Raw genomic sequence first — 214,781 nt, forward strand, 5'->3', positions numbered from 1 at the left:
TACCACAAAGAGCCAATTGACTCCCCCAAGTCCCATTAAGTTTGCAGCCTGTTTGTAAGCATCAAAGGATTTAAGTTTGCCCAAGAGCCACAAACAATGGGACGCAACAAATGTCAATTCTGAATTGGATACTGTGACTGCAAGTCAGAAATTATAGCTGGCTGTGTGTGTGTGTGTGTGTGTGTGTGTGTGTGTGTGTGTGTGTGTGTGTGTGTGTGTGTGTGTGTGTGTGTCTAGTCATTTGCGAGACAAAAAGTAATTTTAGCAGTCTACAGCCATGTTGTTTGAGACAGTTGCAAAAGCACCAAAATAATTATATTTGAAACACTCAGTGGTAATGTGTCTTTCCAGAGATCGTGACCCAGTTACTCATGATAATTTCATGTAGTTTCAGGAAGGAACTATTTTAGAGCTGTCCCAAGAGATTATTTTTCAAACGATTAATCTAGCGATTATTTTTTCGATTAGTCGACTAATCTAACGATTAATTTAACGTTACATGACCAAACAAAAATAGCGTAGTAAGTGTAACTGTCGTTGGTAACTTATATGAGGAAAAAAATACTGTCGTTGTAGGCGGAGCAGCGTCTGTCCTCCCGCCTGTCCTACCAACTCTTCATCACATTTCTGCCCGAAAAACAGCGTCTGTCATCGGCAAAAACCTTTAACTCACTCAAGTGGTTGTGTTGATAGAAATCACTGCGATGGTCAGCCCTCCCGACCAAGACTCTAGTGAACTTTCCCCCAGAAAACAGCCTCCGTCCCCGCAAGTGACAGAGTCACGCAGTGACCTGTTTACTGATGCAGATTATGTAATAATGTAATTTAGCATGAAAAACATAACTCTTTTACCTTCCAGGATGTTTAGGGGGCCGGGTTCTCAATCACTACACATTATAAACAGTCCGCGGGTTTAGATCGACAGGGGAAACACCCCAACGTCATCATCATGACGTCTACCGTCACGTCTCTTTAGGAGTGGCAGCGCAGCTTTCTGTGTGAATTACATGGCGGTTCGTCTTTATTCCAGCGGTGCTTCGCTCTGTGTGAATGACCAACGGCGGAGAATTGACGAACCGTTAATGCAGCGTCTCTGTGTGAGGGAGGCTATTCTCAGCCTCCGCAGGTTCTACCACTTCCTGTTTGGGACGACACGTCGACGCAAATTATTCATGTCAACGAATTTATGTCGTCGATTACGTCGACTACATCGACTACGTCGACGCGTAGTCCCAGCCCTAAACTATGTCCTTTGCGTATCACAGCGCAGAAGGAAGATTGCACCTACACATGGTCAATCAGGTGCAATTTTGGGGTTCAGTATCTTACCCAAGAATACTTCAACATGTCCAGTTAATGGCGGATGTGCTCTACCTCATGAGCCACAGCCACCCTTTAATTTTTACATCCGGCACTGTTACTAGCATGAACCTCATGCCCTTGAGAAGATGCACATTTTCATAAGTGCGGTGATATGTCGTACTTCAGTAGAAAGAAAATAGTTCCTACATGAAACTGCTCACAAGAAGGTCTGTGGATGAACTTAAGTAGTCAGGTTATGACGCCCATATAACGACGCCCTTGGCTGAGCTGTATTGTTTGCTATCTTATTTAGCTTGCCTCTTGTCCGTGAATAGATGCCGCTTCCTCCTCTAAAGAGAAAATAGTTTTCCATTAGTAACTGCTCACAATAAGGCCTGTGGATTATCTTGTGTAACTGGGTCATGATTTCTGGTAAGAAACGTTGATGTTGTTCAGTTTTTCTAACACAATTTCTTGCCACTTTGAGCACCACAAGCCATCTAGTTTTTAATTTTATTCGAGAGACGGTAGACATATTTAGTTGGCAGCTCACACCAAAACAATCTAAATGGATAAATAGCGCTAAAGGTAAAAGGGAAAATATGTAGTTTGATATGATATCGGGCTGAACTGTCCCTTTTAAAAGCCCTGTAAGCGAAAATGTCTGTATCGTAAAATACATTTTCTTTTCAATATGTATTTGCATTTTTAAAGCGAGCAAAACATGTGATTAAAAATCACCACCACCAATCCGGACTGTTAGAAAGCAGCAGTGGTCTCGGTCTGGACTTGCCCTGGTCGTGTTTTTTTGGTGTATTTTGATGATAATGTTGTAGCCAGTGGAGCAGCTCGAGCTCACATCCGTGGAGACAACGCTCAACCGTCTCTCCCATGGTTAATTGCTGTTCATGTTACTCCAAGTGAGGCACCCCCTCCCCTATATCGGCCCTCAGCCAATTTACATCTTATTATGTCTATCTGTGCTGAAACCTAGTATCTCAAATAGAGAGAAAATTACTCTCCATTTCTGGGTGGAAATAGTGACTCGTTCTACTCGCCCCAACATTGATGCATTCTGTCACTGTGTCAGAGGTGCTCATGAAGACATTGTATAAATTCTGGCCGTGCAGTGTGCACATTGTTCCATATCCTCGCTCCATTGTTACACTGCACAAATAAACAGCTAGTTTGCAAAATAACTAAATAATGATGCAGTGGAGGTATGTTAGTGTAAATGCTTCACTTGACTTTATTTAATCTGTGCTTTTCTGTTTGACGAAAAACTACGCTGAGATTAAATGATTTTTTCTTTCTCTCTCACCTCATGAAAAGTAAATGAATATGTTCTCCGATGCCAGATGTTAAACAATTACCTCTGATTTCCTAATAGTTTTTATTGTTTACACATCTTCCAGTGTTTGCATTTAAATTGTCTAAATTGAATCATAATTTGACTGCTAGAAAGCAGAGTCACATACATTTCAACAGGGTCATCCTTGTGTATCCTGTGTTGGGTTAATGCACACAGCAGCCTTCCCTTACAGTTGATAATTATTGTTTAATTAAATCGCTCCCACATCCCGAATGATGAATACTCGTGTGTTAGATATCTGTTGATTGGTTGGATATAGCACGCTTTTGTGATGAAGAGTCATATTAATAAACGTGACTGAGAGAGAAAAAGCCCTCTGATAGGACATTTATTTTTGTTCCAAGCATCCTGCGTGTGGGTGGACAGCCTCGCTCCTAGGTTTCCACTTACCAGCAGTGAGTGACAAAGCCTATCTATTAAGGCAGCTAGAATTTTACCAGCATTCACAATCGATCTCCTGCCCTGCGTGGCCTATAAAATAATGCGTCGTAATGAAGGGGCGGGGGCCCTTTGATGAACGACAGAAAACACTGCCTAAGTGACATCCCAAAGTTGTAGGCCGTTTCCGCTTTAGTCTTTAATTTCAGTCGCACGGCGAAAACATTCTGTTATAATTCAATTCCCATCAAACCCGCGTGTGCACACAACTGTCAGTGACATCCCAATCAGTGTTGCTGACATTATTCCAGATGAATGCCATAAAAACAAGGAAGATGCGCTGAAGACGGTGTAATTGTCTTCCGACGACGCGATCAAATCATAAACATTAAAACATAAGCACATAAAGGGGGCGCAGATAGTAAAATACGACCTAGAAAGGCGCAAATAAAGATTTTTGATGGCATTCAGTGTCATTAATTGTAATCTGTTAATCATGTTTATTGATTAATTCGCATATAGCTACACTACGCCCATAAACATTTATGTACTTGTGTGTTGTATTGTCATTCACCTGCGCTCATCTCAGCCGCCTGTTATTCAGGTTTCTGTGAGAAAAAAAACTGTTGCAGCCTTATTGACTTATATACAGGCACCCAATGGATTGTGCATGTATCCGCTCTGTCTCCCTCCCTCATCTGCATGTTCACACACACTGTGGTGGTGAGGTGGGATCCTCTGATTCAGCAAATCAAAGGCCTCTCCTCCTGTCCATATTATCGATGCTGCTGGAGGGGCCGTAGAGGATGCCGGGGCACAAGGCAGGGTGGGGGTGGGAAGAGCTGGCAGATCGGTGGGGGGCAGGGCAGGCAGGGCTGGAGCTGCAGATTATTCTGGAAATTGCCAGCTGCAGTGTCTGCAATCAGGATCAAACCGGTTCCGGGTGGGGGAGGAGGAAGTCACTGTCGATTTTTGTCAAGCCAGCCTGTGCCTGTGTGTCTCCCGGCTGAGTGGGATGACATTCGCGAGGGCGACGGTGGAAATGTCCCACCACCTCATCCTCTACTTAATAATTCATCTGCCTGCCCGGGCTCTCTGCAGGTCTGTGGATGTAGCCGTGCTGCTCGCCTTTTAATGGAGCCAGCGATTACCAACACCGACATCTTAACATTTAAATAATACACAGACGCCCGGGCCGGAGCAAAATCAATAGCACATGGAGAGAGCGTAATGAAGAGCACAGCACATCCAGCAGCCATCTTGCCTACTACAGGATACACAGAGCATGTAGATGCAAAAATACATCCAGCGCTCCTTGCTCTGCACGCCACCTCCCCCACCTTATTCCCAACGATACTATGGGGTCTTCTTTTTTTTTTTTCCTCATCCACTCCTCCTCCTTGTATCGCCTCTTCTACACTCCTCTCCCTCTTGTTTCTGCCTCTCCCTCTATCTCTGCTTCTCCTGCTCTCTGAGGATTGCAGGGCTCCTGAGGCGAGCAGCAGAGCCCTGGGACAGACCCTGATTAAAACTGCCTGTTAATGACAAAGGCCCCAACGCTGCAGCTCACGCTCTAATCCTAATCTGTATGCATCCGCAGCAGCACATATTTCCTCCCTGTGCTCACTTCTCTGACACCACACAAACGGAAACGCAGAGGCAGCCATTTTGGAACAGCTGCATGGAGCTTCGTGTAATGGAGGAGCTCTGCCCAGGACACCAACGGGGACAAAACCGCTGCAACAAATCCACTCGTACTCGCTGCGACCACATTATGCTCTTCTCGGCCCTCCAGGTTCATGACTGCCAAACGTGAGAGAAGACAGAGGGAGCACGCTATCGCAAGGTGCATGTTGTGACCCTCCAGCTCTTAGCTGAAAACAAAACCACCTTTCAGTTGTGGTAGCGCGAAGTTGGACTCAAGCATAAGCCACCGTCTCATTTGCAGCGATTTTAAAAAACACACATGGGAAGCTTGGGAGCACAAGAGAAGCAGCCCGTTCACCTGAGAGCGAGAGTGATGGGCTAACAATACAGGGGGAAGGTGAGCAGTTTATTTTAGCAGCGAGGGGGGGCTGTCTGCATGTCTCCAGTGATGCAGGGGTGATTTCTTTCGGCAGGCCTGCGAGTGCCCCAAGGCGAAAGGGATAAGGGCCGTAGAGGAGAGGGGAAGAGAAAGAATCTGGCCTGGAGAGACTCTGCAACATGAGTGCACTGGAGCCATTAAAAATATAACAAGAGATGAGTGTGGCAGTGTATATTTAGCTGCGGAGAAAGAGCCCGCTACACCGCGTTGTGTGCTACGCCGGTCGCTCATATCTTTTGGTCACTGCAGGAGCTCGAATCAAAGACCACAAATGGTGAGGGATGAAACACAGCGACGAAGCAAACCGAGGTGTTTATCAGTTGCTGTTGTTGCTGCCAGTGTGTAAAAGAAGCACACCACATCTGTGCAGCAACCTCTTTCACAGCGATAAGAAACAATGGAGTTTTAAAATGAACAAGGGGGATTGGTTCAGTGCTTAGAATTACGGATGCTGGGAAAGGATCCTGGGTGTGGGAAAGAGGAGAGAGGATTATGAATTTCAGCAAATCAGAGAAAAGCATGTGGAGAAATCTCAGCATCGCTTTATGTTTTTCCACCCTCCATTCTTCCCTCCTTTTTCACTCGTTAATTCTCTCTCCCTCTCTCCTTTGTCTCTATCTTGAGCTCCTTCGCTCTCTTTGATATAGCGGATTTTACATGAGTTTTCCTATTGACATCTGCCTACACTTGAGCTGTCCACTGCACGCCCAATTCTTTATTCTCTAAACCGCTCGAACATCTTAACTGCATGAGCAGCTCTTTCTCTCTGAGACGTTATCATCGTAGAGCTGCAGTATTTATTCAAACCTCTTAATTCTCATTTTAAAAAATCATGAATCTGTTCTTGAAAATGGAGAACGTCACTTTGTGAGAGTGCTTTATTCCCTATTGTATCATTGTCCTTGATTGACTTTTCAATCAGAGCGAATCACTCTCAATTAGATTTTTTTTTTTTTGCCCTTCAAACACTGAGGTCAGAAGATCCATGACATTTATAACAAAAAACATAATATTAAAAATTCGATGTATATCACATAGTATGTTTTGTGCCGAGTTAGATAAGATTGACACTCTCATACCTGTCTGTTAGCTGAACTGACGGCTTATTTTAGAAAAGCATTTGGATTGAAAACAGGGAACAGCAGCCTGGTTCTGTTGAGCTAAAGTTCAGACTACAGGATTTTCAGGCCGAATTATCCAAGATTCCTCATTCCAGCAATTAGAAGACAAATCTGGTCAGTTACCTTGGTCGCTACAAATGTTCGGTCTAGCTTATCTGCTAATGCGAAGGACTTACAGATCGGTGTCAAACTACATGAACCACTCGCAGACTCATCGTGCAGCCCTGGAAAATTTAAACATTAATATTTAGGAGTTAAACTTTTGGTTATTACGTGCAAACAACAGCAGTCACTTGTGGGTGGACAACTGGCTGTTGATTTGATGAACTGTAACATTTTAAGATATGTAGTCATATATATCCCCAAATAGGGACATCTCAGAAATGGTTGGACTAACTGCTGTAAATATTGTAGATTAGCTAATCTACAATAACCTTTGGTGATTGAGAGATTGAATACGATCATGTAAAAGTGAAACGATATTGTACACAAGCTATGTGAAGCATTAAGCAGCTGACAGTGTTGCTAAACAACAGTCATATTTCTAGCCCTGAGGCTAACGTTAGCTAGCATTCTACTGTTAACAGATATTAAAAGTTGTCACTAAACAATAGACAAATTGTGGTGACCACTGTGTTTTCTTGGAGTTGGTTCCCGGCTGCTGTCGTTGGCTGCCCACGTCTCTTTCAGGATGTGTCAAATGCAGAGAATCCAGTTTAGCTATGTTGTACATTGAATGATACGTGATTCATTATAAAGTTTCTTCTTTTTACTTTCCTTTTCTGTATGCACCTCTCTTTTCTTATCTTGTCGTGTCCATGTTTGAGATTAGAGAAAAGAACATGTTCATCTTGCAACACAAATTCAAAATTGATCAGGATTTTAAAGCTCCTGTAGTCTGAGCCCTGCTTTAAGATCACAAATAACACATTATATCTTATTTGTTTAATCCATAACCACAACGTGATGACTCGAGAGTGTCTGTATGCGTGGTCAGGGGAATAAACAAACAAGATATAATGTGTTATTCAGTGAGCTTTCGAGGTGCTGGCAGCCAGATCTGTATACCTTTGAACAAAGTTTCCCCCTGCTCCCAGTCTTCATGCTAACAGGCTGATAGGAGAACTGTATCAATCCTCTTATTCAATTCTTGACATGGAGGTGAATAATTGTATTTCCGAAAATGTCACACTAGTGAACTGAAAATGGTAATTACGCCTCCTCATCACTGGATTGTATTTATTGTTTAATCTATTTCAGAACAACAAATAATTTTTCTGTGACTGACCTTTAATCGGCATTTAATTGCACAAGAAATTTAGCCCACTGCTTACAGTGCAATCATGCTATCCAGGATTCAGAAGTCCATCATACACACAGGCATTTTCATTCTGTCCACCTTTGAATAAGAGACGGCGCTTGTAATTACAGGGTGCTCTGCGCAGTGTGATTGCAGCGCGCCAAGGGTCAGCGAGAGCAAGGTTCAAGCTTCTTGATATTTCCCATAGAAATAAATATAACCAAGAGGTGTGCCGGGGCTCCTGCGGATCACAAAGCCGGGGTCCGCTCTGCGTAGCCACCTTTGGCTTCAGAGAGTCGAGGAAATGATTTAGTGATCTGAAAAAGCTGTGGGTGCCAGAAAGGAAGTGACAATCGTGGAGAAATTAAAGGGTAGAGGCTCTTTAATCCACGCCGTTGGCAACCTCTGTACAGCTAAGTGTTGGGTGAATTGGGCAGATTGGTTTGGAGTCTTTCTCTCAACGCTGGCAAAGAGGCTCAATAGGCTTTCCTCTGAACCAGCTAGGTGGAGTACAACAATGTGCTCTGCTGAAAAAGAAGCCTTCTGACTGAGAGCCGCATTATTCTCTCAACTTAAATGAAGGTAATGGCTGTTCTTGCAAAGTCTCATCATTCAAATGACTCACCTGTTAGCACCGTACATTCACAGATAATTCATGGGACTTTGCCGCATATTGGAATATCCATTTTTATAACAAAGCACAAGTGGATCTCATATCCTCCTCTTAACAGCAATAGTGGAAACATCAAATATTGAACTTGATAATTTGATGTTTAAATTGCATGAACTTCTAGATGGAGACAAAAGACAAGCCCTCATCCTGCCTCTTCACATGTGCAATTTAAATCAGTGGTCGCCATTCTCTAACTCTCAATCTGCAATCACGGCTGAGGGTCGTGAAATATTTTCCGCTCAAACCTGTCCATTTGAATATGAATAATACACAAGGTAGAGTGCATTATGATAATAGCCTTCAATTACACAAGATATCTGCATATCTATCTCCTTTACTTCTTGAATGCCGTGAAGAGGAGTATTAGACTTCTGAGGGCGCTCTGAACACGAGAGCGGCGTGACGTTGGATCATCATTTCTCTGCGGCCTCTTAGAGTCGCTTGCTTAGTCTCAGCATTCACAGCCCTGCTTCAATCAATATCAATTAATTATCACGGGCCCTCCAAAATGATAAATGCTTTTTATCTATCACTTCGCGAATCAATGGCTTCACTGTTACCGTGCTAACATTTCCCTCATCAGCCAGCTCGATCAATTGAGAAGTCACAGTGGACAATTTACATTGAAGATGTATGATGAAGGGGGATCGATATTATTAGCAAGCAAGAGTGAAGGGGAGTGTGATATCTGTGACGAAGAATTAAAAAAGGGGCTATAACATCAACAACTCGCAAATTGTATCACAGTAGATCAAAAAACGGAGTGACCTGCATTGATTTTAACGCAGCGAGTCCTTGCCTGTCTCCTCTGCAGCTGTATATCAAGGCTACTGTAATTCTTACACTTTGCTCAGGTGGAACATCTGACAGGATGTTAAGTCAGAGGTTAATCTTTACACACTGGCCATGTTTTCATGTCATGCAGCGGTTGTAGCTCATGTTTTGTATGGACTCCCCACAGACCTCGGTGACCATGTGACCAAGAACCCAGTGACCTGCTGTGGATGCTGTCTGACCCCCCGGGGTCAGGGTGGACCGGGTGAGTGTGACAGGCGACGCCTCTCTGTGACGCTATACTGCCGACCTCTGACATTCACTCTGGAAGCTTGGCTTTCAGTAGCTGAATAAATCTTTAGGAGAGATGCTACATTTATTCTCGCATACAGTGCAGGCTTTGAAGCTTTTAAATGAGCGTGTATGTCCCCGTTATATGAATCATTTAAACATAACTGACCCGATTGCCCACTACAAGCAAAAAATAACATATATTCTGTGAGTATGTATGTATTTTAAATGTCACTCACATTCTCAGTAGTGAAAAAATTGCCTTTTATTTAATAGAAGATACAGCAATCTAAAAATGCTCACAAGTATTACAAGTCCGGCATTCAAAAGTAAAGGTACAGAATCATTACCAAAAAACTTAGGCACTCAAAAGTAAAGATAGAATGGCTTCGTTGACTGATAAATTATTGAATATCACATTACAACTTAGGGATGTATGGGATGAGGGGTAAAATATTAATATAGGGGGAGAGAAAATTAGTGGGAGAGGAAGATGAAAGAAACAATAGTTTGCCTCAGAAAAATAGTATTCCTTTTTTCAAACTTTTCTCTAATAGTATTTTTTCTGAAAAATGTGTGATCATGTCTTTGGGCCACAAACAGCTGGTTTAATCTTGAACAAAGCATTGTATTATAAAATATCATTTTATTTATGTAAATATTTTATATAAAATCTCTGTATGAAAGAGTTCCTAGTAGCTACAGTAAAGCTGTCAGACAACTGTAATAAAATAAAGAGCACAGTATTTCCCTCTGAAATGTGGAGAAGAATAAAGATGCACACAGTTGAAATACTCAAGTAAATTACAGGTTTTGAATAAAGATGCATTATCTAATCGATGCATCCTACAAACTGCTATGTTAAAAAGAAAAATGGAATCAATTATATATAATATATGCTTTTCTTTCTTTCACTCACTGCCCAGATCAGGATATTTATGACAAGTGTCATACTGCTTTTGTCCACAGGGGCCACCAGAATCAACAAAAAATGAAATTTCCTTTGCTGCTTTAAATTCAGACACATTAGCTGTGTGATATGCATCCATTTGAATGAGGTCATTTATGTCAACACATGGATTAACATTGTTCAATGTAATTTGGATCACTTTGATATTAAGCATTTTTTTTCAAGTGTGAAATTTGTCTATAAAACTGTCTATGAAAGCGACGGACAATAAGTGTATTTCTCACGAGAAAGAAACCGCAACATATCACGGTTGATAGAGTAAAAAGAAAAAATAGAAACAATTTTCAAGCCCTCATCTGAGGATCGTAGCTGCTATTTTTCAAGGATACCTTAACTGCATAAGTGCTATGATTAAAGTGCTAATGATAAGAACATAAAAGTGCATATACGTGAAAAAGCTAATTTAAAATGAGTGTAAACAAGGAAAAAGATTTAGAAAGTGATAATCGTTCTGGCCGATTATTGGATCTAAGCATTTTTCCCATTATTGTTATTGGTGGGGAACCTTGTCGCTGATGCAGCTTCCTCTCTCTGTCTGTAGTCACCACTCCGTGGTCATTATCGATATCCTGCCTACAACACTCTGTTACAAGCCACAAGTAAAAGCCTGTCAACACTGAGTAATCTGAATCTGCAAAGCAACTTACCAAAGTTATCAAATAAATGGAGTGGAGCAAAAGCTATGGCCAGTAATTTGTAGAATAGGGTTAGGATTGGTTTATATGTATCTTTAAGCATCATTGTACAGGCATGTAAATGTTTTTAACCGTCTCTCCCTCCTACTTCAGGATCATTAGGGATGGAGTGAGCTCCTGATATTCTAATAAATGTCGTTACGCCTTAAGGTGCCAAAAGTTTTTCTTTTCGTACATTTAGGTCTCTACGCATATTTACTTAATTTGGGTGTAATAGATTGTTCACAATGGTCTAATTACCATAATTATACATGTTTCTATGGAAACCCAGGAGTCCAGGTTTGATTCATTATGTGTTACCTCCCAGACAGTTTTAATTGTTGTGATGCGAGATAAGAAATGGCTGCTGGCATTTTCAGCACACTCACAATTGGCTTTTAACAGCTCTCTTGGAATTTGACTTTGTGTCGGCTGCAGCCGTGTTCAGAACACACAGTAACACCCACGCACCTGTCGAGGAATCAGCGGATGATGATTACAGCAGCAGGGGAGAGTATAAACTTCACTTGATGTGCTGTAACTTCTCATGTCAAAGCGTATTTCAGAAAATAAAACAGTAATCCTATAATAAATAAGAATATACATGTTTACCTTTAGTAGATTATGAAAAACTAGAGCTCATTTTCATGTTGCATCATGAATTCTATTAAATTTGTAGTTACAATGCCAGTGCAGTGCCGACTATTAGGTCACCAACCTTTCTAATTAAACTGCAACAGAATGAAAACTGTTTCCAATTACTGCCGCTTTTATTGCAAGAGGAAAAAGTTGCCTAAATGGTGAAATGGAAAATATGTCACTCTCTTCTACATAATAATTGCTTGTGTTCTTCAACTTTCTGCAAAAAGTAATCACACCATGTGACTCCCAGGTGAGCTTTTCCCTTCTCACGACTTTGTGTCCACAGAGGACGGGACTCGCAGCCACACATCTAAGGCAACAGGTCTCAATCAGTCATGGTAGCTGGAGTTCGGGCCTGGACACATCCCTCGCTATTACAGTGCTATTGATCGTTTAATTACACAATATGGGTCAAATTTCCCATGATAGATGACAGTGTAGTACAAGAAAGATTGGAAACAATAAAGGAGTGAGGAGGCAAAGTGATGAGAAAGTTGAAGAGTGGAGACCTCGTACTGTATAACAGTGTGTGACAATACAGGTGTTCATTTCAATGTTGCATTAAAATAGTGAGAATACTCTATTAAGTTCTTTGCTTAAGTGCCTCTCCTAGGTACTTGACTTGAGTATTTCCATTTCCTGCTATTTTAGACTTCTACTCCACTACATTTCAAGAGGAAATAATGTATTTTTTTCTTGCACTACATTCATGTGATAGCTGCAGTTTCTTTGCTTTGTTTAAAATTTCACACACAAAAAATATGCTTAACTTATTAAATATGATGCATTAGCAGGGCGGGGGGTAGATTTAAAAATATATTCCAATAGAGCAACTAATAACCGGGTAAAAGTGCAGTTGGTAAGGTACTTAAAGTGTATCACAATGTTAAAGCCCCTGTACAGACTTTTCATTTAGTGTTGATTTTGGCGGCCCAGGTGGACGAAAGCGGTGGTGTGTTGCCGGAATGAAGAATGCATTTCCCATGAGGCCTAGCGCCCACTGTCGCGAAGACGTTTGTCTGGCCGGCGCGTGTAGATTTGTTTTGGAAACGTCGAAAAGAAGAAGGGACTTGCTTTGAAAACTTTTTATTTTTATTTTCCATCTGCAGCATGCATATGGATGAGGTAATGTATCTATTTGTATTTCTACTTAATATAATATGCCGCCGGTGAAACAAAGTAATGCTGCTGTTGCGCTGCAATTTCCCAGCTATATATATTACCCACGGTGCTACAGAGCTAGCGTTACAGCAAAGTCACAGTGATTGTGACGGATGTTTTGTTCTAAGTAAGAAACTGAATCATTTATAATGACAGAGGATATTACCGATGCATCGTTGCAGGTCGGCTGGGCTGATACACACAGCTGAAATGGATGCGTGATCTAAGACGTTTGTTGTCGTTTTTACGAGTGTAGTATCAAGAGCTAATCTGGTGGTAACGTTAGCCAGCTTTGTTGTAACAATATAAATTCATGTATTGCTGTAAACTACATCCCGCATTACATTTCATAAATGAAATAAAAGTGACATACCTGTCTAGGCGGAATCGGGCAAATTCTGGATCCGACTTGAATCCCTTCAAGCCCCGCAACTCTCTCCATCTCTGGAAGGAATCGCCAATGTTTATCCGTGTTTTAGCCCTAGCTCGATCGGATTCCCTCTCGGCCTTTCGTTGGTCTTCGGTTCAAATTCTTTTTCTTTTCTTTGTCTCATTATCAGCCATGACAAAAGTTTTAGCTCGGTTAGCACTGGCTAGCGTAGCAACAAAACAGCTATGCCATATCCTGAGTGTCGTCAGTTCCGGTCTGACTGCCGTAAATCGTTTCGTCAGTGGTCCGACCCGACCAAGGCCTTTCAGAGGTATAGAAATAGACTACTTAGAAATAGCGTATCTTCACGCTGATGGGCTCATTTGCTGTTGTAGGTAACAGAGACACATCAGCAGAAACCAGAGACTTTTGCATATCCAGTTAAAAACTCCGTACAGGGGCTTTAAAGTATAGTCACTTGAATACTTTCTGTTACTTTTGTATTACCTAAATACCAAACATATTCAATTAAAGACTAGAGAAAATAAATACCAATAAGATGACTTTTATTCATATTAAAGGTGCAGTCTGTAAGAATTAGCCACCTGTCAAATTCCTCCTACAAACAAACATGGGTCAGCACATCGCAACCGCTAACTGCTGCTAAATGTAGTTGTCGAAAGCTAGTTAGCTATGTTAACCGTGCAGTGTGTGCATTAGCTGACTGCCTGGAGTGAAAGCTGAGAGCATCAAAGGGAGTGTTGGTGTCGTTTACTATCAGACTATTACATCTGAAGGTGCAAAGTGGCTAGAGGGCTAGCTTGTTCACGTGCTAAATTCAGAAGATATTTCTGTAACACAATACATAGAATTCTTTGATGTCAATATCATTTTAGTTTATTAGTGTCTTTGGTTTAAAACGTGTATTCTGTAAAAATACACTCTTGTGTATTCGCTCTCACTTGAAAGTGATATTGTGTGACACTCATGCAGCGCTGTCCTGAGAGCGCACGTGCATGGTTACAGACTAGTAACAGACATTTTTTTATTGTTATCCTGTTAGTTATCCCACTTTTTACTAAATTAATGTAATTTTAAAGGTGCAATATAAGAATTGATTAATTAAAAAATAACTTACATTGTCAAAAGAACATAAAGGATTAACAATTTTGACGTTATGCCTTCAGTGTATTTTGTTGTAATGTATCTAGCCTATTCACGTTAGCATGCTTACCAGCTAGTACTGACTCATCCTTGTTAAAAGCTCCTGTTGGAGCGAGGTAAACACCAGAAATTCCCCAATGCTCCCAAATCTCGCTAAAGGCACCTACAGGCTGCAGCAGTTAGCGGTTACCCTGTTGATATACTGCCCCCAGGTGGTCGATTCTTACATATTGCACTTTAAACGGAATACGCTTTTTTTTTTTGTATCCTAATAATGTTATCCTGTTGCATGTGTACACCCCAAGCCTGTGCATTAGTGTACTTTAAGCTAGAAAAAAGCACATAAAAATTTTTAATGAGCTCTACCTTCACCAGGTACAATATTAAAATACACCTTTGGTCATGATAATGATAATGCAACATAATGATAAAATATTCTGAAAGGGGTCTTTGTGCAGGAGTAGTGCTTTTACTTTGGATAGTTTGAATAAAATTTGCAGTTAATATATATAATATATATTTATTGCAATTTTTCTGTATGTGGAGTGTTATTCATATCTAGGAAATATGCAAAAAAGAGTGGATATTAAAGTCTAAAATACATCATTACACACACACACGCATACACACACCGTGCAGTGTATAACATGTTACGACTTTCCGAGTAATAGTAGCCTCGAGTGATCATTGATGCGACAGTAACTGAGTGTAACACAGTGTACTGTCTCTCACTATTGCAAGTCGTGGAAAGTTAGTTATATAAACTCCTCTCTGTTTATTACGTGTGTGTGACTCAGAACGTGCTCCAAATCCCTCCTCTGTCGGACCACCGCTGAAAAGCTTTGAGGCAGCGCAGATTCGCAGTTCGTCGTCACAGTGTGCTACCTGTGAAGCAAAGGTTGACCGAGTATGAAGCGTATAGTGAAATCTTAGCCCTGTTATTTGTGCGCTCTGTCTCTCCCTTTCTCTCTGTCTCCCTCAGCTGAGCTATTTTCTGCTCTCCCTCTGCAGCACGGCCCTCGCTCAGGCAGGCTCGGGCTCCCAGCTCTAATTCTGCAGCACTCGCCGGCGTCCTTCATTTGACCTTGGCGCACCGCGATGCCCTCTGTCGCCATGCTGCATGCCTTGCTGTGCCCCCTGTGGCTTCGCCAACACATCATTAGAGACACACACTCAAACACATACATATTGCACATCCCGCTAATCAATAGTGCATCGGGCTCCGGGGTCATCGGAGGGAATTAACTGAGCGTGCCCAATCACGTGGAGGGGGCCTCTGGGAAAAATCATTGGCTCTGCAGCCTTATGACTGGTCACATACGTAGGATGATGTGTATGTGTGCCTACAGCTGCCTGTGTGTGTTTTCGGTAATGAGCAGGGTGCAAAAGTCTAAAAGTGATATTTCAGTGTTGACCTGTTGGGTGCTGCGCAGGGCTGAGTTTGTGCATGTGGGTTGTTTGATCATACGTATGGTTTGCTGAGTGTGTTAGCATTATGTAGGCACCTGAACCTCCTCTATAGAGGTTACACTTGTTTCATCTCTTCCTCCCCCTCCACCTCGCTGTGCCCTGCTGCTGAACAGGAGCACTTAACACCCGTGTGTTTGTTTCTACCTACCTTAACTGAACTGAAACAGGAAAGCAGCTTTTTCTTACTGTGACTCAAAATGCTGGGCAGCTGCTTGCAACGTTTCTTTGTGGTTATTTCTGTCTTTGTAAGAATTAACCCTATGCTTGTACCTGCATGATGTCTGTACGGGCCTCTGTACTGGCAAATGATCATTATTTCATTGGAAATCAGTGCACATCAAGGTGCAGTAATGTGTTTTTAATGCGCCTTTGAGTGTAACCGCACGTCACTGTAGTTCATGTTGCAATGAGATTAATGTAAGATTTCACAAGTCTACATTTCAACAGTGCTCATTCTGGACCTGCATCTGTATAAAAGGCTGACCGGTGAGATAGACGAGCGTGTGGCATTCTCCTCTATCTCCACCGCTCCATTCCACTCATCTGTCCCCAGGGCCGGAGTCAGAGCGGCGGGATCAGAAGTAAAATCAGAGCGGAGAGCTGTATCCAATCGTGTCAGTCGGAGAGGTCTTCTCCCTCTACTGTAGTCTGGCAACGTCCAGGGCTGAGGGCACTGATCTCTATCAACGAGGATAAATTCAGTCAAGCCTCTAAAATGTGTGGCGGTGGACCTCAAGTGATTTAAATCATTAAAATGAGGCCAGCTGCATCATGCAGTCGGAGCACGCGGTGGGGGCCTGGTATAGAGAGAAGACTGCCATCATCTGGCCCCTGCTGATACATCCATCCGTCTGCAGAGTGCCTGTGTGTGGAGAGATGCAACAGCAGATCAGTGCAGGCTTTTGAATGTGATGTGGCATGCAATCATGTGCTAAAGAGTTGGTACAACTTCTGAGACGTATAAATCCATTGACGGGTCCTCATAAGTCTACATGTGTAATGGATGCGCAACAAAGAATGTACCTGTTTGTCGTCAAAGCTTTCACGCGTGGGGCCCGTTCTCGGTAATCTGTATAATAACACGATTATCAGTGCAGATTGAGTGCGGAACTTGTGTGTTCAGGAGAAAAAGGCGTACCAGCGCTGACAGCATCGTAAGGAGGAACAGACAGCTTCTGCAGGAGACAGACAACAATCGCACATCAACCATTCCATTTTCGCAAATAATAGAGCAGCGCCTCCTGCAATCATTATATGGGCCTGTAAGAGGGAGTGTGTGTGTGCCTTGTATAATTGTAGGGTTAGTGGCATATGTTTGTATTCGTTCTTCTCATTGTAAAAAGGTTGTGAGGTGTTGATTTACCTTTCAGCGTGTAATTGAAAAAGAAAATCGCTCCGAGTCAGTCTCTGAGGGGAAAAAAGTGCTTTTGGGGAAACTTGCATTAGTACTCCACTCAGCTCTCTCCGGCTTTTGTGCAGGTAGACGATAAATGTCTACAGTGTACAACTCACAGGTTTAAATTTTAACAGTCTTAGGAAATTAAAAATCATTTAAGCAGTCTCTCTTTTTATACAAACTCTTCATACACTAAGCACAGAATGCTCATTATGGAGAGCGCTTCAAAAAGCACGTCAAATCTCTGCTAAACTCGATCGTCCTGCTAACAGCGAGAGCCAGACAAACAGGTGGAATTATCTGTGACACGTACCAGACAGCAAAAACACACAGGAGCACCTCAGTCAATCAGCAATCACGCCTGTCCCCGAGCATAATACACACCTATTACACACGCCAAGCGGTGTCAGTGTAAACAATGCACAACAATACACTCTGCATTTCGAGCTGCAGCGCCCGCTCCGATTGGCCGGATCGATCGTCGGAGGCATTTGATGTTATAGGAGGAGAGGCGAGGCATATTGATTGGAGGATAATCAGAGTCAAGCTGGCTTGGTCCTCTTCAATAATTCAAAGGAAGGATTTGGGGTGCGATTCCCTCAGATCGGAGGTGTGATGTACATTTCATAGCCTGAGAGTTGGGGAGCTGCACAGGAATGAGGAGTGTGTGTGTGTGTGTGTGTGTGTGTGTGTGTGTGTGTGTGTGTGTGTGTGTGTGTGTGTGTGTGTGTGTGCGTGTGTGTGCGCGTGGGGTGGGAGTGGGATGTGGGGTGGGGACGGAGGTCACGTGGGCACAAACATGAGACATCTTTTAAACCAATCCCAAAACACAGTGAACTAACGCTTTTCTCCGTCTTCTGCAAAAAACTTTAGTTAAAAAAAGCAATACTAATATGAATCTGTCTGTTTTGTCATGTTTTGCATGATGTGCTTAACATCTGCGCTCAGACGTCTCTGTACTTAATTCACACATGGAGGCTTTTTGCAACATTCCCGAGGCAGAATATACAGCAAACTGTGTTTACCTCACCCAGAGGACCTTACACTGCAATCCAGCCATTGATTTTCCTCTAACACCTTCAGCTCTGTATGTGTGACTAAGCCAGTTTTACCGGCCGTGACATTCACTGTGAAAAACAGAACAAGCATAAACATTTTACTTTGGTTCTCTCCATCTTTCACTGTATGCATTAAATTCAGGCTCAGCACACTGCTTTTTGAACCTGAATTAGATTACTGTTGAACTTGTTGGAAGATCAGTTTGTGTCGGATCAGAGAGCGCGTCAAGTCAAAATTAACTTTAATTACTTTGGATGTGGAGTCTGATGGTTTGGGTAGTATGGAGCTTTGATCATATCATAACTCTAGCCTGTCTGCCTGCGTGTTCTTGTTGATGTGTTGAAACATTTTTTTTTTTTTTCTTAAAGGTGTCAAGTCCGGTTTGTGAAGATTTGTAATGTGCATTAAAATGTCAGCAGGATTTCCACGGAATAAAAGACTTGCATTGAGGACAATTGCACAGAGTGTACATGAATTTCATCTTATTGTGATGCATACAACTATTCCCAGCTCACATCCTACAAGACACCATGAGTGAGTACAAGACAGATCCGGAAAACCAGCTACCATAAGTGAGAATTTTAGACCATGAGTCTTAAAAAAAACAAATGTTCTACTGTATGTTTATTTAAAAAATGGGGAAAATAGATGAATACTTACTTACTCTGAGGGATAGTTTTGTACCTAGTTGATTTTTAGTTTGTTAAAGAAACCAGACGTTTGTACACGATAGAGAAAAACATTGGAGATATATATGACGTATATGTATGTTATGTTAACATATTTCATTTGTGTTGATCAGATATGACATACTGAGGGTTAGTTGAGCTTATTTGTTTGATGTGTGTTAAATATGTGTGTTGTTGTATCATTTTTGTTTTATAGTTTGTCGACATTTTGTCGCTTAGATTGTGGGATTGTGTCTATTTAACCTGACAAATATTAATTATATTTGTAGTGTAGACCCTGGTAGATTTAAGCTCAGTTATTTGCTGAAATACTTGGTGTGTTAGCTTTTTTTTTTTCTGTGGCGAGTACAGTAAGCCACTATAGATGTTAATGCTATTAATGCTATTAGGGGCACTATGGATGTTTGGAAAAGAAATTAAAACTCAGAATTCTAATTATATATAAATGAGGTAATTATACAGACTGAGAAATATTATTTTTTTCCATAACTGAATAAACAAGCTGTTCTCAGAGGAAAATAAGGTCCCCAGAACACTGTTTGAAGCTAGAAAAGGTGGCAGGGTCTGCCACATGTAGACAAAGTAAAACGGTATAAAAATGGTGTTGTTGTTGTCCTTTAAGGTCAGTTAGTTCATTCAGTCATGAGAACAAATATAGTTTTTAATTTAGTATGTATGGGCATTAAAAAAATCCTTTCTCTTCTGATTAACATTTCTGCCCCAAAACTACATAGTGCTCCTTTAAACAATATGTGGTGGCTCATTTCTACGTAGCACACCAACTTATAACATATTGTCCATTACATTATAATCAAGATGAATGGTAAATGCAACAGTGTGAACCATTATAATGTTGTGCAAATGCTATCAAACAATCAAAAAGGATTTAGACATGTTGCTCATACTGCATATATATAGCTACACACAACCATAGAAATCAGTGTAAAAAAAAAAAAAGAACAAGAATACAACATTGAAAGCAAGAAGAATATTTGGCCCGCAGACATTGTGTGAATTAATTTGTATACAATGAGACGGCTGTGGGAGTTGTGTGAAGAGTCCCAGCCAAGAGTCTCCAGACTTGATTTATGGAAAATGATTTTCGCCCATGTATAAAGTTGTGAGCCACGATCTGCTGACATTCTTGAAAACGTTTGGCCTGCAGACCATTATTATGGTGAAAATACCCCAGTTTCAGACCGCTGCTTGGAAATACCCCCTGAAAGCCCAGCTCAAGGTGCTCTGTGTGACCCGCAGAGGCTTTAGTGTCTTCATATTTATGACCCACACTTTAGATCTATGTGGCGCTAGACATACGTGTCTGGAATCACACTGCAGCCTCGCGAAAAGGTCACACAGGGGGGCCTCCACGATAACGCATGGTTTTCTCCCGGCGCTTATCTCCTAATCACTGCAATTACTACGGCAACACTTGTTTGTTTGTTTGCTGGAATGGTGCATTAGTGTGTTTGTATCCCGCTGACCGGTGCAGATGTGTCGGGGCGGGCGTCTGGGGAGGGACACTGCGGTTAGAGGCGATGCTGACTGCAGATGTGGGATCAAGATAGAGGAGCCTCCATCATCATCATCATCATCTTAAACATCATCATCTTGATCATTGCTCTCTCTCTCTCTCTCTTTCTGTGTTTGTGTATGTGTGCGTGCGTGCGCATGTGCGTGTGTGTTTGTGTGTGTGTGTGTGTTTCTCTGCATGTCTCTTTCTTCCTCTCAAAGTGAAGCACACACCACTGGGGAATTACTGCATCAGGTCATCTGTCAGTCTCTATACTGCACCACACCCTATACACCAAAGATGCTGCCTTAAGTGTATTGAGCTGTTGAGGTTATGCCCTTCCTGCACAGTCCTCTTCTTCTTACATCCTGTCTTTAAATCATGCCACTAAATCTCTCTCTCCCCCCCCCTGACACTTTTTTGTTCTCCTTGTGTCTATTTTTTTTCATTCTACACAGGAGCCTTGTGACATCTTGTTCTTTCACCATTGCCCTCGTCTTCCTTCAGCCCCAGTCCGCTTACTATTCGAGAAGAAGAGGTGAGCATGTAGACAAACGTCCTCTCCCATGCTCCCTGTCACCTCTTACCTTGGAATCACATCTCCATACACTCTCTAATTATCCCATTTGATGAGAAACAGGACTGCTGCTGCTGCTGCTCTCGCTCCAGAGCATGTAGATGCAGGGCTTCTCTCCCACTTTACTGCAAGAGATACCTGGCTGGTGTAACAGAGACAGACCTGGATACCAGGGTGACCAGGTGTAGCAGAAAAACAGCACATCTAGAACACAACCTGGTGACAAAAGTATTATATTTATTTTCATTTTTCATTGATTCTTTAAAGTTTTTTTCACCATTTTTTTACGGTTTGATAATAGTACTTTGTATTTATGGAGAGGAAATTTTATTCAGACAAGAAAGATCTTCATTGACTGATTTTTTTTTATGCATAGACAAACTAAATAAACAAACTCTTTTTTTCATGACTGAATAAACAAACTGACCCTTAAAAGACAACACAATTTCATACTGTGTTACTGTGTACTGCGGACCCTGCCACCTTTCTAGCCTCAAACAGTGTTCTGGGGACCTTATTTTCCTCCGAGAACAGCTTGTTTATTCAGCCATGAAAAAAAATAAACATTCCTGAGTTTGGACTATTATGTCAGTAACATTATACACATTAGAATCACGAGTTCTATTTTTTTTTTTTTTTATACAGTTAAATGCACAGTATGTAATTTCTGAGCACCAGGCTTTCTCATCAAAACAAGACAAAAGATGTAAGTAGCGTGGAATCATGGGAGTTGTAGTCTTCTTTGTTGAAAAACCACCATTGTTGTGTTTGTGTTTGGTCACATTTGACAAAATTAGAGCAACAAGCGCCAAAATAAAATGCACCATTATCTCGAATAAAATTTCAGATTTCTCTGGGTTTGAACAGAACTGGGTTTGTTGGAAATATTTAATGTAAGAACACAGGCCAAAAAGTAAAAAGGTCAGGGTGTTGTTGGAAATTTTAATGCAGAAATGGGACATATTGTCTTTGATATAAAGATATTTCAGTCCCTGAATTCTGATAACCCGATGCGAGAGACAGTATATGAAGTAAAATGTCTAAAATAGCATCCAGAGCTCTTGTGTCTCAAACATTAGCTTTAGAGTTTCAATGTTCCATCCTACACAGTGCAAAGCTTCTCTCTTTAGTGCAGCTTGACCTTGATCAGAAAACTGTAGGTGAGCTGCAAGGTAGGTTCAACACACACACACACACATACACAATGTACAGTGTGTGTGCGTGTGTGCATCCTCTCTGACCCAGCATGTCCTCTTTCCATCATCTCCATTTTTTTTTCTTTTTTTCCCTCCCATCATTGTAATGGTTCTCTGTGCTGCCTCCGTGGGTTTATGCAGCATCATTGACAAACATCACCCAGTCCTCCTCCTCATCCTTCCCCTCACTCGCTCGCTCGATCACTCACTCTCTCGTCCTCTCACTCTTTTCAAGTCCTTGATTCACGTATATCCTCCTGAAGAGCTCCTATATGTCAGCCGACCAGCCCGAGAGACAAAGGCAGGCCTGAGTTAATTACCTATCATTTAGAGCAGATGGCTGCAGATGATATGTAAATGGTTGTGTGTGTGTGTGTGTGTGTGTGTGTGTGTGTGTGTGTGTGTGTGTGTGTGTGTGTGTGTGTACCCAAATGCATATGACAATGTGTGTGTATCTGTGTGTTTTGCCCCTGTACGTGTATTTATGCGACTGCAAATTGTTGTTTGCATATTCTCAATACATTCCCATTCTTATGGATGTGTATGCAAAAATGTGCATTAACACACACGAAGAGAAGAGAATGAGGATGCTTTATTTATTATTATTTCTGCAGGGAGGGGGGCTGCAATTTAAAATGTGATATGGATTGTTTTATTCCACCGAGATAAAGTGTTAATGACTGAGACCATAATTATGGGTTGCATTTTTTCTGTAATTGCTCATAGCCTTCTTTAGGCTGCCTGCATATTCATTCAAATGTATATTTAACCTTCTGTTTAAAAATGTGCTCTACATTTGCTTTGAATTAATTCAGGTCTGTATTTTGGATGGATGAAAGATTATGTATACGTATATTTGACAGACATATCTGCTCTAAATTTTTGTTATGCTCTGAGGCTGCAGAGCACTGAGCTGAATCTAGGCCATAGTAAGTCAATTGAGACATTTGTTTTTTTAGTCTGTTTTTTGTTTGATGGCTTCTCAAGAGTATCTCGTCTTCGTCTTGAAATAGGTTTTTTTTTTCTTGTACAAGCAAGCTCGCTTGACGCTAAACATTAGCCGGTGAGCTCTGTTTCTTAGCATGAAGCACGAGGCACGGTAAATCAATGATGAATGTGCAATGAATCGGAGATATATGTTACAGCGCTCTCCATGACACAGGAAGAAATGTAACCACAGGGGGAGGGCAGGAGAAGAGGAGGAAGGTGGGGGTGGCGGGGATTTTGCAGTCAGATCAATAGCACTGCTAGAAAGACCTGTCCGTTTTTGACTTCACACTGTAAATTCAGCCTTCTCCGTGCCAACATTTTCTCAGCAGCGAGTGTGTGAATTACAGTGTATATGCAACGCCATAATGCACCCTTTTGTGCAATGTACTGTAGCCGCTGCAACGTGTGTGAAATAATCTGTGTATGTTTATTCTCCACCAACACACCCAGCAGGAGTCTGTGAATGCAGTCAGCATGCGCGACTGTAAGTTTGCGATGCCACAGATGGAGACCTACTAATTTACTCATCATGGAGATTTATTATGAGAGAGTCCTGCTTGCATTAGTGTGTATTCAGCTTGAGCTTGATTCATATTCAGATCCATCCACTCTCTTGCAACGTCTCAGTTATTTTATGCAGCCCCTAAATGCCACAAAAATTAAATTAATCTTTATTTCATTCTCACAGATTTTTTTCTTTTAATGTTCAGGCATGACACGATAAGTGCAGCGACAAGCAAATGGAGCCAATTCATGTGATGGTTTGTCCCCTATTGGCTCCCTGGTGAGCAAAGCTCTTTCGCAGAAGTTAACGCTGCTTCAGGCCTTTTATGGTGCGATGGCAAACAGAGCGGTTTGGCTTCATACATGTAAAGAGTCATTCACTAATTCAGTTAGTCTTCAGTTAATGCACTGTTGTCTCACCATGTCACCACATAAAATCAAATTATGTTTTTAGATAAGACTTAGCAGAAATACTGCATTAGAAATTGTGTCTTTGTGTGGTTTGTTGTTATTGCAGGAATTCTCTTTTCAATATCTATGTATTTTATTTTGAAATATATTATTTTGGCAAAGTATTAACAATTATTGAAATGCGAGCATACTGTGTCACCTTTATTTGAAAATAAATTCAGAGGCATTGAATCAGCATTGTCTCTGCTTCGGGAATCAAATCAGTGTGCAGCTGCTAGAAAATGGAACCGACCATTTCATTTCTGAACCTTTATGTTATAACAACGAGGCCCTCTACTGGCAACAGGAGTCCCTGCACCAGCACCATGTTAGAACATGTCATGATGGAGAATGCAACCAGGGTCCCCACTCTATTTCTATTCAGTGCTGCTCCTTAGGGATTCTTAAGTCAGGGGTCCTTACGTATCCACGTTTCAGCCTCATTGACGGTAATAGTGTGTGTTGCGGGGCGAAGAAAACGTTGGTGTTATTTTAATTTTACATTCTGGAGGCATTTTCTCGGTCTTGCTCCAGCGCTGCTGAATGAATTGCAGAGGAAACACTGGGATGCACCCAGGACACTCCTGTAATTAGAAAACATCATGTGTCTCTCAGTTTAAATATATCTGCTCCTAAATAAAAAACAATTGTGTTGAAATTATAGTGACCTCGTTAGGATGCTAATAGCGCTGCAAAATGAGACAAAAGAGGATTCTGATGATCCCAAACCTCTAACTTTGTGTGTTAACCTCCACAAGGTTCTGTATCTGACACATTTTAGACTTACTGACTGAACAACTCGCTTTTTCTCGCACAAACACACAGTATCCCTCTCATCCCCCTGCAGAGAAAAGTGTGCGTGCACCTTTGATCTGGTTTCGCTCGTGGTCTGTATCTCACCCGAAGCAGAAAACCATTACACACACTTTGTGTCCAGATACACTTGTCATGCAATGGCGAGCTCAGATCCCTGGGAATCAAAGGTGTGGGTGATGCCTCCAGAACCTGCATTAATATGCATGAGAGCTGGAGCTGCCCTATGATGTAATTGCGGTAGCGGCGAAGGTCAGTGCCTTTGCCCAGCCGGAGCACGATATCAAAGCTCAGATGTACACACACCACTTAGGTTTCTTTATGGTAATCTCCATGCATTTTGAAGACGGAGGATGACTCTGCTGATAGGGGCGTGTAAATAGATGAAAATCTGCCTCTAATTGTGTTACGGCCAAACTTTTTTTGCTCTCAGGGGTCTGACCCTCTCATGTTCTCTCCTTGGACACACATCACAGTGAGCCTTTCATCCAGGGGAGTAAAGCTGTTTACAAGCCTCCCACCCGCCCGTGTGGTCCTATTCTCAAGGCTCTTCTGGTTCTGAATATAATGGACCTTCCTTTTTATTCATGTTCCAGCTCTGGCCCTGATCTGGCCCCAAGGATTCTACTGTATATCAAAGCAAAGCACCCAAAATATTTGATGAGAATCACTGAAAAATAATCTGGTTCTTGAGTATAGATCCCTTGCTACATTATTAAAAATATAATATGCCTTGTAAGTGGAATCCAACATGGTTTGCCTTTGTAGTGAGTGATTCATCCTGTAGTGACTTGATGCAAGCTTCGGTTATTCTCTCTGTATTGTTTCCTGCTTGTTTTGGGGTCCTGTGCATCCCTCACCGGTGCCACTGATTGATAGAACCAGGACAGAGAAGAACTTCTATCACGCTGATGTGACGGCTATCAGACCCAGTTCTGTCACCTCGTATGGATTCTCTTTAAAAAAAATAACAATGTGTATTACAGTATTTAACATGGAATCAAACCTGTCCTTGAGGTATTCAGAGAGTTTTCAGTCTAAAATGTCACTCAAACAATCTCGACAGGCTAAATTCTAGACTTGATGACCATCACGTCAGACAATTCAAGACACTCAACTCACACAGCTGCACTCGAGAGTTTATTTGATGTAAAGTTTTTCACCACTTTTCCTCGCATATTATTTAGAAGCACAGCAGTTTTGAGCCGCGGTGTAGCAACAGGCCTAGAGAGCATAGAAAAATGCGAACATGCTAATGTTTAGCATCATTTGGTATCAATTTAATTTAGCAGTGAAACCAAAAAAGAAAAAGTACAGCTCAGCCCGGTGGGAGTTTTACAGGTGTTTGGTTATAAACCAAAGTCCCTGGCACATTTTGAACTGATGATGGTGTTAGATAAAGAAGGAAGGGTACACCAGAATTATTACGCTTCATCTCGTGGTGATGAGTAAATTAGTTGTCAGCTATAATCACCGACTACTTGGATTAATCAGTTTGAGTCGTTTTTAAAGAAAAATAGTCAGTAAATGTGTCATAAATCTGAATCTTTTCTCGTTTCTTTACTCCTCTATTACAGGAAGCTTAATATCTTTGAGTTGTGAGGACGTCGTCTTGGCCTTTGGCAAACACTGTCTGACATTTATCCCTATTCATATCCATTTTATGGATCAAACAACAAATAATTTGTTAAGAAAATCATCAACAGATCGATAGACAATGACAGTAATTGTTAGGTGGATCCCGACCACATTGGGAGTTCTCTGGTTTATACCTTTATAATTTACTTTAACCTGACTCGGAGCTGCTAACTAGTTTATCACAGCCGGGACCAACTCTGATGTGAAGAATGCAGGGAGCCTTTTTATATCTCTTCTGTGACAGCTAACGCAATACTCGGCCTCTCAGTGACTATTACGCTGCATTTTGAGCTTATCCTGATGCTTTATAGCTGACTTAAGTAACTTAACTACCCGTAAGAGCACTTCTCTGTGGCTGTGACAATGTGCTGATATCTTTTGATGTGTTTCTTCCCTCTCACACAAACACACACACACACACACACACACACACACTCCCTCACTTCCCCACAACAAACCCACTAGACATCACCGACAGGTTAACAGTGCGCTGTTTGGGGGAGGTTTGGCCAGATACACACCAAGTATGTCTCTTTATGTAAATCTAACATTAAAGTAAAGGTTTGCCTGATATGAAATTTCAAAGGTCCACAAAACACTTCAGGATCTTCACAGCAAAACAGCGTCGCAGCATTCTCTTAACAACTGAAGTAGATGGGGACTCAAGGGGATGTCAAATAGATTTTCAAAGGACAATATATACACCTTCGCATGTGGGTGAGCCTCTGTACTCGCTTCAGCTGTGGTGCGAGCTAACACTTTCAGCTTAGCAGCTACAGAAAAGGGTGTAAATAACATATATTCAAATCTATTTGGGATCTCTTTGCTTCCTGCGAATTGGACATTGAATCTGTTATGGAGCCATTTTATGTTGGTCTTTCAGTCTTTTTTTAATTTTGAAAACAAATCCCCGTCTACTTCAGTTGCTTAGGAGAATACTGCTTTTGAAATGTTTTGTGGACTAGGAAACTTTCATCTGACTTTCAATCGGCATTCGGGTCAGTAGATAATAACTGAATTTTTATTTTTATAATAGGCTAGGCTTTGACCAGGTCACAACAAAAAAGCCAAATTTTACCACCTTAAACTTGGGGGCATGAATCCCAGAATAGGTGCCGCCCATGGTCTGTACTAAATGTCATGGCTATCTATCCACTTTAAAGCACAAATGTCAGCCTGCTTGTTGTAGTACAGAAAAAGTCAGGGGATAACCAAAATCTTCAGGATGCATTGTCAAGATACTTCTCTTAAAACAAAAAGTGTCAACTGTATAGTGGCATTAAAGGAAAAGCCAGAAACATGGTTCATGCAAGTCCGTACGCGCAGAAGCCTCAAGCTACACTAGATTGATTTCATGCGTTGTGTTCTGGAATCAAATAATACTTGCATGGGCTATTTTTGTGGGCCAAGTTTCATCCTCCTGAGCTGTTTGGACAAAAGTGTGGAAGGCCGACATCGCTACCCTCAAAGTGCCGAACAGCTTTAAGATAAGGAGTTTCTGCGAGGCGATGGGTTGCCAGGTCTGTGGGAATTCCCCTGAATTAGTAGCATAGTGGGACACTTCCTGTACAGTAGAGACTAAGAAGATTTCTGTGAGCCTCTGTCAATGCTAATAACCACAGTGGTCTTGCAGAAAGCTCCCCCAGGGCTGTTTGACCATGCATGCAATGGGAGGGGTGATGTTGGGAGAGGTGGGGATCTGGGGGGGGGGGGGTTTGAGCTGACGCCTCTCAGACTGTCTCAACTGATTTAGCTCTTCGGCGCTGGGTCGATCTATCTCTCTCATGTAGAAATAAGGTTCATCATAACCCTGCTGTGTTTGGAGATGACTGGAGATGGTGAGAGCACAGAAGCGAGGTATGGGTAAGATGCGTGAGCGGACAGCGAGGCCCAAAAGACAAAATTACAGACGGACACGCAAGCAGATATTCAGAGGCTCATCGGGGGGGGGGGGGGCTCGGGGGCCTTGTGGGCATGCTCCGGTGCTGACATCAGCAGAGGCAGAGCAACCCCCACAGAGCACCGCGAGCCACGAAGGGTGGGCGAGAGGAAGAAGAGAGGGAGGGGCAAGGAGGAGAGAAGATGGAGGGGGGAGGGGATAAGGATGGGGGTACAACACTTGTAATCGGATCATTGGCTACAGTGGGTTGAGTCGATGTGATCAATAGAAACTGCACATGCAGCAGAGAGCCTTTAATGGCCCTTAATCTCCATCAGGCCTGAACAGGAGGGTAGAAGAGGAAGTCACAGGAGCAAAGGCAGCCTGCATCACATTACACACTCAACCTGTACTCGCACAATGCTCAGATTCTCTCCATCACACACGCACACACACACACACACACGGAGCTGAGCATGGAGTCGTGACCAGTGACTTGGAGGACTCCAGGCCTCAGCAGCCAGCATGTCATATTTCATTCCTCGGCACCTTTTCATTTCATTTCAAATGCATTACATTTCAGACCTTTCCATTCCGCGCTACCCCCCGCGATTTCACAACCTTGGTTTGAAACACACCGTCCCGGCGCAGGACATATTCCAACCTTTGAATCCAATAAGCAGCCCTGACCGCAGCAGCTACTGTGTCTCCACTCATCGAGAGAGGCTGCAGTCCAGTTATGAAGTATAAATGTGGCACCAAAGCTCTGGATGCAGCGCGCTCTTTCTCATTCCTTCTCTTCATGCGCTTTAGTCATCTTGCTCGATAGATTAAAGATTCATATTTATGAGGCCCTGCGCTGGGTGTAGCCAACTGTCCTAGAGGGCAGCACGGCATAATAAACACAGAGTTAGAAATTAGCGAATAAAAAAACGCAGCAGCAGTCCGCTCAACGTCTCAGCGCCTGCTCTCATGTGCTTTCTTTTATTCAGTCTTTGCATCCCCCCCCCCCATACTGCCGTCACTTATACATAAATTAAAGGGTGGATTGACAACAACGTATAACCTCAGGGCAAGAGCAGGTCTGTGTGCTCTGTAAAATGAATAACGGTGGCCCAGATATGCTCAGATGATCTTAAATAAGAGACCTTTGGAATCTTTGGTTCTTTCTTGTTTTCCCTCTCCAGTGCTACTCTTATTTTCTTTTCTCCATTAGCCATATGCACTCACCCCTCCGCTACATTATTAAGTGTCATAAAACAGGATTTATGAAGCTGTCTTTTTTTCATGTTCCTTGTGTCTGAAGGACAGGAGGAAATGCAAGGATCTTAACCGGCAGCCATATACACAGGCACTCGTCTTTACACTGAGACCTATACACCTAACTCCACTTAATATTAGTGATACACAATAAGTGTTTTTCTTGCTCAAGGATTTGCATCAACACTGTGGCATTGATTTGGTGCGTCTTGTTGCCAGGAAACATTTGAACAGATTAACAACCCTGGGCCTTGAATTATACCCCGTTGCTTTAAACACTTCCTATGCGCTGTACATCAGCACTTTATTTATCCAACAAACGCACAAGTTGTGAAGAGTGCTCCTACAGACCGCTGCCTGACACACTACATTAATGACTCCGCCTGTTGAGTTCAGTTCATGAATTAAATGATTATGAAAGTGGGTCCAGGCCTTGTATTTGCAGGATCAGTCCTTAATCACATTCACACAAAGAAATGTCAGTTTTATCCGCTCTGCCGTGAAACAATAGTCGCAAGCATATAATGTGTGTGCTACACTTTTTAAGTATCCCCAGTGTCCGTGAGTAATTTCCTGCTACAGTTTATAATAGGTTTTTTTTCCAGAGACAGAAAAACTCTGACCTTGTTACATCTCAGCTCAGTTTTTCTTAAAAGTTCACTCCACTGATTCTACACATGTCACCGCTCTCTGCCATTACTGCAGAGAGGTCTGGCCGCACCATCTCTCATTCTGGTATATTTACAGAAAAAAATGGAAAAGTTGTCGATGATGAGAGACACAAATTCTTGATCCAGTTTCACTTGTAGTAGTACAATTAGTACCAGCACAAAGTACAGTTTAGTCTTGTGTAAAACAGTTCAGTGAACCACATCATCCTGCACAATGGCATTCCCTGCACCAACATAGCTGTCACCTCAGCACAGAAAAAGTATTTCAAAAAAGGTGAAAATAACAGTTCCGGTGAGCGTTAGGCGAGACATCACATGTGTGACAGTTGGGTGTGTAGTCTGTAGTCTCCACAGTCTTGCACTGGAACAGTTTTATGACAAACTGAAACTTTCTCCAGATGAAAAATCATGTTTTAAATGAGCTGTACTTGATGGCACAGTCCAAAAGTGCATATTTTTTTCTGAAGTGAGGTCACGTGGCGGTCCACTGAAAGGGGGCGTGGCTTCACCTCTCTATGAGGGTTGAAATCACGCTGGCTTGTTTTCATTTCTTTGACAGATAATAACAGACAACTTTTTAGCCTCTACTTATCATTCTGAAGTAAATACTGGTTGCACAGTCTAATTAATGGCTGTCAGTGAAAAATGACACCATCCGCATATAGATTGGTATAAACCTTGCTCTCGCTATGCCACTTGGCCTGCCCACCGGGACAAAATGATGGTCTCATTACAGCACAAAGGAAGTGTGTCTGTCATTGCACAACCAAAACAGGACGAAGCTCTGTTCTCCACAGTCGGTATCCCCAGCTAACAGTGGAACAACTGAAATAAATGTAAACTCTGCACTGCAAAAGAAAAAGAACCCTGCTGATGGAGGAGGCAAATAGTGTTAGAAACCCTAAATAAGAGTGAGCCGACTTGTGTTCAGTAATCAACTAGATGGAAAGTGCTGGTGATGATGTGTCAGAGTCTGTTCCCCCCGCTGATATATGTTTCCCCTGACCAGTAGGACTCGAGATTTTAATCCGCCAGTTCTTGCATAAACCCCACAAAACATGGGTTCACAGCTGCTAGGTTGTTTAGGTTCATACCACTGGCGACCAAGTTAATGCCAGAGTCGCTCGCTAATTTCGGCATGTCGGTTGCAGAGCTCGGAGATCGTTCGATGTAGCCGAGGGGAATTTTAAAACAGCAACACAGATGGCGGGAAGGGAAGGAGAATACCATCTGACATAGGCACCAGTTGACAGGCTGGTGGGTCGGATCACCCTTTCGATGACACTGTAGGTGTGTTAAAAAGCAGTCGGGGGGGGGGGGGTGTTCATTGCATCATGGGAAATGTAGGATTCACTGATTACAGCGCATTTTAAGGACCACAAGTCAGTATATCTTGACCTCTGCTGCTTCACCTATGGTTGTCCTTTTTGTACACGTCTCAATCCTCCAACCTTGTGGAAGTGTAATGCTTAACCGCTGGAGTGCCACTTTATTGTTTGTATTTATTTATGTGGCGCCAAGTGGTTATTGCTCACTATTCTAATAGGCTGTACAACTCATCACTAACTGCTATAGTCGAAGACGCGAGGCTGATTAAAAGCCTAAATTCTCTCGTCTCTCCTTTGCTCGGGAATATGCAGTCGATATGTTTGACGATATGAAATGATAGTCAGGATTTTATACTCTACTCAAGTGAGTTGTCGTCCCTTGTTTCCCTTCTAGGGATGGAGCCTCCCTGTGGGCACCAGGGACAATAACAACACCTAAATGTGCTGCATAACTGCTCTTGAACTTTAAAGCTTTGTTGTAAATAAAGACAAAGCGTGACACAAATACATGAGACAGGACATTTGATAAAATCCATTCAGGAATATCAAAATCAGCATGTAATGTGTCTGATCTGGATCTGATCATTGTTTTCCCTATTCATGACTTGCATTAACAGAATTATAAGAGAAAATATTCGATTGCAAGTCTTTCATCTCTCTTTCATTGTATGCAGAACAATCAAGTCTTCCCTGCTTGGATCTACATCATATCATGGTGTTCGACAAAATGCTCAGCCTCTACTCTCACAGATAATGATATAACCATGGCAACAGAGACACCTTGGAAAAGGGCAGGAGGAAAACTTAGACATTACTGTCAGTCAAAACCCGATGTTTTCAGACGAAACATAAACCCGACCTGCTGAAAAAACACCCTGAAACTTCAACATAGCTCTGAATATAGGACTCGGCTGTGAGCCCCGATACATTTATCATTGGTGATGCGCTTACATTTCTCGCCTCGCCCTCCTCACACGGACAACTTTGAGCTACACGTGTTTTCCTACAATACTCAATCAGCAGAGCAGACACATGCATCAGAATAATTTCAGGTTCCTCTGATCACCGCGTGTCAGTTAACATAGTCATCAATGGGACTAATGTTCTGCGAGGACTTATTGAGTGACACGCCATGGCCCAGAGTGTGAAATCCTTCAAAACATCGAGGAAGTGCCAACCCTGAGACTAGCCCTAACCTTGCCTTGAGCCATGTGTTGATGAGTCTTCAGTGTGACTGAAACTTCAAAGGCATTTCAGCTCACTAAGCAGAGGATGCTCCTTCTCTCTCATCTTTCACTCGACTGAATCTCTCTGCAGAAGGACATTTTGATGGTTTTGAAAGAAGAAGGTGGAGGGGGGGGGGAGAGAGGGGAAGGGGGAGGAAAAGTTTTGCGTGGCACTTTCTTGGAACGGCTCTGACCACTGACTGCTGCTGACATTAAAGTCATTAACCAGTTAGTTTGATCCCTAAATGGTGAACGCAACATGACAGGTTGTTGAAAGTGAATGGGAGAAAAGGAGAGGGAGTGGGCTCGCCGTGCACATGTCCCCCCCCCCCGTTTAATCCTAATGATTTCAAAAGCAACGAGAGTGCGGCAGCTATCATACGGCACTTTTCATGAAAATCCGATGAACAAAACCAACAACACCACATCAGAGGTCTCTAATTAAATCAGTGTTCTGAATGTTTGGGAGTTTGTACATCGCAGCACCACCGCGCACAACTGGTAATTGTGAGGGGCATTGTGAGGTGAATAAATAGCGAGTTCCCTGCTCAGTTTTGGGCTGTTGTGTTCGCAGACAAATGGAGGCAGGAAGAGTGTGGTTCTTTTCAAAGGCCGCCTGCGAAAAAACCTGATGGATGCACAAATTAACACACAGAGGAGAGAAGTTGCAATCCAAAGCGTCCAATGTTATAATTACAGCTCTTTCTTCCTCCTCGACAAACATAAAGGGGGGATTTTATCTCACTCCCCGCTCACATCCTCTTTCTCCCGCTCTCTCCTCCACCTCTCACTGCACAGCTTGGCGAGCTGGCATTAATTGCTCCGAAAAAGCTGCGGAGGCACAACAAGTGCTTCTCATCCTGGTATAATTGTGTCTGCAGGAGTTTGAGGGGCTTGAGAAGAAAGGGGGCTTTGCTGCTTACAGGAAAGGCTTTGTAGTGAGTCTCAGGAGCGGAGGAGGATTGAGGGAACGTGATATGATGGCGCACTCTGGTGGACAGACTGCGAAAGAAACTTTTTTTTATTTCAGGGTGAAATAAATGTGTGAAGAGATAATAAAAGTCGAGGCAAAGGCACATAAAGACATCATCCTCTTTACTTCATATGATAAGTGACATTAGCGTTACAGTATAAAACAACTCATCGTATGGCACTGGATATTAAGTGCTGTTGTACTATTTTCATTATTAATCGCTTATTGTTTTCAAGAGAAAAAAAAGTAAATGTACTACTTTCTTTTACTACAAGCTACAAGCCCCTTTGGGTTTCTTACCTCTGCTGCACAATATACTGTTGTTTTATCACCTCCTTTTGTGCTGACAAATAAACTGAAAATACAAAATGTGTTTTGTCATTATTCTGTCTGATATAGATCTAAAATGTCTGAGTCTCACTTACATCTATATAAACCTCTGTCTGTCAGGTAACTGAACTAAAACAAGCTTGTGTGTTTGGGGTTTTATTATCACACCGTCTAAAAGATGTTTCAGTTGCCTTTATTCTACTAATCGGTCATCTTTTAAAATGAATGCATCATCATTAAATTATTTCTGATTGGTCTCCCTCAGCACATTTTGGCAGAAGACTGATTGAATCACCAAACAGGAAATCCCACATATTATGTTACCCCATTGTATTTTAAGATCATTACATGCAGATTTCTGTGTGTAAAAAAAAAAAAAAAAAAACATCTCTGTAACTGTATATTTTACATATTTGCAAATTTTATATGCCAATATATGTGTAATGAAAAGTATAAATACCTGTTAAGCAGCATGTAGGAGTATCTCTATCCCTGAACAGCTGCTTCTCCTTATGACACTTAACAAGACTGTTCTCCATTTAATTAAAGAGACGGAAAAAATTCAGTATTTTTGTCTTCTTTCGTGACCACAGTTGGAAATATGTTTGTATAAATGCAGCATATGTTCATGCATTACTTTACTTTTACCTGTTTGTGTACATTTGGATCATGGTTTGTGCCTTAGAGGCTCACCACAGAGACATCAGTGCTTTAACAACTGACCAAGGTTAATAGCCACATGCTGCTCATGGAGGACGAGTTTATCCCAGAGATGTGAGATGGAACTGATTTCAGCTTAATGTTTTACCTGAATGTGCCTCAAACTGTTTCTAGACAAACTGCACTATTGGGGAGCATTAAACTGTTCAGTATACCGAATCCCTGTTTTGATGCTGATCCCTTGTGGCGTCAAGGTGTCCCTCTGCGGTAACCATGCACGATGAGCTTGTATTACCTCGAGTCTGCCGTCATGTTTGTAAGTGTGTGTGATTTATCAGGCCAAACAAGATACTTCCTGTCATCGACCACGCAGTGCTTTTAACTCCCTTCGTTGTTTTACGATTTACAGTAAAGGTTACCTGCGTGCTACTGAACTCAAGCACTGTAAAAGTGGCAACACAATGATGTACGGTAAAAAATCCAAGTGCAATCAAAATCCCATTTTAGTAAGAACGCAGTTATAATCAGCTAAATGCATCAATCAAATCAAAAGTAAATCATCTCGCCGAGTGGCCCCTGTGACTGATGTATATTTTTATAAGTGACATGAGATTGTAAACATTAATGCATCAAGGCGGAGCCATTTATAACCACTTAAAGTGAGCTCTGTGCTTTATGTCCATGTCCTTGTTATACTCCATACAGGTGAGAGTGTGCGTTCCAATACTGGTTGGTATATCCTGCAATTATACTGTGACGTTAACTAACCCACTTTAGCCCCGCAGGTCTGCCTCAAGTCTACTTATTGTACACCTTTGATAGTTTATGGTCACACCCCACTCTCTGGCACTACCGCATTTTACACATGTAGTCATTATCAGGATGAATTGGAAGTTGCTGATACAGTTTGTACACTCATTTATTTAGAGTCAGGCTGCCCAAAGTGCAACCCATGGGCCAAAGTGTTTACACCTTAAGGTTTAATTTGGCCCACCAGATGTTTACAATAAAAAGCTTTTTTCTATTTAAGCTATGCTGTTATTATTTTTGCGTGGTGAAAATGCTTTATAAATATTTAAGATCTAATTATTTTTCAGAATCTGAGCCTGGCGGGCGGAGCAACAGTTAAAACCTGGGGTCCTGGTACCATTTTGCATCTTAATGTAATCCGTGATCATCCAAGTGCTTGCTCTTGGCCCGTGGCCCAACATTGAGTTTCACTTTTGGCCCTTCAAGGTGAAAAGTTTGGGTTGTCTGCTAATATGCTGATAATGTTTCCTTAGAAATATCTATTTTAATAAGTTGATTGTTGACTGTCTACTATATATGTACTTAACTTCACGTCAAAAGACTTTAAAAGAACTCAAAAGAACTCATGTTTATAAGTTCTGAAGTGGCCTGAAAATTAACTAGAATTTTAACTTTGATCAACTTGAAACACATAAAACTTGATTTAATGTATATGAGAAATAATAGTAAGATCTAGATTTGAGACCCATCTATTAATTAGATTTCATATAACTCATAAGTGTTCGACCAGCTGGTGAGCCCTGGAAAGTAACTTGACCTCCAGGGTTGAGAGCCAATGAGATAAGGGAGAATCTGCTTGTGCTGCAGGGGATGAGTTTATATTTGACTGTGTGTGATACCGTGATATCGAACAGAGAAGTGATTCTGAGGTAAATGAGTAAAAACACAAAAAAAACATGGTTTTCGCTAAACATGGGTAATTTTTATTTAGCTAGTGAGTTACCTAGAGGAGAAAACTGTCACATCCTTGCAGTTGGTGTCTTTTGCCGTTTTGGGGGAATCCCAGTCGAGCAAAGCGGGAGTGTTGGGGGTTATGTGGGGGTTCTCCCAAAAGTGCTAAGAGTTGTTGAGGACAGACAGTCTGATTGAGCCTGAGGTACAGTAGAGTACATCAACATCAGAGCAAAGACAGTCACCCACAGGGCCCAAGGAGGCCACTGCTAGTTCTAGCAGAGCAGCAGGTTTCTCCTCAGACAAATGCACTTCAGAATGACAGAATCACAAGAGAGAAAAAAAAAACAAAGATGTGCACTGGCCGGTGATTGCCAGCCTGCTGCATAATTGTAATCTTTTGGTACACAGAAACAGATGCAGAAAAGGAAGGGAACAGGTAGAGGGGGGAGGATACATCCTATGATTGGCATGATTGTGGCTGTTTCCCAATTATTTCGCCCCACCCGTCAATCATCCAAAGCTCTGTCCGAGGGAGGATCAGACAGCTGAATACAGATTCAAGTAAAAGATTAATTCATACATATCATCTTTTAATTCTCTTCGGGCAGCTGATGAAAGTTCACCGCCGTCCCAAACATTTGAGGCATTACAAAAATTACAAAGAAGCCTGGTGAAATCTTCTGACTACTTTGGTTAGTCAGTTAGTTGCTCACAAACAAAATCAAAGAAGAAGAACACAGAGTTAGAGAGTTAAGGGTATTGGTAGACGCTGTTTAGAAGGACTGAAAGTGCTTTAAAGACAGAGTCAGCGTGGGTTACGTTCTTTTTCTCGTGAGACAGGAACACAGGGTTTGATGCACCAGTCAACGGATACAGATGAGTCCATCTAGTTGTCATGTTCAAGTGTTCAGTTACATTGTCATCTTCAGCGGAAAGATTGTGAGAGCCTTTCCTCTTTGTGGTTAGGCAAAATTTTTATTTAAGGTCCTACGTCATTAGTGTTGCAGTTCTAGCGGAGAGCTTGCTTGAAGGTTACTGTTTATTTCTATTGCGCTCCTGGCGAGAGAAGAGAGAAAAACAGATGATCAGTGGATGGCATCGGAAAAGGAGGGCAACAAGGGACATAAACAGACACAAACAGCGGCAAAACATCAGAGTAGCACCCCTGGCCTTCCATTCATGCTATAAATGTCAAATTCAGAGGCAACGGATCATGCTTTTTTGTTCTATGCTGTCAGATACGGATGCATTTAATGTCTGTCGGGCGAAATTGAGAATAACTTAAAGCAAAGAGTTCTTGGATCAGTAACGCTCAAGCTTGAAGCGGGCTCCTCGTTTTAATGCAGTCAAAGATGATCAAACCACCCTTATGAAGGTAATCAGTATTGATTGCGCTCCATGGAAGGGATGTATCGAATAAATGCCTTTATTGTGTCCATCTGCATTCGCACCATTCCACAAATCTCATTCATTACTCAGGATTTATTGATATTAACTTCTATTTATTATAGGAGCTTTTTTTTTTTTTTTTTTTTTTTATCAGTTACGTTTCAAAGAGTAGTAATGAGTTGAGAGCATCAGCCAAGTAGGGATTGATGTTGCAGTTACAGCCCGTTGCAAGTAGCTTAATCAAACCGCTTGACTTAAAGCCCCCCTTCCAATTTATTTTGATAATTTTAGATTTCATATTTTCCTGGCAATGTTGATGAGCCCCACTGTTTGCCAAATACTGTTTGACAAGCAACTTCCTTTTGTGCCCAAAGTCACTAAATTTAAGCTGTTGCTAATATGGAAAAAGTGACGTAGGACTACAGTAGAATCTGGGAGTCATACACCATCCTCCAATAGTGGACATAGAAGCAGCATGGCTCCTTTAAGAAACAGGGCAGAGTACAATGTATGAGTAGAAGAAGAGATTGTTATGGTGATGGTGCTCAGAGCAGACGGGTATTAGCGACCGGAGCAGAAAAGTTTAGCAGAGAAGTTGTGCGATGGCAGTAAATATACAGTACAGGTTACAGTTTGACCATGAATAAACTCTGCAGCTCCTCAATACACAAGGACTTCTGTTTGAGTGACAGCTATCACTTTAGCTGCTAACATTCATGCTAATGCGTGACCGTGCTAATATCGATGCTATCGCTAATCCTTGTTTGTCTGCATGCATTGTGTTTGAGAATGAATGTTGACCGTTGGACAGGAATAAAAACTGAGGGTGGGGGAGCCTGAACGGTGCTATATGTTGGAATTTTAGCTAAAGAGCTTCATAAAATAACTACAATTATCAACAAATGATAAGAAGTAGCAGTTTGTGTTGCAGTGATATCTACTGAAGTCAGCATGCTAACACCTTCCTGGTGCCCTGAGCTCTCCGCACAGACCACTAGATGCATGGATATCTGAGCTAACTAGCTAATGACAGCTACAGTTAGCAGCAGTTAGCGGTTACTTTGGGAATAAATTGTATGAATTCAACAGTCGGCCAATCCTTACATAATGCACATTTTAGAGATCTGTGTCACCAGATGAATGTTTCAAATGGGACCAAAAATAATGAAATATATTAAGTATTTCTATTAATTCTGATTATAACTTATCTGAAACCAAAAGCATTTTTAGGTCAAGTGTTGGTCAATTTTGAAAAAACATTCCTATATTATGACACTGTACACTTTGACCTTTTATTCTTGATGGAAGGTGCTGGTTTCTAAACCTGGTTTCAGTGACAACATTTGAAGATTAAATCACAGAAACCTAAAATAATGTTTCGTATACCGTCTTAAAAACGATATATTCCGATATAAGCACAATTGAACTTACTTTAAGACATCAAAACAGTCATGCAAGGATAAAAATCAAATTTAGGCATTTACAAAAAGTGTTTTACAGGGCTCATCAGATGGAAAAAATCGTATATATCTTTAAGGCAAGATCTCAAAATTAAATCAGTCACTAAAGTAAGGGTGCACAGAGCTTTTTCTGGTCATTGTTAAAATAAGTGAGATATGTACTATCTAAATGCAACCCTCAGTTTAGGGGCTGCAACCATCTAAATGCATACTCAACAAAACATGACAACACACCTGAATTATTAAATATTCAAAGGTGTGTCATGGATGACAAAAATGGGAATGCTGTTAAATAGTTGGTTTCTCATTAAAGATTTGATGTGCAGGTAATATCCTAAAAAAAACCATGGGAGTCAAAATATCCGAGGGAGTCTTTGTGCTTGGATGGAACAGTCTCTTCTTTGAGGAGTGGGTGTCCATGTCAGCGGTGTGGAAAAAGCCCTGTGAGACCCAGGCCCCCACTGTAACTCTATCCCCAGAGGGGGCCGCTCAGACTGGACTGTGGCTCCGGGGACAGAAAACTTTACAAAATCCAATCAATACAACTAAAAGTATGCTATCTTATACCCGAGCAAAGTTGGTGACCATATCATTTTTAATTATTTGATTCAAAATAATTGACAGAAAATGGGTGAACTAAAATGTTTTAATTTTCTTTTATGAATAAAAAAAAATCTTCTGTATTAATAGATATTAGGTCTAACGTTCAGGAAGTAAAACTCCATGCTGGTGCATAAATGAATCCAATCAGACACATCTTTACTGATGTAATACAACTGTAACTATTGCAGCAGACTGCCTAACACATGAGCACTTGATTATTACAGTGTATCCACAGGAAAGAAAGCGCTTACCTACAAGTATTAATTGCCAAATTAGTTATGCTAATAAAATCCTGCAACAACATTTAGATCCAAAGTTATCTTTCAAGAGAAACACTTTGGGAAGGTGTTATAGTGCAGGTAGCTGTGCTGGTTTGACACCTCTCAAAGTTCGAGAAGGACAGGCCAAACAATAGAGAACAATTAACCTTGTCAGACGAAGGAGGGTGAGGCCTCACTTGGGCCGATCCTGTCATGTAGGAGGTCAGGGCTACAAAAGCATCACAGCGCAACGCCTGCACCACGCAGGATGAAACAGGCTTTCTACTGACAGGTTGTTTTCAGAAGCCCGAAAACATTGACTTGAAATATTTATGAGAAAGTAACCCAGTGCATATTAACAAGGTCAGCAGCGAGGAGTCAATACAGCATCAATGGAGCACCAGCAGAAGGGGGAGTGGGAGAAGAAAGGAGGGAGCGGGTCATGGGGGTTTTCTAAACGCAATTAGATTAGCATACTGGTGAATCTAAGAATGGATGCCGCAGAATTCTAGCAATGATAACATATTATTCACTCCGTGGCTGCCGTTTTTCCTCAACAGCAGCATCCCACAGAGTTTTTACTACTTACACTAACATTTGTGGTACACCACTGTTATTACCACTGCAACATATTTTAGTTTCCCCTCAGAGAGCGCAGGCTTACACTGTGTGGTTTTCAGAACTGCACACTGGCAATTGTAATCATGTGTTTTTATCGTGTATTTTTATCATGTATTTTGCTGGGAAACATTTTATATTTCAAGTCAACCCTTTCAAGCATCTGAGGCAAACTGTACCAACTCTGAGGCACGCTGCAGCCAGTTTTGCAGGCCGAGGGCTTATGTTGTTAAAGACTAATAAAGCATGAGGAGCCTGTGGAGAGCAGAGAGGCTCTGCGTTCAAAGGGAGATCAGAGCCTACATCTGCCTTTGTCTGAAAGACGGAATGCCAGGAATGTGGGCTATTTCAGGAAACCTCTATGCATCCAACTCCGTTTGGGCAGATCATTGCAATCTCAGCGGCACAAGATGGCTGATGAGGAATCAGTGCTTCCTGAACCTGCTTATGAGTAATGGTGGCATGTCAATCTGCTGACAGGCCACTGGGAACTTCCATTTACGCTGGACTGTTCATTCAGTCACAGGATGTTACAGGCCCTGTCTGAGAGCAGGTGGAACAAGATCAGCTGATTACAGTCAGGCCACAGCCAGTAGCAGTGACTCAGTGAAAGTTAGCCTCTCTTTGAATAAAAGGGTGACTAAACTGAATGGTCTCATGCATACAAACAAGCTATTTACAAGGGACATGAATCTTTGCATGTGTGTTTATCTCACCTTCCTCAGAGCCTCCTCTTCTTCCTGACGTTTCTCATAATGTGCAAAGTCATCAAAGATTGAGGTGGTATGCTTGTAAGTGGCGATAATTTTAAGCACTTGTTTGGCCTTCTCCAGAGGCACTTCTTGAGTGTCCCTGGAATTGGTCACTGGCTTGTTGTCATTGTTCTCCAGCCGGATGTGTCGCAGCTGGTTGTTGGGCACGTCTTTGATGAAAACCCACTTCACCTCAAACTTGCCCTTCCACTTATCCTGAGACCAGACGCCTGCATAGGCATTGTAGTCCACCGGTGAGCGCATCTCAGCCACGCCACAGAAGTGCCCACTGCCGTTGACACTGAACAACAGGTACAGGGGCCCCTTGTTGCCCAGTGAGCGGTAGGCGCCATCCAGTCGCTTGTTGCCATGTTCTGTGCTGCACCAGATAGAGTACTTGATTGAGCGGTGGATGTCATCTTCCGAATAGCTCTTGATAATGAAAACACGTCCATTTTTCAAGTTCCAGTCAAAGTCTTTGGGGTTGTAGTTGTTGAGGGCCCGGAGTTTCTCCAGCACGGGATGCACTTCTCCGGAGCAAGGGGAGGCACTCAATGGGACCCCCCCACCCAGACCAAAGCCCTCACCCCGGTTCCTTGGAGCCACCCAACGGTTGGGGGGTGGACCAGGCTGCTGGGGTTGTTGCTGATGAAGGGGCTGTGGGGGGCCAGGTTGAGAGGAAAGGTGCATGTGAGGCGGGCCAGGGGGCAGAGAGTGAGGGTGGGGGTGGGAGTGGGGGTGGGGGTGGGGATGGGGGTGTTGCGGGGACTGGAGAGATTGAAGCTGGAAGGGCTGGTGTTGGTGTTGGGGCTGGTGTTGGTGTTGGTGTTGAGGCTGAGGGGGCAACGGGTTTTGCAGTAAGGGCTGGTGCTGAGCGAGGAGAGGCTGTTGCACCAGAGGCTGCGGGGGTAGCATAGTCTGAGCTAATGGAGGCTTGTTCATAGAGCCCTTATCGTCCCAAGTACCAATGTTCATATTGTGCTTTATGGGGGGTGGGGGAATGGTGGCGCCTCCCCCCATTCCCATGTTGGCTTTGGGTTTGACCTTGGGCTGTGGCTTGGCTGGCTTCTTGGCAATGGCTGCCCAGGAGGCAGGTTTAGGTGCGGACGAGCTGACAGACGGAGGGAGGCTATTGGCCGCCATGCTGCTCATACCTACTGTGCCTCCTAAGGGAGAGCCCACGGTTTTGGTGACAGCTGCCACCATGTCCGTACCCAGTTTTAACCCTGTCATACCCTGCTCAATGCTATTCAGCACCGGGACTTTACTAAGCTGGGTGTCGCTTCCAAAGCCTGCCTGTCCGTCCGTGATGGCCCGACCCAGCGAGCTGGGGGCGTACCCATAGCTGTTACTGTAGACTGAACTCTGCGTGGACTGACCCTGAGAGACACTGGTACCCCAGGTGGAAAAGTCTGCATTGCCAGGGAAGAAGTTGAAGCCATGCTGACCCAGGAAGGGAGGGGTATTCCCCAGGGCACCTGGCTGGCTGAATACGCCATCAGGGATGAAGTGCGGTTCACCATTGCTCATCTGTCCATAGGTAGTTAGGTAGGGCATAGGAGGGTCTCCTGCTGTGGACCAGGCAGCCTCTCCCAGAGAGTAAGGGAAACCAATGGATGGAGCATAGTAGCTAGGCATGTAGGGGTCAGACATTGGTGGATAGCTGTTATTCTGTGTGACACAGGGAGACAGTCGGTTAATGTACAAAATAAAATGATGACAAAACAGCAAGGCAAATCTGATTGACTGTTTCATGGCTGCGAGTAATTTGTCCATAATGTGAAAACATAGGCAAAATGTTCTGAGCGATACATTGACCGCAATATGGTTCATTGTTGGAAGTTACCTGATTTGTCTGGCCGCTTAGGTAAGGCTCAAAATCATCATCGTTCACACCATCCTTTTGATGCATTGATCCGTTTTGCACTGAGGACGGAAGGAGACGACATTAATAAATCATCATATGTACAGTGGCCAACAGTAAAACATCTGTAACACAAATTATATGAAGCTGTAGCCTCAACTGCAGCCTAGCACAGTCACTAGTAGCCTGATAGCATGTTAGCTAATTTCAATCAAAACAGCCGGCACTGCTCCACCGAGCTACATTTTAAGGGGGAAAAAAACGGGGGCTTGTGCATCATTAACACACCACTGTTTAAATTCCTTACCTTTATTTCCTTGTCCTTTAGGTCTCTGAAATAATGGGCAGCACAGGGAAAAGATGTGAGACTGTTGTCAGATCACGACAGGAAACAGCAAGCAAACACACACACACACACACACACACACAGATAGGGAAGGCTGTATCCTAATACATGGATAAATATAACAGCCGATGGTAGTAACCTCAAGCTAAAACCATCAGCCCGGATGTTCACATTTACAGGTTGCCTCGCGTTATTGACCGGATGTCAAACGGCTCTGACATCCAGTAAACGGTGCCGCATTGGCAACCGGCTACAGCTAGAGTTGTTTGGCAATACAGTCGGCCTACATTACGGCTAATAGCTATCACATATCAGAGACTTTTTCAGCCCGTGTGATCCGGCACACCGAACCCGATCAAACTGTTGTCGGCAAAGTTTCATTTCGCCGCACGGGCTAATTATTTTTTAGCAAATATTTCAGCTGTCAAACGCACGAACCTGATCGACTGTGGTCGCAGACATCCTCCAGGAACCGAAACTGATCGTTGTTCGTGAGACTGTCCACGGTCTTCCCCCTTTGCCTCTCTCTGCACTTCGGCGCTTTTCCTGGCTCGTCTCTCGGGTTGTCCAATCACTCTGTAACGGTTACAAGGCGGCGTTTTTTTTTTCCTTCACCCCCCCTCTCTTGGTCAAGCCTTGACGACGATCCGCTGTTTCTGGCTCTTACAAACGGCGACTGTGTGTCTGTGGAGAAGGCGTCGGTTAATGTGTCCGATCCTGCCGGCGATCGTGTGAAACAGTCAATTTGAAAGTGACGAGTGTTCTTACTGGAATACCCCTTACCATATTCCACAATGGCGGATAGGCTTTTTACTCCCGCTTCCGTTCCGTTCTGCTGCTCCGTGACCTTCCGCCTGTGACGCTCTGAGTCATGTTACAAACTGACACTTCACATGACAGTCACAAACACACAACAAGTTCCCGCATACTGTACTTAAATACTCTACATATGTTTATTTTAGACGTTTTACCAACCTGCCCGCTGTCCTGTCTGATATCAAAATACTGGTCACCTCTGCGTTAGGGAGCCTCTTTTAGCTTAGCCTGAACACAACCTCATAATGAATGGACGTCTGAATCCCCATGTGGGTAACATGGGATTGATACAAAATAAATGGCAGGGAAGACAAGAAATATGATTACCTGTATAAGTGACAGTGTTGCAAAGTAACAAAGCCAATTTAATCAGATACTCTACAATATTTAGGTACTTTACTTGAGTATTTTCCATCTTCATCTATTCATATTTGTTTGTTTTTTTAATGAAAAAATATGAGCCTATTCAATTAAACAATACAAATAACCAATATTTAATTCATATAATTAGCCTCTACTCAACAATCTAATAATATCTCACTCCTAGGAGCCATTTTGAATACAGGACACTCACTTGTAACAGAGTATTTTGCACATTATTGTACTGCTATTGTAAAGGCAGAACTGTTAAAAAAAAAAAAAAAAAAAAAAAAGGACCTAAACGCTCTATTAGGGTATGATTAAATATTTTGTCTTAGATTATTACTTTTGTAAAAGTGAAAGTCACTAATACAAATAGTAGAAATCTTAAATTAACTGCTATGAAATGTACTTAGGTCTAAAAAGTATATTTATGGCAAAATTGTACTCAAGTATCCAAATTACAAGTAGAGTAAACTATATATATGTATACTCACATGTAAGTATATACTAATGCATACTATGGGTGGAATCCAATTGATGATAAAATACATTTCAAAATGTTCTACTTTTTTTGGTTCTGATGCCACATATGTATCTGCACAGTAACTAGTAATTAAAGTTATCAAATAGGCCAAATGCAAAAAGAACAATATTTGCCTCTGATTTGCAGTGGAGTTGAACTGCAAATACTCAAGTAAAGTACAAGCACCTCAAAACACAGTACTTGCGGGCAAATGTACACATAATTGCGTTCCCTCTCTTGCGTAGAGGATATGATTACTTATTACACCCATCACTACTTATAAAATGTCTAGATGATGTATCAAACACTCGGCACACTGTATTGAAGAGTCCAGTAAAGGGTTTTTCACTTCCTCTTGACAAACACTTACAGGCCTCTTCTGCTCAAAATAACACTCACAACAAACAAGCCTGGCTGCAGTTTTAGATGAAAGATGAAACATGTTAGTGAGGTGCCTTTTCCATTTTCTACTTTTGACTTTTACTCTATTGCATTTGTCTGATGGCTGTGACTTTACAGATTAGATTTTGTATACAAAACATATGACCAATGTATAAAATTATATATTGAATTGTGCTGATTAACCTGACCAACAGTATATAAAGTCAGCTCCTCGATCAGCTACATCATTTAAATGCTACATACACATCTATGCATCTATAATATTTATTGAAAGATGCAATAACATTGGCAAAGGCCAATGATTAGTACTTTTGATTCTTTGGGTAAACCTTTTCAATAATATTCCTGCACTTTTTCTCAAGCAAAACTTTGAATGCAGAACTTTTACGTGTAATTGGGTATTTTCACACTGTAGAATTGTTACTTTTCCTTAGAGGATGTGACCACTTCTTTCACCACAGCTCCACAAAACTGTGCTGTCTGTGGGTTTCAGGGACTACAACCCAAACGAGACTAGCCGCTGCTACTCTCGCGATACTTCCACAGTGGGTCGCGGAGCAGTATGGCAGCCGTCGCGCTGAGGTCCTGCCGCAGAGGACTTTCACAGATATTAAGTAATGGAGGCCCCGCAGCTTTGTCTTCACAGCGTCTGGAAGGTTTGTCCAAGTCTCCGCTTCAGGCACAATAGCTTTTACAACGCTTGACTTTCATACAAGGGTATTTGAAAGCAGACGAGGGGGTGTGGCGCACACAGACTGCGTCGTCTCAGAAAATCTAGGGCTCGTAAACGGTGTTGCGCTTGCGCTTTGTGCTGTCTACGTTGATTTTCGTAGTATTTTTTAAAAACACTTAGACATCAGTGAGCCCTATTTATACGTGTAATTGTACCTACATTCTGTATATGTTTGGTCCTTGAGAAAAGAACCCCGCCATGCCCTCATTACCCATGTGCGCTTATCTAATTTGCGTCAAGAGAAGCCTTATCCTTTAAAATGGAGTGTGACACTGTATTCAGCAGTGATGTTTACCTAGAGAAGCTCATGTACCCTACATTGAGTCATTGGTATTACACATTTTCACATGACAATAATGCTTTTGTGTTGTTTCAACCAGGTACCAGGAGACACAAGTCCACAGTTCAGTATGCTTCACGACCAGACCTGCCAAAGCTGGCCTACAGAAGAGTGAAGGGGAAGAGTCCAGGTGTGGTCTTCCTCCCAGGATATGGCTCCAATATGAATGGGCAGAAAGCAGAATCACTGGAGGAGTTTTGTAGGTCACTAGGACACTCATACCTTAGGTAAGTCATCCAAACACACCACTAAAGAGGGATGGCATCCTCGGGCGTGCCATGCTCATGATCTCATTCTTAATACAGAATAGATCACCTCCAAAAAACATACCTAATTCATGTATCATTGGTCCTGGATGTCTGTAGACTCAGTTTTTATCTAGTGAGAAAAGCATACAATAACTATAAAGCAATACAACTTTTGGGTCGAGAATTAAAAATCCAGTTAAATCATTTAATTCAAGATTCAAAGTGTTTATTGTCATATGCACAGTAAGGAAACATGTTTCTCTGTACAATGAAATTCTTCCTTTGCTGTCCACAGATTTCCTACAATGTAAAAAGAAATAGATACAACCGAAATATACAAAGTAAAGCAATTTTTACATCATACGACATAGGTGATCCAAAGTGCGTTACAGGGCTGCACTTATAGAAGGAAAGAGTTATGTTTCTTTAAGACATCGACTGAAAAGAACTGGTTACCGTATGATTATGTTACAGTACATTTAGTGACACTGAAACACAGGAGAAAATGTGACTAGGCAAAAATGTCATGAGTCATACCATAAATAATAGATTAAGTTCATCTTGTTTCCAAGAAGCACTTTCCCCCAAGTTCAGAGTACGTACAAAACATGTATTAATGGGTTTGGTTATGCAAATCTGAAAGCACACGGTTCAATCATTTCAAAATGTAAATATCCAAGAAATCTATTCACAATAATGTGGACCACACAAAAGCAGTCACTGGTAACATTTGAGATGCCATAACATCTCTTAAAATGTTTTCAGTTAATCACTTTTTTTAAGAATACCTCCAACTATTCCGAACTTCTCAGTGCCTGCATTCCCGAGGTGGTTGGATATAAAATGTGTTCGATCATGCTGCGCACACACAAAGACTGAACCCCTTGTTCAGTGTAGAATATTAGTGATTTACTGCTCACATAATTGTAAAAAAGAACACACAGAACCCACTTTGTCCCTGGCCTCTCATGGCCATGGGCTACATGTTCTATTTATGTTTTCCCAGGTTTGACTACACAGGACATGGGGCCTCAGAGGGGGTGATGGCTGAAGGAACTATTGGTACCTGGAAAAAAGATGTCCTCTACGTGCTGGATGAGTTGGTAGAGGGTCCGCAGGTAAATATGTATTAAAGTCATACCTCTTTTCAAGTTACTTGTGTTTAATAATTAATGAACTTATGAAAACTTCCTCAGAACACAACCCTTTCTGTTATTGATTTCTATGTATTGCAAATAGTGACGTACCGTCAGAATTCATAATCCTGCTGTCTTAGCTTTTCATGTGACTTCTGTCATGAAAGGAACACATCTTGAATCGTCCAGACTTGACGTATCTGCATGAATTTTAACAAGCTGGACAAGAAGGGCAAATTACAAGGCACAAGACTTGCAAAAACATTGTTTTCAGTTAAATAAAAGGGCTGTATATTCAATATGGATCCATTCAATTACAAGAATATGTTTTTAATAACATACATCCAAGTAGTGTATTTGTTACCTCCAAGATGTAACATTTCTATTTTGCAAACACAATATAGATAATATAACATGTAAAGAAAAATCAACTCCTTCTCAATCTTTTAAAAATCCAGATTCTATGAATAATCTTATATTGGTCCAAGTTGTAACTGCTCTCCGTCTTCACTTCACAAGTCAGTTCTGAGTTTCTGTAAACTGGACAACTTGATTGTCAAACTAGTAGTGGTGTCACAAGTAATGCTTCCACATGTTAAAACCAAAAAGTTCCCTGTGAAATTATTGATTACTACTGGCATTATGGAGCAATGTTTAGGTGGGCGAATCCCTGTGTTGATTGCATCTAGCACTCTTCTAGCACACAAACGAGGGTGTGCACAAACATCAATCCACATTCCTACCAGTGGTTTCAGGCTACCCACTGACTGATTGTACCAAGAAACTTAAACATGCAGCAAAGATATTGAAGAAGAAATAAAGAAGCCGATGGGTAGAATGCATGCTTGAAATATATAAAAAAAAAAAACCTGGTCAAATGTTTTAATAACAGGAATACTCCAGCTCTATATCACTACTATTTTAATTGTAAAAGCAAACAAGCATAAAGTTTTTTTAACAGCACCCAGAGCCCTCTGGGGGGGGTAGGACCGGCGGACCGCCAGACCGCCATTAACCACCTATAGGTTTTAACAGACCAGGTGTTTATTTGGGACAGGCGTTTAATTCCCTCCGCACAAAAATCCTGGATGAAAAAGTCACAAACTTCTCCAGCTTCTCGGTGAATTCTCTGGCATCCTTCTAGGCAATAGTTGTCTTCTGCCAGTGAAGTTGTTGCGGCAGAGGAAACGATTTATCCAACCAGCACTCGTAGCAAACTCCTGATCTCTGCTGTCACTCACGGTGGCGTACATTTGTTTCTCCATCGCCCTGATCATTTTGCGGGACACTCTCTCGTGGCTTGCCGTTTGCTGATAACTCATTGCCGCATGTTTATCTCAGGCTCCTCGCTAGCCTTCTTCCTCCCTCCAGCAGGCAGCCTGGCCCTGTTGCTGTCCTCCTCGGACAGACGCTGAAGCTCAGTTTTATTTTTTCGCCAATCTCTCCCTCTCTTTGGGTCGACAGAGAAACAGCTAGCGGCTGCTTCTCCTGAGTTTTCCTCTGCATATTTTAAGACAGAAAGTTTGCTGCACCGGAGCCATGGCGATCATCAGTGTGATGACTGACAGAAAGCAAGCACGATACGTGATGTAGGCGAAGAAAAAAATCGTGCAGTGTCAGTGGTCGCGTCTTCTTCCTTGATGTTTTTTTTTTAAATGAATTAGACTCGGCATTAATTTGGAACCGGCGGTTATTTACCAAAATGTACACCTGCACCCAGCGTTTAAAGTGGACCACATGATGTGTTTTATAATGTGTTTATGTGTTTACAGCTGCTAATGTATGTAATGCTGTTACTGTGATGACACATGACAGTTAAATATTGAATCTGTCTATAATAACCACATCCTGACATGTAACTGTAATTTTTGATAATCTAAGTACTAATAATAGCAATCATGACAAAAAATTAACAAAGACTGCAGATCACGATAAGAAGCTGCAACTGGCACTTAGCAGTGAAGTGATGTACTCCATCACAGAACATTATAAAATATGATAATGTATAAAATAACATTTAATGGTAAAAATCACATCCCTGATTTAGAGTCTTTCTCTTGGATCGAGTGACTGTCAAACATTGTTTATTTCTTGACTAAAATGTTTTCAAAAACGTAGTACTTTTAGTTTACTGTTAAGCTTTAATACAATATTGTTTGTTACTAGCTGGCTACCTAACTATTGCCTGTTTCTTAACCAAATCCAAACCACAACCAGGCACCGACTTCACTGCATGTTACTAATCAGCGGGAGTGTTTATTGATCCAGTGAGGCACAGTGCATTTGGTGTTATAGGTTTTCTATCTTTTGAGCAAAAGGGAATACCCCACGCCTTTTTTGTCTGTTTTCTCTGGTCATGTAGCACCAATTTAAAACAATATAGCATAGTTCACGCAGTTTTATGCTAGGGCCGGCAGTGAAGTACTTCTTTAAGGTGAGCAAAGAGAAATGTCTCTTTAGCAGACCAATGTGGAAATGGCCTTGTCATGTCCAGCTGATATCACATGCATCATTCTGTTAAGTAATAATTAACAAAACGTATAATTGATAAAAGGGGAACTTGTTTATGTTTTGTATGAGGCTCTAAGCAATGTAATTAACACTATACAGCAGTATTTTTCACCCTCTTCTTCCATCTCTAGTGTTCATTGGATGTTCAACCATTTCTCCAGAAGAGGGCGTTGTGTTACCACATTTGCTTACACTGACATGATAACGCTGCATGAATCTTTATGGAATGTTTTTCATGAGGTTTTGATTATTTTTGTATTGTTAATGAGTTGACTGGCAGTCTAAATTTGGTGGGGGGGTTTTTTGTTGTTGTTTTTTCTCATAGATAATGGTGGGATCCAGTATAGGCGGTTGGCTCATGCTTCTGGCAGCCATTGCAAGACCTGAGAAGACTGCAGCACTTGTTGGCATCTCCACTGCCGCTGATCACATCGTCACATCATTCAACTCTCTTCCTATAGAGGTAGGAACAAAATGTTATCGATTGCATCACATTTTTGGCATTTCATTTGAAACTTTTCATTTTTTAAAAAACATTTTTCATTGTATTTGATCTGTCTGTGTTTGATTTGCAGTCACGCAAGGAGTTTGAGGAGAAGGGAGAGTGGTCAGTGCCCACCAAACACTCAGAGGAAGGTCATTACAAATTTAGCATGGACTTTCTGCGTGAGGCGGAAAATCACTGTGTGCTTCAGAGTCCCATCCCCATCACCTGCCCTGTACGACTCATCCACGGGCTCAAGGATGAGGACGTCCCGTGGCACATCTCCATGCAGGTTGCAGAACGTGTCCTCAGCCCAGATGTGGACGTCATCCTTCGGCGACATGGCCAGCACCGCATGTCCGAGAAGGATGACATCAAGCTCATGGTCTACACTATTGACGATCTCATAGACAAGCTGACCACTTTGGTCTGAGTAAGGCAAGGGGGAGTTAACTTGAGAGGTTGTTGAGATAAGGAGAGAAAAGACTGTTTACTTGGAAGTCAACCCTCAAGAAATTTACCAAACAATGGCATGTTACTCTGCCAAATATGACCTTTTATCCATCTGTTATTTTCCCTGTACGCCATCTGTCATTTCAACATGCCGTTACATTGCAAACTACATTGAAAGGGGAGCTTTCCTGCTAGCTGTTCCCTTATATCTTCAGGTTGCATTTGTATGTGTTCCAGGTTGTATGGAGTGTTATGTTGGCCTTCATTAGGTCTGCCGTTGCTGCTGTCTCTGCCACTGTTCTTATTTTTTGACTGTTTCGATCCCTCTTTAGTCTCATAGTTTTCCTGTGCCTTTTTTAATCACTTTTCACCCATTTTGGCCAATAAAACCTCTGCACAATAGAGTGCAGGTCTCATTCTGTTACAACTAACACAACATAATCAGCTGGCAAATATCAACTGTCTTTATGAATTAAATTCTACAAGGAGTTAATAACTGGTCATGAAACAGCTTCAATTTAATACTGATGCCTCTATATGCATTCCCCCCCCCCCCCCCACCCCCCACCCCACTGAAATCATAAGATTACTATGGTGTGTTGACAACATTAACTTTATCAACAAAGTTAATATTAATGAGCAACCAAATCAGTTAGCTAATTCACACATAGCCACAAATATATAAATTACCTCGCTGACATGCATCCTGCAAACAGCTCTGTTTAAAGAGACAAAATAGTTTTACACTGACATTGTCTCTCCTTCACTCACTTCCAAAATAAATGCAGTACCAGCCAGATCAAAAACTTTACGACAGGAGGTGGTGGTTCATACTGCTTTTGTCCACGAGTCGCCAGATTCAACAATTGCCATTGATACTGAGATTCATAAAGGATTTGCAATTCTATGAAATTAAGTTGTTGTATCACAAAAAACACAAGTTATTTACCCTTAATTTTGCTATATGTTTTTTAAGAAAGCTGCACATTTAAAAAGTGTCAAAACCAGAGCCCAAAGTCATGATTACTAAACAGATGGGGGGGAGAAAAAGGATTTCAAAATTATGGCATTTCTTTTTTTACTGAAACAAGATTCTGAACAAATGCAATTTGCCAGCAATGGTAGCATGTAAACACAATGAATCATGGTTCTATAAAGTGAGTCAAAATCATCAAGTGAGCCATGTGAACTTTATTTCCGTTAGCAGAACATTCTGTTACATGACTCCTCATACCTGTTGGCCTTCAGCCATAGAGTGGCCTGCTGAATGGAGCCAGTGGGCTGTTGATTATTAACATGTAATTGGCAACTAGCTGCACTATGCTCAATGGGGCAAAACCAACCACTTAACTCTCTCAGGCCCACTTTACTGCAGCAGTGACCTTTAACACATGTTTGAGCTATGGAGTCAGTCATTTTTTGTGTCAAAAAGAAACTGAACACCAATTTATGGGAGCATACAGCATGACAACGGCAATGGGAAAAGGCACTCTGTGTGTTGATGTTTGTGTGGTTTTTACATAAGGCGTACTTTTGCACCAGAGAACATGTTCTGTTTGTTATGCCACATTTTAAGTTGGTTAGTTGTGTAAAATAATGCAGCATAATTCCCATATTGGGCCACAGCACTCTGCAAAAAGCATTTCTCCTATCGATCCAACCACATTAAACCTCCTAAATAAGTGAAGAGAAATGGCTCTGATTACCGAAACCAAGATACAGACGCTGTAACAAACAATAAGCCTTAGTGTAGGAGTCAAACAGACAACAATAAGTCGGGAGGGAGGCCCGCTGGTGAGTAAGTCTTCCAGCGAGACAAGGAAACATGTCTGAGAAAATGACTGGTTCTACCTGTTATGAATGATGAGATGAAAGGGAGATTTTTTTTATATATTGGTTTAATAAATTATACACAGTGGGTGATTATCCCGTCTCAAGGAAGAGAGCTAAAACAAATGATAATAATTTAAGAATTACATTAATATTGCACCATCATGTGTGCCTTGGTACACTGAGGGTCACTTCATGCTGCCTGAAGCATGGAGCTGAGCATGCACTACAGTGTCCACTGTCCGGAAGCGCTGTCACGTCGCATTCTGTTTTGAGAGTCTGTAGGGACCCCTCCTGGACGAGCTGGCATATAAAACGAGTAACTCGCTCGCCCCTCCCGGACAAAGTAGATCCAGCCTGGCCGGACGCGCCTGCCCTGTGCTGCGCTTCATGGATGCTTCAGCACTTCAGCATCCTCCTCAGCCCTGCCCTGCTCAGCGGAACTGAAGCACAGTGACACGGACAAATCTGACCGCTCTCTCCTCTGCAGTAAGTGCACGTAAGATACTCTTGACTATATAACAGAGCTTTGACTGCGTGACATATTGTGTGTGTAATGTTTTATGCAGGCGATGCAGTGTCGCAGCTGGTGCGTGAGCTTTGCGCAGTTTGCCTTTGGGTTTGTTAAATGTTCATGTTTTTTTTAAAGAAAAACTGCAGAATACGTCACAGTGTGGTGTAGTTACATTAACTGGCGGGGTTTTATTTGAAATGACTATTTAAACGAGAATTGTCCCCAACAATGGACAATCAACTGAAGAATTAACACAAACCTCGTGTGTGCAGCGCAGGGAGGGGGCTGACGTAATTTAATTAAACTAAATATAGAACTGATGTACGATGTAGGAATTCATGTTTCTGTATGATGTCAAACTTCATGAGAACACATTTGATTATTGTAATTTGCGTCATGATGACTGTCTGCTGGAGGTCATACTTGAACCATCATCTCGCACAGCGCATCACTGCACACGGCGTGCCGGAAACGGGCTTGACGGTTACCATAGCAATAAGAGGGCATGTCCCTGTTCGGGACAGCAGCCAGGGACCACACCCTTCACTGGCACAGCCTCCAGGGATGGAAATCCAGAGATCCTGAGATCCTGAAACAAGAGACTAACCTGGCTTCTCAGCTTCTCTTCAAACACTGAGATGGTTTTTAATAGTACATATTTTGTAATAAACAGAAAAAAACAACTAAAAAAATAATTGTAGTGCTAAATTCATAAATAACTTTATTGTCCATTTTTGCAGGCAAACATGGAAATGTGTCTTGTGATGGTGCATTGCTCATAGAAAAACCCAATGCAGTACATATAAGAACATCAAATGCACATGAAGGAAACATTCATGCAGTAGAAAAATTAATTGCAGTGAACTAGTAACAGTAAGAGTTAAGTTAAAAAAGATGACCAGTGGCTGTTGAATGGTCCTTGATCTACCACAGTATAGTATATAATAGGAACATTGTGATGCTCTATTTGTCAGAATATGCTTGCAGTAGTTACACAGCACTGCTCTTTGTTCTCCTCAGGGCTTCCTTACTCATATATATACTTGAGTGTTTTTAAGAGCTGCCATGGCGAACAGAGGGCCCAGCTATGGACTGAGCCGAGAGGTGCAGGAGAAGATCGAGCAGAAGTACGACACTGACCTGGAGCAGCGGTTGGTGGACTGGATCGTTGCACAGTGTGGGGGAAACATTGAGAGGCCGCAGTCAGGCAGAGAGAACTTCCAGAAATGGCTGATGGATGGGACAGTGAGTGGCTGCAGCACTTCTACCTTAAATAGAAGTTACCGTTGAATTATTTAAACTATATACCAGCTTTGCTAAAAGCTATGATAAGCAACCTGATTTATTTACCCGGTTATTGTCAACAGGAGAGCTTCAGTAAATGCTACTGATACTGATGTGAATTTACTGTTTGAGACATTATATTTGGTAGGAAGACTGTGTATTTTATAGCAAACTGTGAATTTTATATTGCTAACTGTTGTGGTCCTTTTTTTTGTGAATTTTGTACTGAGTCATTCTGGGAGCTTGTGATGGAAAACTCCTCTGTCTCCACACTGAAAGTACATGGCACTGTCAGACCTAATTAACAACCAATTATAAAATGCACCCTGCAGGTGCTGCATTGTCTCGTTGCTTGACACTCTAGCTGGCTCTAACATTAAACAAAATTATCGTGAGAAATCCATCTTAGAGCAGGCAGAGACATCAATTTCTGTACCAGACAATAACGCAATGCAGCAACAAAAACATCTTGCATTTTCACTGACAATTATAAATGGTACCAGCTCTGACAGCTAAGCGCAATTGCATTTTTAAACTCCTTCTTTACAGACAGGATAGTATCTATTCTTGGACTTGTTTTAAATCACTGGCAGAAGCAGAGATTGACACAGGAGGATGAGAGAAAGCTGCGACACCAATCATAATTATTTCATTTAAGCATGACAAATATGTAAAAGTGTGACGAATAGGACCCTCAACTGTTCTTTTCCTGTGGTCAGTGTGGTCAACTCGATGTGATCAAGCTAGATTTGTGACCTCCTTTCTCCTAGATCCTCTGCAGGCTTATCAACAGCCTTTACCCGAGGGGGAAGGAGCCCATCAAGAAGATTCCAGATACGCAGATGGCTTTCAAACAAATGGAGAAGATCTCTCAGTTCCTGCAAGCAGCTGAAGCTTATGGAGTCACAACCACTGACATATTTCAAACTGTGGACCTCTGGGAAGGCGAGTTTTTTCCTGTAATTACCTAATTATTTACATTCACATTCATTTTAAAATATTTTTAACATTATTGTTTTGCTCTGGCTTTAGGAAAGGACATGTCAGCAGTGCAGAGAACTCTTATGGCTCTGGGGAGTGTGGCTGTCACTAAGGATGATGGTCATTACAGAGGCGACCGAGACTGGTTTCACAGGTAATGAGAGACCTCACTGCAACATAGGAGCGTCACATTGTACGACTGCATGCCCATATGATGCTTCATGTTCCTCTACCTTTTAACTCTTGTGCAGGAAAGCCCAGGGATATCGGCGAGAGTTCAGCCAAGAGCAGCTCCGCCAAGGCGAAAGTTTGATCGGCCTGCAGATGGGCAGCAACCGCGGTGCTTCCCAATCTGGAATGACGGGTTACGGTATGCACCGTCAGATCATGTAGATCACTCACTAGCTACCCTGCGTCCCTGCTTCCAGACCTTATTTTCTACTAACACCGCAAAAAGTTGTAATGGTCATATCCTTTGTAGCACCTGCCATGTTAACCTCAACCTCCCTGAAACTGCTGCTTTCCCAAACAGAGTGTTCTGATGATGATGTCAAATGCTGTAGATCTCCTTCTTCAAGCTCTTTTCCTGTTCCTCTCTTCCCTTTTGTCATGGGCTTATCCTTCTCTGGCTTTGTTAACTCTGTTTCCATGTCTGACTGATTAATGTGGAACTCAAAGTCATTCAACATCAATTTAGTCTTGTAGAGAATCTGAAGATTAGAATCTCTTTACAAAACAAGCCATCAGTGTTATACAGCATGTCGTATGATATCTTTTTGCATTGATGTTTATTTACATGACATTATTGTTTTCGGATGGTCTGTTGCAATGTAATTATTTAGCCTTAAACCTAATGGAACTCAATGACCGACGATGTCTCTGCCATCTTGTCTGAAGACTTGTTGCAGTATCCTCTGTAACCAAATCAACCTCACGTTGTGCCTGGTTATAGGACGACAGAGACTGGGTCCTGATATTGGCCGAATTATAAATGAGTCTCACTCATTCTGAGCCATGCCCTTGTTATTTGTTTGTGAGATCACATCTCTGTCCATAATGTGTCATGCTACTTTGTGTTCCGAGCAAGTTAACGTGCAGTAGCCAACATGTAGGACAGTGACGTTTCCATTTCTGGTGCCAGGTAAAGACATTGCTTGAATGTGCACTTTTATGTATTGTCATGTTTATATTTTTTAAATATATTTATATCTGGAGGCTTGTGAGAAGAATTATTGAAGAAATAAAGTATGTGAACATGTACTTCTGTCAGTATCTTGATGGCTGGGGGGCTCGGGGGAGTACGCTGTGTGCTCTCAGAGTGATGTGTTTCTTTCTCCTTATCTCACTATAATGCTCCAGCTCCTCCCTTGCGCCCATCCCTCCTGTCTCTCCTCACTGTACACAATCTAATAAAGGGGCAGCAGCTCGGCATACTAATTAGGATGATGGTTGTTCTACCGGAGAGTCCTGATTCAACCCTGGATTGCTCCAGTGACCTTTATTAAGATATTAAATCCAGTAATGGTGTTAAACAGCTTAGTGGGGGGTGTAAAAAAAAGAAAAGAGTAAAAAACAACAACTGCATTTCACTGTTTCTAACACATATTGCACTGGTATTTGGGAATAGCTGTGGTTCTCTTTCCTTGGAAATTCATTGACCAAATGTGTGCTCTAAACATGGTTAATGCTACCATCCGTCTAGGATCTAGATAACACACGAGAGGACATGTCCATGAGATAAGCAGATGTGTTTAGCCATTTTAGAGATGTGGGGTTGGGCTTTGGACCACAAAAGGTCACATGTTATGTCAATGATCCAGTTTATGGGGTCAATTGTTCCTGACTGTTGGCATTTAAAAGAGCAGATATAAGAAAAGCATGCATGAATTAACATTTCAGCTGGCTATTAGTGTCTAGTGACTTAACACATCCCATTACAGCACTGCTGCATTAAATTTCCGCTGATATTACTCTAAGGCATCTATTCCTAATGCAATCTTTTTTTATTGCACAATTAAAAACAAGATGTTCTTCTGTGTAGATGTGTACTGACAGCATGTAATCGTTTGTTTGAGTTAAATATCCTGCTTGCTTTACTGTATAAGGGGCACCACAGGTGAAAACTATGTGGCCTTTTACACACAGTGTATGCTTATTATTAGCCTTAACTAGACTGCAGAAGTGTCTACAGGGCTGGAGGTGATGTGTAACTGGAAGACTCAATAAGTAAGCCAAAAACACAGCCAGACCAATGAAATGGTTTGAGGACTCAGGTCACTCTTGTCCAAAGTTCCTGTTCATTGCTACATGTTCACATTTTAGTAGTGCATATGTTCATGAAGCGAGCTATGCACTGGCTCAAACTTTTTTTACTTTAAAAGTTTTTTTGTAGCGGGTTATTTCTTTTGTGAGACAGGTGCATCAGGCACAATGTTACAGATGAGGTTTGCGGTCACTCTATTGATACTTCTATTAGCGGCCAGGTGTGTGGCACAGGAGGAAACCCCAAATAAAGGCTGTGTTTGTGGATACCCTGGAATACCGGGCGATCCTGGACACAATGGTGCACCTGGCAGAGACGGGCGAGATGGACTCAGAGGCGACAAAGGTGATCAAGGTAAGTTTAGAGGAGAAAACTTGATTCTACGCATTTTTTTTAATATGTATAAACCTAGAATTTGCCATTTATTATATAATGACATAATTATTTCTGAATCATTCGTCGAAAGGTGAAATTGGTCCTGTTGGACCAGCAGGCAAAGATGGCCACAGGGGAGACAAGGGGGAACCTGGTATGTATCCTCAGAATTAACATTTCAAAGTAGCCTTTTTTTTTAAACATGTGTTTATTTCTACCAGTTGTATATTACTTTATTTGCACACACAATTTATTCATATTTTACTATATCTGTCTTTCTGGAATATTGAATAGCTATCACTGAGTATAAAAGGATAAGGAGGTTTATTGTGTGCTTGTCATTTACAGGTGAAGTTGGCCCCGCAGGGCTCAAAGGAAAAAGGGGAGATAATGGAGAACGGGGGCCACCTGGGAAAATGGGGCCCCAAGGTGTCCAGGGGCCTATTGGCCTGAAAGGAAGTCAGGGAGAGCTTGGGCTGCCTGGACCCCAAGGACCTAAAGGGGATTTGGGGCCTCCTGGACCAAAGGGTCCAAAGGGGGAAATCGGCCTTCGAGGTGACAGAGGCATTCAGGGACCACTGGGACCCCCTGGCAGGCCAGGGCCTAAGGGGGAAATCGGTGTTCCAGGCCACAAAGGCAGTATTGGTTACCGTGGGGAAAGAGGGAGTCGGGGAGAGAAAGGCGATAAGGGTGAGAAGGGAGAAGAACTTGTTATCTCTAAAAGTGCCTTCTCAGTGGGACTCACAGCCCAATCTAAACTCCCAGCGCCCAATGCTCCGATCCGCTTTGACAAGATTATTTACAACAATCAGAATCACTATGATCCACAAACAGGGAGATTCACCTGCTCGGCAGCAGGAGCATATTTCTTCACCTATCATATCACTGTTTTCTCCAGAAATGTTAAGGTGGCTCTCGTGAAGAATGGAGCAAAGATCATCCACACTACGGATAACTACCAGAGCAGTGAGGATCAGGCAGCAGGGGGTGCTGTGCTGCACCTGGACGTGGGGGACAAGGTGTGGCTGCAGGTGGCTGGGGGAGAACTGTTCAATGGGCTGTTCGCTGATGAAGATGATGACACTACATTCTCTGGGTTCTTGATCTTTGGGACATAAATGAGGCATGATAATTTTATACCTGCTGGTACTAAAAATGTTTTTAAAGAATAATCAGAGATGGGAGATCAGCGTCTGTCCAAATTTTAGCTGATTCTTTAATGCATTGTAAAGTGGTGGTAAGTAGTTAAGTACATTTACTCAACTATTGTATTAGAGTCAACATGTTTGATTTATGATTTACTTTTACTTTACTTGTATTTTTCTGATTATGTGTTTTGTTTTGTTTTTTGTTATCTGATTGCCAATAAAATAAATGTAGGCATGTCCTACTGTTAGCTCTGATGCGTCACGCAACCTGAAAAGTAACTCATATCTAAAGTAATCAAATGAATGTAGTGGAGAAAAAAATACATTATATTGTATCCCTCCAAAATGTAGTGGAGTGGAAGTATAAAGGAAGAGAAAATGGAAATAGTCAAGTAAAGTACAAGTACCTCAAATTGCACTTATGTACAGTACTTGATTGTATTAAGTTACATTCTATCACTGATTACACTCACTCACTCACTCTGATTACCACCATTATTAAGATGAAGACATCATACTTTTTGCATACCACTGCATTAATTTGACTACTGTGGTTGCATTGCTGATTTTACAAGCAAAACATTGTAGGCTTGTAAAATACAATCAGTGCTTATAGATTAACTATATAGGAATGTGAAATAATTCAAAATTTCCCCACCTCGACTACCTACAATTACATGTTTGTGCATCTGTGAGAATATCCCAATAATGTAATAATTGTACAGCGCAATTTCTGAAAACACTTCTATGTTTTTACTTTTGTATCATTCTGAATGTAGAACTTAAACTCAATTCGACTCGATTAGAAACCCGTAAATAAAATTAAAAAAAAAAAACATTACTCAGATAAAAATGGAGGTGCCTGTGTCATGTTTGCCACCAGTAAAAGTTATTTTACCTTTGTGTTTGTCTTCTACCCGGCAATTAAGAGCGACATTCACTAAGGCATCCAGTTTCTGCCTCTGGTATTTGGGGATTGTCGCCCACACCAGAAACACCCGACACACATTAATTGTCTTGGCATGATACATTGTCATGGCACGAGGAAGACAGTGTAACAACAACTGGAAGGTCCGGTCTTTTTTTGTCTTCAAAGAAACGCAGGAAGTGCACAGCTGCATTGTCTCTCTCTGTGTTTTTTTTTTTTCAATGAAGAGCGTTCCACCGTGGGCGTGGTTTTGCCGTCCACGGACTGACCTGCTCACCTGTGATTGGCGGTTAGGCGATTGGCCACGCTGCGGTCAACCAGTAACCTCCATCGTAACCTCTCGAAGCCCCGCCCCTCGCAAACACTTGCAACAAGTGCATTAATGATGCTCGCGAGCTCAATCTTCCAAGAAAGACCTGTAAACTGGACTCCTCGGCGAAACCGTGAGCTTTTTCTTCAGCCACTTCTGGAGATAACGGATGAGTCAGTGTTTGTCTTGTGAACTTGTTTGACTGCTTCAAGGTTTTTGCCGGTCGGTGAAAGCGAAATTACAAACCTCGGGGCTTGCGCAATTAAGTTTTATCAGTGAGCTCGTGAGCTAGCTCGAGTTGCTAGCCGAGTTCGTTAAAGAAGTCAGCCAGCCGTTTGTCTCAGTATGTTGCGGTGGTAGCTCGTGAGCAGGGGCAGCGCAGTTGTTCGTTGTTTTCGTACCCGACATGTTTTTGCCAGAGGACGAGGAGTGGACGAGGCAGCAAGCGGTTGGACCACAGAGAGAGCCAGGCTGTTTCACTATGGCTAGACAACAAAAACAGCTGCTCTGTTGATGTGAGAGAGGAGGTCAGGAGGACAACATCAGCGACAATGAGCAGGGTGAGCAACATTTTTTAGTGTGTTTTCTTTTAACTGCGCGGTAACTCTTTGTTTGAGCCACAGCCAGTAAGTAAAAATGATGCACTTAAATTATTTAAACTCTTCCTGGATCACATTACAGTTGCATTGATTTCCCCTCTTGTGTTCTTGTTTGAAATGGGACCGGAGGGGGTTATTGTAGTGCATTACAGCCGTGGTTGTTATAGTGATGTGGGAGATGCCAGGCTGTGCAGGGAGCTGGTGAAGGAGGGGCAGGGGGCCACCAACTACAAAGAGCTTTATGGCCAAAGAAAGTTAATTAATGCAGAAATAAATAAGCAGTTTGGCCCTGAGTTCTTTCTGAGCTTACTTAGTAAGTATAAGCCCCTTTCATAGCTCCTTGTTGTCAGATTCCGCTTCATTCTTAGCAACACTTCCTTAGGAGTCTATAGTCATCCACACAGTGTGGTCACAATTAATTAACCTGTGTCCTTGGCTCACATGATGGACTTTTATACTAGAGCTAAACTGTGGTGTCTGGATCAATCATTGTTAAAGGTCATGTATGCTTTATAGAGGATATATAAAAATCATTTTTACAATAGGAGAAGACAACTTCAATATAATTTTACACTAGAGTAATTTATTTCATACACAGTTGTAATTCTGTCTCACAAGGGTGTCTTTAGTTTATGACCTCATCCTGTGTTCATAGAAAAGATGAAGTAACTTTAACAAGCCATTTTCTGACCTGTGACTACTTTCAAGCTCACAAACTGATAGGAAGCGATGTTTAAGATTGCCTCCGATCCCTTATCCTTTATAATAGTAGTGGATTTGAGGCTAGCTGATGGAGCTGCCTTTTGATTATTGTTGCACCACTGTCAGGTTACACTGTTGACAACGAGGCTGAGAGGTGTTTTGTCCTCTCTAAAACTGGTGCCCTGTGTAGTGTTAGATTTCTGTGTGTCTGTCTCTATGACAGTCCAAAGCAGATCAGGTGAGTAAGAGGCTGCCTGTGTGAGAGTGGTGGTGACACTCCCTGGTTTGGCCGGTACCTGTACTTCCCACGCTCTATAGAAAGGGGCGTGGCATCTCCCAATCTCCTTCTTTTTGCTGGATGAAAAAATGAGGAAATAGGTCATGACCAAATATGAAACTTTAACCAGGCAACTGGTTATACTCACTTGATCCAGATCGGACATGTTGTCTATTTGAAAATCATATGACCACAACAGAGACAACAACATACTGTTGGTGGAATTATAACCTTTTATCTATTGAATTTCCTTTTTAAAATGTGTGCTTTAGACATAGGCCAAATTGCCCTCTGCAGTTAAGTCCTGGTGGGCCGTTAACAAGCTTTGGGTGTCACTCTCAGTCACTTCTCAATAGCCTAGTTGTCTACCTGATTAGGCTATCATGTGTAGATGAAACCAGTCCTAAACACAGACTGGTAAAGCTCCACTAATCAGATTATTACAGGGATGTATGAGGTATAGCCTATATGCACACTCTAACAAACACACTTCTATACACGCACTCATGAAGTAGAGTTCTTGCTAACACTTTCCCTCTTGCCTGAAAAAAGGATGTAAGATAAGCTAAGAAGATTTAAATATGTATTCAAATATTTTATATTGAATATTATCTAAGTGTTTCTTCATCTTTCCACATGCCACACAAGTGAACTCATTCACCTGAAAGATGAAATGTTGATGAAAGATGAAATCGAGCGAACTTTTTCTCAAGTCCTGAACATATGTTCAGCTTAAGTTTCACTGAACTGATTTAGCTAATCAGTCAATCTGTTCTTTGAAACACTATGTGCTGTTGTTTTAGAAGTATGTCTTCCTCACAACTTTCATTCGGCGAGACAGTAAAGTGACAGCTTACAAAGGAATGGTGGATTTGCTCCAGGGTGGTTGTGTCTGTCTCAGACTTAAGCCAGAGAATGGAAAATGACAGAAGAGCTTACTTTCCCTCGATACTCCCTATCTGCTGGTCTTTCAGTTTAATGCTCAGTTCATTTTGGCCTAATGAGTTTTATCCTAGCCTCAAGCAGGACATACCTCTGCAGAGGTGAACTTTGGGTAAGAGGTCAATTATAACAACACATTTATGACTCCTTACATAACCACGTGGGTTTTCTAGCCAAACAGGAAGGGAGTCAATGATTTAAGTGCCTTCCTCCCTCCTCAGCTCTGTACAAGCATGTGTGTGTAAGTGTATGCACTATGAGAAAGGATGCTCTCACTAATTATGCATGTGTTATTGAAGTGCATGCTTTAAGCCACTGTATACATGTTTATGTATCTAGGTGCATGTTCATCCTTGTCTCTGGGAGTCTAATCTGAGGCTGGCTCCAGCTGGCTGCCATGTGTGTGGGGGGGGACTCCTCCCTGAGCTCTTAATTAACTCTGGGCCAGGGCACCAGAGCACCGCTCCCTTCCACAGTGTAGCAGGAGGAAGGCAGAGAGCAGCAGTGATTTTGGTGCAGGCAGAGCAAAGATGATATAGTAAAAGTGATCTGCAGTTACAGACAGTAGAGCGTGATAAAAACATATACGTGAGTAATATTCTTCTGGATGTTGCAATACGTATAGCTGTAGACATGAATGTACTGTAGTTGATGCTTTTTTGCATTTATATATATTTTATTTACATGGTTTATTTTTCTGGCATTTCAGAAAATATAGAGGACAGAAAAGAGTCCAGAGCTTAAAATGTAGACCTTTGATCTTTGAAGATGTTTTCATAATTGCATCATTATGCCTTTCAACATATCTCTCTACTGTGTAAGTGCTGGGTGCAGTATAGTTACCGTATGCAGATGTAATTATGGATTGCCAACAGACCAGCCATTTCAACAGGGAGCTGACTTTGTCATTGAGATTGATGCATTTAGTTTATATATTATAAGGCTCATAAAGCCATAAAATGCCAATGAAAAGACACATACTGTGGAGTTATTGGAATATAAAGCATACGAGTTGTTGATATTTTTCTACAAGTCTGTTTTCTTTTTGTGCAATACCATATTTACCACCTGCGTCAGCCTGGTTCTGACTAGCACTGCCAAGCATTAGTAGACACCAACTGGCCTGTGACAGTTGGCGCCAAGTTTAGGAGCAGGCAGAAAGGTGTTGAAGGAAAGCACAGTTGGTGGAATGGCTGATAGCACAACGTGAGTATTCAAAACAAAAACAAGCTACTGGCAGCTACAAGCTGTAGAAATTCCTTTTCTATCTCCTATCTTTCTGCTAGGAAAATTGGAATTGGAATAACTGATCCCGTCTATTTTCCCAGTTGCTAACTGAAAATGATTATTCGGTGGCTGAAGAGGAGGAAAATACAAGAAGACAATTCAGCGTAGCTTTGAAAGCAGCACATTGTTCACGAGGGCTGTTTACTGTCTGTCAGCAGCGGTGCTTGGCAGCGGTGGCTCCACGTTTACATAAGTGTTTGGTGTGATGGAACGAGCTGGTTTAAGTGACGGCAGATTCCTCAGAGTTGACTGAGATAGCCCATCTGCTGCTGAAACATGCATGGGGACGGGAGGTATGGGAACGTTCCAGGATCCTGCAACTCCCTGCATGTGTACATAGCAGTCAGTGGAAACAACACTCCTCTCAAAGCTTAAAAAAATGCCTTCAGTTTATGGTAGGACTGAGCAGTGCTGACAAAAACACAACATCGTTGAATACCTGGATGATACTGACACTATATTTGGGGTGACTGTTTGTGTTGTTAATAGACAGTTTTACTGTAACAGATCAGAACTAAAGCCATCAGCAGTGATGTGAACACTGTAAAGCCTTATTTTAACACTTGCATTTATATGCAGCATGCAAACAATGAATTAGTCTTGTATAACATTGTTGTGTATTTATACTGTACAGTTTTTAATGTTTATTGATGATGTAGTTATAAAACGTAACTCCTCCTGTGAAGCAACCATGACTGGACTCTGGTATGTAAACAGATAGATAAAGATCATATAGTAATACTCAGTTGTCATTCTGATAACTGAAGATGCTGTTCTTTAAATATATGAGGCAGAACTCAAAAGACAATGTAGGTCTAAGCTATAGGCGCATACAAAAAGAATCCCTCTCAGTTATTACCCTCAATACATTTGTGGCAGTTTCTGTGTCTGCAGAGACTCTGCCCTCGGCCTGTATTTTCTGATTTTTCTTACTATTTTGCTGTGTTCAGGACTATCTTTCAACTTTTAATGATGTGTTTATGAACAACAACTGATAAATCCTGCAAAGCATGCGTTATAGCTTATTTTAAACACTGTATATATTAAATGGAGTTAAAGTAAAGTGTTACAGCGAATATAATTCATTTTGTTCTAAAATATTGATCAATTTACCTACTAAACCTCCAGGAATATGGAAGTAAGGCTTTTTTTTGTGCTATTTTTAGTTATCCTAATAACCAAATTTTGAAATGATGTCAGTTCTCATACCATGTTATTATATGTTATGTTATTACAACCACATATCATCATAAGCTGTAAAACAGACAGGAAGATTTCTAAACAGCAGAGAAAATTGTTGAATCCAGTCATGAAAGACACCTAGAAGATATTTTGACATGTCACAGTTTGAAAAGCACAGGTGTAAAATTAGTGGTGGCTGAATTCCATTTGGCTGTCAGTGTCAGCATGCTGGCTCGCTGTCACACTGTCATGGCTTACTGGGACACTTAAATAGAAGAGAGCAATCAATAATGGTATGAGTAATGCCTGGGCTTTACTTACTTTGACAAGCTGAAAGTACCCTGTGAAAAAAGGCCTTTTGGTAGGATTCCTGTGTAGACAATAGACAAACAATGACGACTTTTCTGTCTATTAGGATAAAAAGTTGAACTGTGTCACTGATTTGACGACCACACCACCACCCTCTCCCTACAATCACCTCATCATCTGCGTAATTTGGAGAAAACCAGGCAATTTATTACATTAATCACAATGGATTAGCAAGTTTCATTGCTTAGTCACGCTCGCAAAGCCCCACTTCAAAGACTCAGCTGCATTAGCCACTGCACTGAATCACACACATACACACTCACATAAAACTGAACTTAGCACAACACCTCCCCAACCTGGGCCTCAGCTCTCCTTGGACATGGAAATACAGCACCAAGGACAAATGCATGTACTGTTCTCAGTGCAAGATGTCTCATTCCTCTGGACCCTGTGCACACAGTAAAGACATTCATCATTCTTTTTATCTGCGTCTCTCTGTTGTATTCCCTGAAAAAGCATCTGTCTCTATCCAATCAATCAAATTTATTTTCTTCATAGCAACCTTTGAATAGAACAGTGAATTCTTTCACATCCTAAAAGTTTATCTGTTTGGTTTGCAGGCAGAACAAAAGGACAGGGTCTTGTCCACAAGCGAAGACCCTCTCCCGTGCATTCTCAACTCTAAAGCTGACCCACTGACCCGAAACCGACCCCTCAGTGATATATACCCTTTCCACAGTCGTGCTGATGGAAGTGCAGTCCCATATCTGCTGTCTGGGTGTGGCGCCCAAGTACAGCCGATGACTGGAGGTCCTGATGAGAACAGATTAAACGGCATCAACTCCTCCGCCTGGTCCAACCCTGTTATAGGTCAACCTGAGGGAAAGCCTTACTCTGCAAGAATTATGAAGCTTTTTTCTAACTCAAAGAAGGGCCCTGTGCCTTCTCTCAGTCCAGCCATTGATGGCTCCACCTCAACTAATATCAGTGGCAGCAACAGTGGCCCCCAGTCCTGGTCAGGACTTTCAGGACTGACTGTTGTGGACTCCTTTAAAAAGCTCCGCTCCTCTGTGCTCCAAGGTATACAGAGTAGAGGGGCAGTCAACAGCGATGGAGAGCCTGTCCCTTCAGCAAATCAAGACATGGCTAATGGCACCCTTGTGGCCAACATTGACTCTGGTCCAGATGATGCAACAGATCATTTCAAGTTTTCAGAAGGATATAGTGTGTCTAATGGAAATGTGATGACCCAATGTGGATCGGATATTGAGGATTACGACGATGAGGAAAATGATGAAGGAGATGGACTCACACGCAACACACGTTTCTCCAGGAGTATTAGGAGGGCGTACGGATCAGGACGCATCGCTTTACTCGACACGGGGAATGGGAGATTAGCAGGAAGAAGCACAAATGCAGCTACGGGCAGTCAGAAAGCAGATCAGATCTGCGAGGCGAACACCCAAATAGAGAACACTAATAAAAAAACAAATGTGAAGGTGCTGAGCAGACTGAGCAAAAGTGCAGAAAATATTCACATATTTAAGGCACCTTTCAGACGCAAAGCCACATCTCCAGGGCCTCCTTCGCTGGGGGAAGATGGCCAGGGGGCTAGCACATCAAACGGGACACCAAGCATCCATAGGACAGCCAGCGCCTCCTCAGTCGACCTCCGGGGCCGAGCTGTTGGCCGCAGGAAGAGCCCTGTGAAGACCAAGGGGCCGATGTTAAAGCTAGTGGGCAGCATGACTGACCTGACTGTCCGACGCAGGCGGAGTCCCTCTCCCAGCCCCACCTCTCCATCTCTCATGTCACCCCTGAGCCGTCTCCATGATGACTACTCCCGCCGCGTGCCTTGCCTAACAACCAGCGAGCGACAGCGCCGACCCTCGCCAGTCAGAGCTCGGGTCCTGTCTGTTGAACACACCCCTCTGGTTCACCCTCAGCCTGAATACGACGTCGGCTCACAGCAGCACCAGGTTCTCATCAGCCCAGTTTCTGTGGAGCCCCCAGAGAGAACAGGACCAACTTTACCTGGCATTTCTGGTACCACAACAAATGCGGCAGAATATGATTCATCTCCACTCTGCCAAAAAGAGCCTTCACAACAGCAAGAACAGTCGGAGGTCACTGTGCTATCAAACGAGGTAAGGGAGTAAAATCATGTGCATAAGATGACAGGTTGCATAATTAAATTGTCTCGTTTCTGTTGGCACTCAGTATTGCTTTACCTGTTTCCAAATGTATATATAGATCGCTGCAGGAATGAGTCCTGAAATTCAGAAATTCGTTTTTGCACCACCGCTTCCTTTGTTTGGATGTCACTGGATTATTTTTTGAATGGGTTTTTGGTTAGATGCCTTCAGTAAAGTCTGTGGTTAACAGAAGCTTAAGAGTTTGTCATGCTGTGTTCAATGACATAAAATACATCAGTGAAAACTCCACAGGTAAATTGTGACGCTTGTATGAATCTTAAAAAAGCTGGTTGCTAACAAGCTACAGAGATTGTTGGGGACATTACGAACAAGAAACTAAACTCACTTTACTTGCAAACTATTCTAAATCAAACTTCCTTGCTTGTATATTTATCAGTGAATAGTGTGCTTAGTATAGGGTAATCTGAAGCTTAGTTGTTGTGACATTAAAGTCAAGTGTAGTTTTGTAGGTGTAGGTGTAGTTTGATAGCCTATCATTTGCTTTTCACTTCTGCTGTTTGCAATTGCACTTTAAAATCATAAAAGTGGTGTTCATTTGTGAAGATTATCTTTGCTGAACACAGGTTCTAAGTGTCACTAACCTTTTTCTGCCACCAAGCTTATTTTCGCCAATCATCCAAAATCCAATATACAAATGCCATTGGCTTTCTGTTGAGGGTACTTCCAGTTTGGCCTGCAAAAATCCTTAATCCCTGCAACACTCTGTTGGCACAGGAAGATGCAGGTTTTATGATACAGTGCAGGATGTGTGAAACAATGACATCAAGATAGGGTGTAATTGTTACTGATTCTCAAGCTTTCAGCTGTCTACGGATGAATAAAGGGTACTGAAGGTAAAAAATGTTTTACACTATCACACATTAGTTACACTTTTATCATTGACTTAGAAACACAGAATTGGAAATCATTAGATAACAGGCTTTCTGTACAGGTTCAAAGAGGAAGGAAGTTCTGAAAAACAGAAGAGATAATCTAAAACAGCATGATCATTAATGGGTGCCAACTCCAGAGGAATGGCATTGACCCTTGTCTTAGGAAGTGAGGCATCACACCTCCAAGTTGTGGTTTTATGAAGCGATCTTTGAATCTGGCATGATTCTAACTCACTGAGATAAGTTGTCTTGTCAGTGTTATACTTGGGCTTGGATGCTAAAAAAAACTAGCTGTGTGTGCGTGCATGTGTGCATGTGTGCATGCGTGTGTCTGTGTGTCCATCCAAAGTCCCCTTCAGTGTCAAATAAATAACGACATAGCCGTTCTTCAGTGCCCTCTTCCTGTCAGTTGTGTGTGATATACTGACTTCTGCTGTCGCAAGGTCACATGCTGAAGCCAGCTGTTCTGTGCTACCAGGCACGCTGAAGGAACAGTCAGAGTTAATGATTAGGCTTTGTTTATGATTAGCGGTTCTTGCGCAAAAACGACTCCATAGTCCTGATGCTGTGGGAGGGGTAGGTAGCTTTGAGTGAGTATGTCGCCGCCTCACGTCTCCCCCTCCAGCTTGAAACCCAGTGGATCAAAGTCCAGCAACATGGACACTGGGCCTGGGACAGCTAGCAGCACCACCAAGCAGACAGGACCATAAACACACGGTCATAGCACGATGTGTTTTTGTCGAAGAGGAGGATTTTACTTGTGAAAATGTGGCATTATAATCAGATTTGTTTACTTTAGAAATCAAGTGACTTTTACTGGCCTTGAAACAATTTTTAGGGACTCTGCCTCGGAGAAACAGGCCAGTCTGTGATTGTGAGTGTTTGACAATGGTGCTAGTCCACTGTATGCCTTTCCAGTGTATATGCCGGGGACCAGACCCCGATCGAGAAAACCAAGAGGTGAGTTTTGATATAGCTGGCTGACTCAGAGCAACAAATGAGTAACCGTTAGCCAATATTTGACCGTTGACTGTACAATACATGAAGTATGATAACATTTAATTGTTGGATATTTGTGCAGTTTCTGTTGCCTCGAGTGTTTGAACTTGATAAGCAGAGGGGTTTGTTGTATTCAGTATGTGGAGCCAATCTCTGCTTTCTCATGATAATAAAGTTTCTCACGAGAATCCTGATAAAGTTTATTTAAATAGTTTCACCCTCATTCTTGGTGTTCAGCCTTGACATCCAACCAGGACAGTTGCTTCTAGTTGGAGCTTTTACGACTTGCAGCACCATTTTGCTCTGTTTCTGATTAACGGATGTTCTTCCATGCAGACATTATGTTCTTCATTTCTCTACATCACAGGTCATTGAACAGTGGAAAGTCAATATTATTATCCTTATTGAGTTTTGAACTTTTTCCTTAGGTGACATCAGACCAACAAGGCCAAGAGGCACTTTTCCAAACAGAAGACGTCTCTCCAATAGCCAGCAGCACCCCTCCGATCTCTCCCACAGGCCTCTCGGAGTCATCCACATCACCCACAGATGCATCCCCCACATCTTCCACACAAGAATCCGCCATCAAGCCCAGACGAAGGGGCGGGCGCCCGAGGCCTCGGCCCATCTCTGACTATGGGCAGCTCCTTTCCAGGAAGCACTCCATTCCTGAGGAAACTAGAGAGCTGCGTGCAGAGGAAAGGACAGCAAATGCATCACTGCATAAAGACAGCAGTGGTGATGACATGTGTGCGAGTGGAGAGAGCCCTGAGAGCTGTAACATGAATGGAGACTTTCAGGGCTTGAGGCACCGGCCAGTCTCAGTGATAGGAGTTGGGGATCTGTTCCCTCCTGATGCTGAGGAAAAGGACGACCGCCTTCCTTCTGTAAGCCCTTACATACAAGTTTAAACCTACTAGAAGCATACAGTTTTTGGAATAAGTGCCTACTTGCCTACTTGAACTCTGATCTACAGTTTACAAACTAGAAATGCGGTTGTATACAGTCAAGTGTTGAAACGAGGATGACTTGAGGCTGATCTAGCTGCGATGATGGAATCTAAATGATGAAATTTGTGGTTAGAAGTATGGTTAAACACAGCTCCAACTTCTTGTTTCTAAAGTGTAAATAAAATACTGTACGTCCTCCACACTGTTAGGTAGGAAAACAATATTTTTCCTGCCAATGCCACCTACATGAGTGGTGGTTTATTCATAAGGCTCACCTTTTTCGTTTCAAAGATTTTCCCTAAAAAAATGCTAGAAATTTTAAATAACATTTAAACTAATTTTCTCTCAGCATTTATGCCTCCACTTAATTTGTCTTTCCTATCTCTTATAGAAAGTGAGGTTGGGGGAACACAACAAAGTTCCTGATTATTCACAACATTAGAGCTGTTGACTAGTTTTCAATTATTAAAATAATTGTAAGTTTAAAAAGTCCAAATTCTGATTCCTGCTTCTTAAAGTGAATATTGTCTTGTTCCTTCCCTCCGAGATTCAATATCTTGAATACCTTTGGGCTGTCAACCAAATAATACATTTGAGGACCCTTTTTAGCGAGCAACCACCTTTAAAAACCAAAAAAAAGAAAGAAAGAAAGAAAATCAATACCAAAATAATTGATCATGCTCTTGTTTATGAGTGTTGTGTATCAAGAAAGCAGGTAAGCTTCCTCAATCCTTGGATGTTTCTACTTGCCCTCTCTGCAGCCCCTGTCTCGGCCGCCCATCCCCTCACACCAGGTGCCCCCCTACAGAGCAGTGTCAGCCAGGTTTCGCCCCTCCGTACTCTCCCAGAGCACCCCAATCGGATTGGACCGCGTTGGACGGCGTAAGCTCCACAGAGTGCTCAGTGGTGAGAACTGGGGGTTATTGTGGGTGTCTTATTTTATGTGTGTGGGAAAGCAGAGTCTGGGAATGTCAATAAGTGTGTTGGAGTGAGAATGTTTGTGTGGAGCGAGGTGTGGGTGCCTGCATCTGTGGCTTGTTTACTGGATTGTTCAAGTCTTGTCAGAAGGTTTTCAGCTCTGTTCATATGTTACAGAGGGTATGTCTGAGTGCTCGGCAACACTTGATGACAGCGTGAGTGAAGAGGAGGAGGGCAGCTTTGATGAACTCACTGATGTCACGCCCTACCTCCAGCCGGGGGTGGAGCTCTCTGTGCTCAACGAGGTGAGGCTGAGGAGGGGAGCTCGTCACGTTGCGACACTCGCATACATCATCTCCAAGAATGCGCATTAAATTTATGATGCAACATGTATCTTGTCATAAACATGCCTCGTGAGCAGCCATGTGAAAATGTTCTGGTTTGTGTTTAAGATGTTTGGCCAGAGTTAAACAGAACAGACAACCACTGCAGTGTCCTTAAGTCTAGACATAATCGTACATGTTAGACATGGGCTTAGGCTGCATGTAATTGTATCTTTATCTTATCTGTGTGTGTGTGCTACTCAGTGGATTAGCTCGGGCCACACCGTGTATGCTGAGGCTCTCTGGGACCATGTGACCATGGAGGAGCAGGAGCTTGCCTTCAAAGCTGGGGACGTTATCCGTGTCCTGGATGCCTCGCACACGGACTGGTGGTGGGGCAGGGTGGCTGACAGGGAGGCCTGGTTCCCCTCCAGCTTTGTGAGGGTAAGTGGACTTCCTGACCTCCATGTCGGATGCATGTTTGCTCTCCAGCAGCACAGAAAAGACTTGTAAACTGGCTCAGCTCCAAACAAACCTTGCCAGCCTTCTAAACAGTGTGTGTGGAAGTGTTCAACCCTCAGAAGTTCAGCTGGTTTCTATGGTGACCAAAGCTGATTGACAGTTGAGTCTTAATTAGGTCTGCTGTGGTAACCATGGTAAAGTTAGTTGATTGGCAGATCGGCATCTGCTGTGTAATTGCTTGTAGCTGAATCAATGTTGCCAAACGAGCTGAAAAACTTGTTGTTGCCGCAGTGATGTGGAGTAGATCTTAGTCTTTTGTTTAAGTAGTTTTTGTTCTACATTTATATTTGTTTTGCTTATGAGCTGAATGAAAACACAAATGTGTCAAGGATTTAATTTTTTTTAAATTTGTTTGATACTGTGGAGACAAGTGCAGCAAGGATTAATCGATTAAAGTTGTCAACTGTTAAATCACCACCAACTATCACCAACTATTTTGATTGATTAATAGGCTTGAGTACTTTTTTAAAGAAAAAGTCAAACTTTTATGATTCCAGCTTCTTAAATATAAATATTCTGGTTTCTTTATTCCTCTGGCAGCAAACTTAAAATCTCTTGGAATTTGGGTTGTTGACAAAAGAAGACATTTTAGAGCAACATCTTGGGCTTTGGGAAACACTGATCAACACTTTTTCTGACATTTTATGGACCAAACAACTAACTTGATTAATCAAGACAATGAACCAAGCTCCAGTGGAGACTGGATATGATTAATTGCTGTTTTGAAGGTCCCATTCATTGATGTGGTCGATGTATTTCAGGTGCGAGTTAACCAGGAGGACTCCAGTGCTGAGAGTGTGGAGAGTGTAGCGGACCAGGAGGATCCAACTCCCAGGGACACACACAGTGCTCAGCACAAGGAGCAGATGAGAACTAATGTGGTTCAGGAAATCATGAATACTGAACGCATCTACATCAAGCACCTAAGGGACATCTGTGAGGTACGGCGTCAATATTTAAGTCTAGGGCTTCTGCTTCCATCGTATTTGCCCTTCATATTAACCCTTAAGCAGTCCTACAGTCTGATAAATGTTTAGAATATTTAGAATAAGCTGTATTCGTATTTTAGAAATGACTCAACTTTCCAGCACCTCCTGTTGGTCAGTATTTGCATTGTTTTCAATAGTCATCATGCTGGTTTTGTTTAACTTCCAGGGCTACATCCGTCAGTGCCGTAAACACCCTGACATGTTTACCGAGCTGCAGTTGAAAACCATCTTCAGCAACATAGAGGACATCTACAGGTTTCAGAGGCAGTTTCTCAAAGACCTGGAGAAGAAATACAACAAAGATGAACCACATCTCAGTGAAATAGGCTCTTGTTTTCTCTTGCAGGTATCAAATCATCCTCCAACTCACTTAATCACTGTGCACAGCTCATTTATTCACCTGATTCAGCAGATCTAAAATGTCTTTGAAATGTTCTCCTTTTTTTTTCTTGAAGGGAGAAGGTTTCTCTATCTACTCCGACTACTGTAACACTCATCCAGCAGCCTGTGCTGAGCTGCAGCGCCTCATGAAGTTGGGCAAATATAAGCATTTCTTCGAGGCCTGCCGGCTCCTCCAGCAGATGATCAACATTTCCATTTCGGGTTTCTTGCTCACGCCTGTCCAGAAGATCTGTAAATACCCCCTGCAGCTGGGAGAGCTGCTTAAGTACACCCCCAAAGACCACAGGTAATCTTCTGGAGATTCAAAACGTCACTAATTACACTGCTCTTAGACACATTCATCTTTCCAACCACCTGAAAATGCTAGTTAATCACATAATATAGATAATTTGACTTAACAAAGCTGTTTCGTATATCCACAGAATTACTTTACATTGGCTGTATAATGAAAGCTATGAGCAAGTAGCCACGATCATACTTATAGTATGTAGCGTTAGCTAACATTAATCAGTTCAATAAGTATCAATGGTCAATTTGTTCATCATCTTATCTGCGGTTACAGTGATCTGCTTGATGTTCAGAAGCATTACATCTTTAAATTAAGAAGTCATGTGGTCCCAATGGCTTGATGACTGACTTTTTCATTACTTACTGTAAATGGAAATGTCCTCTATCAGTTAAATGTCTAAGGTGGACCATATCCTTATTGCTCCTTTGCTGATTTATTGCAGTGACTACAGCGGAGTGAGCAAAGCATACGAGGCTATGAAGAATGTGGCCAGTCTGATAAATGAGAGGAAAAGACGACTGGAGAGTATCGACACCATTGCTCACTGGCAGGTGGCCATTCTGCACTGGGAGGTGATGAAAGCTAATCAATATTCTTTGACTTTTTACCTAGGTTATAAATTAAATGTAAAGGCTGTGTGTTTTGCCAGCCTCTATTAAAGAATATTAGCTATTTTGTATAAATCTTTTGACTCTGTGTATCTTAATGTTTTGCTGCAGGGGTCCAATGTGCTGGAACGCAGCTCAGAGCTGATCCACTCTGGTGAGCTGACTCGAGTTGTCCGGCAAGGCAAAATGCAACAGCGCAGCTTCTTCCTGTTTGACCACCAGTTAGTCTTCTGTAAAAAAGACGTCCTGCGCAGAGATCTGCTCCACTACCGTGGACGGCTGGATATGGACCAGACCGAGGTGGTGGATGTGCCCGATGGACGGGACCAAGACCTTGGCCTGACCCTGAGGAATGCTCTGCGTCTGCGCAACGCCAACACTTTGGAGTTTGTGTGTGTGTTGTGCTGCAAGAAGGCTCAGGACAAGCAGAGGTGGTTACAGGCCTTTGCCAAGGAGAGATACAGAGTCAAGGAAGACCAAGAGATGGGTGAGTCCTGGAATTCCTTTCATTCGTGATGCAAAACAGCTCCTGTGGGTAGATGTCAAACAAAAGGTGAAGAGGTTGCTTGACGAAGGGAGGGGTGGGAAATATTTTGACCTGAAGGTGTATTTGTGTGTGTTTCCTGGTAGGCATGGAGATCAGTGAAGAGCAAAGAAAACAGGCCATTGTTAACGCAAGAAGAGCCAAACACGGGAAGAGTAAAAGTAAGGAAATATCTCACCTCATGCTGTTCAGCTACTCATATAAAGTCAGCTCAATTTTGATTTTCATTTGTAATTTTTTGTTTTGTTTGACCTGTTCACCTTTTAGCCATTGGTTACTCTGGTTCTGTCCCACCACACCACCAAAACCTGCACCCACTTCACCAGCGTCACATCACCATTCCAACCAGCGTGCCTCAGCAGCAGGTCTTTTCACTGGCCGAACCCCCAAAACGAAAGCCTTATCACCTGTTGTACAGCATCACCCGCAATGCCTTTTTCAGGAAATGAGGCTTTTGCTCACTCATCTTTTTCCCCCCCCTCCCTGTGCATGTTCAGAGCACGCCTAAAACTGTCCTGAAGACTCAAAGAAACACTTTATTTTTTTCCTGTATTTTCCAGCCTGTGAATGTACTGTCAAGTTCTGTTTTTGTGCCTTGTGTGTGTTTTCTAAATGTCTGTTTTTGTCGCATGTTGAAGTTGAGTGCCTACGATTTGGAAAGGGCATGATGAAAGTGTTAAAATGCTGACTCTGTCCATTTTGTTAGTGTGTTTGAAGATGCTGCTCACTCAAAGAGACTCCCACCCCTTTGACTTAATTCCAGCTGAAAGAGGTTTTTATGTTGATTATGACGACAATGTATATTCAGCTTTTACACTGACAAACATGGTTTTAGTTTATTTCACAAAGGCTGGACCCTTTTTTGTCGTGAGTCTGTCAACTCTGAGCACAGAACAGCCAGAGGATAAATTAACTGACACTTTCACCTTCCCTGTTAACACTGTAAATAAAACTCTTGTACAAACATGCCTAAGGAGAATTTTGTTTGCTTATGCAGCTCAACCAGTTTTTGTTTCTTTTTTATTGCCTTAGCAAATACAGTAGACTTTTAATTTATTTCTGTTATTGTGAAGTGGATAGAAGTTAATGAATGAAACATTAGCTACTGGACTAGAGGAGATATGTTTCCATCACCAAGCTCCCCGTTTCTCCACCGCTCGCCTGTGCTGAAGGATCTGGTTTCACACACCTGTCGGCTGTGCATCCAAACGGCGTGCTGTGCAGCTCTACCAGGCTGTGTGTCTGCTGCTGTTTTTAATAAAGCGGTTTTTGTTCCAAAGAGAATGGATCTTGAAGTCCGGAATTCAAGAGTTAGATGATAGAGTCCTGAAGGGATGCCTGTGTCATGGGCACAGAGCGCGAGGAGAACGAGCAGACGAGCAGAGATGATGATGCATCTCACCAGGACGCTGCCAGTGTGAGTAAAGATATTTTTAATAGGGTGGTATTTTTCGAAAAGCATTGTGGCTAAAACTGTGAGGCAATTCAAATCTTTGTGTCACATTTTTATCGGGCTGTTTCTCCTGTTTAAACCCGCAAGATGAGAGTGGACATAAGTGTGCTCACACATCAAAACATTTAAGTCACATCTTTTTTTCATGTTTGATTAAATATGTGTAAAATAGATTAAACGGCAGTTTTGGGTTTTTTTCCCCGTGGGAAAATGTATATCCTGCTAACTTGTGATGGATGAAGTGCCGCTTGCACAGTATGGGATGACACTAAATGAATAATATATGTGCTCTGGGTAACTCAATGAGCAGCGAGTGCATTTCTCCTTCACCAGTAAGAGAGCATCATTACCAGTAGACACAAGCTTACACCATAGGCGGCAGCTCAGCAGCTAAATGTTTGGTTTAAGTCCTTGAACAATGACTTTCAGTGCATGCTGTGACATAATGTAGACCATGATCCATTAAAACACGTGCTCACCCGTATCTCTGCATTCTGGTTGATTAGCATATTGTTCAGTCCACTGTAAGGTAAACTAATTGACCTGGATATGGTCCAGAGATAAGAGTTGAATGGTAGCGTTGGGGTTAAGGCCTCTCGATGTTTCTCGAGTAATTTAACCTACTTCTTGTCCTTGTGCCCTTTTGTACCCGACACTTGATCCTGAGGGCAATGTTGTAGAAAGTACAGAAAGTCATACGTGATTAATAGTAAAGATATCACGTCAAAATATAAAACTTTCAAAATCAAGTGTCAAAAGTACAAGTATAACTACATTATATGTTTATTTACATGTGCCTACTGTATGCTTTGTGCCTACTGTATACTTAATCTGAAGTACTGTACTTAAAAATACAATTTTCATGTACTTAAGTCCAGAACTTAAAGGCATTTTCTGCTGATTTATACTTCCATATGGGAGGGAAATGTTAGACTTTTTACTTCACTACATTTATTTGATAATTTTTCATTACTAGTAAGTTTGCAGACTGTATGCTGCATTACAGCCGAAGTAGCACATTTTAATTTCTTAAATCAGAAATCAGATAAAAAAAACAAGAAAGAACAATGACTAGTATGAGGGCCTCAAAATTGTACTTGGGTACAGTATTTATTAAATGTACTTGGTTTCAATCCATCATTGCCTGAGGGCATCACTACACTTGATGAGGGACCTACAGTATCAAGAGACGCATGTTTGTGTTCATATCATTTCAGCATCATTAACCACCTCCCTATTGGCATCCACACAGATTATAGTGTCAACTTGAAATGCCAAGTGTAATTTACTGCATCAGAGTACGAATGTGTCCCCTCCTCCTGGCTGCAGATCGCAGATGTGTCTGTGGAGGTGGCCACGGTCGACCACACTCTGCAGAAGATCCGCAGGAAGTACAGAAAGACCAGACGGAAGCCCAAGGGACTCAAGAGGCTGTTGGCTTATCTGCTGAACATCCCGCACCTCGCCGTCATCATCACAGCCGTGGTGTTTGTGGTGGTGGTCATCATGTGGTCGCTGCTGTGGGTCTTCATTTGTAAGTAAAAAAAACGGACAGGAAAGCTCACTTTTCAACAAAGTGGGACTTTTTATATTGCACATAAAACAACCCAATACATCTTTAAATGCACCACATAATGAAAATGTTGACTTTCCTGCCTTAGTTCGCAGGGAGAGCAACAGTGGAGCGTATTTTGCCGGGATGTTCCGTGTTGCCAACGTGGAGTTTATCCCCGAGTACCGTCAGGAAGAGTCCAATGAGTTTGCATCCATGGCAAACAAAATACAGCATGTGGTATGTATTAGTGTCACCCTGTTATTTAATGGTTGTTGCTTAACGTGAGATCTGAGGAAGTCTTACTGTTAATTGCTGGTGTGTGCTGGTGCAGGTGAGCGATGTGTACAAGATGTCCTCGGTGGCCAGACTCTACAAGCACGCTGTCATTTCAGACCTCAGGTAGATAAGCTGATGATTATGATTTATACTGTGAGTCTGGTTTTAACTGAGCAGCGCACCCTGTTGTTTTATAAAGCTCCAATGTGAACTTCTCCTCACTCAGTAACACCAACAAGGGTGGCGTGCTGGTTCACTTCTGGATGGTGTTTGTGGTGCCTCGACTAAAGAGCCCCGCAGTGTGTGAGGAGTGTGTAGGTGCCATTTTCAGAGACTCGGTCCACACCAGCATGAAGAACAGGTCCAATGTGGGCTACCTGCTCGGTCTCCCTGTGGACTTAGACTCCATCCTCATTAATGGTGCGTTAGTGTTTTTACACATGCACCCTGACTGAGTTCATCAATGCAGAGATTGATTATTGTGTCTTTCCTGCAGCTGTTCTGCGTTCAGATTATACATCAGGAGCAGGTAGGTTATTAATAACACTCAAGTTCTCTGTAATAAGAGTTGCACTGTGTATCATATTGTGTGTCCATAACCCTTATTTCCTCTTCTTCCAGGCTCAGAGTGTGTAGATAAGCTGTATGCCAACCTTCCTGGAGCGAGTGTCCCTCTAAACGTATTCTCTTCATGGGGTGGTGTGAGCTGTCATGTAAAACTCACCTCTGTCCCCGGCTCCCTGATCCGTCTGACCGTCACCTCCTTCCTCATCGAGCCCAGTGACTGTGTGAGTGATGCCCTGACTGTGTATGACGCCCTGCTGCCCATGAGAGGGCGCATTCTGCACAGGTGAGTCTGCAGCTTCCATCAGACAGCTGATGAAGTTATTTTTCCAATATTACCTTCAACAATTTCAAAATGATTCTTACCATATGTCACTGTATAGTCATATTTGTAGTCCTCCATAACCCTGCATAGAGTATCTCTGTCCTGCAGGCTGTGTGAGCCGGTGTCCAGCTCCTTCTCCCTGGTGTCTACCTCCAATGTCATGCTGCTGTCTTTCAGAATGACTAATGGCAACAAGAGCTTCAGAGGACACTTTGAGGCGATTGCTGATGAAAGTATGACTCATTTAGCTCATGTTTTATTCCACTGGTTCCCAGCATTTTTGGCTCATGTCCATGTAGAATAAATAATGTCTACATATGACCCCTCGACACAGAATTAATTTGTTTAGACTGCCCTACAAAGGCCAGCCCCAGTAACTACTCAAGCTTTGAGTGTCCAGCCACATGTCTTAAAAATTATAACCAATTATTTGACCTCTCACCCTATACTGCACCCTATCTTTGTGTGACCTTGAAAACGATACAGTATAAGATGCAATAACTACAATCTCCTTCTTATCTTCTTCCTGAGAAAATCAAATTTAAATTTAGATCATTAAATCATATCTGTATTGTTTTAACGTTTACATGTTTAAAAAGTTTCGATAGATGAGTAATGGGGACAAATCAAGCAATCCTCAAGTTATGTTTTGTGAGGTTCATCCTACTAAGATGGCGGTTACTACCCTTGCTGCGGTCTGACTTGTTTTTTTAATTGGACGTTTTTTGTTATTGATATCACTTTTTCTCCAAGGCAGTGCAATTATAATCTTAGGAGTTTAGCACAAGATGAAACAGACATTTAAGAGTTAAATTTCACGTATAACTTAGGTTTGGCAAAAATTGTAGTTACTACACTATGGCTTTGTAGGGCAGTAGGATAAAATTGATTATTCCTATCTCAAATGTGTTTTTAAGAGGCCTGAAATGATAAAACTACCTATGATGTCACAGGAGAAGAGTAGAGAAGTCACCAAAAAGAGACATAATTCCTTTTTGTAAATTTAGCCTTTATTCAACCAAGAAGTCCCAATGAGACTTAAATCCCTTTTGACATGGCCAAGACGGCACACCGGCTGCACTTTAAATGGAAATATATCCCACCAGACAAGTAATACAAACATCAGAAACAGAGGGAAGAGAGTAAATGTGACTGAAATAACTTCTATACCTAGGATGTTCCTGGCCCAGACTGTGGATCAGTGCTTCATGCAACAGTGCTGTGTAACATACAATTTTGTCAGCAGGTGAACATATAATCTTTACATCTGTCTCCGTCTCTCTCAGTGTGTATGTCTCAAATTGAGACCCACTCAGAGCCTGACATGACTGGTCAGATCTACAGCCCCTTCTATCCCAGCCTACTGCCCCCGCAGTGCTCCTGCACCTGGAGGTTTGAGGTAGAGCACACACACATACATGACTTGTAAAACTGTGTTTTTCTTAATTTTTTCTAACTTATAGCTTTTTATTGATTGCGTGTCCTGTTTATATTCTATTCTAGACTCCTAACAGTGCATTAGGAGTTGCTCTGCAGTTTCAGAACTATGTGTTAAAACCAAAGGACCTGAAAGGCTGTGACCAAGGCTGGTGGAAAGTCAATGAAGTCATGTACGTGTGGACAGCTACATGCATTCCCAAGCTAAACAAATAATCTATATATTTATTTTTTTTTACATTGTATTCACCTGTGCATTCACTTATTTGTCCACAACAACATCCTGTGACCAATCACTGATGGTTGATTTCCTTCCACAGTTTCTGTGGCAGCTACGTGGGACACCGCACGGTGTTTCGGATTGCTGACCACAGCCTAGAGGTGGAGTTTCGCTGCAGCTCACGTAACTCTGTTCAGGCTTTTCAGGCATCTTACAGCAGCTACAATATCAGCCAACGTAAGCAGTGCAGCGCCCATAGCGTGACTCATTATCACAGTCAGGATACACTGTAGGAAATGACAGATCGGAGGTGTTTACGTGCTTAATCAGATCCCCGTCGCACGCTTTCTATAATTCTTTCCCTGCTTTTGTGTGCACCAGCCTGTCCAGAGAGCCACTTCCTGTGCTCCACAGGATTGTGTGTGGAGAAGAGCCGTCGCTGTGACGGCCTGGACGACTGCCAGGATGAGAGTGACGAGGTCTTTTGTGGTAAGTTGTCTTGCATGTTAAATAATACTGGTTGTTTAAGTGAACATTTTGCTTGCGGAATTAGCCGTGCATTGGAAAAATTGTTGCATATCTTCACAGCAAGGCCAACAAAGAACTGTGCTGGCAACAGTCCTCTGCATCCATTGTTTGTGTGCAATGGAGAGGCAGACTGCGCCAATGGAATAGATGAGATCAACTGCACTCAGGGTATGATTATTTCTTAAAAAAATGCATATTACATGCTGTTTCACCATTTAATTAATAATAATTGCCGTATGTTCTCTGTTCTTGTTGTTGCAGAAGCTACCTGCTCTGCCATCAGGTATCAATGCAACAGTGGCTCCTGCATCCTGAAGAAGAACGCAAAGTGCGATGGTGTTCATGACTGCAGGGACCACAGCGATGAAGCGGACTGCGGTGAGTGCTCTATGTGCACATCTTGAAGTCACAGCCAAAAGGATACAATTACATTTATATCGCTATAGACTTCTTGTGATCAACATTTTAATGAATGTGACACCAAAACAATATTGTGCACATGGTATCATAGATAAACTCTAGACATATCACCAACAAAAGACACAGACACCCACTAGACAATGTGTTTTTGTGGGTCTTTTTACATTCTGACACATTATATCTGTGCAAGAAAGCGTGGGTACCAATAAGAACCAGTGAGGTTATCCCAAGCCTCTACAGAAACATGCCTGAGCCTCATAAATTGCAGCTAATTCTCCTTCAATGAGAGCAAAATCCCAAAATGATTTAGCCATTCTTGTGTCAACAGAGGCCCAGTCAAGAACCATAAGGGGATTTAGTTCTTCTTTGTGGCAGCTAAACCTGCAAATTCAAATGATACTTCAATGCAGCATGTATAAGAACATCAAAAGCATACAAAACGATGTGGTGAAATGTAATGCAGTAAAAAGTGAAATGTTTTTTCAGGATATTTCATTTCATTTTCATTCTTACACTGAAACGAGATATGATACTCATCTCCAAAACAACGTCATATCGCCTGGTGGTATTTTTGGTTCATGGTCCAAGACACTTTAGACCAAAGATTAGATATAGAAGGGCATTCCTAGAAACATGGAGATATGTACTGACAGTATTCTGGCTTCATTTAGTACAGGTTAAACTATGTATGAGATTACTACTTTTATAATGGGTTTAGCTACTTGACATAAAATGACCTCTTTGCCATCATGTGGTATGATGCAATAGTGTAAATCCATTAACTCATACTAAGACAATATATATTTAAACTCTGATAGATGTCATTTATTCATTTTCAAGAATTTAATTTGAATTTTACTGACTTCTGCATTGTATTGGACCATCCAGTTCCAACCAAATGTTGAATTACAGAAGTAAGGTGCTATTTCATCCACCTCCATCACCCCAAATGTTTTCCTACCAGTTCATTAAGCTGCCAATTCAACCTAAGCCACGGTCACAAACATTCAGACTCACCTGAATTGTTTCTTAATGAAATATTTGGTACACAGTGGTTATTCTGCCAGGAGATCCTTTATGAGACCTCATGAGAAAGTTGTTGCTATTTCATAATCCGCTGGGCAGCGTCCTCCAAACCTGCTGACCTGCAGCACTGAGGTGACCCAGCTGTAATAGCTTTCTTTGTCTGCTGTTATTTTATCAGAGGGGGTCTCAAGGTGATGGGAACAGTCTTTGATCATTTACTGATCCCGGGGGGCGCACACACACACACACACACACACACACACACATCAAAGCTTTATTTTTTAATAAGGCGGCAGCAGACCTGTCTGTCATGGTGATGACTCAGCATGTCGTAGTAGCAGTAGTGGTGAATGAAGGTGTACAAACACACACTCGTACTGTAACTTTTATCTTCTACTGGGATACTCTTTTGTCAGAGGGAATAAGTTTGACGATATCTAATATACTGCTGTGCTAACACTTAGCTTCTTTACAATAAACCAAAGTTCAGTATGATATAACTTATATAATAACATCATCAGCCTGTGGTCGTCCCTCCGTGGTGAAGAAGGTGGATTCATCGACAGGAGCTGAGCGCATCGTGGGTGGAGTTAACTCTGTGGAGGGCGAGTGGCCGTGGCAGGTCAGCCTCCACTTCTCTGGTAACCTGTACTGTGGCGCCTCTGTCCTCTCCGCTGATTGGCTCATCTCAGCAGCACACTGCTTCAGCAAGGAAAGGTGAGGCACCTTATAACAATCTGTTAATATTATAGCCCACTTCCTTTCTGACTTTCTGACTCTCTCCTATGTCACTTTGTTGAGGTATTACACTTTAAAATTCACCATGGGTAAGATTTGACAGACCGTTGAATTCAGTTAATAAAAACAAATTGGGGGGTCAGCACATCTCTAGAGTAACAGCTACAACTGCTGCTAACTGAAGGTGACATTAGCAATGTAGCTCATTTAGCTGTGCATCTAGTGGTTCAGACTGGGAGCTTGGAGCACCAGAGCACAGGAGCTTTAGACCATGGAAGTGCTAGCTGGTTAGCACGCCAACTTCAGTACATATCTCTGATACACAATATACTGACAGCATCACATCATATCTGTTATTTATTCACATTCTGTTGATAATTTAGTTGATATTTAAACAGACACCAAAATAATGTCTGCACATCAATTTTCTCTATTCACGGTTTATTTTGTTCTCACATTTCAACCCATTTACATGAGTTAATCATAAAATAATAAAGTTATTAGTTTACTTTTATTATCAATACAAAGGCTTATGGCTCAGCGTTTTATGAGCAGACTTGTCACTTACTGTACAACTCCTCTGTTATCAAGTTCAGTTAGATACGGTAAAATCTGTGCTACCTTCAGTGCTGTTGACCTTTGACCTCTGCCTCTTCCAGGCTGTCAGATCCACGTTACTGGAGCGCCCACCTTGGCATGCTGACGCAGGGCAGTGCCAAACACGTGGCAGAAATCCAGCGGATTGTGGTGCACGAGTATTACAACGCGTACACGTTCGACTATGACATCGCACTGCTGCAGCTGAAGAAGCCCTGGCCTCCCTCCCTCAGCCCGCTGGTGCAGCCCGTGTGCCTGCCACCTCGCTCCCACACTGTCACCGCCAGCCACCGCTGCTTGGTCACCGGGTGGGGGTACCGCTCTGAGGACGGTGAGTGATACCTTGGATTGAGCTCGATGACTTTTATAGCCACTGCCTAAATATAGATATTTGTATCTGTCAGTTGGATGATCTATGTCCATGTGTTCCTCCGCTGCAGACAAAGTGCTGCCCTCAGTGCTGCAGAAAGCAGAGGTTTCTCTTCTGAGCCAGACTGAGTGTAAGAAGAGCTACGGACCCGTCTCTCCACGCATGCTGTGTGCCGGGGTCGCCTCTGGAGAGCGGGACGCCTGCAGAGTGAGCTCACATCTAACTGAATCACCCATAATGACCTGCATTTAAAGGGGCAGTTTACCCCAAAATCCAAAATCCATCTTTTTACTCGTACCTGTAGTGATATTTATCCACCTAGATTTCTTTTTGGTTTGAGTTGCTGTATTTTGGAGATATCAGCCATACAAAGTCTTCCTTCTTTTGAATATAATGAAAAGAGACGACACTCGGCTTGCTGTGCTAGGAATTATTTTCTTTCTACCATTGTCTCTTTGGTCAGATTCCCCACATAGGACATCATCCTTTTGATAACAGCATTTGAGCTTCCCACCCTGGCTGCTGTGTGAATATGATCTATGATTGGTGCAGAAACATGAAACTGCTCACAACAGGGTTTGTGGATTCTCTTGAGTAACCAGGCCTGGAGAAACACACTGCAGTTGAGTTTTACAAGTCTGTTTTTTGGCACTTTAAGCATCACAAGCCGATTGCCATCTAATTTAAGACATCTGTAGGGCTGATATCACCAAAAGTCAGCAACGCTCACCAAGACGATGGATAAAAGGCACTACAGGTAGGAATTTTTTTTATTTTTTTTATTTTCGGGTGATGTGTTTCTTTACATTTACACTACAGTGGTTGTGTATTTTTTCTGAATCACCTGTATATTTGTATCTCAGGGCGATTCAGGTGGTCCTCTGTCCTGTCAGGAGCCAGGAGGGGGTCGCTGGTTCCTGATTGGCATCGTGAGCTGGGGGGTGGGCTGTGGTAGGCCAAACCTGCCTGGGGTCTACACCAGGGTCAACAAGTTCACCTCTTGGATCTACAGCCATATCAGCTGACAGGAAACCTTCTTTTTCATCCACTGCCAGCAGATGTTTAAATATTGTTATGTGGACTAAATAAATAAAAAAAAGATCAACCAGACACAGTGTGCTGTGTGTTTTTTAACAGATATTAGTGCACTGAAAAATTCTCTCCAGGTATCTTTGCTGCATTCCTCCTTCCAAGTGTGTTACTCTACGCCCATGCTTTGACCTGTTCCAGCCTCACAATCGTCCAGTTCGGTGCCAGATTTTGTAATTGCGGGTTTCTGTCTTGCTTTGCACCCCTGAGGAGCATCCAAGGACACAGCAGCCAAGCACCGATTGTAATACCTCGCACACGTTTCTCTCAAGCACCCTTTTGTCCCCCTCAGCTCTGCTCCCTCATACCCAGCGAGGAAGTCTGCCCACAATATCTGTCGCACGGATGGTTGTGCGGATTGTACCCTTTCATAGTGCTCTCATTGTCCCCCGCACTGCATTCTGGGGCTCCGTGTGACACCTGCCGCCCAGTTCAGGTAAACGGGAGGCGGTGAATGCCCGCCGCATCCGAGCCGCTCAGGTCGGATTTCTTGCGCTTTTTTCCCCTCAAAGGAAGCGACGACGGGGGTTTCCTCTCTCTCTCCATCGTTTCTATGCCTGAGGTATTGTTGCATATCGCCTCTCCGGAGCTGAACGGGACAGTGCCATGAGGACTCTCCCCAAAAGCAAGACTTGCGAGGTGTACTGCGTCTCCGGGCATGGACACTCAGGCTGCTCCGCGGCGCAGGTAAGACGCCCCCGGGTTCTTTTTTTCATTGCGCGTAAAAGTCGGTGCCAAATTGGGAATCTCCTTGCGCAAAAACAATTTCTCAATTTGTTCTCTCTGTAGTTCGAAATTAGTTAACTTTATTAACTTTTGAGAACTTTTCTACAATGCCAAAATGTGATGCATCATAATCAGAGGCGATCGAACCGACCTCGTCTTAATTGTAAACCGTCTCTAGGCTATCCGGTTGTCTTTCTCATGAATGTCTGTGTCGTGAGCCACTTGATTGAGTGCTGACACCGCAGAGCCAGGCCGTGGGAAAGCAGACTCCTCCAGCCACGCTTTGTCTGCTCCCCCGGGGAATCCTGCCAACCCCTTAAATGTTTAAGGAGATCCTTTCAGCTCAGAGATGCTCACCGTTACTCTCCCTGAATCAGTGTCTGCTCAGCCATAATACAATCTATGTCTCATTGATTTTGGCACATGAGCGGCCTTTCCTTTTATTGCCCCTCTGCTGTTGTCACATGAGGGTTAAACTCCAAACAATTACAAGCAACTTGAGCAGAGATGTAATAAAAAGCTAGTATGATATTTGAGTGTGTGTATGTGTCTGTGTGTTTGTGTGTGTGTGTGAAAGGGAGAGGTGGAGTTGAAGGAGCCCACCCAGTCACCGAGCCCCCCCACGAAGCCTGAGGTGGAGGGGGGGCCGCGAGCTCCAGCCTGTGGCTCCTGGAGGAGATGGATGTTGGGTCTCCTGCCTTTCTTTCCCTTCGCTGCCGCCATTGCACTGACCCTCCACTTCTTAACATGTGAGCACAGACACTCTCCTGTCTTTTTGAAATGAGTTTATTACCGTGACATCCACCTTCAGTGCACCTGTCTCACACCTCTACCTCCTCCCCTGCAGCTCCACCTTCCTCAGTGTTCTTCCTCGGTGGCAGCGTGGAGTTCCCAAACCTGAGCTTCACCTCAGAGCTGACTGACTCCACCTCCCCTCAGTTCCGCCTGCAGGCCCAGGCTTTGAACCATTATGTAAGTGGGACGGTGGACTTGTCTGTCACTGCCTTCCATCTGACTGACACTGTATAGTGCTGCTTGACCTTCCCGCTGTGGGCTGGAGCTGATGTCTCCGCTGTATCTCTGACATGGTTTCACTCCAGCAGGCTGCTCGTCTCTTTTATGCTGCGCTTTCAAAACACGGCCGCCCTCTCTCTCTCCTCTCTCGTCGTCTTTACATTCTTATTCGTTTGCTTTTCTCTTCATGGGTTTTGTCCTCCTCTTTCTCGCTTTCTGTTTTTTTTTTTTTTTTTTTTTTTCGCACACCACTTTTCTCTCTTCTGTCCCTCTCTCTCTCTCTCTCTGGTGGTGTTAAATGTAAAGCTGAAACAGGAGCTGGGCACAGTGTGTGTGCGAGTTCCCCGGACCCCCTGGGACAGGGCCCTTTCAGGGCTGAGGACAAGCCCGGCATTTGTGAGTCCAGCTAGGCCCAGGCAGCAGGAGTGAGAGGAAGAGCAGACCTTCAATAAAAACATTGTCTGTGTAGCTTTCACACAATCAGCCGCTCTGTGCGCCGTACACTACAGAGAGGAGGGGAGCCTCGGTTTGACGCTGGGGCTGAGAGGGAGAGACAGGGCAGTAGGGCAGGCTGGGACGACTGAGGGATTGGGAATTTGGGTTTTGGAGATAAAGGTCACATGCACGGCTGCACATTCTTGCTGAGCGGTGGAGAAACGGTGAACCGATAGCTGTAAATCCCCTCCAAATCTGCTGTTACACAGTGTAATGCTCCTTTAATCAGCTGTGAGGGTGAGTTAGCAGCCTTGTTAAGTGGTCATAGTATCTGTGCGGCCATCTGTTCATTAAAGAGCAGGTGAACTCAGGGCCAGGAGCCCATACCTCCCAGGGTCCTACCTCTACACGGCCGGCAGGTAGAGACACAATGGTGCTCTGTGCTGCTCACAGTCAACATACACACATGCAGAGTTTGATACACACACATGGGTACAATGCCTTTGTTGAACTCGGTCTGCATGTTCGACCAGGTGTGTTCATGTGTTGCTCACACTGGAAAAGTGACCTCACTTGCACCTCCCACCTACTGTACAAACACGGTGACCCCTCTGTCCATCTGTCTTTTTCAAAACAGATCTCAGAGCTCTACCAGTCCTCCCCGTGGAGCTCCTACCACCTGCACTCAGGAATTACTGCCTTCAGGTAGGCTGCACTGACAAAAAGCTTACTGAAGAGAGAAACATGCATGGCAACAACACACTCAGCTGTACGTCCCCCGCAGAATAGCAACATTGTGAACCCCCTTTGTGTGACAGTGAAGGAGCAGAAGGGCTCAACGTCTTCTACTGGAGTAAATTCTCCGCCCCGGACGACGTTGCCATGGCGATCCGGAGGTCCAGCCCACAGAGGCTGCAGCGCAGGCTCCCCGGCAGCAACAAGGTGCTGCGGGACAGCCGCAACCAGCAGAGCTATTACATGGAGCGAGACGACAACATGCTCCACCTGCTGGGTAGAGGCGCTCACACATATACAGTACATGCACATGAAACACGGAAACACGTTCCTCTTTCCTGGGGTCGTTATTTTCTGAAAAGACGCACAGCTGTTGAGATTTTCCAAAAAAACAAGTTGTTTCTGTGTAGAGCACCAAAAGCCTCGTTGTAAGCTGTTTCATCTAGGAACTATTTACTTTTATTCCAGTGCAAGATGTAAACATTTTTCGGGTAGATGCCCGCTGCCTTAAAGTAGTTCCTACAGGAGGCTAACAACAAAATCTGTGGGTTATCCGCAGTAATCTATCTTGAGTCACTTCCACCGTATTTGAGAGGAGGCAGACGTGTCCACAGTTGATATCTCTATGTGCGTACACCATTCACTCTAAAACAATCAACTCCTAACAAATAGGTTAAAACTCTACAGGATGCTTAACAGTCCTTTATATTTTAAATGCAAACACTCAATAAAAAAAACACATGATTAACAACTGACCCTTTGTAATTGCTTGATAAATATTTAACATGTATTCATTTAGATTTAATTTAATAATTAGAGGGCTCTGTGTAACTTCTGTGTTGTGATAGAAGTGGGTCGTTAGTTTATGTGAGCAGGCTCTATTTCTAAAATAACATTAGCTGCCGTTACTGTCAGTTAGTGGAGCAGAGGGAGGCCCTGAGACGAGACACTAGAAAATATGCATAAAGTCACATCCTTTGGACTGCAAAAGTCCAACCCAAGTCCTCCACAAGAGAATCCACTGTCCCAATTCATTAAACAACAAGAGAGACACGGAAAGTCTAATTTTTAATGTCACGTTATCGTAAATTATAACTTGGAGCACCTTTAAGTATCAATAATGTTGTTTTATGTGTGTGCGTTGCTCTCAAGTGTTACTGGATCTGCAAAGTATTTTGATGTCTGCTGTGTGTGTGTGCAGGTTTGGACCCTGATGACTATGAATCAGATGAAAAATCAGACAAGAGTAAAAATCCAAACAGCATCCAGAGTGGGAAGTGGCAGCTTGGCTTCCAAGGTGACTTTATATTACAAAATGTGGTTTACTAATTGTGTTAGAAATTAGGCAAAAGGCATCTCTGTCTGGACTGCTGCTGTACTGAACTTTGCTGTGATTTTCATTGCAATCTTGATATCATGATGTTTGTGCATTCTAACGTGTTGTAACACCAAATAAATGTTTCCAACCTTTCCTCCGTCAAGCCATGTCCTTTGACCTCTATGCCAAGTATGGCAACAACCGCACCCTGAGCCTCGTGAGTCCCAAGAAGCCATACTACCAGTGGCGTCTCCGTGTGCCATCGGGTCATGTGGTTCGACTGGTCGTCCTCACTCTGCACGGCGCCACGCCAGGAAGCTGCACTGCTCACAAGCTCTCGGCGTATGACTTCTTGCTTCCATTACAGAACAAGATAATCGCCAGGTAAAGACATTTCGTGGCCCGTTCCTTTTAACTCCGCGCTGATCTAGTTCGCTTTCATTTGTTTTAAACCTCTCCATGATGCATTTGCTCGTCTCAGGTGGTGTGGGCTGCCTGTTTCGGGTTTGTCACCTGTCATGAAGCTGACGTCCTCCGGGAACGTGATGTTGGTCACCTTCTCGTTCAGCAGGCAGAGGGATGGAGCAATCTTCAAAGCTTACTTCCAAGCCATCCCAAAAGCAGGTTTGATGCTCTCATAAAACAAGCAAAGCACACAAAGTTCTGTCTGGGTCTGATGAGCTTGTATAGAGCAAACTTGATGGTGTTAGCAGTGTCAATTATCCGTTTCACCATCTCCCCCTGCAGGATGTGGAGGGTCAATTTCCTCCTGGAACGGCTCGATTACCTCACCCTACTACCCCTCCTATTACCCTCCTAATATAGACTGCACCTGGACAGTACGGGTGAGTCACATGACCGTATGTGTACCTGTCTGTGAATGGTAGAATGAAAGAGTGAATTATCTCTTTGTTGTTTTCCCTGTCCACATTCTCAGCATGTTAACTCTGTTTTCTCTTTCCTCAGGCGCCCTTACCAGGGTACCTGATCTCCATGACGATCGTGATGATGGACATTCAGGATTCCTCGTCGTCAGACGGCTGTGAGAAAGACTGGCTGGAGATCGGAGGGCTCAAGTGAGTTGTGAAGCTGTAACGTTTTTCAACCAAGGTGCCCTGAAGAAAGTCTCAGGATTAGCATTTCATTCACGTCAGGCAGTTTTAAAAAAATGTTCAAGACTTTCCATGTTTTATGTAGCTGCGTTTTTTCTGCTCTCCTCTGTGTCTAGACTGTGTAATCCAGTGTCAGACAGCAGCAAAAAGCGAGTCTACTCCTCTCCTGTCTCCCTCCACTTCCATTCGGATGAATCTCTCACTCACAAGGGCTTCTACCTGCTCTACCGAGCCTTCTCTCCAGAGGGCAGTAAGTAAAATCTGATGCTTTCACTCCACTGTGACAGTATGTCAGGTCTACATGGGGTGACACATGCTTCCTGTCTGTCTCCAGCCTGTCCCCGCCAGTTTCGCTGTGGAGACGGACGCTGCATCCCTCTGAGGAAGGTGTGTGATGGAGTGAAAGACTGCTCAGACGGACGGGACGAGGCTAGATGCTGTATGTCTGTTGCCTGAAGATTGTAGATTTTATCAAACACATGACCTGTGCTACACTCAGATTTGTATATTTTTCTGTTTGTGTTTGCACAAACGTGCAAAACATGTAGCATCCTGCAGGCCAGGAGAAGTCTTGTGTGGGAACGGTCAGTGTCGGCCTCAAAGCAGCCAGTGTGTGAGTCACAGCAGCTGTGCAGACAGCAGTGAAGAAGGCACCTGTGGTGAGTAGACTGTCCCCGTCATAACACAGGTGTGTCCTTGTGTGTATTTTGATGATTAAAAGCCTTTGTGTTTGTTTTTAGGGGGTAAATGTTACCACGTGTGTCCGAACAAAGTCTGTTTGCCGAAGTCTTCAGTGTGTGACGGTATTATCGACTGCAAAGACCGCAGTGATGAGCTCAACTGTACCAGAGCGTGTGAGTTTTCATGTTATCAGACATCAGTGAATATGTTGTTTTTACTGACTTAAATGCCCTTCATTTCACTTTGTCTTTCATCTATTTTAGATGTTAAAGGCTGCTCCTCATCCTCCTACAAATGTGCCAACGGAAAGTGTGTAAGTAAGGTTAACCCTGAGTGCGACGGTGTGAAAGACTGCTATGACAGCTCTGATGAACTGCGCTGCGGTAAGTTCTCACTCACAAAACTCCAACTGAGCCTCATGTAATTAAGACTAAAAAGACTTCCGTCTCTCCTTTCCAGCCTGTGGCACCAGGCCCAGGAAGCGTACTAAGATAGTGGGTGGCTCTGATGCTGGAGCAGGGTCATGGCCATGGCAGGTCAGCCTCCAGATGGATCGCTACGGCCACGTCTGTGGAGCCACACTGGTCTCCAGCCGCTGGCTCATCTCTGCAGCTCACTGCTTCCAGGACTCAGACGCCATCAAGTGAGAAAGACACCTGAATTATGACAATCATTAATGTGGGCATTGTGTTTAGGTATGTCATGTCTGCAGATATTCAGATGCTCGTGCGTGGCGGGCCTACATGGGAATGCGTACGATGACTACGGGGAATAACGGAGCATCCACGAGGCCGATCCGCCGGATCCTCCTCCACCCACAGTATGACCAGTTCACCTCTGACTATGACATCGCCCTTCTCGAGCTCGGTGCTCCTGTCTTCTTCAATGAATTGGTGCAGCCTGTGTGCGTCCCTGCGCCCTCACACACTTTCACAACAGGGACCAGCTGCTACGTCACAGGCTGGGGGGTCCTCATGGAGGACGGTAAGAAATGTTAAATGTCATCTAATGAAAATGAAGAGCTAATTTACAAAAATGTTTTTAGATTTTTTTTTTCCCGATTTGAAAATCATACCAAACATTTTGTGTTATTTTAATGTATAGGTGAACTGGCCTCTCGCTTACAAGAGGCCTCGGTGAAGATCATCAACAGGAACACGTGTAACAAGCTGTATGATGACGCCGTCACACCCAGGATGCTGTGTGCTGGGAGCCTGCAGGGAGGAGTCGACGCCTGTCAGGTCAGTGTGCGCATTGCGGTTAAAAGCTGTGGAAAAATACTGGATACTGTCAACACTCGTTCTTAGAATTTTTGTGTGACAATAAGTTGTGATTTACCTTTTAGTCATAACCACAAAATGCACAGCTGCCTCAGTGAATTAAATTCCTGTTTTTTTTTTTTAATTCCCCGAATTGTATCTAAACCACAACAGCTTGTGTCTGCAGTAAGAGAAATAGTGACTAAGAAATTTCTTAGTCACTATGCTCCACTATAGGTTAAGATGAAGGGCTTCACAGTGAGCTAAACACACTTCCAATTCAGATGGAGGACTGGTTGGCCTTTGAGGGTTTACTGGCTGCAGTTGTAAAACAGTAGGCTATTGGACAACATATTAATTGATGGTAATGATTAGTGATCGGTCACATACTGCCTTTGAATGGCACTCGTGAGCTCATGGCTATTAATTTAGTGAGCTAGCGAGCCGCTTTCACCCACTCTAAATTGAAATGAATAAACCATCAGCAATTACCAAAACTGGCCCAAGAGGGGTAGTTGCTGACCTTTTCTTTCATGTGTTTTCTTATTTTTTGTATCACTCAGGGTGATTCAGGAGGTCCGTTGGTGTGTCTGGAGCGAGGCAGGCGGTGGTTCCTGGCAGGGATCGTGAGCTGGGGTGAGGGCTGCGCGAGGCTCAACCGTCCGGGCGTCTACACACAGGTGGTCAAGTTCACTGACTGGATCCATCAGCAGACTAAAGGACAGGTGTGACTGAACACCTGACTGACACGAACAAAACTGACAGACTTGACACACAGGACGAAAGGTTTCAGACCTGGACTCCATCTTCAGACTGTCGTCGTGATCGCATGACAACACGTTCAGTCAGTTTTTTTGGGAGCGTGTCCATGGCGACAGGCTAGCCGGGGGGCATCATCATCCCTGCTCCAAACCAAACAACTTCCTCATCCAAACATCAACAGTGGCTATGTTGACATGCACGTAAAAATCAGTACTTAACTTGGTTATTAAAGCAGCTACAAGGAGTTTTGAATTGGTTATGAAACTAAAAGGGTCCCCAATAGAACACAGGTGAAAACACGTGTGGAGCTTGGTCAGCCATTCAACAGATGGAGAGAATTGTCTTTATCAGTAAAATTGCCATTACCAAGCTACCAATTTATTGTAGCTTCCATGTTGTGGGCTTCCATGTATCCCAGGTGCATGAAGAGTAGTCAAACAAAGTTGACACTGTCTAACAATCGTCATATTACAGTTATAATATCACAAATGATTGAGATCTTTACAACAAAGAGCAGTGGTGCTCATGAAAATGCATTCTTCACTCTGGGAAACACTACCGCTTTTGTCCACAGGGGCCGCCAAATCCCGCACAAGCTCCTTCAGTTGCTTTAAATAAACCTGGTTTTGGTCCAGATCTTTGAATCCGTCCGCTTCACCAAGTTAACTGATGGTGTAATAAGGTGACAGTCAAGTTCGATATTTGGCATGGAATTCATAGAATTTGACTCGAGTTCCTTATGAAAATTACAGTATCAACCCAATCAAGATGCAAGATGGCAGAACATAAAAAACACTAGTGGGTTTGAGTTTTCTGCACACACTTACTGGTATGGGCCAAATTGTGTTGGTCAGTGCTGCTTACTGTACTTAAGTATTGGGATTCCTCTGTAATGGAGGAAACATACTCAGCACACATAGTATTTTTTTGTTACGTGGCAGTAATAAGACAACTTTGGTAAAAATCAGGTTATTACAAATACCACTTCCTGCACCAACACGGAACCATGTATTTATTTTTATTTCTTTGGAGACTCCTATTCATGATCATCACCTTATTTTCACTTCCTCCATGTTTTTCCTCTTCACTTCCTGTTATCTGAAGCCTGTTCTGAGTTGTAGTTGGATCATCAACCCAAATCCTAATCCTGTGAAAACATAAAAAAAAACAAAGAGACTCTTTTGTTATTGCTCCCTAACAGTCCGTTGCGCTCCAGTTTCAGTACCTGCTCTCATAGATATCGGGCCTCGGAGCAGATTTGAGGTTTGCCAAAGTACGATCATTAGCCAGGTCGTTCTGTGCATGTAAATGTAGCCAATGACTGTTCCTGTTTCAGTTCACCACAGAGTTGGTGACCGTGTCAGCTGTTGCCAACAAAATACACGTCAGCCCTTTTATTGAATGTGGAAAAAAAGTTCTCTCCCCTTGTGTATATTATTGCCTTCGTCTACATTCGTCCATGTACTGTATATGCGTGTTCATGACTCACTGTATGTGTTTAAGAGTTGTTATTGTACTGTATGTGTATGTGTGTGCATCTGTATATCATGAGTTTATCGGAGTCATAGCCGTACGTTTATCTATAACTGTAGAGAAGTGAATAATCCCTCAGTTAGGAGGTGATAATATATTTTGCATTTCAGTTTTACTATATTTAATTTATCTTTATGGTGCCTCATTTGTACTCCATGCTCCCTGAAAAGCATGATCACAGCTCACCTGAGAACTATGCTGACGCTGGTGTTTCTCCTGCTCTCCCTCCTGGTTCGGCTCACATCACCACCCAGTGGTCAATGTGGACAGTTGAGTCTTATACTGTCTTGAGGGAATGATGCACCTTACACCTGAAGGATTAAAAAAAAACAAAATAAAAAAAAAAACATGCAGTGTGCATCATTTTTGAATAATATCAGATTGTATGCCTTTATATTAAAGACCACATTTCCCATGCTGGAGGGTCGGGTGTGTTTCTAAACAAAACTTTTTGACAATGGAACTCTCTGCTGAGTTTGACTGAGTAATAACACCTGTACGCTTATAATAGTGATAATAAACTGTGTTTATAAAGCACCTTTCTTAGCAAAATTACACGGTGCTTTGCACAAGGAAATAAAACCAGACACAGCAGATACAACTAGATCAACATAAGTGAAACTGGTGGAAGCAAAGCAGAATCAAACTGTTTTTAAAACATTTGAAAATAAGAACAAAAACATGGATCAATACATCTTCAGCTGATGTTCTGGAGGACAGTTCGTGACTGTGGTTACCTGCATTTTAAAATGTGAGATCAGTGTTTTTCTTCTCTGGAATTTGTGACGCTTTTGTTCGGGCCAGCTTTCCAGTTTGAAATGCGAGAAACGTGTCTGTCAAGTTGATGATCGGGACACGACCCGTTTCCCCCGGTGCCTACGTGCTGATCATCCCGTGTACCCATCCAGAGTACAGCGATTGAGACACAGCTGCCATGTGCGCATCCTCTCACATATTTAGGCGTGCGTAATTCTAGCCAGTTTTGAAAATATCTAAGGTTGCTGATTATGCGTTAGGAAGGGACGATTTCATGTGTAAATTCGTGTTTGGACTTTACTTTTATTAACACCTCGCTAGCAGAGTGCTTGACCACTGGTGTGGACTGAAAAGGGGGACTGCTGTTACGCGCCCTGGGTGTGTCAATGGACGTCACGGAAGTCCGCTATCCGGTGGCCGCACTGTGGGAACTGTATAAATCCGCGCCACTATCCAAAACGATGGGAAAAAGTTGCACTGGAGTTCAAGCGCGGTGTCCTGTTGCGTGATCTCCCGCAGCTATCCTCAGGAAACCAACCATCTGTATTCACTGACCAGCAGTGCAGACAGACAAGTGCGCTGCGCTGTGTTGAGTCTGGAGGGAGAAAAAAAAAGACAAGAGCAGGAATAAAACTTGTTTCATACTTTGTATTCACAAGCCGCTCGCTGCATCGGAGTCCCCCGAGATGATGAATTTTATCCTCATCTGCCTGCTATGTGGATTGTACGGTGTTCTTGCGAAAGGTGAGTAACGGTCTCTCTTTTGTTGACTCTGTGCCGCTGAATGGTGCACAGAGCACCTGCTGTAGTCATCTCATCCGGCGTTAATAACTTGTTCAGCTATTTAGTCATGTGGTTGTTAACTGCACTTGATTTACTTTGCTTCTTTAGTTTTAACATTTGTGAATCAAAAAAAAGGAGACTGGGCACGTTTTCACTTATGGAAAACCGCATTTTACGCGCGGCTTTTGTGACGTATATTACTTACAATAAACTAGAGGTTCCTTTACGGGTCATTGACGCTCTTTCAAAAGAAAATGATCTCCATCGCCGAAGCAGAACATTCAGCCTTTTCTTCGGAAGTAAACAAAAGATGCACAAACGCGCCTTTTCATTGTGGCGCAGTGTGGTGCGGCTGCTCGTTTACAGGCCAATTAAGTCGCCTGTGGTGTCGTGTGTCTGAGCCCGTCCAGCGCGTAAACCTCCATTAGCACCAAGTGCAGTGAGGGAGATAAGCTCCATCCTGCGGTACTTTTGTTTGGATATTGCGGACCTCTGTGGCCCGGCTCCTTGTGCGCTTGGCCTCGGTTGAATGGACACACGCAGGGCGTTGTTTCCTGAGACTGATGAGTTTGCCAAATGAAAATTCTGATAGAGATGATGAGGGGTCACGGCCCGCTGAAGGAAAATATCCAGAGAGCAGGATGCGGGGTTAATCTACAGTCGGCATGTTGCTTTAATGCGCTTCACAGATTTCTCTGCGGTGGAACAGGTCGATCAGAAAGCGCAAAGAAAATAATATGTTGTTTTGTTTTTTTTACTCCCTGAAAAATGTAATAATGCGCAATCAGCATGAAGTTAATAGCTTCGTACGCGCATCCTCTTCTCTGTGAATTCAGATGAGCAATCAAAGCGTTATCATTATTATCAGTGTTGTTGTTAGCACGAGTTTTGTACGGAGCTTTTGCTAAATCGATTTTCTAAGACAGGTGACTTAAATGTTTTTTCCGTCTATTCTTAATTTTTCACTTATCTCCTGCTGATTGGCCAGATCGACACCTAGGATACAACCTCAAGGCCTATATTCAGTTAGATTCTAGGGAACAATAACTTTGATTTTAGATATACATTTACTCTATATTTTAAACTGTAAAATCCTCATCGACTTACACATTTAAATACAATTATCATGGCCTGGAGAGGAGAGCTCTACAACATTCACACTTATTTAGACACATCAGTCATTGTTGCTGTCGTTAAAACGTTAATAATTAACTTCGGTAGGTTTAAAGTGGCACTGTTTAGTTTTGGAGAAGAAATTCAACTTGTAATATTTACAATGATAATGAGGTAATACAAAAAAACTCAGAAATCAATTTTTTTGTCATAACTGAATAAACAAGCTGCAATCAGAGGAAAATAAGGTCCAGAATCCTTTTTGAAGCTAGAAAGGTGGCAGGGTCCGCCACATATAAACAAAGTGAAACAGTATGAGGTCAGTTTGTTTGTTCAGTTTATTCAGTCGCCAAAACAAAAATAAACTTCTGATTAAAAGTGATTTTGAAACTAAAAGTGCACTTTAATAAAGGTGATATCATCTGTTTTTCAGAAAACAGATTTAATAGAATGGACCCAACTAAATATGATTTAATATGTGAATATTGTCAAATTAGTGACATTCTAATTATGAAATATTAATATAGGTTTTTGGCTTACTCGGTTCCTGAAACCTCAAACTAACTAGGGTTTTGTAGATTAATTCTTCGGGATTGATTCCATCGGCATATTGTTTATTTCCAAGTAGGTCTTCACAAAGCCTGTGAGTAATCTGCCTTGAGTCCCTGCATGAAAATAAGAGTGACATACCCAGTTGAAAACACAAAGAAAGTGTTTCATTACAAACACATTTTTTTGGGGATGAACAATATTTTTGTGTGACTAAATGCATTCTTCCACCCTTGGAAACTGACACCAACAACATTTCTTTATACTGCCAAGAGTTCCCGCCAAATACCTGATAAGTTAGTAGATCAATGTTTTCCAGGTAACGTTGAGGGATTGTTTGGAAGCCTGCCACAAAAAGATAACTTTCACATGATGAAGGTTTTAATTTTTTCTGTGTGCAAAAACGTGAACTTTCTGTGTCACTTTTGGTGAAGTATGGTGCTTTTAGACACTTCACAGCTTGTTGAAAAGGCCGCAGAAGGCCTGGAGGACATCCCAAACTTCCCCTTTCCCTGCCTTGTGTGTGTGTGTGTGTTTCTTGCCTACTGACTCACCGAAATGCAAGGAAATAGTATAGGAAGTGCTAGCAGTGTGACTAATGCTGGATCTGCTCAATGGGGCATCCACTGGGAACAATGATGCTGACAATGAATGGTAATAATGGACTTTAGTGATAAACTCACTTGCTGCCGTTGGAGTGATTTAACTACTGGCAGAGCAGTAAGGCAGCTGTGATGTGAGGAGTGTTTTGAGTCTCGCTCGGTGAGGACCGGTCACAGTGAAGGACGGACTTCCCTGAATGATGTTTCCGGTGTTGTTGGAAGGAAGGAAGGGCGGACAGACAGTCGTCTTTATCTCTCATTAATAAACCTCAGCGATGGAGTGGAGAAATGCCTTCATTTGATAAACAAGAGGGACACTGCTTACGCATTTCCACACAAGCTTGTCAAGTGGCCTGATGTGAGGAGGGTCACAGATACTGTGGCCCTGATGGAGGACGTGCGGTGGAACTTGGACCCAAGATCGGTTCTGCAATCAGAGAGTCAAAGGTCCGGTCTGTAATGGACAGAGCTTATGGGAACTGTGTGAAAATATTTATTCCTTGTAAAGTGTTTTGCCTTCCAGGATTTCCTCTAAAAGTGGTCTCATGTAGGTCTGGATCCACACAAAGGCTACTTCCATTCATAAGATCAGAATTGAATAATTGCAAAGGTGTATCCACTATTATAGGAAGATTAGTTTATTAATAAACCAGAAATTCTCTTTCACTGGAGTCCCAGATTCAAGACCCTATTTCACAGTGAGCATCCTGCCCAGATGTCCCTGAATAATGTTGCACACTGAAGTTTTACAAGCTGAACTCTCAGTGATGTTTTCTGTACTCTCATCATCTCTTCTGACCTCTGCAGATAAAGATCAGAAGGGGAAGTACAGCGTCCCTATTCTGGATGTGAAGTCTCGGGAGCTGGTCCTGGACACCAACCAGACACTACAGCTCAGCTGCAGGTGAGTTTCAGGTAGATGGATCCAAGCCAGAGAACCTCTCAGTGGGGCAACGGGGGTCGGCGATCCCTGCAAGTGGAACATTCCCATCTTTAAGGCTTAGTATCCTCATAGTAACAGAAAAATTAATGTCAAAATCACCACAAAGAGACTCATTATAACGTCATCAAATGATTTATTGAGACACCAAGCTGACTTTGACCAATGAAATTGGACCTCATCCCAAGGCACTTTCATTTCAATCACTGTTAGTCCATTACAAATGTTTCTTCAACAGTTACTAGCACAATGGTCCTCCGTCAGGAGAGTCATATAGCACCGGTCTCTTTTTTCAGAGAAATGTAATTTGACAGGATTCATCAGTGTAGTCAAAGTTTCCCAACCCAATAGCCAGAATAAATGTTAGCAATGCACATTTCTGGAGCCATGATAAAACTTTAAATTTCTTTATGTCCCACATTTGTTCTTCTAAAGGTTTGTTTTAGAGTTGATCTTTCGACAACCCTATGCTTAAAGTCTGGTTACTTCTATCCCCCCCCCGAAAAGTTGGTTAGGCTTAGGAAAACATGTTTTTGTTTGCCTGGTTGTGTTGCCTCACACATGGCCAATGTCCCGACATCTCGTTAGATTGACCAGGTTGTGTTGCCGATAACAAGGCTGGGAATTCTGGCTAAAAATACCTTGTTCTCGGCTGCATATTGTCCCGACATCTCATCAAAAATATCCGGTTTTGATGCCGCCAACACGGCTAGTGATCTCTGGCTTGACAGCTGTCTTGTATGTAGAGACATGAAAATCAGCTCATATGGATGTAATTTGACATTACACAGATTGTAGAAATTATGCAAATAACATTTACAATTTAAATGTGTATCCATGATTTGCGGAAATGTAAAATACCAACGTTTTATTCTGGCGACCGGGCTGAGTCCCAATAAACCCAGACAAGCTGTGTTCAGTCTTTTGCTATCAAGGGTTTTTACTTTCATTCATCCGCAGCCTGAAAACAAATCAACTTATCAAGTTATGGCAAGAATCGCCAGCCTTACACAATCATTAGATGAAGCGATAAGGTTTCCTGCTGTGTGACACAATGCAAACTGTCTGGGGAAGCACACACAGAGATTGCCAAGTTGTTGTTTTTTTCTGAGCAAACTTTTTAACTACCTGTTGGCTAGGGGTCGCTGGGAGCTGTCATGGGCGTTCCCGTCAGGTTTGTCCAGGGATCAGGTGCACGTGGAGGAGTCTCGCTGCGGGAGGACGAGCACACTGTACTGCAGCGTCGTGACGGTGAGCCGCAGCCAGGTGCAGCACACCGGCCTGTTCCGCTGCAGGTACCGGCACCGAACCCGAAAGCAGACCTCCATCTATGTATATGTCACAGGTAAGAAGTTACAGCTGCTGCCCGAGAGTACAACTTATTTTCTTTTCTCTGGCACTCGTTGAGAAGGCCCACACTCCTTCACCCCCTCATGCTTATTGTTTATATCCCCAGGTTAAACAGGATGTGGTGGGTGCTAAATACAGACCAATGCCAGAGAGCCAATAATATCTAAACACTGTTTGTCCCAGCAACACATCCTTCTAGATGACTCTGGCACAGTTTCATCCAGCCCCCCCACCCCCCGACTCCCCTGCCTCTCTTTTCTCAGCCTGGGACTACCTCCCCTGTTGTCTATATATAAATCCTTTTTTACTTTCGTTTACGTGCTACCTCGAGGCCAGGAATAGCTCAGCTGCTGAAAGGCTCAGGCCTGGGCAGAGTTTCCCAGGGCATCAGCCTTATCTGCTCTGCTCAGCCTTGCTTGAAGCATCCTGTGCTTGGGGGAGGGAGGGAAAGGGGGTGTGCTGGGAGGGGATGTCGCTGTGTCTCTACAAGGTGGCGGCGGGGAGGTGTGTGGATGTGTGTGTGTGTGTGTGAGAGAGGAGCTGAGAAGGATAAGATGAAGGCCAGTGGCTCAGTGGTATCCAGGGGCAGAGGAGGCGCGATGTCTGCCCAGCCTGCCCCTCCCTGTCCTGGAGGGTGACGCTGATCGTGGCTGGGCTGCAACGGGCACGAAGCAGGGCTGGATGCCAGGGTCACAGGGCACGCTACTGTTTGGCCAACAGGACCCTCGGGGGCTATCCATCGCTCGGGTCACCATGTCCATTAAGCGTCAGACTTGGCCCGCGGTTCTGCTCAGACGTTGCCTCCCTCCCCGAGTCCTCTATTAGGAATCAAAGCAAGAGGAGGAAGCCCTCAGTCCGCTAGTCCTTGGGGTACTTTTGTTCGAATGTTCAGAGATTTGCTTTCCTTGAATAACACCCTACTGTAACAAACAATACAGTGAGCAACACCCACACTTTTCAATGGCACAGGAGTCATACAGTAGTCGAGCTGGGAGGAGTAAGCAGAGCGAGGCCGTTTGATTACTTCTAAACAATCTGTGTGTTTATTGTTGACCGCAGGCAGCCATTCGCTGAATGGGTATTCAATGAATGGGTGTGTATATTTAGGAGTGTGTCTTGTTTGTTTTTGTTTGTTATTGAGATTGATACTTGGAACTGTGTGTGTGTGTGCATGTGTGTGTTTGCGAATATAGGCTGATGATTGTTTTCTTCCCTTGCTGTTTGAAATCAACGGGCCAGTCCAGGGAAAGTGATTAAAACAACCCCCCAAAAAACAAACATATTTTCACTTAATCAAGGAAGTAAGTTTAGCTAGGATTGGGGGTACACGTCTCCTTCACTGTGTTAAAATCTTATTTTGTTGTTTCAGATTGATTTTCTTTCTAAAATCTCTCTGAACGTCCCCCTCCCTCTGAGCTGTTAAAACTGTCGATGCGCTCTTGTGAGTCACCTTTAGCTGCATACTTGTGCTCAAAGCAGCAAACTTAGAGAGCAGCTGCAGGTGGTACGTGTCTCGGCACTTTTTTTGCCCTGGGTTATGACTCCCAGTCCACTCACATGTTGCCCTACCTGTATGGTGAAAGTTACTGAGCCTGAGAGGAATCCCCGCTTACAGGGCAAAACAAAGGATCCTCAGCTTTGTTCATTTGGTTAAAAAAGAAAAGCAGCAAAGAAAGAAAGCATTGAAAGATGAGATTGTAACTCACAGTGCTCATAGTAGATGCAAAATATTGATCTTGATAGTCGGTGTGTTGAGTGATTTGCCTCTCAAAGACATTTCTGCCTCTGGCAAAATAGAAATGAAAGTGAACTGACAGATTTAGCCTTAAGGAAATACAACAGCGGCGCGTCTTTCCTGACACTTTGTCATTGTGAAACTTTTCAGTTTACATGTTGGTGTAACCAGCGCCCCGTATTTGTGAAGAGATTACCTTTATCTACTTACTGGTAGGAGGCAGAAATATCAAAATGAATAGAGCTGAAACAAGAAGTTGATTAACTTAAGTCAGTGAAGTCACTTTTAGAAATGATTAATTATTTGTGCACTTTTACCAGCAAGAACATAAGATACAATCTCTGGTTCCAGCTTCTCAGAATTGTCTACTTTACTTTCTTTTATGTCACTGCAAATGTAATTCGTTTGGACATTTGAAGACGTCGACTGAGAATCTGTGATTTTTCACTATATTTTCATCGATGAAATGAAAGGCAGATTTTTCTATGATGAGTATAATCACTAGCTGCATCCCTGGAGTGTAATACACTATAAATATCTCATAACCCTGCCAACCGCAACTAAGGTCAAGAGGCCATGTCCATTTGCTTTTCTGTAATGTCAGTGAACTAACCAAACCGGTCTTAACTCTAATATAGAGATAGTCTTTGTTTATGCATTTATGTGACATGCTTATTATCAGTACCATATGTGTCCCTGACCGCAGTGTTTGGGTTTCAGACAGCCAGCAGCCATTTGTGGACCATCCGGGTATGAGCCCAGATGTGTTGTACCTGAAGGAGAAGCAGCCGCTGGTCATCCCCTGCAGGGTCACCCACCCGAATGTCACCACCACGCTGGTCAAGGTCAGTGCATGTGATTTAATCCTTGTTGAATATACACACACTCACATCCGTCTCTGCCCAATCACAACGCTCACCTTCTCTGCACATCAGCACTTGTCCCACTTTCTTTCCCATCGGGGCTCACATATGCACAGACTGCAGCGACCCCTCTCCAGTTCATTCACATTGTTCTTATCTTGGCAGCCATTGCTCTGTGGCGTGTGTGTCCGTTTGTTTGTGTCCGTCTGCGGATATGTGTGAAAGTGTGTGCGGATATGTTTGTGAGTGTTGGTGCTTGAGTGCTGAGTGAGGAGGTGCGTGGACAATGTTGCTCCGAGTGCAAAGGGGAGTGTTAAGAGTGCTTGCTGTCTGCGTGTGTGTCTGTTTCTGCTTTGTGTGTGTGTAAATGTAATTCACGTCTGTCTGCTCAAATCTGCAAGAAACCCCTTCCAGTCAAAGATGCCCCTTTCTTTACTGCGTTTTTTTTCCGATGGCGCGGCGCCCTCAGCGTCCTGTTGGCGCTGCTTCTACCTCTGGAGACAGGACATGAGGTCTGGAGTGCCAATTTGGCCCCCGGCCAGCACCACTTCCCACATCTCACCCTCCACCTCTTGTAGTAGGAATCCTGGCTGCCAACTTCCCCCGACTGATACTTAAAACAGCTGGTTAGCCTGGTGGAGGAAGCCGAGGTAGCTACTGTTGGCCCCAACAGATCAAAGTACAGGCCATTCTCTTTAATCACAGACGGTGATCGTTAATATGATGGCTCGTGCGTCACTGTAGGAAGCTTATTGTGGTGTTACTACAATAGAGTGGATGTAAAACATACAGAAGGCTCTGGACTGGATGGTTTTTGTTGTAAGAGATACACAAAGAATAAAGAAAGAATAAAAGTGTTTTAAAGGGACACCCCAACAATTAAGAATTGCACATTCATACAGTTGGGAGACTTAGGAGACAGATTGGAACAGAACAGTCAATATTCAAAATTGGCGCAGCAGTGTCAGATTCTTTGCACTTTAAAGTTAAAAAATCGCAGGTTCAGCATTTCCCGCCATGCAACTCAAAAGCATGTTTGTTAGACCCTCTTTGCTCACCGCCAGTTTGTACAAAACACCTTTCCTTTAAAAATGTGTATCATCCAAGCAATTATTACTCAGGTAATGTCAAGTATTTTTTTCACACTCCTCCAGAGCCAGAGAAGACATTTTAGAACTGTTATTAGTGGCTAAAAAGCATTTGTCGACCATGAATATTGTCGTATATTTTTAAAATGTGTGACATGGCGATGTTGTGCGATGTCACAAAGTCACAGAATTAAAGGCGAGACTTCTGATGATGTGTTTCAGGCACTTGAGGAGAAGTTTTTGGGAGAGAGGAGCTCCCGTCGGTGCAGACTTTTCAACTTCAGCTTTTCAACATGCACATGAACGTATATAAAAAAACAAAAATGTAGTTAATTAATGTGTGTTTTCAGACACATTTACATTTTTGAAAGAGTAAAAACTTTCTAAATCTTATTAAACAATATTTGACAGCACCCCTACAGTAACTCTAAGGAACCCGAAGGAGCTGGACTAAGATCTATAGGCTATAACTAAGCACAGCAATGCACTGAACAAAATGGTAAAGCCTTTATTTCAATGTGTTAGCATATAAACAATTACTAATTAGCAGTAAACACAAAGGTGTTATGGTATAAGATATACATTTTGATAGATATTTTGATGCCAAATGTGGAAATTAAATGTTTACCTAGGTATGCCGTTAGCGCCAAAGCCTGAGGACCACCATACTTAAAACAATTCATCCTGATTCGAACATGAATGCCTGAATTCTACTTTATGTCAGTTCATCCGATAGTTGTCGGGACGTTTCACTCAATACAGTAAGTGTGAACCGTATGGTGGCCCCAGAGGGAGAGTCAGGGGATGATCAAAGTCTGAGGGGTGAGTCAGCTGGGACCATGAATTCCTGGACCAAAATTTCCTGGCATCTCAGTTAATGATTGTTGAGATATTTTGGTGTTGACCGAAGTGGTAGACACCGTGTCTACGGCTAAAAAACGAGTAGAAAGCTGCAACAAGAGCAAAGGACAATACGAACTTGAATATGGGACCTCAAAGGACAAACAAGACCATGTGCAACGTATCCTACGAGTCTCAAAGACTATGAATCTGATCTTAAAACAGACATAGCTGAAGATCGTTACACACACGCACACATGTTTTTGTCCTGCTTCCATCTCCTCACAAATGGCTGGAGCCACAAAGGTAATTAATCTAAAAATAGCTCTCCTCCTCTTCCTTCATCTCCCACTCCCTCCTCTAACCCTGCGCTGGCCGGTCTGGACCAGGAATCCACTCACTATCACAGCCTCTAGAGTGTTTTTTTCCTGGAAGGATTTTGCACTTCGCCTGGATCTCTAATGTGACCCTTGTCACTGGGAACAATACCCAGGAGACACTGCTCTCTCGCTCTCGCTGTGAAAGTGACCAGGAGGTCCAGGATGACGGGGTCGACCCGGGGTTCCAGTCAAAATGTCTATATCCTGTAGTAACAGGATGTGAGGAGATGGACTTGAGTCACGTTTCTCATATCCTGACTCCACTGACTCCTTCGCTCCTCTGCTCCTTCTCCTGTTCCTCCACCTTCGCATACTTCAGATGCACGTTGGGAGGATGGAGGTGAGAGGGGCAGAGAGGGCACTGAGGGCGCTGAGATGGGGCGTCACTGAGTTCGGGTGGAGGGAAAAGTGTAAAACATCTACTTTACAGGACTGAGAGCGGAAGAGGAGGAGCTCAGTGGCGTCTAAGAGGGTCACCTGACTCTGGGAGGGGTGATATCAGACAGTTCACACTGGGGGTGCAAGAGAGGACGGAAGTGTATGTGTGTGTGTGTGTGTGTGTGTGTGTGTGTGTGTGCTGGGGGGGGTCTACCTGTTCCCCTGAGAGAGGGTGGGAGGCTTCCACTGTGTCACAGAAACTCTAGTAAACATTTCCTCGAGGCTGCCTCCAAGAAAACAACAAGGTTGCACGGTTACACAAGCGTCCATGTCAAGGTAGCCAAGAATTATAAAAGCCAACACTCTGAGAACACGCGCAGCATCACCTACGTTTGAAAGATCTGACCCTGTAACTGGCATCTTCTTGAGGTTTCCTTTGCATAACCAAAGGATGATCAGATTCCAAAAGAAACCCAGCGTGAGATGGATGGTCCACCCAAAGACAGACTAGGGTCTAGCTGGATTTGGAGGCCCTGAGTGTCCAGAAAAAGGCTGTGTTTTACTACATCAAGCGTTGTAGTTAACGATGATCATGAATTAATTTTGTGCGTCTATACACACACAATGTGTATACCTATTAATCAAAACTTGCATGTTGATAGCCTGTATGCATCTTGTCTTTCCTGCACAAATGAACCAAAGTGTCTGTCTGACTGTGACAAGTCAAAATGTCTGCAAACTGGTCAAACTCAGAGTGCAGATTAGATCAGAGCTGCTGACTTGAGCAAAAAAAACTCCACTTGGACTGCTGTGACACTTGACTCCCTGATAATTTGACTTTATATTTTAAAGCATGATAATCGAGTGCTTTAAAAGTGCTTTATGCATTAAAAGAGCTTGCTCTCTATAACGTCAGAATACAAAATACATATTTAAGGTGAAAATCTTCAAATAATGTGTAATTTTTAGATTTTCAATAGATTAAAGCTAGAAAGACTTTCAGTGTCTAGACTGGGAGTTGCTTTCAGAAGACTTCCATCTGAACTTGAGTTTCAAGCATCCGTTTAATTGATCACTATCACATGATCTTTAACAGCGGATGAAGGTAGAATTAAAAAGCAGAATTTTTACTCAAACTTTCCCCCAAAAGACTTAAAAACATCACTGGACTATCATGATTGGAGTTTGTGCATGTTGTGAATATGTTTCTTTATTATTTTCAGGTTTTTAAAAAATGTTTTTATGATAGCACAATGAGTCACTTTGTTCCTGGAGCTATGAGATTTCAGTTTTTCTCAGAGTGGTAAAAGTGTGTCATAGCTGCTGTTCTTGTGGTTTCGGCACAGTGACACATTTGATGGGTGTTGTCTCCTTGTCCTCCTCCAGCAGTACCCCCACCACAGCCTGAGTCCCGACCAGAGGAACATTATTTGGAACAGCAAGCAAGGCTTCACCATCCGATCTCCCACCTTCTTTTACATTGGCATGTTCTTCTGCCAGACAATCACTGACGGCGTCACACACAAGTCGCGTGTGTACTTCGTACACAGACTGGGTCAGCTTCACATAAATTCCCTTTGGATACAAAAACAAATCAGTGTTTTCTAAGCAAAACCTCCTGTCCATTTTGACTTCATATCAAATTTCCTATGTTTCTTTCTTTCCTGTCACAGTGAGTAACATCATGGAAGTGTATCTGAACAGCAGTGGACCAGTACAGGCCCTGAAGGGAGAGAGAATGGTCTTGAACTGCACTGCCACTGGGGAGCTGAATACCAGAGTCAACATCACCTGGGATTACCCCGGAAAGGTCAGACCTACATTAAAGTCTGTGGAGACTTTGTATGAAGCAGAGAAGCACAGTTTTAGATGACAAACGACCTTTGACAGAGACTGAGCCGGAGTGTGTTATTCTGTTACCTTCAGAGAGTCTGTGTGATCTGAAATTTGATGGCAAGCTGGTTAAGTTCCCTTTCATTTAGTTATTATATTACAAAAGCAGTTATTAAGGTATTTTTTAAAGTTTATGTGAGCAAAAGTCAAATGTACTCCAAGTAACTGTTAGGCATAACAGTTCCCTTCAAATTAATTGGCTCAATCCAATATCAAATAAAACATATTTAAATCAGTAATCAGATTCTTATTTAGATCTGCATCAAGTTGTACTCACTCATACATACCAGCCATATCACATATAGCCATATACCAGAAATGCCGTATCTTGCAGTGCTCAAGAAACTGAAGAAAAACTGGATGCACCTCTTTATCCAGAAACCCACTGGGTCTATTCTGGGCTGAGACTCATCCTCAATCCAAGTTTTGTGGAAATCTGCTCGGTAGTTTTTGCGTAATCCTGCTGACAATACAACCAACACTTCTCCTAGTAGCTTTGAGTTGCAAAGGATATTATCAGTAGCAGCGAAGTCCCAGTACTGTACCACTTTATGACCTACAGCAAGGCTTTAGAGGTTATTAGTTGTGACTATGACTTCACCATTGTTTAATAAATCACTTATTAAGGCTTCATAGATTAGTGAGAAGTTATTTTTAAAGACAACTCTTTGGGTTTCAGGTTGTAAAGTGCATCATTAACTTGTTGGATTGGAGGATTATCGCAGTTTGAGTACATAACAACAGAGCAACTTGTGTATTATTAACTATTTAACATTTACAAGTCTGGACTTGATAGATTATTGCAATGAAATTAGCCCTCGAATGACTCACAGACTCTCAGCCCATCAAGTAAATCATTAATAAAGGCCTGTTGGTTTCTAACTGTCTGATAATGGAGTTGTAGATCAGTGGATGCTTTTTTTCTTCTTCTCCTTTTGTTTATTAACGATATATTTTCAGTTAACCAAACTCCCACCGCTATTGTTCAAACTTTTTCAAAATAAATGTTAACGACACAGGGGCGTGCCTTCAGTGTTAATTTTGTGGCTTTTTCTCCTCTCCACCTTCAGATCAACAATACAGGCTTCACTTCCAAGCGGCTCCTGAAACATCGAACGCACATGTTGTTCTACAATATTCTGACCATCCCGAAGCTCCAGCGTTCGGACCGAGGCCTCTACACATGCCGGGTGACGAGTGGGGAAAATACCAAACAGCAGAAAGTCACTGTCACTGTCTTTGGTGAGTGTCTTTCTCTGAAACTCTTCTCTTGCATTTGGAAAGATTACTCATTTAAACTTTCATATTTCCTTCCTTCCTTCCTTCATATTTTCTTCCTGTGTTTCATCAACTTCTTCTATTTTTCAGACTGAATCACTACTGAGAGTTTGATGTATGTCACAACATGATCAATCTTCTCCATTCACCCCCTCAATCCTACTCAAACATGCGGTTACGTTTCCTCAATTTCAGACCGTCCATTTATCCGCCTGAAGCCCAGACACGAATCTGTGATGGAGGTGCAGGCAGGACAGAAATCTTACCGAATCTCTCCCAAACTGCGAGCGTTCCCCGCCCCTCAAGTCATCTGGTAAGAGATTACGTTGTTTCTTCAAATCACGCCTAATAGAGATAGATGGATAATTGTTGGGTCTCATTCCCAGGTTGCCAAATACTGACACTGTCTTTCTCCAGAATCTCTTTACATGCCTTCAATCTATTTTAAGCGCTGGAAAACTTTCCCAGCCCCATTTCCATGGAAAGGCCTTGGAGTGATGTTTACTTGAGCAACCAAGCATTACTCATCATATTTCGTAATCTAAGTGAACCCAGTTATTAGTGTAATGTTAAAGTCTGAATAATTTTCCTAGGTAAAGCTTTTAAAGTTTATGGAGGAAAATGATTTGGAAATTATTTCGACTCTCCTCACCAAACTTTGCTTAGAGTCCTCTTTTTTTTCTCCTCTGACAGGTTGAAGGACGGCAAGGTGGCAGCGGAGCAGTGCTCCAGATACCACATGGAAGGAAACTCCCTGGTGATCCGGGACGTAGCAGAGGAGGATGCTGGGAGGTACACTGTCCTTGTACGAATCCAGGAACACGGACTCTTCCAGAATCTCACACTCAGACTTGTGGTCAATGGTGAGAAGCTCCGGTTCAATTCTCCACCCATCAACCCATTTCTGCTCTGTCTTCAACTCCCCTCAGTGATTAAACTTTGCTCTTGTGTGTGTGTGTGCGTGTGCGTGTGTGTTTGTGGGTTTTCTCATCTGGCAGTGAGTCCTCAGATAGGGGAGAAAGCAGTGTCGTTGCAGGACCCGGGTTCAGTGCCACGAGGGAGCAGACAAGCACTTCACTGCACATCCCACGGAGTCCCACCTCCACACATCCAGTGGCTGTGGCATCCCTGCCCGTCTAAAGGCCTGTAAGTAGCTCCGACTGAAAAAAACTAGAAATGAGCTATAAACCATCGGAAATTAGAAAGCGAAACTCAAACTAGGTAAAATATGGATAAGATAGAGCAGAGCAAACAGCAAAACTGAGCTCTCAGTGTTATTTGTTGTTGATTTGTTATTTGTTGTTGATTTGACACATCAATTAATACAATTTTATAAACATAATATGCTGGAACAAATGAAACTGCACTATGCAAAAAATGCAAATAAAATGGAGCTTATTTGATATGAATTTATAATGTGTATATTTTAGACTTATTTTGGCTGCAAAGGCTCAACATAATGTAGATACTATTATACATTATATAAAAAAAGATGTGTTGTTTGTTTTATGTCATGTGGTGTGTGTGTTTGAGTGTGTGTGTGCGATTTTGAAAAACGAGACATGTTTTGTCTATTCCAGCATGTGTTCAGACAGCGTTTCCTCCTTGTAACCAGAACAGATGCATTTGGGGGCCTTTCATGTGCGGGAATGTGTGAAAATGTGTGTGTGTTTATTTGTGTGTGTGTATGTGTGTGTGTGCGTATGCACCCATATAATATGTCTGTGTTTCATCATGTCTGTGTTTATATGTTTGCTTGTTTGTGCAACTCCTTCCCCATATGTTTGTTCTCTCACTGTCCATGTGATCTTTTCCATGTTTGTTTAAGTGCATACAAATGCATAGCCTCTGTGTGTGTAAGTGTGCGTATGAGGTGTGTGTGTGTGTGTGTGTGCGCGCGCGTGCGGTACATTCACAAACACGGTACACAGTTTATCTCAGACTTGAAAGGACAGAGAAAAAAAACACACTTCAATAGAGGCCAGTTCCGTGTTCTCAGTCACGATTTGTTGGTTTCCAAATCAAACGCTATGATTTAATGAATTTCCTGTCCAGGACGCAGGGTGAGAGGCCTGTTTATTATTGTGATTGCACACGGCATCCTGTGATGCTTTTTCTTATATCTGACACACACACTATATATAAAGTTCTCATGAGAAATGGCCCAGCCCAGCGATGCCGAGGGACAGTCATTTAGTCAGCTCATGCACACACACGAGGGCTCAAGCAGGCACTTGGCAGAAACATTGATTGAGTTATTCTTGGAGGTTAGACACTTATTGTGTTGCTTATGACCAAGTCGGAAAGGTTAAGTATTACCTGAGAGCACCACAGCAGCCGCCCATACTCTATTCTCCCTCTGAGACACACTGACATCATCGGTGTACTTGACCCTTAACCCCGGCACTCACACATGGCGCCATGCCGAGGTGCCTCCAGTGTGGTTTCATCCGTCTCTCTCTGCCACATGTAATCTACATAATGGACATGAACATGTTATAGATGAGCATCTGATAGTCACTGTTAGGTTGGAGCTAGGCAGAGCGATATAAACTCTTTATCCTGCAGATATCTCAACCTCCGACAGTATATTTAGGTTTTTCAGGAAAAAGGTGTTTTGAGTTTCTGCCTCTGTTGTTCCTCATTATTGTATCATAGTGTAGAGGTACAGTATGTATGATTGAGTCAAATGCAATCTGCACATGGAAGAGCACAGGCCAAAACCTGTTTATTTATTGATCACTGCCTGACAGTGAGATTTAAACTGATCAGTGTCAGATTTCAAAGTCATTTCAGACTGTTTGATACTGCACAATTTGGCGTAACAGCAAACAAACATGCAGCAAAGAAAGTCATTCAAAATTGCATAAAGATTTCTGCAGATCAAAAAAGGTTTGCACTGAAGCTGCAGCCTGTTACCATGAAGTACTTTAAGTATATTTGCAGAGTAATGTTTCAGCAGATTACATTTGGCGTCCTCACTGGTCCTTTGTAAAGCTCTGTTCTGGTTCCTCTCAGTGTCTGTATTGAGTGTGTTTTTAGACCAGTTTGTGGCTGGATCCTCACTAGGCCCTTGTTCTTTGCAGCCCGGCTGCACCACGAGCCTGACGCCGCGCCGGAGGAGGCCCAGGGACAGTGGACCAGGCTGGGCCAGGCTGATGGGGGGCCTCGTGCCTGGGTCCTGGGCCCCACTCCTGGGTCTGGCCCTGGGAACCGCGGCGCTCTTATCTGGCCCGGGCAGGAGGCGCACTGGGCTTCCTGTGCGAAAATCAGAGCGCTTTTCCTCTCGTTGTTTGGCTTCCTCTCCGACGCGAGACGCTTCCCAGCAGCATGATTGTCCCTTCGTCTTCAAACGTGGCACAGTCCGCTTCCTCAAGAGCTTGATCTATTCTTGAGAGCCCCCCCACACACACCCCCAACACCCCCACACCCCTTCCCCCAACTCTGCTGCCCCTCACACATACCTCTCCAGCCCCTTCCCTCACCAGCTCTGCCCTCCACCCCAACCCAGCATCCTCCACCTCTACAGAAGGAAAACTTCCCCTCCACCACCACCTCCACACACTCATCAGTGCTTCTCCATGGCAGCCAGAACCCTCAGTGACATTACCAGTGATCCTATGTGGTGATCCTGTGCTTGCTAAACTGATGTGGAAAGTGAGTAAAGTGACTTGGAACACTGCTGAGCAGTGAAGACCAGGAGATGCAGGAAACAAGGAGGCAACATAAGCCACATCAGCAAGGATAAAAGGACACCTGCTTTACTGATTATTTATTTATTTCCTTCATTCCCCCCCAATGTAACTCCCCCCTCGCACCCAGCCATCCTGTAGGTTTATGCTCTTTACATTTCAGACATTTTGAGCCAGAAGAAGTGCAATTCCATCCATCCACCAGCCACATTTCTGGAGCTGCTTTGCTTTGTTTTTTGTGTCCTAGAGTGGTACTATAATGGGTGCATGAACCGTGCCTGTCCCAAGCCCCAATCTGATTCTGACATCCACAAAAGCTGTGAGTTTCTGTTCCGATTTTTTTAAGCCACTGGTAGAAGGTCAAAATGTGCTCAGCTTGGACGGGCGAACAGGAGAGAGGATGCTATGGGATGCCTTACAGTTCTCTATTAAAAGACTGATGGTCAGCAGACGCCTACTATGTAGGAAGTCTCCACCGACCAGAGACTATGACCGCTCTGTCATGTAATGTCATTCCTGTGTCGTCCAGTGTCATCGCATGTCAAAATGTCTTGTTTGTCAAATTATGTCAGTATAACAGCCCTGTTGTCTTTGTATTGAAAGTTCATTAAAATCCAAATGTATGTGCCATCTTAGGAGAATGAGTGCTATAGGTGTTTTAGTAAAGTCCATTTCCGTGTGTGTGTGTGAGTGCGTGTGCTTGTGTGTGCTTTTGTGTGGGTGCGTGTGTGTGTGTGCTTTTGTGTGGGTGCGTGTGTGTGTGTGTTTGTCCCATTCTACGGGTGTCTCCCAATGTGATCCATTCCTTGTATACAGATGTTTTATGAGTAATATATGAATCTAATATTTAATAATTTTATACAACTAACTTACATATGACGAATGACAATATTTGCCAGCTTTGTATGAATCTGTTAATATGTATTGAAGTGTTATATCAGTCGTTTGTGGGTTTTTGTTTGTTTTTTTTGCATTAAACTTTGCTTATATTTGTGTATTGGTTTATACGTCTTCGTGGTTATTTCGGGGTTGAGACAGGAACCGACAGGGACAAGCGGTAAAAGTGTATTTTAGGCAGCGAAACAGGACAGGAAGAAAAGGCAGGAGATGACCCCCACTGATACACAACTCAACAGTCCATTCATATTTCCAGGCGGCTGCTGCTCACCCTGTTGGCAGGCACACACTGTGTGAATGTGGCCGTGCTATGAGCGCGTGTGTGTGTGTTCATTCTCTGTCTCTAACCACGCTTGTGTCCACACACCCATCCAACTAATCATATTTGTGTGTCAATGTGTGAGTGCAACATTGAGTGAGAAAGCTTTTTCCTGGAAAGCGTGGGAGTGTCCGTGTAATCTGTGCCCGCGTGTGTGTGTGTGTGTGTGTGTGTGTGTGTGTCAGGGCTGTGGTGTCATGCACAGGGTGGGTCATTCGTGCACTAGATGCCAAGAGGAAGAGCAATCAGGGAGCAGAGAGGAACCAGCCTCAGGGAGGAGCGCAGGACAGACAGAGAAGGATGACGACAAGGATACAGACAGAGACAGGGAGTAGAGAGGGGCAGCGACACATCCATAAACAGGATCAATGAACCGAGTGGAAACGGCAGCTCATAGTGAGGAGGGTGGCTAATGTCTCAGTAATGAAGCTGCATTCTTCAGATAGATGGATGGATACACAAATAGTTGGATAGATAGATGGATGGATAGATGATCTTCAGCATCATTCATGTAATCGTCGTCATTATCAGATTTAAGACTTCAATACTGCAGAATATACCTCAGCCAAGAGTGTGTTTGACCTATAAGGATATTTTCATTATCAACACTTTTTTAATAAAATAAAATTAATACACATCTATAACATTCATACTCACAGGAAGGCTTAAGACACAGCACACACATCAACCAAAGTCCCTCTCACTTACTCATAAAACTTTTCTCTTTCTCTTTTTCTTTTTGCTTTACTGCCAAGAATTAGGCCTCATAGCAGAGACAACCAACAATACTCTCACAGTTGTCCATAAAATATGAAGCTTCCTCTGAATCTCACTAATTAATATGTTATATATCTCGTTTGATTAAACAAGGAGTCTTATTGTTTCAGAAGGTTAGTTAAGAAAGTGTTTTATTTCACCTTGTAGACTTTCCTCTTGCCTGACTGTGCGGTTGCTAGGCAACCAGCTAAGCTAGCTGACGGAGACATGGCTGACTGTTAGCACCTCACTACAGACATGCTACCAGTTATATCTTTTCAACTAACTCTCAGCAAGAGACTAAATGAGTGAACTTCCCCAAAAATGTCAAACTGTTCCTTGTGCTCTCTTCCCACTGGGTGAGTACTAACTTCTAGTTATCTTTTTCCAAAATAAGGAGGCAATTAGGAAAAGTAGCATTATCATGATGATAGCTCAAACAATTAAGATAGCTAGCCTTAGTTGATTTACTGTTAGCTGGCTAGCTAGGTTAATCTATAAAGCTAGGCAACATTTCTGGTGATGAACAGTTAATTATGCTAACATTAATGTTTGCTGTCAAGCTTCTTAAATGAGAACAGTTAGTGGTTTCAGTTTTATAAAATTGTAAGTTGAATATATTTGGGTTTCGGACAAAATATATGAAAACAACATTTTGAACTCCTTTTCTTTTCTTTTATTGACTAAATAAATCGAGAGATTGATAAATAACCTAAATACTAATCATTGGTTGTGGCCCTAATTTCAGGTTTAATAAAACTTTTAAACTAGTGAAAATATAATGTGAATTAAGTAACTACACACATTGATATAAAAATGTTTTGATAGATAGATATTAAAAACTATATTAAAAACAAATGAGTGTTTCAGGGTCCTACATGAATGAATGAATCAAAGAAGGCTTTACTACAATATTACTTGATCCTTGCTGTAAAAACATCTGAATGTTTCAGCATAACTTAGAACTTTTATTAGACGTGGAGAAGTAGATGAACTGTGGAGTGCACTTTTCATCTCCTCTAATACATCTTTTCCCTTCAACTCTAAAACCAATTGATCAAGCGTTGTGTGTTCCGAGGCCCGCCCCCACCGCCTTTATGATTTCAGAGTTTTTCACTACAGGGGAATATGCATAAATAAACCACAAAGCAGCTTGCATAAGCTCTTGTTCCCACAGTCCCACTATGGTGTAATCTATGGATTTAGACTTGTGAGAGTCATTGAGAGGGAGAGGAACCCCTGTCCTGGAAATGTGGGATGATTTGTTAAGAATGGAAGGAAGTTGATCCGCGGGATGACAATACCACCTCTGCATCCTCCGTAGATGAACAATCCAGCATTACATAGCACACCAAAGATCCACTATTGTCAGCCAGCAGGACAGGGTATGAGGAAGTGATGCTATTGATAAAAATGGTTTGGTGATGATGATGATGTGAATTTGGCTGAGGATAACATCAAGCAGCGATGATTAAACATTGTCCCTGATGTTCTGGTCTTCCTCCTGCAGAGCACAGCTGAAAAAAACACCCACACCCACACACACACCTGGAGGCAGCATAAAATGATTTGTGTCAACACAGCTGAGTCCCTGTCCCTCTCTTCCTCCTCCTCCTCCTCCTCCTCCTCCTTCTTCCCCTTCAAGGTGTGTGTGTCCAACGTCCTCTTTGCAATGGAGCTCTGTGACAGAAAGAATCCCTGCCACGTCCACAAGCAACCACATCCTGAGTGTTGCAGACAGACAGGAAGTGCTTCAGGGGAAGAAAAAGGTAGGTAAAGCTGAAATACACGCCGTGAGTCACAGCAGAGCAATGTTGCGTTAGTAACAGGATTCTTAGTTACATACGAAGTGTGTAATATGTTCAATAAATATAGTTCTTCCTGGAAAAATATTATAATTGCATTTATTAAAAGATTATTTGAGGAGAACTGACCAAGAGTGCACCAATCTGAATAGTTGTCGCATCATTTGTTACAACTTCTATAATAAAAGACATCCGGGAAACTTCACTGTACAGGAAAGTGTTGCACACATGTTCACTTCTCATACACACACATTGGCAGACACACACCAGTATTAATACTTATCGACAGCTTGCATGTTGAGCTGCCCACTGGGGTGGAAGTGTGCAGCAGGTCTGGCTCACGGACCCCTATTGTCTGCTCAGTGGACCCATGGAAAATATGATTCCTGCCATCAGTGGCAGAGGTAATGAGCCTGGACCTTACATGTGTGCATGAATAAATGTGTGTGTGTGTGTGTGTGTGTGTGTGTGTGTGTATGTGAGTGTGTGTGGGCGTGTGTGTGTGTGTGTTCCATGGTGTGCTAAGTGTGGGTTTGTTCATTTGGATGTTTATGCTTTTCATAGACAGTGGGGGTCCTGACTGTAGGAGAGGCCTCAGTGTCTGGAGTGTATCGCTGCGTTGCCTCCAACATGGCAGGAACCGACCAGCTAGACATTCACTTCTACGTCACAGGTGATCCCAGCAAAGATGATTCATCTCCTCATACATATACAAGGACACGGGTGTTTTTGTTCTTGTTCACATCTGGGAATTTTTGTCAAAGCTTAAATAAGAATTAACATTGATAAAATCTTCGACTGCAGTCCCTCCGTCACTCCCTTTCACTCCCCAGAAACTTCATTTAAATAATAGGTTTCTGTCTTTAAATAACCAGTTTCTGTCATATGATTGCTTTTCTCACTCTTTCCTTTCTTTCCTCATTCTGTCATGACGCTAGGCTTATGTCAGCCGATCCGCCTCGTGATTTTATCATTACTTGGTTGCCAAATATTTTTTTTTACTGATATTTTATCTGGAATAATAAGTGAATAGTGAAATAATCTAAATTCTTATGTTCTGTTTTGCTAGGATTAACTGCTTTAAATCTTTACTCAGGGACAAAAACAACCTAAAAGTCATTGATGGGATGTTTTGGTTTTTTGAGAACATATGAAAGAACATATTTTCCATCCATTAATGCGTACTGCCCCGAACACAATTTTTTAGGTCAGATCAAAACTAGAAACTGAATATTTTGAGTCATTCATCTTCACCCACTCACACACATGCAAATCACTTGTTACTTTGTCAGATTTTGACAGTATTTATTGGAACTACAGCCTAAGTACTACTAAGCCTGACCTTATACTGCCGACATAAAATATCCAGCCAACAAAATGACTGAAAAAATAAAAAGAACCTGATTGTTAAATGTCAGCAGGGCTGTGAAGAGTAAAAAGGGACACTGTGCATTAGCAGTAGATGAATATGATTCTGTTTCTATATTTTGTGTAAGTCCCAACTGTGAATAGCTGAAAAGAAAGGTAAAATGCTGATTAAAAAAGGAGGCGAGGAGGAGTGGAGAGTATAGAGAGAAGAAGAGACAGAATATATCTGAAAAATCTAAATTGTATATAGCGTAGTTCCTGTTGCATAAAGGTCATTTAGTGACGCAGTGTCAGAGACGTGCAAAGAGACACTGCAGCAAGGTCATTGTACCGTAGTCTTAAAAATACCATGTTCTGAGGATCTTATTTTCCTCTGAGAACAGCTTGTTTATTCAGTAAAAAATAAATATCTCAAAGTTTGTTTTATTATCTCATTAATTTTGTAAATATAACAATTCGGAGCTTAACTTTTTCTAGTGCCTCTTTAATGCTTACATCCAACGCTCTCATCCATGAGTAGATGCACATTTCCTTCTGTGCTTTGATACGGTAGGTAGAAAGAAAATAGTTCATACGTGAAACAACGCACAACAACGTCGGATGATCTTCAGCAACAGGGTCGCGATATCGGAAGAGAAGCATTACTGTTGAGTCTGTCAAATGTATATTTTGGCGCTTTGAGCATCTCAAACGAGTGTTTCCAAATAGTTACATTATATTCAAGAGAGGGCATATTTATGTCCGATATCTCCAAAACTGGGCAACTCACTCCAAAACAATCTTGATGGATAAATAGCACTACAGTTAAGATAAAAAATATGTATTTTTGATCTGGGGGTGATCTGTCCCTAATGTAACTTTTTGCATCAAAAACTTTGACATTTGGTAGAAAAGGCTATTTGGACTGTTATTAAATTCCTTTGTGGTAATTGGTAACACATTTTGCTATTTATGTTGGAACGGTTTCACCAGATACAAGAACTCAAACAGGAGTTTTACTTACTGTGTCACTGAAAAAGTGAAACACAAATGAATGTAGGTCGAAGAACTTGGCAGAACAAAGTAGCGTACGTGCAGTGGGTACTCACTGTAGATATATTTGATACCAGGCATACAGGTTAAGGTTATTTTGCTTCGATTTGTTTTCGAGCGTGTGCATGAGTGCGTATGGCTGTGCTAGGCTATTAGTGTGTGAGCAAGCGTGAAACAGGAACCTGGGGCTCTTATCGTTCCACTTCCCCGTGCAGCGCACTTCCTTGGACTGGCAGGTCCGCTTTATTTCTGGAGGCCTTGGGGTGTTCGGGAAAGATAAACACTATCTGCCATCAGGAAACTCTCGAGCCGTTTCCACGGGAAGTTTCAAATGGCTAAAGTAAATAAAAAGCCTTTTCACTGTATTCCACTAGCTGCTTTTACCCACAATAGCCATTCAACAGTGTCGCCAAAGGTTACAAAAATGGGGGTTCCGTTGAATCAGCTCTCCTGGTTTCAGGCACCTGACAGGATCCGCATTCGCCTGTCGAGAAACTGAGACGGCTTGTTCATCGTGTTCATGTTCCCTCCCTCACATCCTCTTCCTCATCAATCCATCTTCCCATCTCTTCTCCGTTTCCCTCAGACGTCCCAGGAGGCTTCAGTGTGAGCCAGAGGGAGGAGCCCAGAGAGGGCAGAGACCTTCATCTCACCTGTGTAGCCAATAGGTACCTGTACACAGCGTTGTCATGGCAAAAGGTGAATAACACAGAGTACGCCCATTCCAGCATCCCTGCCCCGAGTAGTCAGCAGCTAACTTCAGGGGAGTTCTCCAACTCTCTGATCCTGTTGATAAGCAACCTGACAGCCAGAGACTCTGGAGCCTACAGATGCTCCGCCCGCCACCTCATCACCAGACGGAAGACACACCTGGACACGCAGGTGGTGGTCACAAGTGAGTAATTAGAAATATGTCATCGCTTCCTCATCTTTTTCCTCCCTGTCTGTAATCCTACAGTCATTGTGTATTTGGGGAACACTTTATAAGAAAATTTGAATTCCTCCTTGACCTGTAATTTTAAGATCCGACAAATTGGGGGCGCCGTTTAGCTCAGTGGGTAGAGCACGTGCCCATGTGCCGAGGCTCTGCAGTGGACCCGGGTTCGACTCCCGGCCTGGGTCCCGTTGCTGCGTGTCACTCCCCCTCTCTCTCTCCCTGTTTCCTGTCATATCTTCAGCTGTTCTATCAATAAAGCCAAAAAAAAAAAGATCCGACAAATTGAATTTGAGCAAAAGCTTTATTTGAATAAAGGTTTTGGGAAATTTCATACCAACTGAGTGAGTCCCATAAAAATACAAAAATAAACCTGAGTTTAGAGTGGAATTCAAAAGGTATTGATAAAGAATATTTCACCTCTATAAGTGCTATTTTGATTTCTACCTAAGTATTACATTTTTACATTACACAGTATTCAGTTGCATTTCTTTCCTTATAGCCAGGAGGGTGCGTCTCCACTGGTTGCAAAAAAAAAAAAGCCCAATCGTATGTAAGTTTATGCAAAAGTAAACCTATTTTTCATTTGATTTATGACCTCAGTAAACAGCTTCCTAATGAGTTTATGGTCTGAATCACTGCTTACAAGTCTTCTTCATTGCAGCATGATGCTCATTTTGTAAACTATGGTCCCATTTGGAGTAAGATAGACAATAAAGCAGGGTATGCTTAAAGGCGTGGCTGCCTAGTACTTGACTAGTCGCTACCACAGCGTATCATACGTTTCACAGTGAGATTCAATCAGGATATCCTCCCAAGCTCCACTGTTTAGTCAAAACATGGTCACTTCTGGGTCCAATAAACCAAGATGGCAATGACCGTTATGTCAGACTCAAGGCATTCAGGAATAGAAAATGTCTTCATGGGCTGAATTATTTGAGGGTCCCAGAGCTGATCAAGGGCCTCTGAATGTACCTGAAATTTAGGATAAGGATTATGTAAGTTGTTGTCAGGATTTTGAATTTGGAGCTTTTCAAATACAGTTTTTTGTTGAGCTCACTCTTGACCTAAAGCTCACATCCTCCGCATGTTTTCTGTGCACGTATGTTGCACATACATACAAACAAACAAACAAACAAACAAACAACCACACTCTCTCAGAGTTTCGCTGCTTGGGAATTGGGTCCCCTCAACTTCCTGGGGCCCCACCCTGCCTTTGCTCTTGCGCTCCAGCTCAGCACCTCTTTCACGTGGGAATGAGCTCTTGTCTGGAGGAAGAGCACACAATGGCACTTCCCACAATGCCACATTTACAGGCCCCCACACAGGGCCGGAGGAACAATCAGCCAATCAGACACTGTCAGGCACCAGCCCCCGCAGACAATCATCAATTGTTGTCCAGGAGGAAGATAGGGGAAACAACAATCAGTCGCCTTGGTTAAGTGACTTTTCTTCATGTCTTTTACTGCTGTGCTCTATACAATCAGGGCTCAACGCGTCAACTTCCTCCCTCGGGACCCCCATGAGGGAATTGCGAGAGAGCAGGGTGACCAGAAAGAGAGAAGTGGGGACGCCAAGTAGAGAGAAAAAGAGGGTGATAAAATGAAAAATGGGGCTATAGAGATTCAGGGACTTATCTGGTCTATTATAGTGTGTCAGCATTGTGATGTAATTATAGTGCATTAGAGGTTAAATAAAATTGTGCCTTCAACTTATTGTGAGCACTCGTAGGCCAATCATCGTCCACATGATGAAATACTACATTGTTGTTGCTTTTTAGAAATGGGTTTGTGTTCCAGGGTATTTCAGGGTGAGTGAGGGGCCCAAGAGAGCTCAAACGTCAGCTGACTCAAAGTTGAAGCCAAGGCCACTCTTCTGAGAAAAAAATGTGTCACTACCATTGCACAATTATTGTCCAGAAGTGGCACTGGTCCAGAAAACAGTGGGAAAGAATAGCACTGGTTCCACTTGATCACATTTCTGGTTTAGTCTATTAATAACTACAAGTGTATTGAGACAGATCCTTTTTTTTAAGGAAGTTTGAATTGGTGGAAGAAATATTCAAATGCTTCACTGAAGTAAAAGTAGAAATCATATAAATCCCTCTATTTAAAGTTTTACTTAACTTAAAGTAACTAACAGCAAATGTGATGTAATGTAATTTGAAGCAACTTAAATATGTATTTCTATATTAGCAAGGGATAAAAATATGCTTACAGTGAAATGGGTTTTTCACAGGGACAAACCCAGAGATAATGATGACCTGACTGTGTAGTTCCCCTCAACTATACAGAGAAATTTAGCTTCTTCCTGGCTCAATTCTTGACTGTTCTTGTTCACGCCAGTGCTCCTCTCATCACTCTTATTTTCGGCCATGACAGAGAGATGTGGTTAGCGAAAGATGCTACACCACATTGACAGCTGCAAACAGCAGACAGACGAGGTCAGCAACTAGCAGATTAAACATATTGGACAGTTTAGCAGCTAAAATGTTGATACGTTTCTCAGGAGTTGTTACACATGTCAGAGTCAGTCGTTGCACACTAAGGTCTTTCAGCAAATAGGCGAATGGTCGACACCTTGACACACTTTTGAAGGACATTTGTGTAATGGAGTAGAAATGCATAAAGAAATGTCGAAAGAAAATACAGAAAGAAGAAGAAGAAAATAAGTTTGTGGAATTTAATGAGGGAAATGGAAAATGGAAAATAAAACAAAAACTAGAATGGCTCTCAACAGAGTGCATACCTCCGCCAAGGCCAATTTTTTAACTAAATTCTGGATATTTATTTGGATCTGCATCGAATTGTACTCACTCATAGATAACAGCCTCCAAAATAGGATCATTTTTTGTGTCTTTCTCCTTTCAGTTTTGGAGCCTCCAGTGCTGCTTAACAATTTGACAGATCTTACTGTCAACATTAGCAGCTCAGTGATCCTCAGCTGCCCCTCTGAGGGCGTTCCGGCCCCAACTATCACATGGTACAAGGACGAACGAACTCTGTCTCAGGGATCAGGTAAAAGAAAGAATGATATACCAAAAGCATGCAAATTGTCGCTGTTTTCCGGTGTCAGAGACTTTTTACCACCATCTCCAGGCATTGTGATATCACCAGAAGATGGGACCCTCCATATTGATCGAATCACAGGGGACGACCAGGGCCTGTATACGTGCCAGGCCACCAATGAGAGGGGCTCTGCAGAGAGCTCTGCCTATATATGGGTCAACGGTGAGTATCTGTCAACTAGTAGTATTTTTCAAGCATCTGTGCCTTTGATTGGCTGTGTTTACATCTTCTCAAAGATAGGACTCTTCCATATATGGGTACGTCTGAATGTCCATTGTTCTCAGTACTTTAAATAGATGTATCGTCTGGATGTGCAGATGTATAGTGCAGTTATTCACATTGTTTTTATGGATGTAGTATTTATACATGGAGGTGTGTTGAGCCAATTCTATTAATGGAAGAAGATACGTCTGTTTACCAATCTCTGAGTAAACATTGATCAAAGAAGGTCTTAAGATAATCCCAATGTGGAACACACACACACACACACACACACACACACACACACACACACACACACTCATACGTCCGGTGGTGGCAGAAGAGGCAGGCCACCATGTGGTTCTGCTACACCCCCGGTTTGAGCACCCTTCCCTGGCAGGAGTGGTGGACGCACTTCCCGGTCTGGGTCTGGAGAGAGGAGTGGCTGTGTGTTGTGTTCTGATCAGTCAGGAAGGAAGCCGTCTCCCGTTTTTATTTCCTCTGGGAGGGCCGAGCTTGCATCCCAGCTCTGCACCGCGGCGAACTGGGCACCTCTAGTTGTTCAGATTAAAAAAAGAAAGAATAAATAAAGTTGTGATTCAAGGAGGAGGATGGATGTCAGTGTTTATGGAATATTGTGTGACGGTGGGAACACAGCGCCCCCATTTGGGAGGGTGGAGTAAAATCAAAACATAAACCGCCTATAAAATGGTTTATTGTAATTCTCACAAAGTATCGCTGTATAATCTCAATTTTGAAACAAACTGAAAGAAATGTATTTGAATATCAGATGTGCATTTAGGAATAATCTTTAATTACATTTACATTTTTAACTACCACAATTAAATTCTTAAATTTGTGTAGCTTTGTAGAGGTAACATCTAACCTACTGAAATATTAAAGCTGGTTTAGCATAAATGTGTATTTCTGGTTTGTGTGCAGGTGCCTCAGAGGCCTCATTTCTGGAGCTCCCCATGCTCACTTGTACCTGTGTGGTGGCCACGCTCTTCTGGCTTTTGCTTACACTCATCATTCGCAAACTGAAACAGGTGAGGGGAAGCAAGAATAAGTTGTGTACTGGTAGGATGTAACAAATATACAGGACTTGTTATCTTTCTTTTCACTGAATTGAGAGGTTTCACTATATGATCCATCTCTCTGATTCAGTGATTTTGGATGTGCAAGATTTCTGTTTGGCACTGTCGTCTTTTGACACGTTTAACATAACAGTATTCAAATTGCAAGAAGCTGCAATCTTTTTAGGCGAAACATGTGACCAAACAGCATTATATATATATATATATATATATATATATATATATATATATATATATATATATATATATATATTATAAAGTTTTCCCTACAAATGGTGCTCCAGATATAAGAAAACATATTTGTTCAGTACAGATGCCAACAAATGTCACATCAACACTGTTTAAGTGAAAATGAAAATTGTGATAGTTCCCACTCATTTTTAATCATAACGATGTCTCAGTATCTGTCAAAATAAACACAATATGATTTGTTTGCCAAACCTGAAATATGTAATGATTGTGATAGAATAAATATTAATAATAAGATAATAATAAGAGGTTTCAAAATCCACATGTACCATTTTATTCAATAGAGGTTTGATTATTAACTATCGTCTAGGTTTGATTTCTAGATAACGTAACTTATAATTAAATGCTTTTTGGGGACATCATTTCAGATCTTGTGTTTTTCAGATCTTCTTGTGCATTTTCAACAGCCTGGTCAGAACTTTCTTCAAAATACCAGAAACTACAAATCCACACTTGTAGTCTATAATTACTGGAGTTTACTGGGCCTACACATTCTTATTGATGACCCTGAATAACCTCTAGTACCTCTACTGTTCTACATGAGTCTTACTTTCTAATTGCGTGCTCTACTTCTATCCTGCAGTTCAGAATCTGTTTTAATGTTAACTTATCTTTTGTTTATTTGTACAAATTGAAGCCCAGCAACTCAAACACCAAAACAGAGTACCTGTCCATCATTCTGGACACAGGAGAGGGGCCAATAGAGGAGCAGTGTGAGAGGCTGCAATACGACCCCAACCAATGGGAATTCCCCCGGGAGCGGCTCCAATTAGGTACACGTCTTTATTTAAAATTCTAGATACAGAATAGATGCAGAAAATGTACGTGTTTATTTTTTTTAGCCACATTGATTTCAGCTGTGAAGGACTTTGGGGCTGTAATGCTAACAATGGGAGAGAGGCAAGGTATTTAAGATCACATAGCAGATACAAGGGCTTTCTCATAGGTCTTATCAGACTATTATTGGGAGTGACTCTCATTCCATTAATCAGTCTCTGTGTCTGTGTTGTCTGTGGAGGAGCTAATCAACTCCAGCAGGGGGTGTGTGAGCTGTGTTGACTGGAACTAATGAGCTCCCACTATCATCAGGGTGGGATTAAGTTAGATGGACTGTTAGTCTTCTCTTATCAGCGTCTCACGTCCGCAGTGGATGATAATAGTAATTAATAAAGTTGCTCAATTAGACACAAAAAACACCCTTTTTTTTTCGCCAGTCTCACCAACATTCTTTCTCTCCCTCTGTTTCAGGGAAACCTCTGGGCCGTGGAGCCTTTGGTAAAGTGATACAGGCATCTGCGTTCGGTATAGACAACACCACCAGCTGCAGCACTGTGGCTGTTAAGATGCTCAAAGGTACAAGATCAGATCAGATGATTCTGAGAACATGAAATTAAAAATCTGCACAAAAAGTGCGACTTTTTTTCTTTTCTGCTCTGTGTCCACCAGAGGGAGCCACAGCCAGCGAACACAAGGCTCTGATGACTGAACTCAAGATCCTCAACCACATTGGACATCATCTAAATGTGGTGAATCTATTGGGGGCCTGCACCAAGCCAGGAGGTGTGTGTTTGTTTTTCAAAATCCATATCTATTAATGTACGCACATTTGATACTAATGTGTCTGTTTGTTTCCTCACACTCATTCATCCTAACTACATGTATTGCAGGCCCACTGATGGTCATTGTCGAGTACTGTTGCTATGGAAATCTCTCCAACTTCCTGAAGAGCAAGAGAGAGGTGTTTGTGCACAACCCAGTAAGTCTACAGATATAGTTATAGATGGTGTCTTGATAGTTGTATTTCACATGAAATTTGAGTTCACACAAGCCTGTGTGTCCTACATTTCAGCCGCTTAACAGTTAAGAGAAAAACACCCCTTCGTGCTGCGCGCCGTGACAAAATCATACGCTCAACAGCTCACTTCTGCAATCTGTTTGAGGTTTAAAGTTGTTATCAGTTCTCAAGCAGGACTTGTACTTCCTTAATTTCTGCAGACGTTTAGACATAACTAAAAACTGTGGCCTTAAAAGTCATTTTACACAGAAGAAAACATGTTTATGAATCTCTCATCAACTCTCAACAGTTTGATTCCATCCTAACCTTCCTAAGTCCTAATTTTCGGTCTAACACACAACATTTGATAGCAATCAACTGATTTATCCCCCTTCTCAGTCAGACGGAGGAAAGGATGGAGAGCTAGGTTGTGTCGGCAGCGTGTCTGACATCCAGAGCAGCATCAGAGCAGAGTTTGATGAGGGAGAAGAGAAAGGTGAGACAGGAGCTTAGTGAACATTAAATATGTTTGTGCATGACCAAACGGCTTTATTAAATCCCAGTTCTTGTTCTCTTTCTTCCTATAGATCCCAAATCTGCCTTGAACTCTCCGTTATTCCTGGAGGATCTCATCTCCTTCAGCTTCCAGGTGGCGCGAGGGATGGAGTTTCTGGCCTCTCGCAAGGTCTGTTACTTGCTGTGCGTCTGTGTACGGATGCAGGTACACATTTGTTATTGATTTATGTCCTTATTTGTGTTTTTTGTGCTCTGACATCAGTGTATTCACCGAGACCTTGCAGCCAGGAATATTCTGCTTTCTGACAATAAAGTGGTCAAGATCTGTGACTTCGGCCTGGCCAGAGACATCTACAAAGACCCCGACTACGTCCGCAAGGGAGATGTGAGTACACGTGGTTCAAAAATGCACCATCTGAGAAATATTATATTTGCCTTTTTTTTTTTTTACAAAACAACAGATGAAATCCCCAAAAAATGTGCCTCAGAAAACACCATTTTGGGGGTCAGTGAATCTTTTTCACTGTTTCAACACTCAAAGCTTTCCCTGATGGTGACACTGTTGGTCACACTTGAGATTTCATTATTCTTTTAAAAAATCAGATTATTCATAAAAAGCTATAACAAATTGGGTGTTTATCGAAATGTTCTATACCTGTTCCAATGAACCATTTATAAAATGCAGAACTTTTGAAGACACTTTCTTAAAAGATACTCACTAAAGGATCTATGATAATAGGATTTATTATTTGTGGTTGAAACTGGACAATTATATACAATGTGAAAATAATTGCCAAATAGGCAACAAAATGCCATAACTGATTAAATTTAAATGTTTTTTTATGAGTGGGCATTTGTAACCCTACTCCTGTGATCTGATTGGCTGACAGGCCCGCCTCCCCCTTAAATGGATGTCTCCAGAGTCCATCTTTGACAAGGTGTTCACCACCCAGAGTGACGTGTGGTCCTTTGGCATTCTGCTGTGGGAGATCTTCTCCTTGGGTAAGAGACATGTCCACATGTTTTAGCTTGCAACATAAACAAGAAGTGGGCAAGATAACTAAAACACTATCCAATACAATAGCAACAATTACTATAATCTGATCCCTCCTGATGTTTACATTTTAAGACCCTGTTGATTCAATTCTTATACTGTTCACGTGTTGAGGTAGTGATGTGTGTGTTTGTCCCACAGGAGCGTCTCCGTACCCCGGTCTTCAAATAGATGAAGAGTTCTGTCACAGACTCAAGGGGGGAACAAGGATGCGAGCGCCTGAGTACAGCACATCTGAGATGTGGGTTGATATGTTTTCAACACTGTTAGGGACATAGTACAACACGTAAATCATTCAGTGGAAGTGTGTGTTTTCAATAATAAATTAAACATTATACCTGTATGTTTGTGTGTGCAGTTACAGCACTATGCTGGCATGCTGGGAGGCCAGTCCCTCAGATCGACCCACCTTCACCAACCTGGTGGAGACACTGGGAGACCTGCTGCAAGCAAGGGTTCAGCAGGTCAGGATGATATATAGATATTACATCCTCAGTTGTTGTGATTTTTTGTATTTTTTAATGCTTCTCAACATATAGAAAAGCTACAAAAAAGACAAAAGCTTCTTAAAAATACTCTTAATTTGTTCCTTTTCTTGAACAGGACGGGAAGGATTACATTCCTCTGGGATCCTTCAAGACTTCAGACACTGGTCGCAGTGAGACGTTCAAAGAAAACCCGCTTGCAGTCACAAACTTGAGGTAAAGGAACAAGAGAGAGAAAATGAAAACACTGTGCAGTTTAGAATGTCTGAGACACCGCACCTCACCTTAGAAAATTATCAAGACAGGTGTAGATGTGAAAATCATGAGAGTAACTGATTTAATTAAGAAAGAACAGGAAGCAGCTTGAGATAGTAAAGACATTTTCAGCTCATTCTATTCATTTGAATCCAATTTTGTATCCAGTTACATGAGGGGAATGGCCACACTTCAGATTTTTGAGGAACTGCCCTGCGAGGAGCCAGACAGCCCTGAAGTAAGAAAACACCTTCACTTCTGCTTGCATGCACACACACAGCGACACAAACCTGTGAATGGAAAACAGGTGAAAAAAACAAAAACAAACCCAGCCTGATAAGAATCATGTTTGCATCCTCTCTGCTTCAGGATGAGCAAAGCGACAGCGGCATGGTCCTGCCGTCTGAGGAGCTGAAGCATCTGACGTGGAATAACGGCACCAAGAACCGGAAGCTGAGCAGGTGGTGACATCTAAACGCTGACCCTTAAACTCCTGACTTGCCTCGTCATAATGATTACGCGCAAAGTTGTTGCACACATACAGTGTTTTCAGTAGAATTCAGTGATTACAATCTACAATTTCCTGCTTGTGAAACCCACTGGTTGTTTCTGGGCGAAATACGACTATTTTTAACAGTAAAATATTCGTCATAATGAGGTGGAAAAGAAGAGCAGACGTTTCGAAAGCAAGACACAGAAATAAACAACGTAATTTAGGAACCAGTTCATTCATGAATGCAGTATGTTAACTCAGCGCACGACAACAACGATAATGACTCTTAATTTTTATGTTTCAGGTTCTTTTCCTTCGCCAAGTGCCGAGACAACCAGGTGCCTTTCCTGTGCAATGACATCACAGGTCTCCGTGACGACGAGCCGTCCATCTTGCCATGTGATTGGGAGTCTGACGAGGGCGGCTCCCCTCCACCGGACTACAACTCAGCTTTTCTCTACCCCTCCCTCTAGCGCCTGTTCTTGTCCAACTCTTTGACGCCCTCACACAGGTTGTTTATATTTTCCCGATTGTCATTTTCAGTCAATCAGGTCTGATTATTCTGCTTTTTAACCTTTTCAACTTTGCTGTTTGCGTCCTCTACCTCAGTATCTGCATGCATGCTTCTGTCCTCTTCTCCTCTTTCAACCACACCTAAATGATATTTCTCCAGATTTTACACAAAACCCCAGTATAATCTTGCATTACTACACATAACCCCTTCCAAGAGCAGCTAAGTATTACCCGATAGTACTTATCACACGCAGAATGTATTTACTGACCTACAAGTATCAGAGCTTATTGTATTGGTACCTCATGTGCTGAGCTTTGTGAAGAGGAACACTGCTGTATGAATTAATTGTTTCTCCTTCACAGCTTCTATATGCTGGAAAAAAAAAAAGTTATTATCTGCTGAATTATAGTTTCTAGACAGGGTATATCGGTCTGTATTTATTTGAATGCTGTAATCGTTTCACGGATGAGTCGTCCATGTCTGTATCGGACCTTTCGTGAATGTAAATAAACACTTAGTTGCCAGTTTGTTAGGCACAACTAATGCAGTGTAACACAGCAGCTCTGCGGTAACATTTAATTTCTCGAGGGTTACAGTGTTCGTGTTTTATTGAAACCGTTTTAGAAAGCTGCATCCAGGTAGTATCGAAATGTAATGTGACACGAATGACCGAGATTACCGTTCAGTCGAATCAAACGGTTTCAACAAAAACAGTTGCAAGGCTTTTGTTCACACTAGTTTTACTTAGATATGCTTCATAATCTGGCAACTGAATGTCTATTTAATTCTATATTGATTATCCTTTGATATAGAATCCACTCAAGTCATTCAGGGTTGACAAAAATGTATAATACATGCATTTTCTCGTGCTGTTTTTTTTTTTTCTTTTGTTGCAATATATTTCAATTATCGTCGATTCAGCTTAGTGTCATTATTTTCCTCATCATATGTTCTTTTTCTCCCAAGCCATCAGAGCTGAAATGATTGTTGGATGAACAGACAATCGTTACATTTTAGGCTAGAACACCAACCATTCCCAACCTTAAGTTCCTCAGATGAAAGAATATGCTGCTTTTCTATGTCCTAGGTGACAGTCACTAGATTTTTTTTTTGTTTTAGACTGTTAATCAGAGATCCACTACTTTTTTTACCATTTTCTGACTAAATCTAATCCGAACAAATCGCAGCAGATAAACTGTTAATTGTAGATGTGCTACAATATCAGTATATTATCTACTTTTTGGTGTTAAAGGATAAGGTTATCAACAAATGAAAATTCACTTGTCTACTCAGTTCAGTGCTGATGGAAAGAAACATTTCTGGAGCTTCACATCAGCTGCAGTGAGTATTTCACCTTAGAAATTAGGCAAAAATAAACATTTTCTAAAGTATATCTGGGATCTCGGGGTTTCCAGAGATTATGATTATGCTGGAAGAGCTCTATGAAGCCATCCAGGGTTTATTTTGGTTATTTTTACATTTTTAAACAAGTCACCATCTACTCAAGTTGTTCCAAAGAGTCACGCAACCAGTTTTGCCGTGAAGCTCCAGAAATGTCAACAGAACTTGACACTTGATCATTATCTAATCACCCCCATGACGATGGGGGTGATAAGATGACTTTTGGGATGACTAAACCTTTGATATGGAATCTGTGTCTGGAAGGTGAAATCCAATTTTTTCTGCATTTGCACGTTTCTTGTTATCCAGACACAGATTGCACGTGTCCCTTTGCATTGCAAAGTGTCTCACTCGACAGAGGATCGACATCTCAGGCATCTCATTTTATAGGAAGTGAGCCAGAACTATATCTAAAAAAAGTTTCTAGTGTGACTTCAAGGTTTGTACAGCCTAGGTGAAGTGCATTTTATTTGCCTTTATTTTCAGTTTTAGAGATGATTAATCGACAAATGTAATTGCAACTCATTAAATAACCCACATGTTGACCTTAGTGTTGTTTTTATGCTTCCATAACATGTTTAACAGTAAAACTTTTATACATCAACAGCTGTAATCCTCCCTAAATGCAAAAAAAAAGACAAGATCCTGCATGTATCAGTTTTGGTATTCTTTATTAAAATACTGCTGTACACACAAATATTGCAAAATTTGAGACAATGAACACAAGAGGGGCATAAAACATACTAAGATGGTGATTGTAGGTGTGTTGATGTGGGGGAGGAGAAGATGGTCGTCACTAATATTAACTGGAGTGTGTGTTTTGATGTGGAAGATGGTGATATGAGCATTGACATTGTGTAGATCGAGTTGGGGGGCACCGTGTGTGTGTGTGTGTGTGTGTGTGCGTGTCTGAAGGTGTGTGTGTGTTGAGGGTTTTTTTCTAAAGCACCACATTCACCAAATATGTTTTTGTCGGTTCATTTCACTAAAACAGAGGAAGTAGTACATGATCTAACACAGCTGGCTCCCTGCAGGTTTGTTGCCCTCGAGTACAGACCATCGACTTCAGCCAAGACACCGCTCTCGTTTATTCCCTTTCATCTTGATTTGTCTTATATCTGACAGTTTGGTTCGTTATGTGACCCTGTTGTTCTTCTTCAGTCGCCACAAGCTACTGAGAACAAGACGAATTAATCGAGAGCGGTGGGTTGAGAGAGCTCGGATTGATCTCTTTGAAGCAGGTTCAGTTAATTTGATTCAAATCATCAGCGGAATACGACCCGTGCTCAAGGGCAACATGAAATCCCTCACAGCATGATCTCCACAATGTTAACTTCCTTTAAAAAACAAAAAACCTCAATCTGAAGACGTCCCACCCACTCCCACTGTAGCTCATCTATCTGACTGGACAGGGGGCGGCCAATGACGGCCAAACACATTCAATCATTGGGCCCCTCCAGCTGTTTGTCGTCCTGAGAGAAATCCAAGCCGTTCGAGTGAGTGCAACAGGCAGCAGCCACTGCTTTGTCTCCAGCACGTTTGTATATCACGATCTTTAAAATTCAAATAAAACAACAACAAAAAAAAAGAACTGTTGGTGCCCTGATCCTGTTCTCTCCTTCGCCCTCTGCCCTTTCCCTAAACCCCTGCTGGAATTGGTCCACAGAATAATAAAGAATTGAATTGAGGCAATTGCCCTCCTGTTTCCCCGCCATGCATTCCTGCACAATATCTGAGCAAAGAGAAAAACCAGCTAGAAAAATCACAAAAAGCGTCACTTTTTTCTCAAATGTCGAGGGGCCGATATCCCCTGAGTGGAAATGATGTTTGGGATAAACGCAGGAAGAGGGGAGAGTGACAGAGAAAAAGAGAAGGGGGACGTTGGTGGGATAGGAGGACGGGTGGGGGACAAAATAAGGACATTCCACAAAGAGGCAGCTGTGGCTCCACCTCAATAGAGGCCCCACCCATGGGCTACTCCCAAGTGCTGGACAGCCAAACCAAAGTGACCCATCATTAAGCAGTTCATGTCACCACGGCATCCATTAACCGAAGGCGGTTGCTGCATACGTAACAAACACTTCGTAGACGGCATCAGGAGAAGACACCCCTTCCTCAGTGCCAACAAAAAAACACGCTTCACCCCCCCCAAAGTCCAAGTCCATGCTAGCCCACCCACCCACACATATGAGCCCGATGTTCCACAATCTCCTGAACTAAAATGTCAGAATCCATTTATTTTTTATTCCAGTTTTAAGAACCCTTCCCACCCATCCAAGTGGTTTGTCCTTTCTGAAGGGGGAACTAACAACCAAGGCAAAGGTGGGCTGGTCTGTTTCACCAAACAGGTGCCATCCCGCCCCAATGAATGCCTCAAGTGGTGCGTCCCGTCTCCTAGTGCGTCACAATGAAGGGGTGTGGTCTCCAGCCAGAAGTGAGACAGTCAATAGAAAAGCTGGATTTCTTTTGTTGTTGTTTGTTTTCATTCTTAGTCTGCTCTGGTATTTATGTCCATGTGTGTGTGTGACTTTAGCTCTCCCTGTACACCCTGTAGGCCACTCACACATATTCATAAAAATAACAAAAATTAACAAAAAAATTAAAATCTTAGTGCATCTTTTCTGAAAAATAAACCCCAATTGTAGAAATAAACAATAAAAGCAGGAAAATGTCCAAAAACTCATGTTTTGTTTCTTGTTTTGTTCCCCAAATCTAAAAAAATGTCCTCTTACTCGTTCGTCACAGCTTCCGTATTTGTCCTTTTTCGTTTTTTTTTTTTCCTTTTGTTTTACTATTCAGCTGCGGGGTGTAGGAAAACTAAAAAAAATACACTTTAGAAAAAGCCTTCCTGGTGTCACAGGGTCAGTGTATGTGACTGAGGTTCACGAAGCCCTGCCCCGCTGCCTTCGCCATGCTGATGTCATCTCCGCGAGCCTGGTCCTCCCCTGTAGTGCAATAGTGTGCTCCAGGTCCGGGCAGTCCCGCCCCGGGCCCGAAGAGGGCGCTACAGAGAGCCGGAGGCTGCGGCTTGCAGCTCCTGGAAGGTACTGTCGAAGCAGCGCTTCAGGTCCGAATAGGTCACAACCAGGACACTTTTCTCATCCCGAGACACCAGGCTGATCTTCTCAGGAACGCCCGCGTCCAGCTGTGAAAACACAACAACAACCAGTCAATAACAGAAAAAGAATTGTAAACTGAACATAATGGTTGATTTTAAAAGAGGACTTCTTGGAACTACTTAGTCAGAAAATCAATATGTAACTGTCTAGATAATCAATGCAAGTCTTTTTTCAAGAAAATAAAATTGCCAAATGTTCTCTTTGTATAGCTTATAGCTCTGTGTGAGGATTTACTTTATCTTATGCAACACCAAACTAGTTTAGGAATCCTACTAAAGAATTATCGATCAATCTGCAGATTATTTTGAAACTGAAATCGATTAATCGTTTAGTCAATGCAAAAACAAAATGGAAAAAAGGCTCATCACAATTTGTGACAAAAAGTGACATTTTCTATTTGCTTCTTTTGTCCGACAAACACTTTAACACCTTTCATTTACCATCATGAATGAGCACGAAAAGTAGAAAATCTTCATATAAAAACACTCAAAGCAGCAACTGTTTGACATTTTTGCTTGAAAAATGACTGAATAGGTTGTCCCATTATCAAACCAGTTTGCAGTTAATATTATTTTTTGATCTGCTAAACTAATTAATCGTTGACACGGCAAACCAATTACTTTTGGAGATGGACTTTAAAGAAATACAAAAGGACAGGAAGAGTTCATATAGAACTCATCCGACCTTCTTTTTCAGGGATAAGCCCATGAAGCATATTTAATGTGCGAGTGTAAAGTTATGTGTCGGAACATGTCGGTCAAATTCTTGTCAGGTTCAAAAGGTCACAGCTTTAAATGGCGTCCCACTAACTTTACAGTGTAGTGAAAAGAGGAAGAACTGAACAGAGAAAACAAAAACAGCTTGTGACAAATCTACAAGAAAGTAAAGGTTGTTATAATACTCGTTTTAAAAGGGCTATGTTAGGATATTGCTTGGATTGGGCATGTTTGTACATATATGATGATTGTTTGGAGAATGCTGCGGTGAAAACAGATCTAACCATATATGTGTGTTAGCTCTGGAAAGCAGAGAAGCAAAGTAGACAATCAGCATACAAACTAATTTAAATGTGCTGCAAGATCTTTTCCGCTGCTCCTGCTCACGACCAGCTGGTAACCAAATACCAAATGTCACTGATGGAAGCACGCCGATAATAGACCTACTTTTGCTCTCCCTCTTCTGCAATCAGCTGGCAAATGCATGCATGTTTCTTTAACCAGTGGAAATGAAGCATGAACAGATGTTCTGAAAATATGCTACTTTGCATGCTTGACTTCATTACAGAGGACAACTCAGATTTCTGTATGTTCATCAAATAAATCAATGAAAGGGAAAAAAGGAAGAAAGTTGACTGACTTTGTTGAGGCAGGAGACGATGTGGCTGAGGTCGATCCAGGGCGTCCCAGCTTCTGTCACCTGGTGAAACAGGTGATCCCGGAAAAGCTTCAACAGGTAGCGGTCGCCCGTCTCTGACCACGTCGGGTCCTTCTGAAACCTGATACACACACACACACACAACACAAGGTCACAGAGTGGTAACAGATACACAAGTCACAAACTGGCCAGTCTTCACACAGGAGCTACTCACTCTGGTCGCTCGTTGATGGTGCCCAGTTTGGCCAACAGGCGGAAGAGACGGCCATTTTGTACCTCCTGTGAATAAACAACGGTTTATATTCATCAGAGGGGAACATGCTTTAAAATACGATTCTTTGCCTTCATCGGGCAGTCGGGGAGAGTGAAGGTATGACATGCAACACAGCTATGGTGCTTTGCCCATTCATCTACCTCAGAGCTCCAGCAGTTCCAAACATTTTTGTGAAAAATGAAGAATCAGCGTCCCTTAAGTACAGATGCACAGATGGTATACTGCTGGAATTTAGTGAGGTTGAATCATAAACTTTAAATTAAAAAAACAGAGCAAAAAGTGAGTTGGCAAAAACTTGGAATTTGGCAAAAATTAGGAGTTGATTGTGTTGATGGAGGCTGTGGTTTATTAGCAAACACAACACATTCACAGTCAGTATTAATGCCGTCTTAGGGCTGTTGTGATTTAGACTTTCAACCACCACAGCTGTAAAGAAAAACATACGCTATTGGACATGTCAATAGGTTGGGAGATAAATAAAAATGCAAGCAAGCAAACAAATTAATTACTGCAGAAGAAATGGGAAAAACAGGAATTACTGAATGGAGAATTAGCAAAAGTTTCTGCAGATGTGTCATAATTCCTTCTTAAAAACAACGGACCCCTTTAAAATAGGACTGCTACCTATCCCTGCAGAGAACACTGTCAGAAACTGAAACCTCTCGTCACATGACTTCCTGTCCATACATGGTGATGCGCCTTGTTTTTAACAGTTTCCAGAAGACACTTCCTCCTTACTAAAAGTCAACCAGAAGAAGCTGCAATTTCTTCTAAATACATCCAGTTCTGTACAGAGTCTCATCTGATCGTCAGTGGTCAGCTCAAACATCAATGATTAATCCAGTAATGTGTTTGAATGTGTTAAGAGCTAGCTGCCCCTCTGCAGACATAATTTACTCCTGCCTCTCCTTTCAACCCGTTTCACCCTGTCAACTATTTTCTGCACTGTAGGTCAATGTGAAAGCTGCATCATCGTCTTCAACACATGACAAAAATGACTAGATGTGCATGAGGCATCTTCATTTAACAGCAAATCTCCAGCAATGCAATTACTTACATTGCACCTAAAAACTGGATTCTCGACTGGTTGCAAAAAGTAGTAAGATATTGTGTCAGCTTGTGAGAAAACGACCCCATTTCTCACTTAATTCATAACCTTAGCAAACGGTTTAAGTTTAAGGTCCCAATGACTAGTATCAAATGTTTTTCAAAGCAACATGAGAAATGACTAAATCAAGTCACCACTGCGGTGTTTCACCGAGCATAATCCACAAACCCATGGATGATGTCATGTTGGATAATTAAACTATATGTGCACTGGTGGTTAATATGAATTTCTTACCTCAAGCCAGCAGCTTGACGAAACAGTAATGCAATGAAGCAGCTACCCTGAACACCCCACGACACTTGACACATGAAATCCTTCTACATGGTGCGGTTGAGTTGGTCAGGACTGATAAAGGACCTAACACACACACACACATATTGTGTTCTTCTTCACACATTTATGTTTGTAAAATTGGTGTTTTGTGTTTCAAAAAGTTTTTGAATCTTACAGACTTGTCAACAAATACACTCACAAGGCAAATTACCAACACTGCTACTCCTGCCTGTGCGCACATACACATTCAGCTAACACGTATAGCAGAGGTGGCGTGATAAACGGAAGACAAGCTCGTCACCAGAACATATCAGCAGATCACAAGCAGGTCTGGCAAGAAAAACAACTTTGTTTTTCAGGCCCACTGCTCTCATCTGCTCTCTGAAGAGGAGGTAAAAACATCAAATCAAACTACCTCGTTTGGTGGATGTGTACAGAGTCCGGGCATAAAGGGGAAGTTGGGGCTTTAACGAGAAGAAAGATGAGGTGAGGGGTTGTTTCACACATTTACACTCGAACATGGGGAAACTAAACTCAAGACGCGACTGAAGCCTACAATAAACCATACAACATCCTGTGTGTACACAACTTCCCTCTTAGCTCACCAAACCAATGCCCCCTTTCCGGCCCCAACCCAAGAATATCAGCCTGATGAGAACACGACTGAAAGCTGTATTCTCATGCATGTTTTCAGTCTCACCCCTTGAGTTTTTGAAAACTATCCCTGAACGGAAAGGTAGTGCTGCTTTGTGTACCTTGGCCAGGTCCTCCTCAATGACATCATTCCTCATCTGCGATGCATCCAGTTGTGTGTAGAATCGGGCTCCAATCATCGGCATAATGTCATTGACACTGCGCAGGCGAGACTGTTCAGTCAGCAGATAACTGCACAAAAACATCAGAGTTCAGGTGAGTGGGAAAGGCTGCAGAGAAATCACCCCAACACCCAAGTCAAAGCAGCCTTTCTGTGGGCAACCAAATTCTGCTCTGCTTGTGTGCAAAAGGCAATACAGTAAACACTGGGACAACTTGAAAGGTTGAGTAGCTTCCGACTCATTTTAATAGGTTGACTATGGACAAGCTCCTATACTGTTGGACAAAACAAACATTTCGTCAATAAACTATTCTTAATAATCTTGTATTTGCTGCTGAAATTAACTGCTGCTGAAACTGATCTGAAAGTTGTGTTGATAAATTGTCATTTCAGCGGTAAGCTTTAAGAGACGGTGCGGGAGTTTTTCTCATTGTTATCATGTTGACCCTTCCACACATTTTGTTTGCAGATGCCTTTAAAAACTTACAGTATGTAACCAGCACTGTCAGTGTAAAGCCTCAACTCTCATGCCTACTTAAACTGGCAATGGACAAGTTTTCTGCTTCAATGTTTCATCATAAAGTAAATGTTGATCGGAAAATGTAACAGATAAAGAATGATAAACCATCTGCGTTTACATTAGTTCCCTTTAAATCTCACGTGGTCACTTGGGAAAAGAAAGGTTTGCTGGCGTCCATACCTATCATAGAGTAAATGATTGAATAAACTAAACTTTTTGCCCTGTGTTGTTATTTTCGACTAAGAAACAACAGAAACAATACATTTGTTTTTGCAACAGGACCGCCAACATTAATATCACTTAGAAACTGGTGAAGCATTGTCTGTTGCCACCTTAATTTGGGAGCAACCTGGAATTCACATGGATTTTGGTGGCTACTTTGTGGCTACAAACATCAGGTGTAAACTCCAACATATATTGGAGAAATACCGGGAGTAGACCTTGAGCAATGCAGCCACTTTGACATGAATTAGTAGGTAAACACAGGTGTTACTAATGACAATAATGAAGATTCTGTTCCATTTATGTGAGCCTAAAATAATGTGATAAGATAGTAGTAAGATATTGTGTAAGCTTGTGAGAAAACGACCCTATTTCTCACTTAATTCATAACCTTAGCAAACGGTTTAAGCTTAAGGTCCCAATGACTATTATCAAATGTTTTTCATAGCAACATGAGAAATGACTAAATCAAGTCACCACTGCGGCATTTCACCGAGCGTAATCCACAAACCCATGGATGATGTCATGTTGGATAATTTAACTATATGTGCACCTTAATTTGGGAGCAACCTGGAATTTACATGGATTTTGGTGGCTACTTGGTGGCTACAAACATCAGGTGTAAACTCCAACATATATTGGAGAAATACCGTGAGTAGACCTTGAGCAATGCAGCCACTTTGACATGAATTAGTAGGTAAACACAGGTGTTACTAATGACAATAATGAAGATTCTGTTCCATTTATGTGAGCCTAAAATAATGTGATTGGTAACAACTGTGTTTACCTACTTTATAATCTCAAAATGGCTGCTTTGAAAACATTCTATTGTTTGAACCAAGCTCAGAAGTTTAAAAGTAAAAGAGAAGAAAGAAGTCACTGGACTTACTGTCATGACAGCATGCCAACTTGCCTTTGACTTCACACTTCTAGATTGAAATAACCTAAAACCCAGACTTATTCTCAGCTCCTCCCTCAAACAATAAGTTTGTACGGTTCCATACATAAATCTTTGCCAACTTTTTCCCGCAAGAAAAGCAACATTAAATAACATCCAATGCCGATGTTTCGGCCCCAAATACTGTTTACAAAGTGCTGTGGTCATTCTCTTCTAAAAGTCTTTCTTAAGTGCAGCTGCTGATGCAACTACCATTATGAACAACATTAGTGGTGTGGGTGGCTGATTAGTCAGTCTTAGTTCTTGGAAATAGACAATCAGATATCAGATATACAGTATATGTGCTGTAGACACCCTAACGGTTTTGAAAACGTGCTGAATAATGTAATTTGCATTCTTGATATTGAAACTTGAGATTATATTAGGTGTGAAACTGGGGGTTCATGCAGCGTCTTATTGCAATGCTTATCACAACTTCTTCACAGACATCCTGGGATGACACATGTTATAATTAGGGCCATAGTTACAGCCTTGACACACCATGACTGCCACGCAAACACAGGATTACGTCTTGTGGCCAGAGAAAATTGAAGGAAGCTGTTGCAAACAGGTGCAGAGACAAGGGGACTTCAACACAACTTTCCTGTTAGCCACAGATACAAGATCAATGTCCTCAACCTGACCTGACGGAGGCAGGTATTAGGCTGATTTTGCGCAAAATTTTACAGGTGGTTTCTGGAATGCTTCACTCGCTTTCTTACAGAATGAGGTTCTTGAGGTCTGAAGAGTAGTTGATGGACACCAGCTCCATGGCCTTCTGCAGGTTTTCCCTTTGAATGCCAGCCAGGGAATTACACGCCAACGCCAGCACCACCTTGCCCAGCGACACTAGGTCTGCTTGCTACACAACACAAGGCACACATGACAGAGATATGCATATAAATCTCATTAAATCCAGTTTTTAAAAAGAGCTTCAAACCACACATGCAGGAGATGTTAAGCAGAGCCACTACTTCTTCTTAAGGTATATTTTCACTGCATTCAGAATTTAGACCCCTTTACTTTTTTCACATTTTACTATGGGGAAGATTTATGCTCAAATAGTATAAATATTTTTTTTTCCATCTTTAGCCTACACTTAACACACCTCAATGACAAAGCGGTTACAGAATTTTAATTAAATATCTAAATAATTTTTAGATTTGTAATACAATTTTAGAAATGTATTACAAGTGTTCGTGCCTTTCAAAATCATGTCCGATCAATTTAATTTACCACAAGTAGACTTCAGTCAAGGTGGAGAAACATCTCAAAGATGATCAAGAGAAATAGATGGCACCTGGGCTAATTTTCAAGTGTCATAGCAATGGGTCTGAAAAGTTACATCAATGACATATTTCAGTTTTTCCTTTTTATTAAATATGCAAAAATGTCTAAAATTCTGTTTTCGCTTTCTCATTATGGTGCATCGAGTGTAGATTGTAGCATAAGGCTGCAACAAAAAGTGATGGGGGGTCCTTCACTATTCGTTTACAAAAGGAGAAGGGAGACAAATATTGGAAAAATGGGAATGTTATAACCATGTGGATTTATAATGTATGTGTATACCGTTTATTTTTTTTATCTTTATTCTTGTAACTAGACCTTTCAATGACCTGCACTTGTACTTGCCCTTGCTCTGTATATGTAAAAACGCTAGACCTCACCCCTCTTTTATGTTCATATAAAAGAAAAAAAAGAAAAAGTATAAAAAAAAAAAAAAGTGATGGGGATTGAATATTTTCTGAAATGCATGATTCATGTAGTTGACAACAACTTGCGTTATAGAAAGTACCTGGTACTGTGGCATTAGGGCAAGATGATTTGTCTGGCTGTTGTCAAAAGTTAAGACATCAAACACCCCAACGCAGTTCACCCGTAACCTGCAGAGACAAGAGACCGTGATTGTCAACAGTTTGAGTCTTGGTTTTGAGTGTGCACAACGACACGGTTGTGGAGGGAAAAAAAAGAAACCTGGACTCAAAATACTCTTCTGCTTTTCATGCATTTACAGTCATACCTACATTTTCTGAGCCTCAAATTGAAATTCATGCACTTCCGTACATTACCATTTATGGATATATGCAACAGGCTCTTGTCACCAACTAATTAACCCATGATGTGCAATGTCGGTTGACACATTATATATGTGTGTGTATATGTACCTGGTCTTGCCAGTGATAAGAATCTTGCTGGGGTCCATGACACGGCAGGCCAGGCCGGCAGTGTGGATGGTGCGCAGGGCCGAGCTGAGCTGGACGATGTAGGCCCAGATCAGAGACTCGGGGAGCAGGCCTGCGTGCTGCCGTGGCGGGGGAGGTTCATGTTGCCCTAGACATGAAGACATATCTTATCAAACATACGCAACCACAAGGGTTAGACGTTTCTACTGAAATAAACCTCAAACCGTCATTAACTTCCTTGGCAATCTTCTCCTCAGGCAAAAACAGTCTTACACAGGTGTGATGTCAGTGTGACACGTCATTTTCAGTCAAAGCAACCGCATTCCACTTATCGATTAATCTGCTGATTATGTTCTCAAGGAATCAAAGGTTAGCTCGAATAGAAAAAATACCCAGCCGAATTTCCAAAAGCCCCTATTTAGTCTGTCCGATAGTCCAAAACCCAAAGATACTCAGTTTACACTCATATAAAAAAGAAATCCTCACGATTGATAAGCATTCATTCATTGTTGTTTTTTTTAGCGAAGCCATAATGCTTAGTGTATTATTTTCTTAAAAATGGTTTAGATAGTAATTCAAATGATGCAGATACCTTTTTTGTCTATTGACTAACTGCTTTGGCTCTACTATGAACAATTAGAGGAATTCACCACACTGTTCCCCAAAATTATGCTCCCCCATCAGCTCAGAACTTTTTCTTACTAACACTCCACAGCTCTTACCAGAAACAAAACCATAGGGAACATCACTCAGACGACAGAGTGTTAGGGCGTGCATTACCAAACAAAAGCCACAACTTCACACTAAAAATGCCAAAGATGGCCCATATGTCAGTTTCCCTAAAGGCCCATCACAACCAGGCACACACACACACACACAAAGCATTTTCTAGTATGCATCTCTGCGCAGTTCTGTACAGTTCATGCATCATGGTTTATTATCAGTGTTTGCTACAGACTAAACAGGGCCCAGGGTCTAAATGGTTTTGCTTCCTCTGTCTGCATTCCTGTAGGTAGGCCATACAGCACCTGCCTTAGGATCAGTTTCAGCCACAGTTTCCTCCAAGTCCCCATGTCTCTCTTGCACAGACACGCACGTTAACTGTCAAACTAGGACACATTAGACTCCTAACTCATCCACCAAAGTAGTTTCAGACCTTTGAGTTGCTTGGAGAAATTGTCTTTATTGTTACTCAACCAAGTGTTTCATTCTACACACACACAACTGAGCCATCAAGTGTCAGATGCGAGCACGCCGCGTGCAATGCAATGTAAAAAAAAAGCACCTATATAAATCTAGGTGGATGACCTCATTCACAAACAAGTAAAAACAAACTCAAAATGTGGCAAGCAGGGGGGGGGGGATCAGGGGTGATGATGAGTTTATTTTCTACTGGGTGAAGGAGGAAGGGAGGTAAAACAAACTCACCCCACTTCCTCTTGGTAAAGTACGAGTCTGCTGCTGGGTCATTGAAATGCCTGCTGAACATAGTTTCTGCACCCGCATGGAAGTCATAGGAGAACACCAACGCTAAGGCAAAAAGATGGGAAAAAGAAAGAGTTAGAGGTCGGAAAACTAAACAATATGCATACTTCTTATTCTTCCAACTATTGCCACTTTGTCCTGCATCATCATCACTTAAGTGTTTCCCGTCACAAAACAATCAATCAAAAGGATAAAGTACAACAGCCAATTAAGTACTTCATTGCTCCTGCTAACCTTTAGGGAGCCAACAAGCAAATCTTTAGCGACAAATAACCACTGTAAATGGAGCGCGATTCTAATACTGATGGAATCGTGCGTCCAAAGAATAAAAAAATATATACAAGTCAAGCACATGTACTGTCCACTCACAGTGGTCTCCAAAGGCCTTTGTGGTGAAGACCTCCCTCAGTGTTACAGAGTTTGAGTGCTGAATCTTCTTCCACATGTCCACCAGCATCATGCACTTGGTGTTAACAAGGCGGAAACCTGGAGACATTTTCAAGGTAAATAACAGACATATAGAGAATTAGAAATAAACAGGGATATTGTACACAATCCTGTGCCGCCTTAAAATATGATAACAGCAGCCTGACAACACATGCATTTCATGTTTATTGTCCTGCGCTGCTCATCAAAAGCAAATATAAAGTCTGTTTGTCTTTTCAGCACAACATCAAGCATTATTTTCCTTTTAAAAAAGATAAAATCCAACGCCGTTAATTCAAGAGAGGCTTCTCCACTAGAATCATGAAAACTTAAATAAAATAATGAATCACTTCAGAAGCACTGTCATCATCTAAGCATTATCTCATCCCGCTTGTTGCTTTCTCACTTCGTAAATAAACACATATTTAAGTCAGTAAGTGCAGGCTTCCATCATTTGTCACATTGGCTATTTTGGTTGTGAGATGCGTTCATGCTTCTTTGAAAAACATTTGCTCATCGACACATTTCCTACCATGTATCCTCCGCAGGCAGTAAGGCAGGTCATCCTTGCTATTGACAGCCTTGTAGCATGAGGTGATGTAGCTAAAGTTGCTGGTCTTCTGCATGCGGTTTGGTGGGGGGAGGGGCTCGAGGGGGAACAGGCTGTGGTAGCTGTCCACCTCAGATGGTACATCTGACAAAAACAGACAACACAAAGCGGAAAGAACTTAGAATCTAGGTCATAGCCCATATAAAAAATTATACATTTCCTACACAGTTTGGTCTCATATCATTGTTTCTTTACTGCGCACATGACAATAAACACTTTGAATATAATGTCATGGTGTAATTTGACTGATCACAGCTGAAACCGACTTCGTGACAAACACAGCAGGAAAAAAAATGTGGGTAACTGCAAGCAAAACACGAAAGACCACAAACATATTTTAAAACCATTCCACACTAACGTGACAAAATCAGTTCCACAGCAACACTTTAGTTTAAGTACGCAATGCAGGTTTGTTTACATGGAAACCAACGACAGAGCACCAAAATCGTCTTTTTTTGTTTCATGAATTATAAAATGGTTTTAAAGCCTGCCGCTTTCTGCCGCACATACAAAGTATTGGCTGAATAAGAACCATTCATTGTGACAACAGAGAAGACCCTTTACCTGGGTTCTCTGAGTGGTCAATCTGTGCCATGGTTATCAGATGTCTGTTTATCAACTCCTGGAGGAGAAATAAGGGTATCACATCAGACATTACCTCCAGAGAAGAAGACGGGGAAGATACTTAGTGAAAGTGAAGAGGGCGAATGGGAAATACCTGTCGGAGTTCATCAGCCATGAAGAAGGACGGGGCGTTGGCTTTCGGCTGCATGTAAGCCACATGGGGTGCCGTGGGGGGGTAGATATGGTAGGTAGGAAACACCTGCAATGAAACCAGAAAATGACAGTTTCCTATTTATTGAGAAATGAAAACCTGTGTGAGCACATGTGTATTATGTTTTAACTGTAAGCTCACAGCTACACAAATGGATATGATGAAACAAAACTGACTAAGATTTGAGGCGATCGTTAAAATATCACCCACGCCATATGAAGGTAGACTACAACCCATAGTTGGCTCAAATTACCGCTTTTGTTTTTTTTAAAAAAGATACGCAGTGTTTCCACTGGTCTGCATGAGACAACAGCAGATTAAATTTAGATAGATTTGAATGGAGTTTGGTGTGTGCGGCTAGGACTGTTGTCTTTCTTGTGCAATAAACATTTTAGTCTGCAAGAATTATCTGATTGAAATAGACAGTTGGTGTGGCTCATACCATCCCTGCCATCGGTGCCGGGGTGTTGTCTGTGTAGAAGTAGGTGGTCCCTCCTACAGTTTCTTTCTGGATTATGTGAGCGCTCGGGTCCGATGCAGTGGTGGGCACCATGTAGTTGGCAGGGTTTGGGGTGTGACTGCGACGGCGAGGAGCAGGTGAGGTGTGCGGTGTAATTTTTGGGGAGTGGAGAGGAGAAGATCCCGCAGACAGAGACATGCCTAACATCAGAGACAATTAAGAGAAACATTATTTTAGAAAAGGACATGCTGCATTCACTGGTGTAAACGTATAAAATGTCAGAGAAAACGACAGCGCCTGCAGAGGTCTGCTTGTGTTTCATCAGCTGCACATGTGGCACTACACACAAGCTGGAATTCCCAAACTTGATGAACTTTACAATTTCAGATCTAAAGATGGAAAAACAAAACTGAGTCATGTATAAAATTATAACACAAAAAAACCCTCACCTGGAGCCAGTGCAGCAGCTGTGGAGCTGCTGAGAGCAGGATGTGGGAAGATAGGCGAGGGGAAGGCCTGGACAGTGGACTGAGCCATGGTGGCCATACGTGGAGCTCCCTTGGGGATGAACTCACTTGCTGTCGGGTTAGGCGCCTGATAACACAGAGACAAATATTTAATGGCTACATGAAATCTACCTCCTGGAAATACGACAATGGACATCAACACAAGTTTTGTATGTGCGCATACTTTGAACCAAAGAAGAGCACTGAACCTTTAAAGACACTTAGAAATAGTTCACTGTCTTTGAATGAGATGCTAGTATCCTCACCTTTCTCCTTTGGGAAATGCTAAGAGCACCAAAATCACTGAACAGTGAGGATGTCGGGGAGTTCACTGGATCTGTGGGAGACCGATGAGAGGAGGAGTTAAGCAGTGGTGCTTTGATGACTGAATGAGCGCAGAGTAGTGCTCCACAGAGCTCTGTAACTGTCTTACCATGAGTGCTGTGGCTGAAGTTCTTGGCACCATCGTTGAGGAGACTGGGAGAGCTGCTGCTGGTAGTCATCCGCTACAGAGAGCAACATCAACAGAACAGCTGAAGGCATGTTTATCAATGGATTACTGCCATATATACCTATAGCATCAATGTGACCAGACTAACATAAACTTTGAAACTAGTTTTTGTGCACATAGACTATACTGGGCATCTACAGCTTCCCAACCTGCATCATTGAGTATTTAGACTCCGCTGGGCTCCCAAACCCATTGACCCCAATAAAGCTGCTGCTGAAGTAAGAGTTGGTAAGATTGGCATCGCTCAGGGTTGCTCCCTCCATCCCTGGGACTGTGGATGACAGAAACAAAAGTTTAGCAAATACTAACTACAGCGAGAGTGTTACTACTGAGAGATGATTCTGTATTTCAGCAGAGACCAGAATGTCAAGTGTGCATGTTAATGACAGCATTACTGTCTGTTTAACCAATCAGAGCTAATTACAAAGCATGTAAACAGTGCAGCAGTGAGACGCTACTACAGCCTACCGCAGGGCAACATCCACCAGGAGTATCTATGACTAAAGTTTTTTAACAACAATTACTGATTTATATGGTTTCAAGGTACGGTGGACGCGATTGTCTTTGGAGTTGCATGTAAATATGTGGTGTTTCTGTTTGCACACGTTGGAAAACACGACAACACAGCGCAAAAACAATGCTCCGTGAGCAACTAGCGTAGCTACGCTAATGTTAGCAAACATTAACTTATAGCACATCTGAGCAGCAACACTACAGTTCACATATACAACATTTAACCAGAGTTAACTATCGACATCTGCTCTAAAACAGACAACGCCTCTCTGAAGGCAAAGCAAAACACATTAAAGTTTGTTGAAGCGGTCAATTTAACGCTAGGTTAGCTAACGCTAGCTGGCTAGTTAGCTACACTAGCTAAGTTTAGTGGGTCGCGGATTTCTGCCCACTCACAGCTGTCATAGAAAACAGCAGGCCTCCTCCGTGCAAGCTGCAACAGCATGGATAATGTTGTGTTGTTAAAAAGCACAACTAATACCACCCGAAGACAAAGCTATTCACAAGACAGCTAAAAAGCACAAGCTGTGCTAGCTGCATACAGAAGGCTGTGGATCATGTGTGGCAGCTAAATGTGAGTTAACCCACGTTGTTTTGGGGCAACGCTGAAGAGGCCTCAGTGAATCCTCGGACTAACGTTTAACAAAGCCCAACCAGGCCCAAAAGTAAAGTCACAGTCAGGCACCCCGTGTGAGGCCTTGTCCAACTGTAATTGTTACTCACTGGTTAACAGCTGTCCCTCCAGAGACGTGCTTGCAGGCCCCAATGTTTCGGCCTTCTTGGACACACCGGTCCCCCCACCGCCCGGACAGGCCGCCGCGGAGCCACCGAGGGAATAACCCGCTGGCGTCCCGCCACCCCCGGCCATAGACAACGGGACGGGGCTACCGCCGCCACCGTGCAGTGGCAGGTTTGCCATGGACGGATCCTCGTGCAGGAACTGACACTCTTCTCCATAAAAGCAGGTTTTGTCTTTCGCGTAATATCGGCAAAACTTCACCTTGACATTGGGTATCCCGGCACCCCCGAGCGGAGCAGCTGAAGCTGGGAGTCCACTGTTCATGGCACCGCTGCTGCCGCCGCCGCTGCTGCCGGAAGACACTCGCACATAGAGAGACGCAGATAGCTAGCGAGCTAGCCAGCTAGCCTGCAAAGAGTTTCTCCTTAAAGGTACGGATTAATATCGCTTCAGCTGGTGGAGATCACTTGATACGCTAGAGTACTCACATTATAAATCACATTCACGAAAATCTCATTGCATGCGCCTGAATCCTGGTCGTCGCTGTTGTCGCTATCCATGCAGCTGCCCTCCTCGCAAAGTAGCCTGTTGTTGTTTATGCTCCCAGTCAGGCTGCTCTGCTAGAGACCAGCTAGCATAGCTTTGCATTGTGGGTACATCGCTTGGCAGCACTTACCTGCTGCAAATGAAGCTGCAAATTGGAACTTGCAGCGCTGTTGACATTGTTGTGATGCACACAATCTGCAAGTTTGCAGGATTGGTGCTCCTCGGTTGTGCATGCAGCCATCAGCTGGGTTAAAGTCAGAATGGACCTTTTATTGCCAAATAAAGTCGACCTGATCAGATTACTGCCGCATGTAATACTTTATATACACCTGCACACAATGAGTGAGAACACAACACGAGAGATGCTCCAAAAAGATGAAGTAAGCCTTAAAAAAAAATAAAAAAAAAAATCTATTTACAATAAGCATACAGTACAAAATATGTCAAATCACAAAAAAAAGGAATCGCACCTATCTTTATAAATATTTCTATATTTCTTCTATTTATACATACACCATAAAGAACTTTACATGTAACTTTAAAACGACTTCCCTGTACATGATTGTTTTTTTATTATGGCTGTTATTTTATTATCTCCCATAACGTTATACACATCATTACTCAGGGATATTGGTGCATATATGCATGTATGGATATTCGGATAAGTCACAGAATAAACAATCGAGCGAAACATATCCCAATATCAGCGAACTGATCTTGAGCAGTGTAGTATTCCCTTGCGACATTAAAATTTGTTTCCTGCAGATTCATAATTGCGTTTCTCGGTCTTGTCACTGAGTGTTGCACACAGCGTCATCACTTCCAGCATCACTTCCCCCTGTTTAAAAGTCCCTCGCCCTCTTCTTCTTCTGCGTCAAAGTTTCGCTGCCGCGGGCCGTCATGAGTGTGTGACGGTGACGGACACACAGCATCATGCCGAGGCACAGAGAGATGATAGCGGGTGAGTCAGACCATTTCAAGCGGCTAATTGACTCTGCAGAATTAGGCTCAAGTCCTGAATTTAACCACATTTATCAACATGAACATATTTTCTAAACTTAGATCACATTTTAATTTGCATTTGTTTAAATATCACGAGTCAAGTAGAATTTTTTGTTCAACGCTCATCTGTAGTTCAGCTGTGCAGGATGAGGAACCTGTACTTTGCTCACTGGTGTTGAGAGGCTGCGGACACTCATCATTCAAACTGAAATATGAAACCCTGTATTAGAAGACAAATATTAACATTTTTTAGATGTGTTATATAATCTAGGATGAAATAATAGTTTGTCTGCTTGACTGTGTTTGCTGTGTAAGCAATAAAGTAATTAACTAGAGAGACACATACTAAACAATTAACTTGATTCCATTACTGCTACTGTGTCTTGCTGCATGCTGCACACATTTACTTTTAAATTATCGTTTAATAGATTATTTTCACAATTAATCTTGTCTGTAAAATGTTTGAAAAATACAGCTTCCTTTGTCCAAAACCAACTAATCTTCATCTGCGTTCATCAGTGAAAAGAGAAAAGCAGCAAATCCTCACATTTAAGAAGCTGGAACCAGAAGATGTTTGATATTTTCGCTTGCAAAATGACTCAGATTCATTTTCTAGCCGACTAATCAACAGACTAATTGCTAAATCGACTAATCGCAAGTCTTTGTAATTGCATTTATCCCAATTTTCTGCCAATTTTATTTGCCTATTCAGAATACATACAACATTTGAAGTAAAGTTGCAATTTTCTGTCTTTCAAGCTGTTCTGCTGCTGTGTGCCATCGAGCTGCACCGCTCTGATGGTGTGACGACGAGTGATAAAGCCTGTGTACCCAGTCATGAGGTAAAATCAATACTGTGTTCTAACTTAACAATTTGAATGAAATATACATATATGTGCTGAACTGTATTTTTCTGAAACATCATTGAGTTAAGGAACATTTCTATTTTCTGGTAAGATTGCAGTGTTCAGGGAAGGTGAACTAAAACAGGGAGGGAAATAAGACGAATGTGACCAACTTTAATCTTGTTTCGTTTCTGTTCACCAGTTTGACGTCTGTGAGTTGCTGTGTCATTTTAATATGACCTTTAAAAGGTGGAGGCTTTGACAAAACCCCCATGTTTTAAGGGTAATTGTTAAACTAGGTGTAAATAATAACAGTAATGATGGCTGGATTCCATTTAGCTGCTTCAGTTTCAGGGTCGTGGTGTTAATGTTACTGGTAATACGTCTGCAGTAATTACAAGTCAAAACACATATCTATAAATCTTTAATTATCGTTAGCATCAACCCTCAGAACCCTAAAACTAGCGTGCAGGTTTTTGAAGGGCATGTGTTCTTCTCCAATGTCCAAAAATGACGCCAAAAGCCAGAAACTGTAAGAACATAAGTATCGTCAGATGTGTTATTGCAAGATTAATGCAAAATATGTATGCTACTGATTAACTAAATGATGAGTCTTGCATTTCAGGAGGTGTGTTTTGCTCCAGCTGGTAACCAGAATGCATATGGTCTTGTCGTCGAAGTGTGTAAGAAACTCATCATCTCCCTGGAACACGTCTCCGAGCACCCTGTCTGCAACTGGAGTAGAGGAGAAGTCCTGGTCCAGACAGTGTAAGGAAATGTCTGTGTGTGCACCCGGGCGTGTTTTCTCCCCTTTTTGTAAGTGTATATAATTGGAGTTTTTTTCCTTAAACCTCACCAGAAATGGGAGCCCCAGGATGGTCCTACCACCACTTTCGGAGACAGATTCAGGGAAGTACACGCTGAGCTGTGAAACCAGAAATGGCACCAGGTCCTCCATGACTGTTGACCTTCATGTAGTAATGAGTGAGTAACAGCTCTCTATTGCAATGCTCAGCTCAACACGCACACTAAACCGTTTGATGTTGAAATACCAGTTGTTATGAAACTATATTTACATTACACGCAATTTTTTTCTAGCACGTCCCACAAAACCACTCCTGACACTGGAAGGCATGGATAATCCGTTTGCATCTCCTAAATTCAGATGCATCTCTGAGGGATGCTCAAAGCCCGAGCTTGAATGGTCTGGGTAAGATGTTGTTCATTACATTTGTAGGCTTAATTTTAAATATATTTAATGTAATCTACTGACTCTAACTTTATTGAAAAGCCACCTTACTATGGTAAGATTCTCTAAATAATTACATTGCTATCACTTTTGAATAGAAAAAAGCAGGGGACAAATGGTCCTGCAAAAAGGGGAATGGCAAATATCTCAATATCCAGTGCTGAATATCATGATAGAGGAGTGATGTGCTGTGCTACTATTGCTGGAGAACAAGAATGCTCCCAACTGTATGACTACGGTAATTATATATCTCAACAAATTCATGAAATACATCCTACTCGGGGTCTATCTATAATAAGTTCTCTGATTCGTCGGAAATAATTCAAGAGAGTAAATAAAAAGAAAAGTACATGACTGTCATATTTTGTGTGACTTGAAGTGCTACTTTGTGTTTCAGACATAGAGACTGAAATCAATAAAAATGATGAGGTATCTAATGTGACCGTGAGCCCTGGTCAGCCTTTGCTGCTTCGCTGCAGAGCCGAGGAGGATCGGCCTAAGTGGGAAAAAGACAGCAAAATGATGGATGCCCCTACACTGGCATTGTCACCAAGTGCCAAGGGGGAGGTATTGAGACAACTGAGAGTTTCTTTAAAATTTCACATAAGCAAATTTGAATTATATCCTTACACAAATCTTTCCTGTTTTTCTCCCAGATACGCATTAAAGAAGACTCACATGACGCCAGCCTGATGACCTACCTGTTCATCAGATCAGTTAGTGTGAACCACTCTGGCACATATATCTGCAAGGGTCCAAATAACAAGAGCAAGTCTGTTGACATAAATGTTCAGCGTAAGTAGAACACTTTTTTTCACGTATTTCTTCAAATTTCAATTTCAGCCTATTTGTATAATATTTTACTGATTTCTTCCTTTTGTTGCTTCAGCTGAGGCTTTCCTCTCTGTCCAGCTGAATAAGAGCAAGATCCTATTAGCTAAGGATGCATCCACCACGTGTTTGGAAGCCAACGTTTTCTACCACCCAGTGCTTCAGGACTGTTTCTGGGAAGCTCCTGATAAAAATATGACTAGATGTGTCAGGGACGACTGGGTGACAAAACACAGGTAGGAGATGAAAACATTTAAAGTCTTTCCATCAGTATTAACAAACTATTCGGAAACGTTATCATATTATATGAGCAATGTTATCATTGTCGCATGGTTTTATATGCATGATGTCTTCACAGGACTGTAAAGCTCTGTGATCCACTCAAATCAGGAGACTATAAGTTACACTTGCTGGCTGGAGGACAGGAAGTAATCGGGACTATATCAGTGTGTGTTGTGGGTAAGAGAGATTTATTGTGTGTGTTCATCACAGGAGCACTGTGTCTGGTTGTCACTTCTCAGAATTTTAATATTTACAATATTAATGAGGTACTAATACAAACTCTCTCCCATAACTGAATAAACAAGCTGTTCACAGAGGAAAATAAGGTCCCCAGACCACTGTTGGGTGGCAGGGTCCTCCAAATATAAACAAAGTAAAACACAGTAAAACAATATGAAATTGTGATTATTCAGTTAATCAGTCATGAAGACTGAAGAGAATTTGGTTATTTAGTTTGTTATGGCAAAGAAGAAAATCAGTCAATAAAGATCTCTCTCTTCTTATTCAAATTTCTTCCCCAAAAACTGCATAATGATCCTTTAAAATGTACACTGATAATTTACATGGAAGAGATTATGGTCCTCGTACTTTGTTTCAGACACGCCAAATTTCAACTTCAGTTTGAGCGAGGATAATGATACCTTCAACATTGAGACTGTAAGTCTTACACCTGCAACTTTCATCTGGAGGATTTGTTCCAATGACGGGTAAGCTCACGTCAGATCTCACAGATCTGCATAAACACGTTCAGAATCTGATTTCCTCAAGTCCCTTCTGTTTGTCCCGTAGCAGTTGCAATGAAGTCCCAGAGACCTCTCAAACAGACTCTGAAGACGCCTGTAGCAAGACGATCAAGAGCTCTCTGCGCAGGACTGGAGTGGGTGGACAAGTAACGTTTTGCCTGGCAAACTCAGTTGGCTCCTGGTGCCACGACTCCATATACCAGTTACCGCTATTGCAGCAGAAGTCGACAGGTAGTGAGATCGATTTCACATTACAAAATCATTCAGTTAAGTTGTGTTGTTTTTGACGACTGTCAATAGAAACTGACCTTCATCATTTTCAGGTGGTTTGAATGATGACAAAAGCAGCTTAATGTTGCTGAAAGTGGGCAGCTTCACTCTGCTTCTGGCGTTGGTCGCAGTCAGCATAGTGCTCACGTACTTTGTCAAAAAGAAGGTATACATAACACATCAACACTTATACACATATACAAACAAACACACAAGGAAATGATGCCATTCACGTTTGTGTTTCCAATAGAAACCTCAGTATCAGCCCCAGCTCCAGATAATCCAGTCAGTCGGACCCAATGACAACGATTACATCTACATAAACTTCAAGGATTTTGAGTACGACCAGAAATGGGAGTTTCCCAGGGAGAACCTGGAACTGGGTATGAATAATATCAGGATTTAAACACGATGCTTCAGTGGTGCTTAAAGCACTTACAGCTTTACAATACAAAATAACTCCATCACTAGTAAGATCCCTGCATTTAAAATCCTAAGTAAATATATAACAATTAATCAGAAGCTAAATTTTACTTCAAGGGTCAAAATTAAAACTGCTAGTTTTCAGCTTGTTTTCGTCATCCATTAATTTGCCAGTTATTTTTTCTACAATTAATCAATAAGTCGTTTAGACCAGTGGCCCAATTTGAAGTCATCCAAAACTTTAATCACAACTCTGATCAACACATGAGACTGAGAGGAAGTGTTTTCCTAAAAATGAATAAACAATAATACCTTTTTTACTTATTGTAAATCCCTCTGCTGTCCACCTGCAGTACCTACACTGCCCACCAGTGGGCCACAGCCCGCACTCTGGGAGTCATTGGTTGGACAAAAAAATCTAAAAAGTTGTGTAAATACTCTGTTTTTGTCTAATCAAGAGTCCAAAAACTCAAAGACTCCTCATTGACTATCATAAATGACAAAGAAAAGCAGCCGATCCTCACATTTAAGAGGCGTGAACCTGCAAATGTTCGATACTTGTGGTTGAAAAATAACATTGATTTTCTTTCAACTAATCATTGCAGCTCCAAAGACATCTAATGGTGACCAGTAGATCCCACTGGTTCAGTCTTTAACAGTGCATTGTGCTTATCCAGTGTTTTTCTATTTACAATCTTAATCTGTAAAGCAAGTACCTCAAAACTGTACTCGAGCAAATGTACTGAGTGGAGTTCCACCACCGGTTAATGTGAGAAATAATCCAGATGAAGTTGTACTCAGAGTGTTTCTGTGTCCTCCCCCAGGTGATGAACTGGGCTCTGGGGCTTTTGGCATGGTGGTCCAGGCGACGGCTTACGGCATCAATAAGCCCGGAATCTCACAGCAGGTGGCGGTCAAGATGCTCAAAGGTCAGGGTTTTTATATATTTACTCCGTGAGTGAGATGCAAAAAATGTCACGGAGGTCATTTCAGTAGCTGATGAGGTATTTGACCCTGCAGAGAAACACCAGGCGGTGGAGAAGGAGGCTCTGATGTCAGAGCTCAAGATGTTGACTCACATCGGTCACCATGCCAACGTTGTTAACCTGCTCGGGGCATGCACAGACTCAGGTACATTACCCGCTGATAAAAACAAGTCTTGCGTGTTATGTCTGCCTTCATCAAAAGTCGGCTGGTAGCTTCTGTCAGATGGGATGATCCATCCAGTGCTATGGCTTCATATGTTCTTAAGAGTGCTGTGTCTTCACCACTACTGCTGCTGCTGTGTGCACTCTAACAGACTTCAACCTCCAGAAATTCTGCATTTATATGCTAGTTATGCACTATATGTATGTATAATGTAGTTTTAGAAAGATGTAAGTGTTTGTTAATGTATTTATCAACAACTTTAGTTCCTCTTGTTGTCGCCCGTGAGTGGATACTGGTGTATAAAATGAGAAAGGATGATAATACAGTAAAACACAGTTGTAATAATATAAAACAACCTACAATGACCTCATACCATCTTCTAACTATATTATATTGTGTTATAAACTATAAGATATTAATTATTATTATATCATTATCATTATTATTATTTTTTCCGATACAGGACCCATATACCTGATTTTCCAGTACTGCTGTTACGGAGATCTACTGAACTACCTGAAGCAGAACAGAGAGCACTACCACAAGTCTGTGACTGATGCTTTCAACAAGGACCGTTTCAGCAGCCTTTACCACAACCTGCAGCCACGGAAAAACTCCGGGTAGGAACAACAGGAGTGAATAGTTTGGTTAATAAAGCCGACAAAGGGTATTAAGTCTGGTTTAACATTACAACCTTTGTGTTTTCTCAGTGAGCTGGACAAAGCTGTGGACAATTACGTGCCTATGTACGGATCTACCACCAGAGGGCAGGAGGACATCGCCCTCCTCACCCTCAACTCTGGTGACATGGACGGCTTCGAAGGTAGAAAGTACCACCTGCATGCATGTTGTCAAACAGATAAACTAATAAATTCACATCCACAGTGCACATGTTGATCCTAACTGATCCTGGTTTATCTCCAAGCCACAGAGATCTACGAACACCTGGATGATCAGACAGAGGACCTGAAAACACTGACCTTTGATGACCTGCTCAGCTTTGCCTTCCAAGTGGCCAAAGGGATGGAGTTCCTCTCCTCCAAGAATGTAAGAGAGAAATTGCAACGCTGTGGAAACCCTCTGCATTTACATCTGTCAGCGCTACGCGGAAACACACAGTTGATGCTTCTTTTCCACGCTTAGATGATTCGACACAAAGAAACAATAAGTACACAAACACTGTAGATTAGTTGATTAACAGAAGACTAGTCGACAACTACTTTTACTATGACTTAATCATTCAAATCACTTGTTTTTAATTCATAGTCCCCAGTTCTAGGAGCTCAGTTGTGAAGTTTTGCTTTTATTGTTTGTATATGTATTATATAGAAGTAATGTATTCATCTTTATTTTTTAGTTTTAGACTGATTATCAAACAAACAGCCCAAAGGAAAATATTAACTTCAGGACATTTTTATCTGCATTTTAATAAAAATTAAGCGAAAGATACTTTATTTCACCAATATACATGTTTTTAATACAGTTGTGGGCGTAGATATGAAAAAAACCCTCCTGATTGTTTTGTTATCATGTTTTAATCTGAATTAATTCAATTTTAATAATCAGAAAACATAAACATAGTTGTTGTCCTCCGAAATTGGCATGTCAATCCAGCAAATGACATGTCGACAAAGAACATAAATTGTTCAAGTTTAAAGGTGAAATATGTAAGAATTATGATTCAAAAATCAACCAGAATTATCAACAATATTAGGAGAAATAAGGTTTATGAAGTCTGTATGTTGTTTTGTAGAGATATCCACTGAAGGTAGCATGCTAGCCAGCTAGCTCTCGCCCATGCTTGCCAAACACTAACCCCGGTGCCCAAGCTGCCAGTCGGGACTGCTAGCTGCACTGCTAACCGAGCTATCTAACTAACAGCACAAACAGTCAGTGGTTACCCTGGCAGTGAGATAAAGTTCAAGTTATGGGCCTGCTCTTTGTGGGTAACATGTGGTGTGACTCAAGTAAAGATCCTGATGATCGCTCCTGTCTCTCTGCAGTGCATCCACCGAGACCTGGCAGCTCGAAACGTGTTGGTGACAAATGGCAGACTGGTGAAAATTGGTGACTTCGGACTGGCCCGAGACATTGACAACGACTCCAACTATGTTGTGAGAGGAAATGTATGTCACACGACACGTCTGTTATTTCACATAATTCATCCCTTGCTACGATCTGGAAATGTTTTCATCACGTCTCACACGTCATGTTGTTGACTGCTGTCGGTCAGGTGCGCTTGCCGGTGAAGTGGATGGCTCCAGAGAGCACCTTCCAGGGGATCTACACCATGAAGAGTGACGTCTGGGCTTATGGCATTCTGCTCTGGGAGATCTTTTCACTCGGTAGCCTTCGCCAAGCACCCTCCATTAGCAGTAAAAAAAATACAAGCACATAATCAATTCCTTTACAGTTATTAACACCGACTCTGTCTGTCTAACCAGGTGTTACTCCGTACCCTGGCATGAAGGTGGATCACACGTTCTATTCAATGATTGAGAGGGGCTTTAAGATGGAGTGTCCATACTACGCCAACGAGTCTGTGTAGGTGTCTTGATGGATGCAGATGCTGGGAATTACAGTAGGCTAGTGGGGTGGCCAACAGTTGTATCAGGGGGTAGATCATCTCTGAGTACTTCTTCCACTGTCTTAAACTTCAAACACATACAGTAGTGCAGCAGCCTTTAACTTCTGAATAGGGAGGACAATAGACATTAGTCCTGTTTCTGATACAGTAACTACTGTGATTTTTTCATCTCCTTTCTCCCATGACTCTCCTCCCCAGGTACGGGATGATGTGTAAGTGTTGGGCTCTGGATCCCTGCGACCGGCCATCCTTCTCCAAGCTGGTGTCCTTTATTGGTGAGCAGCTGACAGACAGAGAGGAGAAGGTAGGCCCGTTGCTTTATCCCATAGTTCATCAGATCTTTAAGAAGCATTACATTCCAAACAGAGACCTTTTCCCTGACCGACTTCTCTCCGCTCTCAGCTCTACCACAACATGCTCGACCAAACATCTGACACTTACCAGAACGCAGCGACCCTTTTGGGCATTTCTGCCATGGCGAAACAGAGCGAGAGCAAGACGCAGGCGACCCATGACTACCGTCAAACCAACGCGACTGAAGAAAGCAAAGTGGAAATGTGTGATTCAGACACTGAGGCAGCTGAGGAGGAGCTTCTGAAGCCACCTGACGCAGAGTGATCGCTGGATGGTGACCAAACCTCTTTTTTTCTTTTAAAACAGGTTATTTAATATTTCTTAGTTACAATAGAATGCACTTGCTTTATATTCTTTAAAAATGTTCTACGCATTTTAAGACTTGTAGGATTATGTAGCACGTATTAAAGACATATTTTCATAATCTGCAATAGTAACAGAACATATAAAGGTTTTTAATCACGTTGACAGGACGTCAGCCAGTCATATTCTCACTATGACGATGTGGTCTGAATGTAAAAACAGTATTTTTTGTTTTCTATGAGTTTTTTTTTATCGTGCAGCTAAAAAGCAAGAACTGGTTTCAAAGAAAGGATCCAAATATTCTCAGTACTACATTTGTAACACATATAAATGTTTATATATACATTCAAATTATGGAGTGGTAGCTCTTTTTCTACGTTATGCCTACATACTGTAGCAACTAATTAACTTCTAGATTTATTATATATTATCGTTTCGACGTTGACTTTATGTATTGTTTTGCAATGAAAAAGAGAAAATGAAAATCTTTTATATTATGTCAGCAGCTATTAATTGCAAATTGCACCCATTTTTTGGTAACGTTTATACATTTATTTTTAACCAATAGATGGATTTAACATTGTATCGTCATGTTTAATCATTTTATACCTACAATAAAATACTTACACACACTGAGCTGTTCATTATTTCCTACAAACGAACAAAGGTTACACATACTGAAAAACACAGGGTTCAAAATGTACCCAGTGTAGGATTAATGTAATGCCAACTTAATACTGGGTCAGCCTGACCCAGTACCACCGAGTGTTTAATGTGTTAAATCACTGTTATTACTGTTGTACTGACCCCACAGTGGATAAGTTTTAACCCAGTGTGTTTTTTAGTGCACCGAAAAATCCCTTTCTCTGCCACCACGTGAATGTGTCGCAGTAATAACCAGACACATCAGCAAACAGGAGGACGCTGCTTTCTGCATGTTCACCAGCAGACAGGCCCGCCTCTTCATGGAGTTCCCTGTCCTGATTGGATAAAGTGGGCAGGGATATACCAGAAAATGTCTTTGTCTTTTACTGCTCTTAATGGAGAGGAGAGAATGATTCTTGTTAGAATAGAGAGCAACTTAATACTTGTTATAATCGAGAAATATATTGCTTACAACAGCTTTAAATTCAGAAAGGCTGGTATATGTTTTGTTTTGTTTTCCTTGATTTACCTTACATTCTATCATAGAAATCCAAATTGACCACAGGCCTGCCATAGTTAGCCAGCTATGACGGGCCACATGTGGGTTGGTTGTGCTCTGGCAGCGGCTAACCAAAGTGATAACATTTCTCATCGACTAATGGTTGCCATGTTTGGCTAAATTTGATAACTTGGGACGATTTAGGCTGAAAATCTGCGCACTTAGCCGCATGTGGACCAGCTGTGGCCCAGGTGTGGTGATCTGATTTGGGGCAAGATCAAGCCATTAAGAAATGGAGCGGTTTGGGTGGAGTGTTCGGGGATGGAGCTGCCGATTAAACACGGGTCAGAATTTGTTAGAAAATGGCTGCTAGACATATAGTTCTATGAATATGTCAAAAGTAAATTATTAGTACTTTTTAAGTATTTAAGAAGCAGATAGATTTTTATTCTGAACACTACCAAAAACATACTTTGAAGAGATACAATTTTAGACCTTTTTCCATGTTGATTTTATTCTTTAAAATGTATTACATTTTATTCCATTATTATAGGTTATATTATTACCTTTTTCCCCCCTCAAACCATTAGTTAGAGATTCCATAATGAGCTGTGTGGTGTACCTTGTTTGTTCAGTTCTTTCTGTGATGACATCAGGGAGGAGGTGCTTGGACTGACTTCCGGGATCAAAAACGTAAATAAACAACACAGTCTAAAGGCAACCTAACCCTTTTTATAGAGCGACATTTGCGCAAATAATTGAGAGGCTTTATATCCCTGGTTGGTTTTCGTCCACTTCGATACACGTAAAGGACAATTTAGGCTGACGTGTTGGAGTCTAAAACTGGCCTAACTCTTAAGCAAACTCCTCTTTTCATCTTTAAATGATTGGCAGCTGATCTGAAGAATTAATGAGTAACCACAGGCCAGGGGAGCTTGTCCAGCAGTGCGTTAACCCAGAAGGTTAGTGAACGCTGCCTGTGCGCCCTGTAAGAGTATCCCCAGTTGGATAATGGACATCGCCACAGTGAATACTCTTCCATACGAGGATTTTGTGAATATTTTCGGCAATGTGGTGGAGAAGTGTCCCATCGTAACAGCTGCTGTGTGGTCGAGGCGTCCCTTTGTGAGCTTCACCGATCTGGAGGCTGCAATCAGTGAGTTCATCGATGCGCTCCCGGAATCAGGTGAGGGACTGACCCACGTTTTGTTAACTCAATTGTGTTTTCACCTTTGGCGCTGTTTGGTTAACGAGTCCCCTGTTCGCGTCCAGGTAAAGAGGGGATCCTCAGGTGTCACCCAGACCTGGCGGGCAGGGACCTCCAGAGCGGCACCCTGACCCGGGAGTCCCAACAGGAGCAGGCCGGAGCCGGGATGGACGCGCTGAGCTCCGCGGAAACCTCACGCATGGTCCGGCTCAACAGGGAGTACAAGGAGCGCTTCGGGTTCCCGTTCGTCATCTGCGCCCGGATGAGCGACAAGGCCGGCATTTTACGGCAGCTGTCCGAGCGGTGCCGCAACGAGCGCGCTGTGGAGAGGGCGCACGGCATCGAGGAGGTGAAGAAGATATGCCGCCTGCGTCTGCAGGGACTGCTGCTCACCGACGCCCCCAACAAGTTATGAAATAACCGGAGAGCTCATTTTTGGAGTTGTCTTGTGCCACGTGGATGTAAAGACTGTCACCGTTCTCACGCCTGCATGTGATATTTGCTTTATTCCAGATTTAATTATGTGTTATTCATCATCCATCATACTGTACAATGCATCAATGCAAACAATAAAATATGTGTATTGTTGATTCTAATTTGACATTTTACATGAATTAGCCAATAAACTTATATACAAGTGGACACATACAGTCGTATTACGCATATATACACACTCAGAAACGTGATTGTATAACTACTCACATGTTGGAGGTGAAAAATAATGTTAGGTAAAAGTTGATTTTTAGACCACTGGTGCAACTGAATCCATGTTGGTGCCCCTGTGAAGGGAGAATCAGAAGGTGGTCCGTGTGTGGTTTGGTTGTCTCAGGGTGCCATCTGGTGCCCAAAAAGCTTCAGGGCATAGATGTTAAAGTTGGATGGAGAAATGAATCTGAATCTCATCGGATTCCTACAAATCCTCTCAGAGTCCCGGTCTTGACCTCTTGCGGGTCTATGCGGGCTCCCGGGACCGAGGAGCGGACAGGGAGTGACCGTGCAGCGGGGAGACAGGCGGCGAGGCGGCCTGAGGTCCGTTCGTGGAGGAGACCCCTCCGACGGCCTCCCCCTGGTCCCCAGAGGTGATGGAGGAGTCCTGGTCCGGGTCGGCGCCCCTCACCCTCCTCCGGTCCTCCTCCTTCTTCCACTTCATGCGCCGGTTCTGGAACCAGATCTTGATGTGTCTCTCGGTGAGGCTGAGGGTCAGCGCCAGCTCCACGCGGCGCGGCCTCGAGATGTAGCGGTTGAACAGGAACTCCTTCTCGAGCTCCAGCAGCTGGGCGCGCGTGTAGGCGGTCCTCGTGCGCTTGTTTTCCTCCGTCTCGGCCATCACGTACGGCCCTGGAGACAAGACACACGTTCAGAGTCCTTATACATGAGATTTATGTAATTTATTACAATTATTGTTTGGATTTAAACTCAGGCAGTGTACGTAATTGTGTATTTACTGATTTAATCATGAAGACTGAATTTTATATTTACTCGAAAATGACATATACGCTCTATCAAAACGGTATAGGTTACATTTTTTTTTTTACCACTGCAGACACCAAAGTGCATATTTGTCTGCACTGTAGCCAGAAAAATAAACGTTCATCGTTTGTCATTTTAAAAGTAATTTACAACTATTCAAGATGTTCAGGTCAAACTTTTTGCACAACTGGAGAAATCTGGACAGTCTTCACCTTCTTTAAAATCGGTCACGCTCTATATATATTCATATTCACATTCTATATTTCAATACTTTTGTAATGTATTTTAAGCATTTTTTAAATATTGTTTGTTCTGATGTTGCCCAAACCTTTGGAAGCAACAGGTGACGTGAGGACACAGCACAGGAATGAATGCCTGTTCTCTGGGAGATTTATTGCTTTATTTACAAACCAAGAAATTTAGTTGTAAAGTGGATTTGAAGATTATAGGGGGAAATTATTTTGGGATATTAAAGGGCCAATGTGTAGTTTTGGAGAAAGACATTCAAACTCTGATTTTTGATATTACAATATCAATGAGGTGATTATGAAAACTCAGAAATATTTTTTGTCGTCCATAACTGAAAAAAGAAGCTGTTCTCCAAGGAAAATAAGGTCCAAGGGACAATGTTCGAAGCTAGAAAGGTGGCAGGGTCCGCCACTATAAATATAGTGAAAAAGTTTGTTTATTAAGTTTTCTAGACATTTTTGAAAAAAATAAGTCAATGACGATTTTTATCTTCTGATTAACATGTCTTCCTCTAAACTACATAATGCACCTTTAAGAGTTTAATTTACATTTGGTTGGGTGTAAGTTTGTGTTTGCTCTTGGATAGAAAGAAAAATCCCAGCTATGTAGGTTATATGCGGTGACCCACATCTAAAATCCATTCCAGTGAATAAACAATACAAATAAAAGTGGCAACACGATAAACGCGGAGTTTCCCCTTGATTAAAACATTGATAACTTAGTTCGTGATATCTGAAGGCACAGTCAGATCTTGTTGATGCGGTTCAGTCGCTGACGCTTGTGCGTAACGGATGTTTCCTGTGGCTAAAAACAAAAGGAGAGAAAAGAAAAGCCACCGGGTTGCTCCGAGACTCCGACGAGAGAATGAAGAATGACCAAAACTTACCGATGACCTCAAAATGTTCCCGCATCACACATCCAAACAGTCGTGCCAAAAATGATTTATTCCAGAAACAACATCCGAAAAATTATTTATTATACGGACGCAAGCTTCGCCCACATTTGTGCAGTTAATACTTATGTCCACAGAAAAATGTGACATTGAAAAATAATTTCTCTTTCTCTCTATAAATGTCTGTGTGCTGAGAACCAGCCCAAACAGTCATGTCTATTTTCATCTTTATTTTTTTCTATTCATTTTAGATTAACTATAACTACATGTAACTATAACAGTGAGTGGAGGAATCGCGTCCTGCCACCAAATGAATATCTATCAGGGCACGAATCACAACTTTGACCTTTGGCAGCCGTCCGCTCTATTAGTTTACCACTATTATTTAATAACTTTATATCAGCCTATTTGAAATGAAAAGGTTGTCCCGTCTTTTCCAAAAATGTATTGCTAAATGTTATAGAATCCATATCTTTGATGCGTTCTGAAGAAGAGTCGCAAAAACAGTGCTTAAAATAAACCAAAAGTAGGCCACAATGTCCCAGGAGAGGACGGCGAGAATAAAAAAAAAGCCTTAAAATGAGTAGGTGACGTAGAATAAACGTGTTATTTGATAGGTCAAAAACTTTCCACCGAGATGAGAAAAGTCGAAGACAGGTTGTCTTTATCTGAAGACTCTTTATCCGTATTTTTTCTGAGATTCGTTGAAAAACTACCTTCAGTTTTGAAGAATATCACAAAAGACAATTGTCTCTTCTTCTAATAATAATAATAAAAAAGATACATTGAGAACACGATCAATTATATGATTCAGTAATTTAATTTAACTTGTGAGATTTGGTGAAATCAACATCTAACAATATAAAAAAGATATTTTTTTCAGCCAACATCGATAAGACACCATTGTGGTAGATTTGGGTGTTCCAGGGGCAGACTGATGGTTTAAGACGTGGCTCGTTGTGAAAACCCCACATTTTTTGTGGCGATAAGACCTGATAAAAGCCGACGCTGACCTTCCGGGCCTTTTTACAAATTGACTGACAAGGTAAACTGAAACACCCAGATCATATTGTTGGGAGCATGATGTCATCACGGGCCAGAGTCAGCTGAAACTCACTTAGTTTGTGGCCTGAAAACCAGAACTGTACTTGTATTTTGTGCTAAGTTCAATCACGACAAAAATCTCAGCTCTCCATTCAGTGACTCTCTCTTGGAAGGTTTGGAGGAGTTACCTGCCCACTGTCCCTTCCAGGTGTGTGAGTGAGATTTGGTGGTTTTCATCCAGGGGAACGGGAGGTGGTATCTGCTCTGCTCCCCCGTGTCTCCATAGCCCGCTGCGGGCTGGAGAGGCTGCTGCTGGAGCCCCTGAGGATGGTGGAGCTGTGGCGGGTCCTCCCGCACTTGTAGACCGTAAGGGGGGCCAATGTCAGTCAGGCTGGCCTGCTCCAGGGCTCCCATGGACGGCGGTGTGTAGACGGAGTGCACCTGCCTGCTCATGTAGAGGCAGGGCGGCGGGCTGTGGCTGTAGTCCTCCCCGTGTGATCTCTGGTAGGCACATGAGTCTTTAAAAACCTGAGAGGGGTAATAATGATCTTCCCGATTCATGGCTTCCGCGGACGCGCACATGTACCGTACCTGCGCCGTGCCTCGGCGTGCACCTTCTGCTCCACCTGCCTCTGGCGCAACTGCGAGGCCCCCGCGGCTCCACACAGGTGTGTCACTCTGCCACCATGTGACTCCGCAGCGACCAACCCATTGGCTTCACTGTTTGCTGGACCCACGGCCCCGCAGTTTCCAGGATATTCTGCCGCTTGTGGGAGTTTTTTCAGTAAATTGAACAGAGCGCGTAAATCAATGCCCCTCTGTAAATACCGCAGCGTTTACCTGGCACCCACCTGTGTTTGCCCCCACAAGTGAGCAGGTAAATCAGCACGCACAGAGGACGGTTAAAGGGTCACTGCGTGGTTTTGGAGAAGCAATTCACACTTTTTATTACGATATTTACAATATAACGACAAATTCAACTCAACACAAGCTGTTTGAGGCTGGAAAGGTGGCAGGGTCCGCCACAGTGGGAAACGTTGTTTTTTAAAGCCAGCTTGTTTATTCAGGCAGGAAAACACATACAGTTTATCTAGTTTGTTTAATAATAAAAAAGTCAAAGAAGATGTGTCTTTCTTTCCTCCACAAAACTGCATAATGCCCCTTTTTTGATACAGGTCAAGAGACTTGTTCTTCATGTAGAATTGTCCTCAAACAATGAAGCATTGACGCTTTATATGATTATATCTCTGTCTGCACATAAATCGATATGTATGGGCGCAAACATTGGCTGACCTGGCAGATAAGAGACCTGGATGGAGACGCAGTTGTCCTGGAAACTCAGTGTATTTCTCCAAGCCGTTCTTTTCTCATTCGTCTACACCTTTCTGTCTTTTTTTTTAAAATGTACCCATTAAACTTCTCTAAATGCATCATTTAACACCATTTAGCTCGTGTGATTGTGTATGTGTGTGTGTGTGTGTGGTCCCTGCACGCAGGGCCCTCTGCGTTAACAAACAGAGCCGCCACTCTCGCCATGTTTGCCGGCCATTAGCCTTTAGCAGGTGTGCGCTCGCTCCATTACACAGCGGCTCTCGTGGTAAACCAATTAAGGCTGGAGTGAGAGACAGCACTCAATTAACAGGCGCGTCTCCACAGCCCTGCAGATGTGTGCAACATGTGGAGCCTCCGGAGTGATCCACCTGTTCCTCAGGTAAATCGTGACAGGACGGCGGGGCTTTTACCTCGATAGTGGGTATCAATAGACTATTTGCGCAGAGTTCTTCAAAAGCAATTATGGCACTTTCCACGGTATCTTAATGGGGCACTCAGCGATGCAATAAAGTTCGAGTAAACCAATTCTATACAAATCACCCCCCTGCACTATGGCTTAATGGTGTTTATATTTGATCATTGTTTCAAAGAGGAAGGAAACAGTTAACCGAAGCTGCTCCGCACGACAGTGGACACGCACAACGTGATTTATGAGGCATGAGCGGCGTTGGACGCGTTTTAACAGACTTTCTGTTGCGCGTAATGGCACAAGCGGAGAAGTGCTCGTGTTTTGCTTTCCACGACCTAGGAGACTGACAGCTGCCGCGTTTATAAAACGCTCTGGATGCGGGAACAATAAAGTAAAACACATGGAGACGGGCCAAATGGGATGGGGAAAGACAGCTGTCCATCTGCCGTCCTGACGCCACTGAAACACCTGGACATACTGGATCTATACTGCATTTTGTTGCCATTAAATCACTATTAATCCACGCCAGGAGAGCACTTGTTCACGAGAGCTCCCGCACATGTAGGCGTGCCAGGAAAACAAGATTTTTTTTTTTTTCTCCTTTGACAAACAAAAGCGTTTCTGATAGCCGGTATATACATGTCAAGAAGTTGGACACGCGATAAAATGTGCTTACCCAGTGGCGACAGCAGCACGGCTTATGTAAACATCATGACCAGGTGAATAATGACAGAAGAATGGTAATGACATCATAATTGAAATCAAACCTCCTCTAGCTGTAGTTGAAACAGGATTACGACATGTGAGAGGGGAGGGCACGGCGATGTTTTGTAAAAGGTCCTCCTGGTTTCCTGAGTTTGTTTATTTACGTCAACATCAGTGGAACATTAAAAAACGAACATTAAAAGGAGATATGTAAGGGAATTAAATAAACCTTGAACTAACCAAAAAAAAAAAAAAGTGCCAACTTCAAAAGTGAACTGTCAGCAAACAAATTCTCCACTGAATGTCCTCTCAGGTGAACGGGACATGTCCTCCAGCCTGCTAGCAGTTCTGTGGGGGTGTGTTCAGCTGCTCAGTGTACAGTTTCAGGAGTGTCCACCTCCCTGGAGAAGGAGTGGCCTTCTCACTCCCCTGGACACAAGTCTTTACTCATGCAGCCTGTCTTTGTCTCTGTTCTCGCCATCCCTCTCGTGTCTCCGCTCTCTGTTGTCTTTGTGCCTGTAGCTCCTCTCTCTGTCTCTATCCTCCTTCTTATCTTTGTTATTGCAGCTGTCCCTGTGATGGTGTTTATGGTCCGTGCGGCCTCCGTTGCTTCTGTGATCTCTGGGAGGTGTTCGGCTGCGGTCGCGGCTTCTGTCCCGGGAGTCGCTCCTCCGGCGCCCTCTTGTGGCGGAGTGTCCGGCTCTGGGCTCACCGGTGTGCCGCTGCAGGCCGGTGGAGCGCAGGGTGTTGAGGAGGAAGCGCTTGTTGGTGCTCCGCAGGGGACACTTCAACCTGACAGGGGAGTGAACACACAGACTTTTTAACAGCGTGACACATCAGGTAACACTTGTTGTGACCTGTGGGTGGTCTAGAAGGCATCAGCATGTCGTATAATTCAAAGGCCTTGCCTACCAAGCTCAATATCAGATTACAAATGTGCAGAAATGATTCAGAAGGGTCAAAAAGTCTGAGGCCAAAATCAAAATACTTCTTTTTTTTGCATTTGTGTATAATTATTTAAAAAAAACAAAACAAAAAACGTTAATTGAAATGATAATAAACAATTTGTTGTGAAAAGTGGAATCTTTGTAAAATGTCCATGAACTTCAGAACATTTCAGTATTTCTGCCTTTTAATCTTATGACAGAATGCACCCAAGCTGGCATGGACTCCACAAGTTTGTGTATACGCTTATAACCTGGCATAATGTGCGTCATCAAGTTTAGCAAAAACTTGTGGATTCCATGCCAGCTTCAGTGCATGCCGCCACTAAAGTGAAAGGGGGAAATACCAAATACAAAAGTATTTTTCCAACTTTTCGCATTTTCATTTCTCTTGAAAAACATTATTGCATTTGAAACAAATATAGATTAATAGACCTATTTTGACAGGTGGTGTCGTACTTTTTGTCCCTACTGCATATAATAAAGGATAAAGTAACAAGATAAATTAAAAATGACAAATGGACACGAATGACCTTTAGAGTTATTGTGTTGTTTGCTCAGTGTTTGTTGTTAGTATTGGCGAATTTAAATAAATACAGTAACTGAGATTATAGCATACAAACAAGACAAAATACGCACAGACCAGATATAAACACACTGCTACTGGAGCAAGAACAAAAATTGCCCCAGCTAAGCTGACAAGTAAGCCTAGTGTCCACAAATGACAGATGCGTACATGTTGATACAGATGGCATGACCAACATAGTGCTCACCATCCTGCGGGGCCCATGGTCTCTGCTCTCACCCGAGCCCTGTCTGTCTCCTTGAGGAGCTCCTCTATCGCCCGTCTAAAGACAAATCACAACATGAGTCATGTGAGTGAGAGAGAAGTTGAGGACAAAGATGGCACAAAACCCCAAGGGGGAGCCAAGGGGAGAATAATTTAATTAAGTGAGAGAAAACAGAGTGAAGCAGAGTGTAAATGAGAAAGTGAATCATTAGTGAGTGAATGAGGGGCAGCAGCAGTGTCCTCGTTTGACCCGAGCTGCTGAATCAGCAGAGTCTCAACAGAGGAGACTCACTGATTTAGCCGACCTTTAACGTCAGAGCATAGACTGCTAATGACAGGGCTTCCTTACAACCACTACACACTCATGCTCGTATTACAACACAACAAACAGCTGTCTGCCAGAAATATCCCTCCCTAATGACGGAGGCGTGGTACGCGTTTTTGGAGGAAAACTAGCTAGGAGCGTGCTAACAGCTGCTGTTAAACACGGTAACTGAGCATAAACAGCAAAATTGCTACATACTTCTCCAGGTCAGTCTCCTCGGCCATCACGTTGTAATCAATTACACGTTGTAATAAAGATTATTTCGACTAATATCGATGGTGGTACGTTATAAGCGCAACATTTTTTTGTTTACATGTCCGCGAGGTCCTTCAACCGAGGACCCTGTGTTTTTAGTTGTCCTTAGCGATGCCTGCTCGTTTCTAGCAGCCCCTTCAAGTCTTTTGTGACAAAAAGGGGAAAAAAATCTGAACACACCAGCCATGCAAAATAATTTCATGGATACAAAATATGCCAACGCTTTAAATACAACTAATCAATGTATGTTATTTGGGCGGTGCTAATCAAACTGATGTATTGTAAGTATTTTCAGCAATATGTTCCTGTAACGTGTCAAAACTAAATGTAGTCATTATACATTGTGTACGCATTATTATTGATGATGCATCAATATGTCAGCAGCATTTTAATGCTGTAGTAGTTGGAGGTGGAGCTGACTTTAACCAATGTATAGAACTGTTTAGGCAATGTAATTTCAGATTTTATGTTTTTGTTAAATATTTTGATCTGCAAATTAGCAAGTAATTTTAAAAATGCACATGATCAGACACTTATTGTTATGAATATCCATAACTGAAAGATGTATTGTATATTACCCTTTTAATGCAGAAATATAGAGATGTTCATAGCAGCTATGAAATGCCTACTATTACAACTACTGTGATATACAAAGCATTTAATCTAAATCAGATTTAGATAAAATCACAAATGACAAACTATAACTTTTTTTCTTAAAGTAAAACAGTGAATTTAAGTAGGCTATCAGATAATCACACATCTGGAAACAGCATGACATTTTAAAAAACAATTGGTCAATGAATGCAACATGCTGCAGCATACATGCAAGCCTATCGAGAGAGAAAAAACACAGTATTCCAGATATCTTTTGCTTCTATTGAAACTCCTAAATTTACAACATCCCATTTTATAAAAGCTGATCGGGTCCAAAAATCAAATTTGGGGGATTTCTTTTTTTTTTTTGAGCAGGCGGTTTGGAGGCCACCCCTGCCTCTGCTCTGGATTGACAGCCGCATGCCCCGCCCATCCCCGTTGACGGACAGCAGTGGGCGGGGCCAACGCCGCCAAAGGCACGGGGGCGTTTTCGTGCGGTTTTGCGGAACGGGCCGTTGCGGTGAATGCGTGATTGAGGTCCCGCAGCTAATCGTCCCCCTTTTTGGGGCCGGAGTGCACGGCGCGGAGGAGCAGCCGGAATAGGTAATGTTGCATCTGCATACATTCAGCGGCTGCATGAGCGGTGTCAGTGCGAGGCTGGCTTTGCATTCATATTGCCATTGTCGCTTCATCTGTCCTAGCTTCCTCCGCTCGTGGAGGGTGGGATGGAGTCAGACAGATGGGGGCAATGATAAAAAAAAAAAAAAAATGCTCTTGTCTGATCAGATGTGATCAACGCCTGTGGGTTGCTTGTAGAACATGCCACTTCAGTTGGTGCGTTGCCAAGGTAAATCAGGACTATGACAGTGGTCAAAATGAGAGGGGCTCTCAGTTAAATCAGTGTCAGTTTTTGTTGTTATTGCATGTCTGACTGTTGTGGAAGAAAGCTGCCTATTGCAACAGCAGGCCTGTTCCTGCAAGTGGCTATCAGCCTGTCTGGGGTTTTTCTGTTTTGTTTTTTTTTTAAAGATAAGACGACGGGATGGGGTTTATGGAAATGTAGGCTAAGCCGACAGGACCTGTTATTTTAAATCTGTGGCCTAATACATCATCTCATCTTAGTTGAAAAATGTCATTCCTGCAGGCGAGGTTGTTTCATGTTGTAAGAGTAGATTGTCATCTGTGAAAAATGAAAAATGAGCTGAGACAGGTGCAGGGCCAAGACTGTTATTTATTAATATAGAAAGCAGAGCAATGACAATAACAGCATGGCCTTGGACTTACACACACACACACACACACAAACACACACACACACACACTCACTCATACAGAGGGATTAAAAGAAAGATATTTCACAAGCTCTTCTTATGACTTGTGTACAGGAATCTGTTGCTACAGAGTCCAGCTATGTTTAGATTTAAGTGCTTTTCATAGCCGGTGCTCTGGATGGCTGCCAGCGAAAACCTGAAGACTTTACTTATTGATAAAGACTATTCGCAGGATCTAGTACCTAAAAAGCACTCGTGCATGGCGTGTGAGTGCGTTGTGCAGACTTATGCCCGCACATCTACAAGTCCAGTGTGCGAGTGTGTGTGATGTGGTGATGTCACAGCTTTGTTATAAGAACAGAGAAGCCTTGTGTCCTCATGATTAATTCATGTCCAGCTGCGGGATAGAGACAGAAGCAGCCACTCACACACAGACAGGAGCACGTACTTTAAGAAAAAAAAAAAGGAGGCTGAAGTAAGTAACTAGCCAAGGAGACAGGGGAGACAGGTTGTCACAGAAATGGGTATAGCCGGCGTAGATGAGACGAAAAAAGCAGCAAAAAAAACGAACCAAGGGGACCCTCATCATCGTCTGACAAGCTCTCAGGCTGCACCAGGGAGGAGCAGAGCATCCTGCTGAGAGAAGTGCATCTGTTGTGTGGCTCCTCTGCATCCTTCTCCGGCTACACTCTGAATGTCAAGCCCCACTGAACAGAACAGGCTCCAGGTCGTCATGGAGACAGGAGCAGACCCCCGCTGGAACAGAGGCAGGTAGTCACTGAGGCTTGGCCGGCCTGCTGCATGCTGAGAGACGCCCTCTGCCGTCCGCTCACAGCAGCGTCAGGCCCACAGGGGCTCGGCAGAGGAGAGCGTCTGAAGGTTTGGACGGCTGTGGATGTGAAACGCTGTGGAAATGATCAGTGCATTTGCTCTGGGGACGCTCTCTCTCTCTCTCTCCTCGGTGAAGAGCTATATTTCAAGACTTTGCTTTAGGCATGTTCTCTTCCTGTGGCAGAGGAGACTGAGTGCATCTACTGTACACGGCCTCATCCAGAAATATCAAGTTAGCTGAGGGGAATGTTTGAAGAATTCCTGCTTTTTTCTTCTTCCCGTTTGTGTTTCTCTCTCTTTCGTGGGCTTTTCTACCTTTTCAGAGCAGAAAGGTCACCCATCCTCTGTGCTGTCTCATTTGCTTTTGCCCCTCTTCTCAACTCTGTTGCTACAGTTGACTGAGCTAAAAACCAGGTCTGGAAAAACATTTATTGAACAGTTACTGAAATAAAAATTAAAAAAATAGCTAGACTTACAGAATAAGTTCACCCAAAAATCAACAAATTCAGTCATTATCTACTCATCCTCAAGCCGATGGAAAGTCAGGTCGAGTTCCAGAGTCCACAAAAGTTTTATGGAGCCTCACGGTAAAACAGTGTTGTACCATTCTCCTAAAGTAGATCTGGGCTAGTTCTAAAACTTAAGATGAAAAAAAATTAAAAGGACATGAACGGCTTACAGCTCGCCTGCAGTATTCCAAGTCTCCAGAAGCTAATTTGATTTATATAGATGTTATGTGTACTCTGTTTAAAGCCGGTGCATATCATGATAATATAATAGCCTAGTATCAATATATTGCCCAGCTCTAACTGAAACTAATAAAAACTAAACTAAAATTTACCATTTTAAACAGTAAAAATGCAACATCATCAGCAAACCCACTAAGGGAAGTAACTGTAGCTAAACTGAACTGCCAACAAAAATGAAATAAAAATCAGAACTAGCACAAAATACAAAACTCTAATAGCTCTGCTTCTTATCTCTTTCTTCTTCTTTGCTCCTTTTTACCTCCTGCTAGCACTATTCTCCCCCTCTGTTGCTCTCCCAATCCCACTTCCTCTGATCTGTGTCCTCTCTCTGCCTCAATCCCAGATAATTCCCTCTCTGTGGAATTGGAAGATTGCAGCAGGCGAGAGCAAAAGAGAGATTATACTGCCAGATTAGTGGACAGGAGCAGCAATACATAATCTCAGCACACTCGCTGACACACACGCACACACACACACACACACACACACACACAGTGTCACTCTCTATCTCATGCAGACACGTGGGTACACGTGCACAAAGCATTTGCCACATGAATAAATGCACAAGCACATAATCAGACACTTGTTGTTTTGCTGAAACAGCTGTTTAACCCTCTTGCTTTGGCCTCTGACCCGCAGGGTGATGTGCCATCAGCCACTGGGGGGCATCTGTCCTCTCTGCAACTTGTTCATCCTGTGAAGCTTATGGGATAGGAGTGTGTGTGCCCCTTCCCAACACTGCTGCCCCACTGGAGTCATTTGTGCCAAAGCTGAGTTGCGTCAAAGGAGCAGAGATGGGCAGCCCGGGCTGCGAGGTGGGTCTAACCGGGCCGGTGGAGCCAGCCTTGGAGGCTCTGTGTCCTGAGTGTGGCCAGATCCACCGCAGCTGGGAGAACCACCTTTACAACTACCGTCTGGAGGTGGACGACGACCTGGTGTGCCACATCTGCCTGCAGCCGCTGGTGCAGCCTCTCGACACTCCGTGCGGACACACCTTCTGTGCCCGCTGCCTGCGTAGCTTCCTCCAGGAGAGGGATTTCTGCCCACTGGACAGGACACGGCTGCAGCTGCAGGCATGCCGCAGATCCAGCATACTGGTGCACAAGCTGCTGGACAAGCTGTCTGTGTCATGCCCTTTGACCCCAGTCTGCTCCCTCAGCATGCCTCGATGCGACCTGGAGGCCCACCTCAAACACAGGTAATAAAGCTGATATGCAGACATAATAGACAACGGCTTTCATGACTGCAGAAACACACCTGTTTACTGATGCATGCTTCACAACAGGGATTTCATAAGACTTTAAACAGCTTTACTGGAGCCAGTCGGATAATTAACAAAGACACTAGATAGTTAGTTACTAATGAGCTGAAGCGATTAGTCAATTAATCCAGTCGTCAATCAGTTTAAAATTAATCTGCAGCAAGGCCAGGCAAGGCAAATTTATTTGTATAGCACAATTCAGACACAAGTCAACTCAAAGTGCTTTACAGGCACACAAATTACATTAAAAGACATAAAAAATTTAATTTAAAAGACATTAAAAATTGCATTAAAAAAAAGATAATAATAAAAAATTGCATTTTAAGACCAATAAAAACATTAAGAAACAAACATCAAAACAAGTAGGCTCAGATAGAGGAGCTTTAAAAGAAACAAGACTGTAGAGTCAGAGTCATAATGCAGTTCAAAGACTTGAATTGTTTTAGTTAAAAGCAGTGGCAAAAAGAAATGTTTTAAGTCTTGATTTAAAAGAGGTGAGTGTTGGAGCAGACCTGCAATTTTCAGGGAGTTTGTTCCAAATATGTGGCGCATAGTAACTGAAAGCTGCTTCTCCATGTTTACTTCTGACTCTGGGGGCTGAAAGCAGACCGGTACCTGACGATCTCAGAGGTCTGGATGGTTCAACAACAGTTTACTACAGAGTAACGGTTACTGTTTAACTTATATTTAAGCAAAAATGCAAACCATTAATTGGTTACAGCTTATGAGAGCGCATTATTGCTGTTCTACTTTGTTTTGCATGTTAATTAAAGGTTCAATATGTAAGATTTTTAGTTGAAAATATTAAAACTTTTCAATACGTTTTTCGATAATATGCAGGGAAAAGAATAGTTTGACTTTATGACTTGTATGTATTGTGTTGAAGAGACAGCTACTGAAATTGGCATGCTAACCAGCTAGCCTTGCCACTCCCCTGACACTCTGAGCTCCCAGTCCAGCTTACTAGCTATCTGCAGCTGTAGTTAGCAGCAGTTAGCGGTTACTCTGTAGTCCTTACATGTTGCACCTTTAACTGGATGTATCTGGCTTTTTGAGTGGTTGGTTGGATGAAACAAGCAATTTGAAAGCATCACTTCGGGCATTTGGGAAATTATAACAAGCATTTTTCTTAATTGTTTTAGACCGAAACATTATGGAGTTAGTAACAGACGGATTAATAGATTTTGAAATTAATTTGTAATTTGAATAATCTTTGCATAGTTGCATTCGAAATCCCTCCATCCTCATGGTTGACTGGTTTCTGGCAGGAATTTGAAGAGGTATCACAGGTCCTGTCGTCAACATTAAGGGTTTCCGTTCGTCCACACGCTTTGGCTTTTGGCCCGTTTGGACCAGGTGCTGTGAGACCCTGAGGGGATTATTGGGCTGTAGGTCATGTGACGGGGGATTAGTGGTTCCCTACCGCAGTCATGGGTTGGCTGACCAGGAGCTCCATGTTCTCATTCTGCAATCATGCTGAGCAACTTCAACACCAGAGACCTTTTCAACCATTTCTTCTGTGAGACGGCCAAAGGCAACCCTGGCCTGTGGTGAGTCGGACACCAGTGGGCTGTGTGGTCAGGTCAGGGTGACTTGGGTTGGCGCAATGACACCTTCCTCTCACTGGTTTACTCTTTGTCTCCTTGTATCTGCCTCTTCTTTCTTGCCTTCTCTGTTGCTCTGCTTTGCACTGAATCTCAAGACAGTTTGTGTGCATGTGTCTGTGTGTTGTTGTCATAGGGAACCAACATTGGAGAGGAGAGGTGTCAGCATAGAACATTTTCATGGTTCTGTCTTGTTTCTGATTGGTGCAATTTGATATTGTATAGTTTCCCCTTGTTACCAGTGCCCCAGGTCTCCCAGTAGTGTACATTTTGAATGTGTGAGGTGGATATTAAAATAAATGTAGCAGTGCTCAGAGAATCTACACCACAAATAGTCATTTTTACTTGCCTTGTACACAGATTTTGGTCTGAAATGTTGTAAATGTAGCTTCAGTCGAGGGGGACCAGACTGGTGTGGGAGCAGACCTTTATTGTGTTTGTTTAAGATGGTGTCTTTTGCTAACTAGCCGTCCATCGATGTTATGACTCTTGCTTATTGACTGGAAAGTCCACCCGCTGAGTGATCACTTAACACCTCAGTTAAGTCAGGAAGATTTTCCCTAACAAGCTCACGCTAACAAGCTATCACTGACAAGCTGTTAAAAGCCTTATTGAATCAGCTGTTTTTACAGGAGACCCCCGCCGTAGACCACTGCCTATATGCCGAATGGCAGCCACAAGTGACTATGACGACAAGTGATAATGGTAAACCCCTGAGTGTATTGAGAAAAGAAGGAAAAATTCCCGAATAATCTGGTAGTGTCTCTCTTCTAACCTTCTCCTCTAAGGTTTAGCATTTCATAGCAGCAGCCCATATTTTAACTTTACTGTCAACAGTCTCCTTGTCTGGGCCTTTTTAATCAATCACATCACCAGAGGGTACATCTCAGCGAAGGTTGGCCACATCACGTCGCGTTCGAAAGGACAAGGGAGGATCGGTTTAAGACGGATCAAACAAGGTCATGGCGAGAACTAACGTGACATTCTTTAGTAAAGATTAAACCTCCAGCCCACGTGGGTTCCGGCACTTCCCTACCCCGCAGACAGACTAAGGTCTAAGATAGTAACAGGAGCTAATAGTGTGCTGACACCGTGCGACTTTACCAGTCAAAATTGTTTCAGTTGCAGATTAGGGCTCACCGGACATTAGATTAAAAAAAGCAAGAGTGTGAGGCCACGGTGTTCCACACTGGTCAAGGTGGGCCGGTTGATCTTATTACTGATGGTGTGGGTGTGTTAGAACTGACGTACTTTAGCTGTAGAACTAAAGTACTGATATTAAAGCCTCTTTTACACTTACGTTTAAAAAGTCTACCCTTTTTTCCTCTCAGTACTGTTCTGTCCTGGTCTTGATGGAGAACACTATGGGCCAAATTTAGATGTGAGAGTTCTGATTAAGAAAAGGTGAGAATAAAATAACCAGGCAACATCTCAACAACTGGTTCTTGCCTGTTTCCTATAAGAGCAGAGAATCGTGGGAGAGCAGTATCTGCTTCCTCGCTCCTGCCTTTTCTTTTAAATAATTCATCCGACTCATGCTGTAGCTGCCACTTTATATTAAATACTTCAGAATCAATTATGGGTGAGATCACATTGATCCTTTGAGTCTGTCTGTCCCTGTTTATTTTTAATTGTTTTTCAGTAAAGGGTTTCTATTTGCGGGACAGACTTGATGAATCTATTTCCATGAGATACAGTACATGTCATTATGCGATCACTGAAATCAGTTATAGAGCAAAAATGCCAAACCTCTCCTGGTTTCAGCTTTTCAATTATGAGTACTTTCTGTGTTTCTCTCTTTAATATAACTGTATATTGGATATATTTATCTTTTAGCCTGTTGGTTGATTATAACTAGCAAACTCATGAGTCATTGTTGACTTTCAGATGGGAGCACAATCTGATGTGACTTTGGGTATTGACTAGGATTGGTGGATGGCGAATAATTGGCATATGACGATGTCTACAGTGAAACATCGTGATGGGCGATGACATTGTTGTTTATGAATTTGAGGCAGCAGTCCCCCTCCGTGTTGATTATTAGCTCACCACTGTAGCCGCCTGTTTCCCACCGTTGCTCTGACATGAATCTCCAACTGTCTCATCCTGCAGAGGAAATCATAAAACAACGTTGGCTGAAAAGAAAAAAAAACTGTGTATAAAAACAGCATGACTGAGAGAAACAGCGGCCCGCGGAAAAATAATCACTGCTGCCACAAATGTAACTGAGTGTCTTGGGTTCGTCTGACTGAGCTGGGCTGATAAGAAAGTAATAAATGGAACATGGAGATGTAACGTAGTGCACTGAGCAGCAACATGCTTCTTTTCATTTCCTCTCCCCACATATCTCTAACAACAACAACTCTTGCCCTATGGCAGCTCTGAGGGAACACGCCACTTCATTGTGCTCTCTGGTTGGGAGCCTTTTAAATCACGATGTTACGATGGTCAGGGATTAGTAGTCGATGGCTGTCAGCCATCGGCGATGGATGATGACATCGTTCATCTGCCCAGCCCTAGTGTTTACACCTCCAGAAGGTCTGGCTTTACACCCAAGTTCTTTGATGCCAGCTTCTCTAATGAGGATATTTTCTGGTTTTGTGACTCATCTTTGACAGTAAGATGAATCTCTTTGGGTTGAGGATGTCATGTTTGGCTTTGATAAACACTGATCAACATTTTTCACCATTTTCTCATATTCCAACAAATAAATAACTTTTTCACTTTACCCTCTGAATCCCTCCCGTCCACGTATGTGACTTCACTCTGACCTCCTCCAAGGATGGGACAAACAAACAGAGGCTTTCCCTGATGGGATCTCTTGCATCACCTTAAGTTAACTGATGCTGAACCTGATTTTCTTTACACGTCAGATGGACTAACAAACTGACGCCTGTTGCTTGGTGAAAGGTGTCCCGGGACGCGGTGTCAGCAGACGAGCATGGACGGTCCGCGAAGCGAGAACGGGGATGATCGAGCGATGGTGACCAGCCCTCCCAGGTCGCCTGGCTCCCCACAGACAGACCTGAGGGACCGCACACCCTCTCCACCCACCGGACCTAATAACACCAGCGGCAATGGGCCTGTGTGGACAGACGACGCCGGCCTGGACAACCCTGCCTTTGAGGAGAGCACGGAGGAAGACAGTGAGTCCACCCACTGCTCCAAAGTGAAGCAATGAAGTGAGTACAGTTAGGATTGAGACATAACCTTCATGTCTTCATCTCTTTAGGTGTGGTTGGGTTGGAGTGTGTGGTCCCCAGGGTGAAGCGGCCCCTCAGCAACCCTTGCATCCACCTCCTCCGCTCTGTCAGCTCCAACTCCTCTGGCTGGGACTGCCCTGAGTCTCCGCCCCTCTCTGCTGAAGAAGGTATGACATCACTTCCTCCATTTGCCTGAGCATCCTCCCTAAAGGGCTGAATACTAGAGATCTGAGATATGAAGCAGTGCAGGTTATCTTTCTGTAATCTTAGACGTCGGGGTAATCACATTCTGGCAGCATTATGTTAAAGGTTAGGAGGATGTGGAGATTGGATTGTGAAATGCAGCGGCGTAATGTGATTTGTGTGTCCATTAAGGCTGTGTGAAGTTGCCCTCGCTTCCTGAAGGAGAGATAACTGCCATAGAGGTCCACCGGGCGAACCCGTACGTTGAGCTGGGCATCAGCGTCGTCGGGGGAAATGAGACGCCTCTCATCAACATCGTAATTCAGGAAGTGTACAGAGACGGGGTCATTGCACGAGACGGCCGGCTGCTTGCCGGGGATCAGATATTACAGGTAAGAGGACCCCCAGTCATGTTCAGTTGTGGATCTTGTGTGTTGGGAAACCCATTTTTGAACATGGGAGATTTTCTATTATTGTTGAAACCATTTAAAGCTGCTATAATCAAGGTTTTTATAATGGTAATGGATAACATGACTGATTATATGTGAAAGGGGTTGCTCATCAGGACAAATGCACAGAAATGTATCTCCCAACCCAATTTTAAGGAGCATTTTAGCGTCGTTTAGCTCAGTGTGTTGGTTTTAAAGGTGCAGTATGTAAGAACTGGTTACCTAAAGCTGCCCTTTAGCTCGTTACCATACCGTGCAGCTAGCTGTCTGGACTGGGAGCTCGGAGCAGGTGTTGATGTTTACACCGCTAGCACAGGATCTTTGGATTGTGGTGGGCTGTAGCTAGCTAGTTAGCATGCTAACTTCAGTAGATACATCTACAAAACAGTGCATAGACATCATAACATCAACAGCACAGATGTTTGACCTTTAAGGCCGACACATAGCGCTGTCTAGCCACAGTGAACGGCAGTTTTCCGTGAGAAATCGCCAATAAAGCCACTGTACAAACCCTGCGCAGCACGAAGAGACAGGCAGAAAAAGTTAGTGAAGCATTTATCGGTTAGAGGGACAAAATGTTTCTCAGAAGATGGGGGAGACCAAAACAGAGCAAATAGGAGTGTAACTACTGGGCTTATATTTGTCAGATTGGAAACAAAAGAACCCAAATGAGTGTGAATGTTGCCATCACTGTCTGCTGGGCATCAACTTTACAAAGCGTTACATTTTTTTGTTGTTGTGCTATAGAAAAATAAAATCATGAATTTCTTATCTTTCTCCCAAGGTGAACAATGTGGACATCAGTAACGTCCCCCACAGTTTCGCCCGCTCTACACTGGCACGCCCCTGCACCACCTTGCAGCTGACTGTACTTCGGGAGCGTCGCTGTGCCTCCCGTGCGCCTCCCTCCTCTTCCTCCTCCACCCCGGCCGTACCCCACGCCCCCTGCTCCACCCCTGAGGGCACCCCGTCCAGCCCGGCCACACTGAGAATCACCCTCCACAAGCGGGACTCAACAGAGCAGCTCGGCATCAAGCTGGTGCGGCGAACGGATGAGTCAGGAGTGTTTGTGCTGGATCTGTTGGACGGAGGCCTGGCAGCGAAGGATGGCAGACTGCGGAGCAACGACCGCGTGTTGGCAGTGAATGAACAGGACCTACGCCACGGCACTCCGGAGCAGGCTGCGCAGATTATACAGGTGAGGCTGCTTTAGTCTTTCGGTGTTTGACAGAAAAGAAAATGTGAGTGTAGGAAAAAAAAAAAAAGTTCCTAACACTGACTATGTCATCATAGGCCAGTGGAGAGCGGGTTCACCTGATGATTGGTCGACCCAGCAAACCAACTCCTCCTCCACCGCCTAAATCAAGCTCCACCAGAGACCTTTACTGCCTTGATCACTTCCTGCCTAACCACAGCTCTACCCCGAGTCCTGTGCCAATACACCTCTCCCGCACCAGCACCCACAGAGTGAGCACATTAGTTATATGTGTGTGTGTATTAGTGTATTTTGGGGGCTATTTTGCCATTTTTGCTGATGGGGCTGCATTTTCCCCCTATTTATAGCTTTACTTTTTATCAATTGAAGTATTTATTTTCGGGCAAAAAATGGAAAATAAAGATGTATAACAGGGAAGCACACATTTTACATGTGTAAAGAGAGACTGAACTCTTTTCGTGTGTTTTTAAACCCAGGACCTCTCCCAGTGTGTGACCTGTAAAGAGAAGCACATCACTGTGAAGAAGGAACCCCTCGAGTCTTTGGGCATGACTGTCGCGGGAGGGCGGGGCAGCAAGAGCGGGGAGCTGCCAATCTTTGTGACCAGCGTCCAACCACATGGCTGCTTGTCCAGGGACGGACGAATCAAACGAGGTGAAACAACAATAGCAATGCCCAAATTTAGCCTGATTATAAAAACACGACATCAGAAACTAGAGCGTCCTCTCCTTCCTCTGTCCTTCAGGTGACATCCTGCTGAGCATAAACGGGCAGGACTTGACGTACCTGAGCCACAGTGAGGCCGTGGGCACCCTGAAGGCCAGCGCCGCATCGCCCTCGGTTCAGCTGCGGGTGCTGGAGGTCAGCATGGTGGAAGAGCATGACCACGACGAGCTGCTGCCTCACACGCACGACAGTGACTTTGATGCAAACTGGTCTCCATCATGGGTCATGTGGCTGGGATTACCAAGGTGAGCACACAGAGGAGAGGAAGAATGATGGAGGGACAAATAGAGCAGTTAGTAGTTCTGCATTTTATTATTTACGTTTGTGTTGTGTGAGTGTTACTATGATTAATTAGTTATTCTGTTGAGTCCTGTTGAAAAGCACTTCCTCTCTTTTGCACTTCTGCTTCCAAGAGCTTCGACAATATGAACTGTACCGTCAGAACATGTTATCTTAAACTTTCACAACATGTTATTTTGACAGGATGTTCCTTTCCTATCTTCTCTTAAGAGACACTGTAAAAACTTAGTTAAGAAAACTCATAATATCAAGGAAACTTTCTTAAGATTATTTTAGGTTTAAGTCAAATACAAAGTTTTGAGATAAACTTTTGCTATCTTAGAATGTTTTGTTTAAATCATTTACTTTTTCCTTTAGAAAAACTTGAATCTTTGAGTATTTCAAAAAATTCTAGTGAGTTCTTAAGGTTTTTTTACTTTGTTTACAGTGTAGAGAGATTTGGGCCAAACATTGTCAATTTCAATATTTATCTGCGAACTGCAACGGCTAAATTTAGTGAAAGATATTCAAAAAAAGGGATGTAGATAAAAGTGAACCTTGGCTGAAGTGATGGGGAGTGGCCAGGGAAAATACCCTGATTGCAAACATTTGCCACCATTTTTAATAGATTTGAAGAGTCACAATAGACATCTTTTAAAGATGAAGCTCCTCGGAGCTCTGTACTACCCTTCCAGCCCCTCCTTCACCCGGCTCTCGGCTCTTTTCTTGCAGCTACCTTCACAGCAGCCACGAGATTGTACTGCGGAGGAGCCACCCGGGCAGCTGGGGCTTTAGCATCGTCGGGGGCTACGAGGAGAGCCACGGCAACCAGGCATTCTTCATCAAGACCATCGTCCTCGGCACACCCGCGTACTACGATGGACGCCTCAAGTGAGTAATCAGTCGCTCTTCACATGACTTTATGTGGCTATGTGGGCGGCGACAGATTAATAAAATGTGACCGCCGGGTCTTTATTGATAAGAGTGGTGTGGTGATAGGTCACGCCTACACAGAGGATGATGTTGCTTTTTTTCCTGTTAGCTATTTATTCTAGAAGTATTCCCAAGGAAAATATATAGAATAACATTTATTCGCTGCTCTCTTTTTCCTCTCTTAGTAAGTGGGGCTTCATTTTTATACAAAACTTTATAGGTTTGGACTTTTCACTGTCATCAGTGTCTTATCTGTTGTCCAAATGCAAACAGCTACCAATAAACCAAAATGAATACTGCTCGAACCCGTCCTTATACTCGTACGACATGAATAAAAGTCAAAGATTGACTTCTTATGTATGTGTAATAAAAAGGTAAACCCTGTTATGCAGTATGAAAAACAGAAGGATGGAACATTTTGTACATGCTCTCTGGGGATTCACTAATTAATCAGAAGGTTTCAGAAAATATCCTGAAGATAGCATATTTGTTAAAGTTCCCACAGCTGCACTAGGATGTTCTCCCCTGGGTCTTCCATTCTTTATGTCTTTTTTGTCCCTGCAGTAATAATGTCTCATCTGCAGAGATTAAAGGATATGTCTATTGATATTCTAAATTGTTCCTATTCCCTAAGAAACCTATGAAAAGACCAAACCAACAATCGCTCCTTCTAATATGTATTATCTGTGTAGCCAAAGCATGATAATCCTCTGCATTGTAGAGCTCCACTGGTGTCCAAAAATGATTTAAAACACATCAGTGACTCACACCGGGGCGGGGTTGGTGTTGTTTACAGTCGCAGCAAAGTGGCTCAGGGCTAGCTGGTAAACATGCTAACATCTGTACGTATTTCTTCAACACATCGCTGTCTTTGAAATAACATCAAAAGGGATTTGTCTTCACATTCTGATGATGTTTTGAACCAAAGTTCTCTTATAGTTACCTTGATTATTTTTTATGACCAGATTTGAAAAAAAATGTACAATATGTAGATTTTTTTGTAGGAACAAACAGATTCACAAAGGGGTTGAAAGGTACACAAACATTTGCAATTTAAGGTCTGTGACAAACAATTATTTTCATTTTCAATTAATATGCTGATTATTCCCTTTTATTAAGTGAATAATTTCCCAAGATATCTTCAAATGTATCTGAATAACAGTGGAAGATAAAGTTTATTATCCTAGAAGGCTAAGAAAACCTGTTAATAGTCATTTGAGACGTGATGTGAAATAGTTTTTGGTGTTTTTTGCTTGAAAAATTACCTAAATGACTAAACAGTTTTCTTAACTGGGGAAAATGTACCATCGACTAATCAGTCATGGGAGTTGTTGATAGTAATAAATATACACACTTTTGTCCAGCCACATCCTGTGTTTTCATGTCCCTGTGTAAGCCACTGCCACACTGAATTTCAGCTTCAGTCATCTCAGCCGACGCTCCACAATATGGAGCAGTTTGAATGACAGGTCACTCCAAGCTGTCAGGTCCTGTTTATAATCCATACTGACTTGTGTCCCTAGGTGTGGGGACATGATTGTGGCTGTCAACGGCCTGTCGACAGCAGGAATGAGCCACTCGGCGCTGGTGCCCATGCTGAAGGAGCAGCGCAGTCGGGTGGCGCTAACCGTGGTCTCCTGGCCTGGCAGCCTGGTATAGCTGGGCCAGATCATGAGCAGGCTGCGCACCACGCCGAGTCCATCAAGAATGTTCTATATTGGGAACAACCTTGGCCAAAGTGAACTGGTACACGCTACTGTACATCGCTCCATACCGGGCTTAATCCAGGACCAAAAGCATTCAGAACTGTAGTAGACCCAGCAGGACCAAGCCTGTCCTGACCAGGTGGGAACTGATCCAGATCGTGCCACGTCACTCGACAGACTGCACTCACAAACACACTGCTGAGATCATATGGTCATGTTGTCTTCACTCCCACAGGGAGAAATGGTACTGCAACTGTTAACAGGCGATCTGTGCTGTATTCACCTCACCAGGCAGTTGTAGATTCCAGGGCTATATTCAGGTGGATGCATCGTTGCAGGTAGAGCATTAAAATAAAAAACTAAAAAAAAAAAAAAAGTAGCTTGTGATCCTCTGTCATCTAGGATAATGACCTGTAATCACGCTAAAAATCAAGATTTTTCTGCAGCACCAGCGCTGCATCCAGCTGAATAAGCCTCAGGCCTTATTAGAAAAACCTGCCGCACCCTGGGGGCTCGACTGCCCTTAGGCCTCATCACCATGACAACCAGCTGTCCCATCAGCTGGAGTTTTATACATGTGTGTGAATGTGTGTTCTGTTTGTTTAATAAACATTTCCTTCAGAGGACTGACGGCTCTACAGCGTGCTTTTACACTTTGAGAGGGTTTTATTAAGCAGCAGGCAGTTTAACAGTAACTGAGTCACAACAGGCAGGGAGGGATTGCGCTGCATTAACGAGGCTTTATTTCGTAGACGCCTAAACAAAAGTAAATCAACAGAAATATTACGTGATTTATCTCACCATTAATAAACATAACCAAGCAGATATTCATATAATGCGCCCTCAAGATTTGTTATCCTTTAAAGTCGTATTGCGCAGCTTTGCAGCAAGCTTGTTGGTCTCGCTCCGATTGGCTTCAGCTGCCAGGCTGACCTGCAGGGCCTTACGCCAGGGCAGATTCTTTTTAGGGCGCAGTTTCTGAAAGAGGAACAAATTTAAACAACCATACACAATACAAAAAAAGTGAAGGACATTTCCTGTTGTTTCCACAGGTTGGACACCGACAAGAACACATTACCTTCAGCTTTTTCTTTGCTGGGTCGTGCACCACTCCGTGTCGCCACAGGCTTTCCTGATTAACAATGAGTAGTTACCAGCAAACAAGTCAAGTCACTCTGAATTTTTAAAAAGGCATCACTTCTAGTGGCGTCTGTCTCTTGTATAGTGAGTCAGTTTTTAAATATGCTCCTTTTTTTTTTTTAAATCTGCCACTAAACAAGTTAAATGAAGGTCAGTGGAAATTAGTTTGTGATGCTCAAATCATAACCAGATATTGATAATCCAGGTAAACTGGACTTATTATGTCAAAGATATGCTGATTTAAGGTGCACCTCTGATTTTACAGGTTTTAGGAAGTACTACTGTATGTGAAAGATTATAAATCCTTTTGTGGCTTTAGAGGAAGCGGATGAATTGCCTCCAGTGATGTCACTCAGTGGCCAAGTTGCATTGTGGGTATTGTATGTGCCAGGTTTTGAGAGGTATGACAAATTTGTTTTTAAACTGTCTGAGTCCAGTGTTAGGAGATATTCAAAATCCGTCAACCACTTTTCAAAACCCGACACCTACATTACCCACAATGCTTTGCCAAAATGTGACATCACTGGAGGAAAACAAAAATCCACTCTTTACGTTTCGGGAGTGGCAGCGGAGTGTCCAAATGCATTTGCCAAAAACCTTTAGCAGGCAAAACCCAAAATATATCAGCAAGACAAGGATTCCACTAATTTGAAAAGGTTTGTGATTTAACCAAAACATTTAATACCAAATCGTTCATGTTTACCTTCATGGCGAAGCTCTTCCCACAGCCAGCAAAGGCACAGCTAAAGGGCTTCTTCCCCTCATGGTCTCCCAGTACATGACTCTCCAGGTTGAAGTGACGGGTGAACTGTTTACCGCACCCTGGTCTGGGGCACGACAGCTTCCCCTTCTTCTCCCAGGAGTGGACATGCAGCTTGTGCTGGCGCAAGAACCAGGCGTTGTTAAACAGCTTCTTGCAGTCTTCACACGGCATCTTGACTGAGAACAAAGACGCCATTAAAACAAGAATCAGCAGCGTATGAGAAACGCAGTATGCAATTCACGGTTATACCTTTATGTGCTTTTCTGTGCTTTTGATATTCTGTCCACGTCTTTCCCTGAAAAGGACACGCTTCATTCTCACAGGGGTAACCTGCAGTAGAGAAAATTCTTCAGGGTTAAACACCACATTTATATATAACAAAAAAAAAAGGAAATTAAAGCAATATTAGCAACCAACCTGCATGCATCCTCTCATGATGCTTCAGCTTTCCATGACTGGGAAATTCCCTTGTGCAGCCATTGAAAGAACAGCTAAAGGGGGGGGGGGGGGGGGGAATGCATAAAAAAGTGATTTGAGACGGTCAAGCACATAAAAATAGTCATTTATTCTTGCCTCAGATGTTTAAAAACTCACTGAAATGGCAGGGTCTGTTGGTGCTCACACTGATGGGCTTTCAGCTGGTTCCTCTTGTTGAAAGTCTTTCCACAGCCCCGATGATCACACTGAAAGAAAACAAAAGATCAGCCAACATAAAGAGGAGCCTACTTATCACAAAATTTGGAGAACAACAAAAAGGCACATGAGAAAACAGGATTATTGTACTTTATATTGGTTCTTCTGGCGCTGGTGCACTCGAGCCATGTGGGTCTTCAAGCTCGTACTTGTGACAAAGGCTTCGGAGCATCCGTCGGCCACACACCTGGAGACAAGAGCAGGTAACGGTTCAGAGAGAAAACAGAGATGATATGCTACCATTTTCACAAAATGTAGGAACCCGGTGGCTCACTTGTGTGGCTTTTCCCCACTGTGATTGAGCTCATGTCTGGAGAGCTGATAGCGGGTGCAAAAGCTCTTGTCACAGTTCTCACAGGAGAATGGTTTCTTAGGTGAAGGAGGGGAAACAGTTGTTAAAAGGACAGACACAATATCAGCTGTTGTATGTCCACTTTTCTCATTGTTCTGTTTGGCTCCCAGCTGGTCAGAGCCACTTACCAATCCCGTGTGTTTGCAAAGATGAGCCTCTAGCTTCCACGACTTACTGAATTTAGCTTTACAATCGAAAAAGGAGCAAACATAGCTTTTTTGGCTTTGCAACCTCTCCCCCATCTTTAATAAGAGATGTCAGATGTGGTGTTGTGGTCGCAGACAAAACTTTCAGTAAAGGGGCAGGACATTGACTGACCTACAACCAGCAGCTCAGCTGTGCTTCATTTATCTTATTGGAATGTACCAATTAGAGCAAGAAAGGGGGGAGTCCTGCTTCAGTGAACTGAAAAAAACAAACAAAAATAACATGGTTTGGTATTTAAACACTTCACTAAAACGAATTACTTTCCTTTTTCAATTTACGTTTACACACTAAAAAGAGCTTCACTTTGCTCAATGGGCTCTGTTACCTCCTCCCAGCTGTGCTGGATTGTAATACAGGTGTAGGACGCTAGAAAATGATTTAGGCCCCTGAGTATAATAGTGATCCTATTGATACTCAAACATTATAAACGTCCATGACTCGTTCCTCCTCATTGATTGATTCGGGGCTTTAAAAACGTCACCCAGGCTCCTTTCAGTGTGTGTCCCTATCTGCTGATCTGCTGTGTGTGGCGCGCAAGCAGGGAGAGAGGCGACTGTCTGTCTCCATTAATCACACACACACTCACAGAATTTACTGCTCTAATCTCAATCTTATCAGACCTCCAATACTGTTTTCCGATAGCTGAGATTTATTGTTGTCAGATCTCGGTCCTCAGTGAGATCCACTGTGACCATAAGTAGACAAGTTTGTAACGCGCAAACCTGAGAGTGAACCAACGGTGGTTAAACTTTTTAAAGAAGAAATAACAAGTTCCTTCTCGTAAAAATTGCACATTTTAATTCATGAGCAATGACACGCACAACGCCCCAATTCAATACGTGGAAATGTGTTGCCGCTACAGCTTTATATGTTCTGGTAACAGCTAACTTAAGGTTCGTTAAGGTCATTAAAGCTATGCTAACTTTAGCTGTATAGTGGCCACAAGCGACGATTATATGGGATCATAGTAAATGCTAAAACATACACAACAGTGGCACAAGGAGAGAAGAGTCATAAAAACAAGAAACAATGACTCATTGCCTGCCTAAGTTACTCAGCAATATCTAAGTTAGCTAACATTAGCACCCATAAAGTAACGGTCCCACCAGACTAAGTATCTGAGTAGTGTGAATGAATCATTTCCACTGTTAGAGGAAGACTGTATTATTTCTTCTATAAAAAGTTGAAAAACTTGCTTTAAGTCAATGTTTGTCAATGCTGTCAGAAATTGAAACATTAAAGTTTATACCTATATGCAAAACTAACTTTTTAGGCCTCCTGGTTAAATGCTAATGTGAGCTAATATTAGCTACCATAAGCTACTCGCCATACCAGATCAAGTAGCCAAAGGCTGAAGAAGCTAAAAGTCTAGTATGTCAACCTGATATAGTGTGTTTAATTGCTATGCAATTTACTTTTTAGTGTTTAGAAGAAGACTGCTATGTCTTCTTTTAAAAGATCATAGTATTACTTTAAATCAAGAAAGGCCTAAATGCTTACATTAATGCTTAGACCAAACTACCAAACTAACTTTTTTTTTTTTTTTTACTAGTTTAATGCTAATATTAACGATAAAATACCAGCAGCTGTGATTGACAGAATTTCATCTGGAACAATACTGTGACAATGCACAAGATATTGTGGTTCGCTTATTTGGCAAACTGGAAATTTCAGTTGAAAACTGTTTTGTTTAATTACTATGAAAAAAAAACTGACATTGACTGTTTACAGTAATTTACTTTTAAAATAACAGCCATAATGAACCTGCTTACAGTATGTATTTTAAAATAACAAAATATTCTGAAAAATTAATAACTGTCTTTTTCAGTGATAATCACAGTATAACTGTATGACATATTAGACTATTTTATTGTAAAGTTCAACTTTACGGTAAATTACCAGCAGCTTTTGCATAGATTTTACAGTCAACATATGCACATTCTCTATTAAAAACAGATTTAACTAATCCAACAACCTAAAAACAACACGTGTCCATAGTGTATTGAACTGAGCGAGGATGTGTTTTTAGTTTGTTTATGAACTCAGCTTTTTAGTTTTGCTTTCAAAAGTCACACAGACCAGCTTTACAGAGAAAAAAAGACAGAGTCTGACAATCCAACATCACTATCTTCTTGTCTAAACATTAGAGATCACCCTCTGCACCCATGCCATGCTCTTATGTGAAACCTTTGACTGACTTTTGTGAATAAGGCCTATTGAGAGCCTGTTGGGCGTTAACTCAGTGCCCTCCCACGCTTCAGGTAAGCATGCCTGGGTCAGTTGACACGGTTATCAGCCTCCTCCTCTTTTCATCCGGTCCCCCACCTCCTCCACCTCTGCTGTCAGGTCCAGGATCAATACAGCTGGCCCAATATCCACATATATGACCATACCTCCTCCGCCCCCCCCCCCCCCCCCCCTCCGTCTCTGATAACCACACAAACTCTATCACCACACCTATCACACACAGAGATACAGCATGCACTCTGTTTGGCCTGCACTGGGTTTTCCCTGTGCCTTTTGTCAGAAACCTTCAGGCCTATCCCAAACACACACACACACACACATCATGTGGACACACACTGTCACACCCACACTTGCATCACAGTCACAAATATTACTTCTAAGACTGCTGAGGCCCTTTTTTCTTCAAGATGTAGGAGAGTACGAGGGATGGTGAGATAAGGAGAAGAGAGTTTGAAGGGCAGGCTCCACCAACATTTTTAAACTCACTCCGTGTAGGTTTCCTGAAAGATCCCACCACGATACAATGTAAATTAATGGGAAATGGGCTCACAGCAAAATGGTGAAAAGTAACATTTTACATTTATTCAGGTACTTTTCTAAGGTAGAATTCTGGGGTACGTAATTGTAATTTGATGTACTTCTACTCCACTTTATTACAGAGAACAATTTTCTGCACTGCATTCATGTCTTATGTCACAGTGATCAAATGTTGAAAATGTTGATCAAAACGACTTTCTCGGTAACTTCCTGTCTTCAAACACTGCTCTGAGGACCTTATTCCCTGCCGAGGTCGGCTTGTTTATGATGGAAATATTTTAAATAGTTTGTATCATTATCTCATTAATATTGTAAAGTTATCCATTTGGATTTCTTTTCCAAAACTACATAGTACCCCTTTAAAATCAAGTATGATTTGAATGACTTTTTTTTGTTGTTGATATTTTCCTTTTACTTGAATGAAAGATTGGAGTACTTATTCCACAACAATTCTCTTCTTTTGACATAAAAAAAACAGCAACACCTCTTTCTAAAAAAAGAGGAAAGTCCTGGTAATCCTAGATTATTGCTGTCCAAAGTGAGGCCCGTGTTAATTCAGCCTGCAAGAAAACAAAAAAATATGATGCTCATGTTGTCTTGTTTTTCATTGTTTTTCATTGAAAAAATAAAATAAAATCTTTAAATGTCTACGATCATCAAGTTTCGGTTCTGGTTCTCCAAGGCAAAATGTTTAGGGCACCTCTGCTCGGGATAAACAACACAACACATTTTTCAGGGACTATTTCTTTGGCCGACAATAACTGGCTACAAAGAAAGGTGGCACGGAGGTTTTTGGACAGACATTTGCTGTTGAAATGTTTCAATGCTTCGAGCTCCACAAATGAAAATCCATTCATCTCCATTGGAGGCAGAAATCCCAGACTCAGATATTTCGTAACAGGGGCTCAAGAATGGCCCCAAAAATATTAATGTATCTAGTTAACATGAAAAATTGTGTGTTTTTGTATTTTTGGTGAACCTGCCCTTTACTAGTATGATGAAGTAAGGCTGATAATTTTGAAGTTTTTTATTTTGTGCAACGTTAACACACACAGCTCCTCCTGGACCGAGCCGTGTCCAATGATCTACTGTTTGTGGTTAATATGTAACGCGGCGGGTCGATACGGCTGCTCTGAGCTGCAGGCTGAGCTGTCAGACTCAATCTGTGTGTCAAACGTGTGTGATTAAGGAGTTCATAGTGCTCCACGGCCTGTATCCACAAGCCCCGTCTTTCTGCCTTCCTCCCTCCCTCTCGCTTGCTTTCTCTCTCCTTCTCTGTTTACTTTATGTTCCTTCAATCAGTAACTTCCATGAGTCAGTGCCAAACATGACACTGTGGTGTGTCTGTGAGAACACACACAAACACACACACACACAAAGGTCTTACTGTAGATGTATAGGGTGGTATCATTATGGAACCATAATGGGATAGACAGATAAAAATCGGGGGAGATAAGAAGTAGAAATGCCTTATAAATTATTTCAAATCCATAATAAGTAATCCCATTTGGGAAAACATACAAAAACTTAAGAGGCATATTCACCTTATCTAGATACTACAAGAAAAATCCAGGCCCTTGTGGATCAATACCAAGGGCTTTGGCTGCCATCCGGCTCACTGATTGATTGCATTTTATTTCTACATCTGTTTCTACCTGGTTTCCCCTCTTCAGGTTGTTGGATACTTATTACTCTGTCCTGATAAGACCTGGTCTGAATTCCCTGACCTCAGGACCGCAGAGTTATGAGGGTGAAGGAAGACAACCTCTGCAGGTTTGTCTCAACACCGTGTTCCAAAAGATCACAACATTCATTCGGTGTGTATTTACTTCCTATAGATATTTCTTCTACTTCCACAGAAACTAAATTTAATCTATGGAGTAATTCACTCTCGTCCTTCTCTCTCTCTCTCTCTCACACACACTCACACACACACACACACACACACACACACACACACACACTTCATCCTGTCAGCTGCTGGCCCTATCTCCGTAAACTGCTGCTAATTCGTGTAAATATTGGGTAAAGTACTGAGGTGCGTTGAGATAACCTATTTGTCACATAACCAGCCAGCCATTCAGCCTCCACTGATTAAACAGCACACACATCAAGTGGTCCACACACACACACACACACACACACACACACACACACACACACACTAAGACACACACTGTGCTGCAAAATCATAGCAAGAAAATAATAAAACAAAAAAACACAATAATGTACTTTTCGGTTTTCAGTTGGTTATTGTTAAATGGTGAACCGCTATAAATGAGCACATTTTAAATTATGTTAAATCCATCCACTTATTCAGAAATAAACAGTTAAAAAGTTCACAATGAAGGCGCTGCTTTAAACAGTTAATTGCAGCAATGACAGATATTGTACAGTTACATAGCATTATAAAATAGTATGCTATACTTACGGGTTATAAGGTTTCGACTGATAATTTGGACTAGTTAAAGGTGCAATATTTAGGAACACTGTAAGAGCAATGAGTACGGACTCAGCATCAAAACTGATATAACTTTACATTCTGTTTTAATGTTTTTAAATGAGGACAATATTCTTTCCACTGCAAGGGATGATGAAACGCAACAGGATACCAGAGGCTAATGCAAATTTCATTTTTCTAAATATGACTTGCTAACTGTAGGTTTTTATAATCCAAAACAGAGATTTGACTGCTCAAGATAATTCTGGGAATTTCAAATTTAACCATTTGAAAAGTGAGAAAAGCATTTTCTTTAATCATCATACTTTTGGATGATATTTAATTAAGTTTTAAACATTCAGAAATGAACAAATTGCAACACAAATAAAAAATAGTTTATTCCCACAGTATGCCCCTATATAAAGGTGGTAAGGGAACATTAAAGTCATCAGGGGAAAACTGCTGAATCATTGTCTGCTCAACACACAGACCTGTCAACTACAGTTTGACAAGCCAAAAGACCATATCTGTGTTTTTAATGGTGCCAAATCAAAACATCAACGAAAAATCAATAAAGCACAAATGTAATACTCTTTAATTCTATTAACATCTTAGTTTGTTGTTGTACAGCCCGTCTGTACAGAAGGGCCTAATGTTTGTAACCAGCTCAGCCCATAATATGGTGCACACTGCCACCTACTGTACTACCTGTGACATGATCCACAACAGTTATGAGGCTGATTTATACTTTATATCTTCCACTGGGGTTAAGTTCTACTGATCCAACATGCCACTCCTGTCCTGGAGTCCATTTGTAAATTCACCCATTAATATTGAGGGTAATTTCCACTTTAATGTTGGAGGGAAAAAAGGGGCTATTCCACCATCTGGCTGATGTATGTATGACGACTCAGTGAAAGACTGCTTTTATTGATGCACCGTTCGATAAAGATTCCATTTGTGTTGTGCATAATTTTATAATCATTGTTCTCCATAATTCTGGCTGATTTGTGACATGTTATTGAATTCAATATGTAGCTCAGTGAGTTTGCTAGACAGCACAAGTTTGTGATAACTAAGTAGGCAGGATTAAGAGGTTTAAATGCAAGTTGTCTAAACGATGGGCACTATAAATGCTGATATAGCTTGACTGGACAGTTCCAAATGTCCTATATAACCACACAGGTGTTTTCAATTATATGCAATGAGACCATTACTGAAGCAAAAACTGGTCAGTTATTCTGAGATTTACAAGTAATCAATTTCAGTGCAGCAGACTACAATGACTCCCATGTTGTCCTTCTTTCACACATAAACAAGGAGATAATTGTCTTTAAATATACAGTGTCAAGGATAAAAACAAAATACGCTTATCTATATGCTTGATATTCATGTGCTTTGAGGTGCAGCTGTGAGGTCTCAAAATGCCTGGGTGACTGTTTCCATCTCAAGTCAGTTTAAGAGAAAATGCAAAGATATTGAGGTCTAAACTTCTACAATTGAGTGAAAACACTTGTTCTTGTACATCATGTGTTGAGACCATTGGCCACAGCACCTAATTTGCCTCTCAGACCAGCTGTTTCTTGGTGAGCTAAACACCATCACCTTGAACTACAGCAGCTTGGTAAGATTTAGCCATAGCTTATTGTATTGTTTAGACTTGTGCTTTTCCCCAATTATCAAAACGTGTTTAGAGGAAAACACTTATGTGGTTAACATTCAGAACAAATGCAGCAACTGCAAATATAATCAAACTCGTAGATCTGACAGGTATAGGGGTGTGAGGATGTAAAATGTTTGTGACATGTGTGCCAGTCACTCTCAGATCGCCGGTGAAATGAAAAAGTGCGTTTGGTTTCATTGAGAAATCAAAGGAGGAGGATCATCACCGAGCGACAGCACATCATGACAGTCAAACATTCAAAATGTGTGAACAGAAGACAACATGACGAGCAGCGTGTGTACAAATGTTTTTATTTTATTGAGCTCTTTATGCCATGAACTCGTAGGGGATGGGCTCAAGCAGCTGTGGCACGTTCTTCTTGGTGCTGACGAAGTGAGCATCACGGGGAGGAGCAGGCTGTACAGACAAGAAAGAGGGATTTTTAGGTGATTAAATAAATCATAAAGAAAAATGTACAAATGCATAAAGATTAAAACAGGCAAGCCATTTCTGTTTCATACAGAGTTACAGCGTTGCTTCTTGGAACTTAATATAGCTACACTGATAACTCTTTTATACCTAAAAAATATGATTTAATTTGATGTCTCATCACACAGAATGATTTATTTTGCAAAACACCGTTTTTAATCAGGTTGTCTTGAAGATTTTTAGTCTGTTTAACATTTAAAAATATCCACAATAAAAAGAAAACAAGTACTATGAATCATTTCATACCTGGCGCTTAAGTTCCACCCAGCTGCCCTTCTGCTTGGCCTCCATCTTCTTGGCCTCGTTTGCCTTGACGCGCTGCAGGAAACTGTCCCTGCTCTTTGAGTGCTTCACATGCTCAATGCGCACATTAATCCTCTTGGCCAGGATCTTGCCCCTGCAAGAGCCAAAAGCATGAACAGGTTCATATCAAAACACAACAAATGTCCAGGTAGCTCATCAAAATAATGTTTCAATATCTGCACTGCTCTGCTGTCTCCTCAGTGCAACCTCAGGTCAAACAGAAATTATACTGAGGTGCTTAAGGATGAAATACTTTCCCCCATGTGAATGACCACTCAGGACATAAACAGCCCTGGTGGCAAAGTGAAAATGGGGTTACACCCCCACTTTAGATGAAGGGTAAGAGCAAGCACACACCAATATAAGGAAGCCAGAACAATGACTACTGAATGATTTATAGGAAGTGTGCACTCCTTACAAATTGTGTAATTGTCTTTACCATTGTTTTAGCCCTACAAGAATATAAAGTAGACTGGAGAAGTTTTAAGTCCTTTGTGTGTGCCAGGTCGAAGTTTACACATTTAGATATGTCACTACATAATTGCCACTTCCTACTTACTTGACCTGCTTGTTGACAATGATGCCGACAGCATGTTGGGTTACATTGTAGACACGTCCTGTCTTGCCATGGTAGCACTTGTGAGGCATTCCTTTTTGAACGGTACCCGTGCCCTGGAAAGAAATCACATGCATCAATGTAACAATGTGTATACACAAACGCACACAAAATTTCCTTTTAATTAATACTTCTGACAACACTACAACTCATTGCCCCTAGTTACTCTTATTTGTTAAGTTCCACTATGAGCTCAGGTTAAATATCAGTTGACTTAAATCACTGCAATGCCACGCTGATATCTGGAAATATGTGTTTGGTTGTGGACAACCAGTTTCCTGAAAATGTTAGATGCTTGTACATCTGAAATCCCGCTATTCTAAATAGGCATGTTTACCAATTATCAATCCTGTTTACATCATTGCAGTTTGACTTAATGATCACCCAAATAAAGATACTAGTCAACGTGTGCTTAGTCTTACCTTGATGTCAACAATGTCGCCCTTCCTGTAGATGCGCATGTATGTGGACAGAGGAATTGGACCTTTGAAGTAAATGAAACAAATTGATTCATGTTATTTTGCACAGCTTTGACAATGGTTCTATCCTATATAAAACAGCTTTCTACTGATAAATTGATGAGAGCTTGCTCTAAAAAAGTTGATGAATGATTATTGCTCACCATGTTTGCGGAACTGCCTGCTAAACATGTACCTCGTCCCCCTCCTCTTGCCTCTGGTGTTCGTCATGATGCCTGATTACTGAGAGAAATACCATGTTAACATACCACGTCTTTAATCAAACAGGACAATCATAAGAAACTGTTATATTGTCATTAATGCACTACATCATAATGTGGATTCAGGGGATCTGTCATATTCAGAGGTCATACCCAACTGTTGTATGGATTGCAAGGAGATGTTACAATATTTCCATTTAAACTAGATGGATGCACCATGTCAAATCATACACGCCAACAGAAGGAGCTGTCACAGGCTAAATCTTAGCTCATTGCGTGTAAATAACAGATCCAAGTGAGTGACAACCAAAAGTGTAAGATATAGCCCAAAGGCAAGCCCATAAGAAAAAAGACACAGCTGGTTTCTGATGGATCCAATTCAGCAGAATCTAACTAAGCTGCTAATTTCTATGAGGGAACATGCTACAGTACAGGCTAGCATCATATAAATACCAGGCGCAGGTTCCTCTATATAATTAGCCAGCAACATATCAACAATTTAACAATAGGAAAAACGACCTCATACACCTATACAAGAAAAATGCCGCGTTAAGCTGCATTACAGCCGTGAACAGCGTGTGCAGAGGAAAAATAACTGCTTCTATTAAACGTCTCGCTGCCTGCTAGGCCCACATGGAGAGCCACGCTGCTGATCCAGCTCACACTGAACGGATATTATCAGTCTACTGAACGTTTTTCAGGCTATAATAAACCACATTGGGGTAACGCAAGAGCTGCGATGAGTATATTAATGTAATTATGTACGATTGATAGGATAATAAAGTAGAAAATAACATTTTAAGGCGGAGAGGATCTTACCCCCGGTCTATACAAGATGGCGGGTACGGCGGAAAGAGAGATCAGAGGCCCCCAAACTCCGCCTTGTGAAGTAGAATAGAGGCAGGCCGCGAAGATGCCTGAACAGAATAAATGTGACGCTAAAGGCCAGCAGATCCAGAATCAGCTCATTTAGATATTATAGAGTATTAACCCCCATTCACTTTCATGGATGGATATGGTTAATGTTATTTGTTGACGGTGTACTTTAGTATACTAAAAAGTGTAAGAAACGAAAAGTATATAACGCAGCTCCATTAATAATGTCTCTTTACTGTTTTTGTGTAATTTTGTCAGTTTTTTTCCCCTTACATGTTTTTGTTCTTTTACATCTGACGAAATGTTAGGGTTTGTACGTCGCTCTAAACTGTTATATCACCCTCAGAGTCTGTGGTGATACGCATGCGCAAAACTAGAGCACGGCAAACCTGTCAAGTGTTGATGCGATGGACAGCTACCTTGTAAGATATTTTGACATTACTCAATTTGGCTTTGACAAATGCGCCTCTCTTGGAATTCGAGTGTCGCACTCATAGGCAAAAGAGAGGCGATCATCTTTACCGACCTCGATTAAACGAAGACGGAAGTAGTGACCAGGGAATGCTCCCGTTTTTTTCTTGAGCTGTTGGACTTTCTGTCGCGAGCTCAGCAGAATCGCCTGCTTGCTCTCACGAGGGGAGCCAGCCCAGTCTTGTCAGCGCGCGGCTGTGTGGTGGAAGATGGCGCTAGCCGAATGGAAATCCTAATGACAGTCTCCAAATTTGCCTCTTTTTGTACCATGGTAAGTGCACGGCAGTCTTCTACTGACATTAGTTAGGCTAATGGGTGATAAGGAAACCATGGCTGCACTGTTATTGGCTTTTTAACCGTTGAAATAGAAATGAAAGCAGTTAATTCTGGGGTCTGTGCTAGCCAAGCAGTTTTCCGACCATAGCAAAGCAGCAGCCACCCACTGCCTTCTCCGCTCTGCTCCTCTTGCTAACGCCTGTAGATGGACACACGCTATCGTTGACTTCGTTTCAACTCATATCTTGAAGACTTATCGGGTTAATATTTATCACAGCTTCTCTGAGCACGGTGACAGTGCACCTGCTGCAGCTGGGATTCTCAGCTAACTAGCTAACGTGAAGGTAACTAAAGCTAAACCAGTGTTGCAGCTTACCAATAACTGGACCCAAGCTGGGCAATGGATGACTTCAGAGATAGAGATACGATTAATCTGCAGTATGTGTATGTACCATAAACTGTGGGAAAGGCTAAGTAGGCGTGTTGGCCTTTGACAAACTACCAGATCTTATTAACGCAGGCAATGACGACATGGTTTATCATTAGCTGCGCAGTTGTGGACCCGTTCCAGGTGCACGTCCACTCTGCACAGTTTTGTGCTGTATACAATATTGCAACCTGCTCTATTATTCCTTGCATAATCATGCTACAGGGCTATACAATTCCCCAAACAGCCATCGACTGCTGTGCTAACTTTAAACAGCTCTGCGCTTGGATATGTTCTATTCTGATACGTGTCATTTTAATAATCTTAGACGAGTTTTACCTTTTTAAATGCCTTCTAGCAACCTGAAGGCTACAGTCAGTTTAAAATGTTGTATGCTTTTAGTTGTAATGACATAAAAAGGAAGAGTGAAGTTACTAGGAGAAATAATTAGTCTTGATGTTTTTAAATAAATATTAACAGCTGGTACTGGCCTATCACAGTGAAATCCACTGTTTCAATACACTGATGTTATTTAAGATAATAAAGTATGTTTTTTTTTTATTGTCAAGTATCCTGTAAAACATGATAGACAATATGAACATGTCATGTCGATTATACTATCCAACATAATTTTGATTCACAATATTATCCCAATGATCATCCCAATGTTCTTGAAAAATTAAAACCAAAATCGCACGTAAAGCATACTGGACTCAATTTAATCATTACATTTTGTTAGGAAACAAATGATAAGACACACATCTTTTTTTAGTGAAAAACTAATAATCTTAAATAAGTAATCCAAAATCATAGGGTCCTCCTGTACAAACGAGGGATAAATAAATATTTGTAACCTCACCCCTCCCCTGTAATTTTTTTTTTCGTTTGCAATCCGCCCTATTTATACACACCTGATCTAACTTGTTTTTGTCGAAGATACAATGTGCAAGCCATGCCCTCCAGCCATGGTGACAAGTTTAGGCAATTCAAATCAAATCAGGAAACCAATAAAGAAATGTACATCAGCAAGCTAAACGGCTTTTTCAAGTCATTCATGTAAAGATATTCAGTATGATCTCGATTCACAATCATCACGATGATGAAAATCCACCACATTCAACTTATTGTGAGTGTTATTTATCGGGAATCTCGCCAAACAATTTTATCGTCACATCCCTTGTATTCAGCCTCTGTTACATGTCCTTGACCCAACTGTTTGATGACTGCATCTGAAGGCTCATTACAAAGAGATGTGTATATCTGGCGATATATTGATATAGGAATTCTTTACTTGTTTATATCATTTTCTGCTTTGGCCCAAAGAGTATCAGTAGAATGCTATTTTTAAGGATCAATTTTTTCCCCTTTTATTCCCAGCAACAAGTAAGATTTAAAATGGCAAGCTGCCACCATCTGATTAAGCAATAATTTCTTCTTTCAGTTCAAAATACCATCTGGACTTACACAGTACATCTTGTTTTAAGAAAATGGCAAGTTACAAGACCTTCGTTAGGCAATGATGATGAAGGTCTGGTGCCGAAACTGAAGTAATAAATATATTTTTGCAATTAAAGGCAGTGTGTGGGAGTTTGCTCGTAATTTTTGGTCTGCTCATCCCTCTCCTATGTACCTGGCTCATGAAATAGATGTGCAAAAGATTTTTCCTGTTTTGTTTAATAAAGTGGAGTTTTAAGAGTTTTTCGGCTTTGTCCATTTACAGGGCGCCAATGCCTCTGCACTGGAGAAAGAGATTGGATCCGAGCAGTTTCCGGTCAATGAGCACTACTTTGGCCTGGTCAATGTAAGTGAATATTGCCCTGTACAGATGCAATGTTTTGAATACATCTCCACTTGACTCGTACTCACACCAATTCTGCTCTTCGCCATATATGATTTTAGTTCGGGAACACCTGCTACTGCAACTCGGTGCTGCAGGCTCTATACTTCTGCCGACCGTTTCGGGAGAAGATCTTGGCGTACCGCAGTCAGCCTCGGCGGAAGGAGAACCTGCTCACCTGCCTCGCAGACCTGTTCCACAGTATCGCCAACCAGAAGAGGAAAGTGGGCGTCATACCACCCAAGAAGTTCATCACAAGGCTACGCAAGGAGAATGGTAAGGGCAAACTGATAAACCGAGGGAGAAAATAAGCTAAAGCACAAAGGTCAAATCATCGTGTATCGACTGTTTTAAAATTCTTTACACTCTTGTTTCTCATTGACCAAAGACCCTGAAGTACCTGCCGAACATGTTGGACTCCAAAGTCTTTCTCTGTCCTTTCTTCCACAGAGCTGTTTGACAACTACATGCAGCAGGATGCCCACGAGTTCCTGAACTACCTGCTCAACACCATCGCAGATCTGCTTCAGGAGGAGAGGAAGCAGGATAAGACCAATGGCCGCCTTGCCAACGGCACATTGGACTCCCAGAACAACAATAGCAACGCCACACCTGCTCCCACCTGGGTCCATGAGATCTTCCAAGGCACTCTGACCAATGAGACACGCTGCCTCACCTGTGAAACGGTACAAGGAGGAAGTTTAAGTGGCTTCAACCATGTGTGACCAGAATCGTGTTTAAACACGTTTTCCTTCAAGCAGTCCTGCTGTTGATTTCAGGGATTAGTAAACTTGAATCTTAGGTTGTGTTAGTCTGTGTGCAAACAATGTTTTAAGTAAATGCACAAGAATGGCATACAGAAGGATTTCTACTGCTTTACGGCCACAGCCCTCGCACCATAACAGGAAGTCATTATTATATTCCAGGCTAATTTTACAGACATTTATCTGGTACTTGGGTTTAGTTGCTTTTGTCTTATTTTGATGTCCATTTTCTCTACAGATAAGCAGCAAAGATGAGGACTTTCTGGACCTTTCTGTGGATGTAGAACAGAATACCTCCATCACACACTGCCTCAGGTAAATTAACCGCTTGTAGGATGAACAGAGCTGTACCTGGCTTTGAGAGATCAGGATTAGTAGTTGACTGACAGAAAATGAATTGGAAACAATGCAAAGCATTTGATGATCCAATATAGTGAACAAACTTTCTTTGATTTTGGACGATTGGTTATATTAAAAAAACAACTTCCAGACATTACTATTGTTAACTGTTGGCTGGCTGACTTTGGGGTTTACTTGTTTTGATCATGCAACACAAAGTAGTAACACTTTAGAGGCTGCAACTGAGGTAAATGTTGTAAATTGTTCATTTGGCTGAAAAGAAGACAGCATAAAACGCTTTTATCAGGTGATGTTTGTTTTCAGCTGCAGGCTTTTCAAGGATCCATGGAAAACCTTTTTTTTCCCTGCATGACTATTTAAGGAGGGCGTAGTGACAAATACACTCTGTGCTGTGTCCTTCACCAAACTGCATGAGGAGAATGCAGTGTTTTAAAATTAGATCATTCATTTATAAAAATAGATTTCAAATTGTATATTGACTGATTTTGTCCTTATGGTTTCTCTCAGAGGTTTCAGTAACACAGAGACTCTGTGCAGTGAGTACAAATACTACTGTGAAGAATGTAGAAGCAAGCAGGAGGCACACAAGAGGTTAGTATACGGTTTAAGCACGGATTCTACAGGTGAACTGTGTAATTTTGTGATTTTGGGCTATTTTTCTTCCATAACATGTCTTCTCTCAGACCAGACCAAAAGAGCAAAAAACACATTTAGTTGTCTATTTTAGTTCAGATATCTGTTCTGGAAATGTAAGCAAATTAGCACAAATGGCATCATCGAAACTTGTAGTACAAAATAACAAATGTCTTAATTAGTCAACTAGGAAAGTTTTATGGTCAATTTTTCCTCTTTTCACCATTTTTTTTTGTCTTGAATGTACAGAATCTGACAGTACATATCTTTAACGGCAGTTTTCTCAATTCAGTAGCACTGACATACCAAACAAGATTTATTGATTGTGAAGGTTCATAATTCATTCATAGCGTGATTTGTAGAATATTTTATACTTAAAAACATAGGAAAAGGTTTAATATTAAAATTATTTTAAATTAAAAGATTTAATAGCATCCCAAATTCCCTCTATAAAAAACCTTTGACTATAGTTATGAACCTGGATTTCTCTGATGTTGAGATTTCTGCTAGAAATGAATGCAAATTAGATCATATTTCATTAGACAGTGCCTTTTTTGATTACATTTACATAGGATTTAAGAAAACTTGTAATTCAAAAAGGAATTGCTTAATGTAAGGAATCAGTTTTTATCATGTTTACCTTTTGTATCTCCCCTTAATTTGTGTGTTTTAGACGTGTGTTAATGCATTTCCTTGTGTGGTTTGTGACGTAGGATGCGTGTAAAGAAACTGCCAATGATCTTGGCTTTGCACCTGAAGCGCTTTAAGTACATGGAGCAGCTGCAGCGCTACACCAAGCTGTCTTATCGCGTCGTCTTCCCCCTGGAACTCCGCCTCTTCAACACCTCCGGGGATGCCACCAATCCTGAGAGGCTGTACGACCTGGTCGCCGTGGTGGTGCATTGTGGGAGGTGTGTAGGTGCAAACACACAGTCAGAATACGACACCTTATAACCGTCTCCACAGAGACAGGCAGACCAATGATTGTTCTAATATTAAAATGCATATGAACCTGTTGGCATGAGATTAAAGGTATATTTGAATTGTTATCACATCAGGAGAAAACACAGACCCTCGTCTATCTTTGTTCCGCTGGCTGTACTTTCTCTTCCAGCACCGGCTTTGACCCGGTGTGAGTGGGAGTTTGTCTGTCTGTGGTTATACAAGGTGTTTCCCTGCTTTCCACACCGTGCATGCTGAAATAGACTCCAGCCCTTCACGGCTCGGAAGAGAAATAATTTATTAAAGAAAGTATATTTTAAAGGTCAAACATATCTGGAGTCGGGAAAGTGAGTCAGGAGTCCTACTGAAGTAAATTATCTGTCTGAGTCCACTCCCTTTGAGCTTAGCTCTCTTTTCAGCTCCCTGGTGCCACGGTTATTTTCAGAGCAGGGAGATTAATGTCATGATTTGAGGCTATATATCGTCTGGGATTTCAGCTAACATTAAGTCATGATAGCGCTTAATTCATACAGTTTATTATAATACTGCTTCAACTGAGTGAGATTAGCAGATTTCCATATTCACACTACAGGGCACGAGACCGTGTTGTCAGAAGGATGCATATAATATTGTTGTCTAATTATTTTAGATGGTCTTAAATTTGATGTATTTTATCCATCTTTTTTGTCAAAATTAATCTACATTTGTTTGTACAACACCCTAAGACCTATTATGTAACAACATTCATCTTTTTACCTCCCACCTGCATTTACCTGTTGACCAAATGTAGATCAACTTAACTCACTCTAAGAACCATATTCCCTTTTACAATCTGTCTCCGCTACTTCCCTCTTTACTATATTCAATGCTTGAATAAGATAAAGATGATTTGTCCAAAAAGCTCATATGTTTGGTCAAAAAATATCTTAGGTTTTCTCTAAGGTTCTAAAAAGCATTAAATTGAAGTGTCTGATAGCTGGAGACTTTCTTGTTTAAAAGCTTTGGAGTAGTCATCTTGGTTGCATCATCTGTCTCAGTGCCAGCTGCAGACCTTTGAATATCACTTCCATTTCCTCTTTCCCCTCTTTTTTTCCTGTTTGTGTCCACTTTTATTTGTACAATTACATTTTTAAAAAAAGCTATCTACTCAAGAGACCTCAAGATAACATTTCATGTTAAGGAAAGATTGAGATGTACAGGAACTGGCTGCGGCTTTAGCTGCATCCAATTGTCCAGATTTGTGGACTTTGTAGGCGCATTTGTGGGGAAACCAACAATTCTTCCAGTCTGCAAGGGGCCTTAAGCAGACTTTCTGCAGACTTCCAGGGAGTCCATTTAAGGTGCGGACTTCACTGATTACATTGACCAACAACTCGTGCAATATGGACGTGACATTGTACTTTTTCCAATTGCAGACAGAATAAACAATAGTGAGTGGGGAACGTCTGTGTTCTGCTGGAAGCTGGTCGTTTATGTTAGGGGACTCCATTTCTAAAATAACATCAGCTACTCTCGCTCTCTGTTAGTGGAGCAGAGAGAGGCACTTGAGAATGTGCATTAAGTCACATCCTTTGGACTGTCACAGAAAATCTGACCCGAGTCCCTCAAAGAAATCCATGGTCCAGCAGCATTAAACAACTTAAACAAATCATCTGCAGGCTTGTATGGACACCCAAGAGAGACGAGGAAGGTCTAATTTTTCACGTGACAATCAACTCACATGCGACCAGTTAAAAAAAAAAAAAAAAGGATTAATGCATGTAAATTCCTACAATTCGAACCCCTTTAGTGTGTACAGTTACTTTATTGAGACATCACAGTATGTATGACTGAGGTCCGAGAGGGCTCAGTTTGTAAGTCCAGAGGATGGACAATTGGATTGTGCCTGAATCTCATTCGGGTTTAAACAGACGTTAGACATTTTAAACTGCGTTTGTGAGTTTTATTGAACAATTGAAAGAGTCTGGGAGAGGTTCTGAGAACCCTGTAGTGAAGGTTAGCAGAGTCTGTTATCATGAGGTCACACCACAGTATTGAGTGTTTAAGGCGTTCATGTTGGAATAGAAGAAATCCACTCTTGTTACTTCTCCTCACTAAGAGCATGTTCACTACAGCTGCAAACACAGATTCAGTGACATTTTGATTGTAAATTTGTGTAAATATTGAAAAGCTAAACAAGCCTGAGTCTAATATTGGTCTGATATGATCACATTCATTCTAATTTTTACATGTTTGGTTCACAGCTGTACACGTTTTGTTTTATTTACGGCCCTGCACGCCCACACTGACACATCAGATGCTCAGGAATAGTTTTGGGTGTAGCAAAGCAGGAATCACATGAGGTCATCAAACTTTATGAACAAATATAAATATTCAGGATGCGACTGCTCGGTTTACGCAGCCACGCGGTCCTTCAAGGAGTCTGATTCAGAAAAATAAGTGAAAAGATATAAGGGTGTAAAAAGTTTACTCTGTAGCACTCATTCTGTTTGCTGTGTCTTTTCAGTGGTCCAAACAGGGGTCACTACATCGCCATCGTGAAAAGCCACGACTTCTGGTTACTGTTTGATGATGATATTGTAGAGGCAAGTGTGTTCATCTGTATGTACATTTGATTCAGTTTCCACAGTATCTTGTATTTGTTTCTTACCTGACTGTGTGTCGTCTGTCTTGTTCTTGCAGAAAATCGATGCACAGGCCATAGAGGAATTCTACGGCCTCACTTCTGAAATCTCCAAGAACTCTGAGTCGGGCTACATCCTCTTTTACCAGTCTAGAGACTAAATGTGGTGGAGGCGAGCGTTTCGCCACAGAAACCAGGAGAAATGCTCTGTTCCCTCGTCTTCGCGAGGAGCAGCGGACCATTAACACGCCACATCAGCTCGCCGGAACAGCTGTAATTCATACTCGTGCTTTTTACGCACTCAGCGCTGCAGCTCAGCCGTGGAAGCCCCCCCCCCTACCCCTCCCCTTTACATACCAGCTGCCCCTTACTTCCTGCTCCCTCTCATCCTCTCTTCACTTTGGCTGAACCCTGCTGCCGGGACAATGAGACGATAATGAATGAAAACTGTGTCAAGATTGTTTTTAAAAAAAAAAGAAAAAAGAAAATGAATGAGGGTTGTACAGATGTCGGTCGGTCGTATGAGTGGCGTATTTAGTTTTTGCCTTGGGTGTGGGGTTGAATGGGTATTTAATAATTCATATGATGTAATATTGGCCTGGTGTCATTTCCCCTCACACTGTTTGTTTTTCTGCACTGGGATTTTACTGAGTGGATCATGTTTTTGATCATGGGTGTAAAGGAGGATGGGTGGGGGGTTGACACTGGGTTGTATATTTCTACAGTGTACAGGATGGTATTTGTATAAATATAACAAGAAGATAATATTATCATTGGAAAAATGTTAGACCTTGAGAAGATGTATTAACACTATGGTGCACTTTTGATACCGTTTTGTAGGTGTTGGCAAGTTTAATGTGAGGGTTTGCTTAAAAAGGCCTGTTGTGAAGCGATTATTTTCTGTTTTAAAGAAAAAGAAATAAAGCCAGTAAGATTGAGGCAGGGTGTGCTCTCCTCTCTGTGTCCCACAGGTGCGCACTGATGACTCATAGAGCTCAACATCACCTCTTAGCGGTGCCACCTGGTAGCTGCTCTCTCCCACTGCAACAGGAGCTATTTTTAATCCATTCAGAGCTTAAAGGCAGGTGCTGTGGAAAAAAAGGAAGAGGAAAAAAAAAACGCCCATGCACGAAGCCGACATAACGCTTGGTCAGCTCAGCGTGGCCACATAAATGCACATCAACAAGTCACCCATTAGGCCCCCCCCCCATCAGCAGAGGTAGAAGGAGGCAGCGCTGCAAGGATGGAGAAATGAGGTAGAGAAGATGGAGGACAGGGGAGGAGGGAGGGAGGGGTGCTGGTGACACACATCAGGGTTGCTGTTAATAGCACAGACGGGACAGGAATAGCAGGGCGTCGCAGGAGGAGAGCGAGTCTCTGCATCCAGCATCTTCATAACTGAAACCCGAGTCGAGCTGCACGAAAATCACTGAAGTCACAGTGAAACTCCTCAGCGTGCAGTCTGCTCCAGCTTTATTAGTGGAGGGAGAAATGTGGAGAGAGAGCGTGTCTTAAAATAAAGAGAGAATCCAGATTCCTGCACACTGTATGCACGCGCACGCAGACGCACACACACACACACACACACACACCTGTCTTTGTCCTTGAGACAGCGCGGACCAGACATCCAGCTCTTTAGCGGAGTTCAACCCCTCTCTGGAGGTCTAGCCCATTTGGGACTCCTCCTTCATCATCGACCCCCACCCTCCTCCTCACACCTCCTCCTCCTCCTCCTCCTCTTCCTCTCTTCCGCCGCTGCTCCGTTCGCTGCTCCTCTGCACAGCCGCAGTCCACGGCGATGCGCCGTTAACGGCAGAGCCGCCTCGCGCTCTTTTCCTCTTCTTTCTTCCATCATCCTCGCTTTGAAGCAGAGAGGACCAGCATCCCCCTCCCCACCCTCTGCACCCTCCACCTCCACCCCCGGGGCTGCGTCTCTGTCCGCCGGCGCCGCCGCACCATCCTTACTAATAACATGGAAATACAAGGCAGCCGTTCTTCCATCTAGACGGGAAGTCTCAGCTCACAGAGTCAAGGTAGGTTCAGATGATCGAGCATCTCTCACATGAAGGGAAACATGCACCCGGGTTTTTTTTTTTCCTCCCCCCCTTTTTTTTTTTTTACACCCCTCTTCCAGCATCCTTGTGCTGACGTGGTGCAGCCGCTGTGTTGCTCGGATGCAAGGTGCCGAGAGGGTGAAGCAGCACCATATGGCCACCGCCACCAGCAGCAGCACCAGCAGCACCAGCAGTGTGCGATGCCGGTTTTATTTCCAGCACGGGTGCGGTGTCTCCTGACAGAAGCGTGAATTATTTGCCGGTGCCGGCGGAGGGTTGTAGATACGCTCTCAAGAAATATGGCCTGAAATTTGCTGCAAAGCCTGCTGTGCCTTTCTGTTATCCGCTTCCATTTGCCTCGTGCATACATTAATAAATAGAGCTGTTAACGTGCAGGCCTCTTGTCTTAATAGCCTGAACAGCCAGTGGGTTTAATTCCCCAGAGGAAAATACATGACCTGTTAACCGTGTGTGTGGTGTTTCATTATCTATAGAGAGGGAGAATTAGAGGTTAGTGTTTGCTCCCGGGAGAATCTAATCTTCAGTATGATGGTTTATGTTGTGTAATAATTCAAACAGGTGAAAACAACACAAATCCAGGGGCGGGCACAGAGGTGGGTGGGTGGGTGGGACAGCCCCCACTGTTTTTGGCTTCAGTGCATTAAATTGTGAAAAGGAAAAAAACTAGAGACGCGTGTTTCAGATCTATACATGATCCTCTTTGCCTCTGTGCCACCAGTGCTGTTACAAGCTGAGGTATCATGGTGTGTTTGTGTCCATTTCAGACGGGGGGCACAATGAGTGAAGAGCCAGCGGTGACCCCCAGCTGGCTGACCCCTGACGCCACAGCATGGGCCAGCGGAGGCGGGGGGCCGATGGACAACAGCACCAGCCTGGGGACATTTCCACCGGACTCTCTCTCGCCCAGCCAGCTACCGCTGCTCGTCAACCCCTGGGACATTGTGCTGTGCTCATCGGGGACTCTGATAGCCTGTGAGAACGCCCTGGTGGTGCTGGTGATCTGGCAGAACCCAGCTCTGCGAGCTCCCATGTTCCTGCTGATCGGCAGCCTGGCGCTGGCTGACCTTCTAGCCGGCCTGGGCCTGGTGCTTCATTTCACCTGTGCCTACTTGGTTCGTTCAGACGCGGCACAGTTGCTGACCGTGGGCCTGGTGGTGGCCTCCTTCTCGGCCTCGGTCTTCAGCCTGCTGGCCATCACTATCGACCGCTACCTGTCGTTGTACTATGCCCTCACCTACAACTCAGAGCGGACGGCGGCCTTCACCTACACCATGCTGGTGCTGCTGTGGGGCCTCTCCCTGTGTCTGGGCCTGCTGCCGGTCACAGGGGTCAACTGCCTGGCAGAGGAGGCCACTTGCAGCGTGGTGCGGCCGCTCACCAAGAACAACATCGCCGTCCTATCCGTGTCCTTCCTGCTGCTCTTCGGCCTCATGCTGCAACTCTACGTCCAGATCTGCAAGATCGTGATGCGCCACGCTCACCAGATCGCCCTCCAGCACCACTTCCTGGCTGCCACGCCCCACTACGTCACAACGCGGAAGGGCGTGTCCACGCTGGCCATCATCCTGGGCACCTTCGCTGCCTGCTGGATGCCATTCACCGTCTACTCCCTCATCGCCGACTACACCTACCCTCCACTCTACACCTACGCCACCCTGGTGCCTGCCACCTACAACTCCGTCATCAATCCGGTCATCTACGCCTTCAGGAACCAGGAGATCCAGAAGGCGCTGTGGCTGGTGTGCTGCGGCTGCGTGCCGGCCAGCGTGGCCCAGCGTGCACGGACCCCTAGCGACGTCTGACCAAGCAGACCCAGGTGGGAAGAGCGAGGCGGCCTGGGTCAGCTCTGCTCCTCACTGGATGTGTCTGGTGTCAAAGAGAGCAGCAGCAGCAGCAGCGGTGGTGGCAGTGGAGGTGGAGGTCAGGGGACGTGGCTTCAGGAGAAGTCGCTGGCGGAGGAAGTTTGGTTGGTTACCCACAGACCACTTGGACGGCGTCTTTTTCTTTGTTCCACTCACCATAGGGAAAGGTATCTCACTGTCTTCCCCGGTGCAGGCGGCCGGTGCGCGGCCTGCATCCCGCCCCCCTCCCGCCTCCCGCTCATCGCGTGCCACGCCCTTCCTCTGTCCTGCAGAGCGCTGAGTGCGTCACGTGTCACAGTGTACATACAATGTGCATATTGTTAACAGCACTGATGCTCTGGTTGACACGTGCGTGTTGTGTTGTTTTTATTCTTTCATCTAATAGGGAGGGATTATTAGCGTTTGCGTGCGTGCGTAAAAGCGCATGGCGGATTAACAGAAGCAAGTGTGTGTGCGCGCTGAGGGGAGAGGAGAGGAGAGGAGAGAGCGGCCGCGGCTCAGTGCGCAGGCATTTCCACATAAAGCCCGTCTGGAGCAGCATCCCGGCGCTCTGCTGCTGCACTCTGAACGTGCGTCGAAAGCTAAACAGCCGCGGTGAGCTATAAATAGACCCCGGCGCTCTCTGATCCGCGCCCTGCGTCCTCCACAGACGACGAGAAACAAAATCAAGCCGCTCCTTCTTTTTCCTCCTCCTCCCCCCCCACTCGCCTCTCCGATCCTTCTCTCGTCTCCTTTTTTTCTCTCTCTCTCTCTCTCTCTGGATAGTGCGTGAATGTGTTTTAGACTAATCCCCAGGAGACCCCACCACTAACTCCATTTTACCTTGAGGCACCAAACCGAATATAGGATATAGGCCTGTCGGATAATGTAACCACCCTTTCTTTCACTTTTTAAAATGGAGATTGCTTATGACTTTTTGAATGTCTGGAGATTGTTATATAATGCTTAATTATAATTTATTTCCAGAGACCCCATACATCTGATGGATGATAATCTGTAAATGAGTCTTAAAGGAGATTAAATTAAAGGGGTACTGTGTAGTTTTGGAGAAGAAATTCAGACTCAGAATTGTAATAATTTCCAAATATGGAGAACTCCATATTTGAGTAAACAAGCTGTTCTCAGAGGAAAATAAGGTCCCCAGAACACTGTTTGAAGCTAGAAAAATGTGGCAGGGTCCGCCAAATATAAACAAAGGTAAAACAGTATGAAACTATATTGTCCTTGAAGGTCATTTTGTTTATTCAGTTTATTCAGTCATGAAAACAGGGACTGTTTAGGTTGTTTGGGCATAAACAAAAAATCACTTTATCTTCTGATTAAAAAATTCTACATAGTGCACCTTTAACATGTTTATAAGCAAATCGCTGCAACCTTTTGTCAAAAGTGATTTTGAGGGGGAATCTCCTTTATTTGATCTTTTTATTTGGCCCCTGCAGAGCCTCACACCAGCCACACCACATCTGGTCTGCATGCTAGACTTCAGTGTAATTTGCATGCAACAAGCCCGGATCTCATTTTCCCCCTCCTGAGTAGGTCAGGCAGGGCGATGTGTCATGGTCGCCCGACGTCATCGTGACCTCAATAATTTTGTTTATGTACAATCCACCACAGTGCACCGCACACGTGTCACGTCGAATGACCTACAATCATCACAGGATGGTCACCCTCTATTTTTTTGGGGGAAAAAAACAAATGTGAAATCTCACAAATCTCATTTTTCGCTGTACAGCTCGGCTTCGATCATGATTTGAACTAATCCAACAGAAGCCCAGCAGATCCCAACACCCACCAGCTGCTCTGAGTTTAGTGATCCATTCATTTGAGTTTGCGCGCTGATTCCTCGCTCTTTCAGAATCATGTCAGCAATAACTAGCCTGCAACCGGTAGTTATCTTTTAGATGCGAAGCAATACTCAGACAGCAATAAGATCCACGTCCCGCCGTGACTTCTTCCTGCAGGGTCGAGCACCTCGACGTGGGGGGGGCGGGGCCGCCCGGGTTGGTGGACGTGTTGTAGTGAACGGGAGCGGTGAGCTGCTTCAGTGACACGTCATCAGAAAAGGGTTAAAACAACTCGCTCCTCAATGTTTTCCTCCTGATCCAAAATCTTTGATTGGTCTGGACCTTTACTTTAGACATTTTTTTTTGCATCTTCCTTTTGTGAGCACATGAACCGTCCTGAGTGTAGTGAACCTCGAGTCTCGCTGTGTGATCTTCGTTGAGTTGCATGGCCTCCGGGTGTGTGCATGTGTGTATCCGTGTGTCTGTACGTGTGTGTGTGTGTGTGTATTTGTGTGTCTGTGATCCAGCAGCTCAGCAGCAGACCACGATCTGTCTCCTTGTGTCGTCAGCTGGGACAGAAGGGAGAGGTCCAAACAGGAATAAGACTTCCTGTTGACCCCCCCGCCTTGACCTTTTTGATGATAATGCTGCCAGTCTTCCTGTCGATTCTGAGAGAAGTGGCCTCGTTCTGTGTTTGTCCAGCTTTTTCTGAGGACTGATGGGACTTAGGAGGACCTGGTCGCTCCAGCACTTCAAGCCAAAGTGAGAGGGACTCTGAACGAACCGGGATCCTAGTCCTGCCGCGTGTTTTCCGTCTCCTCTGTATCACTAATATTCTACTTAAAAATCAATCTAGTGTGGTCGAGGCAGGCGTCCGATAAGTGACCTCTGAATGAATCTATGAGCTAAAAAAGGCCGCGTCCAATTACACGGATAATGCTCCTTCCGTCCTTCCTTGCAGCGTGACGGAGGCATGTGAGGAGCGTCTGGCCTCAGATCACCGGTCGGGATGAACAAGGAAAGCAGAAGGACAGCATTTTCCAAGCACTTGGATGCAGCCTGTGTATGTGAACTTGTGCACAGTGTCAGACTGAATCCTGTCGTGGTTCGATGAGCACCAACAGGTCAGGCTGGCACATCAGACACCATCACAAACTCTTATTCCTTTACCTTTGGAGAGAAGTCTATTTTGTTATATTCATTGAAAAGTTCTATTTTTTTCCACTTTAGTCTGGCCTGAATTTGTTTGTCAGATTCTGATGTTGTACGATATAACGGCGCTGTAAAAGCCTTTTTTTCTGAATGTAGTAATAATCACGTTGTTTAAACTGATACTACCCCCCCCCCCCCCCGCCCTCTTCTCGACTCATTTGTTTGTGTAAATACGGCATGCTGAAGAGGAGGGACTTTAAAAACCAC

At 42.6% G+C, this 214,781-nt stretch overlaps 18 protein-coding genes across 35 annotated transcripts; 12 read left to right on the forward strand and 6 right to left on the reverse strand.

Moving 5' to 3' along the window:
* Nucleotides 1–36,610: 36,610 nt before the first annotated feature.
* ythdf3 (YTH N6-methyladenosine RNA binding protein F3) lies at nucleotides 36,611–44,959 on the reverse strand. Its single transcript, XM_030398774.1, has 7 exons — nucleotides 44,872–44,959; nucleotides 44,680–44,760; nucleotides 44,335–44,580; nucleotides 43,858–43,882; nucleotides 43,533–43,612; nucleotides 41,651–43,357; nucleotides 36,611–37,660 (listed from the first exon to the last, which is right to left on the reverse strand). The coding sequence occupies exons 3-7, from the start codon at nucleotides 44,356–44,358 to the stop codon at nucleotides 37,637–37,639; spliced, it is 1,860 nt and encodes a 619-aa protein (XP_030254634.1). The 5' UTR covers nucleotides 44,359–44,580; nucleotides 44,680–44,760; nucleotides 44,872–44,959; the 3' UTR covers nucleotides 36,611–37,636.
* A 1,534-nt stretch (nucleotides 44,960–46,493) lies between these two features.
* abhd10b (abhydrolase domain containing 10, depalmitoylase b) lies at nucleotides 46,494–53,076 on the forward strand. The gene is made up of 5 exons (XM_030398777.1): nucleotides 46,494–46,656; nucleotides 47,114–47,300; nucleotides 48,328–48,439; nucleotides 51,294–51,431; nucleotides 51,544–53,076. Exons 1-5 carry the CDS (start codon nucleotides 46,563–46,565, stop codon nucleotides 51,883–51,885), a joined length of 873 nt encoding a protein of 290 aa, XP_030254637.1. The 5' UTR covers nucleotides 46,494–46,562; the 3' UTR covers nucleotides 51,886–53,076.
* An 873-nt stretch (nucleotides 53,077–53,949) lies between these two features.
* tagln3b (transgelin 3b) lies at nucleotides 53,950–57,774 on the forward strand. Of its 2 annotated transcripts, none has more exons than XM_030398779.1 (5): nucleotides 53,950–54,234; nucleotides 55,270–55,494; nucleotides 56,304–56,478; nucleotides 56,566–56,668; nucleotides 56,766–57,113. In XM_030398779.1, the coding sequence occupies exons 2-5, from the start codon at nucleotides 55,315–55,317 to the stop codon at nucleotides 56,905–56,907; spliced, it is 600 nt and encodes a 199-aa protein (XP_030254639.1). In that variant the 5' UTR covers nucleotides 53,950–54,234; nucleotides 55,270–55,314; the 3' UTR covers nucleotides 56,908–57,113. The 2 variants fall into 2 exon arrangements, with proteins under 2 accessions (XP_030254639.1, XP_030254640.1); XM_030398780.1 differs by having other exon boundaries at nucleotides 53,959–54,224; nucleotides 56,766–57,774.
* Nucleotides 57,775–57,906: 132 nt separating this feature from the next.
* On the forward strand, nucleotides 57,907–61,153 carry c1qtnf9 (C1q and TNF related 9). The gene is made up of 3 exons (XM_030398775.1): nucleotides 57,907–59,131; nucleotides 59,244–59,306; nucleotides 59,501–61,153. The coding sequence occupies exons 1-3, from the start codon at nucleotides 58,945–58,947 to the stop codon at nucleotides 60,268–60,270; spliced, it is 1,020 nt and encodes a 339-aa protein (XP_030254635.1). The 5' UTR covers nucleotides 57,907–58,944; the 3' UTR covers nucleotides 60,271–61,153.
* A 430-nt stretch (nucleotides 61,154–61,583) lies between these two features.
* spata13 (spermatogenesis associated 13) lies at nucleotides 61,584–79,260 on the forward strand. Of its 8 annotated transcripts, XM_030398267.1 has the most exons (14): nucleotides 64,532–64,646; nucleotides 65,136–65,264; nucleotides 67,457–68,983; nucleotides 71,352–71,810; nucleotides 72,635–72,779; nucleotides 72,969–73,096; nucleotides 73,379–73,558; nucleotides 74,398–74,577; nucleotides 74,792–74,971; nucleotides 75,081–75,313; nucleotides 75,759–75,888; nucleotides 76,036–76,411; nucleotides 76,555–76,629; nucleotides 76,736–77,436. In XM_030398267.1, exons 3-14 carry the CDS (start codon nucleotides 67,637–67,639, stop codon nucleotides 76,915–76,917), a joined length of 3,615 nt encoding a protein of 1,204 aa, XP_030254127.1. In that variant the 5' UTR covers nucleotides 64,532–64,646; nucleotides 65,136–65,264; nucleotides 67,457–67,636; the 3' UTR covers nucleotides 76,918–77,436. The 8 variants fall into 8 exon arrangements, with proteins under 8 accessions (XP_030254123.1, XP_030254122.1, XP_030254129.1 ...); XM_030398263.1 differs by lacking the exons at nucleotides 64,532–64,646; nucleotides 65,136–65,264; nucleotides 76,736–77,436 and adding exons at nucleotides 61,584–62,098; nucleotides 77,749–79,260; XM_030398262.1 differs by lacking the exons at nucleotides 64,532–64,646; nucleotides 65,136–65,264 and adding an exon at nucleotides 61,586–62,098.
* On the forward strand, nucleotides 77,753–87,087 carry tmprss7 (transmembrane serine protease 7). Its single transcript, XM_030398275.1, has 18 exons — nucleotides 77,753–77,885; nucleotides 79,251–79,455; nucleotides 79,583–79,713; nucleotides 79,808–79,875; nucleotides 79,979–80,172; nucleotides 80,249–80,281; nucleotides 80,374–80,602; nucleotides 80,750–80,874; nucleotides 81,928–82,040; nucleotides 82,145–82,251; nucleotides 82,399–82,535; nucleotides 82,680–82,787; nucleotides 82,887–82,994; nucleotides 83,088–83,204; nucleotides 84,794–84,989; nucleotides 85,670–85,938; nucleotides 86,048–86,184; nucleotides 86,841–87,087. Exons 1-18 carry the CDS (start codon nucleotides 77,814–77,816, stop codon nucleotides 87,000–87,002), a joined length of 2,511 nt encoding a protein of 836 aa, XP_030254135.1. The 5' UTR covers nucleotides 77,753–77,813; the 3' UTR covers nucleotides 87,003–87,087.
* A 276-nt stretch (nucleotides 87,088–87,363) lies between these two features.
* Nucleotides 87,364–98,001, forward strand: LOC115570037 (suppressor of tumorigenicity 14 protein homolog). Of its 3 annotated transcripts, XM_030398272.1 has the most exons (19): nucleotides 87,364–87,753; nucleotides 88,370–88,541; nucleotides 88,640–88,764; nucleotides 89,879–89,946; nucleotides 90,060–90,253; nucleotides 91,178–91,273; nucleotides 91,459–91,678; nucleotides 91,776–91,918; nucleotides 92,042–92,139; nucleotides 92,261–92,370; nucleotides 92,523–92,656; nucleotides 92,741–92,845; nucleotides 92,955–93,065; nucleotides 93,147–93,260; nucleotides 93,351–93,470; nucleotides 93,547–93,730; nucleotides 93,800–94,071; nucleotides 94,192–94,328; nucleotides 94,910–98,001. In XM_030398272.1, the coding sequence occupies exons 1-19, from the start codon at nucleotides 87,673–87,675 to the stop codon at nucleotides 95,075–95,077; spliced, it is 2,652 nt and encodes an 883-aa protein (XP_030254132.1). In that variant the 5' UTR covers nucleotides 87,364–87,672; the 3' UTR covers nucleotides 95,078–98,001. The 3 variants fall into 3 exon arrangements, with proteins under 3 accessions (XP_030254132.1, XP_030254134.1, XP_030254133.1); XM_030398274.1 differs by lacking the exons at nucleotides 94,192–94,328; nucleotides 94,910–98,001 and having other exon boundaries at nucleotides 93,783–93,976; XM_030398273.1 differs by lacking the exons at nucleotides 87,364–87,753; nucleotides 88,370–88,541; nucleotides 88,640–88,764 and having other exon boundaries at nucleotides 89,904–89,946; nucleotides 90,065–90,253.
* flt1 (fms related receptor tyrosine kinase 1) lies at nucleotides 97,848–133,649 on the forward strand. 3 transcript variants are annotated; one of them, XM_030398259.1, is made up of 30 exons: nucleotides 97,848–98,141; nucleotides 101,252–101,348; nucleotides 102,524–102,729; nucleotides 105,190–105,314; nucleotides 109,405–109,573; nucleotides 109,692–109,828; nucleotides 110,982–111,153; nucleotides 111,385–111,502; nucleotides 111,883–112,052; nucleotides 112,188–112,335; nucleotides 118,499–118,622; nucleotides 119,223–119,331; nucleotides 121,645–121,953; nucleotides 124,863–125,009; nucleotides 125,091–125,222; nucleotides 126,204–126,310; nucleotides 127,245–127,380; nucleotides 127,856–127,960; nucleotides 128,054–128,167; nucleotides 128,275–128,363; nucleotides 128,781–128,877; nucleotides 128,969–129,066; nucleotides 129,160–129,282; nucleotides 129,788–129,899; nucleotides 130,093–130,192; nucleotides 130,310–130,415; nucleotides 130,555–130,652; nucleotides 130,860–130,929; nucleotides 131,061–131,152; nucleotides 131,489–133,649. In XM_030398259.1, the coding sequence occupies exons 1-30, from the start codon at nucleotides 98,084–98,086 to the stop codon at nucleotides 131,655–131,657; spliced, it is 3,837 nt and encodes a 1,278-aa protein (XP_030254119.1). In that variant the 5' UTR covers nucleotides 97,848–98,083; the 3' UTR covers nucleotides 131,658–133,649. The 3 variants fall into 3 exon arrangements, with proteins under 3 accessions (XP_030254119.1, XP_030254120.1, XP_030254121.1); XM_030398260.1 differs by having other exon boundaries at nucleotides 109,408–109,573; XM_030398261.1 differs by lacking the exons at nucleotides 130,860–130,929; nucleotides 131,061–131,152; nucleotides 131,489–133,649 and having other exon boundaries at nucleotides 130,555–130,656.
* A 104-nt stretch (nucleotides 133,650–133,753) lies between these two features.
* pan3 (poly(A) specific ribonuclease subunit PAN3) lies at nucleotides 133,754–150,620 on the reverse strand. 2 transcript variants are annotated; one of them, XM_030398277.1, is made up of 18 exons: nucleotides 149,933–150,334; nucleotides 148,846–148,967; nucleotides 148,619–148,691; nucleotides 148,452–148,522; nucleotides 148,129–148,273; nucleotides 147,662–147,879; nucleotides 147,163–147,267; nucleotides 147,009–147,066; nucleotides 146,367–146,528; nucleotides 145,778–145,894; nucleotides 145,352–145,453; nucleotides 143,906–144,071; nucleotides 143,536–143,623; nucleotides 142,463–142,602; nucleotides 140,003–140,132; nucleotides 137,807–137,871; nucleotides 137,575–137,713; nucleotides 136,104–136,244 (listed from the first exon to the last, which is right to left on the reverse strand). In XM_030398277.1, exons 1-18 carry the CDS (start codon nucleotides 150,270–150,272, stop codon nucleotides 136,104–136,106), a joined length of 2,382 nt encoding a protein of 793 aa, XP_030254137.1. In that variant the 5' UTR covers nucleotides 150,273–150,334. The 2 variants fall into 2 exon arrangements, with proteins under 2 accessions (XP_030254136.1, XP_030254137.1); XM_030398276.1 differs by having other exon boundaries at nucleotides 133,754–136,244; nucleotides 148,452–148,691; nucleotides 149,933–150,620.
* Nucleotides 150,621–151,374: 754 nt separating this feature from the next.
* On the forward strand, nucleotides 151,375–161,165 carry LOC115570036 (fms related receptor tyrosine kinase 3). Its single transcript, XM_030398271.1, has 24 exons — nucleotides 151,375–151,455; nucleotides 152,256–152,338; nucleotides 152,967–153,109; nucleotides 153,201–153,325; nucleotides 153,440–153,551; nucleotides 153,689–153,828; nucleotides 153,988–154,157; nucleotides 154,247–154,385; nucleotides 154,480–154,657; nucleotides 154,780–154,880; nucleotides 155,302–155,410; nucleotides 155,493–155,677; nucleotides 155,770–155,882; nucleotides 155,967–156,099; nucleotides 156,964–157,068; nucleotides 157,160–157,270; nucleotides 157,752–157,908; nucleotides 157,999–158,111; nucleotides 158,214–158,335; nucleotides 159,292–159,414; nucleotides 159,522–159,633; nucleotides 159,733–159,832; nucleotides 160,074–160,179; nucleotides 160,278–161,165. The coding sequence occupies exons 1-24, from the start codon at nucleotides 151,428–151,430 to the stop codon at nucleotides 160,491–160,493; spliced, it is 3,024 nt and encodes a 1,007-aa protein (XP_030254131.1). The 5' UTR covers nucleotides 151,375–151,427; the 3' UTR covers nucleotides 160,494–161,165.
* A 1,125-nt stretch (nucleotides 161,166–162,290) lies between these two features.
* urad (ureidoimidazoline (2-oxo-4-hydroxy-4-carboxy-5-) decarboxylase) lies at nucleotides 162,291–163,525 on the forward strand. Its single transcript, XM_030398446.1, has 2 exons — nucleotides 162,291–162,862; nucleotides 162,949–163,525. Exons 1-2 carry the CDS (start codon nucleotides 162,688–162,690, stop codon nucleotides 163,296–163,298), a joined length of 525 nt encoding a protein of 174 aa, XP_030254306.1. The 5' UTR covers nucleotides 162,291–162,687; the 3' UTR covers nucleotides 163,299–163,525.
* On the reverse strand, nucleotides 163,177–167,336 carry pdx1 (pancreatic and duodenal homeobox 1). 2 transcript variants are annotated; one of them, XM_030398445.1, is made up of 3 exons: nucleotides 167,130–167,336; nucleotides 166,727–167,039; nucleotides 163,177–164,221 (listed from the first exon to the last, which is right to left on the reverse strand). In XM_030398445.1, the coding sequence occupies exons 2-3, from the start codon at nucleotides 166,989–166,991 to the stop codon at nucleotides 163,836–163,838; spliced, it is 651 nt and encodes a 216-aa protein (XP_030254305.1). In that variant the 5' UTR covers nucleotides 166,992–167,039; nucleotides 167,130–167,336; the 3' UTR covers nucleotides 163,177–163,835. The 2 variants fall into 2 exon arrangements, with proteins under 2 accessions (XP_030254305.1, XP_030254304.1); XM_030398444.1 differs by having other exon boundaries at nucleotides 166,727–167,336.
* A 196-nt stretch (nucleotides 167,337–167,532) lies between these two features.
* Nucleotides 167,533–171,401, reverse strand: si:ch211-140b10.6 (protein POLR1D). 2 transcript variants are annotated; one of them, XM_030398447.1, is made up of 3 exons: nucleotides 171,242–171,401; nucleotides 170,702–170,776; nucleotides 167,533–169,776 (listed from the first exon to the last, which is right to left on the reverse strand). In XM_030398447.1, the coding sequence occupies exons 1-3, from the start codon at nucleotides 171,265–171,267 to the stop codon at nucleotides 169,428–169,430; spliced, it is 450 nt and encodes a 149-aa protein (XP_030254307.1). In that variant the 5' UTR covers nucleotides 171,268–171,401; the 3' UTR covers nucleotides 167,533–169,427. The 2 variants fall into 2 exon arrangements, with proteins under 2 accessions (XP_030254307.1, XP_030254308.1); XM_030398448.1 differs by lacking the exon at nucleotides 170,702–170,776.
* An 886-nt stretch (nucleotides 171,402–172,287) lies between these two features.
* Nucleotides 172,288–186,743, forward strand: lnx2a (ligand of numb-protein X 2a). Of its 3 annotated transcripts, XM_030398449.1 has the most exons (11): nucleotides 172,288–172,495; nucleotides 175,383–175,941; nucleotides 180,519–180,754; nucleotides 180,841–180,978; nucleotides 181,187–181,386; nucleotides 182,228–182,641; nucleotides 182,737–182,910; nucleotides 183,136–183,313; nucleotides 183,405–183,630; nucleotides 184,397–184,555; nucleotides 186,121–186,743. In XM_030398449.1, exons 2-11 carry the CDS (start codon nucleotides 175,538–175,540, stop codon nucleotides 186,254–186,256), a joined length of 2,265 nt encoding a protein of 754 aa, XP_030254309.1. In that variant the 5' UTR covers nucleotides 172,288–172,495; nucleotides 175,383–175,537; the 3' UTR covers nucleotides 186,257–186,743. The 3 variants fall into 3 exon arrangements, with proteins under 3 accessions (XP_030254309.1, XP_030254311.1, XP_030254310.1); XM_030398451.1 differs by lacking the exon at nucleotides 172,288–172,495 and having other exon boundaries at nucleotides 175,803–175,941; nucleotides 180,482–180,754; XM_030398450.1 differs by lacking the exons at nucleotides 172,288–172,495; nucleotides 175,383–175,941 and adding an exon at nucleotides 176,611–177,554.
* A 206-nt stretch (nucleotides 186,744–186,949) lies between these two features.
* gtf3ab (general transcription factor IIIA, b) lies at nucleotides 186,950–189,584 on the reverse strand. The gene is made up of 9 exons (XM_030398452.1): nucleotides 189,380–189,584; nucleotides 189,174–189,268; nucleotides 188,990–189,086; nucleotides 188,801–188,889; nucleotides 188,624–188,697; nucleotides 188,456–188,536; nucleotides 188,147–188,382; nucleotides 187,382–187,435; nucleotides 186,950–187,281 (listed from the first exon to the last, which is right to left on the reverse strand). Exons 1-9 carry the CDS (start codon nucleotides 189,491–189,493, stop codon nucleotides 187,147–187,149), a joined length of 975 nt encoding a protein of 324 aa, XP_030254312.1. The 5' UTR covers nucleotides 189,494–189,584; the 3' UTR covers nucleotides 186,950–187,146.
* A 7,055-nt stretch (nucleotides 189,585–196,639) lies between these two features.
* On the reverse strand, nucleotides 196,640–199,335 carry rpl21 (ribosomal protein L21). Its single transcript, XM_030398543.1, has 6 exons — nucleotides 199,252–199,335; nucleotides 198,376–198,454; nucleotides 198,176–198,237; nucleotides 197,697–197,809; nucleotides 197,081–197,231; nucleotides 196,640–196,762 (listed from the first exon to the last, which is right to left on the reverse strand). Exons 2-6 carry the CDS (start codon nucleotides 198,440–198,442, stop codon nucleotides 196,673–196,675), a joined length of 483 nt encoding a protein of 160 aa, XP_030254403.1. The 5' UTR covers nucleotides 198,443–198,454; nucleotides 199,252–199,335; the 3' UTR covers nucleotides 196,640–196,672.
* A 332-nt stretch (nucleotides 199,336–199,667) lies between these two features.
* On the forward strand, nucleotides 199,668–208,575 carry usp12a (ubiquitin specific peptidase 12a). Its single transcript, XM_030398542.1, has 9 exons — nucleotides 199,668–200,050; nucleotides 202,203–202,283; nucleotides 202,382–202,595; nucleotides 202,770–203,005; nucleotides 203,322–203,398; nucleotides 203,951–204,034; nucleotides 204,790–204,987; nucleotides 207,525–207,603; nucleotides 207,701–208,575. The coding sequence occupies exons 1-9, from the start codon at nucleotides 200,003–200,005 to the stop codon at nucleotides 207,800–207,802; spliced, it is 1,119 nt and encodes a 372-aa protein (XP_030254402.1). The 5' UTR covers nucleotides 199,668–200,002; the 3' UTR covers nucleotides 207,803–208,575.
* Nucleotides 208,576–209,205: 630 nt separating this feature from the next.
* Nucleotides 209,206–214,166, forward strand: gpr12 (G protein-coupled receptor 12). Its single transcript, XM_030397858.1, has 2 exons — nucleotides 209,206–209,674; nucleotides 210,481–214,166. Exon 2 carries the CDS (start codon nucleotides 210,493–210,495, stop codon nucleotides 211,516–211,518), a length of 1,026 nt encoding a protein of 341 aa, XP_030253718.1. The 5' UTR covers nucleotides 209,206–209,674; nucleotides 210,481–210,492; the 3' UTR covers nucleotides 211,519–214,166.
* Nucleotides 214,167–214,781: the final 615 nt, after the last annotated feature.

Source organism: Sparus aurata, chromosome 19 (assembly GCF_900880675.1).
Source record: "Sparus aurata chromosome 19, fSpaAur1.1, whole genome shotgun sequence".
Lineage (NCBI taxonomy): Eukaryota > Metazoa > Chordata > Actinopteri > Spariformes > Sparidae > Sparus > Sparus aurata.

Bases quoted from the DNA above. Each gene is read 5' to 3' on its own strand.
- ythdf3 (XM_030398774.1), bottom strand. From the start codon at position 44,358: ATGTCTGCGACCACAGTCGATCAG. The intron at 43,883-44,334 runs GTTCGTGCGTTT...CCATTATTTCAG, and splicing joins CTGCGACCACAGTCGATCAG to AGACCTAAAGGACAAGGAAA. The intron at 43,613-43,857 runs GTAAGGAATTTA...TTCCGTCCTCAG, and splicing joins TAAAGGACAAGGAAATAAAG to TGCAAAACGGATCAATGCAT.
- abhd10b (XM_030398777.1), top strand. From the start codon at position 46,563: ATGGCAGCCGTCGCGCTGAGGTCCTGCCGCAGAGGACTTTCACAGATA. The intron at 46,657-47,113 runs GTTTGTCCAAGT...TGTTTCAACCAG, and splicing joins GTCTTCACAGCGTCTGGAAG to GTACCAGGAGACACAAGTCC. The intron at 51,432-51,543 runs GTAGGAACAAAA...TTTGATTTGCAG, and splicing joins TCAACTCTCTTCCTATAGAG to TCACGCAAGGAGTTTGAGGA.
- tagln3b (XM_030398779.1), top strand. From the start codon at position 55,315: ATGGCGAACAGAGGGCCCAGCTATGGACTGAGCCGAGAGGTGCAGGAG. The intron at 55,495-56,303 runs GTGAGTGGCTGC...CCTTTCTCCTAG, and splicing joins AATGGCTGATGGATGGGACA to ATCCTCTGCAGGCTTATCAA. The intron at 56,479-56,565 runs GCGAGTTTTTTC...CTCTGGCTTTAG, and splicing joins AACTGTGGACCTCTGGGAAG to GAAAGGACATGTCAGCAGTG.
- c1qtnf9 (XM_030398775.1), top strand. From the start codon at position 58,945: ATGTTACAGATGAGGTTTGCGGTCACTCTATTGATACTTCTATTAGCG. The intron at 59,132-59,243 runs GTAAGTTTAGAG...ATTCGTCGAAAG, and splicing joins AGGCGACAAAGGTGATCAAG to GTGAAATTGGTCCTGTTGGA. The intron at 59,307-59,500 runs GTATGTATCCTC...TGTCATTTACAG, and splicing joins GGGAGACAAGGGGGAACCTG to GTGAAGTTGGCCCCGCAGGG.
- spata13 (XM_030398262.1), top strand. The intron at 71,811-72,634 runs GTAAGCCCTTAC...CCCTCTCTGCAG, and splicing joins AGGACGACCGCCTTCCTTCT to CCCCTGTCTCGGCCGCCCAT. The intron at 76,630-76,735 runs GTAAGGAAATAT...TTCACCTTTTAG, and splicing joins CAAACACGGGAAGAGTAAAA to CCATTGGTTACTCTGGTTCT.
- tmprss7 (XM_030398275.1), top strand. From the start codon at position 77,814: ATGGGCACAGAGCGCGAGGAGAACGAGCAGACGAGCAGAGATGATGAT. The intron at 80,603-80,749 runs GTGAGTCTGCAG...TCTGTCCTGCAG, and splicing joins AGAGGGCGCATTCTGCACAG to GCTGTGTGAGCCGGTGTCCA. The intron at 86,185-86,840 runs GTGAGCTCACAT...TTTGTATCTCAG, and splicing joins GAGAGCGGGACGCCTGCAGA to GGCGATTCAGGTGGTCCTCT.
- LOC115570037 (XM_030398272.1), top strand. From the start codon at position 87,673: ATGAGGACTCTCCCCAAAAGCAAGACTTGCGAGGTGTACTGCGTCTCC. The intron at 91,919-92,041 runs GTTTGATGCTCT...CTCCCCCTGCAG, and splicing joins CCAAGCCATCCCAAAAGCAG to GATGTGGAGGGTCAATTTCC. The intron at 93,066-93,146 runs GTGAGTAGACTG...GTTTGTTTTTAG, and splicing joins CAGTGAAGAAGGCACCTGTG to GGGGTAAATGTTACCACGTG.
- flt1 (XM_030398259.1), top strand. From the start codon at position 98,084: ATGATGAATTTTATCCTCATCTGCCTGCTATGTGGATTGTACGGTGTT. The intron at 105,315-109,404 runs GTCAGTGCATGT...GTCCTCCTCCAG, and splicing joins TCACCACCACGCTGGTCAAG to CAGTACCCCCACCACAGCCT. The intron at 128,364-128,780 runs GTAAGTCTACAG...CCCCCTTCTCAG, and splicing joins AGGTGTTTGTGCACAACCCA to TCAGACGGAGGAAAGGATGG.
- pan3 (XM_030398276.1), bottom strand. From the start codon at position 150,272: ATGAACAGTGGACTCCCAGCTTCAGCTGCTCCGCTCGGGGGTGCCGGG. The intron at 147,880-148,128 runs GTGAGGGTTTTT...CTCTGATGTTAG, and splicing joins AGCTGCTGCACTGGCTCCAG to GCATGTCTCTGTCTGCGGGA. The intron at 145,454-145,777 runs GTGAGTGGACAG...TTTTTGCCTTAG, and splicing joins AAAGGCCTTTGGAGACCACT to CGTTGGTGTTCTCCTATGAC.
- LOC115570036 (XM_030398271.1), top strand. From the start codon at position 151,428: ATGCCGAGGCACAGAGAGATGATAGCGG. The intron at 154,386-154,479 runs GTAAGTAGAACA...TTGTTGCTTCAG, and splicing joins TGTTGACATAAATGTTCAGC to CTGAGGCTTTCCTCTCTGTC. The intron at 159,415-159,521 runs GTATGTCACACG...GCTGTCGGTCAG, and splicing joins ACTATGTTGTGAGAGGAAAT to GTGCGCTTGCCGGTGAAGTG.
- urad (XM_030398446.1), top strand. From the start codon at position 162,688: ATGGACATCGCCACAGTGAATACTCTTCCATACGAGGATTTTGTGAAT. The intron at 162,863-162,948 runs GTGAGGGACTGA...GTTCGCGTCCAG, and splicing joins CGATGCGCTCCCGGAATCAG to GTAAAGAGGGGATCCTCAGG.
- pdx1 (XM_030398444.1), bottom strand. From the start codon at position 167,120: ATGTGCGCGTCCGCGGAAGCCATGAATCGGGAAGATCATTATTACCCC. The intron at 164,222-166,726 runs GTAACTCCTCCA...TCTTGTCTCCAG, and splicing joins CTGGAAGGGACAGTGGGCAG to GGCCGTACGTGATGGCCGAG.
- si:ch211-140b10.6 (XM_030398447.1), bottom strand. From the start codon at position 171,267: ATGGCCGAGGAGACTGACCTGGAGAA. The intron at 170,777-171,241 runs GTATGTAGCAAT...ATTTGTCTTTAG, and splicing joins GAGGAGACTGACCTGGAGAA to ACGGGCGATAGAGGAGCTCC. The intron at 169,777-170,701 runs GTGAGCACTATG...CTCCCCTGTCAG, and splicing joins ACCATGGGCCCCGCAGGATG to GTTGAAGTGTCCCCTGCGGA.
- lnx2a (XM_030398449.1), top strand. From the start codon at position 175,538: ATGGGCAGCCCGGGCTGCGAGGTGGGTCTAACCGGGCCGGTGGAGCCA. The intron at 183,314-183,404 runs GTGAAACAACAA...TCTGTCCTTCAG, and splicing joins GGACGGACGAATCAAACGAG to GTGACATCCTGCTGAGCATA. The intron at 184,556-186,120 runs GTGAGTAATCAG...TTGTGTCCCTAG, and splicing joins TACTACGATGGACGCCTCAA to GTGTGGGGACATGATTGTGG.
- gtf3ab (XM_030398452.1), bottom strand. From the start codon at position 189,493: ATGGGGGAGAGGTTGCAAAGCCAAAAAAGCTATGTTTGCTCCTTTTTC. The intron at 188,890-188,989 runs GTACAATAATCC...GTTTTCTTTCAG, and splicing joins GCCAGAAGAACCAATATAAA to TGTGATCATCGGGGCTGTGG. The intron at 188,698-188,800 runs GTGAGTTTTTAA...CCCCCCCTTTAG, and splicing joins CAACAGACCCTGCCATTTCA to CTGTTCTTTCAATGGCTGCA.
- rpl21 (XM_030398543.1), bottom strand. From the start codon at position 198,442: ATGACGAACACCAGAGGCAAGAGGAGGGGGACGAGGTACATGTTTAGC. The intron at 197,810-198,175 runs GTAAGACTAAGC...ATTTCTTTCCAG, and splicing joins GCGACATTGTTGACATCAAG to GGCACGGGTACCGTTCAAAA. The intron at 197,232-197,696 runs GTAAGTAGGAAG...TGGCTCTTGCAG, and splicing joins ATTGTCAACAAGCAGGTCAA to GGGCAAGATCCTGGCCAAGA.
- usp12a (XM_030398542.1), top strand. From the start codon at position 200,003: ATGGAAATCCTAATGACAGTCTCCAAATTTGCCTCTTTTTGTACCATG. The intron at 202,284-202,381 runs GTAAGTGAATAT...ATATGATTTTAG, and splicing joins ACTACTTTGGCCTGGTCAAT to TTCGGGAACACCTGCTACTG. The intron at 202,596-202,769 runs GTAAGGGCAAAC...TTTCTTCCACAG, and splicing joins AAGGCTACGCAAGGAGAATG to AGCTGTTTGACAACTACATG.
- gpr12 (XM_030397858.1), top strand. From the start codon at position 210,493: ATGAGTGAAGAGCCAGCGGTGACCCCCAGCTGGCTGACCCCTGACGCC.